Here is a 288,358-nt window from a genome sequence, read left to right as displayed (position 1 = left end):
AGTATGTAGGATGTTCAAGTTATTATGTACATACCCTTTTTCCTTTGCAGGCTTGCAGAGGACCTTCGGGCCTTGGAGAGGTTATCCGCTGTCCATCATTGTATATACTGTATGTACAAATGTTACTTGTAATCTAGCTAGATAGGATGTCTAACCTAAACCTGTCTGACAGATTTTTGTTTGGCAGGGGATGCATTGATTCAAATGCACCTGGTACCTGGTACCTGTGTGTAAATATTGTACAGTAGAGATATATATTTTTTCACTTATTTTATTGTATTCACTGGCCACATATGGGGTATGCCCCATGGCCCTGTACATATGTTATTTCCCTTTTCCCCTTCTCCAAGTTTGTGGGATACGCCATGTACATTTTTTACAGGTATTTTTGTAGGGGCGTATGCCCAGAGCCAGTGAGGACTTGGCTCAGTTTGGCGGGGGTGGATGTAGCACCCTCCTATTAGGTGCTAGAGAGAGAGTATCATTTTGAATCCTTTCTGCTTACCAGAGGGATTGCAGGTAAATCTATATTGTTCTCTGCCTATCAGAGAGCAGGATCTGCTAGTGAGGTCTGTTCATGTGCTCAGTGAGCAACTCAGTCTGTCTGCAGAGTGTTTCACACTGGTCCAATAGGCAGGGGAAATTGGACAGTGGGAGGAAAAATGACAAATGAGTGCACAGGCATTTGGTACAGCCCTGGTGATTTGGCAGAGGAGAATGCCTCAGTGCATGCTGGAATACTGAATAAATGTCAGGAGCACATGTGGTTGGGGTCTTTCAGTTGGAGAGTGGAGTCCCGGAGGGGGGGGCTCTGTAGTGTTGCCATGGGGCCTCAGGTGGTCGACCTAAGGGCCTAAAGAGCTAGAGAGGAACTGAACCCGGAGGTCCTGTAAAGCTTAGTAGGAGGGGAGACACTGGAAGAATCTGTTTCTGCAGCACAGCGAGTACAGTTCTGTGTCAAGGGCCCTGATCTGAGCTGTCCCCTGCAGCTAAAAGAGTCAGCTCACGGGTGTCAGTAAAGGGGATGCTAGGGAGTATCCTGAAAAGAATGTAGATCACCAAGTCTATTGCTGGAGAAACAGCAAGGAGACCTAACCCTTCCTATACATGTGACAGTATGGTTTAAGCAGTGAGACAGCAACCTGGTGAGACCAAGTGAGAGTTGTCCTCATCCAATGTATATAGTTCCAATCGGAGTATCCCACTATTCCCTCCCCCCATCCAAGTTCCACAATAAATACTAAAAACCAATACCCCTGTTTATTGAGCAATGAGCCATTGGGAGTAAGGATGAATGTGTGAACTGTACCATAAGTTACTGTATGCTGGTAATCAGAGGAAGCCCAAGAAGTCATCATACAGAAAGCCCTACGGGGACAGTGCTACATATATATACAGTATTTATATATATATATATATATATACATACAATTTATATATATATATATTACAGTATTTATATATATATATATATATATACATATACATATATACATACAATTTATATATATATGGTAACACAAATTGCAAATCAGCTAATCTCATGGCAGCTGCATTTAGGCATCTAGACATGGTGAAAATGACTTGCTGAAGTTCAAACTGAGCATCAGAATGGGGAAAAAATTGTATTTAAGTGACTTTGAGCGTAGCATGGTTGTTGGCAGTGCTGGGACAAGGTCATCCAGCACCAAGGGCAAAGATGCCGAACAGCACCCCCCCTCCCTTAGCGTTAGTGTTAGCAGTGATGTTGCTGTCACTACTCCTGTCAGCTTTGTAACAGAAGTAACTGGCACATGGTGCAGTAAACCATTATACGCAGCACATTGCACCTTGAAGCAGATGGGCTACAGCACCAGAAGACCACACCAGGTGGCACTTCTGTCAGCTAAGAACAAGAAACGGAGGCTACAATTCGCACAGGCTCACCAAAATTGGATAAAAGATTGGAAAAACGTTGCCTGGTCTAATGAGTCTCCATTTCAGCTGCGACATTCAAACGGTAGGGTCATAATTTGGCACCAAAAAAAAAAACAAAAAAAACATAAAAACATGGATCCATCCTGCCTTGTATAAACTGTTCAGGGTGGTGGTGTAATGGTGTGAGGGATATGTTCTTGGCACACTTTTGGACCCTTAGTACCAATTGAGCATTGTTTAAATGCCACGGCCTACCTGAGTATTGTTGCTGACCATGTCCATCCCTTTATGAGTACAGTGTACCCATCTTCTGATGGCTCCTTCCAGCATGATAATGCACCATGTCACAAAGTTCAAATTATTTCAGACTGTTTTTTTGAGCATGATGAGTTCACTGTACTCCAATAGCCTCCACAGTCACCAGATCTTTTTAATAGGAGGTCACCATAGTTCTACTTTAGGTACATTTTTACAATGTAGCTCTACAAAGGAAATGGGCAGTTTCTGCTTCAGCAAAATTTCACTGACTGCAAAATCAATTTCACTGAAATCCCTCTTCTCATCCCTTGTCTATTGTCATGCGTGAAAGCAGCTGCTCTATGCCAACTGTGGAGCTGCCTAAGCCCTCATTCACACTCAACGCGGCTTTGAAATGACGTGAACTTACATGATTTCAAAGCTGCATTTCAGTCCAACTTTGAGGGTGACTTGAAAGACATCTGTGCAGCTTCATGCACAGATGTCTATTGAAATTGCCCCCGAAGCAGTGGCGGCTGTTGCTCAAAATTTTTTTGGGGGGGGGCGCAAACAGAAAAATGTAATAGGCATTGCTTTGCGGCAAAAAACGCTGTAAAAATTTGCATGACTTTGGGGTCACAAAAGTGTGAAAGGGGCCTTCAGTAATTACGGTATAGCGTGCCCCCTTTCAATGCAGAGAGACCAGCGTGCCCCCTTTCAATGCACAGAGATCAGCGTGCCCCCTTCAATGCAGAGATCAGTGTCATAGGTGTGCGCAGCCTATTGCATTAGGGTGTGCACCTCAAATCTTAAACGCACATGCATGTGTGTGTCTACATTTATATGGCCCTGGTGCATTCTCCCTGCTGGCACTATGGCTGAGCTGGTAAGAGTGAGATCTTTCCCATCTCCCCGCCTGCACACAGAGCGATAATGCTAATGTGCACTAGGTGATTAGGGTGTGCCCAGGCACACTCAGCACACCCTGTGCGCACGCCTATGATCACTGTGCCCCCTTTCAATGCACAGAGATCAGCGTGCCTCCTTTCAATGCACAGAGATCAGCGTGCCCCCTTTCAATGCACAGAGATCAGCGTGCCCCCTTCAATGCAGAGATCATCGTGCCCCCTTTCAATGCAGAGATGCCAGCGTGCCCCCAATCAATGCAGAGATACCAGCGTGCCCCCTTTCAGTGCAGAGATACCAGCGTGCCCCCTTTCAATGCAGAGATACCAGCGTGCCCCCTTTCAGTGCAGAGATCATGGTGCCCCCTTTCAATGCAGAGATTCCAGCATGCCCCCTTTCAATGCAGAGGTTCCAGCATGCCCCCTTTCAATGCAGAGATACCAGCATGCCCCCTTTCAATGCAGGGTGACCAGCGTAAGCGTGCCCACCCCGCGAGACCAGTGCACTTACTTCAGGCAGCGGCAGCTTCTCCTCAGTCCCCCGGTGTCTACTCGAGTCCTCAGTCCTCCCGCCTCCTCCTCGGCCAATGGCATGTGGTTTGCCTTTCAGGGAGGACCCGCTTCCTGATTGGCCAGGAGGAGGATCCGTGTGACAATAGTGAATTTTCATTCGCTATTGTCACACAATGGGTGGGCTCAGGGCGCATCCACCCTTTGCTGAAGCCTATTAGAGCCTCTGGCTCTAATCAGGTGATTAAAAAAAAAAAAGCCCCATTGAACTCCATGCATGTAGATTAGGGGGCTGGACGCATAGATAGGGGGGCGGCGCCCCTGCGCCCCCAACGCACTGGCCGCCACTGCCCCGAAGTCAGGAACTACATGGTAAAATATGTGTGCATTACTGAATTATGTGCTGGAGCACCATACATGCATTATCATGTGTTGTGGTGCCAAAAATTATAAATTAAATTCCAAAATATTTCCAGAATGCGAACAAGTTAGGCTACATTCACACAGGCGACTAGTGTTGGTTAGAATGACAGCGGCAGAAATCAACTGATTCCTGCATCTGTTTCTGCCACCAGTGAGTGGCTATCTGCGGCCGCTGAGCCCTGAGTCAATGACAGGGTGGTGATGACTGCAGCTATCTGTGGCTGTCCGCCCAGCCAGTTAATAGCTGTGGTGATTGCAGGTGAATATACTTTGCGTGTGATCATCTCATGGAATTTCTACCTGGGCAGACAGCTACAAATAGCTGAATCCGCCCCCAACCTGTCATTAAAGATTGCAGGACTCAGCAGTTTGGCCTTAGCCACCACTGAGTAGCAATTGAGTCGTACCGGGCTTGCTGGCCACAGCTAGCCACAGGTGGCAGAAACAACTGCAGAAATCAGCAGGTTCCTGCACTGTCATTCATATTGGCTCCAGTCGCCCATGCAAATGTAACCTTACAGCATACCATAACATAAGACAGTTCAAAATACAGCAGTACTTCGTTTTTGTGAGCATTGAGCTTCATTACAGCCTATTCATTTTGAATGGGCTTCCTATTGACACACACCTCAATACACAAAAACACTGTTCCGTTAGCACAGTAAATGTTCATTGAGCTTAGTTAAAAAGATAAAGCCATATTTGGGTAATCAAAGTAAACACAGGTTCACTTGTTTTACTATCATGCACATTGCAGACTGAGCACTGCTTTGTCCAGGAGCACTGTGAGCCCATAGGGGTTATGTCAATAACAACTTGGGCTCACAGGAAGTGGGTTGGATGATGATGATTGGTAAAGATAAATAAGCTGCATACTCAGATAGTGAGAAAATTAGCTGCTGAAAGTGATTAAAACTGAAAGTTTACTATCTCTTCAAGTTTAATCTAAGCAACTGTTTAATGTCCTTCTATGTTATACCACAAGAATGATCCTCCTGTATCTCCTTATAAGCATGACAGGAATTCATGCATCTTTGTTTTTGATAATCTGTGTAGTCTATTGAGTTTACTTAGCAAAATGCAATAAGCCAAGTCATGTATGTATGTATGCATGTATTAGTTTATTTATATTGTTCATTTGTACTTCACTGGTACCTTTTCCCACAGTGCTTTACAGAGAGCTGCCACCACTCCCCAAAAGAGCTTACAGCCTTATAGGCCGTAAGGTGAGGGCGTTTTTCGTTTACTCCCGTTCCCATATATGGGGCACTAAATAATTTTCATTCTAAAAAAAAGAGCTATTGTTTGTGGGCTCTAAAAAAAAAGTTCTCCACGTGTAATCCTGCAGTTTTTTTTTTATTACTGTTTAAAGTCGGCAATAGTTCTTTCCTTGCGTAATAATATTTTTCTCATCAGGGATGAGGCTTCGCGGGAACAATATTCACGTGCTTCCCGCTAGACCAATAAGGTGGCCGCTTTTCTGGGGCGACATGTAAACATTCGTACAAGATGTCTGCGCCCTTGTTATCGATATCTACTAGTGAAGAAGAGGAAATTACGCCCAGACCTCCTTCAAAAGTTCGTAAAAAGCGTTTTAAACAATGCTACATGCATCTTACGTCCATAAAGACAGAAGACACAAATGATTTTACTCGCACACGATGGGATACATTTAGAAACTGCGTCAAACGGTGGCTTGTCTTGCGAGGTGAGAGTCAGAAAATAGCAGAAACCTACAAACATTGTATAGAAATCGAGTTTGACAATGTTCCCGAAGACGCGGGGTTTCACTCCACTTGCTACAGGCGTTTCATTGACAAAAAGCGCTTGGATACGGCCGAGAAACGGGCCACACAGCTCCCTGAAACTCATCAAGACCAGTCTGTGCCATTGGGTAGTAATGTTAGTATCGCTACAGTGGAAAGTCCGTCAAATAAACTTAGGTCCAGGACCGGCCTGCCAGTAGCTTGTGCTGGTCCTGTGCTTCCTGCCTTGTGCATCATTTGCAAGAAAACTGAGAAGTACATTACTGTGGGAGGCAAACGCCAGAAAGACCATCTTTCACAGGCAGAAACATTGTCAGCAGGTAGGTAAAAACAAAACACACACACACTCAATTTAAATTACAAAAATTTATTTGATGGTAGTTTTATAGTTAGGCACAGATTTGGATTGTTTTGCACTTTTGTTCCCTTATGCATGGTACCAAGATTAACTTACATAATTTATTGAATGTCTATTTTACAGTCAAAAACAGATTTGCATTGTTTTGCATACAGCTACAGCCAGAAAACTCAATTTTGTTTAACTATTAACACTTTTGATCAGTGGTTTTTGCTTAATGGTTTAATTTTCTTTATTAGTTTAATTAGTTTTGATTTATTTACAGGCCAGTTGCTGAAAGCTGCTGAGATAAAGGAAGACACTAGCATTCTTGTGCATATTCAAGACAAAGACTGTGTGTCTCTGGAGGTGCGATACCACAAGTCCTGTTATCGACAGTACACCAGGTTCTTAACAAAGACCAATGCAACAGTTACCGGCGAGACCTCAGAAGAACAGTGAGTTATTACATTATATTATATTATATAATGTCTGTAAACACCGTTTCTGAAGCGAAGTGTCCAAATTGCTAATCAGCTCGAACTGGAACATATAGTCTTAGTTTTTGACCAAGCTATATATGCCAAAGCTCAGCAAATCCGCTAGAAAGATGATGACTTTACTAAGCGTTTAGTGATTAGACTAGGTGAATTTCACACATGCATGTCCTACCTGAGCATTCTAGGAAAAAGGTTTGGAGATGCAGGGCTGCAAGACATACTCATTGAGTCTGAAGTTGTTGCCCCAGGATCCATCAATGGAGTGATCAGTGGTCATCATTACAACCGCAGCATGAGGGCACACAAACTTCTGTATGAGAGTTTGCAACACATCAGACTTCTCACTTTCTTAGACTCACTGCCACCAAAGGAGAGATACGAGTATCTGGATGTCATGAACGAGATCAAATGTGCATTCCTGGACAGAACAATGGATGTTTTGTGTACAAATGAAAAATTTGACACAATGTGTTCGAAGTATGAAGACTTTGTTAAGAAAAGGAGCGCAGAAAACCCAACGTTTGCCTTCTGGAGTTCATATATTTCCATGGTACTGATACTCCTCCTATTTGTGAGAGCAACAAGAGAGTCCGACTGGCAGCTTCACCTGTCATCAGTACGCTTGATGATGGCATGGTTTTTTGCATAAGATCGTGTGAACTATGCTAGGTATTTACCCTCATACTGGCTGGAAATGGCCAACTTGCCCCTCACACATCCTTCTTGCACAGTGAGCTCAGTGTCAAAGGCCAGTGGACTGTCCAACGTCAAAGTGTCCATGGATTTGCCTCAATTGCTTGTGACCAGGCCATAGAGCAAACATGCAACAGAGATTCCAAGACAAAAGGTGGTTGGACAGGGATAACACAGAATCGAGCTGCAGTCTATCGCTGGATATTGTCGCAACATGAAAGGGCTGCCATAGCAAGACAATGTGAGGCAATGGCAGGTAAATCTCCCGCTATAAGGAAACGAAAAGACCTTGACAGCACACGAATTCATGCTGATGAAAAAGCTGTGACCAGAATAATTTCCACCATAGATTCCATGCTGAATCCTTTTGACCCACACCAAGATGGCATTGTGTGTCTTAGCTCTGGGACAGTAGCATCTGAAGAAATCATGAGGGATTTGCTTTCAGCTCCGGAAAAGGGGGAAAATGCTGTCAAAGAGTTTATGGACCAAAGACTGCTATCATCATCAGTTGACATATTTGCTCCTATCAAAACACAAAAACTGAAGACCTTTAGTAACCAAGCACAGACAAAGAAGAAATCTGCAGCAGGCAAGGAAGTGATTCTACGTGCCGACAAGAAACTATTCTCCAGATTACTCATCATAGGTCAAAGTAGAAAGATAGACCTGCGGGAAATTCTATCTTACTCCTTGGGAACTGTGTCATATCCTTTAGCCAGTGCTGATGGTTCACTTGCTAAAACAAACAAATTAGCTCTTATGGATTTATTGGAAACCAAAGGTGGAGACTGTTTAGTTGACAAAGCTCCAACAGATGGAGCTATTCTCTTTGATGACATGGCAGTCATTCAAGCCATTCGGTCCATACCAAGTACCTTTGGAGAGCTTGCAGACACCATACTGCAGTACATGGTCAAGCTTGGTCTGAAGCACAACTGTACACGGATAGACTTTGTGATTGACCAGTATCCAAAAATGAGTATTAAAAACCTAGAACGGTCACGTAGAGCTGGTGGTGGTACACAACTGGTGAAAATTTATGGACGGGATCAGAAAACACCAACACAATGGAAAAAGTTTCTATCAGATGGAACAAACAAAGAAGCACTGGCAGAATTCCTCTATGTTGTTTGGCGAGAGGCTGATCTAACCACTGTGGGGAAGGACTTAAGCTTGTACATAGCACACGGAGACCAGTGTCACTGTGTGACAGTAATGGACGGTTTACAAACTCTCAGTGCTGTTGAAGATCTGACATGTGATCATGAGGAATGTGACACCAGGGTGTTTTTACATGCACAACATGCTGCACAGGAACATCAAACTGTAGTCATCAAGAGCCCTGATACTGATGTGGCAGTGATTGCTTTAAGTCTGCAGCCAGATTTACCATGTAGGTTGTACTTTTTCACAGGGGTTGGCAACAAAACAAGGCTCATTGACTTAGCTAAGGTCTCATCGGCTCTTGGCACACGTGTCTGTTTGGCACTTATTGGGATCCATACCTTCTCAGGTTGTGACTCTACAAGTGCCTTTTATGGCAAAGGCAAAAGAAAGGCATTTTCTGTTGCTTGTGAGAAAGAAGAATATCTGACTGCATTTACAAATCTGGGTAGCAGTTTTAACCTAGACCAGTCTACATTTGAGCTACTTTGCACATATGTGTGCCACCTGTATGGACAGTCATCTGCTGAAAATGTGAACGATGCTAGATACAAAGCATTCTGCATGGCGTCGTCAGCTTTGCCAGAACTATCCATGCCCCTGACAAGTGACGCCCTGTACCAACACTGCAAAAGGGCAAATTACCAAGCAGCCATAATGAGACATTCTCTGAAAGGTATAATGTGTGCCCCTTCCCCCATTGGCAATGGATGGCACCTCGAGGATGGTGAGTTAACAGTGACCTGGATGACTAGAAATCCTGCCCCTGATAGCGTGCTGCAGGCAGTCCACTGCAGTTGCAAACATAGCAAATGTGAGACTGAAAGATGTTGATGTATGTCTGCAAGACTGTCTTGTACTGATTTATGTCGGTGCCAAAATTGTGCAAATGTTTCACAGGAAACATGGGATGATGGTTCTGATAGTGATGATACCGATGAGTAAATATGCGCTGTGTTATAATTTAGGGTGATTTTGAGCTGTAAACAATTTTTTGTAGAATTGTCTATTTTTTTGGTAGAATTCAAAATTAGGGCGACATGGTAGACTTTAGAGTAACTTACGCCAACTTGGACCAAAGTGTGCTTATATTTCTTTCTTTGTGTGATTACAAAGTACCTACTGAAATTTTTGAGGTATAAAACATCTCAGTTTTGCTCAATTTGTAATGTTTTTGTTTAATTTTGCTCTGTGCCAATCTGTGAATTTGAATAAAGTTTTCTAAAAATTTGCCATATTTCATGGTCTACATTCACACTTGAGAATATAATTCACCAAAACCTGTCTAAAATGTTTAGGTATATGTATAGTTGGCAGTTTGAAAGATATTTTTTGTTGTTAAAATGTTTTTGAACAAAGTTATAAACAAAACTAGCAGCATAAGATTTTCGTTTTTTCTAATTCGCAATTATGTACATTTGTGGATTGTGACAAAAAACTGCAGGGAATTTTGCGGAGAACTTTTAACTAGGGTTGAGCGAACACCTAGATGTCCGTGTTCGACGGGTTCGGCCGAACTTTAAAAAAAAGTCCGGGTCCGTGTCCCGGACTTTTACCGAACTTTTCCCGGACACCGAACCCCATTGAAGTCAATGGGGACCCGAACTTTAAGGCACTAAAATGGCTCTAAAACACCAAAGGAAAGGGCTAGAGTGCTGCAAATGGCAGCAAAACGTAATTAAGAGCATGGCAAGTGCTCTGCAAACAAATGTGGATAGGGAAATAACTTAAAACAACAAAAAAAAAACAGAAAAATAAAACAATGTTCTTCTTCATCTCTGAAGGACGAGGCCCATATGGAGTAGGAGGGAGGTTGAGGTGGTGGTGGATGTGGCGGTGACATAGGCGTGCGCACAGGGTGTGCTGGGTGTGCCTGGGCACACCCTAATCACCTAGGGCACATAGCATTGCCAGTGAGGAGATGGGAAAGATCTCCCTGGGACCTGCTCTGCTCTATTTCTCCTTGCCTACAGGTACATGGCCCCGATACATTACTCTCCCTGCTGGCAAACACATGCATGTGTATTTCAACTTTGGGGTGCACACCTTAATGCAATAGGCTGCGCACACCTATGGGCGGTGTAGGTGGAAGCGGCGGTGGAGGAGGACCAGGGCCGGATTAACAGCATCATGGGCTTGGTGCTGAGGATTTTGAAGGGCCTTAAGGGCCGTGCCTTGCCATGCACCCAGAGGAGGAAGGGTGCAGCCATGCATGCCTAATTCAACATGGGATGCTGTCTCTGAAGCCCATAAACACATCCATGCATCGCCAACTGTCCCTCCTTGTCCGGCCTTCACGCTGTGTGGGGAGGTTCTGAGGGTGCTGCCTGGGGAAGCGAGCATAGAAGCCAGACTTCTGTGTTTACAAGTGACAGAAGAGCGGTAACAGTGAATATGGCCAACCCGGGGCCTATATAAAAGGTAGGGGCCTGGAGCTGCAGCTCCAATAGCCCCTACATTAATCTGGCCCTGAGGAGGAGGACGAGGTAGCCAACACTGCTTCTTTTCAAAAATTTTAAATGAGGGTACACCCCAAAAGAGTGAGAAAGAGCAAAAATGGAACAATGGGTGGGTAAGGTCGGTATCCATTGCTATTCTGCATAAGGTACGGAAAAGTCCCGTGGGATCCATGCCTGGTTCATTTTAATGAACGTGAGCTTGTCCACATTGTCTCTGGACAGGCGGCTGCGCTTGTCTGTTATAACGCCCCCAGCCGTGCTAAATACCCGTTCAGATAATACACTGGCTGCAGGGCACGCCAGCACCTCCAAGGCGTAAAGGGCAAGCTCAAGCCATGTGCCCAATTTGGAGACCCAGAAGTTGAAGGGGGCAGACCCGTCATTCACTACATGTAGGCGTGTGCACACATACTGCTCCACCATGTTGGTAAAATGCTGCCTCCTGCTAAGACGTTCCATCTGAGCTGCTGGTGCTGCTGTTTGTTGTGGCGTGCTGACAAAGCTTTTCCACATTTCGGCCATGCTAACCCTGCCTTCTGAGGTGCTGGCGGTGCCCTGGTTGCGTTGGCGACCTCCTCCTCCTCCTCCTCTGCCTTGTGCTTCCACTGTGGCCCCGCTGTCAGATGGGAATGCCAGCAGCATGGCGTCTACCAGCGTGCGCTTGTACTCGCGCATCTTGCGATCGCGCTCCAGTGAGTGAATTAAGGACGGTACGTTGTCCTTGTAACGGGGATCCAGCAGCGTGGCCACCCAGTAATCAGCACAAGTTAGAATGTGGGCAACTCGGCGGTCGTTGTGGAGACACTGCAGCATGTAATCGCTCATGTGTGCCAGGCTGCCCAGAGGCAACGAAAGGCTGTCCTCTGTGGGAGGTGTATCGTCCGTGTCCTCTGTATCCCCCCAGCCACGCACCAGTGATGGCCATGAGCTGGCCTGGGTGCCACCCTGCTGTGAACATGGTTCCATCTCCTCCTCCAGCTCCTCCTCCTCCTCATCCTCCTCCTCCTCCAGAACTGTGCCCCTGCTGGACAATTGCGTCCCTGGCGTTTGCGTGTGCAGGAACCCACCCTCGGAGCCCCTTGCGAATGACTGCCCTGAAAGCCTTGGAAATGTTACCTCTTCATCCTCCTCCTCCTCCTCATCCTGTGCCACATCCTCTTCCATCATCGCCCGAATTGTTTTTTCAAGGAGGCATAGAAGTGGGATAGTTAAGCTGAGAACGGCGTCATTGCCACTGGCCATGTTGGTGGAGTACTCAAAACAGCGCAACAAGGCACACAGGTCTCGCATGGAGGCCCAGTTAAATTAAATAGCGGAATAGAAAATATGATCCAAAAAAAGTGTATGTATATCACACGTACACAACCACACTGGGCCCCAATTACTATTGTTTGTACCCCTAAAAGGCTAGATGAGGAGTAGGGGGAGTATGGAACAGGCAGCACCCTCAAACCTTCAGAAGTATGAGATGAACCCCAACAACTTGGAAAGGTGGATCTCTCTCACACGTACCGACACAGACTATCCCGCAATTCAATTGATCCTCAAAGGTTTTTATTGAATAGCGGAATAGGAAATATGATCAAAAAAAGTGTATGTATCTCGCACGTACACAACCACACTAGGCCCCAATTACTATTGTTTGTACCCCTAAAAGGCTAGATGAGGAGTAGGGGGGGTATGGAACAGGCAGCACCCTCAAACCTTCAGAAGTATGAGATGAACCCCAACAACTTGGAAAGGTGGATCTCTCTCACACGTACCGACACAGACTATCCCCCAATTTAACTGATCCCCAAAGGTTTTTGATTAAATAGCGGAATAGAAAATATGATCCCAAAAAAGTGTATGTATATCACACGTACACAACCACACTAGGCCCCAATTACTATTGTTTGTACCCCTAAAAGGCTAGGAGTAGGGGGAGTATGGAACAGGCAGCACCCTCAAACCTTCAGAAGTATGAGATGAACCCCAACAACTTGGAAAGGTGGATCTCTCTCACACGTACCAACACAGACTATCCCCCAATTTAACTGATCCCCAAAGGTTTTTGATTAAATAGCGGAATAGAAAATATGATCCCAAAAAAGTGTATGTATATCACACGTACACAACCACACTAGGCCCCAATTACTATTGTTTGTACCCCTAAAAGGCTAGATGAGGAGTAGGGGGAGTATGGAACAGGCAGCACCCTCAAACCTTCAGAAGTATGAGATGAACCCCAACAACTTGGAAAGGTGGATCTCTCTCACACGTACCGACACAGACTATCCCGCAATTCAATTGATCCTCAAAGGTTTTTATTGAATAGCGGAATAGGAAATATGATCAAAAAAAGTGTATGTATCTCGCACGTACACAACCACACTAGGCCCCAATTACTATTGTTTGTACCCCTAAAAGGCTAGATGAGGAGTAGGGGGGGTATGGAACAGGCAGCACCCTCAAACCTTCAGAAGTATGAGATGAACCCCAACAACTTGGAAAGGTGGATCTCTCTCACACGTACCAACACAGACTATCCCCCAATTTAACTGATCCCCAAAGGTTTTTGATTAAATAGCGGAATAGAAAATATGATCCCAAAAAAGTGTATGTATATCACACGTACACAACCACACTAGGCCCCAATTACTATTGTTTGTACCCCTAAAAGGCTAGGAGTAGGGGGAGTATGGAACAGGCAGCACCCTCAAACCTTCAGAAGTATGAGATGAACCCCAACAACTTGGAAAGGTGGATCTCTCTCACACGTACCAACACAGACTATCCCCCAATTTAACTGATCCCCAAAGGTTTTTGATTAAATAGCGGAATAGAAAATATGATCCCAAAAAAGTGTATGTATATCACACGTACACAACCACACTAGGCCCCAATTACTATTGTTTGTACCCCTAAAAGGCTAGGAGTAGGGGGAGTATGGAACAGGCAGCACCCTCAAACCTTCAGAAGTATGAGATGAACCCCAACAACTTGGAAAGGTGGATCTCTCTCACACGTACCAACACAGACTATCCCCCAATTTAACTGATCCCCAAAGGTTTTTGATTAAATAGCGGAATAGAAAATATGATCCCAAAAAAGTGTATGTATATCACACGTACACAACCACACTAGGCCCCAATTACTATTGTTTGTACCCCTAAAAGGCTAGGAGTAGGGGGAGTATGGAACAGGCAGCACCCTCAAACCTTCAGAAGTATGAGATGAACCCCAACAACTTGGAAAGGTGGATCTCTCTCACACGTACCAACACAGACTATCCCCCAATTTAACTGATCCCCAAAGGTTTTTGATTAAATAGCGGAATAGAAAATATGATCCCAAAAAAGTGTATGTATATCACACGTACACAACCACACTAGGCCCCAATTACTATTGTTTGTACCCCTAAAAGGCTAGGAGTAGGGGGAGTATGGAACAGGCAGCACCCTCAAACCTTCAGAAGTATGAGATGAACCCCAACAACTTGGAAAGGTGGATCTCTCTCACACGTACCAACACAGACTATCCCCCAATTTAACTGATCCCCAAAGGTTTTTGATTAAATAGCGGAATAGAAAATATGATCCCAAAAAAGTGTATGTATATCACACGTACACAACCACACTAGGCCCCAATTACTATTGTTTGTACCCCTAAAAGGCTAGGAGTAGGGGGAGTATGGAACAGGCAGCACCCTCAAACCTTCAGAAGTATGAGATGAACCCCAACAACTTGGAAAGGTGGATCTCTCTCACACGTACCAACACAGACTATCCCCCAATTTAACTGATCCCCAAAGGTTTTTGATTAAATAGCGGAATAGAAAATATGATCCCAAAAAAGTGTATGTATATCACACGTACACAACCACACTAGGCCCCAATTACTATTGTTTGTACCCCTAAAAGGCTAGGAGTAGGGGGGAGTATGGAACAGGCAGCACCCTCAAACCTTCAGAAGTATGAGATGAACCCCAACAACTTGGAAAGGTGGATCTCTCTCACACGTACCAACACAGACTATCCCCCAATTTAACTGATCCCCAAAGGTTTTTGATTAAATAGCGGAATAGAAAATATGATCCCAAAAAAGTGTATGTATATCACACGTACACAACCACACTAGGCCCCAATTACTATTGTTTGTACCCCTAAAAGGCTAGGAGTAGGGGGAGTATGGAACAGGCAGCACCCTCAAACCTTCAGAAGTATGAGATGAACCCCAACAACTTGGAAAGGTGGATCTCTCTCACACGTACCAACACAGACTATCCCCCAATTTAACTGATCCCCAAAGGTTTTTGATTAAATAGCGGAATAGAAAATATGATCCCAAAAAAGTGTATGTATATCACACGTACACAACCACACTAGGCCCCAATTACTATTGTTTGTACCCCTAAAAGGCTAGGAGTAGGGGGAGTATGGAACAGGCAGCACCCTCAAACCTTCAGAAGTATGAGATGAACCCCAACAACTTGGAAAGGTGGATCTCTCTCACACGTACCAACACAGACTATCCCCCAATTTAACTGATCCCCAAAGGTTTTTGATTAAATAGCGGAATAGAAAATATGATCCCAAAAAAGTGTATGTATATCACACGTACACAACCACACTAGGCCCCAATTACTATTGTTTGTACCCCTAAAAGGCTAGATGAGGAGTAGGGGGAGTATGGAACAGGCAGCACCCTCAAACCTTCAGAAGTATGAGATTGTGTTCACTGTACCCCACAAAGATTGAGTTCACTGCACCCCACAATGATTGTGTTCACTGCACCCCACAAAGATTGTGTTCACTGCACCTCACAAAGATTGTGTTCACTGTACCCCCCAAAGATTGTGTTCACTGCACCCTACAAAGATTCTGTTCACTGTACCCCACAAAGATTGTGTTCACTGCACCCCAAAAAGATTGTGTTCACTGCACCCCAAAAAGGATGTTGTTCACTGCACCCCAAAAAGGATGTTGTTCACTCCACCCCAAAAAGATTGTGTTCACTGCACCCCACAAAGATTGTGTTCACTGCACCCCAAAAAGATTGTGTTCACTGCACCCCAAAAATGATTTTGTTCACTGCACCCCAAAAAGGATTTTGTTCACTGCACCCCAAAAAGGATGTTGTTCACTCCACCCCAAAAAGATTGTGTTCACTGCACCCCACAAAGGATTTTGTTCACTGCACCCCAAAAAGATTGTGTTCACTGCACCCCAAAAAGGATGTTGTTCACTGCACCCCAAAAAGGATTTTGTTCACTGCACCCCAAAAAGATTGTGTTCACTGCACCCCACAAAGGATTTTGTTCACTGCACCCCACAAAGATTGTGTTCACTGCACACCAAAAAGGATTGTGTTCACTGCACCCCAAAAAGATTTTGTTCACTGCACCCCAAAAAGATTGTGTTCACTGCAGCCCAAAAAGATTGTGTTCACTGCAGCCCAAAAAGATTGTGTTCACTGCAGCCCAAAAAGATTGTGTTCACTGCAGCCCAAAAAGATTGTGTTCACTGCAGCTCACACACAGAAAAATGGATGTGGATCACTGACACCTGCCTATCTCCAATCCCACACCACACAGCAATATCGATTGTAGTTTGTAGAACACAGTTTCCCTAAAATTCAGCAGACTCTGTCCCTAACAGGATTGAGAAGAGATCGTAGATCAGGATTGAGTGCAGATTCACCCCACCCCCCACACAGCAATATCGATTGTAGTTTGTAGAAGACACTGACCCTATAATTCAGCAGACTCTATCCCTAAAATGCCTACAACTCGCCCTGCCTAAACACTCCGACCTGTCCCTCAATTCTATCCGGACACAAATGGTTTTTTCCTGCCTATCTTTCCCTAATCAGCAGCCAGCACGTTGATGTGTGCTCTGTCCCTGAATCTAAGCAGCATAATGACGCCGCTGCGGCTGCCTCGAACTTATAAAGACTTGGTCACATGCTTCAGACGGCCAATCACAGCTACTGAGACATTTGCAGGCATGGCTGGGATGGCTTAAGGCACACCAGTTAAACGATTGTTGATTGGCTGTTGAAAGCCCGCCATGAAAAGAGCGCCAAAGCATGCAAAACCCGGAAATAAAACGACCGAACACGGATTTTTACCCGAACATACAGTAAAGTGTCCGTGTCCGTGTTCGGGTACAAAAAATCCAATTATTCGGTACGAACACGAATAATACAGTCCGTGTTCGCTCAACACTACTTTTAACCCAAAGTCGACAATGGTATTGTCTATGCAAAAATGCATTTAAAAAGAAGTGCCCAGACGTGGGAACGAAAATCATTTTCTATCCACTTTTTCCTAGTTCACCTTACGGCCTATTATTGTCCCACACATTTATACATTTACTTGATTTACAACTGTAGTAGAAGCCATTTTTTCCTAATCAATATACAGCTGTCACATGATCAATATATTTTCCAGCCTCTCTGCAGGAAAACATAAGCAGGAGGAGCTTCTAGTCCTGCGTTACTAGTCACATGTTTAAAATAAAAAAAATAGCCTTTTAAATTGCCATAATAACATGGTGTGGATGGATTTATGCCAGTCACAGGCTGTATATCACCCCCTCCAGCCTGTGTCTTAGAATACCAGGGAGGTGAAGCCTCTATCAATCCAAAGGTAATATGCCACCCCAACTGTGTTTAGCTGGTCAATGGGCATGGAGGAAGAGGGAGGGAGTGGGCTGCCATTTACCTCTGTGTATACGCCCACATGTGTGATTCTATAGTCACATGGGCTGCTCAGATGTGATAGGGAGGAAATGCTCAGCATAGAAATTCACTGAAAGCTGAGAATGTGCAGAGCTGCCAACACTGCTCTGCAAAATCCCTAGATAAATTGGGGATTTGGACAGAAGGGGGAGATAGAGAACAGCAGGATCAACCAGGTTTTTGCAGAATATATAACAACTAATTATATAGTGAATGAGTGAGTATGAACAAAATGTTATATACCATTTATTGATAGTTTTTTTATGATGTGGTTTTAGTGACACTTTAACAAACAGCAACAATCTTTCACTGACCAGAATTATTTAATCCAAAACTGTGAAGAATTATGAAAACAGAAATGAGTACACATGCACCACTGTGGCTTTGTTCATTACCTTACTAAATAAGCCTAAATGTGTCTCCATTCAGCTATAGTAAACACCAGCATCATCATGTTACCATGAATGAGAAGTAATGCCAGGTCAACTTAATTCTGGGTATTCTTGAAAAAATATAGATAGGGTACAGACATGAAAGATCCTTTTGCAGGGGGGAGGTCTTCGATAGGGGCCATGCACTGTCATGTATTAAAGTGAAAATCTATTTTAATGCCTCATTAACACTGTCTGATATCTGACCTGTCCCATTAAGGAGTAAATACAGTTTAACCACACCTATAGCAATGAGTTATGGCACAGCTGTTGCTTTCAATAAAGTGAAATGACAACTTTTACAAGTGTTAATATAACTGACCTTTTTGCCAAAACAGCTTTTACTTTGAAAATTGAAATATGATCATCATAAGAAGTGCAGGGTCTTGGCAGCGGTCTGCATGTTTATTGGTTGTCAACTTAAGCTTGGAAAGATCCCAATGAAATGTTTTATTGATAGTCCCAATCATATTATAGCCCAAAAGTAGCTTTTTGTTTAATTATGTTTCTTTTGTAGACATGCTCACTAAGATGGTCTATCTTCAGTTAAAGTAGACACCAGTGGTTTTTAAGTTTTATATTAGATGTTGCTTTACAGACATGACTGGCAACCTTTTTAGGTAGCAGTGTCAATAGCTGTATCTAATTGGGTTGATTTTCATAAAAGCTGGTCACTTTGAAAGGGAAATTGCACTTTGCCTCAGAGCTTAGGGAATGAGTTGAGGCTCTGATGACTTCCATCATCCAATCATGTGCAAACAAAGACCCTGTTTTTTTTTTTTTTTTCCACACACATGTTTATGTATTTTTTGCAAAGTAAAATTCCACCGCATTCACTAAACTAATGGGAATTTGCCTTGTAAAGGGAATAGCCCGCTTGCTTTTATTAAATCAACCCCATAGACGCAGACTTCGGTCCTACATACAATCTACATTATATATGAGCATGTATGAGCAGTTAAGATGGCTAATTCTGTTTTAAGGAAGACAATATATATATATATATATATAACTATAAACATAGTACAAGGGTCAATTTACCCTATCTATATTAATTAAAAAAAAAAACAACAAGCTGGAACTACTCACTATAATTTGTGTTTTTCCTAGAAATGGAGAAGGATGAAAACTTAGCAATCTCTATCATGTCTTTTTATATAATTGGTGTATCCAGGGCAAGACGCCAAGGGGGTGATTGGGTGTGCTTTAGCACCCCCCCCCAAAAAAAAAATTCTGCTAGTGACTCCAACAGATTAGCAAGATTCCCCTATTTGATGGCACTGAACAGGCTCCAGCATTTTCATGGTACAGATAGATCAAACCGCAAATATCCTGGAAATGGATGATGCTGCTCCAGAGTGGGTTGCATCCAACGCTGCTCCAATCATTCAGAAGAGGACAGAAGTCTGCAACTAGTCAGACCTGCTCCACCTTCTGCAATACTACAACTGATTTTACTGATTTATTAACCGCTTGCCGACCGCCGCACGACTATTTACTGCCGCGGCGTACGATTACAAAACGCGTACAGCGTGTCGCATCACTTCCGGTTCCGGATTCTGGCGTGGACCGCACTGCGTTCCAGACACTCATTTTACCGCTTGTCTTTCTCTTCTCAAATGTGAGTACCTTATATTCTGCATTTATGAAACAAAACCCTGTTCAACAATACTACACAATGTGCCTTTCCCTTACATTATAAATCCTGCGAGTGACACACCGTGGACATTTGGAATACACACCTCCTACGGTCAGGACTTCTACAGACCCCAGCTACCTTCCCCTAGGAGCCCTCTTCTAACCCGAGATCCACTAGGGAACCACAAGGGCGTCCAGTCCAGGACCCTCAGAGGAAGCAAGGACCCACACACCGGATTATCATATATACCCGCTCTATACCCCTGTGTGGGGTGGGTATGTCTGGTGAGTGTGCTACTTATTAGAGGGGTCACTGAGCACCTCACTGCCCACCACGGGGTCACTCATTGTGTAATTATTACACGAAGATTGCCACCTGCCACTAATTTATGGACTTTTTTAGTCACCTTTTCACCATTTAAATTCATCACTTGTCTCTTCACTATATATATATATCTATATATATAGATATATATATATATATATATATAGATATAGATATATATCTATATCTATATATATATATATATTTTTTTTTTTTCTTGGCAACCTAGTCACGTTTACTTTGTATTAATTTATATTATTTATATGCCACCAGCTCATATATGTGCACACGTCACCTTTGATATCTATGCACATGTCACTTTTATTTACTGATACTTTATTTACACTGTACCACTTATTTTTTGGATCTCATACCACTTGTGGTCACCTTTGCACTGGTCACTTTTATTTATTGGTATTTATTTACATATATAGTTGTATATATATATATATATATATATATATATATATATATATATATATATATATATATATATTGTATTTATTTAAATTTAGTCCTATTTTCCAATATCCATATCTACTATTTACATCCTCTGGATGCCACACCACTTTGTGGCCACTTATGCACATGTCACTTTAATGTATTGCCACCTACCTGCATACATATAACATATTCGTTTATATTTGTGGTTTTACATGCACATGACACTTTGGATATTGTCATTTTATCACATGTCACTTTAATTCATTGATCCATATCACATATATCCAGAGTCTTTTCACGACTATCCATACCCATTGTGTCTATTCTTATTGGATTTTTATTACAATTTATTTATATATTGCCACACCAGGCACTCCACACCTTTTCCTTTATAGCTCATATCTTTAGGCAACGCCATCTCCCTACCCCCCTCTTTTACTTCTTTTATAGTCTTTGACTATAAGTCCAGGGAGGCTGCAGCCTAAGATTTATATATATTCATTCACACACATATATTTTCTATCCAAATATTCCATAAGCACAGAGTTTTACTATACAGGAACAGGAACAGGAAAATTATTATTTAGGAAGAAGTCATCGAATATAGTCATAGATGCAGCTAAAAACGTAAACACAGCCATCTACAGGCTGATGTAGTTGTTGCAAAAAAAGTAAAAAATTAATAAATATACAAATGCACATTGTATCCAAACAGGACAACTCATCCAGGTAACTTACACACTTGATTTAGAATGCATCCCTGGTGACTAATTACTTAACAAACAGCAACATTCTTTCACTGACCTGAATTCATCAATCTAAAATCATTTAGAGGTGCTTCGAGGACACTAATGTAATGGAGGTTCTGAGAACATTGGTGTGGGGAGAGGGGCTCTGAGGACACTGATGTGAGGGTAGCTACGAAGACACTAATGTGGGGAGGCTCTAAGGATTCTGATGTGGGGGGACTGTGAGGACACTGATGTGAGTGCTGTAAGGACTCTAATCTAACAATAACTTAAAAAGACACCCAAAACTTGGCCTGCAGCTACAGTACATCACTAACCTAGCTTCAAAATACCAACCAAATCGTACTCTTTGTTCCTCCCAAGACCTCCTGCTCTCTAGTTCCTTTTTCACCTCCTCCTATGCTCGCCTCCAGGACTTCTCCTGAGCCTCTCCCATCCTTTGGAATTCCCTACCCTAATCAGTCTGACTATCTCCTACTCTATCCACTTTTAGGCGATCCCTGAAAACTGAAACTGTTGGCACTATATAAATTCTACATAATAAAAATAATGTGAAAGGCAGCTCTGTTGTAAAGGAAGATTTTAATATATAGGGGCAAGCTAGTGTGAGGGGGACTCCTGTGAAAGGGTGGGGACCCTTATATGAAGGGGTCTTCTAATGAAAAGGGGACCCTTGATGTGAAAGGGGGGAAAAGCTTGAAAACCCATGCAGACTGCAGAGGCAGGGGAAAGAAATGTTGTGACGCTCACAGCAATGCAGCATGAGTGTTGCTAAGGTAACTGGCTGGAGACTGGAGCAACAGTGCAGAGATTGATTGGACTGAACTTACAGCGCAATGTTAGTGAATATATTGTTTTTTACGTTTTCTGTAGATATGCTCAACCATATATCCATATATAGTTATTGTAAAACAAACACCAGGGCTCTGCCCTCCCTTTTACCTCCTGAGCTATCAGAGTGGCTGCAGGTTTGTGACTCCTCTTCACTTTCTGCCACTGCACCAACAAACACTTGTTAAAGCTAGAAATACACTAGTAGACTTGTGTTTAAAATATTTCATTTTAGGAGCATTGTTTGAATTTTGAAATTATTTTTGGGGTCAAATGAACGTTTGTTTTTGCCGACAGCGACAAGACAATTTAAAGGAGCAGAATGGAATTTTTTTCTCAAATGAAATTCTAACAGTGTATTTTGTTAGGGAAAGTTAATTCATTCCAAATATGAATGTTAAAAGTAAACAAAATTTTGAAGTATTTTTGAATGACTTTCAGCAAGTCATTAAATGTACTGAGTTCTTGCACATATTTTCGTATGAATATATGCACAGACATTAGATTGAAAATCTACTAGTTTATGGTCAACCTTTCTTTATGCCACTGCATTTCTTTACTTTCCACCTTTGCGCCAGCATATACTTTTTCTTTCTACACCACTGCATGGATGCACTATTTTTCCCTTTACAGTAATGCACCGACTGCTACTGCACTAACAGGAACTAATTATGGAATGAGGATAGAGGAAGCTGACCATGGACCACTGGGAGTAATAGCAAAATGGGGCTGAATGTAATTATAGGGCATATTGGACCTGATGGTGAAAAGGGGAGAGAGAGAGGAGAGGAAGCAAAAACTGATATTGCTGAGGGAGGAGGTGAGAAAAGAAAAGCATCTGAATGTGTTCTGCTCCTACAAAGTTAGAGAGAGGGAGAACTTAGGGATCAGGGAGGGTAATGCACAACTTGCCATTTGCTTATTTTGTAGGATTCCTCCATTGTCTGATATACCCTTTATTGTCCAGTGATGTGAAAGGTGTTGGGCTAAAAGGGAACTGGAAGGGCTTTACATATGCAGGACGTATATATAATCATGAAATGCTTTAATACCTGATGAGAGTGTGTCTTCACTATAGCAAGCATGTGACAGACAGGGAAATGTTTGAAGACAACGAACCATAGAAAAGTCAACATTGTGGAGAATAAAGAATGCAGAATTCCTGGGACCCTGTAACATAAAAGCAAGGGGGTTATAGTTGATGTACTGCATAGATTATACAGGCTACACCCTCCTCCTCCTGCTGCTGAATCGCAAGCCTCCCTGATGGTATGGCATGATGGATAAGTATCTGCTAGTATTTCTCAGCATTGAGGACACCGGTGATTTGGCAACATTGAGGACCATAACACAGTGGTCAGCCAAGGAAACCTAATGCAGCAGATGAAAGACATATCAGGCTTACTTCCCTTTGACATTGGATGATGTTTAGCAGTGCCATCAGCACAGAACTGGTGGAAACCAGTGGGACCCAGGTACAGGTCTGGAGAAGTCTGGCCAGAAGTTGGTCTTCATGGAAGAATTGCTGCCAAAAAGCCATACCTCTAATGTGGCAACAGGGCTAAGTGACTCAAGTATGCACAAAAACATAGAACTGAGGTACAGAAAAATGGACGCAGGTGCTCTGGATTGATGAGTCAATATTTGGCTGGAGCAGGAGGCAGTTTGTTCCCCAAAGGGCTGGAGAACGATACAATAATAACTGTCTGCAGGCAACAGTGAAGTATGGTGGAGGTTCCTTGCAAGTTTAGGGCTGATTTACTGTAAATGGAGTTGGAGATTTGGTCAGGATCAATGGTATCCTCAATGCTGAGAAATGCATGCAGATAATTATCCATCATGCCATACCATCAAGGAGGAGTGTGATAGGCTCCAAATTATTTCTGCAGCCCAATTTTCTTTTTGCAGCAGGACAACGACCCCCTAATATAGAGCTAATGTCACTAGGAACTATCTTCAGCATAAAGAAGAGTCCTGGAAATGATAGTTTGACCCCACAGAACCATGATCTCATCATCATCAAGTCTGTCTGGCCATACATGAAGAGACAGAAGGATTTGAGGCAGCCCACATACACAGAAGATCTGTGGTTAGTTTTCTAAAATGTTTGGAACAACTTTCCTGCCGAGTTCCTTCAAAAACTATGTGAAAATGTACCTAGAGGAACTGATGCTGCTTTGAAGGCAATAGGTGGTCACACAAAATATCAATTTGATTTGGATTTCTCTGTTCATTTACTTTTAATTTTGTTAATTGATAAATAAAAACTATTAACACTTCTGTTTCTGAAATAATTGTTAAGGTTCAACATTTTTTCACACCTGCCTAAATCTTTTGCACAGTACAGTATATATAAAGTGTTTTTTCTTGTGTGATTGAAGCCTCACTTAATTTACTAAGCTACATCAACATTCACTTTAGGAAGCAAACATTTGCTCATAGTGAAAATCATCTAATATGTCAATCCCATAATGTAGTAAATGTATACATTTCTAGACATTCCATTTTAAGAACTGTGCTAATTATCAGGGTGAGATGTTTATTTATGGTTTTATGGTTTAATGGTTTTATGGTTGATGTCACTGTTTTTCAGTTTGCATGTGCAATTTGTTCTGCACTCATAAACTTTAAAGCTTACCACACATGTTATAATTTGATTACGTGATCTCTCTTAGATCTACCAACACCTATGTAGAGCAAGGGCCTGCCTGACGGAAAATAGATTAAATAGATAGTTTAGGTAGGTGATAGTATACACATTATACAGTCAGATATCAGGTACCCAGAAGAAAGTGATACTTAACCCCTTCCCACTGCCACCTTTTGGGCCTTTAAGAACATATAGATGCTGGGAGGAGGAGACGGACATTGTGTCATGTGACAACTGTTATTACCTGTCACAGCAGTCACATGATCAGAAAGCTCCCAATCGCAAGTATGCATTGGGAGCTTTTCTGTGCTGGGAGCGTGCAGGGTGTGTGCTGTCAGCACAGTTTTGTGTTTGCATGTATGTGTATGGCCGACAGAAAGAGGTTAATTATTGCATTCATTACTAATTTGAGAGGTTATGTACCCAATTTGATTTACCCCAATAACCCAATTGTATAAGTATTTAGAGCAGAAATGTTGAGTAAAACTGAGGCAATATACTATATGTAGCACCCTACAGGTAGATGCTAGGTAAAAGTACTGGACTGTCATGTCTCCCAGGTGTGGTTACTGAGTGGGGAGTCTCCCCACTGGCTCTGTGAGAGCAGTGGAGGAAATCCAATCAGTGGCCCATTCGGGCTTGTATCTACCCCAGAAGGCAGATTCTGCCACAGAGGATTCTGGGAGTGAGTATAAGTTTGAGGGGAACGCATGATGCAGCGTCTTTGGTGGGAAGCAGAGTCCCAGGAGGGAGAGTATGGCTGTCTCTCCTCTTGTCAGAAGGATCAGGTGTTCCGGGTGGCTGCCTGAGTATCCAGAAGGGAGAGCTGAGCTGCAGAGAGGATCCAGTGTGCTGAGGACCAGTGGAGAAAGAGGGGTTCAGTTCCAGGAAAGCCTTCTAAGGTCATGAGTACTGTGAACTGCCCCTGGGGTCTGCCTAGTGTAGAGGGGACCACTCCAGTGAAGGTCCCAGGGATCCTAGAGCCTGCAAGTGTAAAGGGGGTTGCCTAGTGAAAGGAACCTGAAGTGTAAAGGGGATTGCCTAGTGAAAGGAAGTGTAGAGGGGGCGTCAGCTGTTGGGCCCTGAAGAGTTAAGTGTGCAGTGTTAAGAGTTGCAGCAGTACAAGCAGTTACAAGGAGGTACCTCAGTAGGTGAAGGGCTGGAGAGAGTCATACACAGGACTTTTTGAGCTATACAGAGAGTCAAGAGTAAAGGATCATTACAGTCCTGGGTCTTCTGAGTTAACCAAGGAGTTAAAATCAAAGTTTCAGCACTTTCAGCAGAACAAGTATTTAAAAGCGCCAGGAAGCGTTGGTCGGCATTCAGCTGGTGTCAGGACAGCGCTAATAGGCATGTTTCTACAAAGTGTCCCAGTAGAACCTAGTTGAGCCAGAGGAGTATCCCACTAATTCCCTTCTCCCATCCCCATTATAAAATAAACAGCACAAACCAAAGATGCTGAAATGGTCATTGTCTCAGTTCTCACACTTGGGTTTTCAACTTAAATGTGTTGGAAGTGTTTCCGGTAACAATGGCAGACCCACCTCAGGCCCTATGCCTGGAAATATTGCTACATATATGTTAAAGTGTAACTAAACCCTCATATCCTTTACAGCTAAGGAAGCTGCAATCTTAGCCTCTGTTTCATCTGCTGTTCTCATAGTGCTGCACTGTTATACAGTGATACTGCGATACACTAACTATCTGTGCACTGTTAACAGCTTGTTGACTCCATCATTTAGATGTATGGCAGCAGATCGGCTCTTCTGTGCAAGATCACATAGCTAGTACATGATCTGGCACTTGGGGGTAGGGGGTGTGTGCGAGCCAGGCCGGCCAACTGGCTGTGCTGTGATTAGACGCAGCACAAGTTGATCAGCGGATTCCAACCAATGGATGTCTGCTGGCATCCACTGATCGGCGAGGAGAGAGACAGGATAGAGCTCTGCCTATGTAAACAAGGCAGAGCTCTGTCCGGTCAGCTGTAAAGTAAGAGATGTTGATTCCCTGCAAAGCAGGGAATAAAATCCATCACTTTCTTTAGTAAAAGCAACACATATAGTGTACACAAACACTGGCTAGGCACAGATTTAACCTTTTGATTGCCCTAGCTGTTTAACCCCTTCCCAGTCAGTGTCATTAGTACAGTGACATATTTTTAGCACTTACCACTGTATTAGTTTCACTGGTTCCCACAAAGTGTCAAAAGTGTCACTTAGTGTCAGAATATCTGCCGCAATATCACAGTCCCACTATAAGTCACTGATTGCTGCACTAGAAAAAAAATTTAGTGTATATATGCCATAATTTGTAGATGCTATAACTTTTGCGCAAACCAATCATTATGCGCTTATTGGGATATTTTTTTATCAAAAATACGTATCAGAATAGATATTGGCCTGAATTTATAAAGAAATTTGATTTTTTTAAATTGTTGATATTCATGGTAGGAAGAGTGCCCCATCATTGATATCAGGGGGAAGAATAGTGTCCCATCACTGGTATTAGTGAAAGGAATAATGCCCCATCATTAGTATCAGTGGGAAGAATACTGCCCCATCATTGGTATCAGTGGGAAGAACAGTACAGAAGTTAGAAATTATTTTTTTTTTTTTTCAAAATGGTCAGTCTTTTTTGTTTATAGTGCAAAAAAATAAAAAAATGCAGTGGTGATCAAATACCACCAAAAGAAAGCTTTATTTGTGGTACAGACATTAAATACATTTTATTTGGGCACAGCATTGCATGACTGCAAAATTGTTATTTAAAAAAAAAACGCAATGTCGTATCGCAAAAAATGGCCTGGTCATAAAGGGGGGTAAATTGTTTTGATTAATTGACTAAACAGATACAAACCTCAAAAAAGTTTGGTGTATAATTTAGTTAATATACAGTATAAAGTTTAAAAAAAAAGACAATTTATTCTGGAATATCGCTATGCAGTAAATATAAATTTTAAGCTATGTGGTTAGGGAACACACTATCTCATTTACTCTGAGAATAATAGACAGAGGAGATGTACTTGACAGGTACTGTATATACTATTATAGTTTGAATCTGGTATTTATCATCAGATTTAGAGATTAACATTTTTATTTAAAGACATTTTTTTAAAAAAGACCTAAATCTTTGTTTTGCTGATTTTCAGACAGGATTGTAATATAATATTATGCATGAAAGACTCCCTTGTCGAAAGACAGGTAGCTTTATACAAGCTCCCTGCACCTACTTTCCCTTATGCTGGCCATACACGAACAAATGTTTCTTTCAGAAATTTTCATTTTAAGAACATTAGTTTGATTTTCTAATAGTTAGTTGGGTCAAATCGACGTTCGTTTTTTACCACAGTGACAGGGAAATTCAAAGGAGCAGAATAGACAAATTTTCTCTACCGAATGAATTTTCGGACATGTGGCTTTGTAAACAAGGCAGATTGCCATTCTGACAGGAGGTAAGGCATTGATCCTGTGTCTCTGCAAAGCAGGGACAAGGATCAGTCTTTTCCCCCAGTAAAAGCACCTCCCACAGTACAATAAAACACTGGCTAGGCACACAGCTAACCCTTTGGTCTCCCCTGATATTTAACCCCTTCCTAGCCAGTGTCATTAGCATAGTGACAGTGCAGTTTTTAGCACTGATCACTGCATTTGTGTCACTGGTCCCCAAAAAAGTGTCAAAAGTGTCTGTGTTCGACTGTCCACCGCAATATCGCAGTTCTGCTATAAGTCACTGATCCCCACCCTTACTAGTAAAAAATAAAAAAATGAAAAAAAAATATTCCATACTTGCAGACGCTATAACTTTTGCTCAAACCAATCAATACACGCTTATTGGGATTTTTTTCTACCACAAAGTAGCAGAATACATATTGGCCTAAATTGAAGAAGAAATTTGATTTTTTTTTTTACATTTTTTTTTTTTTACTGGACATGTTTTATAGCAGAATGTAAAAAATATTGTGTATTTTTCTTTCAAAATTGTCGCTCAGTTAGCGCAAAAAATAAAAACCACAGAAGTAAACAAATACCACCAAAAGAAAGCCCTATTTGTGGAGAAAAAAGAACAAGTACAGCATTGCATGACCGCGCAATTGTCAGTTAAAGTAAAGCAGTGATGTGTCGCAAAAAATGACCTGGTCAGGAAGGGGGGGGGGGTCAAGTGGTTAAAATTATATTAAAAGCAAGTTGAATTTTCAAATGACACTCGTCCATTCATTGAATGTACCAAGAATTTGAATTTTTGTTTGAATATTTGTAGAATAATATTGTCAAAAAATTTATACGTGCATGACCGGCATAGGACATTTAGTAGCGGCAGCATGCTTTTTCTAACACATGTCACGATGAGATTAAAAAATAAATAAATGAGTCCTTTATAGTACAAAAACAGAAGATAATCACTACTATAAGGGGTTAATTTATACTGTGAAACAGTCAAAGTAATATACAACTTCTATATATACACACATACATAACCAGACGTCAGATACTGTATACAGGGTATTTTAACTGGGAGTCCGACATGAAGCTATATGATATAACCATTTTAGGATATAAACATTTTAAATATAATTGACAATACTGATAAACTTTTACTTTAAATGTAATTGTAATGCCTTATATTACCTCCAGTCTATCAATCGCCAGCTTCTCTGGTTTCAGATATTCCCTACACAGAGCCCTTTAAGTGATTGTAAAGGTTGGATTTTTCTTTTTAAACAACAAACATGTTATACTTTCCTGCTGTGTGTAATGATTTTGCACAGAGCAGCCCTGATTCTCCTCTTCTAGGACCCCCAACTGACACTTCTGGCTCCTCCTGCCTTTATAGTGCCCCTATAGCAAGCTGCAAAGTATTGTATAGAGTGCCCCTATAATAAAAAAACTAAAAAATCTCCTGCCTTTAGAATTACTCACTTCCTTCTCCTGCCCAGGACTAGATGTCCCATTAATCATTGCTCCTCACACATTCACAAGCTCTAAGGCACTTACTGACATGTATGGACGGTGTACTGAGCTGCACTGTATTTCCTGATATGTAAACAAATAATGCATTCTGTATGCAGGCCAACTAATCAGTTGCTCAACTAATAGAATATGAATTTAGTTGACAACAATTTTCATTATTGATTATAATCGATTATGTCGATTGGTTGTTTCAGCCCTGTCTTATTTTGTAATAAATGTTATCGTCCACAGAACATGGTATTCCAGCTGAATTTTTCTCCTCCTCAGCATGGCTCACCCCCAGTTGGACCAGTGTTTGGTGGGTGTATCATGTGTCATGGATAATATTTAGGCCTGGCTCTACCATGGGTCCCAGTGGGTCCATGGGCCCCAGGCGGCACTTTAAGAGGGATGGCAACAGGGGCGCACGGCCCGAGGACCCGAAAATCCCTCCCTCCAGGGAGCAGTGTCATCCTTGCAACATGCTCCGCTCCGCTCCCCAGCCTCGCCCCACCCCGCTCCCCAGCAGTACCCCCATTTTTATTTATGGACTCTCTTCAGATTTGGTAGTAATTTCTTTTGCATTTGCGCGCTATTCTTTTTTAATATACATGTTTTTTGGTTCATAGCTGCAGCAGCTTTGGAAATACATGGGTATGCTCCCCCAAATTTTTTGCCTGTTTATTATGTATTCGGTCTGACCAGACTATCGAGGTTGAGCAGCCCTCCCCACCCCCCACACACACCTGTGCTCAATCAGTGTCCACCATCAAGTGGATATAGGAGGAGTCCCCTCTAGTGCATTTGCACATCTTCCCCAGCAAGGAGTATTATCTCCAAGGGTTAGAAAGGCTGGATTCATCTCTTTTTTTCATGGATAGTGTAGGACCCACTGATAATGGGGTACTTTGACGCAGTAGTGGGCTTGAGCACGATATGGCCATATGGTGGGACCAAACCCCCATTTTTATTTATGGACTCTCTTCAGATTTGGTAGTAATTTCTTTTGCAATTGCGCGCTATTCTTTTTTAATATACATGTTTTTTGGTTCATAGCTGCAGCAGCTTTGGAAATACATGGGTATGCTCCCCCAAATTTTTTGCCTGTTTATTATGTACTGCTGGGAAGCAGAGCAGGGTGGGGCTTGGAAGTGGAGCAGGATGGGGGGTGGAGCAGCTCTCCCAGTCCAAGAACAGCACAGGCTTCAATAGGAGGAGCACCCGCCGCCACTGCAGCGCTGCTGTCGTATGTTGCATCATTGAGCCGGGATCTGAGCTTGATGGTCGGTTTGGGGTGAAGAGGAAGAGGGGAGCTTTCGTGGTGCTGCACATTTTATATACCTGTGAGCTGAGCAGAGCTGATGCTTTAGGCATGTCTCTTTGCTGGAGGGGGCATGTCTCTTTGCTGAAGGGGGCATGTCTCTTTGCAGGAAGGGGCATATGTCTTTACAGAAGGGGGCATGTCTCTTTGCTGGAGGGGGTATGTCTTTTTGCAGGAGGGGGCATATCTCTTTGCAGGAGGGGGCAAGTCTCTTTTCTGGGGGGGGGGGGAGTCTCTTTGCTGAATATATGGGGATGTCCCTTTGCTGGATTGGGCTGTCTCTTTACTATATGGTGATGTCTCTTTGCTTTATGGAAATGTCTCTTTGCTGAATTTATGGAAATGTTTCTTTGCTGAATTTATGGAAATGTCTCTTTGCTGAATATATGGGGATATCTCTTGCTGAAAATATGAGGATGTTTCTTGCTGTATATGTGGGGATGTCTCTGATGGATTAGGCTGTCTATTTACTATTTGGGGATGTCTCTTTTGCTTTTTGGGGGGTGGGGGGGGGGCAGAATTTAGTTCTTGGACTCAGACAGCACAATGTCCTGAGCCAGCCCTGATAATACTCTATAAAAGAAAACAATAGTGGGGTGTGATTAGTTTCTATGTTACTGGATGTTTACGGGGAGATGGATCCAGATTCTTCCAAAACTCTTGGTTGGTGAATGAAAGCAATATTTTGCCTACAATTGTATACATGAAATTGGTGCATTTAAAGTTTATTGGGTGAGGCATGCAGTGAAAGTAACCTGTTCACATTTTTGCAAATATTAATACTGTATGGTTCCAATTAGACCTAAAAGAAAGCCATATGGCAGCATATTGTTACTGCATTGTCTTTTAAAGGGAAGCAATTGTTTCAAAACTAATCAAATGAGTGGAGTAGTCAGTACATATAAACTCTTTGAACAATCAGGAAACCTTCTTTTTAGAGAGACCATCACCAAATTACCGGCAAGGAAATAATATTATTCAATAAGATATGTGCTTCACTTAAGATCAAATACATTCGTTTGTACTTCACTTAAGATCAAATACATTTTATTTACATTTCTAAATGTTGATGTGAAGGAAATTGGATTTCTTTAATCAGTGCCTTTTTAAACAAATTATATTACAAGCAAAAAACCATTCTCAATGTAATTATGAATCTTTCTACATTTATCGTGCCGAATCAATCTGAGCAAAGTTCTTTTTAACCAGGTTTATTACAAGTGTAAATATGCATTATAGTGCCTGTAATAACATTTATTGCTCTGGAGACACAATGCCTTAAACTAATATTATACACCCAGCCAGAGCACGAAAAAAAAATTGACACCACAATAAAAGCATAAAAGAAAATGCTAAATTGAGAATATACAACTTAAGTTTTATATAAAACTATTAATTTGGATACCTTGAAAGCATTTTATTTTGTTTGCTAGAACATGTTTTCATTAAGCTACACATCAAATAATACATTTTCTTTATCATCCATCCAGTGACACAGGAACATAGTAATGTTTTAACGTTTTGGTTATACTGCCACCTTCAGGGGGTTATGCACTATATAAAACGATTAATTTGGATACCTTGAAAGCAATGCAGGCACTAGACATCATTTTATTTGCTAAAACATGTTTTCATTAAGCTACACACCAAATAATAAATTTTCTTTATCATCCATCCAGTGACGCAGGAATGTAGTAATGATTGAACATTATTGGTTATACTGCCGCCTTCAGAGAGTTGGGACACTGCAAACAAAAAAAAATTCTGTCACCTGTTTGTCCATTTGTTGGATGGCTTTTTCATGGATCTCTTGATGCCTATATACAATATAATCGTATTATGCAAGTTCATAGTTTTAACTTTAGAATAAAAGATACTTCACTATTGTGAGTTTATTTTCTCCTGATGTGGATTACCCTCAGCAAGATTTGATCTCATCTTATAACAACACCACCAACCCTGTCCAGCATAAGGAGGCAGACGCCAGTCAGTAACAGATGAATTACTCACTTTCTTCGAGGAATGAGGGCATTCACACTCAATAGAAGTGCAGCAGAAGTCAGAATAAAAAGACTGACCTGATTAGAGATCCCGCTACAATGTAGGAGAGCTATATGTTCCATAAAACCACACTCAAAGGTAGGAAAATAGATACATCAAGTTAGAAAAATATTTCTAGGATGAAGTAAAGGGAAAATGAATACAACTGTGCTCATAATTTTACATACCCTGGCAGAATTTATGATTTATTTTCATTTTTCCGAGAATATGAATAATAGCACAAAAACTTTTCTTTCACTCATGACTAGTGTTTGGCTGAAGTCATTTATTATCAATCAACTATGTTTACTCTTTTTAAATCATAATGACAACAGAAACTACCCAAATGACCCTGATCAAAAGTTTCCATACCCTGGTGATTTTGGCCTGATAACATGCACACAAGTTGACACAAAGGGGTGTGAATGGTTATTAAAGGTAACCATCCTCACCTGTGTTCTGTTTGCTTGTAATGAGTGTGTGTGTATAAAAGGACTCCTGACAGACCTTTGCATCTTTCATCCAGTGCTGCACTGATGTTTTTGGATTCTGAGTCATGGGGAAAGCAAAAGAATCATCAAAGGTTCTGAGGGAAAAGGTAGTTGAACTGTATAAAACAGGAAAGGGATATAAAAATAAATCCAAGGAATTGAGAATGCCAATCAGCAGTGTTCAAATTCTAATCAAGAAGTGGAAAATGCGGGTGTAACTGATCAACTGGTACCCCGACTGGGTACCTCAGTTGATGGATGCTCCTAGTGCTTCCTGGGGGCTCCAAGCACTCGACCAGACACAATAACCACCTCAGACCCAACGAACCGCTGCAGGTTGGTTGGGGTCTTGCCGTCTCCTACCCACCCTGGACCTATGATAAGGCTCCAGGTTCCAGTGGGTGAACCTCTCTTTCCCCAGAGAGTGAAGCAGGAACAGGAAGAAGCTCTTACAAGAGCTTAGTGAAATTAGGGAGTATAAAGAGCATAGCAATCCCTTGTAGCAGATTCCCCCAGTAAGAGACAGGACTCTAGATTGAGGGTGAAGTAGAACTCTAGGTTTAATGGTACAACTTTATAAAGTTTTCCCCCCACAAGTTTACCGTAATGCCCCAAAATGCACTGCACCGTGGCACAGTGCATTGGAAGCCCAAATTGGCTGAAGCAATGAAAGCTTTGCCCAATCAGGGCACATAGCACTGTCAGAGCCATGATTGGACACTGTCATAATAACTCTCTCCAATCATGGCTCATTGCTCTTAGTTCCACTCCACACTATAAAAATATCCTTCCCATAGCAGCCATGTGCAGTTTGATATTGGCATGGAGAGAGATAGAACAAGGCTCTGTTCGTTGCTACTAGCAAGTTAGTGTGCTATAGTGTGCTATTGTTTTTTTTTTGTGAGTATAAAGTATCAGTTTAGCATTAGAGATGTCGCGAACATAAAATTTTATGTTCGCGAACGCGAACTTCCGCAAATGTTCGCGAACGGGCGAACCGGGCGAACCGCCATAGACTTCAATAGGCAGGCGAATTTTAAAACCCACAGGGACTCTTTCTGGCCATAATAGTGATGGAAAAGTTGTTTCAAGGGGACTAACACCTGGACTGTGGCATGCCGGAGGGGGGATCCATGGCAAACCTCCCATGGAAAATTACGTAGTTGACGCAGAGTTGGGTTTTAATCCATAAAGGGCATAAATCACCTAACATTCCTAAATTGTTTGGAATAACGTGCTTTAAATCATCCAGTTTGTGAATACGATCAGGTATGATGTTGTATTGATCAGGTAGTGTAAGGGTTACGCCCGCTTCACAGTGACAGACCAAACTCTGACAGACCAAACTCCCCATTTAACGCACCGCAAACAACCGCAAACAGTCCATTTACAGTGGGCACAGTACAGTCTGTGGGCCTGACACTCACTGGCAGGCAACTGCAATTATATTACAGAGAAAAAATTAAATGACTTTTTTATCTGCAAGGTGCTGTGCCACCCTATATGAGTGGTGGGCAGTGGGCACAGTGCAGTCTGTGGACCTGTCACTCACTGGCAGGCAACTGCAATTATATTACAGAGAAAAAATTAAATGACTTTTTTATCTGCAAGGTGCTGTGCCACCCTATATGAGTGGTGGGCAGTGGGCACAGTACAGTCTGTGGGCCTGACACTCACTGGCAGGCAACTGCAATTATATTACAGAGGAAAAATTAAATATATAAATATCACTACTTGTACTAAATTAATAGACGATGTCAGTGACATTGTAAAAAAATAAAATAAAATAATAAAAAATAATACAATTAAAATACCAAAAAATAAAAACTACTGACACCAGTTGGTGAACTTCGAGGATCGCAAAGGCCACACTCCCAACCGGGCCCTGGCATTCCACCACCATGGGGAAGCCCCAAGATGGCAGGAAGGGAGCCCACTGAAGAACTTGTTAAAGGGTCACGCAACGAGAGTAAAGGGCCCCAGGATCAGTGGGAAGAGCCCTAGGCTTGAAGGGAAGGGCCCCGGCCAGGGGTCTGGGGGGCCCTTCATGGTTTCTTGCACCAGGGCCCTGAAGGTTCTAGTTTTGCCTCTGACCCAAGAAACATGTCTAGTGGAAGTTTCCAGACTGCTTGTTATTGTCAACTATCGAGTTGTTTTCCTTTTTGCAACTGTCTACTTGTCTGTTAGGGAAAAAACAATCAGAAAACCCTTGGAAACATTTAAATTCTTCTATGTATCATAACAGTGAATGGCAAGTGAGACTTACAAATGTCTGTAAGATTCTGAAGTCAAACTAATCTAAATAGAAGTGATGGAATGATTTCAAAATTGACAGTATTTTGGCTTTTTCAATTATGTTTTTTTTATTCTTCTGGTAGAACATAAAAAAGGCCTCATTCATCCAGGGGTTTTATTTATAAAGCACAGTACATGTTTGCTGGGAATTCAGCTGTCTGTATTTTACAGCATTTGTCTATCATCTTTACAGGATTGGCTATAATAAGTGTAATGTGGTGGCTGATGGGTGAATCTTGTTTGGGTCGTAAATGTGAGAGGTGATTCTTATTAGTAATTGGGATCTCCGCATTATGTTATACGTTGATGGCTAAATCCTCTTTGAAAAGTATGGATGAAAAGGGCAAATCCTTTGAAAATAAATGCTGGAAAATACTGTTGGATAAATGACCAGCAAACCTAAAGCATTCAAGTTTATTTTATTTAGTGCCACTTTAGTGTCAGTTTAGGATTAAAACAATACTAAGGAAACATTCTCATGGTCACAACTATTACACTACTGCAAGGAACTTCTAATAACTTTCCTTCACACCATTCTCTATTTTTTCTTAACCACAAGATGTGTCCAAAGACAATAAATAGCTTACTCTGTACTTTAAATGTTTTAGACACTTTTCTGTACTAGATATATTACAAACGTTGTTTTGAATATAAGTATTGATGGAAATAATGACTTTTCCTGGAAATGTGATTATTGCTAATCCACCAGCTCTTTCAGCTAATGCAATATCCATGGCAGTATAGCCATCACATTTGTTGCTAAAGCTAAACAAACTATATCTCTGTTGTTAATTAAAGTTCCTAACCACTAATCCTAGGAACAGCATGCGGTACCAACAAGATGAGTTTGAGTTAAAGTATATTTCCACTTTTGCAGTCAAATATGGGAAACCCCCACTATATGTTTATAAATAACAATAATATTAATCATAATAATAATAATAATAAAAAAAGAAAATGAATTCCTTTTTTGCATTTAGAGCAGGATTATGCACATAGGCAGCTTCTGTTGCTTTAAATACATCTGCACAGATGGGGTGTAGTATAGAAAGTTAGTGTAGTGTGGGTATAATGTGTTAGTATAATGTAGTGTGAGTATAGTGTGTCAGTATAGTGTGAGTATAGTGTTTCAGTATAGTTTGAGTATAGTGTGTCATTATAGTGTGAGTATAGTGTGTGTATAGTGTGTCAGTGTAGTGTGAGAATAGTGTGAGTATAGTGTGAGTATAGTGTGTCAGTATAGTGTGAGTATAGTGTGTCCGTATAGTGTGAGTATAGTGTGAGTATAGTGTGTCAGTATAGTGTGAGTATAGTGTGTCAGCATAGTGTGAGTATAGTGTGTCAGTGTAGTGTGAGTATAGTGTGTCCGTATAGTGTGAGTATAGTGTGAGTATAGTGTGTCCGTATAGTGTGTCAGTATAGTGTGTCCGTATAGTGTGAGTATAGTGTGTCAGTATAGTGTGAGTATAGTGTGTCAGTATAGTTTGAGTATAGTGTGTCAGTATAGTGTGAGTATAGTGTGTCAGTATAGTGTGAGTATAGTGTGTCAGTGTAGTGTGAGTATAGTGTGTCCGTATAGTGTGTCAGTATAGTGTGAGTATAGTGTGTCCGTATAGTGTGAGTATAGCGTGTCAGTATAGTGTGAGTATAGTGTGTCAGTATAGTGTGAGTATAGTGTGTCAGTATAGTGTGAGTATAGTGTGTCAGTATAGTGTGAGTATAGTGTGTCAGTATAGTGTGAGTATAGCGTGTGAGTATAGTGTGAGCATAGTGTGAGTATAGTGTGTCAGTATAGTGTGAGTATAGTGTGTCAGTATAGTGTGAGTATAGTGTGAGTATAGTGTGTCGGTATAGTGTGAGCATAGTGTGTCAGTATAGTGTGAGTATAGTTTGTCAGTATAGTGTGTCGGTATAGTGTGAGTATAGTGTGTCGGTATAGTGTGAGTATAGTGTGTCAGTATAGTGTGAGTATAATGTAGTGTCAGTGTAGCGTGTTAGTGTAGTACAGTGTTTAACACAGCATTACATAACATTCAGTCCTGGTTCACACATATGCGATGCAGTAACCCTGCAATTCCACTGTGGGTTTCGCATCCCACTCAACTCTCAGGCAGCTCACACTCCAAAATGCCAATTGCTGGGGGTGTCAATACAAAGTTAACGACACCCCCAGATCAGTTTGCATATCGCAGTGCTAACTGTCAGTTTGGACATGAATCGGATCGCATAGGTGTGAAAACCCATGCGATCCGATTCTGGTGCAGACCAAAAAAAGGGTCCTGTTCGAGTTTGGTCTGAGTGCGATGCAAATTCAGCCATACAATCTGTACGGCTGAATTTGCATTGCACAGGCATCGCATGTGATTTGCAGAGCAGTGCACACAGGTGATGTCTGTCATTGCATATGTGTGAACCGGCTCTTAGTGCTGTATACAGTGCTGTTTACCCTCTTTTTTCTGGTTGCTGTCTTTTTTTTTTTTTTTGTCCCCTGCCTGTCTCCTTTTTTTAAAAATTGTCAGCAACAGTTTTTCTGACTGCAGTGCTGGTGTTCCCCCTTTTGTATTTTTTTTTTGTATAGTTTTTATTTCTGTCAGTCCTCAATTTAATGTGCACCAAACACCACCTTTCATTCAATAAAGTGCATCCAATCACACATTTCCCACATTTCTCATTTCACATTTCCCATCATCATGTCTGGGAGTCCATGCCACTATGAAAGGGCCAGGAGCGTCTGTGTCCACAGGCAAAGGTGGACGTGTGAAAAGAAATAGGGTGCTCTAACCATACCATTGTGCAGCAGCACTGAAAATGGGGAAAATAAATGCGATAAAAGATATAGTGCATTTAACACAATCATAAATAAATAAATCATAAATCATACACCGTGCTCCGGTCCCAGCTAAAGCCTGATAAGGAGAAACGCGTTGAGGGGAGCAGCCACGCCGTCACGCCCCGCCACGTGTTCCTCACTGCAGGCGGTCACGTTTGGTACACTTGGAACCATTGTTTATGCTCAGTTCCTTCCACCTGCCATGTAAATGTGTTTCTTTTTTAATAAAGTTTTTTAAAAGGATAATGCACTATTGGCACTTTATATCTTTTGTTATGGGGGAGCTACATTAGAGTACAGTATCGCCAGCTACATCGGTGAGTTGGATATGGTGGAGTGGAGAAACATTCAGCCCACACATTGAAGCTGCCATTGGATACCTATACCGGGTGCATCCGTATAAACAACAGTGGTTGCACTACCACCGAGGTGTCACCTCACTTGATTTTATTTGTTGATGTGTGGAAAGTGCCTATTCACCAATAAGGCTCACTTTTTAGTGTTATCTGGTAAGAGGCTATTTCTTCTATTTCACCCTCACATATCGGTCTAAGATTAGCAAGATTGAAGATCCACTATTGATGGAAGCTTGGTCTTTGGCTATTTGAGCTTATCTGGATCTATTGGAGGACTTTATATTCTTTCACAACTGTTAAAGATTATATGTTTTGTTTTGTTTTTTCGTAAAGAACTTTCACATATGGTTTTTAACACTGTATGATGATCACTATAGTATTTGGGACAACCCAGATGTTACATGTTTACAATTTATGATTGTGTTGAGCGCACTATGTCTTTTATCTCAAAGGTGGACGTGTGTCCATCCTCGGGCAGGGCACGTTTGTCTCTGTTTAGTGATATTGCCCGTGCTATTCAGCCACAGCATGCAGAAGAGGTGGTAGACTGGCTTACTAAACCATCCTCATTATCTGTGACCCAAGCTGACACTAGTGCACAGTCCCGGCAGCTACCAGAGCGGCTCATTCTGCCTCCTTTTCCACAGCTACTCCTGCTATAGCCCTAGCATCAGGCATGGAGGAGTCAGCTGAATTATTTTAGCACAGCATCACTCACTTGCTTCTTGAGGATGCACAGACATTACTTGATTCTGATGTTGGTTCTGAGGTAGAGGAAGGGAGACACATGAGCCTACAGAGAGGGGAGAACACTGATAAACAACAAATTGGCAATCATGTTCCCCCAGCCGCAGTTTTTCACAGTAAGGCCAATTCTTGCTTTCATCAAGAGTACCTCTATAGGGTTACGGTGTAAAGGCACCTCCAGCGCCCAAAGACAAATTTTTCTACACCTGTTTGACTGGGGCATCAAATTAAATTTTTTTACAGCAAGGCCAATTCTTGCTTTCATCAAGAGCACCTCTATAGGGTTACAGTGTGAAAGCACCACCAACAACCAAAGCCCAATTTTTCCTCACCTGTTACCATCCAAGTCTGTAAAAGGGACACCAGACTTTTTATAAAAAAAAATTGTTAATCTTGGCCTGAGTGTACTATAATTTGGCTTCTTTACATAAGGCTTGCTCACTGTGGTGCAACATGTTGTTATTTCCAACCAAAGTCTGCCAAAGAGACACCAAAATGTATCCATAAAATCTCTAATCTTGTTCTGTGGGCACTAAGTTGGGACCTCATCATACAGACTAGCTCCCCAAGCCTTTGTTTACTAAATAATGAAAGCTTGCAGGGAAAATCAATTTACATGTAATTTATTTATTTTTTTAAAATGTAAATTTTGCTGCAGCAGGTTCTATGCACGGTACAGATGTGCCACTTTAGGCATCATTAAAATCACTGCTCCTTTAACCACTTGCCGACCACCCCACGCAGATTTACTCCTTACACCTTACACATAAATCTGCGGGATTATGTGCATGTGGTTTCGGCGTCGTGCGCTGCCAGAGCCACGCTCCCGCTGTGATTAGACACAGCAGGAGCCAGATCAAGGGTAGAGTGGGCTCAAACGCCGCCGGCCTCCCGCGATCTTCAGCTAGAAAGGCAGAAGAGCCGCCTGCCTATGTAAACAAAGCAGGTGGCTCTTCTGCCAGAGAGGCAGGGAAAGACCGTGTGACCCAGCTAAGCTGAATCACAGATCTCTCTCTGCCTCTATCCAGCCCATCCCCCCACACAGTTAGTAAGCACAATAGAGAACACATTTAACCCTTTGATCACCCCCAGTGTTAACCCCTTCCCTGTTAGTGTCATGTATACAGTAACAGTGCATATTATTTAGCACTGATTACTGTATTAATGTCATTGGTCCCCAAAAAATGTCAAAAATGTCAGTTAGGGGTTTGATCTGTCTGCCGCAATGTCGCAGTCCCGATAAAAATCGCTGATCGCCACCAATACTAATTAAGAAAAATAAAGAAAGAAAAAGTCCATAAACCTACCCCATAGTTTGTAAGCGCTATACCTTTTGTGCCAACCAATTAATATATGCTATTTGGGATTTTTTTTACCAAAAATATGTAGCAGAATACAAATTGGCCTAAACTGATAAAAATAATGAGATTTTCTTAATTTTTTTATTGGGAATGTTTTATAGCAGAAAGTAAGAAATATTGTGTTTTATTCAAAATTGTCGTTATTTTTTTGTTTATAACGCAAAATCTAAAAACTGCAGAGGTGATCAAATACCACCAAAAGAAAGCTCTATTTGTGGGAAAAAAAGGACATCAATTGTATTTAGTTACGGTGTCGCAATTGTAATTGTCAGTTAAAGTAACGCAGTGCCGAATTGCAAAAAATGGCCTGGTCATTAAGGGGGTAAAACCTTCCGGAGCTGAAGTGGTTAAAAACTATTTATTTAAAGTTTTTTTTTTTTTTTGCATTGGTACACATCCCCCAGGGCAGTACCGAGGGCCCCACACCATTTATATGGCCAATAACTTGCATATAAGCCCTAAAAATCAGGAAATTTGATTCTTTACGTTCGGGTTCCATAAACTTCAGTGGGGTTTGCGGTTCAGGTCCAAACTTTTGTGATGTTTTCGAGTTCTGGCATGAACCGAACTGAGGGGTTTTGCCCCATCTCTACCCACTAGTAAAGATCCCTTCTTCCCAGTACACATCACCATTCCCCAATACAGATCTGCTCCCCAGTACAGATCTCCTCCCAAGTAAAGATTTCCCCCAGTACAAATCCCCCTCCCCCCCAGTATAGCTTATTTTATAATACATTTTTTACCCCACAAAAGAATACTCCCTCCACAAGTAAAACTTCTCCTAATACAGGTCCCGCCCAAACCATCAGCACAGTTACCTTCAGTACAGATCTACCCCTCCACTAGTAAAGCTTCCCCCAGTACAGATCTTTTCTCATCAGTACAGCTTCCCAAGCACCGTTTCCCAGTGACCACCAATACAGCTCCCACAGTATAGATTTTCCCGCCACTAATCACCCAAACAGGTGCACAGGCTAGAAGTTTTGTACTAGGGTGGATGGAGCTTGACGGGTAATTGAGAAACTAGTTCCCCATCAGGTTTGCCTTGTTTAAGACTGACAGTACACAGCAGTGAGCAGATTCTTTAGCAATGGATTTGGGTGGGTGGAACCTAATGGGGACAATGAGTCTAGGTCCCATCAGGTCCCCATTTTCCTTCTTTTGCCTTTTGTCTGATATTTATATTTCCATTTGTGTTAATGTTATTCTAACTAAATAATGTAAATTAAAAAAAAAAAAAAAAAAGGTGTCAGCAGTTATTTTTTACAGAAATATTTTATTCTTTGAATATTTTTGTTTACAATTTTGTATGATTTTACCAAAAGTATGTTCATGCTTAGGCACCAAGATAAAAAGACCACTGTTATATCTGAATCAAAAGTGGCTTAAATTTGTTCTAAATTCTGATGGTTTTTTACTTTAATGCATTCTTTACATTAAAGTAAAAAAAAACATTTGCATGCAGCTCCCCCCCACCCCCCCCCCCCTTTATTCGTACCTAAGCCTTATCTCGATCCAGTGATGTGTATGAGAGCAGGGGCCCTCTATGCTCTCTCCCTTCCTATTGGCTCAGAGACAGCAGCAGGAGCCATTTGCTCCTGCTGTCAATCACCACCGGTGAGAAGGGAGTGGGGGACAAGGCTGAACCACGCTCTGTGTCAATACACCCACAGAATGGGGCTTGGTAGTAAGCACGTGTGAGTGGCTTGCTCTAGGGGCACTTGGTGGGGGGAAGGAGTGCCAGTGGGGGACCTGAGAAGAGGATGAGTGGGGCTGTGCTATGCAAAGCCATTGGACACAGCAGGTAAGTACAATCTGCTTGTTATTTTAATTTAAAAAAATTAGCATTTACAATCTCTTTAATCTTTTGCAGAATTTAATTCAGGGCCCTCTCACTTGATTGTGCTGACACAGAGGCTTTAATATGTATTTGTGCATATACCATAGAGTTGATTAGGGCTCAGTCGCACAGGTACTCAGTCCCATGCAGCATGCCATTTGTTTACTTTTTTTTACTAGCACTGAACTGCGAACAGGCAGCCCATATAAAATGGAAAGATAAGCTTTGGAGCGATAAGCTTTGGAGCCTGTGCGTCTGGGTCCATGCACCTGTCCCTGTGCACCTATCAAACTTGGCTATGCCGGTTAGTCTGTACAGTTGAAGCATCTCCATTCACTGTATATGGTCTTTTTGCATGCAGATCAGCATTAGTAAAAAAGCAAACAAATGGCTCTGCGCACTGCTAAACACCTGGGTGAATGAGTCCTTACTAAAGGAATACTTACTGTTTTCTTATCAAAGTGAATGTTCACAGAGTTTAGAAAATAAGGTGTGTGACGGTACTAACCATCACTATGATAAGAGACAGATAATTAATGGTTTGAATTGCTTTGGATGAGACAGTAATATTTGTCAGCAATGTCTTCATATAGAAATATGAAGATTATTTCCCACTTCACACTGGAAGACTTAGACTGTCATAGACCATTGCCATGAAGTCTGCCTCCTAGATAATGTGTATTCTGTGGGCTTGTCTGTGAGAGAGACACACAGACTGTCATTGACAGGCTTCCCTATTGTTTTTGTATGGAAATGGAATGTGGATTGTGTCTGTCCCATTGTTAAATGGTAATGACCTAACATTGTTCTGTCCAGATGGCTAGATAATTAGTTTAGTTCCTGTATACACTTTCATCTGCATATGATACTGTAATCAGCCAGAGGGGAGGGATTGTGTACAATGTATGGGAATGACTGAGTGTAAAACCCTGTTTCTATTGGATTGTGAATGTCATGTCCACTTCTCCACAAGGTCCACCTGGGTGGTAACCTTGTGGGTGGAAACTGTATAAAAGTCTGTTCCTTGCTCAATAAAGAGTTATACTTCACCCTCAATCCAGAGTTCTGTCTCTCATTGAGGAAATCGGCTACAAGGGATTTCTATGTTCTTCATACTCCCTTGGATAATCACTAAGCTTTTGTAAGAGCTTGTGTAAGACCTTGTTCCTGCTGTGCTCTCTGGGGAAAGAGAGGTTCACCCACGGGAACCTGGAGCATTGTCATAGGTCCAGTGTGGGTGGAAGACGGCGAGACCCTAACCAAGCTGTGGCGGTTCGTGGGGTCTGAGGCAGTTATGGTGTCTGGAGGAGTGCTTTGAGTCCTTGGGAAGCACTAGGAGCATCCGTAAACAGAGGTACCCGGTCGGGGTGCCGGTTGATCCGTTACAAGGTGAATATGTGTTTAATCCAATTAGCCAATAATGTGCTAGTAAATGATTGGGGAGACGAGAGACTCATCTAACTCACTCACATGAGGCTTTTGACAATAGGAGGTAAGTGGGAAACAGTTAAAAAGGAGCTCTTCTGACTTAAAAGAAAAATGCAAAATAATAAAGATAATATTTCATATTACCCTGACTTAACCCCTTTTATGAAAAGAGGTCAGTGATTCTTAGATATTGGAAATGTGAATGACTTGGTATAAAGAAGGAGCATCACCAAGAGGCTAAAAAACCCTTATATCAAGAGATCATCAACCCGGAAGTAAAACTATAAAATGCACAGGAAGTGGGCGTTTAACGATGGTCTCCTGATATGCACAATATCATCAAATATAGACAGCTTATTCATTAATAGGAAGGTTTTGAATACAAAAAATGCTTTAAAAGGACATATCATCCCATGGCCAACAACAAGCCCTCCTATTTAAAATCAGATATAAAGGTAACAGTCAGATTTGACATGTATCGCTTGCTTACATGTTCTGTGGTACAATCTGCTTCTTCAGGGTGTACCTGGTATTCATAATCAAATAAGTACAATAAGTACATGTGTCATTATATACAAATAAACATATAAAAACTTACCCTGTCCCATGACAAAAAAAAAGAAAAGGGGGGGGGTGGAATCTACCCCCCCCCCTTTTTTTTGTATGTGTGTTTCCTCTTCATGTCATGGGACAAGGTACGTTTTCATATGTTTATATGTATGTAATGATACATGTACTTATTTTTCTTATTTGATTATGAATACCTGGTACACCCATTCATATGAGGAGACTAAAGCCCTGAAGAAGCTAGAAACATGTAGGCAAGCTCTATGCAAATTCTGACTGTTACCTTTATTTCTGATTTTATATATGTGGGCTTGTTGTTGCCCATAGGATGATATGTAATTTTAAAGCATTTTTTTGTAATAAAAGCCTTCTTTTATATGAATAAGCTGTGTATATTTGATGATATTGTACATATCAGGAGACCATCGTTAAAAGCCCCATTCCCTGTGAACTTTCTGATTCTTAGATATACATACCAATTTTAACATCAACATGCATTGGTTACCCTGATAATACCGACATGACTAATTTGCATATCCTTATATTACAAAGTTTCCCAAATCCCTAACCCCTTATCCAACTTTGACCTTAACTTAAAAATAAAGCATATCTAAGCCCAGGAATAAATATGTAATATGTCACAGCTTATCAGCTTAGATATGGTGGATGGGGTAGATGTGGTATTTTTTTTTTCATTTTTGTTTTCCCCTTTTCCCCTGGCAATCCTTCCAGTAAGACTTCCTCTACTCGGATTACATTGTACTGTATCTACAGTATAAAGTAGCAGTCTTGTCACCTGAGGACAAGACTGAAGAACACCTCCCCCCTCTTAGTTTCATAGTTGGTCTATATTGCATTCTCTGAGATGCCCATCTAAATGTTTTTGAAATTATCCACACTCCCTGCTGATACCACCAACTGTGGGAGGAAGTTCCACATCCTTATCGCTCTAACAGTAAAGAACCCCTTGCAAAGTTTAGGGTTAAACTGCTTCTTATCCAATTTCATTGAGTGGCCATGTGTCTTCTTAAGAGATCTGAGACTGAATAAGTTACCCCCTGTTATAAACACCTTTTAGACATTTGATTATTGCTATCATATTCTCCCTTTAAGCAGCTCTTCTCCAGAGTTAATAATTTTCATGTTTAAAGTCATTAATCATAACTTTGGTCCTCCAGTCACCTTATTAGCTTTGTTGCCCACCTCTGGACTCTCTCCAGCTCCAGCCCCATCCCATCCTTTCTGTGGACTGCTGACCAGAACTGGACTGCATACTCAATATGTGGCTGAATCAGAGTATTGTAAAGTGGTAGAAATGTAGTTGTATCTCTTGAGTAGATACTATTTTAATGCAAGCCAATAGTCTGCTAGCTTTACTTGCTCCAACTTGGCATTGCATACTATTGCCGAGCCTGTGGTACACCAGGACCCCCAGATCTTGTCCCATCCTTGATTCCCTCAAAGGTTCTCAGCCAACTGAGTATCTTGTATTCATTTTTTTAACCCCATAGTGCATTACTTTACATTTTTCAATATTAAAACTAATTTGCCATGTGGTAGCCCACCCCTTTAATTTATTAAAGTATTTCTGTAAAGTTGCTATATCCTGTGATGAGGTTATTATCCTGCTTAGCTTATTATCGTCAGCAAACAATGAGATTGAACTATTTATTCCAATCTCAAAATCATTTATGAACAAGATGAAAAGAACTGGTCCCAGGACAGAGCCTTGGAGTACTCTGCTCACAACGCTAGACCATTCCTAACATATGCCATCTATTACCACCCTCTGGACACGCTCTTGTAACCAATTTAGCTATCCAAGTAAATATGGTATTGTCAATGCCAACTGACCTCAATTTGTTAATTTGTAAAAAAAAAAAAAAGCGTTTTTGGAGTACTGTATGCTTTAGCAAAAATCAAATACATCATGTCCACAGGCCTTCTTCTATCCAGAGTGCAGCTCACAACCTTATAGAATACATGGGAAAAGGGGGGAAGGGGTTTCAAGAACCCCCCTTTCCCCCTTTTTCCTCATGGGAGGGCGGCAGCTTTGGACAGTTTCAAGTTTCCCCACTGTTGCTACTCAGGCATGGGAGGAGCCTTGAAAGGGGTCAGTGGTGAGGTACCTCTAAACCTGATTGGTTGTGGAGTAAGAAAGTTCTGGAAGTGGGCTAACCCCTATAAAAATGGGGGCTCCGCGGGCGCGGGTTGCCAGTCACCTCAGGAGATTATCAGTGGCGGAGCTCTATCAAAGCAACAGATTAATTTTAAAAATTCCCACCGGGGGTGAGGAATGGATTCGGAGGTGCCTAGCTTTACCTTCTGGAGCGTCAGGTGAAGTCGAATTGGAAACAGTCAGTTCTAATGCGGTAACAAGAAGAGCGAGGTCCCCGAGTGCAGAGGAGGATAAGGCTGTGACAAGAAGGAGGAGTGGAGCAATGCTGTCATTCTCGCCACGTCAAGATTCAGGAGGAGGAGCCGAAGAACGACGAGGTCAAACCAGGAGAAGGAGAAAAGCCACTCAGCGCTTCAGCCCAGCGCCGGCTGGGTTAGAAGATGAGAGGGCTGTGTCAGCAGCCAGCGTGAGCCGGGTAAGCACGCCTAAAGGCGGGGCAAGGAGGAAAGAAGCCAGAGGAGATAGAAGAGGTGCAGCAGGAGAGCAGAGCCCTATTGCTAGCGGGGCAGTCAGAAGCAGTGAGAGCTTTGACTGCTGCCGGTATGAAGACTTACAGGAATTTAGTGTAAGGCTAGGAGAGGCTGAGCAGTTAATGAGGGAAAGACATATGAGCGAAAGACATATGAGCATGGCAGAAGAAGCTAATTAACTGGTGAGTGTTCATCCAATGATTCGAATACTTTAGTCTTGTCTTTATACAGGATATCATCAACTTTGGAGAGTTTAACACAAGAACAGAATATTAAAGGTAACCCAGGCATTTCGTCAGTTTGGATGGCTCAAGACCATGAGGTAAAAGGTGAAAGATCAAGTGTGTTAACAAAAGAGCAGAGTTTTCCTGCAGATAATGACATGGATGTGAGTGGGGAGTTCTCTGCAAAGGAGTGTATGCCATGTCTTCTTCTCCTCCATTTATCAGGAGTCACAAAAGAAAAAATATGGAAAGGAGAATGGTTAGATTTATTGTCACTATTACCATAAATTAAAGAATTCTTAAGGAGTGATAAGGATAAAAGCGAGGAGGATAGGAGAAGGCCGGTACCCAAGTCATTTAATAATTGACTGCAGGCCTTCTGTATCTACTCGAGTGTATTGTGTGAAAAATATCCTGAAAAAAGTTCAGGTTTGTTTCACCATATTGAGATAATTTTGGAAGCGTGTAGAAAGTTTGGAGGGTTTGGTTGGTTCTCTTACAAATAGGGTTGAGCGGACACCTAGATGTCCGTGTTCGACGGGTTCGGCCGAACTTTAAAAAAAAGTCCGGGTCCGTGTCCCGGACTTTTACCGAACTTTTCCCGGACACCGAACCCCATTGAAGTCAATGGGGACCCGAACTTTAAGGCACTAAAATGGCTCTAAAACACCAAAGGAAAGGGCTAGAGTGCTGCAAATGGCAGCAAAACGTAATTAAGAGCATGGCAAGTGCTCTGCAAACAAATGTGGATAGGGAAATAACTTAAAACAACAAAAAAAAACAGAAAAATAAAACAATGTTCTTCTTCATCTCTGAAGGACGAGGCCCATATGGAGTAGGAGGGAGGTTGAGGTGGTGGTGGATGTGGCGGTGACATAGGCGTGCGCACAGGGTGTGCTGGGTGTGCCTGGGCACACCCTAATCACCTAGGGCACATAGCATTGCCAGTGAGGAGATGGGAAAGATCTCCCTGGGACCTGCTCTGCTCTATTTCTCCTTGCCTACAGGTACATGGCCCCGATACATTACTCTCCCTGCTGGCAAACACATGCATGTGTATTTCAACTTTGGGGTGCACACCTTAATGCAATAGGCTGCGCACACCTATGGGCGGTGTAGGTGGAAGCGGCGGTGGAGGAGGACCAGGGCCGGATTAACAGCATCATGGGCTTGGTGCTGAGGATTTTGAAGGGCCTTAGGGCCGTGCCTTGCCATGCACCCAGAGGAGGAAGGGTGCAGCCATGCATGCCTAATTCAACATGGGATGCTGTCTCTGAAGCCCATAAACACATCCATGCATCGCCAACTGTCCCTCCTTGTCCGGCCTTCACGCTGTGTGGGGAGGTTCTGAGGGTGCTGCCTGGGGAAGCGAGCATAGAAGCCAGACTTCTGTGTTTACAAGTGACAGAAGAGCGGTAACAGTGAATATGGCCAACCCGGGGCCTATATAAAAGGTAGGGGCCTGGAGCTGCAGCTCCAATAGCCCCTACATTAATCTGGCCCTGAGGAGGAGGACGAGGTAGCCAACACTGCTTCTTTTCACAAATTTTAAATGAGGGTACACCCCAAAAGAGTGAGAAAGAGCAAAAATGGAACAATGGGTGGGTAAGGTCGGTATCCATTGCTATTCTGCATAAGGTACGGAAAAGTCCCGTGGGATCCATGCCTGGTTCATTTTAATGAACGTGAGCTTGTCCACATTGTCTCTGGACAGGCGGCTGCGCTTGTCTGTTATAACGCCCCCAGCCGTGCTAAATACCCGTTCAGATAATACACTGGCTGCAGGGCACGCCAGCACCTCCAAGGCGTAAAGGGCAAGCTCAGGCCATGTGCCCAATTTGGAGACCCAGAAGTTGAAGGGGGCAGACCCGTCATTCACTACATGTAGGCGTGTGCACACATACTGCTCCACCATGTTGGTAAAATGCTGCCTCCTGCTAAGACGTTCCATCTGAGCTGCTGGTGCTGCTGTTTGTTGTGGCGTGCTGACAAAGCTTTTCCACATTTCGGCCATGCTAACCCTGCCTTCTGAGGTGCTGGCGGTGCCCTGGTTGCGTTGGCGACCTCCTCCTCCTCCTCCTCTGCCTTGTGCTTCCACTGTGGCCCCGCTGTCAGATGGGAATGCCAGCAGCATGGCGTCTACCAGCGTGCGCTTGTACTCGCGCATCTTGCGATCGCGCTCCAGTGAGTGAATTAAGGACGGTACGTTGTCCTTGTAACGGGGATCCAGCAGCGTGGCCACCCAGTAATCAGCACAAGTTAGAATGTGGGCAACTCGGCGGTCGTTGTGGAGACACTGCAGCATGTAATCGCTCATGTGTGCCAGGCTGCCCAGAGGCAACGAAAGGCTGTCCTCTGTGGGAGGTGTATGGTCCGTGTCCTCTGTATCCCCCCAGCCACGCACCAGTGATGGCCATGAGCTGGCCTGGGTGCCACCCTGCTGTGAACATGGTTCCATCTCCTCCTCCAGCTCCTCCTCCTCCTCATCCTCCTCATCCTCCAGAACTGTGCCCCTGCTGGACAATTGCGTCCCTGGCGTTTGCGTGTGCAGGAACCCACCCTCGGAGCCCCTTGCGAATGACTGCCCTGAAAGCCTTGGAAATGTTACCTCTTCATCCTCCTCCTCCTCCTCATCCTGTGCCACATCCTCTTCCATCATCGCCCGAATTGTTTTTTCAAGGAGGCATAGAAGTGGGATAGTTAAGCTGAGAACGGCGTCATTGCCACTGGCCATGTTGGTGGAGTACTCAAAACAGCGCAACAAGGCACACAGGTCTCGCATGGAGGCCCAGTTATTGGTGGTGAAGTGGTGCTGTTCCGCAGAGCGACTCACGCGTGCGTGCTGCAGCTGAAACTCCACTATGGCCTGCTGCTGCTCGCACAGTCTTTCCAGCATGTGCAAGGTGGAGTTCCACCTTGTGGGCACGTCACATATGAGGCGGTGAGCGGGAAGGCCGAAGTTACGCTGCAGCGCTGCCAGGCGAGCAGCAGCAGGGTGAGAACGCCGAAAGTGCGCACAAACGGCCCGCACTTTCTGCAGCAGCTCTGACATATCGGGGTAGTTTTTAAGGAACCTCTGCACCACCAAATTCAGCACATGCGCCAGGCAAGGGATGTGCGTCAAACCGGCTAGGCCCAGAGCTGCTATGAGATTTCGCCCGTTATCGCACACCACCAGGCCGGGCTTGAGGCTCGCTGGCAGCAACCACTCATTTGTCTGCTGTTCCATGCTCCTCCACAACTCCTGCGCGGTGTGTGGTTTGTCCCCCAAACAGGCAAGTTGTAAAACTGCCTGCTGTCGTTTACCCCTGGCCGTGCTGAAGTTGGTGGTGAAGGTGTTACGCTGTCCGGATGAGGAGGCGGTAGAGGATGAGGAAGCGGAGTAGGAGGAGTTAGGAACAGGAGGCAAACTGAAGCGCCCTGCAATCCTCGGTGGTGGAAGGACATGCGCCAAATTGCTATCCGCCTCAGGCCCATCCGCCACTGCATTTACCCAGTGTGCCGTTAGGGAGATATAACGCCCCTGACCGTGCTTACTGGTCCACGTATCCGTAGTTAGGTGGACCTTGGCACAGATGGCGTTGCGCAGTGCACACCTGATTTTTTCCCCCACTTGGTTGTGCAGGGAAGGGATGGCTTGCCTGGAAAAGTAGTGGCGGCTGGGCACGACGTACTGTGGGACAGCCACCGACATAAGGTTTTTAAAACTGTGCGTCTCCACCAGACGGAATGACAGCATTTCAAAGGCCAATAATTTTGAAATGCTGGCATTCAGGGCCAGGGATCGCGGGTGGGTAGGGGGGTACTTCCTCTTCCTCTCAAGTGTTTGGGAGATGGAAAGCTGAACGCTTCCACGGGACATTGTGGAGATGGTTGTTGGTGACCCAGGTGGTGGTGTTGCTGACAGATCGTCTGTTTGCGGGGTGGCAGGTGCCGGTATCACTACAGATGTGGCTGGAGCGGCCGAGACTGCAGCAGAAGAGGAAGCAGGATGAGCCAGAGACGTTTCTTGGTTTTGAAGGTGTGTACTCCACTGCAGCTCGTGCTTTGCACTTAGATGCCTGATCATGCAGGTTGTGCTCAGGTTGAGAAGGTTCATGCCTCGCTTCAAGCTCTGATTGCACAGGGTGCAAACCACTCGTGTCCTGTCATCAGCACATTTTCTAAAGAACTTCCACGCTAGAGAACTCCTTTGAGCTGACTTTGGTGCGCTCGTTCCCTTGCTGCGTTGGGCAGTAGCGGGCGTAGTGTCTAGGGCACGGCCGCTCCGCTTCTGCACCCTGCTCCCTCTTCTGCTGTGCTGGTGGCTCTGTGCGACCACCGCCTCTTCCTCCAAACTACTCAGTTCACCTGCATGACGTTCATTCCATGTGGGGTCGAGGACCTCATCGTCCTCCACATCATCTTCCACCCAGTCTTCACCCCTGCCCTCCTTGTCGGTCTCCACAATGCTGAACGCCGCAGCAGTTGGCACCTGCGTTTCGTCATCATCGGAGACGTGCTGCGATGATCCTTGCATGTACTCATCTTGAGAAATAAGTGGTTGGGCATCGCTGCACTCAATCTCTTCCACTTCTGGGGCAGGGCTAGGTGGATGGCCCTGGGAAACCCTGCTGACAGAGTCCTCAAAAAGAATAAGAGACTGCTGTATGGCTTGGGGCTCAGACTGCTGGCCTGATTTGCAAGGGGGTGAGGTGAAAGACGGTTGGACATTGGCTGCAGGTGCCAACTCTGACCTTTCTGCAGTAGACTGGGTGGGAGACAATGTGAAGGAACTGGAGGCACTGTCAGCAGCAAACCAATCTACTATCGCCTCAACTTGTTCTGGCCTCATCACTTCTAGGGGCGTTTGATGCCCTACCAAATACTGATGCAGGTTCTGTCGCCTACTCACACTTGAGGAAGGTGTTTCACTTGTGCGTGTAGCTGGCACAGATCGACCATGTCCTCTCCTTGCAACAGGAGCTCTACCAGCAGCACCACGACCCAGGCCACGGCCCTTATTTGACGGTCTCCTCATATTTCTGTAATTTAAGATCTTGCCCTAGAAAGGTTTTTATTGAATAGCGGAATAGAAAATATGATCCAAAAAAAGTGTATGTATATCACACGTACACAACCACACTAGGCCCCAATTACTATTGTTTGTACCCCTAAAAGGCTAGATGAGGAGTAGGGGGAGTATGGAACAGGCAGCACCCTCAAACCTTCAGAAGTATGAGATGAACCCCAACAACTTGGAAAGGTGGATCTCTCTCACACGTACCGACACAGACTATCCCGCAATTCAATTGATCCTCAAAGGTTTTTATTGAATAGCGGAATAGGAAATATGATCAAAAAAAGTGTATGTATCTCGCACGTACACAACCACACTAGGCCCCAATTACTATTGTTTGTACCCCTAAAAGGCTAGATGAGGAGTAGGGGGAGTATGGAACAGGCAGCACCCTCAAACCTTCAGAAGTATGAGATGAACCCCAACAACTTGGAAAGGTGGATCTCTCTCACACGTACCGACACAGACTATCCCGCAATTCAATTGATCCTCAAAGGTTTTTATTGAATAGCGGAATAGGAAATATGATCAAAAAAAGTGTATGTATCTCGCACGTACACAACCACACTAGGCCCCAATTACTATTGTTTGTACCCCTAAAAGGCTAGGAGTAGGGGGAGTATGGAACAGGCAGCACCCTCAAACCTTCAGAAGTATGAGATGAACCCCAACAACTTGGAAAGGTGGATCTCTCTCACACGTACCAACACAGACTATCCCCCAATTTAACTGATCCCCAAAGGTTTTTGATTAAATAGTGGAATAGAAAATATGATCCCAAAAAAGTGTATGTATATCACACGTACACAACCACACTAGGCCCCAATTACTATTGTTTGTACCCCTAAAAGGCTAGGAGTAGGGGGAGTATGGAACAGGCAGCACCCTCAAACCTTCAGAAGTATGAGATGAACCCCAACAACTTGGAAAGGTGGATCTCTCTCACACGTACCAACACAGACTATCCCCCAATTTAACTGATCCCCAAAGGTTTTTGATTAAATAGCGGAATAGAAAATATGATCCCAAAAAAGTGTATGTATATCACACGTACACAACCACACTAGGCCCCAATTACTATTGTTTGTACCCCTAAAAGGCTAGGAGTAGGGGGAGTATGGAACAGGCAGCACCCTCAAACCTTCAGAAGTATGAGATGAACCTCAACAACTTGGAAAGGTGGATCTCTCTCACACGTACCAACACAGACTATCCCCCAATTTAACTGATCCCCAAAGGTTTTTGATTAAATAGCGGAATAGAAAATATGATCCCAAAAAAGTGTATGTATATCACACGTACACAACCACACTAGGCCCCAATTACTATTGTTTGTACCCCTAAAAGGCTAGGAGTAGGGGGAGTATGGAACAGGCAGCACCCTCAAACCTTCAGAAGTATGAGATGAACCCCAACAACTTGGAAAGGTGGATCTCTCTCACACGTACCAACACAGACTATCCCCCAATTTAACTGATCCCCAAAGGTTTTTGATTAAATAGCGGAATAGAAAATATGATCCCAAAAAAGTGTATGTATATCACACGTACACAACCACACTAGGCCCCAATTACTATTGTTTGTACCCCTAAAAGGCTAGGAGTAGGGGGAGTATGGAACAGGCAGCACCCTCAAACCTTCAGAAGTATGAGATGAACCTCAACAACTTGGAAAGGTGGATCTCTCTCACACGTACCAACACAGACTATCCCCCAATTTAACTGATCCCCAAAGGTTTTTGATTAAATAGCGGAATAGAAAATATGATCCCAAAAAAGTGTATGTATATCACACGTACACAACCACACTAGGCCCCAATTACTATTGTTTGTACCCCTAAAAGGCTAGGAGTAGGGGGAGTATGGAACAGGCAGCACCCTCAAACCTTCAGAAGTATGAGATGAACCCCAACAACTTGGAAAGGTGGATCTCTCTCACACGTACCAACACAGACTATCCCCCAATTTAACTGATCCCCAAAGGTTTTTGATTAAATAGCGGAATAGAAAATATGATCCCAAAAAAGTGTATGTATATCACACGTACACAACCACACTAGGCCCCAATTACTATTGTTTGTACCCCTAAAAGGCTAGGAGTAGGGGGAGTATGGAACAGGCAGCACCCTCAAACCTTCAGAAGTATGAGATGAACCCCAACAACTTGGAAAGGTGGATCTCTCTCACACGTACCAACACAGACTATCCCCCAATTTAACTGATCCCCAAAGGTTTTTGATTAAATAGCGGAATAGAAAATATGATCCCAAAAAAGTGTATGTATATCACACGTACACAACCACACTAGGCCCCAATTACTATTGTTTGTACCCCTAAAAGGCTAGGAGTAGGGGGAGTATGGAACAGGCAGCACCCTCAAACCTTCAGAAGTATGAGATGAACCCCAACAACTTGGAAAGGTGGATCTCTCTCACACGTACCAACACAGACTATCCCCCAATTTAACTGATCCCCAAAGGTTTTTGATTAAATAGCGGAATAGAAAATATGATCCCAAAAAAGTGTATGTATATCACACGTACACAACCACACTAGGCCCCAATTACTATTGTTTGTACCCCTAAAAGGCTAGGAGTAGGGGGAGTATGGAACAGGCAGCACCCTCAAACCTTCAGAAGTATGAGATGAACCTCAACAACTTGGAAAGGTGGATCTCTCTCACACGTACCAACACAGACTATCCCCCAATTTAACTGATCCCCAAAGGTTTTTGATTAAATAGCGGAATAGAAAATATGATCCCAAAAAAGTGTATGTATATCACACGTACACAACCACACTAGGCCCCAATTACTATTGTTTGTACCCCTAAAAGGCTAGGAGTAGGGGGAGTATGGAACAGGCAGCACCCTCAAACCTTCAGAAGTATGAGATGAACCCCAACAACTTGGAAAGGTGGATCTCTCTCACACGTACCAACACAGACTATCCCCCAATTTAACTGATCCCCAAAGGTTTTTGATTAAATAGCGGAATAGAAAATATGATCCCAAAAAAGTGTATGTATATCACACGTACACAACCACACTAGGCCCCAATTACTATTGTTTGTACCCCTAAAAGGCTAGGAGTAGGGGGAGTATGGAACAGGCAGCACCCTCAAACCTTCAGAAGTATGAGATGAACCCCAACAACTTGGAAAGGTGGATCTCTCTCACACGTACCAACACAGACTATCCCCCAATTTAACTGATCCCCAAAGGTTTTTGATTAAATAGCGGAATAGAAAATATGATCCCAAAAAAGTGTATGTATATCACACGTACACAACCACACTAGGCCCCAATTACTATTGTTTGTACCCCTAAAAGGCTAGGAGTAGGGGGAGTATGGAACAGGCAGCACCCTCAAACCTTCAGAAGTATGAGATGAACCCCAACAACTTGGAAAGGTGGATCTCTCTCACACGTACCAACACAGACTATCCCCCAATTTAACTGATCCCCAAAGGTTTTTGATTAAATAGCGGAATAGAAAATATGATCCCAAAAAAGTGTATGTATATCACACGTACACAACCACACTAGGCCCCAATTACTATTGTTTGTACCCCTAAAAGGCTAGGAGTAGGGGGAGTATGGAACAGGCAGCACCCTCAAACCTTCAGAAGTATGAGATGAACCCCAACAACTTGGAAAGGTGGATCTCTCTCACACGTACCAACACAGACTATCCCCCAATTTAACTGATCCCCAAAGGTTTTTGATTAAATAGCGGAATAGAAAATATGATCCCAAAAAAGTGTATGTATATCACACGTACACAACCACACTAGGCCCCAATTACTATTGTTTGTACCCCTAAAAGGCTAGGAGTAGGGGGAGTATGGAACAGGCAGCACCCTCAAACCTTCAGAAGTATGAGATGAACCCCAACAACTTGGAAAGGTGGATCTCTCTCACACGTACCAACACAGACTATCCCCCAATTTAACTGATCCCCAAAGGTTTTTGATTAAATAGCGGAATAGAAAATATGATCCCAAAAAAGTGTATGTATATCACACGTACACAACCACACTAGGCCCCAATTACTATTGTTTGTACCCCTAAAAGGCTAGGACTAGGGGGAGTATGGAACAGGCAGCACCCTCAAACCTTCAGAAGTATGAGATGAACCCCAACAACTTGGAAAGGTGGATCTCTCTCACACGTACCAACACAGACTATCCCCCAATTTAACTGATCCCCAAAGGTTTTTGATTAAATAGCGGAATAGAAAATATGATCCCAAAAAAGTGTATGTATATCACACGTACACAACCACACTAGGCCCCAATTACTATTGTTTGTACCCCTAAAAGGCTAGGAGTAGGGGGAGTATGGAACAGGCAGCACCCTCAAACCTTCAGAAGTATGAGATGAACCTCAACAACTTGGAAAGGTGGATCTCTCTCACACGTACCAACACAGACTATCCCCCAATTTAACTGATCCCCAAAGGTTTTTGATTAAATAGCGGAATAGAAAATATGATCCCAAAAAAGTGTATGTATATCACACGTACACAACCACACTAGGCCCCAATTACTATTGTTTGTACCCCTAAAAGGCTAGGAGTAGGGGGAGTATGGAACAGGCAGCACCCTCAAACCTTCAGAAGTATGAGATGAACCCCAACAACTTGGAAAGGTGGATCTCTCTCACACGTACCAACACAGACTATCCCCCAATTTAACTGATCCCCAAAGGTTTTTGATTAAATAGCGGAATAGAAAATATGATCCCAAAAAAGTGTATGTATATCACACGTACACAACCACACTAGGCCCCAATTACTATTGTTTGTACCCCTAAAAGGCTAGGAGTAGGGGGAGTATGGAACAGGCAGCACCCTCAAACCTTCAGAAGTATGAGATGAACCCCAACAACTTGGAAAGGTGGATCTCTCTCACACGTACCAACACAGACTATCCCCCAATTTAACTGATCCCCAAAGGTTTTTGATTAAATAGCGGAATAGAAAATATGATCCCAAAAAAGTGTATGTATATCACACGTACACAACCACACTAGGCCCCAATTACTATTGTTTGTACCCCTAAAAGGCTAGGAGTAGGGGGAGTATGGAACAGGCAGCACCCTCAAACCTTCAGAAGTATGAGATGAACCCCAACAACTTGGAAAGGTGGATCTCTCTCACACGTACCAACACAGACTATCCCCCAATTTAACTGATCCCCAAAGGTTTTTGATTAAATAGCGGAATAGAAAATATGATCCCAAAAAAGTGTATGTATATCACACGTACACAACCACACTAGGCCCCAATTACTATTGTTTGTACCCCTAAAAGGCTAGGAGTAGGGGGAGTATGGAACAGGCAGCACCCTCAAACCTTCAGAAGTATGAGATGAACCTCAACAACTTGGAAAGGTGGATCTCTCTCACACGTACCAACACAGACTATCCCCCAATTTAACTGATCCCCAAAGGTTTTTGATTAAATAGCGGAATAGAAAATATGATCCCAAAAAAGTGTATGTATATCACACGTACACAACCACACTAGGCCCCAATTACTATTGTTTGTACCCCTAAAAGGCTAGGAGTAGGGGGAGTATGGAACAGGCAGCACCCTCAAACCTTCAGAAGTATGAGATGAACCCCAACAACTTGGAAAGGTGGATCTCTCTCACACGTACCAACACAGACTATCCCCCAATTTAACTGATCCCCAAAGGTTTTTGATTAAATAGCGGAATAGAAAATATGATCCCAAAAAAGTGTATGTATATCACACGTACACAACCACACTAGGCCCCAATTACTATTGTTTGTACCCCTAAAAGGCTAGGAGTAGGGGGAGTATGGAACAGGCAGCACCCTCAAACCTTCAGAAGTATGAGATGAACCTCAACAACTTGGAAAGGTGGATCTCTCTCACACGTACCAACACAGACTATCCCCCAATTTAACTGATCCCCAAAGGTTTTTGATTAAATAGCGGAATAGAAAATATGATCCCAAAAAAGTGTATGTATATCACACGTACACAACCACACTAGGCCCCAATTACTATTGTTTGTACCCCTAAAAGGCTAGGAGTAGGGGGAGTATGGAACAGGCAGCACCCTCAAACCTTCAGAAGTATGAGATGAACCCCAACAACTTGGAAAGGTGGATCTCTCTCACACGTACCAACACAGACTATCCCCCAATTTAACTGATCCCCAAAGGTTTTTGATTAAATAGCGGAATAGAAAATATGATCCCAAAAAAGTGTATGTATATCACACGTACACAACCACACTAGGCCCCAATTACTATTGTTTGTACCCCTAAAAGGCTATGAGTAGGGGGAGTATGGAACAGGCAGCACCCTCAAACCTTCAGAAGTATGAGATGAACCCCAACAACTTGGAAAGGTGGATCTCTCTCACACGTACCAACACAGACTATCCCCCAATTTAACTGATCCCCAAAGGTTTTTGATTAAATAGCGGAATAGAAAATATGATCCCAAAAAAGTGTATGTATATCACACGTACACAACCACACTAGGCCCCAATTACTATTGTTTGTACCCCTAAAAGGCTAGGAGTAGGGGGAGTATGGAACAGGCAGCACCCTCAAACCTTCAGAAGTATGAGATGAACCCCAACAACTTGGAAAGGTGGATCTCTCTCACACGTACCAACACAGACTATCCCCCAATTTAACTGATCCCCAAAGGTTTTTGATTAAATAGCGGAATAGAAAATATGATCCCAAAAAAGTGTATGTATATCACACGTACACAACCACACTAGGCCCCAATTACTATTGTTTGTACCCCTAAAAGGCTAGATGAGGAGTAGGGGGAGTATGGAACAGGCAGCACCCTCAAACCTTCAGTATGAGATTGTGTTCACTGTACCCCACAAAGATTGAGTTCACTGCACCCCACAATGATTGTGTTCACTGCACCCCACAAAGATTGTGTTCACTGCACCTCACAAAGATTGTGTTCACTGTACCCCCCAAAGATTGTGTTCACTGCACCCCACAAAGATTCTGTTCACTGTACCCCACAAAGATTGTGTTCACTGCACCCCAAAAAGATTGTGTTCACTGCACCCCAAAAAGGATGTTGTTCACTGCACCCCAAAAAGGATGTTGTTCACTCCACCCCAAAAAGATTGTGTTCACTGCACCCCACAAAGATTGTGTTCACTGCACCCCAAAAAGATTGTGTTCACTGCACCCCAAAAATGATTTTGTTCACTGCACCCCAAAAAGGATTTTGTTCACTGCACCCCAAAAAGGATGTTGTTCACTCCACCCCAAAAAGATTGTGTTCACTGCACCCCAAAAAGATTGTGTTCACTGCACCCCACAAAGGATTTTGTTCACTGCACCCCAAAAAGATTGTGTTCACTGCACCCCAAAAAGGATGTTGTTCACTGCACCCCAAAAAGGATGTTGTTCACTGCACCCCAAAAAGGATTTTGTTCACTGCACCCCAAAAAGATTGTGTTCACTGCACCCCACAAAGGATTTTGTTCACTGCACCCCACAAAGATTGTGTTCACTGCACACCAAAAAGGATTGTGTTCACTGCACCCCAAAAAGATTTTGTTCACTGCACCCCAAAAAGATTGTGTTCACTGCAGCCCAAAAAGATTGTGTTCACTGCAGCCCAAAAAGATTGTGTTCACTGCAGCCCAAAAAGATTGTGTTCACTGCAGCCCAAAAAGATTGTGTTCACTGCAGCCCAAAAAGATTGTGTTCACTGCAGCTCACACACAGAAAAATGGATGTGGATCACTGACACCTGCCTATCTCCAATCCCACACCACACAGCAATATCGATTGTAGTTTGTAGAACACAGTTTCCCTAAAATTCAGCAGACTCTGTCCCTAACAGGATTGAGAAGAGATCGTAGATCAGGATTGAGTGCAGACCCCACCCCCCACACAGCAATATCGATTGTAGTTTGTAGAAGACACTGACCCTATATAATTCAGCAGACTCTATCCCTAAAATGCCTACAACTCGCCCTGCCTAAACACTCCGACCTGTCCCTCAATTCTATCCGGACACAAATGGTTTTTTCCTGCCTATCTTTCCCTAATCAGCAGCCAGCACGTTGATGTGTGCTCTGTCCCTGAATCTAAGCAGCATAATGACGCCGCTGCGGCTGCCTCGAACTTATAAAGACTTGGTCACATGCTTCAGACGGCCAATCACAGCTACTGAGACATTTGCAGGCATGGCTGGGATGGCTTAAGGCACACCAGTTAAACGATTGTTGATTGGCTGTTGAAAGCCCGCCATGAAAAGAGCGCCAAAGCATGCAAAACCCGGAAATAAAACGACCGAACACGGATTTTTACCCGAACATACAGTAAAGTGTCCGTGTCCGTGTTCGGGTACAAAAAATCCAATTATTCGGTACGAACACGAATAATACAGTCCGTGTTCGCTCAACACTACTTACAAATTATAAAAAAGGTGTTTGTTTTGCTTTTAATGACGCCCAGTGTAAGTGGGCAAACAATTGTCGTTACAAGCATGAATGTGCTTTCTGCGGTGGCCCTCACGGAGTATCTAAATGCTTCAAAAAAATGGCAGCAGGTCAAAATCCCGGCAATAGAGAGCCATTTCTCAAGAGTGAAAACCCCGGTGAAATTGCAAAACATGCGCCCATGTTTGGACAAATACCCAGAGCGTCAGAAAGCCAGCATACTAATTAATGGTTTTGAGGAAGGTTTCTTGCTGCCACAATTCATCGGAGTGGGCTGTTCAAGAGTTAATAATTAAAAATTATTATTATTATTACACAGGATTTATATAGCGCCAACAGTTTGTGCAGCGCTTAACAAAATGAAGGCAGACATTACAGTTACAATACAATTTGGAACAAAAGGAATCAGAGGGCCCTGCTCGTTAGAGCTTACAATCTAAAAGGGAGGGTCATTGATACAAAAGGCAATAGCTGTGGGGGATGGGCTGATGGAACAAGTGAAACAGTGTTATTAGTTTGTAGCCGGGTAGGCTTCTTTAAAGAGAAGGGTTTTTAGGGATCGTTTAAAGATGGATAGATTAGGGGACAGTTGGACAGATTGGGGAAGAGAGTTCCAAAGAATGGGAGGAGCTCTGGAGAAATCCTGGAGGCGAGCATGGGAAGAGGTGGCAAGGGAGCTAGAGAGCAGGAGGTCTTGGGAGGACCGAAGAGAGCAGCATGGTTGATATTTTGAGATCAGGTTAGTGATGTAGCTGGGGGCAGAGTTGTGGATGGCTTTGTAAACTATTGTTAGCACTTTGAATTTTATTCGTTGGGTGAGTGGAAGCCAGTGAAGGGATTGGCAGAGAGGGGTGGAGGACACTGAACGGTTGGTAAGGTGGATAAGTCTTGCAGCAGCATTCATTATGGATTGAAGGGGGGATAATCAGTGAAAGGGTAATCCAATGAGGAGGGAGTTGCAATGGTCGAGGCGAGAGATCACCAGGGCGTGAATTAAAAGTTTGGTGGTGTCATTGGTTAAAAAGGGCCGTATTCTAGTGATGTTGCGGAGGTTAAGGCGGCATGAATTGGACAGGGATTGGATGTGAGCCTGAAAGGACAGTGCAGAGTCCAGGGTTACCCCTAGCACTCTGACATATGTGGAAGGACTGATAGTTGTTCCATTGATCTTGACAGAGAATTCCGGGGAAGGGGCACGTGGAGGAGGAAATATTATGAGCTTGGTTTTAGAAAAATTCAGTTTGTCAGGAAGTTGTGAGACATCCAGGCTGATATGTCTGTTAGTAGATCAGTGATGAGGGAGGAGACTGATGGGGTGAGCTGAGGGGTAGAGAGGTAGATTTGGCAGCATAGAAATGGTAGTGGAAGCCATGGGAGGCTATTAGCTGACCCAGGGAGGAGGTATAGTTTGAGAATAGTAACGGTCCAAGGACAGAACCTTGGGGGACCCCAGCAGTAAGAGGAGTTGCAATGGAGTAAGTGGAATTGTAAGTGACACTGAAGGTGCGGTGAGATAGGTAAGATTCGAACCAATGGAGAGCACAGCCACAGAGACCAAGTAAACTGAGTTTTTTTAGAAGGAGGGGGTGGTCAACAGTATCAAAGGCAGCAGAGAGGTCCAAGAGTATGAGTATTGAGTAGTGACCATTGGTTTTAGAAGTTAGTAATTCATTTGTAAGTTTTAGGAGAGAAGTTTCTGTGGAGTGTTGCCGGCGAAATCCAGACTGAAGGGGATCAAGGAGGTTATTCTCAATGAGGTGCTTGCTCAGGCAGTTGTAGACTAAACGTTCAAGGAGTTTGGAAGCAAAAGGGAGTAAGGAGATGGGTCTTAAGGTATTAAAATTGGTGGGGTCTAGTGAGGCTTTCTTTGGTATGGGAGTTACTAGCGCATGTTTTAGAGAGTTGGGGAAGATGCCAGAGAAGAGGGAGAGGTTGAATATATGAGTTAAAGAGCGTAGGATAGAGTCAGAGGGTGACCGTAGTGTTTGAGAAGGAACAGGGTCCAGGGGGCAGGAAGTTAGGTGGGCATTAGAAAAAATGTTATTGACTTCCTCTACAGTAGTTGGGTTAAACAAGGGAAGTATTGATTGTGCAGGAGGACAAGGTATGTAAGGTGAGGGAGATATCTGTAGTGTAAAGATCTCTTCACGAATTGTATCAATCTTATTTTTGAAGTGATTGTCAATCTCTTGGGCAGTGAGTAAGTTAGTGGGTGGAAGTAATGGAGGACGAAGTAGAGTGTTAAAGGTAGAAAAGAGTTGACGGGGACTGTGTGAGAGGGTGTTAATGAGTGTGATAAAGTAGGTCTGTTTGGCAGTGTGGAGGCAGGAACTGTATTTTTGGAGGGCAGATTTATATTGGCTGAAATCTGTTGAAAAGTTGCCAGACATAGTTTGGGAAAAAATTTTCAAAGAAATTAAAGAAGAGAAGGTAGCGGACCCCTTTTCGGAACCCCCCTTTATTAATTTTAGGCTATCACCTCTTGGTATTGTCCCAAAAAGAAAGCCAAATTCATTGAGGTTAATCCACCATTTCCTTCCCCATAGGGGGCTCCCTAAATGATCAAATAAATATTGAAGAGTATTCGGTTGAATATGCATAATTCGAAGAGGCGATAGCCTTATTGAGGAAGTTGGGCCCAGGGGGTTTATTAGCCAAGGCGGACATTAAGTCAGCCTTTAGACTGCTGTCTATTCATCCGAGTAGCTTCAACTCTTTGGGTTTTGAATTTCAGAATTTATATTTCTTCGATATATGCCTTCTGATGGGCTGCTCTTTGTCCTGCTATTATTTTGAGGCATTTTCGAGTTTTATAGAGTGGGTCCTGAGGCAGCACACTGGGTCTCCATTTATCATACACTACTTGGACGATTTTTTGTTTTTGGGTCTGGTAAAGGACGTTCTGTACTTGAAGGTTCTGCAGTCTTTCATGGAGCTATGTGGGTTTTTGGTGTCCCGCTGGCAGGGGAAAAAACTGTTTTGCCAACCCCCAGCTTGGAATTTCTAGGAATCTACATAGATACTTGTAAAATGGAGTTCAGGTGCCCAGAAGAAAAGCTATCCAGAATATCTAATCTTTTGTTAATTTTTATAAGAAGAAAGAAAATAACTCTTAGAGAAATGCAGAAGTTATTAGGTTATTTAGCTTTTGCTACTAGGGTTTTGCCGGTGGGCAGGATCTACGCTAGGAGAATGTATCTGTCCATAGCGGGTCTTAAAAATCCTTATTCTCATTTTAGGTTAACCCAAGATATTAGATCTGATATGCTGGTTTGGCTAAATTTCCTGGGTTCCTTTAATTGTAGGGCTGTAGTGCAGCAAGAGTTTGTATCAAGTTCTGATTTTTTTTTGCATAGGGATGCAGCTGGCTCTGCCGGTTTTTTGGCCATATGGAAAACAAAATGGTGTGCAGGCAATTGGCCAAAAGCCTGGCATGATAAAAAGCTATTGAAAATTATTGTGTTGTTAGAAATCTTCCCAATAGTGGTGGCGCTTGAAATTTGGGGCGAGAATTTTAAGAATCAGCGTTTACTATTCAATACAGATAACAAGGGTGTTATGTTCGCTATAATTTGCTTGACATCTAAATCCCCTCTAGTCATCAGTATGCTGAGATATCTGGTTGCAAAATGTCTTCTATTTAATATCTGGATAAAAGGAAGATATGTTCCAGGTAAGTTGAATGTAATGGCTGATGCCTTCTCACGTTTTCAGATCGAGAAGTTTTTCGTGCTACTTCCAGAGGCGGAGAGGACAGGTACGGTATGCCCCAGGCACTTGTGGGAGATAGTTTAGTCCTACAGAATATTCACAATTCTTTGGCACCAGCGACATGGACGAGCTATTCGACATCGTGGCTGCTCTGGTTGTCTTATTTGAAAAATAACAACCTGTTGTTTTTGGAGTTATCAGAAGCTGTGGTTCTAGGTTTTGTAAACTATTTATTAACTAAAAAATACTCTTGGTCCCATTTTAACAAAATCTTATTTGGAGTATCATTTTTTCTTAAATTGAAAAATTTGCCATCTTTAATGAGTTTCTTTTCAGTTCAGCAGGTTGTAAAAGGTTATAAAAAAGGCAAATTTTGTGCAAGATGGAAGGTCTCCTGTCACATCTGAAATGTTACAGGACATCATACTTTGCACAGAGAAAGTTTGTTTTTCAGCCTACGAGGCAAAACTTTTTAGTACGGCCTTTTCAGTATGTTTTTTCGGAGCCCTGCGTATATCCGAACTGGTGTTAGCCAGCAAAAAGTCTATTGGAGGTTTACAAATTAATGATATAGTTTTGAAGGAAAGTCTTGTAAAAATATACATAAGAAAGTCCAAAATGGATCAATTAGGTAGAGGTTGTTGGTTTTCATTAGGAAAGTTTCCGAACGAAATCATTTGCCCCGTTTTGTCGCTAAAAAGCTATATTAAGGTGAGGCCAAATGTTGTAGGTTCATTATTTCTGCACGAGAACGGAGCTCCATTGACAAAATTTCAATTCAAGAAAGTTTTTGATAAGTGTATGGCTCACCTGGGTATTGTGGGAGTTAACATGTCATGTCATTCATTTCGGATCGGAGCAGCAATGGTAGCTGCAAAAATGGGTATGAAGAAAAATGAGATCAAGAGAATAGGTAGATGGAAGTCGAATGCATATATATCTTATGTCAGAACTAATTTATTATCATTTAATTCATAGGTAAGAAGCTGGTAGTTTGGATAATCGGCCACTCCTTTGTATACTGGGCACATAAGAGAGCTGAACGAAGAATTTATGGCTTTAACCTCGATTTGGATCCAATTTTGTTTAAAATTGTGTGGTTTAGTAGACGGGGGATGAGATGGGATGATCTGATGAGTGTAATAAATAATTTACGTTACGGTTGGCCGTTGCCAAACATATTATTGTTACATTTAGGGGGGGAACGATGTAGGTAAGCCGAAGACTCTAGGCCTGTTTTTCAAGATTCGGGATTTTATTAGAGAGTTCAAAACTCTTTCACCAAAATCGGTAATCATTTTTTCTGAGATTATTCCACGTTTAACGTGGTTAGGCGATAGTCCCACTAGAATTTTTGAGAAAATAAGGAAAAGAATCAATAGAAGGCTAGAATTTTTTTTTAGGTCTAGGCTATGGTTTCTCATTTAGACAAAGAGAGCTCGAGGAAGGCATTCCGGGATTATATAGAGGAGATGGTGTTCATCTCTCAGATATTGGCCTGGATATCTTAAACCTAGATTTTCAGACGTCAATTGAAATGGCCGTGGGCTGGGTGTGATAGTCAGAAGGATTTATGATACTTCTGACTTTTTGGACAAGTTTATGGTGAATTATTCATGTTAAGATAACCGGAGCTTCGAAAGCTGGGTTTTGGGTTGATTTGTTTCAATATGTTGGTTGTGTGAAAAAATATTGATGATGAAGTTTGATATTATATTAGTTAATAAAAATGTATTTTAAAACCAATAAACAAAGGCCGTGGCCAAATAGTTATCCAAGCTATGTCTCTGAGTATTTTCTTTGACATCTGTTTAGCTTATCGTAGATTAAATAGCTACCTGCCTTCCCATAAATGGGAAAAAGGGGAAAGGGGTTTCAAGAACCCCCCTTTCCCCCTTTTTCCTCATGGGAAGGCGGCAGGTTTATACATTTTCAAGTTTCCCCCCTGTTGCTACTCAGGCATGGGAGGAGCCTTGAAATGGGTCAGTGCTGAGGTACCTCTAAACCTGATTGGTTGTGGAGTAAGAAAGTTCTGGAAGGGGGCTAACCCCTAAAAAAAGGGGGGCTCCACTCGCGCGGGTTGCCAGTCACCTCAGGAGATTATCAGTGGCGTAGCGACCCTCCCTCCCCATTTATGTTGCGACCTAAGATTTATGTGGTGGGTCACCTTTTATAAAGGAGGACAAGTTTATGGTGAATTATTCATGTTAAAATAACCCGAGCTTCTAAAGCTGGGTTTTTGGTTTATTTGTTTGAATATGTTGGTTATGTGAAAAAATATTGATGATGAAGTTTGATATTATATTTGTTAATAAAAATGTATTTTAAAACCGATAAATAAAGGCCGTGGCCAAATAGTTATCCAAACTATGTCTCTGGGTATTTTCTTTGATGTCTGTTTAGCTTATCGTAGATTAAATAGTTGCCTGCCTTCCCATGTTAATAGGTTAGTCTCACACGAATGATCTTTCATAAATACATGCTAGTTTCTACTAATGATACTATTTTCATTAGCAAATTCAAAGATATGGTTCCTTTTTATTCCTTCCAATAGTTGATATACTTATGAAAAGTCCAACTAGACTAGTTGTCCGTTAACCACTTGTCCACCAGCAGAGCAGATGTTGGACTTTCATGTGGAAGTGATTTAGGTGGCTGTACAAAGTCATACGATTTTTTATCACTAAGGGCAGATGAATTCATCTTCCTTTACTTCCTGGAACTCAGAGTTTGCCTCCTGGAACATGTGCCAGGAATTTCTCAGGATGCAGCTGTGAGACCAGTGTTTCATAATCAGTGCCTCACTTAACCAGGAAGTGGAAAAGCAGTAATTGGCACTATGTTGATTGGGAGACATCAGGAGAACCGTTGCTGTACATGATAAAGTGGTCTGTGGTTTGCTGCTGCCAAAGGGATTGTTTCTTGGGAGACATGCCAGTACATTAAACTACAAGGTGCAGTATACACTTCCTATAGGTACGTGGGTACTACCAAGGGGGACCACAGAGGTGCGGTGAAGGTGCACGTATTTTTGCATATTGAACACTGAGAATTGGTTCACCTTTGCTGTTAACAAGATTGCACTATTGATACTTCTAAAGATCTCATGTTCATCAATTCTATTATTGGGACTTAAGAGACTGAGTCTTTCAGCGCTGTTAGTGTTTATTCATTCTGTCAGGGGACACCTGTTATCTGAATAATATACACATCATTCTTTTTAATTATTCATTATGCTCTGCCCTATATAGAGGGAAAAATAAACATAGCAAAGAAATGAAGATGTATTTCTCTGCATACCCTACTGGGCTCAAAGTTTTGATGTTTACATATATACAGTTTGTGTCATTAGATAATGTTTCAACCAAGCTGTTTATCATACATTAAATGTGAAACCAAACTGTTTCTGGTCCTTACAACCAGACCATTAAGATAAACAATATCAATTTACCGGTATTTAAAGGAATGATCCTAATCATCTAATAATATTGCTAACCCCTGCATTAAATCAGAACTTCAGTACTTTTGTAAACAATTAGTTCAGCAGCTACAAATACTGTAGCTGCTGACTTTTAGCAAACAGACACTTACCAGCCCAGGAGTCCAGCTCTGTCTTCACTAGAGCTGATAATTTGCAGGGTTTCAGATTCCCGGTGACACCATCTTGTATATGGAAGCTGACTGTGACTTTCTGATATCTTACAGCTGGCTTCCCAAGTGTGCATGCATAAGATCATACCATGCTTTCAGATTGGTCTTGCAGCCTCTTGGAAAGTGTGACATGTTCCAGAAATTTGTGAGTGTAAGTGGGAGCAGGTACCTGTGTACCTGTCAGAGAAAGGTACCCGCTCCTATAAAAAAAAAAAAATAACAAAAAAAAAATATAACAAACTAAATAAATAAACAAAAAACACCACTTTTGTTACAGTAACGGGGAGGAGGAGGATAAGCAGAACTTTCAGTTTTATGTGCGAGTCCGCTTTAAGAAACAATAATACTGTATAATCTTAACGAAAATGTAAAATACCTGTGGCTTGTTCTTACAGCACATCAAAAGTAAATGTTTAATTCTTATCGTTTAATTAGGATTAACAGGAGAGTTTGGACACAGTTCCAATATGTGTGTGTTTGTGATCATGTGTATTAATAGATCATATCTGGAGGCTATGGCAGAAAATCCAAAAACAGCATTATGCAAATAAAAAAAAAATTCATGATTGCTACAAACCAGTGCACAAATAAACGTATTAGATCTGTGCTGAAATATGGATAGATTTAAAAAGAATTAGCTTAAAGAGTTCATCTAGCTACCAACCCTGTGACACAGGAAACAAATAGGTGGCAAGGCCAGCTAGATATTTTTGTTTATTTTTCTTCTTTCTTCAATCAAAAATTATATAATGGCAGTGTTAATAAAGTAAACCTACTAAGCATGCTACAACTTCAAAGAAAAGCCGATGGAAACAATGCGAAAATCCCTTTTATTTTATTTTCAATCAAAGTCTATTGAAAGTTTGAACATAAAATAAAACAAAAAAGAAAAAACAAAAAATATGCACTGGTAGGTTAGGGCAAGTACAACAAAAAAATAGAAGTAAAAACACAATAAGCAATAATTAAATAGGGAAGTACATTAAATAATTATGAAATAGGAGGGGCAAAACAAAATGTACATAAAGGTACACAGCATGAGAGTCGGTCGGAGTGTGCAGAAGCAAAATGAGCCAGGATACAAAGACATGAGTGATAAAACATAAGGCCAAGGAGCAAAGCACAACCCAAATGGTAATGGCCAATTGTAGTAAAGAAATACAATGTTGAATGATAATAGCGTCTCCTTAGCGCCACCACTATACCAGTACGAAGAACAAAATCAGCAGTACTTGACTAACCAAAGCTCCACTGAAGTCCATAATTTGAAAAAAAATAAATAAAAAGTGGGGGGGGAGGGGGAAGGTAGGGGGAAGGTAGGAGAAAAGAGGAAAAGGAAAGATGATGTCCTTTATTTATATAACCACTTAATAATATACATATTTTCTATTTATTATACATTTATTGTTTATTTTATATTCTAGTGCAATGTCATATGTATATTTGTTATTTTGTAAATGTTTGTGGTCACTAGGGGGAGCCCCTTGGCAAACCCATTCCCCACCATGTCCATCCCAACCCCTATAGGACATGACCTTTTCCATCATGAACCTCCAATTGATTGGAGGTGGCAGGATCGTATTGGGTGCTCCCCATTGGCGGGCATGCGACGCCCCTCTGGGATTGCTTCCCCACAAGGGTTGTGCGTCCCTGAGTTGGATACCAACCCATCTCCCTCTGTTCGTGGACACATATGGCCGCAATCGGCCCTTTGCCCGCCCATTGGCTGACGATGTGTTGCTACCAACTATGCGCCTGCGCTCCTTTCCCGGCGCATGAGACATGCGTTGGGTACCACGCATGCGCATTCGGTGCGTCGGCCCCGGACACAGCATAGTTACACGGCTCTCAACAGAAGCCTTGTCAGCTGTGTTTGGGGTGGAGCTGTTCTCCTTATAGGCACTATTTCTCTCATTCCAGTCCATATGGCCACGGGATACCTTGCTGCTTGGATTGCCAGGTATTCACCTACATTGGTCATCAATATTTATTTATTCTACCACAACCATCTAGCATTTTCCCTATGCTATTATGATTATCCCTAATATTTACCGCACTGATGTTTTATACCTTTCTCACTCCCTCTGTTTGCACACTGTTATTTATTATTTTTTGTTCTTTCACTGGTTTGGTTTATATTCCCACCTTGGTATCTATTCATGTTAGCACATTATGCCACTAATTACACGGCTCTCAACAGAAGCCGTGTCAGCTGTGTTTGGGGTGGAGCTGTTCTCCTTATAAGCACCATTTCTTTCCATTCCAGTCCATACGGCTACAGGATACCTTGCTGCTTGGATTGCCAGGTAATCACCTACATTGGCTGTTATTATTCATTCTACCACAACTATCTAGCATTTTCCCTATGCTATTATGATTATCACTAATTATTTATTGCACTGGTGTTTCTCACCCTTCTCACTCCCCTTGTCTGCACACTGTTAATTTGTTTTATTTGTTTATTTATTTATTTTTTGATTTTTCACTGGTTCGGTTTGGTTCATATTCTCACCTTGGTATCTATTTATGCCAGCACACTATGCCATAAATTTATGGCGGTGTTGGTTGTCACTTGCATTTTTTTTCATCTCCACTATTAGTTTTCCCTCACTTTTTTTCTTCAAGTTGTAGATTCCCTACAACCACCACTTTCTCACCTTTCTCACTTCCAAATCACTCAACATATCTCATCACACTTATGGTATATACACGTGTATGTACAGGTGTATTGATTATACACATATGGTGTTCACTATGGTTCCCCATATTATCTTACACATTATTTAGGTTCTTCCCTCACACTTTGGGTGTCACTCTTTGTTCATTTTTAATTAACATCCACCTATATGGTAACCTTTGTTTTTCTTACACCCAATTAGGGATATTGGATTATATATTTTTGATCCCCCCCTCCTACTTACCAGCATAGGCTCTTCCATTAGCCACCCCGTAGCCCTCATCTGGATGGATTATGGGATGTATACATACCTTTCGGTAAGATTGTTTCCCATATATACCCCCTTTTTCTTTACCCATACTTATAATCTTCCATATACTTTGAGGATCAATATGGATATTCTACATATTCAATTTCTTCCTTATCCTACCTTGTTTTATAGTGAACAATCACGCCACCATCGTGACCCTTACTACCTAGCCTCGTTTAGGTTTGGACCGCTCCCATGTCCGCCTGGGGGGACATCTACCCTAATTGCGATCCCTGGTCTGTCCTCTAGGTTTTGGGATTGGTCTGGTTGCAGGTGGGTGTTATGGCCCCATGTGAGCCTCTCCTTTTGACCCCTACATCTCAAATGAATACTCGTGTACTGCATGTATTATGTTTTGTGTGATATTTTGTTCCACTCATCATGTTCTTTTTCATTCTTGTTCTGGTAGCATCTGTGATGTCCCTTATCTGTGTGTATGCCCCTGAAGAAGCGGTCACCTGCGAAACATGTTGGGCCAGTGTATGGGCATCAACGTTCATCACTACATCAAACCTATGTTACCCCTTGGGTTTCTGTGCATGCTACCTACAATATTTGCAATACAGTATCTATGTTTTTTTAATACAGCAATCTCTTCTATATATGATGATGGTTTCTTCCAATAAAGATTGTTTTTTACCCTATATGTACTTTGATTATTGGTCTAATGACGGTATCCCCTTTAAAAGTCCCCCTGCCCCTCCTTGTTCCTATTTTTTAAGCAGTACTTGACTAACCAAAGCTCCACTGAAGTCCATAATTTGAAAAAAAATAAATAAAAAGTGGGGGGGGAGGGGGAAGGTAGGGGGAAGGTAGGAGAAAAGAGGAAAAGGAAAGATGAGTAAAAAGGATAGGAGAGGGGAGGAGGAGAAAGGTAAAAGGAAGGGGCAAAGCCCATTAGGGGTGCCTTCAGATATAGACAGAAACCACAATGAAGGGAAGCCAAATAGTCTTTACCCAGCAAGGAGGTCACAAAGCTCAGAGGATTTTCTGTGCTTGTATGATGGCAGCATTCATGAGTAGTTCTTTTGGCAGGAGTTACTCAATATAAGCAATATCCATCTCTTCTACCTTCTCCATAAGGGTTGAAACATGGGTTGTTCACCAATGGCAAGGTATAACCAGCCTGGTGGTAGTCAAACAGTGGTGTAGGAGGTCTTGTTTAAAATGCTTATAGAAGCCAGGGAGAATAGAAAGCAGAACTACCTGTGGCATATTAGGAACCACTGAGTCAGTGACAGCTGTATAGATACATAGCATTTGATCCCAAAATGCCTAAATGGGAGGGGACACTACCACCAAACATGTAACAGGGAGCCAGTGATCATGTGACATCGCCAGCACCAATCGGAGATCAATAGGTAAATCCTATGAAAACCATTGAATACTAGTAGCACCCTGAGAGCATTTTAAAGTTGGTCTCTTGAGCCTTACTAGCTAGAGATAGGAGATGGATAAATGGATTTCTCTCAATTCTCATCTGACAGCTGGACATCAAGGTCACTAGTCCATTTGGACATTTATTCCGGGAGGTCAGGATGTACTTGAGAGAGAAGGACTGTGTACACCACAGAAATCGGTCGTGAAGGTGGAGAATCTTGAGTGAACAGAACTTCATAGGAGTCTGGATCCCTAGCAGGGCCGGACTGGCTTACCGGGATACCTGGAATTTTCCCGGTAGGCCGCCGGCCCTGGGGCCCGGCCCCAGGCTCCCCTTTGTATTTGCGGCTGCCAGCCCACCCCACAGTGAGTCGAGCTAGCCGCGGCTGCCGGATGTGAGCGGCATGACGTCATATCCGGCGGCGGCGGATCTCTCACTGGCTGGCTGCAAAGCATGGTGGCATCTCTTCCCTGAAGTTCCCTCCCAGGCTCCCACACAGACACCGGTGACATCGCTGAGCTGCCCTGTAGTGCACATGTAAGAGTCCTGGAAGAAGGACCTTGACCTTGTGTATTGCTTTTGGGGGTGGGGGGTGGGCAGGGAGCATTGTATTAGGGCCCCTAATACAATGATGTTCCCCCCTTCCCCTAATACAATGCTGTCCCCCCCTACTAAAATGCTGTTTAGCAGGGGAGGGGGGATCAGCATTGTATTATGGGAAGGGGGCCAGGGGGGCAGCATTGTATTAGGTGCAGGGGGGAACAGCATTGTATTAGGGGAGGGGGCAAGGGGGGCATCATTGTATTAGGGGGAGGGGGCAAGGGGGGAAAGCATTGTATTAGGGGGAGGGGCAGCATTGTATTAGGGGGAGGGGGCTGGGGGAGAACAGCATTGTATTAGGGGGAGGGGGAGGGGGGAACAGCATTGTATTAGAGGGAGGGAGCCAGGGGGAACAGCATTGTATTAGGGGGAGGGGGGAATCAGCGTTGTATTGGGGGGATCAGCATTGTATTAGGGGGAGGGGGCTATGGGGGATCAGCATTGTATTAGGGGGAGGGGGAACAGCATTGTATTAGGGGAAGGGCCCAGGGGGGAACAACATTGTATTAGGGGGAGGGGGTCAGCATTGTATTAGGGGGGGGATCAGCGTTGTATTAGGGGGAGGGGGGAAACCATTGTATTAGGGGGAGGGGGCCAAGGGGGGGACAGCATTGTGTTGGGGGGATCAGCATGTATTAGGGAGAGGGGGGATCACCATTGTATTAGGGGGAGGGGTCCAGGGGGGGCAGCATTGTATTAGGGGGAGGGGGGAACAACATTGTATTAGGGGGAGGGGGGAACAGCATTGTATTAGGGGAAGGGGCCAGGGGGGAACAGCATTGTATTAGGTGGAGGGGTCCAGGGGGTAGCATTGTATTAGGGAGAGGGGGGTCACCATTGTATTAGGGGGAGGGGTCCAGGGGGGCAGCATTGTATTAGGGGGAGAGGGGAACAACATTGTATTAGGGGGAAGGGGCCAGGGGGGAACAACATTGTATTAGGGGGAGGGGGGTCAGCATTGTATTAGGGGGAGGGGGGAACCATTGTATTAGGGGGAGGGGGCCAAGGGGGGCAGCATTGTGTTGGGGGGGTCAGCATTGTATTAGGGAGAGGGGGATCAGCGTTGTATTAGGGGGAGGGGGGAACCATTTTATTAGGAGGAGGGGGGCAGCGTTGTGTTGGGGGGATCAGCATTGTATTAGGGAGAGGGAGGATCAGCATTGTATTAGGGGAGGGGGCCGGGGCAGAACAACATTGTATTAGGAGGAGGGGGCTGGGGATCAGCATTGTATTAGGTGCAGGGGGAGGATCAGCATTGTATTAGGGGGAGGGAGGGGATCAGCATTGTAATAGGGGGAGGGGGTCAGGGGGACAGCATTGTATTAGGGGGAGGGGGGACAGCATTGTATTAGGGGGAGGGGGGAACAGCATTGTATTAGGGTGGTGGGGCAGCATTGTATTAGGGGAAGGAGGGATCAGCATTGTATTAGGGGGAGGGGGGATCAGCATTGTATTAGGGGGAGAGGTCGGAGGGGAAGGGCATTGTATTAGGGGGAGGGGGCTGGGGGGGCTCAGCATTGTATTAGGGGGAGGGGACCAGGGGGAACAACAGTGTATTAGGTGCAGGGGGATCAGAATTGAATTAAGGGGAGGGGGGATCAGCATTGTAATAGGGAGAGGGGGTATCAGCATTGTAATAGGGGGAGGCAGTCAGGGGGGAACAACATTGTATTGGGGGGGTCAGCATTGTATTAGGGGGAGGAGGGGGACAGCATTGTATTAAGGGGAGGGAGACGGGGGGCAGCATTGTATTAGGGGGAGGGGGGATCAGCAGTGTATTAGATAGTGGGAAGGGGGGTCTGCAGTGTATTAGATAGCGGGGAGGGGGGTCTGCAGTGTATTAGATAGCAGGGGGGGTTCAGCAGTGTATCAGATAGCGGAGAGGGGGGACAGCAATGTATTACATAGCGGGAAGGGGGTTAACAGTGTATTACATAGCAGGGAGGGGGGTTAGCAGTGTATTAGATAGCGGGGAGGGGGGGTCAGCAGTGTGTTAGATAGCGGGGAGGGGTCAGCAGTGTATCAGATAGTGGGGAGGGGGGTCTGCAGTGTATTAGATAGCGGGGAGCGGGGGTCAGCAGTGTATTGCCTTGGGTGCTGCCAACCCACGCTACGCCACTGGGGCTGGTATGAAATTATTTCCAGGGCTGGTTTTTATCCCCAGTCCGGCCCTGATCCCTATTCAAGGATGCTGTATCAGAGAGAGACTGAAAGTAGGAGCAAAGTTGTCTGTACTCCAACTATAGGGTAAAAAATGCCTGAACTGATGTGGGGGAGAGCCGCAAGGTGGGAAGCTGGCCTGTAATTTGTGCCAAGCACCTGTGGGCTTGCTTGTCCCATGTGAGAAAGGTGGGCCTTGTCAGAGGAATTTGGGGAGTCCCAAACAGTGGCATGCTGAGTCTTCAGAGTAACCAATGTAAAACAGTGGGATTCATGCCTTCTACATACATTTATAGAAGAACATTATGAGAGCTTTCAACACTGCTTTGTGACTGGAAAGTTCAAATACATACATTTGTTTTATTTACACACATTGCGTTCATATATATTATAAAAACTAAAAAGTGCAGCGCTGAAATCAGTATACAATTATATAGCTGAAAAGCTCATATAAAGAAAACAAAAAAGGAGAGGGGATAATGTCCAAATGAATAGTCCCAATATTAAGTGCAGAGATGTGAATCCACGTGCAAAATAACTTTCTTCCAGTGACACCAGGGAAAAGTTTAGGAAGGGGATACCCTTGTGCTCAGGTATAACAAGCAGCTTACCGAAATTCCGTGGCTGCTCAATTTAATGAGACAGCCTCTCCCAGCTAGTAGTAAACCAGTAGGTCAACCGATATCAAGCTCAGGTGCTTCGAAAGACTCCAAAAGCCGAAAGCCGTTTCCGGTGTGTTGTTAAACCGATCACATTAATATGTGGCACACTTGGAACTTCTCATATACTCCATTGAACGTAAAGCCATATGTAGAAAGAAACAGAGGCCCATAGCGTAATCCCGTAAACCAATAGGTAAATTTATTAAAAAAACTACTTACAATTTAAAAGACAAAAACAGGCATGTAGTATGTGCCGGTCATGGATCTAACCGCGGCGTCCCGCAAGTCTCCAGATCAGCATATGGATAAACAGCCGGCTTCGTTGGGGGGCGTGTGGACGTTTATGTCTGGGATCGTTCATATATATTAACATTTCAATGCTTTTTATAAAAACTCAATTTAAAAGGCAAACTGCAAGAAACACATACAAGATGCGGCATTTCTTTTCAGTTCACTGCAACACAATCCAATGGTGGAAACTAACTTCATTAAAACAAATCATTTTCTGATACTCATGAATTTTGAAGGAAATACGTGACAGCACACCTTGCGCATATTAGACTTGGAGAAACAAGAGATGCGTGCCTGCCAATAGCTGTTATGCTATTTGGTCCAAGTTATATACAATGCTGAATTGTGCCAAAATTCTGGATCATGTCAAATTCTGAGTAGGGATGAGGTTCAGGTTCAACCCCATGTAGGGATTGAATGTAGGGACCGAATTATGCATGTTCAGCTTTTGCAGACTGGCTGGTTGGCCAATATAGAATATTACTACCATTAATAATTTAAAACTGTTGCTGTGCAGGCTGAACAGCGTCATTGCTTGCTAAGATTTCAGCATCCGTTGGCATCTCATCAACTACTATCCCACTGTCTGCCAGCCTGTAAACAAGTCGGCAGACATCCTGTAGATATATTCAGCTTTGTTCACATTCAGCCAGGAGCTGTCATTTACACCGTGGTATACATGAAGAAATTGGCTGCACACCACCAGGAAGTTCAATGAAGAAGTAGTCCTTTATTTGTACATACAAAGGTACAAGGTACAGCAGGATGGATATGGTAGGCGCGTTTCACACGAATGCCACGTGCTTGTTCACTTGGTGGTGTCCATCGACTGCAGATCGTCTCTGGTGGTCACCTTTTTTTTTCGACAGCGGGCATCATTTATCTTGATTGACATGGATCTGGACAACATGATTGGTGATGGATTTTAAACCATTTTTTAAAATACAGGACCTGATGCCTTTTTTTTTTGTTTGTTTTTTTAACATGGGGTTCCTCTTAAAATCTATACCAAAAATATATCAAAGGGTCTAGTATGTACTTTTAGAAGGAACCTAAGGGTGTTTTTTGCCTGTTTTCTACGTAATATCTAGGATAAGGGTCTGGTATAAATGAAATAAAATGTAAATACATCCACTGGTAATTTGAATGGTCATTTTTTTTGTAAATGTAAGTTTTACTGTAATATAATGCATACGTTGTACAGATGCGTCACTTCACAGGCAGGTTTAAGGCATCTCCTAGTCATGTTTTTTGAAGGACCTGGGAATTTTGTAATGTTTCAGAAATATAGCTCTCCACCAAATAGTATTTTGAAAAACCAAACATAAGCAAAATTTGGAGTCTTCGCTTTGCTGAAATTTTGGCACATTTATGTTTTATTGGCAATATATCATTATTCAGCTAAATGCTTTGGAGTAATTGGGAAAGTCAAATTAGGCAATTCTTTGTGATATTAGGGTGCTGGGGGTGAGGGAAGTTTCTTTAGTGTTCTAAGGCCGTGTGAGTGACAAATGATGTCACTTAGTGATGGGGTGTGACTTGACTTTATTTATAAAATTTGAAAGGCTTTTGTAACCTAAATTTGCCTTGCAGTGTTGCATGGTGAATTTTGGGGCTACTTTTATCAAAATCTTTTGAAATTGGTCATTTTGTGGCAAACATATTTGCTGATATTCCACTTAACTCCTACAAGTCATCTACCTACTTGCCAACCATCCACTTACAATACATATTTGGGTATACATTTTGCTTTTTAATGCGTCAATGATTATTGCAATCCTAGAAATAGAAATTATTTCCCTAGTTCTTAGTGCCGACTTGCCATTACTATATCTTTTTCCAACAACAAACACTATCGTAACAATAAACCACTTCTTCAAATAGAGTAGGAAAAAATAGGACCTAAAATTCACAAAATGTTGAATTTATAGACCATTTTCTTGCATTCTAACAAATAATACATCAAATTTTCTTCTTAAGTGTCTCTAATACAAACCATTCACACTAAAACCCATTAAAAGGAATTTTAACGAGGGCCTGTACTTTAAAAAGAACATTGAAAAGTCATTATGGAAATGCATCATTTTCTCCTAAGACGGTTAAGTGCCTCCCTTTTTATACACCTCCTCCTCCTATCTTATTTGTAAAACAGGCATCTCAAACACAGAGAAAAAATATTGACACGAATGATTCACACTGTGACACAATCAATGACTCGGACTGATGGACAGCGCAGCCCTATAAAACAGGATGATCTGTGCAAGAGGAAGCATTTTATGCTTGGAATTGTATTTCTAAAGACAGCCGGAGAGCAGGATAAAAACCACAGACTGCTGAAACTGTGAGTTTTCTCTTCCTCATAAAGGAGTCACTTGTGCTTAGCCATAGAACATTTCTACTGTTATAGAAATATGCGCAGCTTTTATTATGCACAATGATAATTAAAATAATACTAGCAATATTATTGCACATATTACCCAATAATAGTTACTAGTATTTTTATTATGACATCTATGATGGTGATGATAGTTATATAAAATTGTAACTAAATAAAGTGCAGCGCTGTAAGCACTAACTAACTACCTCTAACACGATAATATATCATAAATATATAATGATTATACTATTGTGTTTGAGGCAGACAGTGCTTACAGTGCTGCCTTTTTTCAATTACAGTTTATAATAAGGTGTGCACAACATTTAGCAGGTGCTGGCAGCTTAGAAGATAGGATTTGTATAAGGAGCACAAAAGTTATTTGAAAATTGAATTTTATAATATTGTAGTATAAGTAAATAACAAATAATATAATCTTTTTATTTTATAAAATAATTTGTAATGAAATATCACTGCTTTAATGCAATATGAATGAAATAGTCAAAGTATTTATCAAACAATAATGTACTATAGAATGTTTTTTTTTTCCAGCAAATCAGATTAAAATTAAATAATTTGTTAACATTTTTTCATAGTTTTCAAAACTAGTGCTGGATTCAGTGGGAAAAGTTGTTAAAATTCGCTTATTGGACAGGTTTCTTACTATAACAGCTGTATTTCCGATAGAAAAAAACTTAAACAACATACAGAATATGGTATTGTTAGGCAGCCCTAATAGGGCTTATGCACAGCTTGTAAAAGTTCAATATGAAAAATAGAGTCTGATAGAACTTTCACTACATAAACTTTCATTTTGTAGAAGACTCAACTCAGTACAATTGACTGACTTCTTACTGAACATCAATGAAAAAGCATTTCATATATTTATATATATGTAGAGCAAAGAATACAAATGTACACCAATAATACTGTTAGAGTATATTGAAACATTGTTCTTTATATCAGTGACAAGTAACAACTGAGAAGCTAAAAGGATTGAAAGACGAATGTAAATTAAAAAAAAAAAAAAATCTTTCAAAGTCTTCCAAAGTTCATGAATATAAAATAAACACATTTGTTTCCACTTACTGTAAATGTGCTAAACTGTGATAAATATATTTTCTGTTCCACTTTTTAACCTTAAATGTGTCTTTATATTGGGCTGTCCCACAAATGCTGAAATCAGGCTTTCAGTGGGAGAACCTGCCCTGTAAACAGCTGGGCTTTTTAAATGAAGAAGCAAGTTCATATGAGTATCATAAATATAGTGAGGTGCATTTGTAGTCTAAATAAATAAAATGTATAAAATAACTCTTCTTAACCAATTGACCAACTGAGGTCTCATAATGCCATCACCCTTGCTTTTGTTATTCAGTCCTGTTGCACAGCAGAGATGATTGGACCAAAGTATAATCATTTATTTACAAAACTTTACCTAAAAAAAAAAAATGAATCCTATGTATTCATTGCAACTAGGAACTTAGCTGTTTGTCTTCAATTGTCCTCTAACAGTGCAGGTACACAACAGATTTCTGTTTGGCCACATTATAGCATTCCATTTTATAAAACAACAGCTGGACTATAGCTGAGTGCTCTAAGCACCACATACCTTGCTCCCGATTGTCTTCAATGCTCCATGTTCTCAGAAATCTCCCCCTTCTTATCCTCACCAACTTGTAAAACATGTAAGAGCTATATAAGTTTATTTGTTAAAGGCAAATATGGTTTACATAGTGAAAGAGGTGAAACTCTATGGACTTCAACCATCATCAGTTCAATCTTCAATTTTTTTTTTTAGCCCAGACTATTTACAAATTTAAATTGTCTGTTTCCCAATATGTTAGTAAGCTTCTCAGTAAGCATTACCAGTTACCATTATAATTAATTTTTCATGTCCAAACAGACATATTAAAGGCCATAAAACTAAGAACATAAGATATATTCAACCTAAGATATACATAAACAGTAGACCAATAAAGAAAACCTATGAACCACAATCCTTTAACTAAGAATTCATCTTAATATCATAGAATATAATACTTCAAGGAGGATTGTATTCCTTCTGATGCTTTTTCCCTTGGCCAAGCTTCTCTGCTAAGGGCATTTTCAATTTACAAGTCATTAGGTTTCAGTTCCTCATATTCCCTTAGCTGAATGGAGAACTGACTATGCTAAATCCTTTAAGTGGTTCTTACTTTGTCACCACTATTTAGTATACCCTTTTTGTTTGGTTTCCTCTATATCAGTGGTCGTCAACTTATGAGTTATAGGAGGCCTCAAATGTGGTCTCTGACATTACCAAAAGGCCTTACATAATGTTCAGGATATGTAATGTTTGACTGTCATAAACTGCATACCTAATAGAAAAAACTGGGAACTGTACATGAGACTACAGCAATGGCCAAAAGTTGAGAATAACACAAATATGCATTTTCACAAAGTCTGCTGCCTCAGTTTTTATGATGGCAATTTGCATATACTCCAAAATATTATGAAAAGTGATCAGATGAAATGCAAATAATTGCAAAGTCCCTCTTTGCCATGAAAATGAACTTAATCCCATAAAAAAAACATTTCCACTGCATTTATAAAGAAGGCTTCAAGGCGCCCAAGAAAGTCCAGCAAGCATCGGAACCATCTCCTACAGTTGATTCAGCTGCAGGATTGGGGCACCAGCAGTGCAGAGCTTGCTCAGGAATTGCAGGAGGCAGGTGTGAGTGCATCTGCATGCACAGTGAGGCAAAGACTTTTGGAGGTTGGACTGGTGTCAAGAAGGGCAGCAAAGAAGCCCCTTCTATCCAAGAAAAACATCAGGGATAGACTGATATTCTGCAAAAGGTACAGGGATTGGACTGCTGAGAACTGGGTTAAAGTCATTTTCTCTGATGAATCCAGTTTCTGATTGTTTGAGGCATCCGGAGAAAACCTTGTCTGGATAAGAAAAGGTGAGACTACCATCAGTCCTGTGTCATGCAGGTGTGAGGTTGCTTCTCAGCCAAGGGAGTGGGCTCACTCACAATTTTGCATAAGAACACAGCCATGAATAAAGAATGGTACAAAACATCCTCCAAGAACAACTTCTCCCAACCATCCAAGAACAGTTTGGCGACAAACAATGTCTTTTCCAGCATGATGGAGTAAGTGGATTGGAGAACAAAACACAGAACTTTTGGGTTCATGGCCAGGAAACTCCCCAGACCTTATCCCATTGACAACTTGTGGTCAATCCTAAAGAAGCGGGTGAACAAAAAAAAAACCTACAAATTCTGACAAACTCCAAGCATTGATTATGCAAGAATGGGCTGCCATCAGTCAGAATGTGGCCCAGAAGTTGATTGACAGCATGCCAGGGCGAAATACAGAGCTCTTGAAAAAGAAGGGTCAACACTGCAAATATTTACTCTTTGCATAAACTTCATGAAATTCTCAATAAAAGCCTTTGACAAGTATGAAATTCTTGTAATTATACTTCAGTGTACCATAGTAACATCTGACAAAAGATCTAAAAATACTGAAGTAGCAGACTTTGTGAAAATTAATATTGTGTCAATCCTCAAAACTTTTGGCCCCAGCTATAATACTAGAGATCAATGCTATTGCCCTATTCAATGTTCCCAATACAAACTGCTTAGGTCCGAAAGCTTCATATCACACACCTAAGGGCTGCATGCGTCCCTTGGGCCACAGGTTGGGCACCATGGGCCTATATAGAATGGTCTATAAGTCACCTTCTATGTTTACACACTGATAAAGATGAGAAGCCTGTTCCTTGTGATCCTAATAAGTAAGTCCTCTAGTTCTTGATCTTCAGCCTTCTTGTATTGTTTTTTTTTTGTTTTTTTTTAGATACCCATTAGGGTTTATGGGGCCATTTTGCCATTTTTTTCTTTAAAAAATATTAATCAGTCCCTGAGGAGAATTCGATTTTGGAGCAGTTATCTATGCTTTTCAGACTAAAAGTATTGGTTACTAATTCCGGACTTTGCCATATTGCATATACTTTTCTTTTCATCTTAATGGACTCCATTAGTTTGAAGTATTATTACTGCAAACACTCCAGTACAGACAGTTTATTTGTTGTTGGAGAATGTTTTCCTTGGCAGTTTCTTGAACTGATCTTTCCTACATCTTTCCTAACTGCAATCCTTTCTCTATTTTAGAAGGTTTGAGAACTCCCCTTTTTTTTAGATTTGGTGGCATTCTTCTCAAGTGGAACTCCTATAAATAGGTCCTTTATGCCCACGTTATCTTCTTGTACACACCAGTGCACTCCCTCATTATCTCCAAGGAATTAAACATCCATTACTGAGCCTGTTCTTTTTTTTTTAAATCAAAACAACTTTATTCGTGTACTGAAAACATCCAACACAAAGTACAGGCATTGAAAATAATTTTTGTTCCACTGCAATAACAACATCATATTCAGTGGCACGCATGGACACAAGACAATCAAACAGATAAATAATCACAGCATACAGAGACAAATTTTGAAAAAACCCCAAAAGCTCACGGCTGCCATAAAAGCTATACACCAAAGGCTAAGAGTTGCAAGTATAGGAGGAGTTCAACCACCTGATTTTCTTGTACGGAAGAGTTGCATTAACTTCCTTGATCCACAACGCCAGAGTAGGTACAGTCTGCTGTATCCACACTCGAGCCAGGAGTTTGCGGGCTAGAAAAAGCATTTCTTGTAAAAATCTAACCGTGTGTTTGTCTAAATCTTCATCAGAAAAAAGTCCCAAAAGGCACATCCTGGGGTCAAGAGGAGCACCCATCCGATCGTGGAGAAACTGAACCACCTGTGCCCAGTATCCACGCACGTTCGGACATTGCCATAAGAGGTGGTCGAATGTGCCAATCGCCTGCAGACATTTAGGACACTGAGATGTCCGGGTGGGGCAAAAACGAGCCAGACGTGCAGGGGTAAGATAAGCTCGATGAAGGACACAGGTTTGAGTGAACCGGTCAGACATTTTGGGGGAATCAGATTTGGCACACAGTAAAACATCACCCCAGTCTTCATCTGCAACCTCCCCCAGCAACGGCTCCCACCTAGTCTTTAAGTAATAAGTGAGTTTCGTGGCTGCTGGAGTCACCAGCATGTCATATAGCATGGTAATAAGGCCCCTGTGATCAGTATGCGTCAGAACTCTAGCTAGATCCAGCGGCTCCCCCGAAGGGCAACCCCCACTAAATTGAGAACTCAGGGCGTGGTGGAGCTGCATGTACCGAAAAAACATGGAAGGCGGGAGGTCATACTCCTGCTTCAGCTGGCTATAAGTCTTCACAGCGCCCCGATGCAATACATGGGAGAGCAGGAAGACGCCCATAGATATCCAAACACTTGGGTCAGGTAACTGCAAAAGTTCAGGAAGGGACCTATTAAACCACAACGGTGTATCAGCATGTAGACCGCCATCCCCCACCCTCCGCAGTGCCAGATCCCAGACTCTTTTATACTGATGAAACAGGCCTCCACATGGAGGAGGCTGGGGGGACCCCACCAGCCCCCGGAAGATGTCACAGAACGGATGTGGAACAGCAGGCAGAGGGTCCTTGCAGACCAGAAGATGGCACCTCAGATTGTCTTGCTTGTCTAGATGATAGAAATGGCAGAGCTGAGCAGCCAGGTAGTACGAAGGGTGATCAGGGACAGCTAGTCCCCCCAGGGAAGTCGGGAGCCTGAGCACCGGAGCAGACAGCTTACGCCTAGCCGAACCCCAGATGAAAGAATTCCGAAGAGACTCTAGGACCTTGAAGTAACGAAGGGGAATGTGGGTCGGGCAATGCCACAGCACATACAGCACCTTAGGCAACAGTATCATCTTTAGTATCCCTATGCGCCTCATCACCCCCAGAGGGAGCCTGGCCCAAGTCTGAAGTTTAGTTTTAAACAAGGCGATGAGAGGTTCTACATTCAGGGAAATATAATCTGAGGGAACCCGAGAGATATAAATACCAAGATACTTAATGGTGGCCACCCGTTTTAAGGGCAGGGAAGCTTGCTCTAGCGTAGGGGGAAAAACATCCATGGGCAGAACCTGAGACTTATCCCAATTAATTTGCAAACCGGAAAACCGCCCAAATCGTTCGATGACCTGTAGGGCCATAGCCAGGGAAGGACCCGCATCGGAAAGGTACAGGAGCATGTCGTAGGCGTAGAGACTGACCTTCTCCACCAGGGGGCCTGCACAAAGGCCCTCCACCCCCGGATGAGAGCGAAGCGCCACCTCTAGAGGTTCAACCGCAAGAGCGTACAGTAAGGAAGAAATGGGGCATCCCTGACGAGTGCCCCGAAGGAGGGGAAACTCGCCCGAGGTCCAACCATTTGCCAACACTCGTGCCCGTGGGGCATTGTAGAGGATGGTCAACCACCGGATGAAGCGCGGGCCAAAGCCAAAGGAGCGTAGACAACACCATAAATAATTCCATTCAACGGAATCAAAGGCCTTTGCCGCATCCAGCGAGACCACCACTCTAGAACCGATACTAGCATGGGAGGCCTGGAGATTCATAAAAAGCCGCCTAGTATTGTACGCTGTATTCTTTGTGGGCATAAAACCCGTCTGGTCAGAGTGTATCAGTGTGAGGATCACTTTGTTCAGGCGGAGAGCCAGAACCTTAGCCAAGATTTTGACATCCGTCTGCAGCAGCGAGATGGGCCTGTACGATTCAGGATAGAGAAGGTCCTTCCCCGGCTTAGGTAGCAGCACAATAAGAGCCTCACGCATAGAATCGGGTAGAGCCCCTCTCTCGAAAATCGTCTGATAGAGGGCCAAAAGCCGAGGAACAATGGTAGAGGAAAAATGCGTATAGAATTCGGTAGGGAGCCCATCAAGGCCAGGGGCCTTACAACGAGCAAAACTAGCTATGGCAGCCTGCACCTCGGCAGCGGTGAGGGGAGCCTCCAAGGCCTCCACCTGTTCCACCGACAACCGAGGAAGCAGGAGTTCAGCTAATAGGGTGGTTAGTTCAGAGGGTTCATATGCTACCTTAGAGGAGTAAGTGTCTTGAAAAAAAATCAGCAAACATTCGGGCGACCGTGGCTGCATCACTAACCCGAGAGCCATCCGAGGCAGCCAATGCAATCACAACGGGGGGGCGAGCATCCAAATGCGCCAGATAGGCCAGTAACCTGCCCGGACGCTCCCCCTGCTCGAATATCCGCTGTTTAGCAAAGAGTAGCTTGTGTCGGGCCCTCTTGTAACTAAGTTGTTCTGCCACCCGCGTCTGCAAACGAAGCCTATCGAGAGCCTCTGAGGACAGTGCACGGGCACACTGATCCTCCAAAGTGGTCAACTCCTCCATCACCTGTGTAAAAGAGGCCCGAGTCTGCCTTTTAAATTTAGAGATACAGTTGGACAAATGTAAACGGGCATGCGACTTAAAAGCATCCCACACCGTTAGCGCATCTGAGGTACCGTCATTCGTCGCAAAGAAAGAATCCCACTCCGCCTCCATGGCTGTCAAATCCGGAAGTATGTTGAGCCAAAACGGATTAAGACGCCAATTACCGCGCGGGGGCCTCGACAATACATCGAGGGTCACCCAGTAAGGGGCGTGATCCGAGAGGATACGCAGCTGGGGCGTGAGCTGGGCTGACACAAAGATATAGTCTATGCGGGACATAGTGGCATGTGATGCGGAGAAACAGGAATAGGCCCTTCGGTCCGGGTACAGGTGGCGCCAGGTGTCGATCAGGGAAAATTTAGCCATAACCCGACCAAAGCGGGTCAGGCCGCCCGAGCAAGGGATGGAGGGATCTGAGCCAACTCTGTCTATGGCGGGATCAACCGTCATGTTGAAATCCCCCAACCACACTGCGGGTATCGAGGGATGTCGGGCCAAAAATTCCAGACCCGGCGCCAAAGCTGCACCCGTGAACGGGGGTGGTACATAAGAGGTCAACAACAAAATAGGGGACCCGGCTACAGTAGCACAAAGAAATACGTATCGACCCTGCGGATCGGTCTCCACCGAGCAGATGGCAAAGGGGAGGGATTTGGCCACCAAAATGGAAACACTACAGGAATGGGAAATATACGTAGCATGAAACGCCCACCCCACCCAGGGCTTCTTGAGGGCACGGACTAGGAAGCCTGTGGCATGCGTTTCAACCAACACTATGATATCAGCAACTTGGGCTTTTAAGAAGGTGAAAAGGGCGGTGCGTTTGACCTTGTCCCTAGTGCCACGAACGTTCCAAAGTATCAGCTTCAGGGGGGCCATGGCAAAAGAGAGAAAATCACAGCACAGGGGAGAGAAGCATCCGTGGAGACCACATCCGCTGAGCCATTCAGCAGGGGAAAACCCACATAGAAATGAAAAAATCCCCTCAGTGTAAACATGCAGGAAATACATTAGCAGCACCAAAGAACACAATAAGCAAGTACAGCAGCAAAAAACAAATAGCGTAGTCAGTACACAAAAAAAAGAAACCCACTAAAAATAAAAATAAAACCCGGACCCACCCAGCTCTGCACTGACCCCAACTTGTGCGAGTATACATCCCAGAACAAATAGCTGCAGGAACATAACGGCAAATGCACCAGCCCTGGCAGAGCGGCCTAACAACCGAGCTCGACCATGGCTGGGGTACCAAGCATAAAAAAACTAAGGAAAGGGTGTTTATGACCAGTGTTCAAATGTGCCACATCCCTAATGGACAGTACATAGAGAGGGGTTCCCCTAAATGGGACTTTTTAGGCCTAAAAAGTCCCATTTAGGGGAACCCCTCTCTATGTACAAAGCATAAAAAAACAGACAATAGAACCAAGAAGAACATCATGGTTGCCATGTAATGGGGGGGCAACCAATCTCTGAAGGTCAAACAGAGTATATGTGACGCAACCGGGAATCAGCTCCTATGGGACAGAACATCCAGGAGCCGAGCAGGTATGGGAGAGGAGCCGCACAGCATTCTGAAGGAGTTCCACAAGGCCCGGGTACAGGAGAACAAAGCAGGCACACAGCCCACCCAGAACCAGTTCAATGGACAGTTAGCCGAGGGCAGCAGGATCAAAGCGGCAGATCACAAGGGGGGAAAGGGAAGCCAGGGTACACATGGGGTCCACACAAAGTGCAGTGCACCAATTTCCAGCATTAAAGGGCCAGTTCTCCAAGGAGTCAGCAATATGGGAATGGAACTTCGGCAAAGGGGAGGACAGGGCATACACCAGAATTACTCACACCTAGGCAGGTCTCAGTCTGTCCAGCCACAGCAAAGCCTCGTCCGGATCTTCAAAAAAGTGGATCTTGTCCTCGCCAACCACACGGAGCCGGGCTGGGAACAGCATAGCGTATTTCAAATTGTGAGCAAGCAATTTCCGTTTAACCTCGGTAAACCTGCCCCGGCGTCTCTGGACCTCCGCAGAGAAATCAGGAAAGGCAAGCACTTGGGTGTTGAGATATGGGATATTCCCCTTTTCTCGTGCCAGGCGTAGAATGACTTTCCGATCCCTGTAGTTCAAGAACTTGGCGATGAATACACGAGCAGGCGCACCCGGCGGTGGTGGCTTGGCCGGGACCCGATGCGCTCGCTCCACCACGAAGGTCTGGGAGAAGGGCTCCCGGCCGTAGGTAGCAACAAGCAGGTTCTCCAAAAAAACAGCCGGGGAGGCGCCCTCAGCCCCCTCAGGGAGGCAGACGAACCGCAAGTTATTGCGGCGCATCCGGTTCTCCAAATCATCTTGCTTGGAGAGGAGCTGGGCAATATGGCGCTCGGCCTGATCAGATGAGGCCTGCAAGGGGGGAACCGCATCCTCCACATGTTCCAGGCGGCGTTCGGTCTCCGACACCCGGTCGCGCACCCGCTGCAGGTCTTGGCGGATAAGGGACACATCCACTTTCACCTCCTCGATCTTAGCGGTCAGCGTCGCTTGGCAGGTGGAGATTGCATCCAGAATTTGAGCTAGTTGCGCGGCGGGAACATCAGGCGGGCCGAGCTGTCCGGCGCCATCTTCCGCCGGAGCCCCCTTGGCCGAGTGCCAAAATTTCTCCAGTTTAGCGGCTGCCTCAGACTTTTTTGTCGGGGGAGACATGCTGCGATCAGCTTCAGGAGGGGACCCGAGCCAGAAGACGGTAAAAGTCGGGTCTAATAACAGTCAGGATCTCAGTAACAGGATGATGCCAGCGGAGCTCTTAGGCAGTGCGTCCTACTCCATCGCGCTTCAGGCCACGCCCACAGCCTGTTCTTTTTTTAAGTTAAACATGCAAGTTTTATTTTGTTCCCTGTTATACTTCTTCAAATGAGACAGTGTAACTCTAAAGATTTTGGCAGCTGTACTTCTACTATACCAAATTGCAATCTGTAAGGAACTCTGCTTTGATTCATTCCTTTTCTTGAAGTTGGTTTTCCTACCAGGAACTCCAGGATTTCTGGAATTTGCTCTTCATCGTTGCAGGTAAATTTAGCAGGATTCTGCAATTTATATTCTGTCTTTTCAAAAATAGGTCTGCTGTGTGCTTTTCACACCCCCTTTTCACTCTTGGATATCTTTTTATAGTCAGACTCGATTTCTGTCCATTTAATTTGTTACTATCTTTATTTTATTTAGGAGTTCCTTGTTTCTCTATCCTTCCTTTAGGTAAGGGTTCAAGTACAGTTCTATTATAAAGTTTTTTTTTTTTTTAATTAATAGCATACTTCTTGTAATGGATTCTCCTCTCCCTGCAGTCAAGGGTTTATAATGTCCTTTTGGGTCTTTAGCAGTTCACTGCCCAAGATCAGTTGTCTAAATTTTCCTCTCTCTATAGGATTCCTCTCAAAGGTCAGGCATGCTAGGTCTAAGTGTTTTCTTCAGTTCCTTGTTGATTTATTCACTATTAGACATATTTTAATTTTTTTCTACTGTTCACCACATTATTAATTCTTATCTTTTCTGGTTTTCTTGCTTTTGCAGATGTTGTTTTGTTCCCATCTGCATTCTGGTATTTAAGGGTCTCTTTCACATTGGCAGAGTCCACCAGCAGATCTGCCTGATTATCGGGGGGATCTCTCCACTACTCCCCGCTAAGCAGGTGGATGACAGGTGCTGACACAGACACAGCCCGATTTTCTCTATGGGTGGTTGGATGGAAACGACCACCTGTCTGTTTCCATCTGACTGTCATCCGATCTGCCAGATGGATAGGGAACAGATCCCCTGTCTGTTTTTAGTGGACAGGATTGGATTGGATGTTGATGGGTGTCAACCATTTAATAGAGGGCAATGGACGGTCTGATTGGGTCCACCTAAAAAACTGGCAGGGGAACCCGCTCAGTCCACCCATGTGAAACTGACCTGTTTAATTAAACTGTTGAATTCTATAGTTCCTAACATACCGTTTTTCTCCTTGCAGTGATTTTTTTTCTGTACTGGTCTGTCTCAGTATCCTCTCCACCCAGCCTTTTATTAAAGGAGTTGATCTGTTCAACAATTTATATAGTATCATATCCACATTGTTTAGGTTTTCCAGTTGAGATTGCCTCAGCTGGACTGCTTTTGGATGTCCCAATAGTCTAAGATTATCTACAATTTCTGTATCTCTTAATGGACAATAATTAGATTATTGTACTTAGCATAAAATCTTTTTTTTTTTTTTTTTAAGTCCACTGAGAGACATAAGTTCTTCTCCTCTATGTTGTTAGTCTTGTATACTGAAAATTGGTAAGTATTAGCGCTGCTTTCTCATTATGTATACATATGCACAAAAAATTCCTTACTGTTACTCTTATTAATCAGTGTGATATCAAAGTGCTCGTGCTAAACTATATCAAATGTAATATGCTTCAAAAACTCTACAATATATAATCATATTTATAAATACTAATAAATATCGTGCATATAAATATAAAGTGCTATAGTGATAGTGATCAAAATATGTAAATAGGATAATAATAAATATATAAATATCTCCAGTGAAAAGTTCATATAAAAAGTTCATAAATTTTTCAATCATTTATATTGTGCTGAGTGACAGTCTTTGTGCAAACCAACAAATCCACAACAAAGTGCTAAGTGCTTGCTCCGAATATTCTATCCAAAAGTGCCGGTGCTCCTATATTATGAGTGGGTGCTCCCCTCTTGGTCCCCTACTCACCGGAAGACAATCAAATATACGCCTTAGAAGTAATCCTTATTGGGATAAGAGCCACGGAGGACACCAGCCAACGATCAGATAGTATGAACAATTTTCAACTCGCACCATCCAGGATATGCCCATAAATTACAAAGAAGAGATAGCTTTCATCGTGCAGTACATCTGAACTTTTATTTCTCACGCATAAATAAATTACACTTACAGTGTTGTAGCTTAAAAAACGCCTTCACAGATCCTACGGGCCGCCAAACTAAGGCCGTGCGCTCCCCCCGTACAAACAGGAAACCGGAAGTTGGACGTGACCGGACGTTGCGTAGTACGTAATCGGACGGCTTGACGCGTTTCGCTCCGCAAATCAGAGCATTTTCAAAAGCGAATGCATCACGTTTACGTACTACTATTTATCTAACCTTCATTTTCTCATTATTGCGGACACCTGGAAGAACCGGAAGTGAATCGGGCCATCTTAGGGCTCTCATTCTAATTAACTTCCTATAAATCACCATCTTGGTCCACCCTTGCCTATATGTTATCATCATAAAAATTACGTTCCCCCAACCAAAGTATAGCTTTTCTTCTATTTAGCAGTCATACTTGTACTGCCAAATAGGGACATATACATATACCTTATATATACCCGGGGAATTTTATACTGATCAATTCCGGTATGTCCTTGTAGCCGAAACAATGTATATATATATATACAACTCAATACTATTATTCAATAATATTCAAAAATGCTAATTAATACTACCCATTTGATAAATAACATTACATGTGACACAATACATGTAATGTTATTTATCAAATGGGTAGTATTAATTAGCATTTTTTAATATTATTGAATTATAGTATTGAGTTGTATATATATATATATATATATCTATATATATATATATATACATTGTTTCGGCTACAAGGACATACCGGAATTGATCAGTATAAATTTCCCCCGGGTATATATAAGGTATATGTATATGTCCCTATTTGGCAGTACAAGTATGACTGCTAAATAGAAGAAAAGCTATACTTTGGTTGGGGGAACGTACGTAATTTTTATGATGATAACATATAGGCAAGGATGGACCAAGATGGTGATTTACAGGAAGTTAATTAGAATGAGAGCCCTAAGATAGCGGCGATTCACTTCCGGTCCTTCCAGGTGTCCACAATAATGAGAAAATGAAGGTTAGATAAATAGTAGTACGTAAACGTGAGGCATTCGCTTTTGAAAATGCTCTGATTGGCGGAGCGAAACGCGTCAAGCCATCCAATTACGTACTACGCAATGTCCTGTCATGTCCAACTTCCGGTTTCCAGTTTGTACGGGTGGAGCGCACGGTCATAGTTTGGCGGCCCGTAGGATCTGTGAAGGCGTTTTTTAAGCTACAACACTGTAAGTGTAATTTATTTATGCGTGAGAAATAAAAGTTCAGATGTACTGCACGATGAAAGCTATCTCTTCTTTGTAATTTATGGGCATATCCTGGATGGTGCGAGTTGCAAATTGTTCATACTATCTGATCGTTGGCTGGTGTCCTCCGTGGCTCTTATCCCAATAAGGATTACTTCTAAGGCGTATATTTGATTGTCTTCTGGTGAGTAGGGGACCAAGAGGGGAGCACCCACTCATAATATAGGAGCACCGGCATTTTTGGATAGAATATTCGGAGCAAGCACTTAGCACTTTGTTGTGGATTTGTTGGTTTGCACAAAGACTGTCACTCAGCACAATATAAATGATTGAAAAATTTATGAACTTTTTATATGAACTTTTCACTGGAGATATTTATATATTTATTATTATCCTATTTACATATTTTGATCACTATCACTATAGCACTTTATATTTATATGACGATATTTATTAGTATTTATAAATATGATTATATATTGTAGAGTTTTTGAAGCATATTACATTTGATATAGTTTAGCACGAGCACTTTGATATCACACTGATTAATAAGAGTAACAGTAAGGAATTTTTTGTGCATATGTATACATAATGAGAAAGCAGCGCTGATACTTACCAATTTTCATTATTTAAAGGCACCCCCTTTTTCTCTGCAGCAGCTTTTATATATATTTTTTATATTTTTTGCCATTATTCATCTAAAATCCTAAGCGCTGGCCCTATATACTTGAGTCTTGTATACTGCTTACTCAGAAAACTGAGGCATGATAATTGGAGATGGAATTATACAGAGAGCTGGCTTAATGTTTCTTGTTTGCTATTGTCTCACTCTTCTTTAGAGAGCAGTATAAGGCTACCTTTCCACTAGTGCGATGCCAAAGTCACGCGATTTACAGTGTGACTTTGCAGTGCAACTTTGAGTGCAATTTTGATCTGACTTTACACTCTCTGACTCAAAGGCACATCAAAAGTCACATCAAAGTAGTGCAGGCATAAATTGGAACGTGTGCCATTGAAATCCGTGGGCTCTGACTTGTCATGTGACTTTATGTGTCCAAAGTCACATGAGAAGTCCCACTAGTGGAAACAAAGCCTAACCCAGTTGTCTATAATTGTCTACAATTTCTGGGTTCCTGGACATGCCCAGGAAATGTTTCTCTTCTTTCTTCCCTCAGCAGCCCAGAGAGGTCAAAACCTCATAAAGCAGAAGTATCTGGGCAAGTGATATGCAGCCAAGTGATAGGCATTCCACTGTCTCAACTGTTGTGTGGACAGGAGCGTAATAGCATGAAACTTCTCCAGAGAACCCAGCTACTGTGGGGAGCACCTCCACAAATGCTACCAAAGTACTATAATTCCAGTGAGGTGACTATTTCACTTTTGGCTTGGAATCTCTCCAGTTGTTCACTTTTTTACCAGAGCTACCCTGGACTGCTTCTAATAGGGATGCTGTTCATGAGGAAACTTAGCCATTTGTATTCTGAACTGTTTTACCGAAGCCATGTTTTTCAGCTAGACTCTATGTCAGTCCAGAGTTTTTTTTAGAGAATAAGCTATACAGTCATATGTTAACCTGATCTAGCCTACTGTAAACGGTCTATGTGTAGGCAGATTTCATCATTTGTATTGTGTACAGTATTATTCTGCAGTATATGCTTGCTCTTTGCTATATCAATCCTTTTGCAGTTGCTTTTTGTCATAATCATTTGGACAGTTACCAATCCTGTTACAGAAGATGTTATCGCTCCTGAAGATACTCAGACTTTCCAAAGGCCTCTTTCCCATGGAAAGTGCCTTTACCACAAGTGTGAGTTTTGTTGGTGTCCCTTGACAAGATATTTATTGAAATCATGTTGGATTAAATTCAGTCCCAAAGTGAGTGTCCGATATGTGTAAATTACAATAAATGTAATGGGACTTGCGCTAGGATCCTTATAAGTATAATCCAAGTTATCTTATTGAGCCAAAAACAAAAATACACAATGATCTTCCCTGGGTTTTTTTTTTTTTTTTTTTATAGAACATTTGGGAGGTTGATTTTCTTAACACTGGAGAGTGAAAAATCTGGTGCAGCTGTGCATGGTAGCCAATTAGCTTCTAACTTTAGCTTGTTTAGTTAATGTTTCACAAAAAAAAAAAAAAAAACCTGGAAGCTGATTCATTTCTGTGCAGAACTGCACCAGATTTTGCAGAGCTATAGCAACAATAGTGTTTGCTTAATATTCTTTAAGTCTTTAAAATATGATTATAAAACTCAAATGACCTTTGTGGTTCAAACATCTAAAGCTATATATTTATTACACTTTACCAGAAAAAAAAGATAGTTCAGCCTCTGCTATACTGCCATCATCTATGTGAAGATTTTATAAGGTTTATAGAATCTTCTTCTTTCTTTCTTTCTTTCTTTCTTTCTTTCTTTCTTTTTTCTTTCTTTCTTTCTTTCTTTCTTTCTTTCTTTCTTTCTTTCTTTCTTTCTTTCTTTCTTTCTTTCCACCACGGCAGGCTGGTTGTACTGAAGTCGATCAATGACTGACTTCAGTGCAACCAGCCTGCCCATAGACGGATTAAAATTTGGTCAGTTCCTGCTGAGCTAGCTAAATTTCAATCTGTCTATGGCCGGCCTTACTGTGCACAGTTGTGATCTTTTATTACATAAGACAAAAAAAGAACGCCGGCACAAATGTGGGTTGGATGGGAAATGAAAGCATGTAAGCAGCTAGAACCTTAACACACACATTCCTTAATGCAATATATATGCATATTGGGAATATATATGCCACAAAAACAGCCTTCTGGATGTTCAAGTGGAAACCGTAATCCATATCCCAAGAATGTATGCTTTACTAGAACTGTTAAGAGTTTGCATTTTCTGGATATGCTAACATCCAGGTACTTATGTGAACCTGTAAAACAGGCATAATTTCATTATTCAAAGAGATTCCTCATTGCTTTTATGCATTATTTTCCGTAAATTGGGCCCATAGGGATTGATTTACTAAACCTGGAGAGTGCAAAATCTGGTGCAGCTCAGCATAGAATTCAAACAGCTTCCAGGTTTTTTTCAAAGCTTAATTAAACAAGCTGAAGTTGGAAGCTGATTGGCTACCATGCAGTGAGGGCCCAGATTTTGCACTCCCCTGTTTTAGTAAATCATCCCCATAGAGTCCACACATAGGGGTTGATTTACTAAAACTAGAGCGCGTGAAATCTGGTGCAGCTGTATATAGAAACCAATCAGCTTTGAACTTCAGCTTGTTCAATTAAGGTTTGGCAATTAAACATGGAAGTTTATTGGCTACTATGCACGTCTGCGGCAGATTTTGCACTCTCCAGTTTTAGTAAATCAACCCCATAGTGCTGTATTTCAATATTAGTCCTTTTAGACATCCTATTGGCAAAATGACTGCTCAGGTACATTTTCACTCCATCTGATAAGTTATATATGTACACAGAGACACTTTATTAACATTATAGGAACAAAAGGTGACTATTTAATAAATGTCATCACTATTATACATTTCAAGATGCCAACAGGAAGTACATGTGTAACAATAGAAATACATTTTACCTTGATATTTCTCACGGTATCATTTAACAAATTACACTGATAACACTATTTTGTGGTCAAAAGTATTAGGCAGTAAAATGAAAGACCAATACAATGGGTTTGTATTGTGTCATTAAAGTAAACAATGACAGTAATTCTATTGAGGTTCATATTTACAGGTATGTATCCTTTTGTTTTTCATCTGTTATAATTTAGGCTTCGGCTGGCCATAGATGTATATTTTTTATTCTTTTTTCCATGCTAAATGAAAAAAAATAAAATTGGACAGATTCATCCATCCACATAATCTGGGTGGGTGGATGCATTTGAGACATTGTATTCTGACAGTGGAAGCAACCTCTGCTTGAGAAAGAATTTCCAACAAGCCTGAATGACAGTAGATGATCGTTAGATTCAGTCAAGTGAGAATGGATTTACAGTACATTTGGCCAGTCTCTGCTGAACAGGCTGAATTTTGATCCAGGTAACCCAACTGTAATAATAGTATAATCTTTTTTATGTGTCACAATGTGATTGCATGCTGATTTTAGGGTATAAAAATGTATGTGACATTAAATTATAAATTAGCATATACCTAATAAGCTTTTGATATTAAAAACTAGCTGTTTTGAATAGAGGGAATAGCTCCCTGTCAAGAGTTTAATCTTGTCTTTGACCCCACTGGAAAGATTTTACAACATTTCCTGTCTCTGAACATTAATACAAGAAATAAGGGAGCAGTTGTCAAAGAACAGGAAGTAAAATACATCAAAGAAACATAATCAAGAATTCTAACCCTTCTTCAATTTACTAAAAATGTGTCCTTACAGGTAGTGTTGCTCAAATGTCTCTGTTCCATTTGCAGCCAGTTCAGCTGAACAGGTCAAAATGTACAGGATTTGAAAGATATCAAATTTGAACCCCACTGAAGTCAAAGGATAAAAAATTCAGGTGTATTGTTTGGGCCTCTAGATAGCAACTACAGCAGCCAAATGTAACAAAATAACACGGGAAGCCCACCAAAAGTCTGAGGAACATGGCTCTATTTAAAGAAAAGGAGCGAAATGTGTCCAACAGTGGAGAGGTGGTCACTTGGTATGGATTCCAAAGGAAATTTGGGAAAGATGCTAATCTTTCACTCTATAGCTTTGTGGCTTTCCAAAATGCTGTACACACTGGGTTGTTTCTGCAACTCAAAACAGCAGCAGTGTTTTATTTGAATACTTTTGTTTGCACAAAAAAACAGTGGCTCCCCAAAAACATTTTTACCTCTTGCTCTTTTCTTACATGAGACAAAAAAATAACGCAGGCACAAATGGTTTTGCTGCTTCAGTTTTACTGCTACAGAGCGTCAGCCGTGTGCTGGATCCTGTATATATACGTGCACTTCCACCTGCAGGGGACACAAGCTTCTGCTCTGAATATTTACAGAAGAAGCCGATCTGCTGGCACCTGCAAATCGTTGGGCAGAGACTCAGAATGGAGCTCTGCCTATGTAAACAAGGCAGTGGTTCATTCTGACAGGGGGGAAGGGATGGAATTTGTGTTCATGCAAAGCAGGGACTAAAATGCATCTATTCCCCTAGTAAAAGCAGCACACATAGTAAACACAAACACTGGCTAGGCACACAGTTAACCTTTTGATTGCCCTATATGTTTGATGCCTTCCCAGCCAGTGTTATTATAACAGTGACAGTGCATATTTAAGCACTGATCACTGTATTAGTGTCACTCGTTCCCGCAAAAGTGTCAGTTAGTGTCTGATTGTCCACCACAATGTTGCAGTCCCGCTATGAGTCTCTGATCTCCGCCATTACTAGTTAAAAAATTCCAGTATATATACCATAATTTGTAGGTGCTGTAACGACCAATCAATATATGCCTTTTGGGATTTTTTTTTTACCAAAAACATGTAGCATATTGGCCTAAATTTATGAAGAAATTGAATTATTATTTTTTTTTATTGGATATGTTTATTTTGTTTATAGTGCAAAAAATAAAAAATGCAGTGATGATCAAATACCACCAAAAGTAAGCTTGATTTGTGGGGAAAAAAATGACATAAATTGTATTTGGGTACAGCGTCGCATGACCACAAAATTGTCAGTTAAATTAACGCAGTGCTGTATCGCAAAAAGTGGCCTGGTCATTGTGACAGGCCCAACCAGGACAGGGGCTTTTGCAGAGGACTAGGGACAAGCCTACTACCCACTGATTATGGCCCATGGAGAGAGAAGATAATTGTAATTCTCTAAATAAGAACACTAAAGTACCCCTGCTGGAGTGGATGGAAAGTTGTAATATTAATCTAGTACAGGTTAATGGTCAGAAAAAATATGGTGGCTCTCCTGCAGACTGGGTTGGAGAGACTCCTTCACTTAGAACAGAAATATTTATCAACAATATCCCTCATGAAATCCATGAAGATAACATACTTTCACTTTTCAGACTGCTGTAACATTGTTTAAGTTTTGTCTCATAGACTGTTGCCGAACAGTCTGGGATCCCTAATTAATCAAAGCATTGTCTAGGTATAACTTCCCATTGTTAATTGAGTTGAGTCACCTATTGTTTCTGTCTGTTGGCTAATCTGGCTTACTCTTGGAGGTTCCTACATGATGGGATTAGCTTGTGTCAACTCTACCTTATTTTCTAACCTTGTGTGATGTTTTGGGTAATATTTGGTGTTATTGTTCGTGTGGTTATGACCTACTTTTGAAGTGTATAAAAGTAATTCCTTTGGTTTTATCTCAACATCTTGTCTGTGTACGATGCTTGGGGTAAAAGGGCTGGTATTAGCTCTTGGTCTGCTGGAAAGATTTGGAGAGCAGGAGACACTGTTTGGTGGAAGCACCCAAGCTGGGTGCCAGGTGTTTTGTCGCAGTCATGAAGGGGGGTAAATCTTCCAGAGGTCAAGTGGGTAAAAAAATGTCAGTCAAGTAAACAGGCTTTTCTCAATTGTAGTTTGAGCCTGGTATGGTGTCAGCTTAGCAAATTGCTTTATCTATGGACTGGTCTGCTCCTGAAAAAAAAACAATTATTTCAACATTGTCAATGAGCTAAAAGGTTGTTTGCTGAATAGCTGTAAAAGGGATAACAAGTTGGAAAAATAAATTACATTCACAGTAGGCATCTGTTGTTTTAACCAAAATTAGAGATTATAAGTGTTTGCATGACATGATAGCTGTCTTGCAAGGCAAAATTAGAGTGCCAGCCATTGAGCATATATGGGTATATCCACAAAAGAAATGAGAGACCCCCACTTTATAACTGGATAGACTGTGCAACTACAAATATAAACACACTGAGTTAAGCGCTTTTTTTTTTTTTGCTTTATTTTTTTTTACAACGGTAACACAAAGTTGCAATGACAGGCCAAAGGTAACTCTGTATAATTTAACAGTCCAACTTCCTGCCTGTTCTATATGGTATAATGCTGTAGTATAAGCCCCGGAACACACAGTAATTACTAGTTACAGTAGCTAGATAATTACCACACAGATATACTGTGCTGACCCTGCAGTCCAATGCCTGGTCTAATAAGCTGCAAAGGTCGCACAATAAACATCACAGTACAAAACAGTGATGAACAGTAAAGTTAGTTTACAGCTGTGCAGACAAGCACCACTGGTGCTGCATACCTGGTCTATTATGCTGCAGATGTAGTAGAATAAGCCAAAAAAAAAACACAGACAGCAATGAGGATGAACAGTAAAGTAGTTTGCAGCTCTACTGTGAAGATAAGCAACACTGGTGCTCAGTGATTGGTTCGATATGCTGCAATTGCAAAAGTATTGGAATAAGCCCCAAAGCACAAGGCCATAAGCAGTAAGAATGATTTACAGCTAAGCTCAAAAGTACCAGTCCCTGCTTGCAGACCCTTCCTGCGTTGATATCCTGTAAATGCTGTAGAATATGCCCGACATAGCAGTAGAAATCAGTAATTTCCCCCCAAAAGTATCTCCTTAGCACAGCAAGGATCAAACAAGCTAGGAATTCCTTTTCACTGTAAAAAGGCAGACATTTAAAGATCCTGGGTGTGGCCATATACCAGGTGATCACAGGCGTCCAATAGAATGTCTTTCATCACAAACAGAGTGCCCAAATTCATGGAAGGAGACACGTTTCTCCCCACATAGCATTCAATGTCCTGTGCATCCCTGGTTGTTGGCTGCTGCAGAGGCCCAGGGCTTTATGAGATACCTTGTTGAATTTACCCACAAACATTACAGTTGTTCTGTTCAAGTGTTCTTAAGGGAGAATTTCACTTTTACACAAACACAAACAGCAACACTACAGGGTTAGGAGGAAATATCCCCCATGGAGACACAGACAGGAATAAAAAATAAAATAAGCTCAGAGTCCTGTCTACAAATGCTCACAGTTTAGGTAAAAAAATCAATGAACTTGGGTCAATTATGGCATCTGAGAATGTAGATTTAGTGGCTGTTACGGAGACATGGTTTAATGAAAGAAATGACTGGGACATAACCATACCAGGGTACTCTTTATACAGAAGAGACAGAGAAGGCAAGAAAGGAGGAGGAGTGGCCCTGTATGTGAAAGATAGCATTAAATCTAACCTAATACAAGTTGGTGAAGCCAACATAGAGTCAGTTTGGGTTACGTTGCAGTTTGCTAATCATGCAGTAACTCGTGTAGGTGTGATATATAGACCACCTGGTCAAGTCAAAGAACTAGATGATCTACTAGTTGAAGAAATAGCTAAAATGACAATGAAAGGAGAAGTTATCATTATGGGAGATTTCAATCTTCCAGATATAAACTGGAAAACCAAAATAGCAAGTTCTACCAGGAGTACAGATATTCTAAATTCCCTACTGGGGTTGTCTCTGCAACAAGTGGTTGAGGAGCCAACCCGGAGGGAGGCCATTTTGGATCTGGTATTCACAAATGGGGATTCGGTATATGATGTCATTGTAGGCGAAACCTTGGGATCCAGTGATCACCAGTCAGTGTGGTTTAATATAAGAACTGTGAAAGAGTCGCACCACACAAAAACAAAAGTTTTAGATTTTAGAAAAACAGACTTTTCAAAAATGAAATTAGTCATAAATGAGTCCTTATCAGACTGGTACGGATTACATGGAGTCCAGGAGAAATGGGACTACTTAAAAGGTGCATTATTGAAGGCAACAGAAAATTGCATTAGACTTGTCAGTAAAAGCAAAAAAAGGAAGAGACCACTGTGGTACTCAGCAGAAGTGGCCCAAATCATTAAAAATAAAAAGCTAGCATTTTGTAATTATAAAAAAACCCAGAGCAATGAAGATAAGGAAATCTACAAGATTAGGCAGAAAGAGGCCAAGCAAGTTATAAGAACTTCTAAAGCGCAGGCAGAAGAAAAACTAGCTCAGTCTATGAAAAAGGGGGATAAGACATTCTTCAGATATATAAATGAAAAAAGGAAATTAAAACAAGGAATAACTAAATTAAAAACAAAGGACGGAAGGTATGTAGAAGAGAATAAAGGGCTAGCCGACTGCCTTAATGAATACTTTTGTTCAGTTTTTACAGAAGAAAAAGGAGAAGGACCTCCACTTGAAAGGATGACTAATGAATCGTTTGATGCATGTGTCTTTACATCGGAAGACGTTCTAAGATTGCTGTCTAAAGTGAAGACAAATAAGTCACAGGGTCCTGATGAGATACACCCAAAATTATTAAAACAGCTTAGTGGTGAGCTGGCAAAACCATTAACAGATTTATTTAACCAATCATTAGTAACAGGAGTCGTCCCGGAAGATTGGAAATTGGCAAATGTCGTGCCCATTCACAAGAAAGGTAGTAGGGAGGAATCGAGCAACTATAGACCAGTGAGTCTGACATCAATAGTAGGCAAATTAATGGAAACCCTATTAAAGGATAGGATTGTGGAACATCTTAAATCCCATGGATTGCAAGATGAAAAACAACATGGGTTTACTTCAGGGAGATCATGTCAAACAAATCTTATAGATTTTTTTGACTGGGTGACTAAAATAATAGACGGTGGAGGTGCAGTAGACATTGCATATCTAGATTTTAGTAAGGCTTTTGACACTGTCCCACATAGAAGACTTATCAATAAACTGCAGTCATTGAGCATGGACTCCCATATTGTTGAGTGGATTAGGCAGTGGCTGAGTGACAGACAACAGAGGGTTGTAGTCAATGGAGAACATTCAGAACAAGGTCATGTTACCAGTGGGGTACCTCAGGGATCTGTACTGGGACCAATTTTGTTTAATATCTTCATAAGTGATATTGCAAAAGGCCTCGATGGTAAGGTTTGTCTTTTTGCTGATGACACAAAGATATGTAACAGGGTTGATGTTCCTGGAGGGAAACGCCAAATGGAAAAGGATTTAGGAAAACTAGAAGAATGGTCAGAACTCTGGCAACTGAAATTTAATGTGGATAAGTGCAAGATAATGCACCTGGGACGTAAAAACCCAAGGGCAGAATATAGAATATTTGACACAGTCCTGACCTCAGTATCTGAGGAAAGGGATTTAGGAGTAATTATTTCAGAAGACTTAAAGGTGGGAAGACAATGTAATAGAGCAGCACGAAATGCCAGCAGAATGCTTGGATGTATAGGGAGAGGTATAAGCAGTAGAAAGAGAGAAGTGCTTATGCCGCTGTACAGAACACTGGTGAGACCTCACTTGGAGTATTGTGCGCAGTACTGGAGGCCATATCTCCAGAAGGATATAGATACTCTAGAGAGAGTTCAGAGAAGAGCTACTAAACTAGTACATGGATTGCAGGAAAAAACTTACCAGGAAAGGTTAAAGGACCTTAACATGTATAGCTTGGAAGAAAGAAGAGACAGAGGAGATATGATAGAAACTTTTAAATACATAAAGGGAATCAACTCGGTAAAGGAGGAGAGCATATTTAAAAGAAGAAAAACTACCACAAGAGGACACAGTTTTAAATTAAAGGGGCAAAGGTTTAAAAGTAATATGAGGAAGTATTACTTTACTGAGAGAGTAGTGGATGCATGGAATAACCTTCCTGCAGAAGTGGTAGCTGCAAATACAGTGAAGGAGTTTAAGCATGCATGGGATAGGCATAAGGCTATCCTTCATATAAGATAGGGCCAGGGACTATTCATAGGATTCAGATATATTGGGCAGACTAGATGGGCCAAATGGTTCTTATCTGCCGACACATTCTATGTTTCTATGTTTCTATGTTTCTAAAAACCTAACAAAAGATCTAAGGCAGTATTTGACCGCCTTGGTTGGTGATGCAGTGGCCCGATTAAACAGGATATGGGATCCCTGGGACCAATCTGAGTATGGTACCCCTCCCGTGCCTTGTTGAACCTGGGTTTAGGGGGACACCACCTGAGGATGAACCCTCTTCTCTCTTTGACCCCAATTCACTGCTATTAACCCCTGGTGTATGCTTATAGAGTATATAATCTATTCCTTTATTCTAGGGGTGGGGAACCTTTTTTTCTGCCAAAGGCCATTTGGATTTTTGTAACATCATTCGGGGGCCGTACAAAATGATCAACTTAAAAATTAGCCTGTTATATTTAGTCAAACATTTAATTAACTCACCCCTAATGTGATGGCTGGAACTGCTTCTCTTTGGTGAGGTGTGTGATGTTAGCTGATATTAATGATGTTGCGAGAGACCACAGCGTGCCCCCTTTCAATGCAGACTGACCACAGCGTGCCCCCTTTCAATGAAGATTGACCACAGCGTGTCCCCTTTCAATGCAGACTGACCACAGCGTGCCCCCTTTCAATGCAGACTGACCACAGCGTGCCCCTTTTCAATGCAGAGACACCACAGCGTGCCCCCTTTCAATGCAGACTGACCACAGAGTGCCCCCTTTCAATGCAGACTGACCACAGTGTGCCCCCTTTCAATGCAGACTGACCACAGAGTGCCCCCTTTCAATGCAGACTGACCACAGCGTGCCCCCTTTCAATGCAGACTGACCACAGCGTGCCCCTTTTCAATGCAGAGACACCACAGCGTGCCCCCTTTCAATGCAGAGAGACCACAGCGTGACCCCTTTCAATGCAGAGAGACCACAGTGTGCTGCCTTTCAATGAAGAGACCACAGCATGCCTCCTTTCAATGCAGACTGACCACAGCATGCCCCCTTTAAATGCAGACTGACCACAGCATGTCCCCTTTCAATGCAGACTGACCAGAGTGTGCCCCCTTTCAATGCAGACTGACCAGAGCGTGCCCCCTTTCAATGCAATGAGACCACAGCGTGCCCCCTTTCAATGCAGAGAGACCACAGCGTGCCCCCTTTCAATGCAGAGAGACCACAGCGTGCCCCCTTTCAATGCAGACTGACCACAGCGTCCCCTCTTTCAATGCAGAGAGACCACAGCGTGCCCCCTTTCAATGCAGACTGACCACAGTGTGTCCCCTTTCAATGCAGACTGACCATAGGCGGGCCCCCTTTCAATGCAGACTGATCACAGTGTGCCCCCTTTCAAAGCAGACTGACCACAGCGTGCCCCTTTTCAATGCAGACTGACCACAGCGTGTCCACTTTCAATGCAGACTGACCATAGACGGGCCCCTTTTCAATGCAGACTGACCAGAGTGTGCCCCCTTTCAATGCAGACTGACCACAGCGTGCCCCCTTTCAATGCAGACTGACCACAGCGTGCCCCCTTTCAATGCAGAGAGACCACAGCGAGTCCCCTTTAAATGCAGACTGACCACAGCATGTCCCCTTTCAATGCAGATTGACCACAGCATGTCCCCTTTCAATGCAGACTTACCACAGCGTGCCCCCTTTCAATGCAGAGAGACCACAGCGTGCCCCCTTTCAATGCAGAGAGACCACAGCGTGCCCCCTTTCAATGCAAACTGACCACAGCGTCCCCCCTTTCAATGCAGAGAGACCACAGCATGCCCCCTTTCAATGCAGACTGACCACAGCGTGCACCCTTTCAATGCAGAGAGACCACAGCAACCCCCTTTCAATGCAGAGAAACCACAGCGTGCCCCCTTTCAATGCAGACTGACCACAGCGTGCCCCCTTTCAATGCAGACTGACCACAGCATGCCCCTTTCAATGCAGAGAGACCACAGCGTGCCCCCTTTCAATGCAGAGAGACCACAGCGTGCCGCCTTTCAATGAAGAGACCACAGCGTGCCTCCTTTCAATGCAGACTGACCACAGCGTGCCCCCTTTCAATGCAGACTGACCACAGCATGTCTCCTTTCAATGCAGACTGACCACAGCGTGCCCCCTTTCAATGCAGACTGACCAGAGCGTGCCCCCTTTCAATGCAGTGAGACCACAGCGTGCCCCCTTTCAATGCAGAGAGACCACAGCGTGCCCCCTTTCAATGCAGAGAGACCACAGCATGCCCCCTTTCAATGCAAACTGACCACAGCGTCCCCCCTTTCAATGCAGAGAGACCACAGCGTGCCCCCTTTCAATGCAGACTGACCATAGCGTGTCCCCTTTCAATGCAGACTGACCATAGGCGGGCCCCCTTTCAATGCAGACTGACCACAGTGTGCCCCCTTTCAATGCAGACTGACCACAGCGTGCCCCCTTTCAATGCAGACTGACCACAGCGTGCTCCCTTTCAATGCAGAGAGACCACAGCGTGCCCCCTTTCAATGCAGACTGACCACAGCGTGCCCCCTTTCAATGCAGAGAGACCACAGCATCCCCCCTTTCAATGCAGAGAAACCACAGCATGCCCCCTTTCAATGCAGACTGACCACAGCGTGCCCCATTTCAATGCAGACTGATGACAGCGTGCCCCATTTCAATGTAGACTGACCACAGCGTGTCCCCTTTCAATGCAGACTGACCACAGCGTGTCACCTTTCAACGCAGATTGACCACAGCGTCTCCCCTTTCAATGCAGACTGACCACAGCGTGCCCCCTTTCAATGCAGACTGACCACAGCGTGCCCCCTTTCAATGCAGAGAGACCACAGAGTGCCCCCTTTCAATGCAGAGAGACCACAGCGTGCCCCCTTTCAATGCTGACTGACCACAGCGTGCCCCCTTTCAATGCAGACTGACCACAGCGTGCCCCCTTTCAATGCAGACTGACCACAGCGTGTCCCCTTTCAATTCAGACTGACCATAGACGGGCTCCCTTTCAATGCAGACTGACCACAGCGTGTCCCCTTTCAATGCAGACTGACCATAGGCGGGCCCCCTTTCAATGCAGACTGACTACAGTGTGCCCCCTTTCAATGCAGACTGACCACAGCGTGCCCCCTTTCAATGCAGACTGACCATAGACGGGCCCCCTTTCAATGCAGACTGACCACAGCGTGTCCCCTTTCAATGCAGACTGACCATAGGCGGGCCCCCTTTCAATGCAGACTGACCACAGTGTGCCCCCTTTCAATGCAGAGAGACCACAGCGTGCCCCCTTCCAATGCAGAGAAACCACAGCATGCCCCCTTTCAATGCAGACTGACCACAGTGTGCCCCCTTTCAATGCAGACTGATGACAGCGTGCCCCCTTTCAATGTAGACTGACCACAGCGTGTCCCCTTTCAATGCAGACTGACCACAGCGTGTCACCTTTCAATGCAGACTGACAACAGCGTGCCCCCTTTCAACTCAGAGAGACCACAGCGTGCCCCCTTTCAATGCAGACTGACCACAGCGTGTCACCTTTCAATGCAGATTGACCACAGCGTGTCCCCTTTCAATGCAGACTGACCACAGCATGCCCCCTTTCAATGCAGACTGATCACAGCGTGCCCCCTTTCAATGCAGAGAGACCACAGAGTGCCCCCTTTCAATGCAGAGAGACCACAGCGTGCCCCCTTTCAATGCTGACTGACCACAGCGTGCCCCCTTTCAATGCAGACTGACCACAGCGTGCCCCCTTTCAATGCAGACTGACCACAGCGTGCCCCCTTTCAATGCAGACTGACCACAGCGTGTCCCCTTTCAATGCAGACTGACCATAGACGGGCTCCCTTTCAATGCAGACTGACCACAGCGTGTCCCCTTTCAATGCAGACTGACCATAGGCGGGCCCCCTTTCAATGCAGACTGACCACAGTGTGCCCCCTTTCAATGCAGACTGACCACAGCGTGCCCCCTTTCAATGCAGACTGACCATAGACGGGCCCCCTTTCAATGCAGACTGACCACAGCGTGTCCCCTTTCAATGCAGACTGACCATAGGCGGGCCCCCTTTCAATGCAGACTGACCACAGTGTGCCCCCTTTCAATGCAGAGAGACCACAGCGTGCCCCCTTCCAATGCAGACTGACCACAGCGTGCCCCCTTTCAATGCAGAGAGACCACAGCGTCCCCCCTTTCAATGCAGAGAAACCACAGCATGCCCCCTTTCAATGCAGACTGACCACAGCGTGCCCCTTTTCAATGCAGACTGACAATAGACGGGCCCCCTTTCAAAGCAGACTGATGACAGCGTGCCCCATTTCAGTGTAGACTGACCACAGCGTGTCCCCTTTCAATGCAGACTGACCACAGCGTGTCCCCTTTCAATGCAGACTGACCACAGCGTGCCCCCTTTCAATGCAGAGTGACCACAGCGTGCCCCCTTTCAATGCAGAGAGACCACAGCGTGCCCCCTTTCAATGCAGACTGACCACAGCGTGCCCCCTTTCAATGCAGACTGACCACAGCGTGCCCCCTTTCAATGCAGAGAGACCACAGCGTGTCCCCTTTCAATGCAGACTGACCACAGCGTGCCCCCTTTCAATGCAGAAAGACCACAGCGTCCCCCCTTTCAATGCAGAGAAACCACAGCATGCCCCCTTTCAATGCAGACTGACCACAGCGTGCCCCCTTTCAATGCAGACTGATGACAGCGTGCCCCCTTTCAATGTAGACTGACCACAGCGTGTCCCCTTTCAATGCAGACTGACCACAGCGTGTCACCTTTCAATGCAGACTGACAACAGCGTGCCCCCTTTCAACTCAGAGAGACCACAGCGTGCCCCCTTTCATTGCAGAGAGACCCCAGCGTGCCCCCTTTCAATGCAAGGAGACCATAGCGTGCCCCCTTTCAATGCAGAGTGACCACAGCGTGCCCCCTTTCAATATAGACTGACCACAGCGTGCCCCCTTTCAATGCAGACTGACCACAGTGTGCCCCTTTCAACGCAGAGAGACCACTGCGTGCCCCCTTTCAATGCAGAGAGACCACAGTGTGCCCCCCCTTTAATGCAGAGAGACCACAGCGTGCCCCCTTTCAATGCAGAAAGCCAGTGCACTTACCTGCAGCGGCGGCTTCTCCTCAGTTCCCCGCGTCTCCTCAAGTCCTCCCGCCTCCTCCTCGACCAATGGCATGGGTTCACCTTTCGGCCAATCAGGAAGCGGGTCTCGGACCCACTTCCTGTTTGGCCGGGAGGAGGATCCGTGTGACAATAGCGAATTTTCATTCGCTATTGTCACACAAATGGGTGGGCTAGGGCGCAGTGCTCTGCGCCCCGGGTTCACCCTTTTCTGAAGCTTTTCTGTAACTCACACTGTCAGTATGGAGCCATCGGCTCCTTCTGACAGCTCCGCTGGCATACACAGGCTCAGCGGCAAGGGAAGGGGGGGGGGCGGACGCAATGATTGTGTGGGACGCATGCAGCCCGCGGGCCGCAGGTTCCCCACCCCTGCTTTGTTCCATGTAAACATTTTTTCTTTCCCCTCTTTGATTTGTTGTGTGATCTTATTATGGTACAATCCTCAGATTGTAAATGATTATGATCTACTTATTACATGTAAACACGTTTCCTGTCTTGTTCTATAATTCATTTTGTTCAAACTCTTCTGGACAGGAAGATTTTCCCCCTTAACCTCCTAGGCGGTAATCTCGAGCGTGACTCGGGGTTGAATTTTCATATCAAGAGCGGTAACCCCGAGTCACGCTCGGGGTAGAGTTGCAGAGTGCCAGCGGAGCCTCCCTTGGCTCCCAGAAGCATTCCACTTACCTTGTCCCGGCGATCCAGCGATGTCCTTCGCTCCGATCGCCGGGTGACCGGCGTCTGACTTCCTGGTTCCGTTCCCTGCGAGCAGAGGCGGCGCACGGGAGCGGAACTGGGCGGGAATTTTGAAAAGTGAAACAAAATAAAAGAGGTGATACACTGTAATTTGATAGGATTACACTGTATCACCACAGATCACCTCAGATCTGACATTACAGTGCCCCTCTCTTCAGTAAACTTGTGATTTGTGCCCAAAAAAAAAATATATATTATGGCATCAAAAAAGCGCCAGTCTAAACCGCTTTTGGACCAGCTGAGTGACAGCGGCAGCGACAGCGACCCAGAGGTGCTCGCGGAAGTGAGCGATAGCGAGTCATGCGGTGATTTGTCGTCCGACACTGACACGGATCTGGCAAGTGAGAACGGCGATGACCCTGACCTCAGCGATGTGCGCACTTGGTGCGCTATTGATTGCGATGCGGACCAGGTAGCGCCCCCAAGATTCCCCTTCACCGGATCACCTGGGATAAAGGTAGATGTCGAGCGTGACAATCCTCTGGCCTACCTGCAATTATTCCTCACTGAGGAGGTAATTGAATTAATTGTCGCCGAGACGAATCGCTACCAACAGCAGCAATCCGCAACGCTGCATGCCAGGCTTTCCCGAAGCAGAAGGTGGGAACCGGTAACGAAAGAGGACATGTGGCTGTTTATGGGACTCCTCTTTCTTCAGGGGTTGGTGGGGAAACCGTTCCAAAAATGGTACTGGACCACCAACAGGTTACTGGCCACACCATTCTTTGGGACCGTGATGTCTGAGTATCGCTTCTCCCTGATTATGAAGTATTTGCACTTCACAAACAATGAGGAATTTGATGAGGCCACGCATCCTGCGCCCAAACTGAAAAAGATCTGGGAGGTATGGCAACTTATTGTGGGAAATTTCCAGCGGACCTACGTGCCAGAAAGGGACATCAGCGTGGATGAGAGTTTGATGGCCTACAAAGGTCGCCTAAGTTGGATTCAGTACATTGCATCAAAAAGAGCGCGGTTTGGCATCAAATCATATATGCTCTGCGAGTCATCCACGGGGTACATATGGAATTCCGTAATTTACACCGGCAAAGGCACTAAATTCAACCCCAGGTACAGCGACTATGGGATTGCCACATCATCCGTCCTGACACTTCTTGACCCCTTGCTGAACCAGGGATATTGTTTGACGACGGACAACTTCTATACCTTCCCGGAACTATATGATGTTTTGCTACGAAATGGTACCGTTCGGCCTAACCGTCGAGACATGCCATCTTTTTTTGCCAAAAAAAAACTAAAAACCGGAGAAATGGTTGCCTGGCAGAAGGGAAAGGTGATGGCAATGAGATGGAGAGACAAGAAGGATGTGTGTCTTATGAGCACTGTTCACACTACCTCCACTGCCACGGTCCATACAAAACGTGGGACTGATGTGCTGAAACCACAGGTCGTAATTGACTATAACAAAACAATGGGAGGTGTGGACAGAGCCGATCAGGCCATGACCTTCTATCCCGCTGTACGAAAACAGCAAAAAAAATACTATAAAAAAATATTTAGACATCTTCTGGAACAATGTCTATGGAACGCTTACATCCTGCACAAAGCCAACAGTGAAAACCCTCTTGCTTATTCCGAGTTTGTCTGGAAGGTGGCTGAGCAGATTTTTGCAAAGTACCAGACACCATCAGGAGTTGAAAATAGACCTGGACGTCGCGCTGTTGACGTGGTCAACCCAGAGCGTCTGACCGGCCGTCACTTTGCAAACTATATTCCGCCAACTGCAAAAAAGGCAGCACCAACCAGGATGTGTGTTGTTTGCTGCTCGAAACGCGATAGAAATGGAAAGAAAGTCCGAAAGGAAACTAGGTTCCTATGTCCTGACTGTGACGTTGGACTTTGTGTAGTTCCTTGTTTCAAGATTTATCACACGCAGCATTTGTATTGAATTTTCTTTGACAAATTTCCTTATTTACTGCATTATTGAATAAAATTACATTATTTATGAGATTATAATTCATGCGTTTGTGTTTCAAAATTTATCACATCTGGGATGTCTACTAGAGTCTTGTTTTGCTCAGGTTTAAGTCAGTAATTACTAAGAATTGTAGGCCTATAATACATAACGCCAAATTTCCATGAAAATAATTGTACCGCTTTTGGTATGAACTTCCAGACATAATCATACCGCCAGGGAGGTTAATGACCAGCCCATTTTTTGTGATTCAGCACTGTTACTTTAACTGCGTCGTGCGACGCTGATTTGACCGAATAGGTCAAAAAAATTAATGTCCTTTTCTCCCACAAATAGAGCTTTTTTTGGTGGTATTTGATCAACTCTGCGATTTTTATTTTTTGTACTATAAACAAAAAAGTGACAATTCTGAAAAAAAAAATATATTTATATTTTTCACTTTCTGCTATATACCATTAAAAAAAAAAAATTAATAATTTATTTAATTTTAGGCCAATTTGTATTCTGCTACATATTTTGGTAAAAAAAATCCATATATGCATATTTTGATTGGTTTGCGCAACATTTATCGCGTCTACAAACTTGGGGAAAGATTTATGTCATTTTTATTTATTTATTTTGTTTTTACTAGTAATTTGCTGGAACCTGCTGACCTGCCGCCATATATAGGCAACTGCTGGTCGGCAAGTGATTAATGATTTCCCTCCCATGTATTGTTTCTTGTTTCTTCCTAGGCAAATTTTATGTTTCCTAAATACCTTCAATAAAATTACAATTTAAAAATAAAAGAAAGAAATGCTTGAAATATGTCACTCTGTGTGTAATGAATCTATAATATATATATATATATATATATATATATATATATATATAGATATATATATATATATAGGTTTTACTTAAATTACTGAAATAAATAAACTTTCTGATGATTTTAAAAAATTTGGAGAAGCACCTGTATACAATATATATATATATATATATATATATATATATATATATATATATAAAACCCAGGGGTAATCAAATATTATCAAAAGAAAGCTCTATTTGAGGGAAAAAATAATATCAATTTTGTCATATTTCGTCATTAAGGGGGTAAAATCTTTCAGAGCTGAAGAGGTTAAATACACAGATGAAAAATTTATGTTTTGTAGTTTTGTCTGTCCAGTCCTAAGGTTTACACAGCCCTGCTAGGCAGCACATTCAGTCTGGAGATCTAACTTTTCTCTACTGCATTTAAAGACAAACTTCGGGAGACCTACAAATTCTCCCTTGCAGTGGGGTTGTGCCTGCAGTACTAGGGTTAATCAGTCCTCCACTCTCCTGGCAGAGGGCGCTGATGGGCACTGGGGTACACCTCATTGGCTTTATTGCATTAAGATAAAAAAAAAAACTTCTGTATGCAGCATCCCCGCTGCTGTCAATCAAAGTCAGTCAGTCAATCAGGAGAGAGAGAGGGGGCGGGCACTCGGCTTGGGTGCCCCCACAGCAAGTTGCTTGGGGAGGGAGAGGCCAGGAGCACAGAAGAGGGACCAGAGAAGAGGAGGATCCTGGCCACAAAACCAACTGCAACAGAGCAGGTAAATATAACATGTTAGTTTAAAAAAAAAAAAAAAAAAAAAACAAGACTTTACAATCACTTTCTACCCTGTGCTGGCAGCATGCTGTGTAGCCTGACCACTGCTCTCACACACAATGCAGTGACACAGGTCTTCAGCAGTCCAACACATCCTCTGTCTGGTGTTCCAATCAGCAGCGCTCACACTTCTTTTACAGTGCTAATGATTGGAGCATTGGACAGGGCAGGGCCATCTTTAATATCAATTGGACCCTGGGCAAACATTTTCTTAGGCCCTTCAAAATCCACTTATCAACTATTTGCGGGCAGTGTGGGCTCAAGGGGCAGCTACTTTTGGCCCCACAAAGATGACTGGGCCCGGGGCAGCTGCCCTTTAGCACTGCGTTAAAGACAGCCCTGGGACAGGGGGTTGTGTTGGACTGCTGGAAGCTCAGACTGTTGCGCTTTATGTTGAGCTTCTACCAATAATCAAGCAAACTGTTAGCACAGGAGCAAAAAGAAAGTATTTATTGCTGATAATTCAGCCTGACTGCATTACATAATAAATACCAACAGTTTAATTGGGTTTTAATGGTGTTTTAATGGTTGTTCCCATAAACAATTGCCAGCATGGTTTATTTTTATCTGCCTGGAGTATAAACCCTACTAAATACAGAAAACATTTTCTTTGTTGATTGTTCTAAATTTGGTGACAGGTTATTAATGTTGTGTACTTTCTCTAATAAGAAAACAAATGATGAGTAATCGTAAGTAATCATTCCACGCTTTACCGTATAACAGGAATGTAAATGGAATTTTAGTGTGGGCAGGATTCCTGCTCCTGTGTCACTTGTTTGTTCTCCTAGTTGGCTTTTGGTATACAGTATATAAATCGTATTACAGAGAAACTTTCTTAATATCAGTACTCTGAAACTGGGAATGTTTACCTTACTCAGGATAAGCAAATACCCCTAAATAGTAGAGCCCTGTGTATTCTTACCTGAGTCGTTGTGTGTTTTCTGTGTATTTCTTCCAGATCTGTGCAGTAATCCAGTGTGATTCTTTAGGTGGATTTACTAAAGGCAAATAGACTGCACTTTGCAAACTGCAGTTGCAATTGTTCCAGAGTTTAGAAAATGAGCAGAAGTTCTGCTGACTTCCATTATCCAATAATGTTCAAGCAAAAATGCAGTTTTTTTTTTTCATTTTCCTTGCATGTGATTGGGTGTTCTTTGTAAATTGAAGCTTTACCTCATTTACTAAGCTCTGGAGCAACTGCACTTGTAGAGGGCAACTTTGCCTTTAGTAAATCAACCCACTTACCTCTGCATAGGAGTTTCCTGTAATAAAGACCAGTCAGTGCTGCTCTCTCTCCTTGTGCAGAGTGGCTGGTTTTGTATACACCCCCCTTTTCGGGCCTGCAGTGGGTGGAGACTAATGAGTCCCTCCCACAGTCCTGCTGTTTGCACAGGCTATGTGCAGCACAATAATGATGTCACTGCTACGTTTGCAAGATAATATCTTGGTTTGCAAATGCATTTGATGCATATAAAGTATCCATTGTAGCTTTGAGGATTACATTTGTTTGAGTGGATGGGGAATCCATTTTTTTTTTTTTTCGTTCTGCCTGTCGGCTGAATGAAAACAAACTATGTGTGTGTACCCAGCTTTACATTTACTCTCTATCTGATCATTCACTCAATGGCCCATCCTGTTGAAATTAGAGCAGCATCCTGGGGAAAAAATGACCAAACCTATAGACTTCAAAATTGTTGTAAGTGACTGGTCTCTGGTGAAACACAGAGATGAAACAAATCCTCCTACATACGTTGTACCTGTTTATCTGCAGTCTTCCCTTCTCTATATCCATTCAAAGTCCAGAAGTTTAAAGCTTGTCTGAGAGTTAAAAAAAAAGGGGGTGGAGAGTTGAAGTTACAATTTGCAGAGTTCAGTGAGGAGAGCTCAGAGCTGATTAGAGGGAAGGGACGACACCCCCCACCCCACCTCCACGCAGGAACAGAGCTTAGGCTGTCAATCAACTGGAGGTCCCTCCTCTGTCACCATTTTTCTCTTGGTGTCAGGAAAACTTTTCAGAAGTGATTTGTGCTCTAAATTGAAACAAGTACACACTAAAGAGGGATATGCTTTGTTTATATTTTATGTCTGAGGTTTACAGCCACTTTAACTATATAGTTATGGCCTACAATGAGTAATGACAATTCTTGTTGAAGTTTCCATAGCATTAATGCTGAAACTGAATTAATTGCTGTTACCATCAACTCCACTTTCAAGCACTGTTGCTTTCTTCCAGTTTAATTAATTAGCCAGACAATTCTACAGTCTGAGTGATCACAATGGGATACAAGGCTCTGGTTGCTCTAAAATACTTGCTCTATGTATTGTTTCTATTTACTATTGGAAGCTATGTAAATGATTGTTCAAGTTGCATTGTATTGTTTTATTTCTTGGTAAAATTCAATAAAATTCTTGGAAAAGAAGAAAGTAAAAGCTTTTAGGCCCCTTTCCCATGATCGGACCAATGGGGTCCACCTGTCCATTTTTCAGGTGGTCCCGATTGGCCACCCTTTGTCCTCTATAGGGAGGCAGATGTCAGCAAACATGCGTCCACTGACACCCACCTGGCATCCGATCCGATAAGATCCACTGAATACAGACGTTTGGTGATACATTCGCCATCTGTCCAGCGGATCAGATCGGATGAAAATGGACAGGCTGTCTGTTTTCATCCGATCTCCCTATAGAGGAGAGTGGGACCCTGATAGGTCCGTCTCAGCACAGTGAGTGGAGACGGACCTGTCATCTGCCTGCTCAGCATCAACGGAGCGATCCCTGCTGAGCAAGCATATAGTTACATAGTTACATAGTTAGTTAGCTTGAAAAAGACACTGTCCATCTGGCTCAACTAATAAAAAAAAAAAAAAAAAACAGTAATGAAAACCCAACCATACAATCCCATATACACAATCCTATTCCCACAGTTGATCCAGAGGAAGGCGAAAAAACCCAGCAAAGCGTGATCCAATTTGCTACAGCAGGGGAAAAAAAAAATCCTTCCTGATCCCCGAGAGGCAGTCAGATATTCCCTGGATCAACTTTACCTATAAATATTAGTACCCACTTATATTAACCTCCTTAGCGGTATTCCCGAGTGTGGCTCGGGGTGGAATTTAAGTGCCATTTGCGTAAACCCTAAGCCACACTCGGGGTACCGCCAGGTAGCATCGCTGGATCCTGGTAGAGGTTACTTACCTTGTCCCTGGGATCCCGCGATGTGTCCCTGCAGCATGTGGCGGCCGGATCTTCCGCCCGATGCTGTGAGCCCCGACTTGTGTCTCCTGCGACGTGACGCTCGCAGGGGGGTGGAACCGGCGGCAAATTCAAATAGTAGAACACAAAAACACACTGATATATTGTAATCCTATTGGATTACATTACAAAATAACATAAATTGACATTAGTTTGCCCCCCAGTGCCCTTTCCTGCAGTTTTATTGTATTTTATATGTATATATATATATATCTATATATATATATAGATATATATATATATTTATATATAGATATATATAGATTTACACGTATATCTATTTATATATGTATACACACACACAAATATATATATATATACATATATATATATATATATACATATATATATATACATATATATATATATATATATATATATATATATATACAGTATATATATATATATATATGTGTGTGTATATATATATATATATATATATATGTATGTGTATATATATATATATATATATATATATATATATATATATATATTTATATGTGTATATATATACTTTAACTTATTTATAGTTATTTATTATATTATAATTTATGATTTTGTGCTTCAAACTTTTTCATACCTGAGATGTTATAAAGAAGAACGCACAGTAAAAAAAAATCATATATAAATAGTTGGTTTGGGCTGCTCGTCCTTAAGAATTACTAGCAAAGTAATTGTACCGCTTTCAGCACCTAAAATCAGAAACAATCATACCGCCAGGAAGGTTAAGCACACCCAGCAGAGTTTGTCAAAACAGATCCACCCCACGTGAAAGGGGCCCTAAAGAACAAGTATGTGTAGCCTGTATCATCCAGATGTTCCATATATGTATGCAAAGGTTATACCATTGTAAGAACATGTTGATAACAAAAGCAAATCTGTGATAATTAAGGCAGAACCATTATCAGGTTATCAAAATATATTAGCTTGGATACGTGCAGAAGACGTGAATCGTAGTCAATGGTATTCTATATATCTTGAGTTCTGGTCCACTATAAAATTGAAAGCAGCAAAACTGATAGTTTACCATTGATAGTTATTCAGCAATGGCAGCACAAACTTAAAAAAAGTGAAAGATCATCGCTGCTCTGCTTAACAACTCTGTGCTCTTGCTTCACGTATGTCAGCATGGAGACATTATAAGAACATTATAAGAACAGCATTGAACGCCTCATTGCAGCACACATCTTGTCTGTACTTGCTTCACAAGCAGCTTTGCTGACTGGCTCCTTCTCTCTTCTCCTTCATTCTCTACTCCTTGTCATCAAGGGGGAGAAAAGTGCAGTGGGTGTTTCTCCAACGCCACCTCCCATTACATTATCATACATTATGTACAATAGCTGTTATTGCAAACAGAAAGCACATGGCTGAGATTGCAGCATTCTGTGATTTCCTCTTGGCTGCCTCCTCAGGTCTCAGAAGTTGGAGGTGAAGTCCTGGAATACAAAGGAATGTATAAATAAATTGGTGTTAGTCCCAGGGAGAGTGCTGGACGCGTGTCACAATTCTGAGTCTCTCTGTCACCTTGCAGGAAGAAGAAAAGAGCTTTGTCCAGTTTGGACTCCACCGTACAACATGAAGAAGTCAATAAGACGAATGTTCTCTACTGCTGGAGAGAAGGAAGAAATGCCATATGAGGGGGTCATCCTACGCACTGACAGCTGCACCTCAATGCAAGAAGATCCTCAGCGTATATTTAAGGTATGTAGGCACGCGTATGTGTTTATACTGCTCTGGGGTGGAACAAGGACTTGCAATGTTGTAGTGGATTAACAAAGTAATCTGGCAATATTTGCACACGTGTGCAAAAGATTTTGGGATGACTGTGCAGCTGCAAAATGCTTGAATATAAAAAACTGAAATATAGATTGCAGCTTTAAACAGCAGAAATATTGCGCTACCCATAGAACAATTAATGTTCAACACTATACAACCAAAACTAGCATCTTACCAGTAAAAAATTCCTGCCAGTTCAACAGTTAGGATTGTTTTACAGTATTGAGAGAAAGAGTTGGTGATAGAATGCCTTAAAGTATAACTAAATAGAACAAAACTTTTTGTTTTGGATAGTGCTACCTGAACCTCCATAAGCCCACGTTCACATTGGTCCAATTTGACATGAGATTTGACATGTCAAATTGCATGTCAAATCAAAGCCAATTGCCGGCAATTGCACCATCCGAATTGGCGTGACGCCGACTTTGCGGCACCACACCATTTTCAAAACTAGTTTTTGCACCACTTTTGGTAACTTTGGGGTGCAGGAACCCGCACAGATGTCTGTGAAATCGCTCCTGAAGTTGGACTGAAATGTCGGTTTAAAATTTCGAAAAACGGCTTCAGTGTGAAAATAGGCTTAGGGAGATTCACTCTCTCTATTTCTCCTGTTTGTCCTCACCAAGAGTGAAAGTGAAAGAAAATCCCACATTTTGGGTTGTCACCAGAACAGGAATGAAGGGTAAATCTTCCAAAGGGGACACTAGCTCTAGTGACCCTGGTGACAACCAGGGATTCCGTCAATTTGGAGGGATTTTCTTTCACTTCTGGTTTTGGCTATGGGACAGAAAGTGAAGGAAAACTTTCCAAAACAGGGATGCAGGTGACAAAAATACTGACAGCGGTTATACCCTTACTCTATCTGAAATGCAAAAACATATTTAGTTATAATGATACTTTTTTTTTGTATTTTTTGCTTACCTGTTCGGTAAGGCTTAAGGGGCCTTAAGATTTTTTACTTTAATTCACCCAGGCTGCAGCACGTGGGTACAGGGGAGCTTTTTCAATTTTTTATTATTATTTATTTTATTATATTTCTCACAGTTTTACACTGTCCCTTTAAAAAATAAATTTTGATCACTTTTTTTGCTATGGCAAAGAAACTTAAACATCCTTTGCAATAGCAATAGAGCATGACAGGTCCTCTTTATAGAGAAATCTGGGGGTCTAAAAGACCCCAAATCTCTTCACCACCCTTAAAAGCAAATGATCAAAAAAAAATATTCTTTTATCCTTTGCTTTAAGAAAAAAAAAAACATGTTTACATTGCTCAAGAACCGGAAGTGAGGTTGACATGACTCCGGTCCTCCAAAGGCGTAAAGATGAGCAATGGCCATCTTGCCATCACTCATCTCTTTGCAAAAATACAGCCGACACCGGATGGTTCCCGGGCTCGCTGATTGGTAAGGTAAGCCTGGGAACCAACTGGAAGTGGCGTGAGGGGGCGACATCTATACCACCACTTGAAAAAGTGATCCTGTGGCAAATCTGCTGCTGGAATCACTTTTATTTGAAAGCCGACGGCCTAAGGAAAAGAAAGATACCAGGGTTTTGGCATCTAGCTGCAGGCAAAACCCCAGTATTTTAGGTCAAAATCATGGTGTATATTTACAGTTAGGGGCTCGACCAGTGGATATGCAGTACAAATCTGTTCTTTTTTACAATTTTTTTTAACAACTATGCAGTGCAGCAAGGGTTAAAATTAGGGATCGACCGATTATCGGCAAATTCGATATATTGAGGGCTGATATACACTTTCCCCGATGTATCGGAATCAGCCCCTGAGGTTACCGATATTGCCAATATTTCTGGAAATTGCTGTACCGGAGTGATGCCTGCAGCTAAAGGCATCACCCCGGTACCGGCGTCCATAGCTGACAGTCGGCTGTCTTGTAATGAAGCCACTTGTAGAGAAGCCACTCGGCTGTCATTACAAGGAACGGGTGGGGACGCCCCCCCTCCCGCCTCCTTCCCGGGCAACCAGCCTGCACGGCTGCCGAAGACCCGATCAAAGCCGCATTCGGCTCTGATCGGGTCTCCATGCAAAAACCCGGAAGTGATGTCATGACTGGCGCCAGATATAAAAAAATGACAACATTCGAAACAGCCAAACTTGGCATTTTGAATGCTTTTAAGTGCAGATGAGGGTTTTGGGGTCTTTTTAGACCCCCAGATCCCTCCACAAGAGTACCTGTGAAGAAAAAACATGCATTGGCCAAAATATCAGTATCTGTATCGGCAACGAAAAACCGATATCGGTCGATCACTAGTTAAAATAGTCTGTACTGCAGTACTCTGGAATGTCAGACTGTTACTCTCTAATACTAAGCAGTGGCCCGGCTCGTTGGTGGTCTGCCATTCCACCCCTTTCCTTCCCAAACAGTGCCCAAATCAACAGCACTTTTGGTCCCTGAGTAGTGCTGCTGATTGATGCACTGTTTGGAGGCAGGAGAGCCAGCCCATGGATAAGTGCAAAAGAACTGCGGTCCAACTCTCCAGAGTACTGCAGTACAGTGTATTTTAACCCATGCTGCAGCAAGTAGTTGTGTAAAAAAACATTACAAGAAGTACAGCTATGTTACTGAATTTACAGCGTAACTGTATTACACTAAAAACTCTTGAGGGTTCAGTTGGGCTTGAAACTGGTCATACACTTAATTTATTAGAATGATCAAAATTTCTATTCCAGTTTGTGTTGAAATCACAAAACAATCAAAGAAATAAAAGGGTGGTTTTGGTTGACTGCAAAGAAATTGGATTGGATTTTTTTCGATTGATTGCAGTGGAAAAAATAAACATATACCATCACTTTCAAGAAAGTTCCTTTCCCGTTTTGATTCTTGCTCAATCTCTCTCTCTCTCTCTGGTGTTCAGTTGAACGCGTGAGTGACTGAAAATGTCCAGCTTTGGACATTAAATAGCCATAAAACATTAGAACAGGGGTGTCAAACTTAATTTCATCGCAGGCCGCATCAGCATTATGGTTGCCCTCAAAGGGCCAGTTATTCTTATACAGGATTTACATAGCGCCAATAGTTTGTGCAGCGCTTTACAATATGATTCTATCTGTAAGATTAGATGTTCAGAGCACCCCACGCCTCCTTACACCCTTACATGAGATGTCAAGAGCCCCCCCCATCATCAGAAGTCAAGAGTCACCCACCCTTCCTTACATCTCATTGCACCCCCTCACCTTGTGCTGCTGCCAGGAAGAAGATGCAGGTGGATCTGGGAAGAAGAAAGTGCAGGGTCTGGAGGAGAACCAGAGGAGGGCTGGAGTCAGCTTCCAGAGTCTGCTAAATGCTAAATCCAGGGGAGGCAGGGGCAAGGTGGTGTTGTGGCTGCACACAGAGGTGCAGGATCTGTAGGGGGAGTTCTGCCCTCCTCTCTTCTGTGGACTGCTGGGAGGGGGGGGGCAGCCTTTCTAAAGCTGCACAGAGGAGTGCAGGATCTGGCAAAGGAGTTCTGTCCTCTCTGCTGCTGACTACTGAGACAAGGTGGGGGCAGAGACAAGGGGGGTGCCGCAGCTGCAGGAGGGGTGCGAGGGCCACATGAAATAACCTGGGGGGCTGCATTCGGCCCGCGGGCCTTGTGTTTGACACCTGTGCATTAGAAAGAAAGGGTAGTAACTGAATACAGTTTTCTTGTCTGTTTTTTCCTCTTAGATCATTTTGACCAGGTAAAGACCTGCCTATTCTAGTTGCAGAAATGTTCTTTCTATCATTGCTGTGCCTTATGTTATCACAGTTAGTGCAATTGGACACACATTCTGACCTCTGGTATCACACTACAGAAGTGCCTACTTGATATCACGTCTGCATTTGGCATCGTCATGCTTCTTCCAGTTTCCAGAGACTTTTGAATGCGTTCCAGTATGAATCACAGCAAACACATTTTGTTCTTGCTGCAGGCGGACAAGCCTGGAAATGAGACGCTAATGAGATTTCTAAATAAAACTAAAACCTCTGGGGAATTCCTTGGTATTGGGGGTTCCCTTTGTGTTTTGCTTCTATTTCCATGTGGTAGCTAGGGTAGGCTTATTATAAACAAAAATGTAAGGCACATAAGACACAGCAATGATAGAAAGAACATTTCTGTAACTAGAATAGGCAGGTCTTTACCTGGTCAAAAATGATCAGGCATTGGAGATGCTGAAAGTGTACCGAATCAATTTTAGTTTACTGAGGTCTGATCAGTGAAATTTTTGATTGGTTGTCACTGGTAAAAACATTTTAAACACCATAGAAAATACCTCTATTCTGTTCTGCATTATCAACCTTATATACATTATATTACCAAAAGTTTTGGGAAACCTGCTTTTACACGCACATGAACATTAAAGGCATTCCAGTCTTAGCCCATGGGGTTCATTATTGAGTTGGCCCATCTTTTGCATTTATAACAGCTTCAACTCTTCTGGGAAGGCTGTTCACAAGGTTTGTCTATGTGAATCTTTGACCATTCTTCTATTTGTGAAGTTAGGCACTTATGTGGACGAGAAGGCCTGACTCGCAGTCTCCACTCTTTATTATCCCAAAAGTTTTCTATCTGGTTGAGGTCAGGACTCTGTGCAGGCCAGTCAAGTTCCTCTACCCCAAACTCGCTCATCCACATCTTCATGGACCCTGCTTTGTGCACTGGTGCACAGTCATGTTGGAACAGGAACAGGAAGGGGCCAGCCCCAAACTGTTTCCACACACTTAGGAGCATGAAATTGTCCAAAATGTCTTGGTATGCTGACACCTTAGGAGTTGCATTCACTGGAACTAAAGGGCCAAGCCCAACCTCTGAATAACCAGAGTTCCCCTCTACCAAATGATTCGGACAAGTGCACAAAGCAAGGTCCATAAAGACATGGATGAGCGAGTTTGGGGTGGAGGAACTTGACTGGCCTGTACAGAGTCCTGACCTCAACCCGATCGAACACCTTTGGGATGAATTAGAGCAGAGAATGCAAGCCAGGCCTTCTCATCCACATCAGTGCCTGACCTCACAAATGCGCTTCTGGAAGAATGGTAAAACATTCCCATAGACACCCTCCTAAACCTTGTGGGCAGTCTTCCTAGAACATGACCCCTGATGACGCCAGCGACGTGCTGACGAAACGCGTCAGTACGTGAGATTGTAACCTAGAGGAACTTCCGGTCAAGGTGGAACGCAGATGGAACGCGGAAGCGGCGTTCCCATCCCTTGAAAACCGCGATTCCTTACACTAAAGGCTTTTTTCTACTGTGATGTAGTAAGTGCATTTTTAATCATTAAACAATTTTAATGTGAGATACTACGCCATGAGAACCTTATTATTTTCTATTGGTTAGGCACAGAGTTAGATATTCTTCTCATTCACTAATCAGGTTTGTGTGATGTCATAAAATAGTTCATGGTCTTGCAGCTCTCCTCAGATCTGGGAAATCTTGAAACTCTACTAAAATCATAAACAGAGAAAGTTCTTTCTCTCTTCAGGCATATAACCATCCATCACATCCTATGGACAGGACCTTGTTGCATCTCCATCCTCAAATGAATCAATGGATAGTTTTATGCCTGTGCTTTAATATGTTTGTAATGTACAGGGCCAGTGCACTTTCTCTCTTTATGATTTTATTACCCCCAAACACAACTGTTGGTGGTCTGATTATGGCTGCATATCTGAAAAATGTCCTCAATCTATGACCAGCTTGATATAACACCTACTTTAAATAAGAACCAGCACTCCTACCCCCCTTGCCTTATATATCAATGATGTTCAGTATTTATATTTTTATACATTGATATGCAATCCCTAATACTATGAGGTTGATTTACTAAAACTGGAGACTGCAGAATCAGCTTTCAGTTTTTTTTTTTTTTTTGTCGAAGCTTAATTGAACAAACTGAAGTTAGAAGCTGATCGGCTACCATGCACAGCTGCACCAAATTTGCACTCCCCATTTATAGTAAATCAATCCCTATGTGTCCAGAAATTCTATACATCTGATCTTTGTCCTACATGAAGCTCCCCTTCTCAAACCCAGTTGCAATGCTCAATCATTGGAGCCATATTGACTAATTCAAAATTGAAAGCTAGCTTGTTCTTTCCCTATGTTCAAACTGGACCCACCAAGAATGCAGTACAGTAAAGTATCTGCAACATGACTAATCTGCATAATGATGCTATGGCAGTGAGAACACATGGTAGAAGCAATAGCGTCCAGTGATGAATACACATGCTTAGATGTAATTGTACCGCTCTTCTGATACTTCTTAAAAGGTTCAACGTCTCATAAGTTCTTGCAAGATTTTTAGGCAATGGTTTGATGTCCAACTGCAATTAGAAATTATGTGACTTTCCCAAGATGTAGCGGTTAAAGAGGAAGTAAACCCTCCTCTGACACTTGTATCTATAGGTAAGCCTATAATAAGGCTTACCTATAGGTACTGTAAATATCTCCTAAACATATACCGTTTAGAAGATATTTACCTTAGATGCATCCAGTGACGTCACTGGCGCATGCGCTCTGAAGGAACGGCCGCTGGTGCCGTTTCTTCAGAGCCCCGTGCCGTGACTGTCGGCTCCCGAAACGCGTGCGCGGGAGTGACGTCACCGCAGCTCCGGCCAATCAGATGGCCAGATGCCGCGATCCCGGAAGATGGGCGACTGTACATGTCGCCCGTCATCCAGCTAAGCGGGCGGCACGGTGGGGGCTCGTTCTAAGGTAAGTATTTCATAATGAGCTAGTATGCGATGCATACTAGCTCATTATGGGTTTCTCTTGCAGGGTCAAAAAGAAAAAAAAAAAAGGGTTTACAACCTCTTTAAGCTGAGCAGATGTCAATAGCACCAGGGTTGGAAATCTGGATGTCAGACTCCAATGAAAATTATTGTTATAAAACAATTTTAAAGATTGTCTTCTGCAGTTGAGCACATGTTACCATAATTTGTCCTAAACTTGAATTTTTCACAGATACTGTAGGTCCTTTATAAGAGGTCAGTAGAATGTGACTTTCTCTATCAAAGAGCTCAGCAGACTTCAACACAAACACCGTTTGCTGTGAAATCTCTATGCAAAGGATAGACCATGTCCATGATGACCATGTGAATGGTGGATTTTCTGTGTGGCAATCACTAGCAATAATCTGTCTGATCAATGATATAGTTGGGGAAAAGCTGGCCGGAGCTGTGTGAGGGTGCCATAGGTGTGGGATGGTCACCAAATCAGAAATGAATATCCAATCTCTGTTTATTAATATCGTCTAATGCTGTTTCCTTTCTCGTGTGGAAATTTTCAGGTCTCAGGGAACTCCTGCAAAAAAATTATAAGATTAAAATGAAAAGATTATAACTCAACATTGGCATAATCAAAAGGGTGCAGAAAAGTTTATATAAAAACTAAAAAAATTGACATTCTTGGGTATTTGACCCAAGGGAAGGTAATCATTTTAAAAACCCTATTTTATACAACAAAATTAATTTCAACAATACACTTGAAATGATTAAAAAAAAAAAAAGTTAGAAGTTAGCCCATACATTGGTGATCACCACTCACTCCTGAAGGCACCCGTAGCAACCTCAGCAGAAAACCTCAAGTTTCATGGTATCCTGGTTGAGAAAGATTGGTGTAGAGACAGAATCAGCTTTGTATTTCAAATAAAAGAACGCTTTTATTAGATGTTGATAAATGGTACTGTATTGTTATATCCTAAATACTAATGGGCAGTGGGTTAACTGGCATTGTTATTTTATTGCAGCTCGTTAAGGAGGGTCATGTGTGTCGTGTGCGGAGTTTTGTCCTAAAGAACCCATCATGTCTGACGGCCAAAGATGATATCGAGGCCACTCCACTACATTATGCTGCAAAACATGGACACTTGGAAATTGTGTTCATGATAGTCAACGAGGGAACCGATGAAGGTAAAATATCACTCTGGGTGGTAAAAGGGAGAAAGTAATGTGTGTATTATCCATAACATAATACAAAACTGCTAGCCTATGGTGTCAGTTGATACATTTATACTTGAAGAAATAAAATGATAAGCCCTACAGTCTTTGTAAGATAACATGGGCTTGTCAAAAATGAGAGGAATTAATTGCAGAACTGCATTGTGGAAAACTTCTTTCTTTGGCTATTAAATGGCACAGGATACAGCTCTTATGTATTTCACACTTACAAGACTATTTAAAAAAGCAGTGGTGTGTATGAAATGCACCTGCGCCATTTAATGAACTAAGAAAGATGTTTTCTACAATCCAGTTGTGTAATGATTCCATATACATTTTGGCAATCCTGTTTTAATGGTTGTGCAGTGAATCCTTCATGATCTTGGTAATTATCTGCTAGCGAGATGATGTGGACCAGCAACCAGTCATAGCAGAATTTGTATGAAAGTTCTGCCTGGAACAGTTTTTTTGATGACTTCAGGCTGCCAAGCTTGTGATCATGGACTCTTCAGTCCTTAACACAGATGATTAGCTCGCCAAGGAGTCTACACTGATGGCTGCAGAAAAAAAATACTTTTCTATAAATCACCATGGCCACGGCAGGTTTGCAATCAATAATTTCCCTTTGGGATTATTTAAGTATTCTGATTATGATTATACTTTGAAGCCCTTTGTCCGGTTAGGCTACATGTACACGGGACGTTTTAAAAAGTCCTTTGAACGCTGGAATTTAACAGCTATGTAAAGGACGTTTAAAACGTCTGTTGTGTCACGTTTGTAGCCGCGTTTAGCGGGCGTTTGCGCTCAGATACGTTTTTAGAGGTCAAAAAATCATTCCCCTTTAAAATGGAAAAACGCAAGAGCTAAACGCGGGTGATCGCGTTTGGTCGCGTTCGGTCGTGTTTGAAACGCCGGTAAACACACGTTCTGAACATCCTGAATACAAACAATTGCTTTCCAAAAAACTACACTGAACTCAACTGCCTCTAAATGACTGTAAACGACCCTGTGTACATGGACAGATAAGATAACATAGAGGAGGGTTCAGGGGCTGCTGAAAAAAACGCCCAACTGCTCCAAAACGTCAGTTTACAAGTAGCAATGTACATGAGGCCTTATAGTGTAAAATAAATATATACTTGATGGGACCTTGCAGATTTTGGGGTCTAGGGCAATGGCCATGTGTTACTTATAGGGTAAACCAATTCAAAACATTTGCAAACCAAATAAATCAAAATGAAATGAAAATTAAAAAGTCATAAGCAGTGGTTATGTTACCCTGTAAAAGTTGAGCTTAGTCTAACCCATTCTCATTTGGCAGACTTCATCTTGCTCCTTAAATGGGGTGTAGCACTACCCCCTTTGGAGTTGCTGGTTAATGGGCACTATTGTGACCCTGTAAACTGTCCAGCCCACCTGACACTCTAGGTTCAGACATTGTGTATACACATCTAAAAATTACACTGACACAGTTCAATTGAGTTTTGACTTTTACTCAGTGAGCAAGCAAGTGAAATTATGTCAGTCAGCTGAACCCCTGCTTAAATCATTATAGTTCAACCAGACTGACACAGAAAACAGTAAGTTGTAATATCAGGGAACAGTATTGTAAATAACGTTCTATATCCTAAAAGTGTAATGAATATTTCCTAACACAATAAGTTGAAAGAGAACTCTAGGCTAATTGGTACTGTCAGTCCCCTTTTTAGCAATATGGCAATAAACTAGAATGTGTCCCCTTTAAGAACCACTGTGCATCAATGTCCCTCACTTTAGCAAGGCCTTGCTATGTTCTACACAGGCAGTTGAAGCTCATAAATAATTTCCACTGTGGTTTAAAATAGCAAGAGGGTCAGATGTTTTATTGTAATTCTAAGAGAGCTGATGTATGTTGCAAAGTCTGCGGCCAGTGTAAAGATGAGATGTTATACTTGCGATCTGAGCCAAGCATAGGCACCCTCTCTCCACTTGGATGTCTGTCCATAAGGGCCGGCTGGAACAGGCGATGTGATTTCATACGCTCCAGTGTCCATAAACAGGCTGTGCTCTGCCACCTCAGGATGTCCGTCCGACCTCCACTCTCTCTCTGTCAGCGATACTGCGAAAGCATCCACAGTACAATGACCAGCATCCGCTCTGCTGAGGCTGAGTTCTGCGAGTGGGTCAGACCTTGTGCACTAGGCCGCAGGCTGCTGTCAGTCACACACTCAGCAGGCTGATGTGCACACAATGAATCCCAGGAGCAAGAGAGTTTTCAGGCTGTGGAGCAGATAGTTTTATATCTTCTCCCATAATGCTCCGCTCCCCCTTTAGCCTCCTAGGAAGATAGTTTCCTCAGTTATACAAACATTGATCAGCTCTCTGCCAGAAACTACAGCTCCCACAATCCCAATCTTCCACTTCCTGCCAGAGGATGATTCCGTTTGAAATCAGCATTAAAGGGGCACAGGAACAACTCCAATAACAACAATAAATCTGTATATTTATAATAGTAGTCCAATTCCGGCTATAGGGGTTTATGGCTCTTTTGATAATAGGGGCTTGCAGGATAGCAAGTGGTAGGGTCAAGTTTAGTGATGCACCGAAATTAAAGTTTTGGGACGAAACCGAAACCAAAAATGCAGGATGCCCTTGGCCGAAAACCGAAACCGAAACCCCCAAATAATTTTAAAATAGATAGAACAGGGGCATACACCAAAAACAGGCAGCGATGTACACCTGTCGCTGCCACCCTGTCACAGTATAGGTATTGTGACGGGTTGGCAATAGGTTAATTTAATTACCAATGGTATTTGTATTATGCAGCATGAGGGGGTTAATGTATTGCCACTGCTGGTCACTGATGCATTAGTGACCAACCAGTGGCAGTTAATTAACCCCTTTGTGCTGCATTAGTGCAACCAGTATCAGTGTTAATTAACACTGGTTGCACCGATACTGGTTGCACTAATGCAGCACAAAGGGGTTAATTAACTGCCACTGGTCAGTCACTAATTCATCAGTGACCAGCAGTGACAATACATTAACCCTTCATGCTGCATAATTAATACTAATACCAATGGTAAGCTGCCTCAGCCTTCACCCCCCCCCCCCGCATCAGCCTCAGCGTCCCTCTCCTACTCACTCAGCTCCTCCGGTCACGGTGTCCATTATTCAAAAGTCCCGCCTCTGGCCGGCCGCCCGCCTCCCGGTGATGTCACTACTACTACGATCTGTACATGAATGAAGTGACACACCGGGCGGGAGGGAGGGCGGGCGAGCGGCCGCTAATAGCTGTCACTATGTGAGCCTTAACTTCTCTTCAATTCCCTGTCAGCGGCACGATGTACATGAATTAACTGACACTCCGGGCAGGAGGGCGGGGGGAGCGGCCGCTAATAGATATAACTATGTGAGCCTTCACTTCCCTGTCAGCGGAGATACATGCCTGACAGGGAAGTGAAGGCTCACATAGTTGTATCTATTAGCGGCCGCTCCCCCCGCCCTTCCGCCCGGTGTCAGGTCAGTTCATTCACAACAAATGGTCAAGAGGGAAAAGAACCGCTCAAGTGAGGGGATAGTTCCAAACACATCCAACCCAGGTGCAGGCACGGATCCGCAGTCCTGATAGCAGCAAATAGAAGAGCACAAAAAGCCGCACAACCGGTTGAAGATGCAAAAAGTTAAAATCCAAATTTATTTTGCAGGCAAAAAGATAAAATCATCCAAGATGAAACCAAAACAGTCGGAGACATGGGGGGGAAAAGGGGAGCACGGCGGTTGACGCGTTTCACGGAGTCTTCCGCTTAGTAGTAACCATGCTGTACAATACAAGACACTGCTATATATAGAGGAAAAGGCATTTCAAATAACATGTACCTCCCAGAATGTGCTTGATTGAGCCCACACAGCTGCAGATACTAAATCCCAATTAAGGGCACACAAACAGCCCAGCAGGAATTGTATGTTTGTTTTTGCTTCACCTTTTGTCCAAAAACGCATAGCAAAAAAGTTCTATAAATGCATATGCGAAAAAGCTTTCAATAAAAATAAGGAAAAAACAGTAATGATAATATAAAAAGACAGCTGGTAGAAGCCAAAAAACGAACAAAAACAAAGTAAAGGGAGAAAAGAAAAAAGAAAAACGAAGGGAAAAAAACAAAGGGAAAAAAAAAGGGGGAAAAAAGAAAAAAACAAGAAAAAGAAAAAAGAAAGACAAAGAAAAAGAAAACAGTAAAACGGAAGCATATAGATGTGTTCATACCCAGATGGAACTATGGTATAAAAAGAAATGGTGTATAATATAGTCATGAAGAGCATATATGTGTAAATATATAAGTGGTACACATAAAAATAATAAATGTGTAACCACAAACACATACATCACGTCCATATAGCATATGAAACAAATAGATAAATGGGGGGGGGGGGAGGAATTGTACACATATGTAATAGGTATGAGCACAACCCCCAAAAACGTATAACCCCATCCATTGAGTGGTATATCTGCAACTGTGTTCACATACATAGGGCAATCCACCCAATCGAAAGAATATAAAAATAACCAATGAGATATGTAAGAACACTAAACATTACCATAAAAATAATAATAAATACATAAATGCATAAACATAGAAGTCCTGTGTGTCTTTATCAGCATAATGGTATTATTATCCCCTATAAAGATATAAAAATAGGGACATTTAAATGGATATATACCCAAGACATTGGTAACGTCTCAGGCATATCCCACATCGATCTAACAAAAAAAAAAAAAAATTATATATATATATATATATGCTTACGTGTACATGTCGACTTAGATCATATTGAACACAGAGTATAGCATGCACATGTGTGAACCACCGTGCATATAGCACAATCAATATCCATAAAGAAATCAGCCACACATTGCATAAATATATAGCCATGGAGGCAAGCCGAACGGAACAACATGCATATATATCGAAGAACACATGCATTCCAAAAAAAAAAAAAAGATGCAGAGACCGAAATGGGACAAAAGGGAAGGAGAAATGAGGAGGAAAAAAAAAAAAAAAGGGAGAAAAGAAGAAACAAAGAAACACTAAGACATAGAATGGTCGATCAAAGAAACATGTACCATGTATGCGTATGGGATACAGGTAGCCCTCTCTGTATCTATAGTTAAATGTATGTACCCACGAATAGATACATGAATCATTACTGGGAATAAAAGTGAGTAACATCCCATTCAAAGTTTAAACCGCCAGGTAAGCGGGTCTGGAGTTTATGAATCCAGAAAACCTCCCGCTTACACAGAAGGCGGAACACATCGCCCCCTCTTACAGGAGCAACCACACGTTCGATCACTTGGACCGATATCAAAGACAGATCACCGTCATGTTCTGAATTAAAATGTCGGGCCACATTCGTGGATTTCCTCAATCTGACATCACTAAGGTGTTCCCTAAATCTGTCTTTAAGTTTTCGTGTGGTGCGACCCACATATTGTACAAAACATTCTCTGCAAGTAATGAGATAAATAAGGTATGTAGTGTTACAATTAAAAAACCTGTTGATTTTGTATGTTTTGTTCTCAATAGAGGATTGAAAGTGAACACCCCCTAGAATATGGGGACATGTAATGCAGTCCTTAGCCCCACATCGGAAATTACCTTTCAGATGCAACCATGTTTCTGATGTATTTTTAATTGTAGTGCTAAACAGACTTGGGGATAACTGGTTTCCCAGTGTTTTGGCCCTCTTGGCGACAATATTCACTCCTCCCTCTAAGATCCTGGCACAGTCCTTATCACCATACAGAATGGGAATATGTTTATTGATAATTTGTTTGATCCTGTTAAATTCCAAACTGTATGGGATGGTGAGATTAATGGAGCCATTATTGCCAGAAGTCTTAGATTCATTGAAATGTCTCTTTGGTGTAAGGAGGCTTTTCCTGTCCCTATTAAGGGCAATAGAGTATGCCCTGTCAAGGGTCCATTTTGGATAACCCCTAGCCAAAAAGCGTCTATACAAAAGTGCTGACTCTTTATTGAAAACGTCCAAGTCACTGCATATCCTTCTGATACGAAGGAATTGACCTACCGGTATACCCTTTCGAGTATGAAATGGGTGACTGGAGTCAGCATGTAACAAATTGTTACCAGCTGAGGGTTTCCTATATAGGCTAGTGACCACCTGATTTTGTCGATGCTCAAGGGTAACATCTAGGAAATCAATCCTATCAACATTGAATTGGCCAGTAAATGCCAGATTGTAATCATTGCGATTAAGATATTCCAAAAATAGGTCAAAAGGAAGGCCTTGTCTAGTGATAAAGATCAAATCATCTATATAACGAAAGAAAAACTGGAAAAACTAATAATTAAAGAGATTAAAGCCTATTGGGAGAAAACTACGCTTGCGGAGTATGTAGAGGTTCAGCGTATCCCTCGTGGCTTGAGAATTAAGAAATTTCCAACATTTGATCTTTTCAACCAGGATCTTAAAAAATTGTGGACAGATACTCTTTCTACTTGTTCTATTGAACTAATGAAAATAATCATAACATCTAGAACCCTGGAATTAAAAAAGCTACAAGAGGATATAACAATGTTACAACAGGAGCTATCCACTTTTAAAGATTTGCCTTCATTTTCGGAGTTTGATCAGAATCTCAGTGCTAGAACTGACAAATTAGAAAAGGAGATCATGAAAGGCAAAAAAGAAAAGTTTCAGCGTGATAAAGTGGATTATGAAATGGACAATGTATATGTGTGGAAAAAATCGCAGCGATGGAATCACCACCAATTTAAGAAAAGAGTGAGCTTTTCCGATCCAGAAACAAGCGTCATAGAGAGTCCCTATGGTACACCTGGCTCGGATAGCTCTCCTGATCATGCTCAACTCCCTAGATCAGGAGGTACACCGTACAATACCCCTTTTTCAAAAAATGGTCAGAGAAGGGAGAAAAAGCCCCAGAAAAAGAAAAAACAGCAAAGAAAACAAGGAGGGGAGGAAAGAAGCACCGGAGGCCAACGGGATCACCACTATTCATTGCGAGCTCAGAGGAAATAAAACATGAGGATGAGACAAGCAACAATGTGATTAATCCATCACAAAAGATCCTAACCGTGGGGGAATTGAGCCTTTTATCGAAAGGATTGAACTTTTGCCCTCATACACATTTCGATCCGTTTTCCACGATCTTGGATATTAATAAATTTGTCCGGAACTTGACCTTACGCAAGCATTTTCTGGAGGATGATACAGCTTTACAGGTTTCTCAGGATGTGGACAATGGTTTGGGTGTGGATCAACCTGTGACAATATTGGGGGATAATGGCCCAGAATCACCGAGATCTTTTAGAGAACATTGTGCGACCATCGATCTGGAGGACTTAATGATGGAAAATCGAGATGCTGTACAGGAGAAAGAGGATAATGTCAACAAAGTTTCATTCAAAGTACCCTCATATTTTTATCCTGTTCAGTCACGGGTACCCCAGATGGACACCTTTCAAAAACGAATCAAAGAGGACATTTTTGAACTGAAACAAATGGTTCCCAATAAGGTACAGGTGAGAAATGACAATCTGAATGTACAGGAAAGGAATGCTTTAATATCTTTGATGGAGGATGACTCTATTGTTATTAGGAATGCGGATAAAGGGGGATCGGTAGTCATATTAGACAAAGGTGAATACAAAATGGAAGCTCTCAGGCAATTGTCTGATACGGATACATATATAAGACTAAGTGGTGACCCCTTGAATAGGTTCAGAGCCATTTTGCGAGAGCTTATTGATAGAGGTGCCTCTATGGGTATCCTTACCCCTAAGGAGTTTGATAAACTGATACCGGAATATCCCATCACCCCAATTTTTCATCACCTCCCTAAGGTGCACAAGGGGGCACGCCCGGTTTGGGGGAGGCCCATTGTCGCTGGCATCGGGTCTCTCAATGAACGACTGGGAGAGTGGCTTGATGGCCAGCTTCAACCCATTGTGCACACTCTACCCAGTTACCTAAGAGATACTATGCACCTCTTAAATATCACCAGTGAGATTTGTTGGCAGCCAGATTACCAGTGGATGACTTGTGATGTAGTGAGTCTCTACTCTTCGATTCCCCACAATCTAGCTCTAGTAGCTGTACATTTTTCACTTACCCACTATACTGATCTGGCTGAGGTGGCCAAGGCATACATTTTGGAGGTCTTGGAATACCTCCTTGGGCACAATTATTTCATGTTTGATGGGGTTTACTATCTCCAGAAGTGTGGGGCAGCCATGGGGGCTATTTTTTCACCCTCCCTGGCCAACCTTTACATGGGGTGGTGGGAGAGGGTCCACATTTTTGGAGATAGTAACCCCTACAGGAATCAAATTGTCATATTCTTTCGTTATATAGATGATTTGATCTTTATCACTAGACAAGGCCTTCCTTTTGACCTATTTTTGGAATATCTTAATCGCAATGATTACAATCTGGCATTTACTGGCCAATTCAATGTTGATAGGATTGATTTCCTAGATGTTACCCTTGAGCATCGACAAAATCAGGTGGTCACTAGCCTATATAGGAAACCCTCAGCTGGTAACAATTTGTTACATGCTGACTCCAGTCACCCATTTCATACTCGAAAGGGTATACCGGTAGGTCAATTCCTTCGTATCAGAAGGATATGCAGTGACTTGGACGTTTTCAATAAAGAGTCAGCACTTTTGTATAGACGCTTTTTGGCTAGGGGTTATCCAAAATGGACCCTTGACAGGGCATACTCTATTGCTCTTAATAGGGACAGGAAAAGCCTCCTTACACCAAAGAGACATTTCAATGAATCTAAGACTTCTGGCAATAATGGCTCCATTAATCTCACCATCCCATACAGTTTGGAATTTAACAGGATCAAACAAATTATCAATAAACATATTCCCATTCTGTATGGTGATAAGGACTGTGCCAGGATCTTAGAGGGAGGAGTGAATATTGTCGCCAAGAGGGCCAAAACACTGGGAAACCAGTTATCCCCAAGTCTGTTTAGCACTACAATTAAAAATACATCAGAAACATGGTTGCATCTGAAAGGTAATTTCCGATGTGGGGCTAAGGACTGCATTACATGTCCCCATATTCTAGGGGGTGTTCACTTTCAATCCTCTATTGAGAACAAAACATACAAAATCAACAGGTTTTTTAATTGTAACACTACATACCTTATTTATCTCATTACTTGCAGAGAATGTTTTGTACAATATGTGGGTCGCACCACACGAAAACTTAAAGACAGATTTAGGGAACACCTTAGTGATGTCAGATTAAGGAAATCCAATGTGGATTTGTGGCCCGACATTTTAATTCAGAACATGACGGTGATCTGTCTTTGATATCGGTCCAAGTGATCGAACGTGTGGTTGCTCCTGTAAGAGGGGGCGATGTGTTCCGCCTTCTGTGTAAGCGGGAGGTTTTCTGGATTCATAAACTCCAGACCCGCTTACCTGGCGGTTTAAACTTTGAATGGGATGTTACTCACTTTTATTCCCAGTAATGATTCATGTATCTATTCGTGGGTACATACATTTAACTATAGATACAGAGAGGGCTACCTGTATCCCATACGCATACATGGTACATGTTTCTTTGATCGACCATTCTATGTCTTAGTGTTTCTTTGTTTCTTCTTTTCTCCCTTTTTTTTTTTTTTTTTCTCCTCATTTCTCCTTCCCTTTTGTCCCATTTCGGTTTCTGCATCTTTTTTTTTTTTTTGGAATGCATGTGTTCTTCGATATATATGCATGTTGTTCCGTTCGGCTTGCCTCCATGGCTATATATTTATGCAATGTGTGGCTGATTTCTTTATGGATATTGATTGTGCTATATGCACGGTGGTTCACACATGTGCATGCTATACTCTGTGTTCAATATGATCTAAGTCGACATGTACACGTAAGCATATATATATATATATATAATTTTTTTTTTTTTTTGTTAGATCGATGTGGGATATGCCTGAGACGTTACCAATGTCTTGGGTATATATCCATTTAAATGTCCCTATTTTTATATCTTTATAGGGGATAATAATACCATTATGCTGATAAAGACACACAGGACTTCTATGTTTATGCATTTATGTATTTATTATTATTTTTATGGTAATGTTTAGTGTTCTTACATATCTCATTGGTTATTTTTATATTCTTTCGATTGGGTGGATTGCCCTATGTATGTGAACACAGTTGCAGATATACCACTCAATGGATGGGGTTATACGTTTTTGGGGGTTGTGCTCATACCTATTACATATGTGTACAATTCCCCCCCCCCCCCCATTTATCTATTTGTTTCATATGCTATATGGACGTGATGTATGTGTTTGTGGTTACACATTTATTATTTTTATGTGTACCACTTATATATTTACACATATATGCTCTTCATGACTATATTATACACCATTTCTTTTTATACCATAGTTCCATCTGGGTATGAACACATCTATATGCTTCCGTTTTACTGTTTTCTTTTTCTTTGTCTTTCTTTTTTCTTTTTCTTGTTTTTTTCTTTTTTCCCCCTTTTTTTTTTCCCTTTGTTTTTTTCCCTTCGTTTTTCTTTTTTCTTTTCTCCCTTTACTTTGTTTTTGTTCGTTTTTTGGCTTCTACCAGCTGTCTTTTTATATTATCATTACTGTTTTTTCCTTATTTTTATTGAAAGCTTTTTCGCATATGCATTTATAGAACTTTTTTGCTATGCGTTTTTGGACAAAAGGTGAAGCAAAAACAAACATACAATTCCTGCTGGGCTGTTTGTGTGCCCTTAATTGGGATTTAGTATCTGCAGCTGTGTGGGCTCAATCAAGCACATTCTGGGAGGTACATGTTATTTGAAATGCCTTTTCCTCTATATATAGCAGTGTCTTGTATTGTACAGCATGGTTACGACTAAGCGGAAGACTCCGTGAAACGCGTCAACCGCCGTGCTCCCCTTTCCCCCCCCCCATGTCTCCGACTGTTTTGGTTTCATCTTGGATGATTTTATCTTTTTGCCTGCAAAATAAATTTGGATTTTAACTTTTTGCATCTTCAACCGGTTGTGCGGCTTTCAGTTCATTCACACACAGTCCCGTTGACAGGGAAGTGAAGGATCACATAGTTATATCTATTAGCGGCCGCTCCCCCCGCCCGGAGTGTCAGTTAATTCATGTACATCGTGCCGCTGACAGGGAATTGAAGAGAAGTTAAGACTCACATAGTGACAGCTATTAGCGGCCGCTCGCCCGCCCTCCCTCCCGCCCGGTCTGTTAGTTCATTAATGCACAGATCGTTAATTTCGGCATTTTTAACCCATTTTCAGCCGAAATGGGATAGGCCCATTTTCGGCCGAAAGTTTCGGTGGCCGAAATTTCGGTGCATCCCTAGTCAAGTTTGCCTTTTACAGAAACATTGAGATTTGCATACAACACCAGCTACCTATATCCGGGGCTGCTGTTGTTTTTTTTTACTGGAGGTAATCTTGTCAACCTTTTATTTAATTTTTTATTATATTATCACTTTTAATTGTCCAGGCTTGTGTCAGGTTGATGCTAACACCGTAAAACAGGACTGAATATTTATACTTAGAATATATACCAAGTTATTATAGCAATAGACATCCCTTTATTAAATATTGGCATTTGGCAAACCTATAGATTAAAGAATAACTAAACCCAAAAACAAAATGCAATATATTGCTGCATACCAGTCCTTGGATATTAGGTCTGCATTTGTTTTTATTTTTCAGCATAAAAACATTTTTAGGAGAGATTTGCCAGAAATTCACTTCATGTGAGCTGCATTGAAAGCAAAATAAAATATTTTGGTCCATAAACTATTAATTTCATAATCCTCTATGTAATTGTGTAATAAAGTTGAACAAAGGTAGATGTGTTTGAAATCCAACATAGATGACAACCATGGCTCCGTTTCATATATACAGTGGAGGAGTTAGCTCAGCCAACCTAGAACAGGAGGTGTTTTATTTGCAGGATCATCAAGAAAAATACATTTTAAAGTATATATTGCACTGCTAGGATTTAAATGGAATTTAAGGTACTTTCAGCAAACATGAAAATCTGGTATTTAAAAAGATTCAACATAGACACATCCTTGTATTGATTGTATAATTACCTTTGCTGCATTTATTAGCTCTACCCCTTTCTGCAATCTCAATGGCCATTAGTGACCTGTAACTTTCTGTTTTGGATTCTTTGAATATAAGTCATACATTCCCAAGCTGAAAACAGAAGGGCATACTGTAATGTATTGTAATATGCATATTTAAATTCACCTCCTTATGTTCACCTCCAAACTATCCAACACTACAGTATGCTGGAAGTGGGACATTTTTAGAGCACAGAAAAACTGGTAAGAAGATGCAGTCCTATGTGGAGCATCTCTAAAAGTTATGCTGAAAATGTGAAAATACAGCACTATATTACATCAAGACTTGGCTGGGTTTTACATGTGCCATGGGTTTGCTCCTTAGTTTCCTCTTAATGCACGACTGATTATTGTGTACATTAGATATGTGGACTTTAATTGTACTTGTTCCTCTTTATGAAAACCAAGAAATCAACAAAAAGAAGCTGGAGTTACACATTTAGGTTCATGGTCAGGGCTAATCTGTCTATTCATCTATAATTAGCTTAATTTCATAAATATGAAGCAATTTTCAAATCAAACAATTTTCAAGACAATCTATTCTTTTTTGGAGTGGTCTTTGATATGTCCTTTAAACTTTCTGCAATATATGTTAAATGATAAAATGCTAGAGTACTAAAGAGAGGCCCGGAGTAAAGGAGAGAAGAGACATGGACGGAGGGCCGGCATGACAGGGGTTAAAGGGGTTTGAGACAAGGAGGGGTTTTCAGCCCAATACGATAGAAAATATAAGTGGTGGGGCTTTTAATTGGTGTTTTGGCCAGGAAGGGGTGGAGCTACAGGGAGAGGTCAAGCTAGGGGCCTCAGGAAGTCTTCAGTCGGAGGAAAGCTGCATTGGAGAATATTAAAAAACTGGGTTTAACGTGTTATTTACCTGCTATGTATACAGTTTGTTGATAAAAGGCTGCTATGGCCCTTTAGCTCCAACCTGTGGTCACGTGGTTATTTATAATGGAGGAGGAGAGTAATGGTCAGAGCAAAATAGACAAATCATCGCCTAGTGCTTCTTGTAGCACTGAGATATTGGTGCTATATGATCTTAACATGGGACCTATCAGAAAAGGCTTAATAAGTGTTCGGACCTAATTTGGGGCCTAGCTTGGTCCTAAAGGTGCAGTGGAGGGAGGAGGGTTTTTAAATGTAAATGGATCCTATAACTGGTTAGGCCAAGTGTTAGGGTTATGATTGGTTATGCAACAGACTAAAAGTTAAGTATGAGTTGTATGGAGAGAGGGGCTGTGGCAGAGAAGTGTTAAATGCTCAGTTTCTGTTTTTAATTGTTACATTTTTAGGTAGGTGAGGGTTTAATTCTTAGGGGATGCTAATAAGGGGGTGGTAATTAATGAAGATATATTTTTTTTTTTACCTGGGGGAAGGAGAGCTGCAAATTTTTCACTCTGCTAATGCTAAATGTATCAAGAGAAGAGGACAGTTACATTCTTAAAGCATATTTACTTATCTGTTGGAGATGTGGCTATAAAGTCCATAAAACTATGGATCAAACCCCTTTATGACTTAAACATCAATTGCTTTTGGGATGTGGCACTGGTGTATTGGTAGGGTTAATGGGTATCCATTGTCCCTCCCAATGGTGCCTCATTTGACTCCAAAAACCTTAATTTGTACAATCTTAAAATAATCAGTAGTTACAACCGATCACCCAAAAAATGTATTAGTCACATTGAAATTAGGCCAAGATATGTTTCCTCAGGGCACGGCTTAACCATGTATTTGAAGATAAGAAGTATAATTTTGAAAGTGTCAATGATGGAAATAAAATCTCAATTTTGTTGACATATTATAAGAATGTCTAATCTGTAATTTGATGCCTTTTGGAGATTTTTCCATCTTTCCTTGGCTTCTTTATGCACATTAATACAAATTTTTACCTGGAGTGCCAAAACTTTCAATCACCACTGTATATATATATTGCATACATCAACTACTCTTTTGGCAAATAATACTTTCTAAGATAGGTTTTGAACTTTCCACTCTCCTCCTGTTAATTTGAGGTGGTGTTCTTAAATCTTAGATAGATAAAGGAGCCTGCAACTGTAAATATGAACAAATTGACCCTAAAATAATGGATGTAAAGCTCTATACACTCATTTGGGCTAATAAATTGATATGAACCTTAATGTACTTAAAGGAGCAGGGTCACAAAACAATTGAAAATAAATACAAATAATGCTAGCTTATCAATACTGAAACTATTCAAAAATCATAAAATCTGTTCAATTTACTTAAGTCTTAAATCGTTTGTAATCCAGTGAAGCAAGAATTCAGAGAGCATCTAACAAAGCCAATAGAAGAGTTCATCCTGAAGACTGTGCTATGTAACTCTCTATGCAAATGTCTCTCCAACTGCTTGCTGTATCATCAGCAGTGTTGGGCATGTTACTTAAAAAAATAATTAGTTATAGCTACTAGTTACTTTTCACAAAAAGTAACTGAGTTAGTAACTGAGTTACATCATTAAAAAAGTAACTATTTACCAGTGAAATAACTATAGCGTTACTAAAAAAAAAAATGTCAAATAATTTGGATGCCCCCCAATAATAAATATGTTAAAAGTATAGGGTATAATAGGGGCAGGTTAGGACAGTATAGGGTATTATAGGGGCAGGTTAGGGCAGTATACAGTATTATAGGGGCAAGTTAAGGTAGTATACAGTATTATAGGGGCAGGTTAGGGCAGTATACAGTATTATAGGGGACATTACTGTAAAAAGTAACGCCGTTATTCCCATCACTGATCATCAGTTATATTCAGTCCTCAAGAAATGTTCCAGTCTGAATAAGACCTATGAGAAAATATTTAGTACTGACATTTTTTTTTTAAATAAATAGATTTTTGAATGTAAAAGGCAGAGCAAAACCTGCAGTGGGTGTATTTATGAATAGCTCAATTGCATCAAAAACATGCTTTTTTTGATCACTCTCTCTATTCCCAACAAGAGGGACTGGGCTTTGCGCAGTACAGTTATCCATGGTCAGGTTGGCTTTAAGATACATGCAGGCCCCATGTTTTTTAGTGGACACAGCTAGAAACATACAGGAACAGAAAGAGGTAGTTTTGAAAGACTGGGTTGACAGTGAGGATAGGAAGTTGCAATGCACACAGCTCTGGTACAAGATTAATGCAAGGATAAAGTTTAAAGAGACTGTACATTGCAAAAATAATTTGCCTTCTTTATTTGAATGACATATGTTTATGTTCAACTGGAATATGTCCTTAAATATTTTTATTGGGGTGAAAGGCTTCTGATGTAATATAATACCATGGAGATAAATAACATTAAAGTATTTTTTTATGCACCATGCAAATTCTACACAAGTAAAGTTTGTGTTTACTACCAGTTATATGCCCACAATAGGCATTGTTATATATTCAGCAATAATATATATACTAATTATCTGTTTTGTTTGCAGTTCTCAATGCTCAGGATGTTAAAGGAGGTACAGCACTCCACTGGGCTATATTTAAAAACCAGGTGGACAGTGTCAGAATTCTTTTAAGCAGAGGAGCTAACCCGAACTTGCTGAACTTTTATAGACTGGCTCCAATTCATCTGGCCATTCAACTGCATCATAACCGTATAGTGGAGGTAAGAAATACCACAAGAAGCTACTGTTATGTTTAGTAATTGACAATTGCATTAAGCGGTATCATCCATCATTATGTACTGTATATACAATAGGATGTTAAACCTTTCTTAGAATAAGCAGCATTTGCATGGCAAAAATCAAAGACCTGTATGTTCAATACACGAGGGCCAAAAGTAATAAATATGCAGGGTGGGTCAAACTGTACCCACTCTGCATGCATGGGGCAGAGGCATGACACAAAACAGTTTAGAAATATTCAGTTAAGTCATTGGTCAAACTAAATAAGTATGATTGGTCCTTTAAGGGAGTTATACAATTGGTCAGTTAACACAGTTGAATCCATTGGTTAAAATTGATTTTACTTACTGTAATTGGTGGTAATTGAAACCTAGAGCATTGAGGAATTCTCTATAAAAAAGAGGAACATTACATTAGTCCAACAGTTAGCGGGAGAGAAGCAGAAAAATTTGTCCCTCCCTCCCACCCTTAATGCTGTTGCGGCTTTATTTGTGTTATGGGGGATATTATATGTTAACGGGTAGCTCAAGTTTTTGGCTGAGCTACATGTTCTACATTGTTATTGGTAGTACAATTGGTTTAGTTCGAGCTTTTTGGCTGGACTAATAAGTATCAAGAATTTGTTATATCCCACATGTTATGTATTGGTTTAATAAATGGCCGCGGCCAATTACACCATACTATTAGTGTCAGAGTTATTATTTACATAAAATATAGATTGCTGTTCTGCATTCTGCACCATGCAAAAGTGGGCCCAACTTTGCTATTACCTTACACAGGTCCTTCAAAATTTCACATGCTGGTAAAGTAACACTTCCTCTATGGTAAATTTTCTTCTTTTTCACTGCAGGTAAATAATGGATTCTTAGCAGAAGCAATGTGTGTCATCATTGAGTTATTGATAAAGGAGGAGTGCAGACTGTTTAACATCCACAAAAGGCTCAAGAATGCTTAGGTAGATGACACCACTGACAAGAGCAATTTTTGTCAAAGATGTCATCTGTAGACAAGATTCTTGTCAATGATGTCATCTGTAGCCTTTTGTGCATGCTGAACAGTCTACACTCCTCCTTTGTCAAAAACTCAGTGTCTCAGTTAATAAAAAATGTATGCAGACTTTTGCATTACTTTTGGTACAGCCATTAATATTATCAGTGTTAAATCCCCACCTGTGTGTAATACTATTCCAAAAAACCAGAAGTCATATGTGAATCCACTTAAAATCGGAATCCCATTCACCAAAAAGAAAGACCTAATTTCATGTAATGACAAAACAAGCACAATGCAGCGTGTTTCTGAAACGAATGGCAAAGCGTGCATTTTCTGTGCAGTTTGCCATGCGTTTGGAAACACACAGATGTAAATGGAGCCTAATTGTTCTTATGTAAACACACCAATTTCACTTTCAGGCCCCACTTACACTTAGAGTAGTGGGAGCGCATGTTTATTGGCTTGTTTTTCCAGTGACACACATAGGACAGCCTGTTGATTACAATGGTCTGCGCTACACGAGGCAAAGTAACTCATTGCATATTTTAGCGTGGTGCGTGTTTTTTACTGCATTTGTCACCTGTTTTTTCATGTGGCAAAATGTGTGTTTGCTTCTGTGTTTGGTGTGCTGTTAACAATTTTTGACACTAAAAGTGCAACTAGGTAATCTTAGGTGTATAAATGTGACCATGCACTATACAATATGAATGTACAATCTCTATAAATCTCCTTTAGATTTACCAAAACCATATAATAGGAGGACACATGTCTATCCAACCACTCTGTATCCAATCAGGCAGACCCTTGCACAGGGGTGTTCGGTGGGCTGCATGAGGCCCCAGAGAGTTTTGCACGCAGCCTGAACCCATCTGAAGGGACACTGGGGAAGCCAGGCAAATGCACACGTGGAGAGATTCTGGGAATGCTGTGAGAACATAGTTGATGGGTAAATGAGGTCAGCTGGTAAATTCCTTCCTGTGCTTTACTGGTTTCTCCATCCCAAATCTACACCAGGGAGTCTCTGAAGCTTTCTAAGAAATATAGCAAGGGCCAAGGTTAGGCCTTGTTCTCAAAATCAAAGAAAGCTTAGCATACATAGGAGAGTTAGATTTAAAAAAAAAAAAAAGGTGAATTTAGTCTTGAAATATTTGTGTTACAAATAATTTTAAATCTGAAGGCTTCACTTCATTCAGTAAGCTTAATTAACATTTATTACTACTGCGACGAACTAGAAGTGCAGAGAGAGAGCCCACAGTGGCAAATCCCAAGGAACCCGGCGCACAGCGCCTATCGGGAGACTTGGGGGGGGGGCAGTGTTGAGCCACTGCACAGTTAATCAGTCCAAAGGGAAGCAATGAGCATGCAGCAGCTAAGCAGTTCACAAAGTCACAGTGGGGCACCACGGGAGAACAGTTTACATGGTAATGAGAAGGCACAACAAGGGGCAGTGATCCTCTGAGCAGTAGGATGACACCGTTTGGGGGAACGGTCCACAGGGCCCCAGGCAGAGCAGGCAAGGGGAAAACAGGTCCTCAGAGTGGTAGTACGGCACAGCATGGATAACCAGTTCTCGGAGTAGCAATGGGCAGGGCATGGATAGAGAGTTCAAGGGGTGGCTGTAGACACTGCGCAGACAAAACAGTTCACAGGCAGCTGTATGGCCCCTAAAGGGGAGATGACATTCAGGGCAGTAGCAAGGGGTAACAGTCCATGGAGTGGGGATATAGCACCTCAAAAAGGTCACAATTCACAGGGCAACAAGACACAGCCAGGGAAATGCTCTTCGGAATTGTAGCAGCAGGGGCGATAAGAGGTGGAAGGGTTCACAGACTCCTGCTGCAGAAGTTCAACTGTCCTGAGTAATGGATGTGGGGGTCTTGGCATCAGGGTATCCAGACTGGACACAGGGCATTAAGTCCTCGGCACATAGAACAGGGTTGGCACAACAGGGCGGTAAGTTCTCAACACAGGCAGGGCACAGGGGATTAGGTCCTTGGCACATCAAGGATACAAGCCAGTACACAGGCCACAAGTTGGTACAGAAGAATCCAGAATCACAATCAAGGCACAATGACGGACGGGCAGCAATAGGCACAGCAAGGGTTCAGGGACTCACCAGTCAACAGCGGCCTCCGTGGGGGAAGTACAGGCCATGTGGCAAAGGAAAGGAAGTCCAGAGGGCCGATGTCCTTCCCAAACCCATCGCAGGTTCACGGAGGGCTGTGTATCTTGGCCTCAGCTTCGTACAAGCCGCAGTTGAAGGAAGAACGGAGAAGAGCCACACAGAAGCCACTCAGAACTAAAGGCCCAGCAATTCAGAAAGCAAAATGTGTCTCAGCAGTTCATGCATTTTCTAGTCACCTAAGGAGACTTGCACCCATGATCTCCTCTGTCCAACATTGAAGAAAAGTCTGAACAGTCTCCCCCCCTTCATTGTTATCTGTGGTACTTTTAATTCAGTCACACACCTTCCGTCTGCATCTATCCTCAAGCAGGATACAAAAATGTATGCGCTCCTTACTGGGGGAGCCACAAATCCTACTCCCTGTGGGGACACAGGAACTTACAAACCAAATTATGTAGTTAGGTTGACTGCGTTACACATTGCATTCAAATAAGAGATTTAGAGCCCATTCACACTAGCACGACTTGTGAGGCAACTTGTGTTGCCCCAGGTAGCTTGACATAACAAAAGCAATGTTAATCAATCAGTGCTGTCTTAATTGGCACTACTGAAGTTGCTCCGACTTCAGAAAAGGGTCCTGTACTACTTTGAAGCGACCTGTGGTCCGACTGTCCCATATACTTCAATGGGAGTTGCCTCCTTATCTTAATTGACACGACTTGTTATCAGACTTTCCAGGAAGAAGAAAGAGATTAGCCAGGCATTCCCCACAGACAAAGTCGCCTGTCTCTTCAAAGTAGTGCACAAGTCTCTTCCAAGTCTCTTCCAAGTCTCTTCCAAGTCTCTAAACAAGTCTCTTCAAGTCACGGGCGACTTTCTGGTAGTGGTAGTGTGAACCAGCTCTTATCAATTTTATAAAACAAAAAAATAAATAAATAAATTCAATATTTCTGACCTTTGTCACAACCACTTTATTAAATCACCTGCCCTGCGTGTACTTTAGCTAACGTCTAAATTAAACTATATGGTTAGTGCATAGCATACTCTACACACTAAGTTCTTAGCACTTTATAAATACTCAAATGTATGTGCGTACAACACTAGAATAGTTCCCCTGTTAAAATTGATTAGGCATTAAATTCAGGAGTCTGGCAAATGTAATAGTACATAATACAATTGACAAGACAGTAAAAATGAGGATTTAGTTTGATAAATAACGGAAGTTTATTTTTTTCCTTGTAATTCACATCTGGTGTTTTAATATTCAATTGATGCATCCTTCCCTTGCCTAATTCATTTAGGGGCAAATAGCACTAAATATTCTTGTGTATGTTTTGCATGTAGTTTGTTGTTATTTGAGGTTTCTTTGGCAACAGTTGTGGGAAAGGTTTGAAAATAACACCTGTAATGTAAAGAGTGGTTTTGTTGGTGTATTTTACTGTTATTTGATGTTTTATATATAAAAAAAAGATACACCAAAAAACACCATAAAAAGAAAAACAATATCTGCACTGGGTCGACTTGAATTTAAATCTCAGTTCTATTTGGCACGACTTGAATAATTTGCGTTCTAATACTAATATAAATATATATATATATATATATATATATATATATATATATATATATATATATATATATATATACATATACACATATATATATATATATATATATATATATATATATATATATATATATATATTATATGTACTGTATATTGTATTATTTGCATTTTTTTTCCAAAGAGCTTTATTAGACAACATGCGCATAAAAGAGAGAATACAACATGCATTTTTTACTACAAATTATTTTTTTTTTTTTTTCAGGAATTACTGAATCACAGCACTATAGATATTAATCTGGAAGGTGACCTTGGGAACTCACCAATTATGACTGCTTGCTATAAGGACAATTCAGAGGCCCTTATTATGCTGGTAAGTGTATATAGCAGTAACAGTCTACATGTCTCTGTCACTGGAACACTGATCCCTTAGCACAGGATTGGATTCTAAGTGAATGTATTGCTTTCAGGTGCAAAAAATGCAATACATTGCATTGCAGACACTTTAAAGCAGTAAAAAACTCTACCACCCTTTTTTAATGGACCCTTGCAGTGTTATGTCCTAATGTGTGCACAACATATTAGCATATTAGGGCAGATTTACCTTAAAATGGAGCTCTCCAGCATTGAGGTGTCACTGCTACTGGTGTTCCCATCTTTGCCTGTTCTTCTCCTAAATGGCCAAGCTGCAATGTCACCACTCCTGCACATGGGCACAGGAGTCATCATTGCAGCACAGCACTCTTTGCATTCAGGGCACACTCAGTGTTTCCTGAATGCAGAGTGTACTGCATTTTCTAAACAGTGCAAGTTTAGGAGATATGCACCATACCTGCATGTAAGACTTAAATAGGCTTACCTGTAGGACAACATTCACTGCACTTTAAACAAAGAGCTGAACTCTATAACTGTAACTTTATGGAAATAAGAAAAAAAGTAGAAATCAGGGGATTAAAATGTTTTTTAAGGGTCTATTGGTCTCCTGAGGGTTACAGAAATATATATATATATATATATATATATATATATATATATATATATATATATATATATATATTTATATATATATATATATATATATATATATATATTTTTTTTTTTTTTCCAGTGAGAAAAACAATACACCTGGCATTAAATATCACAAATTAGATAATGTTGCCGATTTGCTTTGGCTTCACATTTTGCACAACATTCTCAACATGGCATTATTCAACAAAGAGTCCTTATTCATTAAAGAAGACATTTTTGTAAGGGTGTTTATTTACCTAACTATAGGATAAAGGAAGTACTGAATGAAATTTCACATTTTGTAATGCTTACTTCTCCATATTTTTACTATTGTATTCGATTTTCAGAATATTAGAATACCCACTAGAGGGAGCTCTGTATTTCAACCCCATTCAAACACACTGTTTCAAAGGAAATTATTATTATTATTCAGGATTTATATAGCGCCAGCAGTTTACGCATCGCTTTACAATATAACAGGGAGACAATACAGTTACAATACAATAAAATACAAGAGGATTAAGAGGGCCCTGCCCAGACCAGCTTACAATCTAATGGGGTGGGGCAGGTGTTACAAGAGGTTGTAACAGTAGGGAATGAGCTGATGGAAGATTAGTGATAGGCTTCCTCAAAGAGATGAGTTTTCAGGGATTGCCTGAAAGCAGCTAGAGTAGGAGATAGCCGTACAAGTTGAGGTAGAGCGTTCCAGAGGATGGGAGAGGTCCTGGAGAAATCCTGGATACTAGCATGGGAGGAGGAGACAAGGGAGCTTGAGAGTAGGAGGTCTTGAGAGGACGGTTTGGGTGATATTTGGAGACAAGATTGGTAATGTAGCTCGGGCAGACTTGTGAATGGCTTTGTATGTTGTGGTTAGTATTTTGAATTTAATTCACTGGGCAATCGGGAGCCAGTGTAGGGATTGGCAGAGAGGGGAAGCAGACACTGAGCGGTTGGTAAGGTGGACAAGCCTGGCAGCATCATTCATGATTGACTGAAGAGGGGATAGCCTATGGAGTGGTAGACCTATGAGAAGGGAGTTGCAATAATCGAGGCGAGAAATAACAAGGGAGTGAATGAGTAGCTTAGTGGTTTCAGTTGTTAAAAAGGGGCGAAATTTAGAGATGTTGCAGAGGTGAAGTCTACAAGCTTTTGACAATGATTGGATTTGGGGCTGAAAGGACAGGTCAGAGTCTAGGATTACACCTAGTACCCTGGCTTGAGGGGAGGGATTGATGGTTGCTTAACTCAATTTGATAAAAAAAAGTCAGGGAGAGGGGCATGGGCAGGGGGGAATATTAACAGCTCAGTTTTAGATAGATTTAGTTTGAGGAAGTGGTGCGACATCCATGTTGATATGTCAGTAAGTAAGTTAGCAATGCGAGAGGAGACTGAAGGAGTGAGGTGAGGAGTAGACACATAGATTTGAGTGTCATCAGCGTATAGATGGTATTGGAAGCCGTCTATTTACGTTTTCAAACTCATTCAAACTAACTTCACAAAGGAAATCTGTTATAAGAGAAATATGGAGGCTGCAACTTCTAACCACTGAAATTGCTTGTTGTGTGGTTGTCATGCTAAATCTCTGGCTTCAATACTTGCTGAGCAAAAACAACCTATGTGGAACAAGTATGTAGATCTGAAGTTCACTATTTGCATGCTTTTTTTCAGGCTGCCCCTAGCACATACTGTACAGTATATAAATAATCATACGCACATTCATTATTGTACTCACATTGATTACTGTACAATAATTTTTTTTGTGCATCTAAAAAAAAAAAAATTTGAAAGACTATATACTGTACTTCCTTAAAATAATTCATAAGTGCAGCGAACCATAGAAACGCTTATGAATAATGCATTATGACTGCTTGCTGTGAGTTACAGTGGAAGAACCAGTGCCTTAAAAAATATCAAATCTTTACTGAGCAAGGATGTATGCACCTTTTAGTGTATGTAAACCTTAAACAATGAACATCGAAAGTGCTGTGTTAATTCTACCTGTGTTATCTCAGGGAGTTCCATCAGCCTTCCCAGTTCTCCTCTTGGACTACAACACACTTCCCTCCTATACTGTGGAGAGGGGGAACAATTCTGTAGTTCAGCAAAACACAACTGTGCAGTGTGGGCACCACTTCTTGTGATTTTAGAACAGAAAAGACACTAATCTATCAGCCAACAATAGACAATTAGGAACTGAACGCATTTCTGCCAGGATCTACAGTTCTCTTGTATTTTCAGAGTCTTTAATGTAATATAATGTTGAGAAATGTGCATTACTGTAAAGATGTAGTTCATGTTTTATTTTCCCTGACACACACTTGATAACATAGTTAGAAACGATTCAGTGTCATAATCTATATAGGAGAAAATGTATGATACCGTCAGCTTGTGTTCAGAACAAAGGAAGAATTGATCCAAGGATGAAACGCCAAAAAATGTACTTTCCCTAATGCTGTTTTTTTTTTCCTTTGCATTAAATGCATATGAAGTACAGAGCAACATGTTAAATAAATCCCAGCATACTGCTAATTCATTTTCATTTTTTTCTCAACCCTCTGCCACTCAGTTTTGCTCAGAGAACAAATAGAAATACTTTTGGGTATGGGGAGAATTTGTGACAACTATGGTACTTGAGTCCTGTAGCGATCATATCCAGTTAAGGATCATGACTTTTCTGGCACTTTTTTTTTTCCAAGTAAAAATCTGTATTTTTTGCTAGAAAATTCTTTAGAACCCCCAAAATACACTTTAATCAAGTTTATTGCAGAAAAACACAATAAAATACCTATTTTTTTTTTTGTAAAATATAAAAGATGATGTTACGCTGAGTAAGTAGATACCTAACATACTTTAAAATGGAATGGTGAAAAACGACTATCTTCATAGGTGACGTGTTCCAAATGTTTACAGGTTACTTGTTTAGAGCTTCAGAGGAGGTCTAGGACTAGAATTATTGCTCTCGCTCTAACGTTCACAGTGATACCTCACATGTGGGATGAGAACACTGTTTACATATGCGTGTGTGACTTATGTATGCATTCGCTTCTACACACAAGCACAGAGGGATAGGAGTTATTTACAGTGCATTGCAAAAGTATTCGGCCCCCTTGAACTTTTCAACCTTTTGCCACATTTCAGGCTTCAAACATAAAGATATAAAACTGTACTTTTTTTTTTTTTTTTTTTTGAAGAATCAACAACAAGTGGGACACAATCATGAAGTGGAATGAAATTTATTGGATATTTCAAACTTTTTTAACAAATAAAAAACGGAAAAATTGGGCGTGCAAAATTATTCAGCCCCCCTTAAGTTAATACTTTGTAGCGCCACCTTTTGCTGCGATTACAGCTGTAAGTTGCTTGGGGTATGTCTCTATCAGTTTTGCACATCGAGAGACTGAAATTTTTGCCCATTCCTCCTTGCAAAACAGCTTGAGCTCAGTGAGGTTGGATGGAGAGCGTTTGTGAACAGCAGTTTTCAGTTCTTTCCACAGATTCTCGATTGGATTCAGATCTGGACTTTGACTTGGCCATTCTAACACCTGGATATGTTTATTTGTGAACCATTCCATTGAAGATTTTGCTTTATGTTTTGGATCATTGTCTTGTTGGAAGACAAATCTCCGTCCCAGTCTCAGGTCTTTTGCAGACTCCATCAGGTTTTCTTCCAGAATGGTCCTGTATTTGGCTCCATCCATCTTCCCATCAATTTTACCCATCTTCCCTGTCCCTGCTGAAGAAAAGCAGGCCCAAACCATGATGCTGCCGCCACCATGTTTGACAGTGGGGATGGTGTGTTCAGAGTGATGAGCTGTGTTGCTTTTAAGCCAAACATAACGTTTTGCATTGTTGCCAAAAAGTTAGATTTTGGTTTCATCTGACCAGAGCACCTCTTCCACATGTTTGGTGTGTCTCCCAGGTGGCTTGTGGCAAACTTTAAACGACACTTTTTATGGATATCTTTAAGTAATGGCTTTCTTCTTGCCACTCTTGCATAAAGGCCAGATTTGTGCAGTATATGACTGATTGTTGTCCTATGGACAGAGTCTCCCACCTCAGCTGTAGATCTCTGCAATTCATCCAGAGTGATCATGAGCCTCTTGGCTGCATCTCTGATCAGTCTTCTCCTTGTATGAGCTGAAAGTTTAGAGCAGGGGTCTTCAAACTATGGCCCTCCAGTTGTTCAGGAACTACAATTCCCATCATGCCTAGTCATGTTTGTTACTCTCACAGTTTTACAATGCCTCATTGGATTGGTAGTTCCGCAACAGCTGGAGGGCCGTAGTTTGAGGATCCCTGGTTTAGAGGGACGGCCAGGTCTTTGTAGATTTGCAGTGCTCTGATACTCCTTCCATTTCAATATTATCGCTTGCTCAGTGCTCTTTGGGGTGTTTAAAGCTTGCAAAATCTTTTTGTATCCAAATCCAGCTTTAAACTTCTCCACAACAGTATCTCAGACCTGCCTGGTGTGTTCCTTGTTCTTCATGATGCTCTCTTCACTTTAAACGGACCTCTGAGACTATCACAGGGCAGGTGCATTTATACGGAGACTTGATTACACACAGGTGGATTTTATTTATCATCATTAGTCATTTAGGTCAACATTGGATCATTCAGAGATCCTCACTGAACTTCTGGAGAGAGTTTTGCTGCACTGAAAGTAAAGGTGCTAAATAATTTTGCACGCCCAATTTTTCAGTTTTTTATTTTTTGAAAAAGTTTGAAATATCCAATAAATTTCGTTCCACTTCATGATTGTGTCCCACTTGTGTTGATTCTTCAAAAAAAAAAAAATGACAGTTTTATATCTTTATGTTTGAAGCCTGAAATGTGGCAAAGAGCGAAAAGTTCAAGAGGGTCGAATACTTTCGCAATGCACTGTAATTTTGTTTCTTATTTATTTATTTTAACACTGTCCCTTTATTTTTTTTTATTTTTTTTAATCACATTATTCCTAATAAAAGGAATGTAAACATCTTTTGTAAAAGAAATGAGGGATAACAGGTCCACTTTATGGGGAGATCTAGGGTCTATAAAAGCAAAAGATAAAAAAAAAATAGATCTTTTGCTTTGAAAGAAAAAAATTATTTATTTCTGCCCTAGAACGGAAGTGACATCATGGTCCCCCCTAGATTATAGAGATGATCAGAGATGATCTGGTCTCTGTTCACCCCTATTGCCAGCCATGCGAACCATCGGATCGTGTACCGGGCTCACCGGTAAAAGCCTGAGAAACACCAGTGAATGTCTCTGACCAAAAAGTCAGAAACAGACTTCATGAGGATGACCTGAGGGCCTGATATCCTCTAGTGGGCCCTTTTCTCACTTCCCGGCACTGTGGAGCTCAATTGGCATTTGCCATTGAATACCAGAATTGGCAGGTCTGCCACCGGCGCCCTGTGCTTTTGACATATGAGGACAAGTTTGCCATGAGCACATGTGACAGACGTGAAAGGGTCTTGGAGAAGCCATAGAGAATGTTATGCTGCCTGTAACACCATCCAGTATGACCGGTTTGATGGTGGGTCAGTGATGGTCTGGGGAGGCATTTCCATGGAGATGCACACCGACCTCTACAGGCTAGACAATGGCACTCTAACTGCCATTAGGTATCAGGAAGAAATCCTTGGACCCATTGTCAGACTCTACGCTGGTGCAGTGGATCCTGGATTCCTCCTGGTGTATGACAATGCCTGGCCTCATGCTGCGAGAGTATGCAGCCAGTTCTTGGAGGATGAAGGAATTAGAACCATGGAAAGGCCCCCATGCTCACCTGACCTAAATTTAATAGAACACCTCTGGGACATTATGTTTAGGTCCATCCGACACCATCAGGTGGCACCTCAACCTACTCAGGAGCTCAGTGATGCCCTGGTCCAGATCTGAGAGGAAATACCACAGGACAACATCCGTCGTCCCATTAGGAGCATGCCGTGACGTTGTAAACAAGCATGTGGGGGCCATACAAACTACTAAGTACCACTTTGAGTTGCTGCAATGAAATTTCAGCAAAATGGACCAGCCTGCTGCATAATTTTTTCACTTAAATTTTTGGGGTGTCTTTGCATTTAGCCCTCTCTGTAGGCAGATTTCATTTCCATCAAACGATGTGACATCCTTTCATACCTAATACATTACCCAATCCATATTAGTATAGATATCCAGTATAATATTTTTCCCCATTGGGATCTGATGTGTTTTCAAAGTGTTCCTTTATTTTTCGTGAGCAGTATATATATGTATATAGTATATATACACAGAACTGTGCACACTTTTTAGTCAGGTGTGAACAAATACTCTAAAGTAAGATTGCTTTTAAAAATATATATCTTAATTGTTTATTTTTATCAATTTACAAAATGCAAAGTAAGTGAACACTTTCCATTTTGGTAATTGATAAAAATAAAATATTAATAGTTCTATTTCTGAAAGCCTTTATAATATACTGCATTTTTTCACACCTGCCTAAAGCTTTTGCGCAGTAGTGTATATATAGCCTGAAGAGGTATACAGTACTCCCAATTCCCTTAGTGTTGAAATATTCCGTTGATGCAATATAGTGTCATTTTTGGAAGAAGTATCTTTATTATAATTATTAGAGGCTGTTTAAGAATAGGTGCTCATTGCAAAGAAAGAAACCCAGGTAGCAAGAAACAGTCAAACGAGCTTCAGATATTATTGGAAGGGGAGGGCCGGCACATTTACTATAGCTTTACTTGTTACTTCCCAGTCTGTGATTTCCTTTCATGCAGATATCAAGTGTTCTACTATCTACACTTATTGGGCACATGAAGTAATAAGACAAGCCTGCCAGCAGAAGATTTCTTAATGGCTTCATGTCATAGGGCTTATGTGCTACAGAAACATGTGCACCCCAGTCCACAGGAAATAGTGTATGCCTTGGAAGGGCTATACCAACACATGGGAAACTCTCATGGCATCTAAAGACCTCTCATGTATGTGTCAAGCCCTGCAGTGGAAAGAAATTCAGGAACTTTTTCTCCATATGAAAATACTAGTTGCATGGCTATTGTGGTGACCTACCAGCCTTACCACTTATCAGTGGCCTCAAACAAGTTTAAAGATCAGGAAATTCAATTAAAATACAGAAGACCTAATTTTCATATTTTTTTGGAGGTCAGTGAAATAGAAAGATGGCAACCTCTGTATTGCCCTCAAGACAGATTTGCATTACAACTTTGATGCAGATGCCAAATGCTAAAGGGTAGTGGAAAAAACTGGAGCAACATGGAGTACTGGGATTGGGAATTTACAGGACATGGGAAGGAGGTGCAAAAATCAGGGTGTCTGGTTGCTGCCCCACCATTGTTTTGTGTTCTTCCATAAAGCTGGAGTAGAGTCTGGGTAGGCATTTTATCTTGAAGCATGAAACCAGCTCTAGGAAAGAGAGTCTTTGCTGAGAATATTTAAACTGGCAGCAATGCCAGGAACAGCTGGATTCTGTAACAATAAAAGGTCTAAATATGTAAATAGGTAGTTCATTTAGTTCAAAAATTACATTGTACTATGTACTGAATTGGGATAAAAAAAAAAAAAAGAAATGAAAAAAATCAGGAGATAAAAAAATGTGTTTTGGGGTTCAATTGGGTCAAGAGAGTTACAGAAGCTTTTAATTGTCCTGAACCAGATCGAGTGCCAAAAAATGCTTCCTATTAGCCTTGTCATTTTATATATTTTTATTTGATTTAAAAGACAAAATGAAATGAACTAAGCTACCCTAAAGAGAATTGATGTGCCAACAGATATGGGTGTATTCCAAGTACCTACATCCTAGAGTCTATATGGAAGTATTTGTATTGGAGGCTGTGTGGGCTTTAATGGTACTCCCATGGATAACAACACAAATTTAAAAAAAACAACATATTTTTATTACAAAAGCTTCACAGCCTCCAATACAAATACTTCAATATAAACAACCCTAAATGCATATACAATTTCACAGAAATCAATCTGTTCATTTCTAGTACTGACAAAAATGCTGAAAATTTGACAATGGAGGTACTATAATGTTACTTCTTTTCAACAAAACTGTGCTTTTGCCATTTATTTGCATCTTGCTTTAATCCTCCCCACCCCCAGCCATATATGCTTCTCTCTCCTCTGATCTTCCCCTACTCCTTTAAGTGCCAGAATCTAAGAAATATCTGATACTTCCATGAATGGTGGAGCATGTGTGCGATATGACAGATCTGGACCCATCATTACTGTCTTAGGAAAAACTCATGTAAATATGACTCCAACAACTTAGAGCTTACATGTGGCTTTGCTTTCACTCTCTGGAGCTGATAAATGATTTCTGTCTGAAATCCCATAAGTGCATTATTATTATTTTTTGTCTTGCAGTTAAATAATGGGGCAAAGCTGTGTAAAAGAAATAAAATTGGATGTTATCCTATACACATGACTGCATTTGCTGGCTCTTTAAAATGCATGGACCTGGTACTAAAAAAAGGTATTTCAGTGCATTTAGTCATCAGCTGTGGGAAACTGGTAAATTGGGGAAAATTGTATTTATTTACTTATTCTTTTTTACTATGCAGGTGAAGAATTGGGGTTTAGTATTGAAGATCACATCAATTTCACAGACAATGAGAAAAGCAGCCCGCTCCATGTGGCAGTTCAAAATGGACGCTTGGAAATTGTGAAAGCCTGTATTGAATATGGGGCAAAGATCGACCTCAAACAAGTAGTTGCTATTTTACCAGATTATCACTCATGAAGCACTGAAATATAGCTGTGACAAAGTATATCTGTTTATCCTGACTAAAACAGAGAATATAAATACAGTATTTATAAGGATAAATGGGCTATTTATTCACTGGACACTGCAATGTTACTCCACACTGCATTGGTATTTTTATGTCCTATTCATAAAATGGGGCCTTTTTCGTGGAGCCTGCATTGTTCCACAGAGTTCTCTGTGCTTAATGTTATTTTGACAGGTCATTTGACCTTGAAGCTTTTCTTTTTCTTGCTCATTCATTTGAATAGCATAGTGTACATTTGTAGGGCATATCAACGTAGTTAATGAATGCGCCATACTCCAAATTTTTTAAAGGGGTCCCTGTGTCATCTATGTATTACAACCCCCTCCTTCTTGGGGACTCTAGACCTCCTTGGTGTGGTGTAAACTAGCTGCCATTCCCTCCTTAGAAAACCAGATTGGTACAAAAGTGTGGTGAAGCACCAAGAGGTGGATACAGGCCAATCCCAGTTACCTCAAACAGAAGTTGTATGCTGATTTGATATAAAATTGACGCTTATTATATTACTAACTGTGAATAAATAAATTAACAAATTTTTAGCTAATATGTGTTGGGAGTTTTTTTTACATGAATCTATAGTGCCATATATACATGTGCCATCTATGTCATCATAATGTGCACTGTGCATTTATGTATATAAAAACAATATAGCATCCTTAAAGTATAAAATGGCTCTGTGCAGCTAAAGTACAATTTTTAAAAGTACTGGCAGTTTTTATGGCCCCTTTACAACTTTTCAAACCTCTGCTGAATACGGTAATTTGACCATCTATTGGGGAATAATTAGTTTTAAATTAAATCCTTCTTTTAAAGCTAATTATTTTGAATTTTACAAATATAAAATATAGAACTATACCTATTCTGTTTCTCCTACTTTCTTGCAGAACGATAATGCCACAGCTCTTCACTTTGCTTCTACACAAGGAGCAACTGAAATTGTCAAGTTCATGCTCTCATCCTACACTGGGGATAAGAATATTGTTGACTTGCCAGATGGAAATAATGAAACACCACTACATAAGTAAGAAATCTACTACTTTTTATCTAAAGAAATAAACCATATATTCTTTCAGCCACTTCTTCTTGACCCAAGTTTACTAATTAACAAAAAAATAAAATATGTTTGTTTAGGTTTGGGGTTATTATCTGGGATTATTTTTAAAAATGCTAATGCCATTTGATTAGTTTTGATATTCATTGCTTAAAAAACAGAGCTTATAAATCAGTAGAACAACTATATGATTGGTCAAAGTATGATAATTAACCTATTGGCACCAACAGCACATAAATATGCAGCCTCTCGACGAGTGGGCCTTGGCGCCGAGCGGCTGCATATTTACGTGCAATATTGCAAAAACAACTGTGCCCTGCGTGCTCCTGTCACAATTATCAGCGGCTAACGGAAAGCTTCCAAAGATGTGACCACCGTGAAAGCCAACCACAGTGGTCACACGATCATAAACTCCGCCCCGCTTTCCGGCATCCAAAATCCCTTATAGGACCAGGAGGCGCCAGCGCCAAGGGGTTAAGAGACATATATATAAGATCTCTTTACAATATCCATTAATAGATCCTTAATCTCCTTAGCGGTATTTCCGAGTGTGGCTCGGGGTGAAATTTCAGTGCCATTAGCGATAACCCCGAGCCACACTTAGGGTACCGCCAGAGAGCATCGCTGGATCCCGGGAGAGGGTACTTACCTTGTCCCCGGGATCCCGCGATGTGTCCCTGCAGCATACGGCGGGCGGATCTTCCGCCCGATGCTGTGAGCCCCGGCTTCCATCTCCTGCGACGTGGCTCGCAGGGGGGTAGAACCGGAGGCAAATTTGAACAGTAAAACACACAGACACACTGATATATTGTAATCCTATTAGATTAAATTACAAAAAAAAATAAATTGACATTAGTTTGCCCCCCAGTGCCCTTTCCTTTTTTTTACTGTACTTTATATATATCTATATACACACACACACACATATATATATGTATATATATATATATATATAAACTTTATCATACCCGAGATGTTATAAAGAAGAACGCACAGTAAAAAAAAAAAATCATATATAAATAGTTGGTTTGGGCTGCTCGTCCTTAAGAATTACTAGCAAAATAATGGTACCGCTTTCAGCACCTAAAATCGGAAACAATCATACCGCCAGGGAGGTTAAACCATGTATGGATTTAATATGTAAATAGTCAAATGTTAAATCAATGTGAAAATCTGTTGTGGAAATAAACAGGAATACAATCAAATAAAAGTAATGTAACAAAATAGTGACACAACACGTCACCATAAACGTGACATGACATTTAAGTGAAAAAGTGCAAAGAATTAACTACCTCAATACTGGGCACTTAAACCCCCTTCCTTCCCAGACCAATTTTCATCTTTTAGCGCTGTTGCATTTTGAATGACAATTGCGCGGTCATGCAACATTGTACCTAAACCAAATTTGTGTCATTTTTTCCCCACAAATAGAGCTTTCTTTTGGTGGTATTTGATCACTGCCAGGTTTTTTCTTTTTTGGTGCACAAATAAAAAAAGACAGAAAAGTTTGAAAAAAAAAGAAAGTTTTTTTGTTTAGGTTATAAAAGTTTGTGAATAGATACGTTTTTTCCTGCACTGATGAGCACTGATGATGCCGCACTGACAGGCACTGATGAGGAGACACTGATGGGGTGGCACTGATGGGGTGGCACTGATGGGGTGGCACTGATATGCAGCACTGATGGGCACTGATAGGTAGCACTGATATGCAGCACTGATGGACACTGATCGGCAGCACTGATGGGCACTGATGGGCACTGATAGGTGGCACTGATGGGCACTGATCGGCAGCACTGATGGGCACTGATGGGCACTGATAGGTGGCACTGATCGGCACTGATGGGCGGCACTGATTAGCATTGATGGGGGGCACTGATGGGCACTGATGGGGGGCACTGATGGGCACTGATAGGCAGCACTGGTGGGCAATAATGGGCACTGGTGGGCAGCACTGGTGGATGGCAATAACGGGCACTGGTGAGCAGCACTGATATATGGCATTGGTGGGCAGCACTGATAGGAGGGCACTACTGGCAGGCTGTTTGCCATCCCTGGTGGCCATGGTGGGCATCCCTGGTGGTCATGGGTGGGCATCCCTGGTGGCTCTAGTGGCATCCCCTCCCCCCAGGGCTGCACTGGTAATCAATCATCTGATTACCAGCACAGACCCCCCCTGTGATCAGTGAGTACTTAGAAATACTCACTGATCACCCCAGCTCCAGTATCGATCCTCTTCTTCTCCTCCCTGACAGGATCTGTCAGGGAGGAGAAGAGATCGAAGCCGTTACAACGGCTGTATTTACATTGCATGACGGCTGTGATTGGACACAGCCGTCATGTGATCAGGAGGGCCAATCACAGGGCCCTCCTGACGCATCTTGTTGCGCTGTGTCCGAGGGACACAGGCACATCGAGATCACGCCGCTGCGCGTGCCCGCGGCGGCGCGATTTCACTATTTCTGAAGGACGTTCCGGAACGTCCATTCAGAAGGACGAGACTCCCACCCGGCCGTATATGTACTATGGCCCGGGTGGGAGGTGGTTAAAGTCCATATAAGTCCAAAAAAATGTGTATAAAACTGATCTTAAATTGTGCTCCAAAATGGGTACGGAATGTGAACCCACAGCCAAAAAATATTGTTGTGAAGAGAACCATCACCAACAAACAGAGAGGCTTACTGAACGATTGAACCCAGTTTGGCATATGCCTAATGGGTCGACTCATGCGATTGTGTCTGCACACTCAATAAGACAAGGGGAGTACGATATGGCCTGTCCCTCACACCACTCTCCAAGCAACTCTCTTTTTGCTGGAATATTCCTTGTCCGCCCTCAGTAGAAGGATTCAGTAGAGGATGAGCAACAATACTCTCAGGCAAAGATAGATTCTTCTTCAGCAAATGCTCAGTGTATGGATCATCAAAAAAAGGAAATAAAAAGCCTCCACATAGTGTAAAACCATACAATGAAGGTATTTATTAAAAGTTCAGAACACTTACAATTCAGTTGTCAAAAAAGCGCTTTCAAATGTACTGTATACAGCATGGGTAGGCAATGGCACAGACATAAGTCGATCCTACACATTTCGTCTAACTAAACATCATCTGGGGTGTGATACTGTCATTTGCATTCTGTTGATTATAATTATAAGGAGGGTGGTCATACCCATCAAAATCATCCTCCATATATGGATGATGACCATTGGTATGGGTATTTCTCCATGGAAAATATCTGTTGAAAGTATCAATAGGCAGTCTATTGGAATAATAAACATTGGAATTATAATTATAATGTTTACTATTCCAATAGATCCAGATATAATCCAATATTAACATCAAATGGAGATTCTGGGACGAGATATTCAAACTATCAGAAATGTAACAATATAAACATCACACGGTTCTGATACCAAAGGATTAATGAATCTATTATGAAGATAATGTAGACAGTTTCGCCCATGTTAATTTTCTTTTTCTTCCTTCTTTCTTTTTTTCGTTTCTGCCTAAGGCTCCATGTACACGGGACGTTAGAAAAAACGTCCTGCAAGGCTAGTTCTGACGCCGGAAAAAAGCAGCTGTTAAACGTGCTTTCAGTAGCTTTTTCCATTGGGGTTATTGCACGTTTGGCCACGTTTGCTTTTTTGGCAGCGTTTTTTCTGCCTCCATTCAAAATCAATGGTTCCCTATGGGAGCCTATTGATTTAAATGGAAGTCGCACTGCAAGTCAGATCAGGATGATCCGACTTTCAGTGCGACGTGCGCTGTGAGAATCTTGAGGGGGAACTCCACGCAAAAAATGGGAAAAAAACTGCGTGGGGGTCCCCCCAGGTTCCAAACCAGGCCCTTCGGGTCCGGTATGGAATTTGAGGGTAGCCCCACGCCGAAAAAACAGCGTGGGGTCCCCCCCAAAATCCATACCAGACCCTTATCTGAGCGAGCGGCCCAACCCCCCCTGGACCATACCAGGCCACATGCCCTCAACATGGGGGGGTGTTGGTGCTTTGGGGCAGGGGAGCTCTGCACCCCCCACCTCAAAGCACCTTGCCCCCATGTTGATGAGGACAAGGGCCTCATCCCCACAACCCTGGCCGGTGGTTGTGGGGGTCTGCGGGAATCGGAATCTGGAAGCCCCCTTTAACAAGGGTGGCCTCCCAGATCCCGGACCCCCTCCTTATGTGAATGGGTATGGGGTACACTGTACCCCTACCCATTCACCCCATAAAAGGCAGTGTAGGTACATAATGACAGGAGACGTTTTGAAAAGTTTATTAAAAATCTTCATCCAGTCTTCTCCTCTCCGGTCTTCTCCCTCTCCGGTCTTCTTGTCTTCTGCTCTTTTGCTGTCCGCTCTTCTGCTGTCCAATCTTCTGCTCTTTTGCTGTCCGCTCTTCTGGTCTTCTTCTTCTTCCTCCGGTCCTTCTCCGACGATGTCTCCGGCGATTATGCCGGCATATCCTCATTTTTTAATGTCTCTTCGTTTTGTATTTACCTGTCTATGCTATTATAGAGACTCCTGCTTGCACTTCTTAAGGAAATTATGACAGACAGTACTTTATTAAAAAAGTTCAATAAAAACTAATTGAAATAAACATTAAAAATCCTCAAAAATTTGATAACATATCCTTAGCCTTAATGTACCAATTTAGCAATATACTAATAAAAAGCAGGATATAAATCATAGAAGGTAATACATTTTATGGTTGAACTGCATCTCCTGCCTGTCCATCTGTTACTTTTTAGTAATTTACTGTGACTGGGACTGTGTGGAAATATCACCTTGCAGCATCTAATAGCTCTTGAAATACATTTTCATAAAAGACAGCGTTATACTTTGGACCAGGAATCCTCAAACTACGGCCCTCCAGCTGTTGCAGAACTACACATCCCATAAGGCATTGTAAAACTCTGACCTTCACAGACATGACTAGGCATGATGGGAATTGTAATAAAGAAATATGACCAGCGCTACGGACTAGATGTTTGGGAGAGAAATATATTAGATAGAGGTGTAAGCTGCCCCAATCAGACCTTGGGTGTAAGGTGCAAGTGTTATAAAAGAAGTGTGAAGATTGGTGGTGGCGCTACCTCTGAAATAAAATAAAAAATGCCCCTTGTGAAGTGTAAGGGGAAGTATACTGGTAAACAATAACCCACAAATGGTGCAATATCTAAAAATAATAATAAATGGATAACAAAGATATATTCAAATCAAACAATACATGCGAAGAAAATGTATATATATATATATAAACCGATGTTGTGACAAAGGACCCACAACCGAAGATATGTGAGTGATTTCCAAATTAATGTGCCACTTGATCTGTATCAGCGTGAGTGAAAAAAATATAAAATAAAATAAAAAAAGTGGATAAGTGAAATTCCACGAGTGGCCACTAGGTGGCGCAAATAGCTTGGTACAACCTGTATGTTGATGTATGGAGATGTTCCTTTTCGAGATGAACGAGCAGTCAGAGAAGTCAGCGGCGGGTGCCCTGAGTGCTCACATGAAAGGAAAAATACCCCATGGTGAATAATAGTAACATACAGTTGTAAATAAGCGGCGTAGTAGACTCACTCGTACAGTAGATCAGGATCAGAATAGTCGTGTTCGCCGGGAGGCTTCCGCGTTCCACGGCCGACAACCGGAAGTGACGTTTGACGTCGGAGACTCCGCCCTACGCGTTTCGTCACAATGACGTCAACTGGAGCGGCCTCTCTGACATATCTTCGGTTGTGGGTCCTTTGTCACAACATCGGTTTATATATATATATATACATTTTCTTCGCATGTATTGTTTGATTTGAATATATCTTTGTTATCCATTTATTATTATTTTTAGATATTGCACCATTTGTGGGTTATTGTTTACCAGTATACTTCCCCTTACACTTCACAAGGGGCATTTTTTATTTTATTTCAGAGGTAGCGCCACCACCAATCTTCACACTTCTTTTATAACATGATGGGAATTGTAGTTCCCGAACAACTGGAGGGCCATAGTTTGAAGACCCCTGCTTTGGACCATTAGAATTGTGGATCATTTGAATTGTGGAAATTGTCCTCTGAGTTTAATAGATGGACGATTAAAAATGTAACCATGCATACCAGGCAGATATAAAAAAAATTATTGAAAGCAGTTGTTCCTGCAAAAAAATAATAAATGTATTTTTACATACAACTAACCTGACTATCCTAATATGACTTGGCATACTGACCCCTTAACTCCTGCAACCACTTAAGCCCGCCATACAGAACAAAAGAAATTCAACCTGTTCAGAAGGGACTGGGCAAATTTTGATCCCAGTATGGACACTCTGGTTGTACAGAGGTCAATCTATTGCTTGCCTTCTGTACAGCAGTCTTATCAGATTCCCCCTGCTTGATCAGCGCTGCAAGCTTTAGCCTGCAATGTTGATCTGTGTATTCGCACAGTAGAGAGGTCTGCTGTCAGAATACAATTGCTCAGAAATTAGGGTTCCCCATCCACCTGGAGTGCGTGGATGCAGAAATCGAGTCAGTTTTTTTCACTCTTTCACTGGTTGAATGAGAAAAACGGGCTCATCCTTGAGCTGTCTTACAAAGCAACACACAAGGGGGATTTACAAAAACTGGAGCACTCAGAAACTGGTGCAGCTGTGCTTGGTAGCCAACCAGCTTCTAACTTCAGCTGGTTTAATTAAGCTTTGACAATAAGCCCCTTTTTTCATTGGGCTGATTTGACATGCGATTTGATATGTCAAATCACATGCCAAAACAGAGCCTATTGCCCACAATGGTACCATCTGATTTGGTGTGACACCGACTTTGCGGCACCATACCGATTCCCAAAAGTAGTTTCTGCACTACTTTAGCGACCTCATAGGCAATTTCAATAGACATCTGTGCAGGAACCCGCACAGATGTCTCTCAAATCGCCCCCGAACTTGCACTGACATGCGGGTTGGAAATCATGTGAGTTCAGCTGAACTCGCACAATTTCAAACCCGTCCTCAGTGTGAACAAGGAAAGGACTGCACATGAAGCTAATCAGGTCCTGCTACAAGCACACGTGCTGACAGAAAACGTGCTGAAAAGAGCAAATTGAGCAGAGGTGTTTACTTATCAGTGCGTTGCTGTTTCTTTGCTGTCCAATCAGTAGGCTGCAAGTGGAGAGTGGACATTGCTCACAAAAGTATACAGTGTGAATACAATAGAATTGCATTTTATAATTTAAAAAAATCTACATTCTGCAGACTCTTGGTAGGAACTTCCAGTGGATGCATGCATGCTGCATAAGCAGGTGAACATCAGCGTTTTACTGATGTGACTACATCAGAGTGTGTTAACAAACTATGCATTGAAATGGCTACATGTAGTCCAACTCAGGTGACAATGCTACAGCTAAAATGACAGCATTGCAAGAATTTGTGGATACAACATTAGGGCCTATTCATGACACATATGTATGTGCATTACCATATAGTACATGTTGCATGTACAACAGTGTAAATCCAGCCTAAATGTTTGGAATTTTATATAATTTACATCTAACAGAGAAAGCAGCAGTCCTGCTTGGCAAAAGTGTATGAAACACCAATGTGACTGGACAGGATAATACATTTTTTTGCAAATAAGATAGCTCACATACAGTGTGTGTGTGTGTATGTGTATTTCCACTGTTGAACATACAGTATGTGAGTTTCAACTGTTTATTATTATTTGCGTGCCTGAATTTCAGCTTAAGGTACCTTTGGATTTGTAATGCAAATTAGAATGCATTTCTAATTTCTATTTAAAATTTCCCTGTGCAAGTTTACTATCTCCAAGTCCAATAAATCTTAATTATTTTAGTTTGAAGTAAACTTGTATTTTAATATTTCATCTTTGTCATTTTGCCAATTTAGTATATTTTGTGTTGCATGTCCTTATTTCTTTTATTGATTTTTCCCAATATTTACTTTGCTTTTGTTTTTCCAACAGATCGTGTTTGTTTGACCATGCTGACCTGGCAGAATATTTAATATCTATGGTAAATATTTCTTGCATTATGTAAATTAAATCAGTTTTGGTGGCAGCTGTTCAAAAAGCCAAACTTCAACCAAAACTTTTTTTTTTGCTTTGCATAGAGTTAGGAAAGGTAATGTTTCTGTTTTAATCAATGATTTTTAAATGCTGTTTGGCTCTTCAAAGAGGCTCTTTTGTTGAATTTAATGCTGTCTGTGTCTCCATAGCGGAGTTACCTCAGGGGACACAGACAGCGATAACATTCTGATAGAAGTTATAAACCCACCTGTTTTTTTTTTTTTTTTTAATTTTGCTGCCCTGTCCCCAATGGGGAGAGGGTACCACCTTCCCTGCTCCATCTGACTTTTGCCACATAAACAGGAAGTTAGAAAAAAATCTCCCACATAGGGACACAGGCAGGAATTTAAAGTTGACAGAGGGCCTAACTTTAATCTCTTAATCAGTCCTGCTGCCATCCATATCTCCGCTACCACTTGTTACCAACCTTTGACTTGTTCCTCAACCACGCTTCTGCTTGATCCCAACCTGCAACCACTTGTTACTGACCTTTAGCTTGTTTACCAATTATGCTTCTGCTTGGTCCCAACCTGCTATATATACTACTGGACCTGGGCTTGCTCCCCTTCTGCTAGGGCAATCCTGAGGACAATGGCCTGGTGCTAACACACAGCAAAACCCATCTCAGAAGCTTTGGTGAACATGGTTCAGTGGCGGCTGGTGCTCAAAATTTTTGTGGGGGGGGGGGCGCAAAAAGAAAAATGTAATAGGTATTGATTTGCGGCAAACAACGCGGTAAAAAATTGCGTGACTTTGACGTCATACAAGTGTGAAAGGGGCCTTCAGTAATCAAGGAACAGTGCCTTGAAAAAGTATTCATAGTTACCCCTTGACAGGCAGTTAAGGGGGGTTGTTTAGCGTGGAGAGGCAGGGAGGGGGGGTTGTTTAGGGTGGAGAGGCAGGGAAGGGGGGGTTGTTTAGGGTGGAAAGGCAGGGAAGGGGGGGTTTTTTCGGGTGGAGAGGCAGGGAGGGGGGGTTTGTTTAGGGTGGAGAGGCAGGGAGGGGGGTTTGTTTATGGTGGAGAGGCAGGGAAGGGGGGTTGTTTAGGGTGGATAGGCAGGGAGGGGGGGTTTGTTTAGGGTGGAGAGGCAGGGAGGGGGGTTGTTTAGGGTGGAGAGGCAGGGAGAGGGGTTTGTTTAGGCTGGAGAGGCAGGGAGGGGGGGTTTGTTTAGGGTTTAGAGGCAGGAAGGGGGTTTTTTTAGGGTGGAGAGGCAGGGAAGGGGGGTTGTTTAGGGTGGAGAGGTAGGGAACGGGGGTTGTTTAGGGTGGAGAGGCAAGGAAGGGGGGGTTGTTTAGGGTGGAGAGGCAGGGAGGGAGGTTGTTTAGGGTGGAGAGGCAGGGAAGGGGGGTTGTTTAGGGTGGAGAGGCAGGGAAGGGGGGTTGTTTAGGGTGGAGAGGCAGGGAGGGGGTTGTTTAGGGTGGAGAGGCAGGGAAGGGGGGATGTTAAGGGTGGAGAGGCAGGGAGGGGGTTGTTTAGGGTGGAGAGGCAGGGAAGGGGGGGTTGTTTAGGGTGGAGAGGCAGGGAGAGGGGTTTTTTAGGGTGGAGAGGCAGGGAGGGGGGTTGTTTAGAGTGGAGAGGCAGGGAAGGGGGGTTGTTTAGGGTGGAGAGGCAGGGAAGGGGGGGCTGTTAAGGGTGGAGAGGCAGGGGGGGGTTGTTTAGTGTGGAGAGGCAGGGAAGGGGGGTTGTTTAGGGTGGAGAGGCAGGGAAGGGGGGATTGCTTAGGGTGGAGAGGCAGGGAAGGGCAGTTGTTTAGGGTGGAGAGGCAGGGAAGGGGGGATTGCTTAGGGTGGAGAGGCAGGGAAGGGCAGTTGTTTATGGTGGAGAGGCAGGGAGGGGGATGGTTTAGGGTGGAGAGGCAGGGAGAAGGGTTTGTTTAGGGTGGAGAGGCTGGGAAGGGGGGTTGTTTAGGGTGGAGATGCAGGGAGGGGTGGGCGGAAAATATACTTTTTTTTTATTTAATCTTTTTTTTTTCTTCTTTATTTTTGGGGGGGGGGGGCGGCGCCCCTGCGCCCCCTATCGGCCGGCCGCCACTGACATGGTTAGTGCTTACACCCCGCAGCTCTGGTGAGCCGTGTCATCTGACAAGTTGGCCTGCTGTTACACTTATCTAGGTAGTTGGTAGGAGCCTCTCCACTGCTATAGCTACTGGTCTCCAAGCCTGGTCCCTGACCATGGCAAGAAGCCTATATTTCCGATGTTGTAATCTTGACCCATGTATCATCCACATACCTGAACCAATGCCTTGTGTTATTCCCCTGAAAGAATTCAAGGCTCTCTTCTTCACTTCTATGTACAGTTTAGCTACTATGGGAGATAAAACAGCCATGTTTCTGTCTGTAGAGGCTATCTTTGTATTTGACATAGGTCCAGCAAGGAAATACTTGGCTTGATTTGAGTTCTTTTAGAAGGTCAAGAGTCTTATCTCATTCTAGGTGTTCCCCTAAAGTCTTAGTAGCCTCTGCAGTTGCAAGTATAAGTGAAGTGGGATGTGACATCTTATGGAACTATTGTCCCTTTTGGCTCTCAAATAATATCTGGTTCTACGTACAGTACAGTATATGAATATAAATCCTGGTGTAGATTCCTGACATTAATTAAGAGGAAGAAGTAGCTTGGATAAGCTACAAAATGTTCTTAACATCACATAAAAAAATTAAATTTAACCATTCCTAGCTATACAATGACCTGGATAAATAATTACCTTCACAAGAATGATATCACAAAGAGGCCACCCATAGGTGGGAACAGACTGCGGTGTTGATCACCAGTTGACACTCCTGGAAGCAGCATTAGGGATGAACACTGACAGCAAATATAGATATAAAGAAGCGTCGCAAAAGTGTTTTTTAATCCAGCGAGGTGTTGGGCAATGGGAGGAGTTTCAGATTTTCCCAGTGATAGATAAATGCACTCACATTTGGGCTAATTTCATCTGAGCTGTATTGGGCCATAGTCATACCCTCTGATAGCAGTATCTCAAGGTAATTTTAGATGGACAACCAGGATGTATAAATACATCTACACTACAGCAGAAAGTAGACATGAAATAGAATATAGCTGAATATGTTTTTCTCTTTTGACTCCCCCCCCCCCCCTGGTCAATTGATTTTTTCTAATAATTGCAGTTATAAGCATTAGAAGAATAAAAATAATCCAACACTTTTGGGTTGATCATAATCTATTTTTCCTCCAGCTGCCCACTGATGCCCACAATAATGGCGAATAAGGTCCTTTGGCTATTCACAAAAAATAAATAAGGTCCTTTGGCTATTCACAAAAAAATAGCAATTTCAGGAAGCTATTGCAATCTAAATTCTAGTTTAAAGTGAAAGAAAAATAATAGCTAGATAGTACTGTTTAATAAATAGGCCTATAATGCAAACAACGTAATTTATGTAAAGCTTAATAAAAAAAAAAATATTTAGGAAAATGTTCAATTAACACATAGAAAATGAACTCAGTTTTAGAACAGAAAACTATCTAGGATAATGATTCATCCAAACAGGATGGAACAATAAATCATAAAAGAATACATTGAAATAAAATTGCATTTTACTTATTAGATAGAATTGAAAATTAAATAATTTAGGATGCATGAATATGTACAATTACACCAGATGTTTCATTATATACTCAATTATCTTCACAATTAGCCAACTGCAGACAGTGCCCTAACATAATAAAATAACAAAAATAAACTACATTGACTGTGACTTTAAAAGACATTAGATAGACTCATACAAAGTATCTCAATCATTATAACAATGAGCAAATAATTAAACTGAAGTACAATGTAAAGGCAAAATAAAATTAAATAAATATTTTTAAAATTAAAAATGATGTAAACTTAGATACATAAATAAAAATGAGATACATTGGATTTAGTCTTCAATCATCCTTTATTAAAGTTTTTTCGCAAAAGATAATATACATTACATAAAGTATTTGTGCATTTAGGCAGTATCAAATGCAGAATTCTAGATAGCTACAGAACTATGATACCTACTAAATATGCTTTGACATTCAAGATATTAACCCCTTCGCGCCTAAGGATAAAACAAATGCCTAAGCACAATTTAGCAACTTTGCCATGTGTTAGTAGGTACGTATCATCACAACCACTTTGTGTATCCAGGTGGATTATAATGCATATTTTTCAGGACAAATTGGGCTTTCATTTGGTGGTAAATGGTAATGGATATCTCCTGGGTTTTTTTTTTTCTTATCAAAGTTAACCCTGGCCCAAAATAGTAAAAAAAAAAATCATGTTTTTTTAAATTTAGCTGTATATTTCTTGCTACTACCATAACCTTCCACCAAAGAACAACTCAAAATAAATTCTCCTGTTCCTGATGATCACAGCAAAACCACATATCTGTATGTTAGCTGTTGTTTATACACGTAGTACAGCCCAGAAACAACAGTGCGCATTATGTTTTTGTTTTTTGCTTTTTTTATCCTACCTAAAACACACTGACACTAACTGACACTGATATTAATTTAAAATAAATAAATAAATCCTGCTCAAAAAATAAATGATAACTCTGACCTTTGACCCTGACCTTAACCCGAATATTAACCCTGGCACCTTTAGCTAGGTTTTTTTTTTGTTAATAGTATTAATATTATTATTTTTATTTTTTTTACACACAGTTGTTTTTTTTTTTTTCTCTGCAAGGAGACAGAGAGATATGATGAATCTCTTTCCTCCATTCAGAGAGAGAAAAAGCTGGTGTGGGATTCACAGTGACTGATCACTATGATAGCCAATCAGAGGCTATCAAAGCGATCAGGTTACCCAGAATCGGGAGTTCTGTGTCCCGATCGTTAGTATGGGTCCCAGAGCTCTTGATGAAACCCTGGTGTCTGTGCTGGGAGAGCACCATCTGAAAAATAGCCCAGTGCAGTGGGGCCGCATAACTGGGTATGCTTAGCGCCAAGGAGTTAAACAATAAAGTTGCATATTTTTAACAAAAGATATATTGGAGTGAGCAACATATGATTAGTTGTTTTTCTGGTGCTAGTTTAATGGACAATAAAGGGCTTCATGTCTTCATAGTGAGCAACAGTGATGAAAATACACGCTATAAACATCTTTGGATGTTTGCAGTTTGTTCTTTCTTTTTTTTCATCTTGTACATTTATTTGTACTCAATCATTATCATGTTTCCTATATAACATAACAAAGGCTATGAAAATATTTAATTCCAAAACCTTCTAATGTTTCATTCATTATGGACACTGTGACGACACTAAGAACGATATAGACATAGACAGGAATAGGAGCTGATTTTCGAAGTTTGCAAAATTAACATTTACTTAGTTAAGTGAATATCATAGAGCTTTGTTTTTTCAGTCATCCAACCATGTGCAAGCAAAAATCCAGATTTTAATTTTTTCTTTTATTTCCCTTAAGTGTCTGGCATTATCATTTTGCATAAATTGCTGATAGCAGGACAGTAGGTGAAACTAACTTTGATAAAGAAGTTATACAAGAATGCCACATTTGACACCTGTTTTCAATAAAAATCCCAGAATAACGCACAGATATGGCTGACTGTTCATATTGTCCCTGCCGATGAAGTCCACTATTGCTTTTGGTAACCCTCTTCTGTGTTATGTAATAAAGATAAAGACAAAGGAGCTAAATTAGTAAAGGCAAATATACTGTGCACTGCAAGTGCAGTTGCCCTTGATACTAGTAAAGGAGGGGAAGCTCTTCTGATTTCTGTCATCAAACTCTGTGCAGGCTAAAATGCAGGTTTTTTTTTTAATTTTTATTTACCTTGCATGGGATTTGTTATTCTTTGCAAAGTGAAGCTTTACCTCATTTACTAAGAAACTGCACTTGCAGTGTACAGCATATGATTTAAACAATACGATTATGATTATGGTTGGGCTGTGAATTCATTTCCCTGTGAAAAGCTTTATTATTTTACATATATATTTGTGTGATATTTGCATTGCAAACTTTTTTCTTTTCATTTGACACACAATAATCATTCAACATGAGCTGTCCTGGCTGATGCATTTATTTTGAAAGATGACTATGCACTATATGTGCTATTTGGAGGCTTTTATTAAGTTTTAGTTGATAGTGATACGAACTCTATAATATTGATACTCTTTTTCTTTACGTATATATTCCCCTATATTACTAAAAGTATTAGGACACCTGCCTTACACACACATGAACTTTAATGACATCCCAGTCTTAGTTTGAGTTTGTAGGGTTTACTATTAAGTTGGCCCACCCTTTGCAGATATAAAAGCTTCAACTCTTCTGGGACGGCTGTCCGCAAGGTTTAGGAGTGTGTCTATGGAAATGTTTGACCATTCTTCCAGAGACCCATTTGTGAGGTCAGACATTGATGTTGGACGAGAAGGCCTGGCTCACAGTCTCCACTCTAACTCATTCCAATGGTGTTCTATTGGGTTGAGGTCAGGGCTCTGTGTAGGCCAGTCAAGTTCCTCCACCTCAACCTAGCTCATCCACGTCTTTATGGACCTTGCTTTGTGCACTGGTGTGCAGTCATGTTGGAACAGGAAGGGCCATCCCCAAACTGTTCCCACAAAGTTTGGAGCATAAAATTGTCCAAAATGTCTTGGTATGCTGACGCCTTAAGATTTCTTTTCACTGGAATTAAGGGGCTAAGCCCAACCCCTGAAAAACATCCCCACACCATAATCCCCCCCTCCACCAAATGATTTGGACCTGTGCACAAAGCAAGGTTCATAAAAACATGGATGAGCAAGTTTAGGGTGAGGAACTTGACTGGCCTACACAGAGTCCTGACCTCAACCTTATATATATATATATATATATATATATATATATATATATATATATATATATATATATATATTACATTAAAGATACAGTGCATTTTTTGTATCCCACATAATAAATAGAAATTGAAACAATGAAACATTATGTACTGAGATTAAACTAGATACACGGTGCAATATTTTCCTGCCCTGGGTCTTGTATTTGACTCTCCAAAGGAATATACTAGCCACCAGTTTTTTCAGAGCTGGGAGTGGGAAAGAAGAGAAAGCAAATTTGAGTGGAATCTTCTTTAACCACTTGCCGACTGCCTAACGACTATCTACGTCGGCAGTCAGCCCCTCACAGGCAAAGTGACGTAGGTCTACGCCGCTAGCCTGTGAGGGTCTAGGGAGTGAGCGTGCGCCGCCGGAGGCACGCTCCCGCTCCCGCGTGGTCACGGACCCCCCCGCGCGTGTGACCGGCGGACCCGATGTCCGCCGGGTCACTCTGCGATCGCCGCTGCAGAGGGAGAAAGTCAGGCGGCTAGTGTAAACAAGCCGCCTGTCATTCTCCCCTGTGTAGAAACTGTGATCACACGGTTCTACTATGTAGAACCATTGATCACTGTTTCTACAGCTCAACAGACAGCCAATCACAGTTAGAATCACGCCCCTAGGGACACACACAGCCCCTCCCTCTCAAATAAAGTTAACCCCTTCACTACCAGTGTAATTTTGCAGTAACAGTGCATATGTATAGCACTGATTACTGCAGTAATGTCACTGGTAACCCCAAAAGTGTCAAAAATTTCAGTCAAGGGTCCGATCTGTCCACCCCAATGTCACAGTACCGCAAAAAAATCGCAGATCGCCGCCATTACGCGTTAAAAAAAAAACAACAAAAATTACAAAAATCTTTCCCTTTGTTAGTAAACGCGATAACTTTTGCGCAAACCAATCAAAATACGCTTTTTGCGATTTTTTTTACCAAACATAGGTAGCATAAAACAAATTGGCCGAAAATGTTAAAAAATTTTGATTTTTACATTTTTTTTGGGGGAATTTCATATAAAAAAATTTGAAAATATTGTTATTTTTGCAAAATTGACGCTCTTTTTTTGTTTATAGCGCATGATCAAAAAATCGCACAGGTGATCAAATACCACCAAAAGAAAGCTCTGTTTGTGGGAAAAAAAGGACGTCAAATTTGTTTAGGTACAGCGTCGCACGACCGCGCAATTGCCCGGTAAAGTCACGTAGTGCCGAATCGCAAAATACCCCCTGGTCAGGAAGGGGGTAAAATCTTCCGGGGCTTAAGTGGTTAATGAAATAGGCTTGATTCATTAAACACGATGAACCAGTACTGTCATCTATGCTGTACATCACATGAAATATATTTAAAATTCTTACAAATGTAACATTGACATGTCTATGTACATCGGAAATAGGAGAAATAAATATAACTCCTAAAGGTGACTGTTTATTTAAATAGGCTAATGCTTATCTCAGCCTCTCTTTGCCCTTTCCCCCGTAGCCTCTTCTCTTAAGATTATATACATGTTTCATTTTTATGGACAAGCATCTTCTAAATGTTGTTTTGAAATAGAAATGAAAGGCAAAACGTTTGTATGTTGATATTTTTTTTTTTATAAGTGATCACATTCCCTGTTATCAGCTGCATAAGGGCTGAGGGAGGAGAAGCAAACAGTACACTGATCTTCCCAGTAAAAGGTTGTACAGGGGGGGTTAGGACAAATCTGATCATTAGAGGAGAGCAGGCTGAGTTGACAGCACAGTTAGAGAACTGACCACGGTGTGCTCTTCTGCTTAGTGTGGTCAATTTTTAACCTTCTCCCGCCCGCGCTATAGCCGAAAGACAGCTCTAATTTCCGGGAGGCCATCTTTATACTGCCTCCCAGTAACAGGCTCCCTGCGCGCTCCCGCGAGCGCGCATCGGGGAAAATCTGTGTCGGCCGTGTCCCTTGTACATAGCCAATCACAGATCGTGGTGAATGGCCAATCACAGCGGCCATTTGCCATGTGATCGGAACATCCAATGAGAGATGATCTCAAATGTAAACATATGAGATCATCTCTCATTGCCAGCTCTCCTTCCTCACACAGAGACTGCGTGTGAGGAAGAGGAGAGCCGATCAGACACAGAGAAATGTAATCAGAGCACTGATCACCAGTGCCCTGATTACACAAGAGGTAAATAAAATGCCATAAGTGCCCACAGTGCCCGCCATCAGTGCCCCCCATCAGTGCCCACAATCAGTGCCCATAGTGCTGCCAGTCAGTGCCCATCAGTGCCTGCTCATCTAGGCACTGATGGGCACTGACTAGCAGCACTATGGGCACTGAGTGTGTGCACTCATGGTGCTGCCCATCAGTGCTCATCAGTGCCTCCCAACAGTGCTCATCAGTGCCACCCGTCAGTGTCCATCAGTGCCACCCATTAGTGTCCATCAGTGCCGCCCCTCAGTGCCCATCAGTGCCGCCTCTCAGTGCCCAGCAGTGCCACCTCTCAGTGCCCAACAGTGCCACCTCTCAGTGCCCAGCAGTGCCACCTATCAGTGCTCATCAGTGCCGCCTATCAGTGCTCATCAGTGCCGCCTATCAGTGCCACCTATCAATGCTCTTCAGTGCGGCATATTAGTACCTCCTCATCAGTGCCACCTCATCAGTGCCCATAAGTGCCACCTCACCAGTGCCCATAAGTGCAACCTCATCAGTGTCCATCAGTGCAGCCTATATATATATTCATATGTGTATTCTCCCCCTCGCAGCATAGCATGCACAGACACCCTGATCCTGTTATCATGAATTTGTCTCTCCCCCCCCCCCCCATTATGCCTGGGGTGTCCATGGTGCGGCAGCCTAATAACAGAACCATAATAAGGGGTGTGTAATGTCAATGAATCTCCCATGCAGCATGCACCAGCCTGATCCCCTCTAATCACACATGCATTAGGTCCCCCATTTTACCTGGGGCTTGTAGTACAATATACTATGTATAATCTATATAAACCCCCCCTCCCCCCTCCCCTCCATGCAGCATGCACTGACACCCTGATATTGTCTGATCACACATCATACATAACCCCCCCCCCCCCCATTATACTGAGCTGTCCATGGTGCTGCAACCTATCAGTGCCATAATATGGGGTGTGTAATGTCTACAGACCCCCCCATACAGCATGCACTGACCCCCCCGATCACCCACAGCCCCTCCATGCACCGACCCCCGATCACCCCTCCATGCACCGATCCCCCACAGCCCCTCAATGCACTGACCCCCCTCCATGAACCGATCCCCCACAGCCCCTCCATGCACCGATCCCCTCCATGCACCGACCCCCGATCCCCCACAGCCCCTCCATGCACCGACCCCCCTCCATGCACCGACCCCTCTCCATGCACCGACCCCCCACGCCACCGCCGAGCTCACTCCTTGCCGGATCCTTGGCTGCTGCCTGCCGCCTCCTCCGCTACTGGCCCCCCCGTGGCTGTCCACCAGCTGCAAAGACTCATAACCACGTGCGGGCCGCGGCTCTCCTCTCTGCTCTCGGGGGTGGCGAGTGGGCGGGAAGGTGATCACATGACGCTGGGACGGTGAGTGACTGGCGCATGCACAGCCCCCACGAGTCACGTCACCAGGTCCCGGGATGTCCTCCTGTGTGATTGGTCCAGGCTGGAGTCTGGACCAATCACAGCCAGGACATCAGTAAAGTGGGGAGTGTCAGGGTGCATTGCTCTGTGCCCCGATGACCCCCAGAAGGCCGCCAATCAACGCCTCTGCCTGCCGCACGTGGGGTGAAAAACCCCACCCCCCCATACCCACCACTAGGTCCGGCGCCCCTAGTGGGCTGAAAATGGGAATTTTTTTTAATCTTTTTTTTCCTGGCCACAGATTGGGGGGGTGGCGCCCCTGCGCCCCCCTATAGACAGGCCGCCATTGCACACCACCACTGCTCTATGGCCACAATGAAACATCCAATCAGCACATGGAGCAGCAAATGAGCTTTATGAGGTCGGAGATGGGGGTGGGGTATTTTAGGCCCCTTATGTGTCCATCTGGTCTATCCAAGTGCCAAGTGTCAGTATTAAGTAAATTGTGGATTTTACTCCTTTCTTATAAAATGTCCAATTCTTGTGCAAAATTTACTAACCTGCATGCACGTGTCTATTTTCCATAATATCGTAATATTTTTTCCCATGTTATTCTATTTTGAAGTCCCATTGGTTGTTATTCCCTAAAATGCAAATGTTATGGCAAATAAGGATAATTATAGCTTAGTGTATTTAATTCATTCTATCAAATTTTGGACACTTGCATGTACAGATTGCTTGGTGTGTCTCCTCTTTTATTACAGGTGTTATGTGCCTTCTGAGCCTCAGCATATGACAGGTTCAGTAAAAAAAAGTGCCCTTGTTTCCACTCTGGTACTTTTGGCACAGGCTCTAATGGGTTATATATCCAAAGCACAAAACTGTTTTTTTTTTCCTACAAGTAATTTTGTGGTTCAGTTTGTAGCTATTAGTCCATTAGTAATCACAGATTATATGCTTCCCATAGACAGGCTGGAGACTGATTATTGCCTGTTTTATTTTAGCATTGCTCTATTGTGTACTCACCTTCTTCTCCTATTTACAGGGAGCAAATATTGACAGTGTCGATAACGAGTTTCGTACACCTCTGCTGCTGGCCACTTCATGCTCTGCTTGGAAAACTGTGAATTTACTTCTTGAAAAAGGTACAGGGTTTGTCCTGAACACTTAATCCAATTATGTTATTATGCCAAACCATACATTTTAATTTTCAAGTTCAAAATAATATTTGTTACACCTTTAATTGACAAAATATGAACATTGATTTAAAATCTATAAATCCCTCCCTTGCGTCTGCTTAGTTTATCAGGAATCTACAACATTTTATGAAAGTCACCTTGTAAACCTCCTTTTCATTTCCTCTTAATGGTTCTACCTGGTTAACTTTCAAAGGTATATGTTTGTTATATTGCCAGTAATTTTTTTTTGTTTGTTTGTTTGTATTTAATATGCTTATGGCTCACTTTACTACTTACCTTTCTTTTTACTTTCCTGGGAAATTAATATTTATCCAGTTTAATCTATTTCCCCTGTTCATTACACAATTTTTAATATATACTATGTGAACTTTAGATACATGTGAAGCTGTGTTGCATTAAACTACCTGTGTACTGTGCCTACAGTATGTATAATTCTTCATATTACGGTAATAATCCATGTTCTATGCTCACCAGCTGAAATTTGCATGCAGAAAGTTGGAAAGTATGAATTCTTCAGTCTCATTTCTTGTTTTTGTTAATAACAATAAATAGGTAGTAGAGATACCATTGGGATAGTAGATATGTGGGCAGGCTGCAAGGAAAATTGCATTTTGCAGGGAAAGTAACCCCAGAGCTTAGTAAATGTGGTGACATTTTTCTTTTCTTTTTTTCTTTTTTTTTTTTTTAATAATACCCAATCATGAGCAAGGAAAAAAAAAAAAGAAAAAGAAAATACAGCATTTTTCCTTGCACATGATTGGATAATACAAGTCAGTAGAATTTCACATTGGAGAAGAAAAGAGGGGATAAAGAATACCCCTAATAAAGAAACATGACTTTATTAAGAAGTGGTGTTGTCGCTAAGATGAGCACATACACATATCTATTGTAAAAAAAAAATATGTTGTATTATGTAAGCATGATTAAAAGGTATTCAATTCAGACATAAAAACCACAGCATAACAGCTTCAATTGCTACATGTATCCAGTCAGTGCTCGTTCAAGTACATTAGGGTCCAACGTGTTTCGCAGAACACTTTCTCTGCTTCTTCAGGGAACTCTAATGTGTGTCTACATTGTTGTAAAATTTGAAAAGAGAGAAGCATATTACACATCAAAAATTCATTTAAATGTACATTTATTCTTTAGAAGTAAGTGAATATCTGTGCTCACCAATTTTACTAAACCTATATATATTATATATGTATATTGTTAAAACCTTCAGATGCAAATGACAAATTCCGGGTCATTCGATAACCAACTGGCCTCTGGTAGAAATAATAATACGTTTGAATTAGTAAAGAACTTGCATTTATTTGCAAGGGGTATTAGTAGGGGTATGATTTATCCCCTCTTAATTATGCTCAGTAGAGTTTCATCTCATTCACTAAGCTCTGGGGCAAATTCTCTTGCAAAGTGAATAGCCTATTTTAATTTAGTAAATCAACCCCGTGAAGTTCAATCTTGTGTCAGATTGAAGGGCAGAGATCATAACTGCTAACCTCAGGCTATGAGTGTTTATCCTTATGCTAGAGTAACTAGGAGTTGCTGCAATTTGTACAATATCGCTGCTCTTAACTTCACCACATTGAATAATCCTAATAAAAAAGCACAGACTACCTCTGCCCTTCTGGATGTTTCATAAAATTTGGTAAAGTATACTGTAGCCTCTACTTGTTCTTTTGCCATAATATCTGGGAAAATATATAATCTCAGGTAGCAAAGTGAACTCTAGTCTGTAGGCACCATTTCCCAACATTCATTTTGTCTAATATTCAAGTGATGTGAGGTCAGACACCAAAGTTTTGCAGGCTTTTATATACTGTACATTTTATTACTAGCCATTGCCCCAACATGGTCTTCACAACATTGTAATCAGGCTGTAGGACCTACTTTACTTGTAATTGCTTACAAAGATGTAAGCATAACAACAAAATCGAGTGCTGTTTGTGTGGGTCAATACAATAGTGTATTATATTTCAGTAAGTGTCAGGCATCTACACACTCAGCAATACCTAGAGACAATCCATGCAATTGAAGATGGGGTAGAAGTGAAGAGGAAAGGAAGTGTGATCACAAGTGTTTACAGATTGTATTTAGAAACTGTTATTGGGCTGGTATGTAGTCAATGCAATATCTGCCAAGTATAATTCCAAGTGATTTTTACAAAGAGTTTTTATTTTTTTTATTTTTTATTTTTTTAATATAAAGTTGGGTGATTATGAATGTTAAAAAAAAGTTAATAATTGTATTGGCTACATTTAGATTTTTATTATTTATTGCATGTAGTTCTAAAAGTAAAGACAGACATTGAGGAATGTTAGCCCATGGCTATTTAAAATATTAGATGCTCTCTGACCATGGCATACATTCTTTGCATGAGCATTTTTGGGCTCTAGGCTTTATTGATTACGCTGAATGTTTCCTGGAATATAATTTTTGTTCTTCACTTGGCAAAGTCAAATTCAGGAATGTTGTTAGGACTCATGCCAGGAGGACTTTAATATGTCCATTATTAAAAGAAATTAAAAAAATGTCCCCGGTGTAGATCCACCATCAATCAGGATGCCTTCCACACCGCCAGACCTGAAAAAAGAAAAAAAAAACCCTCTAGTCTTATTAAAGGCTCTTGCCATCTTCCCGCTCTGCCGTCTGACATTTCTTAAATAATGAAGAGGCAGAGTCACCTAATGATGTCATTGGATAACCCCGTCCCCTTGTGACGTAATCAACCCAGCATGACCTGGTCGATGTTCGCCGGCGGAGCAGGCAGACCGCGGGAGCCTTCGATGAGACCGGAGGTTTTTTGTTTTTTTTTTTTCCATTTTTCGGTCCGGTGGTGCGGCAGGTGTCGTAAATGAAAACGGATCTACTCCAGATGTTTTTTAACATTTTTTAATAAAGGAATTGTCAAAAACTCGTGTTGTGTCTTCACACTTTTTTGCTGAATGGGTAGGGGTACTACATACCCCATACTCATTCATATAGGGGGGGCCTGGTAAAGGGGCCTTCCATATTCCGATAAGCCCCCCCCGGCCGCAGACCCCCACAACCACCGGCCAGGGTTGTGGGGAAGAGGCCTTGTTACCATTAACATGGGGACAAGGTGCTTTGGGGCATCTTTATTTAAGAAATTTCAGGTGGCAGAGCAGGCAGATGGTGTGAGCCTTCGATGAAGCCGGAGTTCTTTTTTTTTTTTGTGTGCAGCAGCCATCATGATTGACTATAGATCTACACCAGGGGGCATTTTTTAAATATTTTTTTTTTGGGGGGGGGCTCTGCCCCAAAGCTCCCCTCCAATTTTGAGGGAATTCGGCTTGGTATTATCAACTAGGATTGGTTGCTCCCGTGCTTTCACTTAATCTAAGGAAAGATAGCTAACTGCTGCAAACACCGACTAGCCAATCCATGCCTAGTGAGTGAAAGGTATAGTACAGTGTCGGTGGTGCGTTGATATAATAAAAGTATATCTTGCGTAATAAATATGTAAGTATTCCACTAAATATAATACTTGTGCCCAACAATGTAGATAAATAAAATTCATAAGTGTACTTCTCCCAGAAGGGTAAACATACAAATCTAGTGCAAAAAAGCCACTAGGCATATTTAAAAGTCAGATATTCCATACATTGGTCTCCACATATCAAATACTAACACATAAAAATAATAAGCAGTGCCTGTGTACATACAATGCAATCAAATAAAGACAAATAGTGCAAGTAATATATATCCACCAATACAGTGCGACTGGTGTATAAACGACAAACTGATATAATAATGTGAGACAAAAAAGAATATGAGTCCAAAAATACAAAATGCAATCTCTTAAGATGCTTTGACTGGATAGTATATGCCTCCTCATATAGGAAAATGCTAAGTGATGTCTTTTACTTCACTTGTTGTGAAACCTAGGTGTTCGCTAGCTTCCTACCTTACTGCTATAAGGTAACAGCATATATTGGTATCTTTTCCTAGTACTCCATGTACCTCAAGGGGTCCTCTACTGATCTTCCAACTTGTTGGTTTCTATGGTAAAGTAGTGTCTCTTCTTATGTGATTCTGGAAGTCCCTCCCGATGTCATCTGTTTTAGTTATATTTATAAAAGAGACTCTCCATGGTGTAATAATTTTTAAAAGGTTTATTACAATTAAAAACAGCTAATTTTACTCACTTTTTAAAAAATGTACAAAGTATAAAGTTCACAAGTAATGTACTTGTAATGCCACGTCAATTTCAGTGTGCCTCCGCTTATGTCCTACGAGTTTTGTCACGCACCACGTGACTTCATCAGGGAATGATGTATGACCTGGTATGGTTTGGGGGGGGGGCGCTTACTTACCCCCCTTTCCTGGCTTGCATGCTAGGATAAGGGTCTTGTATGATCTTTGGGGGCCCTACACCATTTTTTTTTATTTGGCTGTGGGTTTCCCCATGCTTTTTTTTTTTTATTTTTTATTTCTGGCATTTTTTTGTTTACATTTTAGCTGTCAGTGGGGAAGCCCGCAGACAGCTGATAATTTATTGGTTGTTAATAACACAGCGGCCGGCCCGTTCCTTAACAATTAGCTTTTCTTCACACAGAAATCAAATTGGTCGATCATTTTTAGAACAATGTGAATTTGATTTGTTCCAAATTTGGAATTTATTAACAAATTAATATACGAAACAAAATAAACGACTTTCATCAAAATTCGTTACTATTTCATCCGAATCTCTGAATAACCAAAAAATTGTCCTAATTTATATTCAGACCGAAACAAATTATACATGTCTATTCCATTCATAGAAGCTGCAGTATGGCTTCTATGACTGGCAGAACTGGGTGGAAAAGGCAGTCATAGTCAGGCTCTCCTAAAGACAGCCTGTGACAGCCCATTAGTTGTATTACCCCTGCTGCACCAGGAAGAGTATAGTGGCAGAGGGTGGACAGGGCAGGACAGAGCAAGATTTTCAATAACAGAAGAGGAGAGGAGATAAAGGTAAGCCGGTGGATGTGGTGTATCTGGAATTTGCAAAGGCCTTTGACACTGTTCCCCACAAACGCTTGCTGTACAAACTAAGGAAGGTAGGTATGGACCATAGGGTGAGTATCTGGATAGAGAACTGGCTCCAGGGGAGAGTCCAGAGGGTGGTAAATAATGGGGAGTACTCGGATTGGGCGGGTGTGGAAAGTGGGGTCCCCCAGGGTTCTGTCCTGGGACCAATCCTGTTTAATTTATTCATAAATGATCTAGAGGAGGGGATATCTAGTACAATCTCAGTATTTGCGGATGATACTAAACTAAGCATGCCAATATCATCTATGCAGGATGTCAAAACCTTACAAGCGGACCTGAACAAAATAACGGGGTGGGCAACTACATGGCAGATGAGGTTTAATGTTGAAAAATGTAAAGTAATGCACTTGGGGGCCAGAAACCAGAAAGCAAGCTACTCACTAGGGGGGGAACCTCTGGGTGAGTCTAGGATGGAAAGGGACCTGGGGGTACTGGTAGACAACAGGCTTGGCAGTGGCATTCAATGCCAAGCCGCTGCAAGCAAAGCCAACAGAATACTGGGATGTATAAAAAAGGGGATTCACTCCAGAAATAAAGAGATTATTCTCCCGCTCTACAAGACTCTGGTCCGGCCACATTTGGAGTATGCTGTCCAGTTCTGGGCACCGGTCCTCAGGAAGGATGTGCTGGAATTGGAAAGAGTCCAGAGAAGGGCAACAAAAATAAGTAGGGGAATGGAGGACATCAGCTATGAGGAAAGACTACAAGCACTGAACTTATTCTCTCTGGAGAAGAGACGATTGAGGGGGGATATGATATCAATGTACAAATACTGTACTGGAGACCCTAGCATAAGGAACAAACTATTCAGAGAGAGGAGATACAATAAGACACGTGGCCATTCACTAAAACTAGAGGAAAGGCGGTTTAACCTTAAAATGCGTAAGGGGTTCTTCACTGTAAGAGCGGTAAGGATGTGGAATTCTCTTCCACAAGCAGTGGTATCAGCAGGAAGCATTGATAGTTTCAAAAAACTATTAGATGGGCACCTTGGAGACCACAACATACAGGGGTACACAATGTACGGTTAAAAGCAAACACACACACATCATAGGTTGAACTGGATGGACTGATGTCTTTTTTCAACCTCACTAACTATGTAACTATGTAACTATGTAACTATGAGTCAGCACATGGGACACACTATATGGACTGTAAGGTATGTTCCTTGTGCCAATTTTCCTGTTTGCGATTTTGGCTGAACTTAGGCTTTAAAAATACCACACTCTATCCAAAATCAAAATCAAATCTTGGTGTTAGACATACTTTACCACAGAATGACACTTTTGTGTATCCGAGATACTGAAATACTGTATATAGAAAAAACAAGAATTTACAGATTACTGTTATGATTAAGCCTTCACTGTTTAAGCTTCCAATTAATGTATTTCATACATACAATACTGTTCACAATCTACAGTACATACATTAGAAGTCAAAAGGTGATCCTGTCAACAGCATATGGCACTCTTCACTACTCACTTCTCCATTTACCTGTCTGAGAAATGACTCTGTCAACATGATTCAGTCATGTTAGATTACTTCTCCCCATTCATTGTTCTGAACGATGATCTGGAAGTACAGATGTCTTTGACTGATAATATAGAGCTGTCTTTACTATTTGATTCATGACATTTTCAGTTCCTCCCTATTATGAATTAAGACAATACGACTTTATTTTATTGTCATAATGTCAATGTAAATGGTTAATTCTGATTTAGGAAGCAACGGTTTAGATAAAATGCAGAATATATCAGTAGACTGGATACAGTATATACAAATAGCTTTCATTTATATTTTTACACACGTGTAAGCTCATAATCCAAACTTGCTGGTTCAAATCAAAAGGTGATGATTGCTCTTGTGTTATTCAACCAATAACAAAAGTAAACTATAATGCTAGTCACCCACTGAATTTATTGTAAGAATCTGTACATAGTATGTATAAGTAGGTTTGAAGTAGATTGGAGGTGGCTGAGGTTGGATGTGTATGTATACGATCTAGGATTCTCTTATCCTTTTATAACATAGTAAAGAAGTATCACAGCTAGCAGGCATGTTAGAAAAACTCATTTAGTTTTGACAGTTTAATAAAACTAACAGGTTTCCTCTGCTTTTCTAGATTTGTACTAAACAGTGTAATGCATCTCCTGTGGTGTACTAGTTTATAAAGTTATAATTTGTCATCTTGAATTTCCATGCTCTATATAAAAGCAACCAGTCTGCATATAAAAATATGGTCATATAAACCCTCTTTTTTTTTTTTTTCCTAGCAGCCGCATAAGTTACTATAAAGCAGTGGTCTCCAAATTGGGGCACTGTTTTTCCCACTGTTACAAGACGCTATATGTCCCACTGACACCATTGATGAGGCACCATTCCTTCTACTGACACCAACAATGGGGCATTATTACTCCCAATAATATCAATGATGGGGACCTATTCCTCCTACTTACCACTGGGGCTATGTAATATTTTTACTCTCACTGTCTACCAAGTCCAAGGCGTTGTTTACACCCACTGACTCTGGGTATATAACCACTGGCCACAGTCCTCTCCCCCTAAAACCTGAAGGACCTTAAATTTGTTCTGTTTAGAAGAAACTAATTTTGGACTCTTATGTTAGGATCTTAGACCCTACACACAGGCAACGATTTGGGTCTTTTTACTTGAAAATTCACCCACACCCACTTAATCTGGGTATATAGCCACTGGCCACATTCCTCTCCGCCTAAAACCCGAAGGAACTTAAATTAGCTCTGTTTAGAAGAAACAAATTTTGGACTCTTATGTTATTATCCTAGACCCTATACACACAGGCAATGATTTGGGTCTTTTTACTTGACAATTCACCCACATGTTTCTCTGTATATCAATGTCTATTCTAAAAATACATGTGAAGTGGTGGGTGTATATAATTCCAACATCCACAAAAATTCTGTTACAAACCAAATATTTTTTCATGGTTTGGTATACATCACTGTCTATTGTCTGTCAGTCTGTATTTCACTATTTTGTACTATAAGAAATAATATACTGATTGCAATAAACTATTGCAAGATTCACCTTAGAATTCAAAACTATTGTACTAATGTGTAGACATGTGCATTACAAAAAAATGTGCTTTGTTTCATTTAGATTTGTTAATCTAGTTATTTAGTTTCTTTAAATTTGGTTGATTCATTCAATTCGTATTCAGGATTCATTTTTGGAATTCGTATTCTGAATTAGTTCTATGTATTTTTAGAATTTTCTTCCAATTTACATATTTTTGCTTGCTTTGCTCGAATCGGTCAAATTGAAAGTTTTTGGGGTTTTTTTTCGATTCAAATGCATCAGCCAAGAAACCAAACATCTAATTGTTATGTATATGTATTGATCTTGTTTGTATTATTACATTTGTTTAAAATATGCAAAGTGTTTGTAATTAATAAAAGTAGTATCTTACTTTCAACGTTTTACTATGTACAATACTGTGCAGGAGTTTTAGCCAGCTGAGAAAAAATAATGCTTTCAAATATATATATTTTACTGGATTCTTTTTATCAATTTTACTTTTTGCAAAGTGAATGAACAAAATAAAAATCTCCATCAAATGATTAAAATTACTATTTAAATCAGCTTGGCTTAACAAAAACAGCATTATTTAGAAATGATACACTAATAACACACACAGTCTTTGATTTCAACAATATGTTTACAGTTCGAATTTGAATATAATTCGATGTAAAATTTGAGTTGAATTTCAATTAGAATTTCAGAAATTGGGTCCAATTATGTTTCGTTATTCAGAGAATTCGGTAAAATTTATTTGTACTGTAATTCAGGGATTCAAATATATCCGAATCTCCGAATAATGAAAAATTTGACCAAATATTTATTTGGAATGAAACAAACTGCACATGTCTACTAATGTGAGTTCTAACTTTGAAGGGAATCATTAGGTCCATAAACTTAACATCAAGTTGAATGATTTCTGAATTTTTGATGTATATATTGACCACAGAGAAAGCAGCAGCAAGCTCATAGAACTCATGCACAGACACATTTCAAGTTTAAAACTAAAATGCTATATCTTTAGCTCTCTATACAAACTTTGTTTTTTGCATAAACATTTAATATGAGAACCAGGATTCTCAGAGCATAATGGGTTCTCTAAAGAGAGAACACAGCACTAGGCTACTCCTTTCAGAATGATGTCGCTCAATGAAACCTCAGATGGAATTGTTCAGAGGGACAGAGCAGAGGAGTCACTGTCCTGACATATTTACTTGTGTTTGTGTATATATGTCAGCTTACACTATTGAGTTATGTAAACAATATGTTTTTTTAAAGGTTGAGAAACTTAATAACATTTAAGAAGAAACCTAAATCCCCCCCCCCCCCCCACACTTGCTTAAATGGTGAATAAAGACTATTACCATGCAATATTTTATGTTTACCTGGCTAAAAATATGTATTTTTAATCCTGGCCAATATGTACATTATTTATAATCACATGCTGTAGAATGTAGTGATGAGAAAAGTTGGCAATTCTGTTTTTTATTATTTTTTTTAACATGCCAAAAGTCTTGAAATTCTGAATTACAGTCACATTTTGTGAATTGTACATTCATCTGCTTACATGTATATGAGGTGAATAAAATAATCTGTAATTTTCAGGATTTGGTGTTTGATTGGCTTTTGACTAGTAGGAAATAAATTATGTAAATAACTGTCAGTTTTAAAGACTTTGTGGTCCATCAAAATGTAGGGTGTGCAGAAGGAAACAAGAACAAGAAATCTACAAATATGGTAACATTATTGCCTTTGCATCTTCTTTCTGTTTTAGGAGCAAATGTACAGCTGGCAGATAACTATGGCCGTAATTTTCTTCACCTGATAGTTTTACAGTCTGGAGGTTTAAAAAACATTACACCAGAAGTTCTACAGGTATGTCACATTGTATATGTTTTCACAAATGGTAATTATATGGCAAGGTTGACATTTTAAATTATCTATTTACAGTATATATATGTATGTGTGTGCCCCACTAGAGAGAAGACATCAAGCTACTTGTTAGAGATGAAGATGTAGATGGCTGTACACCTCTGCATTACGCCTGTCGTCATGGAGTTCCAAATTCTGTGAACAACATAATGGGACTTAACGGGTCCCTTTATTCTAAGAGCAAGGATAAAAGATCAGCTTTGCATTTTGCTGCTTGGTAAGATCACCATATTGTATACTAAACAATAACAGTCAGGGGTGGACTGACAACACTCAGGGCCCCCGGACCAAGTAAAGCAAAGGCGGCCTATGAGGGCCCCCCCCCCCCTAAATTTTGCACAAATGAATAAAAGCAAATACAGTAAAGTGTTATAAGTCAAATACAATATATATATATATATATATGTATGTATATATATATACATACTTTTTAACCCAATCTAATTTAAAAACACTTAATAAAAAGTGTATAAATGCACTCAAACACAAAGATACTCCCCTAAGGAGTTTTCTTTTCCCTGGGATCCTCTCACAATCTCTTCCCATTCTCCCATTCTACAATAAACAAAATACAGGAAGTGAAGCAGGCAACTCTAATAGGATCTGGAGGGGGGGGGGGTCTCTCTCTAACAGAGGCCCTCTGAGTGGTCATTAGAGTGTGAATTTAGAAAACTTCCCCTCCAGGCCCCATTAGAGACTAAAAAGAAGTATAATGGGACCTGGAGAGGGTGTCTTTCTAACAGAGGTCCTCTCTGTGACCGTTAGAGAGTCTGTTAGAAAGCGTCCCCTCCAGGCCTCATTAGAGACTACAACAGAGTCTAATGGGACCTGGAGGGGTGTCTCTCTCTAACAGTGTCCATTAGAGAGTCTCTCTGTTAGAGAGAAACCTCCCTCCAGGACCCATTAGAGACTGCAAATGAGTACAAATGAGTCTAACAGAGGGTGGTCTCTCTAACAGGGGCTCTTTCAGTGTCCATGATAGTCTGTTAGAAAGAGTACCCCCCCCCAGGTCCCATTAGAGACTACAAAGGAGTATAATGGGACCTAGAGGGGGGGGGGGTCTCTCTCTAACTGTGTCTATTAAACAGTCTGTTAGAAAGCATCCCCTCCTGGCCCCATTAGAGACTACAACAGAGTATAATGGGACCTGGAGGAGGCCTCTTTCTAACAGAGTATACAGTGGACACTTTCATTCACTCTGGTCCTCACTGGACCCATCCTTGTGCCATGACTCTCACCCCTGCTCAAACCTCTCACAAAGTAGAAATATAATTGGCACTGTGTAGCGCTCCTCTTATCTTACCTGTGGGTACTGTAGCTGTGGCTTGCTCCCAACTCCTCTGTGGCTGGCTGTTTCCTCAACCCTCTGTGGCTGGCTGGCTGGCTACCGTGTCCTCTGTGGCTGGCTCCTGTGGGGGGCTGGCTGGCTCCAACTTCCTCTGTGGCTGGCTGGCTCCTGTGGGTGGGTGGCTGGCTGGCTCCCTGCTGTGGATGGTGGGCTCTCTGCTGTGGGTGGATGGCTGGCTGGCTCCCTGCAGTGGGTGGTTGGTTGTCTGCTGTGGGTGGGTGGCTGGCTGGCACTGTGCATCCTGCTCTGGGTGGCTGACTTCCTTCTATGGGTCAGTTGATGGGTGGCTGGCTTGCATAGTGCACCCTGCTGTGGGTGGCTTGCCTGGTTCCTTGCTATGGGTTAATGGGAGGGTAGCTGGCTGGCATGGTGCACCCTGCTGTGGCTGACAGAGAGGGTTACTGACAGAGATGGGGGGCTGACAGAGAGGATGCTGATGGAGAGGGGCACTGACAGAGAGGCATGCTGACAGAGAAGGTTGCTGACAGAGAGGGGCAGGCTGACAGAGAGGGGGGGCTAACAGAGAGAGTTGCTGACAAAGAGGGGGGCTGACAGAGGGGCAGGCTGACAGATGGGGCTACTGACATAGAGGGGGCACTGACAGTGGGGGTCGCTGACAGAGAGGGTGACTGACAGAGAGAGGGTGTTGACAGAGAGGGGGGTGCTGGCAGAGAGGGGGCGGGCTGACAGAGGGGGGGGCTGACAGAGAGGGGTGGGCTGACAGAGTGGCAGGCTGACAGAGAAGGGTGGGCTGACAAAAAGGGAGGGCACTGATGGAGATGGGGGGCACTGACAGAGAGGGTGGCTGACAGAGAGGGGCTTGCTGACAGAGAGGGTGGGCTGACAGAGGGGCAATAGTGGTATGAGTAAAAAGTTTCCGCGCTTATGGTTAAATTAAAGATGGCTGCAGCCTACCTCAAAATGTAGCAAAGCTACTGTATATCAGATCAATGAGAATAAATTTAGAGGTAAGTGGCGCTGCCACAATATAAAAATTATAAAATGGGTAAGGGTATATACATATAAATCAGGGGGCCAATAAATAAATATTATAATATATGAGAATAAAAACTGATGGATAAAAATGTATGTGTCTAAATCTGTGCAATAAAGAGTATTTACATAAAAATACAAATAATTAATACTAATATGAGTGATGATATAAATACAATAAATAAATTAGTGATAGGTAGATGTGAATGGATGCTGCCAAATAGATATAGAAAAATGTATAAAATAATCTTTGGGTGCACAATATAAAGTGATCACATTAATAAATATTGGGCCCACTCAGGTGATAGTGGTTAATTAAATAAAGTGCATAATCAGAGAGCGTGTTCAAATAAAGTGCATATACAGTGCTCAGAATAGTTGAACCACTTATTATAAATGTGTATAAAACCAGTAGCCTCAGATAAAAAGTCCATAGAGGTCAGCAGCAATAAATATATATAATAGTAATCACAATTAAGTCCATACACCAAATCTAAAACGACTCCAGGGAAAGTGAGGAAAAAGTGGATTCCGGGTGATAAATAGGGATGGGGGTGCTCAATGAAGGAATAATTGCTCCCCTCCTCTTGATCCCGCACTCACTAGAGGGTGATATATATCTCCTGAGGGTCCCTCCAGTGCTTGACCAGATATCCACTTGTTCCAAGATAAGAATCAGTAGCCAGTAAATCCTCAATAGTATACCGATACAATAGTAATAGGGAACCGTATCCAGGAAATGTGAAGAAGAAAAAAACTCCAATAGTGAAGTATTGCTAATAAACTTTCACTTTATTGTTAAAAACGATACATGGTACTCACATTTAGCATTAACAGACGTGCATATATGTATTTAGGGACCGCAAATCCCTCGTGTAGCGGTGTAGCGGTGTAGCATTGCTCTTACTGGGCGTGATGCGCTCCACCGACCGGATATGCGTCTCACTCACAGGGCAGCGGAACTGACGTGACCACGCTCTACGCGTTTCGTCATCAATGACGTCATCAGGAGCAGCGTGTTGCTCCTGATGACGTCATGACGTAATTGATGATGAAACACGTAGAGCGTGGTCACGTCAGTTCCGCTGCCCTGTGAGTGAGACGCATATCCGGTCGGTGGAGCGCATCGCGTCCCGGAAGTGCACCGCTACACCGCTACACGAGGGATTTGCGGTCCCTAAATATATATATGCACGTCTGTTAATGCTAAATGTGAGTACCATGTATCGTTTTTAACAATAAAGTGAAAGTTTATTAGCAATACTTCACTATTGGAGTTTTTTTCTTCTTCACATTTCCTGGATACGGTTCCCTATTACTATTGTATCGGTATACTATTGAGGATTTACTGGCTACTGATTCTTATCTTGGAACAAGTGGATATCTGGTCAAGCACTGGAGGGACCCTCAGGAGATATATATCACGCTGGCTACCCCTGTAGGGGTGTTACCCTCTAGTGAGTGCGGGATCAAGAGGAGGGGAGCACTTATTCCTTCATTGAGCAACCCCATCCCTATTTATCACCCGGAATCCACTTTTTCCTCACTTTCCCTGGAGTCGTTTTAGATTTGGTGTATGGACTCAATTGTGATTACTATTATATATATTTATTGCTGCTGACCTCTATGGACTTTTTATCTGAGGCTACTGGTTTTATACACATTTATAATAAGTGGTTCAACTATTCTGAGCACTGTATATGCACTTTATTTGAACACGCTCTCTGACTATGCACTTTATTTAATTAACCACTATCACCTGAGTGGGCCCAATATTTATTAATGTGATCACTTTATATTGTGCACCCAAAGATTATTTTATACATTTTTCTATATCTATTTGGCAGCATCCATTCACATCTACCTTTCACTAATTTATTTATTGTATTTATATCATCACTCATATTAGTATTAATTATTTGTATTTTTATGTAAATACTCTTTATTGCACAGATTTAGACACATACATTTTTATCCATCAGTTTTTATTCTCATATATTATAATATTTATTTATTGGCCCCAGATTTAGATGTATATACCCTTACCCATTTTATTATATTTATATTGTGGCAGCGCCACTTACCTCTAAATTTATTCTCATTGACAGAGGGGCAAGCTGACAGAGAGGAGCAGGCTGACAGAGAGGGGGGCTGACAGAGAGGGGCAGGCTGACAGGGGGGGCGCTGACAGAAGGGGGTGCTGACAGAGAAGGTTGCTGACAAAGGAGGGCAATGACAGAGAGGATGGCTGACAGAGAAGGGGGCGCTGACAGAGGGGCAGGCTGACAGAGAGGAGCGGACTGACAGAGAGGGGAGCTGACAGAGAGGGGCAGGCTGACAGAGGGGGAGGGGGTTGCTGACAGAGGGGGTGCTGACAGAGAGGGGTGGGTTAACAGAGAGGGGGGAGGGAGCAGATGAGAGAGAGAGAGACCTCAGGAGACACAGTGCGCACCAGGCAGTGAGGCAGGACTCCTGAAGAAAGCAGCCTCGATCACCCACTGGCCAGCCCACCTCTACACGTGACCAGCTCTGCTGGCCAATCACAAACGCTCATGTCTGCCGCCCACACATGACCCCATTCCGTCAATCACAGGGCACTCGCCGCCCATTGCCAGACAGACAGAAAAAAAAAAAACAGACAGGTGGCAACCCTAAGCCGGCAGGCCCCCTCCCGCTGAATTGACTGAATTGACTGACCGGTTAGTCCTCCCCTGATGTTGATCGTATTCCCCCTTAATCTTCTCTGGCCAAGAGAGAATACATTCAATTCAGCTAATCTTTTCTCAAACAGTAGATGAGCTTCTCCATGCCATTTATCAGTTTGGTTGCCCTTTTCTGCACTTTTTCTAGTTCCCCAATATCCTTTTTGTGAACCAGTGCCCAAAACCAAACTGCATATTGCAGCTGAGGTCTTACTAATGATTTATACAGGGATAAAATGATATCTCTCTCTCTGCAGTCTATACCTCTCCTAATACAAGAAAGGACTTTGCTCGCTTTGGAAACCGCAGTTTGGCATTGCATGCTAATATTAAGTTCATTATCTACCAGAACACCCAGGTCCTTCTCCACTATTAACTCCCCCAGTTGTATTCCCCCTATTATGTATGATGCATGCATATTCTTAGCCCCAAAACGCATAATTTTACATTTAACCTCATCTGCCACACAGTTGCCCATATAAACATTCTAGTCTCTCAATTGGTCCCTTATTTTATGACAATCGGCACATACTCAGAAAGCATGTCAACTCTCTTGTAGACATCCATTTTCTTTTTAAATATATCTATTTGAAATTCAAAAACAGAGTTTGCTTTGAACTTCAAGTTTAATTATTTACCTTGCATTCATCAAACTAATCAAATACACATTCATGTGTATTTTTACTGCTACTATTTACAGTACATTTTAACTATATGAATAAGAAGCAGCGCTAAATTCTAATAGTGCAATCATGAATAATTATAAGGTAAATATTGTGGCATGAAAACAACTAAACATGCAGTAAATAAAATATAAGCAAAATTGAATATTGAATAAATTTATATTCTTCCCTCATATTCTAAAGTGTTGCACAAACTGTTGGCACTATATAAATCCTGTATAATAATAATAATAATAATATGTAGGAAAAATCAATTATATGAAATTGATATAATTAAATAAGTGCAAAATCCAGTGTTAGGTGAACATAAAAGAGTGCTTTCAATGAAAAAGTCCTTTTCAATATTAAACAAGAATGTCCATAATTTAAATTAATTTGGATTGTGCATTTCCAGGGGTGGCAACCTGAATGCAAAGGGTAAACAATGTGCCACATCCAAATGATGAATTTGAAACTAAATGTGAAAATATGGACTTTGTAATTACAATTACAAGTTGTAAAAACCATAAACCCTAATAGCAACTATGGTCATATGGCCAGTTCCCCGAAGGGGATAGCAGTAATTACCAAAACCCCTCAGGGGATATCGGCGTGGCTGTGACGCTATGCAGTAGCTAATACTCCTATCACTGTATGTTTCCCTGTTTTTTGTATGAGCAAAATTTTATATTTTTTATATATGTGCCTACAAAGTCCATATTTTCACATTTAGTTTCGAGAGTGTCCATAAAGTGCAAAAAAGTGTATAAGTAACGTTGATTGATGAAATCCACTACCAAGTACAAACACTTAGCATATGCTTCTTACCAGATAGTGTGGACCATGAATTATAATGGTCATAAAAGCACAAAATAACCCGTAATCCAAGATAGGCGGGGGCTGCTCAGTAGCAGCTCCAAATGGATTGGGAATAAAAAAAATGAATAAGCATAGTAAAGCCTAACATCCTTTTATTTAAAAATTCATAAGAAGTACCTTCGATAAGTTGTAAACAGGCACAAACGAGTCAACAACCAGCAGACTGTCAGCTAATGAGAAAGGAATGCTGTGAGAAATGGCTAAGCAAGAGTGATGTCTTCAGTAACAGCCAAGCCCAACGCGTTTCTTCATCGTGACCTCTTCCCAGTGGCAGGCCGAATGTCAGATCCCAGGTAGCGTGAACCATAAAATTATAATATTCATATAAGCACAAAATAACCCGGAATCCGAGATAGACGGTGGCTGCTCAACAGCAGCTCCAAATGGATCGGGAATTTAAAAAAAAATAAAAAATGAACAAGTAAAGTGAAGCCTGCTAACGATAAAGTACTTTTATTTAAAATATATAAGAAGTACCTTCGATAAGTTGTTAACAGGCACAAATTAGTAAAAAAAACAGCAGACTGTCAGCTCATGAGAAAGGAACACCATGAGTAACATCTAAGGAAGCATGATGTCCTCAGTAACAGCCTTTCTGACACGTTTTGTCATCAGTAACTTCTTCCCAGGGTAGGCCGAACGTCAGATGCTATCTGGTAAGAAGCATATGTTAAGTGTTAGTACTTGGTGGATTTCATCAATCAATGTCCCTTATACACTTTTTTGCACTTCATGGACACTCTTGTTAAATATTGGAAAGGACTTTTTCATTGAAAGGACTCTTTTATGTTCACCTAACAATGGATGTTGCACTTATTTTATTATATCTCTTTCATATGATTGATTTTTTTCTACATATTTTTTCAATGATATATTTTGCTCATATTTTTTTCATTGCATGTTTAGTTGTTTTCATGCCACATTATTTATCAAATGAGTATTTATGATTGCACTATTCGGATTTAGCACTGCTTCTTATTTATATTGATCATTTACCGCCGTTATCATAGTTAATGAAGTGGCAGCTTAGCTTTTCATTCTTTTTACTTGACCTGTTTTACATTTCCACTATGCCCTGTTAGATTTTAGTACATGATCTTATTGTATTTAAGTATTCAGATTTTTTTCATTAATTCAGCTATGGCCGTTACAACACCTGTGATAGACTTCTGAGATTTGTGCAGGATGCCCGACTTCTCAATGAGGCAGATGAAAAGGGAATGACACCTCTGCACTTGGCAGCAGAAAATGGCCATGACAGAATAGTTTTTCTTCTGCTGAAGAAGGGAGCTCTCATGTTAAGGTAATAAAATAAGTCTGTATCAATGGGAAACTTAGTATGCTCACAAAGAACACTAATGTGCTGTAACAAATAGCAAATATTGCAAACATAGCAAAGCATTTTTTACATCAATGGGGCACTTTTAGCATGTCTGTAAGGAACCTGAACGAACCTTAGAAACCAACAGGTTATACGCTCATATTTGCTGTAAACTCAGTACTAGATAGACAGAAACACACATTTTTGTCTGGCAAAATAGCATACCTGCTCAACATCTCAAGTGTGTGTTTAGCTGTCTGCTTTAAAGCTGATCAATTTCTATAGACCTTTTTTTTTATGGTGCATGGATGCCTTTCTTTTCCATCCTTTTCACTAATCTGCTGGTAGGAGGCTAAAGCGGAGTAATATCTTATAATAGTAGTTCTTGTTGAAAAATTACATTGTAGCCTGTGTACAGATGTTTGCAAACAGCAAATAGATACAGGGATCCTCCAACTACGGCCCTGCAGCTGTTGCAGAACTACACATCCCATGAGGCATTGTAAAACTCTGACATTCAAAGACATTACTGGCATGATGGAAATTGTAGTTCCTGAACGACTGGAGGGCCATAGTTTGAAGACCCCTGAGATAGAAGATACATTTCAAATGCATAAGCAAGTTAGTAAATCAAGCCCACTTTAATTTTATAATGCATCCAGACACACACAGCTGCTACCCCTCCCTAGCCCTAACAGGGGCTGGGAGTGTGATACACAATTTGCAAAAACTGTTAATCTAGATCATCTCAAAAAGATGTGTCTGTGAATATAGCCTAGCGAATTCTAATGTGAGTACTTTAATTAAAGATGTTGGTTATAATAGGCATTAGTTGGTGACAGAGCCTCTTTAAAGAAATTTTTAGCTCCAGTTTTGGGATGATGAACACAGATCATTATAAAAATGTTGACTGTATCTCCAAACTGTCCCTCAATTGGAGGGACTGTCTTTCTTTTTGAATCAATGTAAATACTCGCCAGCACACCACAGATCTTCAATTAAGTCCAAGCGTTTTTTTATTGAAGAAAGATCACATCACAAACAAAGTACTGCATGTTTCGGAGCCATGCATGTGCCTGAAGAAGGGGTCCTGCAAGGCTCCGAAACAATGCACTATGTTTGTGATGTCATCTTTTTTCAATCAAAAACTGCTTGGACTTAATAGAAGATCCGTGGTGTGCTGGTGAGTATTTACATTGTGTCGTGCATGCTCCAGTAATCCATTACAGTACCCAGTACTTTGGAGAGCACATTCCAGGAACGTATGCAATGGGAATATGGACAAAACAAAACATAAAATGTTTTACCCAGTGTAAATTAACAAAATAATATAAAGGCTGAGAATGGAGTGAAAATCACAAGGGGCCACAGGTAGATAGCCATTTGGCAAAATAAATAGACTGTCTTCACTGGAAGTTACATTAGAGACAGCAATATCTATTTATTCATAATCTCAAAATGTTTTTTTAGGCACTTATGTTGTGTATTCAATTTATATGGCTCACTGGTAGCATTGTTGCAACAGTATTGTATAGTTACACTGGTGTGAGTAATCACGGAGAGAGGGATTTGGAAATATTTAATGATAATTTTTTGTAGAGATCACACTTTACATTATCTTTTCATTTACACTAGGCAAAATAAGCGCACCACATTTTATGTTTCGTTTAATTATTATGCACACCAATATGGGAAAGTGGGAAGTGCTAGCAGCTGCTGTTTTAGATCATCACATTGGATATAGCTACTCGCAAGATTAACTGGTCAATAGGAATATGGACTATTATCTTTCAAACCAAGTCCCTCATTTTCCCTTAAATTACCCTCTTTTTGGTCTCATGTGTAGACCTCTATTTAATAACCAGAAGTTTTAAACTACATTAAACCTTTAATACCATCCTAAACTATTGTGTTTGGTATTTTGAAAAGCCAGCTAAAAGAAAAAGTAGTGGTGGGGAAAAAAATTACTTTTGTATGAATCCCTCTTGGTCCATATAATTGGAGGGGCATACTGGTGGTGTGTCATTTGCCTTCATGCTTTATACTGAAGGGTTTCCCTCATTATAAGACTCCTCCCCAAACCCAATGCTATACAGTAACCAACAAGGATGTTTCCCCTGCTCCACATGCTGCAGTTATCTAATGTTAACAATCTCTTAGGTTACAAACTCGCTTTGTCGATTCTTGTTCAGTTACTATGTCCTGCCTATTCCTATGTTACCATGTATTGTTTTTGTACTGCCTTATTTAAACTCAATAAAGGCTTTATAAAAATAAATAAATAAATTCATTATTTCTCTATTGTTCATTGACAGACGCAGCTCCATATCTTCTTAGACTATTGGGTTATGCTCCTTCTATCAGGAATAGGACACTAGGCAGGAAAAAGCTTTACCGCGCCTTTGGGGCCTCTTTCTGCAAGCATAACCCCACACACTCTGCTACAGCCTCTAGTTAGTTTCTGCCTAGTTTAGGAATAGGACCTAGTTCCCTGCTGGGAGTTCGGTCTCAGCTATTAATTTAAAAATGTGTTATTTTGTGATTTTTTATTTTCACTAGTTAGAGTTCCTGGAGAACTACAAGCAACAGCCGGCTGTGGTTACGGACTGGATATTCTAGATCCTTAAGGTCTCCCAGCCTGGCCAGCGAGCATGAGCAGGTTATAGTCCAGAACCTAGGACTTGTCACGACAGATAGATGGGGACGAGCCTGCGAGTGGACAAGTCTCGCTGGGACACGATCGACCTGGAATGCCCTGAGTCGCAGCGTACCCCCTAGCTGGCAGCACCCCCACCCCGGGTGGGAGGTGGACTGTTCAGAGTGGCGCCCACCTGGTACTGTGGTATGGTGAGTAATACTGTCCCCCCAATCCTCTGGCAGTCTCGGGGTGGACGTGGACCCCCTCTCTGGAATAGTCAGACCCTTGAGGCTCCCTCAGTTCCCCTGGCCTCTGGGATAATAGGCCTACCCCCTCTAAGTTTTTTCCCCTACCCATAGCAGGTTCCTACTTCCGGGGGGGGGGGGGGGGGGGGTTGGAAATATTGCAGCCGCTGCGGCGGTTTCCTATGAGGGTGGCTTTGTCCTGGTTGGGTCTCTTCCTAGGGACCCTCCGATGCCTCTTGTCTGGGGGTCCGTGAGACTGCATGGTGCACCGTATTCTCCCATTGCAATACATGGACAGCCATTTTTTGTTAGTTCCCCAAAGGAATGCATGGGGCAGCCATTTTCATGTAGTCCATGATCACTGGACAGACAAATGGCATGATACACAAAAATCTAGCAATGACCCAGGCTGTGCTTTCTATTTCCTGTGTCAGATCATTTTACTTTCTTTTTCACAGAACGTGCAGATGCAGTTTCCACTAGGTGGACCGAGCAACCAAAGGTGGATCACCCAGTTTCCAGGCTGACTACGTCTATTGTGGTTCTGGTGAAAGAAGCCCCAGCCTTTGTGGACCCTGTGGATAGACAAGTGGAGTCTCTGTCCCGCCATCTACACGTGCTCCATTTTGAAACCTATATAGTTGTGAATATTATGGTGTCACACACAGTTACTGAATGGGTGAAGTTACTTAAAGGTAACTTGGAAGCTGAGCAACTCCCCCCAGCAGTGCTTGAACTAATGGACCAGAGGGCTTAAGCCCTGGTGTTCATGTGTGATGCGTCCCTGGATGCGGCTCCCCTAGTGGCCAGAGTGTCGGCAGTGGGGATTGCGATTAGACGCATGGTGTGGTTAAAACGTTGGTCTGCGGACCAGGCTTCCAAAAAGGCTTTGACGGATCTTCCCTTTATGGGGGAGAGGTTGTTTGGATCCCTTCTGGATGAGTTGATCAAAGGCCTTATGGGTGGCAAGAGTACTCTTCTTCCTCAGTCCTCTAAGGGCAAGGTGCCACGTCATAGACGGGGGCCTTCCTTCACTGCTCGTAGGCGGCTTTTACGTGCCTCCGGGTCGCAAGAGAAAGGAAAGCCGTTCAGGTCTTCTGGGAGTTCCAAGAAGCTGTGGTCAGGAATATCAAAGACCGGCCAGTCCGGATCTGCAGACAAATCCTCGTCTGCATGAAGGGGCGCCCTCACCCGCTTCTGGTGTGGGGGAACGTCTTTGCTTCTTTCCCGAACCCTGGACTTCTTTTATTCAGGACAAATGGGTTCACAAACTGATCCGATCAGGGTACAAGATCGAATTCCAGTCTTGCCTTGCGGACAGGTTCTTCCCTTCCAATCTGCACCTATCTCCAGACCGGTTAAGGAATCTACGAGAGGCGGTACAAGATCTGCTGTCGCAAGGAGTGATTGTGCCAGTTCCCTCTCAGGAATGCTTTCAAGGGTTTTATTCAAACCTGTTTACTGTGCCCAGAAAGGGAGGCAAAGTGCGTCCAATTCTGGACCTCAAGGCTCTGAACCGCTTTGTGCGGGTACAGAGATTTTACATGGAATCCATTTGAATGGTAGAGGCATCACTACACCAGGGAGACTTTTTTGGCCTCCATAGATATCAAGGACACATATCTACACATCCCTATGTACACTGGACACCAGCGGTTTCTTCACATTGCCGTAGCAGAAGAGCATTATTAATTTGTGGTGTTACCCTTTGGTCTCACTTCCGCCCCCAGGGTGTTTACCAAAGTACTGGCCCCAGTGTTGGCATTGCTGCGCCAACAGGGGATTGTGGTATGGGGGTATCTGGAAAATCTCCTTTTGAGAGCAGACTCTCATTCAGCCCTGATGAGTGACCTGACAATCACTGTCAGATCCCTGCAGGAGTTCGGGTGGAACATCAATTTCAAGAAATGCGCCCTGATACCTTCCTTGAGACTGGATTATCTGGGCCTGACTCTGGATTCAGCTTTGGCAAGGGTATTTCTTCCCCCAGACAATCTACAAAAGTTGCAGGGGGCGATCCAGTTGTTGTTGGCAAACAATCTGTCCTCTCTGCAAATTTGTATGCGGGCCTTGGGTCTGATGGTATCTACCTTAGAGGTGGTTCTGTTTGCTCAGTTTCATACAAGACCTTTGCAAAGAGAGATTCTTGTCAAATGGAACAAGGATCCAAAGTCCTTGGACACTTTGATTCGGTTGAGCCACAACACAAGATCTGCTCTGTTGTGGTGGTTTCATTCACCAGCACTATGCCAGGGCAAGTCCTTCCTCCCATTGTTTTGGACGGTGGTACTGGGGAAGCTCTGTGCCCAGGGATCCTTGACAGTAGAAGAGTCCTAACTTCTGATAAATGTTTTGGAGCTCAGAGCAATAAAGCTTTATCTGAGCCACTTGACGACTCCTCTGCAAGATTGTCCAGGTTGGATTCAATCGGACAATGCCACGGCTGTGGCTTACATCAATCACCAGGGGGGCACCAAGAGTGTCTTGGCAGCTAGGGAGGTGGCAGAGATTCTGGCCTGGGCGGAAAAGTTTGTTCCAGACCTCTCTGCTGTGCACATGCCAGGTGTGGAAAACTGGCAAGCGGATTACCTGAGTCGTCAGGTGTTGGATGAAGGGGAGTGATCCCTACACCCGGAGGTGTTTCATCTCCTGTGTGTTCAGTGGGGGACACCCGAGGTCGACCTGTTTGCTTCTCATCTCAACAAGAAAGTGCAGAGGTTCATAGCTAGGTCTCGAGATCCTCTGGCTGACGCCACAGATGCACTGATGGCTCCTTGGGGTCAGCCTTTCCTCCTCTGAAACTGCCGAGGCTCCTACGCAGGATAGAGGTGGAAGGAATTCCGGTCATTCTGGTGGCTCCAGACTGTCCTTGCCGGTCTTGGTACGCAGACCTGGTAAGGTTGGTCACTGATACTCCTTGGAGACTTCCTCTCAGGGAAGATCTACTGTCTCAAGGTCCGATCTTCCATCCTGCTTTACAGTCGCTGGCTTCAACGGCATGGCTGTTGAAAGCCAGGTGTTGAGAGATAGAGGTCTTTCTGAGTCTGTAATTCCTACACTATTGAAGGCTAGGAAATCGACTTCCAGGAAGATCTATCATCGTACGTGGAAATCCTCATTTCATGGTGTGAATCACTGAAGAAGGTGCACCATCGCTTGTTTTCAGTAGCTAGGGTTTTGGCCTTTCGGCAAAAATGGGTTGAACAGCGGTTGGCTTTGGGCACTATCAAAGACCAAGTGTCAACTTTGGCTATATATTTCCAATGCTTGCATGCCTTGATTCGTACTGTCATTCAGGGAGTACACCATATGGCTCCTCCGTGGGATCTAAATCTGGTATTATCTGTTCTTCAAAAGCCTCCTTTTGAGAACATTTGGGAGATTCCTCTGCTTTCTTTGTTTCAGAAGGTTGCCTTTTTGATGGCTATCACTTCTGCCTGTAGAGTATCTGAATTGGCGGCGTTGTCATGCTGCTCAACTTATTTGGTGGTCCACAGAGATAAAGTGGTACTCCGACCAAATCAGTCTTTTCTTCCTAAGGTGGTTTCTGATTTTAATTTGAATGAAAACATTGTGCTGCCTTCACTCTGTCCCAAGCCCAAGCAACCCAAGGAAATTGCTTGCATTCTTTGGATGTGGTTCGGGCAATAAGGGTTTACCCGGGGGCCACTGAGTCTTTTAGAAAATCAGATGCTCTTTTTGTCCTTAACGAGGGACCTCGTAAAGGATTGGCTGTGTTTTCTGTGACCATTTCCAGATGGATCAGGCAGCCGGTTGTTCAAGCTTATTCGCTGAAGGGTCAGGTTCCTCCTTTCCCAGTGAACGCACATTCTACAAGAGCACTGATGCCTCTTTGGCTTTTCGCCATCAGGCGTCGGTGATGCAAGTTTGCAAGGCGGCAACCTGGTCGTCTATGCATACGTTCACAAAATTCTAAGAAGTTGATGTGTTGGCATCTTCGGATGCCTCCTTTGGCCACAAGGTTTTGCAGGCTGCTGTTTAAAGAATTTGTTTTTGTTCTCTTTGAGGGTGTATGTTTTTTATAAGTGAGCTCCAGTTGTTCCTGGTTGAGCTCCATATTACCTGGTTGTCTACGTTTAGCCTTTGGGGAGTTATGTTCTTCTTTGCGTTGTCTTCCCACCCCTCATGAAAATACTGCTTTGGGACATCCCAATGGTCTAAAAAGATATGGAGCTGCGTCTGTCAATAAACGATAAAGAAGGCTGGATTTTTGTACTTACCGTAAAATCCTTTTCTCTGAATTCCATTGACAGACGCAGCACCAGCCCCTCTGCTTCTGAGTGAATAAGGTTTTTTGTCTTCTAAACACTGCTTGCAACGAAACAAGAGGCTGTAGCAGAGTGTGTGGGGTTATACCTGCAGAGACAGCCCCCATAGGTGCGGTAAAGCTTTTTCCTGCCTAGTGTCCTATTCCTAAAGGGAGGAGCATAACCCAATGGTCTAGGAAGAAATGGAGCTGCGTCTGTCAATGAACTTCAGAGAAAAGGATTTTAAGTACAAAAATCCAGATTTTCCTCAAAATTCTACAAACAATACCCCCATAATGACAATGTGAAACCTAGTTTGTTTGACATCTTTGAAAATTTATTAAAATTAAAAATTAAAAAAATCCAATATACATAAGTATTTACAGCCTTTGCCACAACACTAAAAATTGAGCTCAGGTGCATCCTGTTTCCACTGATCATCCTTGAGATGTTTCTACAACTTAATTGGAGTCCACCTGTGGCAAATTAAGTTGATTGGACATGATTTGGAAAGGCAAACACCTGTCTATATAAGGTCCCACAGTTAACAGTGCATGTCAGAGCACAAACCAAGCCATTAAGTCCAAGGAATTGTCTGTAGACGTCCGAGAATGGATTGTAACAAAGCACAGATCCGGGGAAAGGTACATAAACATTTCTGCAGCATTGAAGGTCTCAATAAGCAGAGTGGCCTCCATCATCCATAAATGGAAGACATTTGGAACCACCAGGATTCTTCCTAGAGCGGGCCACCCGGCCAAACTGTGCGATCGGGGGAGAATGGCCTTAGTCAGGGAGGTGACCAAGAACCTGATAGTCACTCTGACAGAACTCTAACATTTATCTGTGGAGAAAGAAGAACCTTCCAGAATAAAAACCATCTCTGCAGCCAATCAGGCCTGTATGGTAGAGTGGCCAGACAGAAGTCACTCCTCTGTAAAAGGCACATTACAGCCCACCTGGAGTTTGCCAAAAGTCACCTGAAGGACTACCAGACCACGAGAAACAAAATGATTTGGTCTGATTAAACAAAGATTGAACGCCTTGGCCTGAATGGCAAGCATCTTCTCTGGAGTAAACCAGGCACCCCTCATCACTTGGCCAATACCATCACTACAGTGAAGCATGGTGGTGGCAGCTTAATGCTCTGGGAATGTTTTTCAGTGGCAGGAACTGGGAAACTGGTCAGAATCAAGGGAAAGATTAATGCAGCAATGTACATAGATACTCTTGATGAAAATCTGCTTCAGAGAGCTCTGGACCTCAGACTGGGGTGAAGGTTCATCTTCCAACAGGACAATGACCCTAAGCACATGGAGCGTCTACGGGACAACTCTGTGATTTTCCTTAAGTGGCCCAGCCAGAGCCTAGACTTGAACCTGATTGAACATCTCTGGAGAGCTCTGAAATTGGCTGTGCACTGATACTCCCCATCTAACCTGATGGAGCTTGAGAGGTCCTACAAAGAAAGATAAGTGAAACTGCCCAAAAAAAGGGGTGTGCCAAGCTTGCAGCATCATACTCAAAAGGACTTGAGGCTGCATTGGTGCCAAAGGTCCTTTAACAAAGTATTGAGCAAAGGCTGTGAATACTTATATGCATGGGATTTTTTTTTTTTTATAATAAATTTGCAAAGATTTCAAACAAACTTCTTTCTCATTGTCTGTTTTGCTTGCATTTCTAGCAAGGGTTACTTTGCGGTACAACCAAGGAAGCTCAGACCTCTGCAGGGTATAAATGTACTTTTACTAAACAAAAGCATGCTGTACATACAAACTATTACAATATTAGGAACATATCACAAGACTGGCAGATATAACAATGCCTAACACATGAACAGCCTATGGTCTGTAAACAGCAGAAATACGCTTCTTAAACATACAACACTTGTCCCAAGAATATTGAATACTTAGCTCTGGGATTCCAATGGATGTCTGCAGCAACAAGACAAAGAGGTCCTCACCGCATATTTTCTCCAACTACAAACGAACAAACAAGCCAGGCTGCATCCTGGATGTTTAAGGGCCAAAAGGTGAGGTAAAAAACAGAGCTTTTCTCATGCAAATTGACCCTTTTATAATCCTGTACACAGAAAAACCTCCCACAGGATGTGGTCATATCTTCTGACCACATCCTAGGTCACTTTGAGTGAGGTCATCCACACATGGCTGCACCTCCCCCCTAAAAGCACATGGTTCATTAAATATGCGGCAGCCATTTTAAAACTACCTGTTGGTGAGAGAAATTATTTACACATGGATGGGAACATTTGTAAAAAATCCACAACTGATACATTGTCATAATGGAGTATTTTTTGTAGAATTTTGAGGAAAATAATACTTTTTGTAATAAAGCTATAACATAACAAAACGTGGAAAAAGTGAAGAGCTGTGAATACTTTCTGAATGCACTGCACATTTTTCCATTTTCTTTTTTTTTTTGTAGTTTAATGCAGCGTTTAACCAATAGGGTAGGGGGCCTGCACTAAATAAGCTGAACTCTCTTGGAGTGTAATATACCCTTTCAATTCTGAATAACAGCTTCTGTTATGGAAAAAAGGTGTTTATGGTTGTTTTTAACACAATGCTTCAGAAAAAAAAATTGAATTTAAAAACCGTTTACATCAACTCTATCATAGAATATTTTATATTCATTATGCTGATGTCTTCTTTGTGGCTCAGTGACTATCGTGGATGGGCAGCTCTGCACTATGCAGCATATGGAGGCTATACACGAACCGTCAAGACACTTTTGGATACGTCTATGTCTCTGATTGATAAACCAGACAAAGAAAAGGTAAATTTAAATCATGCACTAACAATGCATTGCAATGATAGCCAGTGGTGTATTTTGGTTTTGTTACATAGTTACATAGTTTGTGAGGTTGAAAAAAGACATCAGTCCATCTAGTTCAACCTATGATGTAGTCTGCCCTAGGCTAGACTAAAATCGGGTGGGGCGCCCACATCTAAATTTGCCCCACCCCAACTGCACTGTAGTATACCGTTCTTGTCTTAGGGTCTGATGGGGAAGCTACAGCCATTCACAGTGAACAGCTGCAGCTTCCTCATCAAACCCTGAGACATGATTCATCCAAGTGCCATATACATACTGTCCATGATCTGATGTTCGCGATGATACCTCACATGTGTGTGAGACCGACAGGTGCGTTCGCCTTTACGTGCGACCATGGAAGGACGGGGGGCACTTTAAGCTTTTCTTAAAATTATTAATTAATTGATTTATATTACACTGTTGCTTTAATTTTTTTTATTACTTTTAATGCTGTCACAAGGAATACAAACATCCTTGTGACAGCAATGGGCTCGTGGCAGGTACTCTTAATGGAGAGATATGGGGTCTATAGGACCCCATATCTCTCCTCTGCATTTTAAAGCATTCAAAACACCAAGATCAGTGTTTTTGATTGCTTTTGATTTTTAAAACCTGGAGCCGATGGTATGCAAGTAAACTGGAAGCGGTGTTATGTCATTGCTTCAGGTTTACTGTTACAAACAGCCGATCAAAGCTGATTCCGGCTTTGCTTGGCTGTCCGGGCAGCCAGCAGACAAGTCGGCTGGTCACTCAGGTCTCACTGTGAACAGGAGAGGGTGAGAGAGCCACGGGAGGGGGATGGGGGGGTGGGGTATCGGGGGGGGGTCGTCCCCTCCCGTTGGTTGTAATAGCAATTGAGCGGATCCTTTAATAGAAAACCATCAAAACACTTTTTAAAATACTCGTCTGTAAGTCTGTATTCAAGCAGAACTAAAGACAAAATCTTTTTTTTTTTTTGGGATAGAGTAAGGGAGGTTTATGAAAAAAAAAAAAAAAACTGTCATTTTTTTGTTGGTTTTTTTTTTTAATCGTCTTCTGTGTCCCATTGAGGAGATTTCCCTTCACTGCCTGTCCCACAGCCAAAAACTAAAGTGATAAGACATCCCTCCAAAGTGGGGGAAAACCCTGGTAAGTGTCCCTATTGGAGAGAACTCACCATTATTTCCGCTTTTGGGACAACCCAAAATGTTAGGTTTTTGTTCACTTTTACATTTGGTAATAACGGTAAACATGAGAAATAGAGAGGGTTAATCTCCCTAACGGGAAAAGACAACAATACAAACAGGTTTGCTACCTGTCCAGAATTCACCTGTACAGTCTGGGTTTTAAATTGTGTGCCATGTTTCAGATTGCCTAAAACCCGAACACATTATTCAGCCAGGACTTTGGCTCTCCATCAGGGTTGCTGGTTGCAGTTGTAAGCTGAGAGTTATACTCATTCTCACACTGCCCAGACCCAGCACTGACAGTAACCCCCCCCACCTTACACGGACTGGAAAGGAGAGAGAGCTAATCTGCTCCTTCTCCTCCTGTCCCTCTCCATCTGTGTCTGCCCCACCCACACTCCAATCCCTGGCAGTGTTGTGCCTCTTTCAGTGCTGTGCAAGGAGACGTGGGTGGGAAATATGAAGCCCAGCAGCCGCAGCTACATCCTGGATGAAAGATGCCACTGTCTGAGCCTCCATCCTGGGGTGAGTGAGCTCACCATTTATCCCTTGTCTGTGATTGAAGTCTCCCCCTTTCCTTCCCTTCTCTCTCCTGAATCTGAATTAGTACATTAATATAAGGGGGACTCAGATGTAAGGGGTGCTCTGCAGACTCTGGTGTAGAGGGGGCTTCAGGGAGCAGAGACACCCTTACATCAGAGTTCCTCTTTACACCAGTCCACAGCCTTCCCCCTTATATCAGAGTCCTCCTAAAACCAGAGCAACCTTTACAAAATGGTACCCCTTTACATTGGAGTCCACAGAGCTCCCCCTTACAGTGTAAGTGGAAATTCTGCAGATTCAGATGTAAGAAGGAACTATGCTGATTCAGATGTAAAAGGGGAAATCTGCAGACTCTAAATTTAAGGGAGCCCTGACAGCCCTGATTGAAGGGGAATGCTGGGAACTATGATGTAAGTGGATGTAAGCCAGAGACCCCCTTACATCAGAGTTACACTTTACACTAGAGTCTGCAGTATTCTCCCCTACAGTAAAATCCCCTCCTTACATCAGGGTTCTCAGTGTTCCTCTTTAAATCAGAGTCCCCAGAGTTATCCCTTACATCAGAGTCTGCAGAGTCCCCCCTTACAGTGTAAGGAAACTCTGTGGATTCAGATGCAAAGGGTTTACTCTGCAGTTTCAGATGTCAAGGGGAACTCTGCAGATCCAAATATAAAGGGGAACCCTGCGGATTCAGGTGTAAAGGGGAAACTTTACGGATTCAGATATAAAGGGGAAAATCTGCAGATTCAGTTGTAAACAGGAAATCTGCAGATTCAAATGTAAAGCAGGAACTCCCCTGATTCAGATGTAAAGGGAAACTCTGTGGACTCTGGTGTAAGAAGGGACTCTTGTGATTAACTCCATATGATTTAATCACAAAATATACTGTATATACACAGTGTATACTACAAAAAAAAATTGCTTTGCACCTCTAAAACAATCGACTTTTGTCAAGCAGGGCCGACTATATGTGCTAAACTTGCTGAATTTTCGATCCTTCTATGGCCAGATATAATCTTTTAGATCCCTTTCATATTATGAAGTTGAAGGTACTGCACATTAGTACAACACATTAGACACAGTTCAGTGTGCTGCAGTGATATTCCTTTTAAATAGTACCCTATCACATCTAAGCAGTGCAGCATAATGTACTTGTATTTAAGTGCAACACAACACACAAATAGGACCATCCATATGTTGTGGTAGTACAAGAGTAAATGTTTGTTTTTCCATAGTTTTTTTTTTTTGATCCAGGCCTTCCTGCAAAACAGCACAACCAGAGCAATGACCTTTGCTACTGTAGCAACACAATTTGGTTGACAATGCTGCATCAAAACATCCCTCAGATGTGGAAACATTGAAACCTAGAAAAGTGAAGGCAGAAAAAATACAGAGTAGTCCAGTCTGCTTGTTGTTTTGTTTTGTTACATTTTTTGTCTGAGTATCTATGTTTGTCCCAAGCATGTTTGAAGCCATTTACTGTTGTCTGTCTCACTACCTCTGCTGAAAGTTTATTCCAAGCATCAATTACCCTTTCAGTAAAATTATACTTTCTACAATTAGTTTTGATCTTTCCATCAGTTAGTTTGAGGTCATGTCACCGAGTTCTTGATTTTGATTTCATATTGAAAAAACTGCCCTCCTGGTTTCATATTAACCACTTAAGCCCCGGAAGATTTTACCCCCATTCCGACCAGGGGGTATTTTGCGATTCGGCACTGCGTGACTTTAACGGACAATTGCGCGGTCGTGCGACGCTGTACCTAAACGAATTTGGCGTCCTTTTTTTCCCACAAACAGAGCTTTCTTTTGGTGGTATTTGATCACCTGTGCGATTTTTTGATCACGCGCTATAAACAAAAAAAGAGCGTCAATTTTGCAAAAATAACAATATTTTTCACATTTTTTTATATGAAATTCCCCCCCAAAAAAATGTAAAAATCAAAATTTTTTAACATTTTCAGCCAATTTGTTTTATGCTACCTATGTTTGGTAAAAAAAATCGCAAAAAGCGTATTTTGATTGGTTTGCGCAAAAGTTATCGCGTTTACTAACAAAGGGAAAGATTTTTGTCATTTTTGTTGTTTTTTTTTTAACGCGTAATGGCGGCGATCTGCGATTTTTTTTGCGGTACTGCGACATTGCGGCGGACAGATCGGACCCTTGACTGACATTTTTGACACTTTTGGGGTTACCAGTGACATTTCTACAGTAATCAGTGCTATATATATGCACTGTTACTGTAAAAATACACTGGTAGTGAAGGGGTTAACTTTATTTGGGAGGGAGGGGCTGTGTGTGTCCCTAGGGGCGTGCTTTCTACTGTGATTGGCTGTGGCTTCAGCTGTAAGGACACTGATCAACGGATCTACATAGTAGATCCATGTGATCAGTGTCTTTGCAGCGAGGAGAATGACAGGCAGCTTGTTTACACAAGCTGCCTGACATTCTCCCTCTCCCCCGCCGATCGCCGAGTGGCCGGCGGACATCGGGTCCGCTGGTCACACGCGCGGGGGGGTCCGTGACCACGCGGGAGCGGGAGCGCGCCTCCGGGGGCGCGCGCTCGCTCCCTAGACCCTCACAAGCAAGCAACGTAGCCCTACGTTAGTTTGCCTGTGAGGGGCTGACCGCCGACGTAGATAGTCGTGCGGCGGTCGGCAAGTGGCTAAAAAACCTTTTTCATCCCCTTGATGTACTTAAAGGTTTCAGTCATGTCTCCCCTTTCCCTTCTTTCCTCCAGACTGTACATATTAAGTTCCTGAAGTCACTCTAAATATGTTTTATCCCCCAAACCCTTCACCATTTTTGTTACCCATCTCAGCACTCTGTAAGTGAGGTCTCCAAAACTGGACACACTATTCTAAATGATGTCTCACTAAAGATCTATATAAAGAGGTCAGGACCTCCTTCCTCCTGCTGGTGATCCCTCTAGTGATGCATCCTAGAATCCTAGAATTTGCTTTTCCCACTGCCTGGTCACACTGTTTGTTAATTTTGCAATCATCTGAAATAAATACCTTCAACGCTTTTTCCTCTGTAGTGCTGGCTAACACTGTATCCGCAATGCTGTGTTCTCTAAGAGGATTCTTTTTCCCTAGCTGCATTACTTTTCAATATTATCGCTTGCAGAGTGCTCCTTGGGATGTTTAAAGCTTGGGAAATCTTTTTGTATCCAAATCTGGCTTTAAACTTCTCCACAACAGTATCTCGGACCTGCCTGGTGTGTTCCTTGTTCTTCATGATGCTCTCTGCGCTCTAAACGGACCTCTGAGACTATCACAGTGCAGGTGCATTTATACGGAGACTTGATTACACACAGGTGAATTCTATTTATCATCATTAGTCATTTAGGTCAACATTGGATCATTCAGAGATCCTCACTGAACTTCTGGAGAGAGTTTGCTGCACTGAAAGTAAAGGGGCTGAATAATTTTGCACGCCCAATTTTTCAGTTTTTTATTTGTTAACAAAGTTTGAAATATCCAATAAATTTTGTTCCACTTCATGATTGTGTCCCACTTGTTGTTGATTCTTCACAAAAAATTACAGTTTTATATCTTTATGTTTGAAGCCTGAAATGTGGCAAAAGGTCGCAAAGTTCAAGGGGGCCGAATACTTTCGCAAGGCACTGCATATCACTTACATATAGATAAATAGACCAGGACCCAGTATAGAGCCTTGTAGTACATCACTAGTGACTTGTCTGTGTTCGAAGTGTACCCCATTTACAAGCACACTCTGGTATCTAGACTTTACTTAACTACATATCCACTGAACCACCCAAGGGTTAAGTCCTAGCTTGTACAACTTTTGTATTAGATCATTATATGGATCTGTATGAAATGCTTTGCTGAAATCAAGATATGCTATGTCCATAGCACCACCCTGGTCCAAAACATTGGTAATTTAGTAAAAAAATTCAATCAGATTAGTCTGACGTGATCTGCCCTCAGTAAAGCTATGTTGCTTTGGGTCCAGAAAGTTAACTGAGACAGTTCCTCTACTACCACTGTCTCTAGAAATCCTAAAAATTCACTGTCATTACTAGAAACAATGTGTTCCCCAATTTGTTATTGTTAGTGCAATTTATTTCTGAGAATACTGAACAGAAGTAATTGTTTAAATGGCTTGCTACATCCAGGCCTCCCTCAACATAGGTTGGTAGGAGGATAGTAATAAAAGATGACACCCGACTGTTATCATGTAATTGGAAAACAAGACTGCAATTTACCTGAATGTTTAATAAGTCAGCCCTAAATCCAATGATTATGTGCAAATTTTTGTTTATTGCAGTCAGATTAGTGAATGGTTTGTTGCTATGGTTTACTGCACATCATTCACATGATGTTTTTGCAGAAGATATAAAGAGGGAGTATAGGTTACTAACATGATACATTCTTGATTTTAGAACACTGCACTTCACCTGGCTGCTAAAGAAGGACATGCCAAAGCAGTTGCCTTATTGCTTGAAAGTGGGGCAGCCATCACTTTAAATGCAAATGATGCATCCTTCGTTCATGAAGCTATACGTGGCGGGAGGAAGGATGTTGTATATGCTGTAATCCAGGGTGAAAGGTAAGGTAAAAAAGAAATTATATTGTATTTGGAAACAGTGGTAAATAGTTAACAAAATTACCAAAATACTGTATATGCTACAAAACCTTTTTTTAGAAAATGAATAATATAACACATGACTAACTGATATAAATAGCTAGAACAAATAGATAAACTGATATAAATAGATAGAACACAACTAAGATTGATATAAATCTGTGGACAGTAAGAATGTTATTTATTTTGACAAATGAGGGAGGTGTCCCCATTTTAGAAAGTCTTATTTATAGAGGTGATCTACGTACAGTGAAGAGAACTCAAGCAAAATTTACTTCAAAAATCTAGTCTGGTGAAGAAGTTCCTATTTTTTTTTAATTCCCCTGCATGTGATTCCATGTTTGAAACAATTAAGTATAATTCATTTTGCAACGAGGTTACATGCAATCTGTTGTTTAGTCAACTAGTAAAGTTGTGCTTTTGGACCCTTTGTTCACTTGGGTGTCCCTATTTGATCCGATCTCCAGTGAACAAGACCCAAATAGGGATCCTACTTTTAGCAGGCTAGTGTTTTTTTGTTTGTTTGTTTGTTACTGTTTTGGTGCCAGGGCTTCTTTGTTGCATGCTTAGGCTACATTCACACCTGAGCGTATTTTTTACCGCGATTTTACCGCAATTTTTACCACGATTTACAGGCGTTTTTACAGGCGTTTTTTGTGCAGGTGTTTTTAGATTGAGTAGAGACCAATGGAAAACGCCTGTAATCTGCCCAAAAAGAAGCTCATGTACTTTTTTGAGCTTTGGGCGTTTTGCTCACAGCGTCAAAACGCTCAGATGTGAACAGGGGCCATTGAAATGAATAGGATTTGTCTCGTTGGGCGTTTTGAGAGCTGATCCTAGAGCAGAAAAACTCCCCAAAAACGCCCCAAAACGCCTACATGTGAACGGAGCCTTATGTTACTAAGGATCTGCACTTTTGGTGCAGACAAGCTACCAGATCAGGTTTGGAATAAGTATGTAGAGGTTATTAGTGGTTGAGGCTTAGTTTAGGGGTTAGGTTAGCATTAAGATGGTTGGGGGGGGGGTTGGTTGGAATGTCATTCCAGATTGTAGATTTAGGCCAGTGACAGTCTGCTAGAACAGGTAAGATCTGTGACAGCGGCTTCCTGCACTGCTCTGCTTGAGGAGACTATATCTGTATTATACATCACTGTCCCCTATACTCTGCCCTCCTACCCTGCTTACTGTGTCCTCTTACCTTCTTGTACTGTACCCTCCTGCCCCTCTGTACTATGTCCTCTTACCCCCCATACTGTGCTTTACTGCCCCCTGTACTGTGCCCTCCTTCTTCCAATATGGTGTCCTCCTGACCCCTGACGGGACGCTCCTTCCTTCCTGTACTGTTCCCTTCTTCCCCTCTGTACTGTGCACTACTTTCTCCCATACTCTGCCCTCTTCCCCCCTTGTACTGTGCACTCCTGTCCCTCCTGTGCTGCCCCCCACCCCCAGTACTGTGCCCCCTAGTCCTAATGTACTGTGCCCTCCTGCCCCCTCCTGTACTGTGGCCTCCTACCCCCTGTACTGTGCCCTCCTGCCTTGTCTGTGCTGTGAGCTCTTGCCCCCCCCCCCCGTACTGTGCTCTCCTGCCCCCCCCACACCTGTACTGTGCACTCCTGATCTCCCCTGTACTATGCCTTCCTGACCGTCTCCCCCCCCCCCCCCCCCGTACTGTATCCCCTCCCCAAAAAGAAAAAAGAAAAACCTTTGTGTCTTTGACTTATGACACTTATGACATTGACATTTTTTTTAATAAATATAGTGCATGTTTAATTCTATCAACTATTTATACTTTAATTCCTGAGAGTGGGTGTGTGCATTCGGGGAGGCTGGTAGGGGCCCCAATGCATTCATATAGGCCCATTACTTTGATAGGCACCCTCACTGGCCAAAAGGAATGTGCAGGAGGCAAAAAAGGGCAGGGAAGCTTTAGCAAAACAAGGAGGTACAGAAGCTTTGCTGGTCAGAAATGCCAGGCATTTGGCTGTGTGTGCAAACATTTTTGTGGATTTGTGAAGGCATCTTTAGATACCTGCTTGTTATGAATGCAATCGTTTTTTTTTTTTTTTTTAGACAGAGTCTTACTTAAGATTTACATTAAGTTTTAAGGTGGAAGGGGGGGTTAAGTGTTAAAAGGGTTGCTCACTCTGCAAAAAAATAAATTAATAAAAGTCAGCAGCTACAAATCCTGTAGCTGCTGTCCTTCAATAAAAGGACACTTACCTGGCCAGAGATGTTGTGCTGTCCTCTGGGCTAGTTCTTCACTAACCTTTGGGTTCCCGACACTGGAATCATAACTGTGGGCAGCTGGCTGTGCTGCTTGCGGCTTCACAGCCAGCTGCCCACTGCGCATGCGTGAACCGTGCTGCACTTTATGAATGGCCTTGCAGTCTTCTATGACCTGACATATGCCAGAAGGAGGGAGGGGGAGAGAACTTCAATTCAGAAATGGGCAATGGCTGGGCCATGGGAGCCTATAGATCAGCCTTTCTCAACATTTTTAACACAGAGGAACCCTTGAAATAATTTTCAGGTCTCAGGGAACCCCTGCTAAAAATGAGTATATTTACAACTCATGATACATTAGTATTGTGATGTATATAGTCAGTGGGATGAATGCTCCTTACACTTTTGGACACTGGGAAGAATTACCTCCTTCCAGATAGCTAAAAAAGATCAATGGTGTCAGGGGGAACTTATCTGAGAGGCAGAAATTGCCCATTGCTCAAGGAACCCCTAGTAACCTCAGGAGGAACCTTAGGGTTCCACAGAACCCAGGTTGGAAAAAACTGCTATAGATGATGTTATGTCTTCATTGGATTCACAGCTGTAGTCAAGCATTCCCTTACACAAGGGAGCTGGATCTCCAGGATTACATGACCAGACCAGATTAGTACACACATCTTTTTTAAACAGGGTATGCAGGATAGAAAGGAGGTGGGAAACATTATTAAGAATAGTTCGTATTAGCCTTTATTACTATTTTAAGTGTTAAGGGCTCATGGTTAGGTTGCATGTAACATTTACAGGTACAAAAGTGTGAGGTGTTAGGGCGTGGTTTTGTGTAGGAGATACTTTATTATGGAAGCACTGGGGAGCTATTGGATGTATATTAGCTCTTTGTTGCTGGAGCTTTGTGTTGAAAACTACCAGTGCTAGACTCTCAGCACCAAGAATAAGTGTACTGAACTTTAGTGATTGAAGGGGACCATAATATTAAGGAAGGTGATATTTCACTAGAAGGTGTACCAGCAAAGGGGTCTGAAGGGTTCTATTTGCAAAGAGCAATTGAAGAAACCTTTAAATATTTGATATATTAGTTAGAATTGAATTGTTCCTATCACTGAGTTCACTAAACCGAATTCTATAATATGCAATACTATATTATCTTTCATTTTCCTCTTATGAAGATCTCTACTTTCATTCATTATATTACAGGTGGGAGGAGGCGCTTGTAACATTTTCGGATACTTCTAGCTACAAGTGCCCTTTAGTTGAAATGGTTTATCACCTTCCAGAAAGCTTTAAAGTAAGTATTGTTTGTATTTTAGTTTAGAAGACTTTATTCAAATTGGTTGGCAGTGGCAATGATCAATTCTGTAGAAATCTGAACGTCCCCTGGTGTGTTATACCTATAGCTTTACAATTCAGCAATGCTTGAGCTCCCTGCTGATTGGAGAGCTCTATCTATGACTCACCAGGGGAGATGGCAGACCTCTGCAGGGAGACAACTGCTTCCACCTAGAGCAAGGGTCCTTCTCTATAGCATGCTGGCAAGATCAGGCTTTTCCGCTAAGGCTGTGCCTGCCTTCTAAAAGAAACCAAACTATAGGACTTTGTATAATTTATTTTATTTATTGCATCTGAAATATATTTAGGTGATTTACACTAAAACTTCAGTTGGATATTAACCACTTCTGGACCGGAAGATTTTCCCCTTAATGACCGGGCCATTTTTTGCAATTCCGCACTGCGTTATTTTAACTGACAATTGCGAGGTCGTGCGATGCTGTACCCAAATAAAACTGATGTCCTTTTTTCCCCACAAATAGGGCTTTCTTTTGGTGGTATTTGATTACCTCTGCTATATATATTACTTTCTGCTATATAACATTCCCAATAAAAAATGTTTAATCATTTTAGGCCAATTTGTATTCTGCTACACATTGTTGGTAAAAAAATTTGCAATAAATGGAAATTGATTGGTTTGTGCAAAAGTTATTGCGTCTACAAACTAGAGGAAAGATTTATGTAGTTTCTTACTTATTTTTATTTTTTTTACTAGTAATCAGCAATTTTTAGCGGCACTGCGACATTGCGGTGAACAGATCAGACACCTAACTGACATTTTTGACAGTTTTGGGGGGACCAGTGACATTACTACAGTAATCAGGGCTACAAATATGCACTTTTACTGTACTAATGACACTGGTAGGGAATAGGTTAACACCAGGGGCAATCAAATGGTTAAATGTGTCCCTAGGGGGTGCTTTATAACTGTGTGGGGGGTGGGCTTGCTGCATGAGCACAGAGATCTGTGTTCCTAAATAAGAGGAACACAGGATCCCTGTGTTAATTACTGACAGAACAGCGGTCTGCCGTGTTTACAAGGGCAGACCGCCGTTTTGTCTCCACAGGGAGCGATCGCAGGTGCCCAGCGGCAATCGCGGGCTCCGGACCCGCTGATTGGCTTCCTCTGTGGCAAATGGACGCACGTGCCCCCACTAGCAGTCCCACAAAGCGATGTACAGTTACATCATTTCGCGGGACAGAGCCGACCTGCCGCAGTATATGTACTGCTGGCGGTCGGCAAGTGGTTAAGCTTTTTTCACTGCATAGTGCAATGCATATGTAGAAGGACATGTGATTTTCAGATGTTTCCATTGTGCTAGACATAACAGACAAATGCAAGTTTATAACCTCTGCAGTGCTGCTTTTAGGGTTCAAATGTAGTTGAGGCTCAGGCAGCCCCAGACTACCAGGATGCTCCTGTCCTAATGCAAACAACATTTCTGTGAGAAAGATCACAGCTCTAGGCTGATGGCATTAATGGATTACAGAATTATTAAAATGATCCTGCACAGTTTGGGCAAAACTATAAAATAATATCTGTATATACTAGTGAAGTACTGTATATATCTTCCCATCCTATGGAATTCACTACACCAGCCTGTCCGACTATCTCCTAATCTGTCCACTTTTAGACGATCCCTGAAAACCTTTCTCTTTAGAGAAGCCTATCCGGCCCCCACTTAACAATTGTACTTTTATTTTCTCCATCAGTTCCATCTTCCACAGCTATTACCTTTTGTATCACTTGACCCTCCCTACTAGATTGTACGCTGTAATGAGTAGGGCCCTTTGGTTCCTCCTGTATTAAATTATATTGTAACTGTACTGTCTGTCCTCATGTTGTTAAGCACTGTGCAAACTGCTGGCGCTATATAAATCCAGTATATTAATAATAATAAAAAGTAATCTATTCATTTGTTTACTTTTCAGTTTCTCTTAGACAGATGTATGACCGAATCATCTGGAGACAAGAATAGTCCAAATTTCTTTGTAAGTTACATAATACTGTATATGACACTGTACCATATCCCTTGATAGTTTGTAATATTTAAATTTCATTATTTATTTTTTATTAGATTGAATACAACTTCCGATATCTACAATGTCCCCTGCAGTTCAAGAAGGCAAGCGAGAGGACAAAAAGTGTTGTATATGAGCCTCTGACCACGTTAAATGTAAGCTGTTGTGTTGATGCACTATAATAGCAAATTACATATATTAACATTGCAGGGTCTGAACATGATATCTGGATCTATAAAACTACTAGGAAAAGAGTGCTTAGTACAGGAGAGATATATAGGCAGAATTGGGATTGGTGTCAGGGGAGGGCTAGACATAGACCAGATGTTCACCGAACAGCCATAACTTTATGATTAGTGACAAGTTAAGTAGATAACATTGATTATTTTATTACAATGGCATCTGAAGGTTGTGGGATATATTAGGCAGCAAGTAAACATGCTGTCTCTGAAGTTGATGTGTTGAAAACAGAGAAAATAGACAGTTTGTTGTGTATGGGGCTGCACAGTCACAGACCAGTCAGGATGTCAATGGTGAACTGTATCCACAACCAAAAGTGCGTACAATGGGCACACGAGCAACAAAACTGGACAACGGAGCAATGGAAGTAGGTGGCCTGGCCTGATGAATAATGTTTTCTTTTACATTATGTGAATGGTTGGGTGCATGTGCATCGCTTACCTGGGGAACCAGAATGCACTATGAGAAGAAGGCAAGCCGGCAGAGGCCGTGTGATGCTTTGGGCAATGTTCTACTGGGAAATCTTGGGTCCCGCCATTCATGTGGATAATACTTAACATGTACCACCTACCGAAATATTGTTGCTTACCAAGAACACCTCTCCATGGAAATGGTATTCCCTGATGGCAGTGGACTTTTTCAGCAGGATAATGCGCCCTGAAAAAATGGAAAAACAAGTCTGGTTCATGGAGGCCCCACCTCATAACTTACAGAACTTAAAGAATCTGCTACTGATGGTTTGGTTCCAGATACCACAGCATATCTTTAGAGGCCTAGTGGAGTCCATGGCTCAACGGGTCAAGTCTGTTTTGATGACAAAAGGGGAAACAACTCAATATTATGTGGGTGGTCATAATGCTATGGCTGATCAGTGTATAATGCAAGTGTTATGAGTGCTGGGTGAACTGTCTCTATTCAGTTAATAAATTCAGTCCATTTAATAAAAGTCCATTAAATGTGGTAAGACTTTATTTCTTGGATGAATTGAAATTATGCCATGGCAGCCTATTATCTGATATGCACACATCCTCTTACAGAAACCCGTGTTACGAGAAATGTGCAGGCTGCAATTCCTGACCTCCTCTAGTGCTAGTTTCCCGGCTCCTGTCCTAATTAGTATATTTTAGTACCTTATAAGATGTAAGTAATGGCAGCATCATTATTTCTCTTATTACAGAATTACATTAATGCATTGTTTCTATGCACTTGCAAAAATCATCATTAGCAATAGTAGTATACTAAAAAAAAAGCCAAAAGCTCTCAGCAAGTGAACACCATCGTAATTCTAGAATAAAACAGTTAAATCACATATAGAATTGGTTGCTATTGGTAAAAGCATTATATTACTACTCAACATTTATACAGAGCTATAGTATACATACCCCTTATGCTCGGTTCACATTTATGCGATGCGGGAAGGCTGCGAATTCGCAGCCTGTTCCCGCATCGCACACGCACCCCCGGCAGTTCACACTGCCATTTGCAATACGCTGGGGGTGTCAATGTAATCTTAACGACACCCCCAGTTTGATCGCATAACGCAGTGCGATCGTGCAGTTCGCACAGGATGGGATCGCACAAGTGTGAACCGCTGTGCGATCCGATCCTGATGCGGCTGCAAAAATGCCTCCTGTGCATGTTTGCTCCGGGTGCGATGCGAATTTAGCCATACAAACTGTATGGCTAAACTCGCACCGCACAGCTGATCGCATTTAATGTCGGAGCAGTGCGCTCCGACATTACATGCGAACCCGGCACTCGCACAAATGTGAACCGGGGCTGAAAGTGACACTAAACTAACATTTTTAAAATAAACTAAATAAATCTAATTTATATATACTGTATATAAGTCGAATTTCCATTCTATCTCTCTCTTTTGCTTTGATTTATATCTCAAATACAAACGTTTTTTCTGCTATTCTCAGACGTTCTGTTCTAGGGTGGCTAGGTTTGTTCTCCTTGCCCTCTTTGCGTATGTAAACATGGGTAGAGGAAAAAGCAAGCGGGGTAACTCTATCCAGGGGTCTAGTGGGATCAATAGCGATGTATAATCAGCCAATGAGATGATAGTGGGAAGCTGATACAAATCATAAAAGTGCAACATAAAAATCATACATATACATGAAAAGATTAAAAAAATATTCAAGTCCTTAATATTGAGCAGAAGTCCCAAAATTAGTCAATGTGCTGTTTAGGGTAGATGTATGAAGACTGCAATAAGGGCTGGCTCTGAGACACAGGGAAGTCAGTTCTGTGGATAAGAGCAGATAAGGAGACACACAGAGCGCCTCTAAGTGCAGTATTGGTTTATTCAAAAGGGAGCACACAATATAAGTAACTCACATTAGGAAAAGGTCACAGGCTTAAAGATACTCCAGTGGTCCATGGAGGTAGGCTGTAAAGTCCAAGTGTCCTGGGGAGAAAGATGGTGGCAGCCGAAGAGATGGAGCCGGAAGACAGAAAGGCCAGCCTGGCGTCTTCCAGGTTCAGCTGATGTCCGGGAACCAGACTGGAATGCAGCGTACACTGTGTGACGTCACCGGAGCTAGGAAATGACACGACGCGTTTCAGAACATGCGCCAAGCTCACAATGGGAATGCGCGCTCTTTTTTCAAGTGTAGGATCAATCCTGCTCACCTTTGGGATGTAGTACACATCTACCTGTAGACCTATCCAGCTCTGTGGAAATTGTAGTTCATATAGAGCAGGGCATGTGACCAGAAATAATGGCTTGCTTGCTCTACAATAGTAGCATTGAGGTACATCAGTGGTGCATAGGGAGCTTGCACAGGGAAAAAAATAAGCCCGAAAACAGGAGATGGCGTGCTTGATATTTTAGAAACAATTGAGGGCACATAAGTTAGGTTTTATGTGACTTTAAAGACAAACAGTTGTGGAAAAAAATCCTGATAGAGTGATAGCGATCTATGGTTAACACTAGCTGCTGCTTAAGGTAACTTAATTATTGGAGGTCTAGTGAATTTTTAGGGTAAAAACTGCATGTAAAATTGTAAATGGATAAAAGAGATGAAAAAATACTTGGATTCGCTAAAAACAAACCATGATCATATCTTACAAGAGACCTGCAGGTCAATATCCAAAATGAATTAATGAAGAGGCAGTATGCCTGCATTTGCTTTTGGTGCTTTTCTATCTGGATTTAACATTCAGTATCTATTCCTGGCCTACAATAATCTCAAAAGCCCCCCTGTTGTCCATATACATGGCACCATGAATGCTATTAGCCATTATAAGCTGTGCAATCTGATCCAACAATGGACACAGAATCAATAGAGGTACTGGAAACTGATGTATATGTTCACGGCAGTGCCTTCTATAGACACATAATACATGAGCCAGCAGGGGATTTTTCATGGGAGGGTCTTTCAACATAACTTTGTGCATTGCATTGCATTTCTGAATGTTATTACTCGTAGATATGTTTATGTACCTCCTGATCAATTACTTACTTTTATGATTTAGTTACTTATTAAATAATGTATTTTTTATTAGTTGCATTTATATATTAATTTAGATAGTTCATATGCTCTAATTTGTGTACAGTGCTGTACAGTTATAGTTAGTTTAGATCTAAATATTATAATATCTTGCAGACTTTTTCTTCAACTTATATTGCGTGTATTCAATAGTGTTAAACAAATCTTTCAATTGAACACAGCACTGACCTTAGACCTTATCCTTCACATCTGATGTTTCCAGAAGTGGCTAGGTGGACACCAGTCTGTAAAACAATGAATGAAAGCAAACCTGTCATTTGTCTTCAGAGCTGGAAAGTTGATATCTACAAGGGTACTCAGAATTTTGGGCTTAGGGGAACATCTACTTAAAGCGGAGTTCCGGCCTCGGAAACATTTTTTAGATAGAAATAGGACAGTCAGGGCTAGTGCATTTCATAATGGATAGCCTCTGAACTGTCCCACGTTGCACTTACCTTTTAGAAGAAATACTTACCTTGAAAATGTCTTGTCCAGCGCTGCCATCTCAGGTGTGGGCAGCTGAAGCCAGCGCGCCCTCTTCGGTGTCCTCTTCCGTGTCCTCTTTGGTCCCAGAATGCCCTGCACCGGCCCCACTCGTCACTTCCGGGGCAGGCGCGTCATCCCTGCACAGCTTCTGGGCATGCCCAGAAGCTGTTTAGCAGGGAATGACACGCCTGCACCGGAACTGACAAGCGGGGGCCGGTGCAGGTGCATTGATTCCTGGGAGCGATGACGTTCAGCTCCCAGGAGTCAATGCAAGCAGGAAGAGACGGTGTGGGCCGAGGCTGCAGAGGGAGGAAGTGGAAGAAAGGTAAGTATATTTTCTTCAATAACAAGGTAAGTGACCAAAAAAAAAATCGGGACTATCCATTTCTTTTTCAGGTGATTGTCAGCAAGCGGATGGCCCAAAGTGGTTTTTGAGGCCGGAACTCTGCTTTAAAGGACCATTGTTAACTTCTCTAAGTTTTATCTAAATAAAAGCTTTATCTAAATGGCAAGGGTTATTGGCACACAATATACTGTATGTTGCAATTGTACTTTTCTTTTTTTTTTCAAATTCTTTTTTCAAGAAAAGCAGTCTTCAATGTATCAAGGCAATAAAAGAACATACACCATACAATCTAATATACATCAGTTATCAGCTGACAGTCATAAAAAACTGCCCAAAATAGCAAAGATATAACAGGTATCCCAAGGGAACCCAAGCTACTTTTCCACTTTCCATTTTTTATGCTGTTTTTTTTTTTTTTTTTTTTTTTTTATAGGCCATGGTGCAACACAACCGTGTCGAACTCCTTTCCCATCCAGTTTGTAAAGAATATTTAACTATGAAATGGTAAGTATAATACAGGTAATATAGTAATGGTTGTTTTATGAAACTATATCATATAAATGATGGAGCATTCAAAAAAACAGATCAGTAGCACACATAGATATGATAAAATCTTTGTTTGTAATAGATAATTAATGTGTTTCCTGGCTTTTTTTTCATACCTCCTCCTTATTCAGGGATAAATGGTTAAAACAAAACAGTGCACAATCATCAGAACATGCATGTTTTGATGAAAGGTTGACTTTAACCACTTCTAGACCGGAAGGATTTGCCCCCTTAATGACCAGGCCATTTTTTGTGAATCGGCACTGTGTTATTTTAACGGAAAATTTCGCGGTCATGCGGCGCTGCACCCAAATAAAATTGATGTCCTTTTTTTCCCACAAATAGTGCTTTCTTTTGGTGGTATTTGATCACTCATCACTTCATTTTTTTTTTTTTTTTTTTGAGCTATAAACAAAAAAAGAGCGACAATTCTAAAAAAAAAAAAATAGTTTTCACATTCTGCTATATAACATTCCCAAAAAAAATTAAAACATCAAAATTTTCATCATTTTAGGCCAATTTGTATTCTGCTACACATGTTGGGTAACAAAAAATCACAATAAGCGTATTTTGATTGGTTTGGCGCAAAAGTTATCACATCTACAAGCTAGGGTAAAGATTTATATCATTTTTATTTATTTTTTAGTAGTAATAGCGGCGATTCTTATCCAGACTACGACATTGCGGCGGACAGATCGGACTCCTAACTGATATTTTTGACTCTTTTGGGGGGACCAGTGACATTACTACAGTAATCAGTGCTAAAAATATGCACTGTTACTGTAATAATGACACTGGCAGGGAAGGGTTTAACCTAGTGGGTGATCAAGGGGTAAATGTAAGCCTAGGGGAGTGTTTCTAACTGTATGGGGGATGGGCTTTTAAAATGATCACAGAGACCTGTGATCCTATATAGAAGGATCACAGGCGCTCTGTGATCATTCCAGAGAGAAGAACGGTCAGCTGTGTTTCCAACAGCTGCCCATCCTTCACTCTCAGCAGGGAGCGATCGCAGGCGCCGGCCCCATGCATCAGCATCCCTGCTGCAGAGTGGGGGGGGGGTAGTACTACGTTGGTTCACGCAGGAGGGGCTGCCTGCCACAGTAAAACTGCAGTGGGTGGTAACTGTATATCCAAAGTCAATTTTTTTAACTTTGAAAAGAGTTGGGAATGTTTAAAGTCTTTGCCAGGTTTGTTTTTTTGTTTTCTTTGTCCCTTTGGGGAGATTTCCCTTTGCTTTCTGTCCTAAAGCTAAATGCATGGCAGTTCCTGTTCATGATAAGTAAATTTTTTGATTGATTTTCCATGAATGGGGCTTGTTGAAAATCTCCACTCGATCAGTGCATATAGCCAATGGGCTGCAGTGCAGATCAGTGTGTTCGGACTGTGGGGGAATATAAAGACACAGTGGGAAGGATTTATTTTTTACCCCCACTCGATCCTATTGGCACAGGCCAAGCAGTTCTAGTCAATTTGTATTATAACTCCGCTCATTATTTTTTTACTTTTTGTGTTTTAGGAGGGCCTATGGATTTAAGGCACATCTAATTAACCTTTCAATCTACTCACTGGGACTTATTCCCCTCACTCTGCTCATAATGAGCGCTTCGGTACCTCGGAACCCTTCAAATAACTCGACTCTAAATTCAACTTCAAATTCAGAACCTGAACCATTACAACTCGAGGTATTTCATGGCTTTAAACGAACAATATAAATATAATGAATTGCTTAGCTAGGGCCTTACACTATATTGTTTATAACACCTGCATTGGATTTTGATACTTTTCAACTATTTATGACTTTTCGCTACATACCAATTCTCATGTTATGGAAAATAACCAAACACTAGACATCAAAGTTGAAATGACTTTATTATAGGAATAACAAGATTTGTTCTTTCTTGGAACTTATAAAAAGAAAATACATGCAGAGGCAGCATTTAAATGTAAAAGGAAACTCCAGCCAAAAATGAATTTTTTTCCTATTAAAAGTATGTGTAAATATCTTTATCTTTGTCATTTTCTGGCTAGGTGCTTGTGTAGCTTAGTAAATCTTATCTAAACTAGACAATCAGCTTCTTCCTATTCTTCACCGACAAAGCTATCTCCCTGAATTTGCTAAGCTTACTTTCACTTCCTGAAAAGGTTGTCAATCTTTCTTAGACAGGGATGCCTAGACCTGCCCAGCCCCGCCCCATCCCTCCTATCTTTCACAGAACATGATCTCCTCCTGACTTCATGACCTCATTTAGGCTATCAGAGAGAGAGAGAGAGAGAGGGAGAGGGAGAGGGAGAGGGAGAGGGAGAGAGAGAGGGGTCACGTGACCAGCGCAATATATGAAAAAAATAAGATACAAAGGAAAATTTTTGAAAGTTTAGAAGGATACAGATCGATTTCTGTTGCTCATTACATGTGAGTAATGAGTTTTAGGCTCAGTTTCCACTAGGGTGACTTTTGACACAAAGTCGCATGACAAGTCACCACCCATTTATTTCAATGGCACCTGTTCCCATCTATGTGACTTTGAAAATCAGCGACTTTGAAAAGGTACCTGCACTACTTTATTGCAACTTTTGATGCAACTTGATCCAGAGAGTGTAAAGTTGGATCAAAGCTGCACTCAAAGTCGCACTCTAAATCCCACAACTCAAGAGTCGCACTAGTGAAAATGCAGCCAATAGGCTACAGTGTGACTTTGGAGTGCAACTTTGATCCAACTCTACACTCTCTGGATCAAAGTTGCATCAAAAGTTGCAACAAAGTAGTGCAGATACCTTTTCAACGTAGCTGATTTTCAAAGTCACATCGATTAGAACGGGTGCCATTGAAATCAACAGGCTGTGACTTGACATGCGACTTTGTGTGTCCAAAGTTGCATGACAAGTTGCACTAGTGGAAACGTAGACTTGGTGTGGTTGCCTGTACTATGATCATTGTAGATGGTGAGCTGAGACCCCCGAGTACTTCCAGCTACACTGAGATCCCCCCTCCCCCCTTGTGTCTAGCTTCCTTCTCCTATGGTAGTCTTTATTCAAAGCCCAGCACAGCTGAACTGTATATGTGCTCTGAAGGTCTGGCATACAGGGCATACAGGGCTCCCATGCGCATGTGCCGGAATGACGCCATTGTGGCCCTTGCCCCTCAAACAGACAGAGGAAGATGCAAGCCCTGTGAGCGGTGACAGTACACCACTGGAGGACTTGAGGACTTTGCTCTTAGGTATGTTTTTCATATAGTGCTAGTATGTGATGCATACTAGCACATTATGCCTTTGCCTTGCAGGGGATTTTTTTTTTTTTTTTAAATGTTACAGTTTACTACCGTGGACAACAGCAATGAAGGCATTCCAACTTCACCCATACCAGTAGAGAGCAGAGCTGAGTCACAAGTTGAGATTGGTAATTGGCGGGAAAGAAGGCACCAAATCACAAACATAATCATGGTCAGAAATGAGCAGAGGTTGTCAACGTGCAGTCAACGAGGTACAGAAATGGTAGGCAGAATCTTGGTCAAGAGTCTAGGCCAAGGTCGGTAATAAAGGTAGCCAGCAGACATAAATGAGCAGAGGTAGTCCAGAAGCAAGTCAGATGAAATCCGGCTCAATATCAGAGTCAAACAGGATTCAGGATCAAAGATGACAGGGATACAGTCTGGAAGACCATCCAGCAATGATCCCATGCATGCCCCAGGTTTAAATAGTCTACTAAGCACCAGAATCTGTGATAGATGTGCCTATGCATCCATGTGAACACCGTTGTGTGCACATTCTCATGCATCTGTGCATGAGCACGTTCTCTCTGATGGTTTATAAGAGGTTTCTGACTCCATGTCATGCTGACAACCAAACTTGGCTCTTCTTAATAATAAATATAGCAATATAGCTTGGACATGTTTCTGCTGTGCACATGTTTCTGCTGTGCAGTTATCTGTACCTGCTTGCCTCATTGATCCTCTACCAGCAGATATGCCAGTTTATTTTAAAATGACAAGAATGAGCCTAATTTATCACATCTTTGGATGTTGTTCTCCTCTCCATCACTTTTCTGCTTATCTGAAAGTACAAATATATGGAGAACTATAAATCATGGTAAAACAAATTTTACATGTATTGAGTATATCAATTAAGTATCTAAGGGTATTTAGTAAGCAAGTTTTAATAAAATATATTTTGGAATTTCGGACTGATCAAACATATGCCATAACAGCATTAGCCAGCCTATAGTCATTATATATGTCATATTTACTAAATCTGCAACCATGATGCTGTATTAGTAGCATTTTATCATTTCTGTTATGTATTAATACTTATTTATTTTATAAAAAAAATGGAGTAGAAAAGAATTCATTCTGTGATTATTTTTATTATTTGCTGGCTTTTTGTTACTGTGCTACTGTGTTACTTGTTATTTTTGTATACCTGCACTTCATTACTACATGCAGAAACCCTAGTTCAGTGATGGCGAACCCATGGCACACGTGCCACAGCTGGCACGCAGAACCCTCTCTGTGGGCACGCAAGCTATAGTCTTAAGAGCAGCTCCGGGCACACACAGGCTCCTCACACTTCACTAGGGTGACAAAGCGTCCAGGCACTGTCCCAGCACTGCCTGCCCCCTCCATATTACACACAGCACTTTGCCTCAGCGCACAACTCTTTGGAGAATATTCTGCAGGACTGCCTCACGGCCCGGCAGAAGGGCAGCCAATTACCTCCCTCTGCCAGGGAATGTACAGCCAATCGACTGGCGTGGGAGGAGAAGTGGGTGTTTGTTTGCCTGGGGGTTGCCTTTGTGCAGCTGCTTTGTTCCATTTGGGGGAAAGTTCAGAGATGAGGTTCGGAGCTGCCAATGATAAGCCGTGCCACGTGACCCTGTTCTGCGCTATGGTGATAGATGGAGAGGTGTGTGTGGGCAGAGGGAGCATGACGGGCTGTAACAATACAAACTTCTACCAGGAATTCTAAGGTCTCTGTTACAGGGAGACTTCACAAAACATCTTTATTACTGTAGATGGCAATTACACTGTAATTATTGCAATTGTGGCACCACTGTCCTACCGCAGCAGAGGGGGTGTTGAGCTGCAGAGGGGGGACCAGATGTGCGATGTGCTGCATGACAATGTTCTGCATGGCGATGGATGTTGGCACTTTGAAATAAATATGTTGGTTTTGTGTTGCAGTTTGGACACTTGGGCTCAAAAAGGTTCGCCATCACTGCCCTAGTTAAATAAGGGATTTTCATGAATTATGGAATTCCACAGGAATTTTTGATGCCACTTATCTTTGTAGAAGTTGTGTTGTGAGTTGTAATTGCTACTTTCTCTGTGCTTTTTTGCAGGATTGCTATTTCACACGCATTTGTATGAGCATTGTAATGTTTATGAGCGTTTTTGGGATGTTAAAGGAGATTATACAGATGTGCCAGCAGGTAAATAATAATATTAGAAGCAGTAGATGTAATGAAAGACAAAATGTTTCTGTTTTAGAGATTCCTGCTCTTTATCCTACTGTATCCGACACCCGTTGCCTAGACAGGAAAAAAAGGTTATTCTTTCAGTGGAGTCACAGACAATATTGAAAACCTGACAAAAGTGCTAACCCTTTCCCAAACTATCCAAAACTAAAGAAAAAACGTTTTAATAAAAAACAGTGCTTTATCAAAACAGTGATCCCACAAAAATAAAGAACATAACATGTACCTTAGAAGCAAACTAACTTGTTTTGTAAAGGCCTTCTGTACATAATATAGTGCACATAAACTAAAAGTTTTATCAATTTAGGTATTTCCTCCAAGCACTGGACATCACCTCCGTGCAGCACACTTAGAAATCTGTGGGTCATATCACACATGATGTAAATAAAAGTACGGCCACCAGATGTCTCTCTCCTTCTCTAGGGTCCAGCTTCTAAATCCATCCGTGTGCCAGGTCACTTGAAGAAGTATTGTAGAAAAGAGCATATCCATAGCATATACAGAAAAGGTGATTTCCATAGTATAGTAGTTATAACAAGATCATACATATAAGGATATAAGGATATGCTTGCATGAAATGAATGTGTAGCAGTTCCAATAACCAGTGAAACAAATAAAGGTGCATAAATCTTCCTGACAATCCACTTCACCACTGTGAAGCACTACACACACAAATGGACTCTCACCAGATACTAAAACCCTTGGATCTCAATGGATCTCAATCATATCAGAATTGATGCAATGAATCATGGCCACCAGGCACCACTCTCTTCCCTTCAGGGCCATTCTCTAAGTCTCCTCTAGCACCTCCAGGAACATCATAGGAAACACCTGTTAAGGAACAGGCACACATCTGTGTAGCTGAGCAAATAATGAAATTAGACTTTCATAAAATAAAAAAAAATGTCCTCTATCCAAAACAAAAAAAAGAGTTTAACTTGGAATTGTGATGCCACCTATGATGCCTGTTGCTTAGGTGAATAATGGAAAAAATGATCACAACACCAAGGTTAGCTGGTAAATGTATGATGGTGCCATCCACCAGTTCATGGCAGCTCCTTTCATGAACTGGGAGCAAGCATATAAAGTGCCTGAAAGCCTGACAGAGCGTGTAATCCTTACCTGATGTAGTCAAATCATAAAAAAGATTTTGGGTATACATACACTCTATGCTTAAAGTGGTTCTAAAGGCTCAAGGATTTTTACCTTAATGTATTGTATGCAATAGGTTAAAAAACTTTCTGGGTGCAGCCCCCTCTTATATTTAACTGAGCCCTATCTCGATCCAGCGATGTATATGAGAGCAGAGACTCTCCCGGGTCTCTCTCTCCTTATTGGCTCACACAACAGCGAGAGCTAATGAGGACAGAGTAATAGGTGGGGCCGAAGGTGCATTCTGTGTGTGAATGGACAATGTCCATTCACCAGAGAGTGGCTCAGGAGTGAGTCTGCTTAAATGCCCCAATAGCAAGAAGCTTGCTATTGGGGCACTCAGCAGGGGGGAGGAGCCAGGACCACTGGTGGGGGACCCAAAAGGGAGAGTATTGCACAGAGCAGGTAAATATAACCTGTTTGTTATTTTTTTTTAATTATTTCTTTTAATATCACTTTAATGTGATTGTAAACCTACTTTTTTTTTTTATTTAAAATAAAAAACATGTCATACTTACCTGCTCTGTGCAATGGTTTTTCACAGAGCAGCATCGATCCTTCTGGGGTCGCCACTGGTTCTCCTGGCTCCGCCTGTTTGGCAAGTGCCTCCAAAGGAAGTGGTTTCTTATGGGAACATTTGTGCAAGATCGATCCCAAGCTACACTGCCTGCATCTATAGACACAGACAGCGCTACTCGACCCTGCCCCCCCCCCCCACTCCCTCGTCACAGAATTTGATTAACAGCAAAGGCTCCCACTGCTATTAATCTGTTCTGTGAGGAGGGAGAGAGAGGAGAACTCTTGTGTACAGGGCAGTCTTGAGATCACGCTCAGGTAAGTATAAGGACTGGCTGGGAGGATCCTGAACATAGAGGTTTTTTTTTTTAAGTGGTGCTCTTCTTGTTCGCACCTTCACCCCCTCCACTACCACATTTGGTACTTATTGGGGGGAAGCGGAAACTTGGTTTTGACAGGTACCCACTTCCACTTCCTGGTAAGGTTGCATGGTGATCTACCTCATTTACAGCCCCTCCTCCCCTCCCCCCCCCACCCCGTTGCCTCTGGGACACACAGAGGTCCCAAAAGATGGCAGGGCCATTCAGAAAGTGCAGCGCAACTTGTGCAGGCGCAGTAAGAAACGGGTTGTGAAGTCACAAAGCTTCACTACCTGTTTGCCTTACTACAGATGCTGGCGTCTGCACCCAGAGCTGATGGACGAATTGGCTAGGGGTGCCAACATCACAGAATACCTGGACAGGTAAGTGTCCTTATATTAAAAGTCAGCAGCTCCAGTATTTGTAGCTTCTGACTTTTAATTTTTTACAGCCTGGCGCTCCTCTTTAAGGTAAAAAAAAAACGTACACCTATAAAACCACTTTTAGCCTATACACCCAGGTCAATACCTCATGCATTAAAAGTTTTCTTTATGGGAAAAGTTGAATCTCAGATCCACACTGCTGTTACATTTACCCATACTGTGAGTTCCCCACTGCCCTATCTGGGTTAAATGCTCATTTGGCTAGGAAATAATAAGTACAAATATTTACCTTATTTCTTTTACCTTATTCTACTGGCAGCCGGTGCTTTCCTCTGCTGTCCAACGCTCTGGAATTCAGGCGAGCCTTAGTCACCATCATGTACAATGCATGACTGCTGGTCCTGCATTGTAAGTGATGATAACAAAGAGCAGCAACCAGTAGTAGGGTGAGAGGCTTAGAGATATCAGTCTCACAGAGAGGAGGATTCCTGAGAAAACAAAATAAGGCAGAATTACAGCCTAAGACCTTAAATTCTCCCCTGCAATCATTAATGTGAGCGGAGTTCAGCCTTATGTGTCAAAATGAAAAAATCCCAGTTTTTCTACCTGAATTCTGCAGTTTTGGGTCCTGTCACATGACTTCAATTCCTCTTCCTGCTGAGTCCAAAAGCAGCAAGTGGGTGTGGTTACTGAAAGCCAGTGACATCACTTCCAGGGAGGGACACTGTTCCTGTGTAGCCAGTGGGTGTATACAGAATGGGAGGAGCTGATCATAGGTTCCCACCCAGTGTTCTCTCATTAGTAAGGATGCATTGTACATCCTAATTCATGAGAAAATGAAGAAATAACTAACACAGGACACAGGGGAGGGGAACTGTCAGAGTAGCTGGAAGTGCTCTGGGGCCTCAGCTCACAGTCTACAATAATCATAGTACAGGCGAGGCAACCACACTAAGACTATGTTTTCACTAGTGCGACTTTTCAAGCGACTTTGGACACACAAAGTAGCATGACAAGTCACAGCCCATTGATTTTAATGGCACCTGTTCTCATCTATGCGACTTTGAAAATCAGCTACTTTGAAAAGGTACCTGCACTGCTTCGACGCGACTTTGATCCAGAGAGTGTAAAGTTGGATCAAAGCTGCACTAAGTCGCAACAAGTTGCACTTTAAAGTCACACTCTAGCCTAGTGGCCATGTTTAAACTACTGCAACTCTGAAGTTGTGCGACTTTGAGTGCAGATTTGATCCAACTTTACACTTTCTGGATCAAAGTCACATCATAGTAGTGCAGGCACCTTTCAAAGTCACTGATTTTCAAAGTCACATAGATGGGAAAGGGTGCCATTGAAATCAATCGGATGTGACTTGTCATGCGACTTTATGTGTCCAAAGTCGCAGAACAAGTCGCAGTAGTGGAAATGGAGCCTAAAACTCATTATTCACATGTAATGAGCAATAGTAATCCATATGTATCCTTCTAAGCTTTCAAAAATATTCCTTTGTGCCTTATTCCTTTAATATATTGTGCCCATTTCCCCTCTCCCCCTCTCTCTCCGGAAAAGCTGCTAGCCTAAATGAGGCTAAGAAGACAGGATGAGATCATTTTCTGTAAAGGATAGGAGGGATGGAGGCGGGGCTGGGTGGGGCTGGGCAGGTCTAGGCATGCCTGTCTAAGAAAGACTGACAACCTTTTCAGGAAGTGAAAGACAGCTTAGCAAATTCAGATAAAGGGAGATAGCGTTGTCGGTGAAGAACAGGAAGAAGCTGTTTGTCTAGTTTAGATAAAACGTTCTAAGCTACACAAGCAGCTAGCCAGAAATGAATAATATCAAAGATAAATATATTTAACATTCTATTAATAGGAAAAATTTAATTTTTGACTGGAGTTTCTCTTACGTTTTTCACCCTATTCCCAAACTCTCTAGGCAAACGAACATTTAACCCATGACCCCCCCCCCCCCCCCCCTCAACCTTTGTTCTTGCTCAATTATTTTTTAATAAAATTTCAGTACAAATGCAAAAGAAAGAAGAAGACAATAAGGCCTCAAGACATGTTCTTGAATAACAAAAATACAGAATTTACTACAGTACGCAGTGTATCATGGCTACAAAATACAAATCAAATTAGTTAAAGTGGCAAACCCATGACTGTTCAGGCTAGGGGGAGAATAAAAAAGGAAATCTTCCATGATGAAAGCTGTAACAATCAGCAGAGCAATAGAACAAAATAAGCTGACAGGATTTGTAGCAGGATCAACAGGTATTGTCTTTCCTTTTTGAACAGATATAACAAAAAAAAAAAAAAATCAATGGTATATGTAACAGAAAAAGAGAGAAAATAAGAGAAGTTCATTGTTAAAGGATAAGTCCAGGCAAAACCCAAGTAGCACTAAACCTGCTCTGTGCCACATTTTAAACCTAATCTATCTAACCCTGTAAAGCAAAAATCGCTATACTTACCTTTTCTGCACCCGATTAGGTCCGGTCTCCAGTGACAGAAGCTGTGTGCAGGAGAGGACCGACAACAGTTGAGAAATGAAAGGGAAGTGACGTCACCCATAGACATACTATGGGGGTTAGAATGTGGCACAGAGCAGGTTTAGTTCGTTAGGTTTTGCCTGGACTTATCCTTTAGGTTTATTAACACTTTAGCTACCCTGAAATGTGTTCTGGATGCTCTAGGGCAGTGGTCCTCAACTCCGGTCCTCAGGGCCCACTAACAGGCCAGATTTTAAGTATTACCTTGGGGAGATGCAGACTAGAGTACTGCAATCACTGAGCAGCAAATGATATCACCTGGGATGTATTTCAGTTATCTTGCAAACCTGGCCTGTTAGTGGGCCCTGTAGGCCAGGGTTGAGGACCACTGCTCTAGGGACCTCAAAATCAGGTATGGCATGAAAAATTCTGGTTTTAAAGGATTATTGTTTAAACCGTCCCCAAATGTGTGAGCTTCTCATAAATCTATTAAAGGGATTGCGGTAGAGTCTGTAGGAGGTGAATAAAGGTATAGTCTTTCAGATGTTTGGAGTTTCATGAGGCATGCATAAAATCTGTCTATAAAAAATAAATACTAACTGGGTATATTTATCCTTATAATTTAGAAACTCGGCTATCTATTGGACGGCAGTAATGTTGTAGACTGGACAATACATATTTCAAGCATCATATTTGTGTCATCTATATGTAGGATGTCTACCCACGTAGCTTTCTGGCAATGGCAAGCTGGAGCGGTTGCAGTATTTGCATCTTGGGTCAACTTTCTAATTTATCTGCAGAGGTAAAATACATTTGAACAGCATGCATTATAATTCCTTTGAGATATACAGTTTACTGTACTTTATGGAATAAATCCAGTGATCCATCCTAGCTTTTACACCATAAATAGATGTCCCAATTCATCAAGCTCCTATTTCTATGGGAAGTATAGGTTGAAGGATCTACAATTCCACATAGAAATTACAATCCTCACCGGATCTCGCTAAATTTGATGACAAACATACTGTTTCTAGGTACCTTTAATAATGTTCCTAAAGTATAACTAAAGGCATAACTTTTTTAAAAAAATTTTTGGATTGAGTAGAGAGGGATTAGAATGCTCAGTTTTTATTGCTGTCTGTGCCCCAGTTAAGGAGATTCACCTTGTCTTTTTGTCCTTTTTACCATTATCATTGAAAGTGAAAGTAAAAGAAAATCTTAAATTTTGGGTTATCCCCAGGAAAAGAAATAGAGGGTAAATCTTCCAATGGGGATGCTTGTTCTGGTGGCCTGGGGGTCCCCAAGGAATTCCCTTAATGTGAAGGGATTTTCTCTCAATTCCTGTTTGGCTCTGGGACAGGAAGTGAAGGAAAATCTCCGCAATGGGACATATATAGCGGAAAAAAAAAAAACCTGACAGGGGTTATAAGCCTTCCTTGCTCGATCTAAAATGAAAAAAAGTTTTGCATATAGTTCTACTTTAGGGCATTTATCTCCTGCATCACTTTGACAGTAGAGCTTGTGATAGGTGTAACACTTGCATGGTTTTTCAATAAATAAGACTAACTGCAGTAGCCCAAAGCAACCAAACATTATTTACTTTGCTGGAGGTGAATGTGTATCAGCTGTATACTGACTGATTTATGTGGGTTCTTTAATTTATTTCTTGTATTTGTATAACTATATTATTGTAGTAGGGGCAGGTTATTTATGGTTATCTTGCTAAAAACGTTATTAGTATTCTGTTACAATACTGATTGGACCTGCACCAGAAGTGGCACAAGATAAAAATGTTTTGCCTTGATGAGGGTGGGGTTGAAAAAATTGTTCCAGTCTGTGAAAAAAAAAAAAAATAAATTAAAAGTTAGAAGCTACAAATACTGTAGCTGCTGACTTTAAATATAAGGACACTTACCTTTCCAGGGGTCCCGCGATGTTGGCACCCCAAGCTGATTCCTCATTTTCCTTTGGGTGATGATGCTGGCATTGTAAGTAAGCTGGTTTCCTACAGGCGGTTTCCTACTGTGCATGTGCAAGTCATCCTGCGCTTTCTGAATGGCCCTGCTGTCTTCTGGGACCTGTGTGTGTCCCAGAAGGCAGCGGGGGGAAGGAGGGGGGGCCGGAAATGTCGTAGATCGGCGATCTTACCTTGAGGTGGGAGAGGGTACTTGTCAAAACCAGGTGCCCGCCCCCACAAAAAGTGCCAAATGTGGCAGTGGAGGTGCTAAAAAGTGAAGCTTCCCCATTTTGGGTGGAACTCCACTTTAATTAGCAGAAACAGACAGAAAATGATAATTTCCTTGTCAGCCTCCTGTCATTTGTGTATGATGACAGTATTGGAGAAGAACCTCTAATTCTCTTAAGCAAAATACAGTAGCTGTAAAGTGATAACCAGAGGTGATATGAACCATCTCATCCCCTTAAATATTAGAAACAAATAAATGGAAGTGTGGAATATTGGGGCCCCATAAGGCTCAGGTAGCCAGCAGCCATAATTTTGCTATATTATGGTAACAGCTCTAAAGAGGCTAAGAAATACCTGTGCAATAACTCTACATAACAGTATTATTTTATTCACTTCAGGTTTGAAACATATGGAATCTATATTGTGATGTTTTGGGAGATTCTGAGAACATTAGTACGAATTGTTGTCCTCTTCTTTTTCTTAATCTTGGCATTTGGACTGAGTTTCTTTGTACTCCTCTACCCCCAGGTTTGTATGATTTTTAATGTATAAATATGTGTGTACATTTGCTGTGGTTTAATATTATACTTAGACAGGTCTCAACATTTTCGCTCGCCTGCTCACATTTGGTGTGTGGAAAAAGATTGAGTGGCTGCCTTGGGGAGGGGTTGAGCACCGCTGGCAGGCGGGGTTAAATGGGAGCAGTTCTCCCAGCGATCAGCCAGGGGAATATAGAGGGCAGGAACAGGAGAGTGCCGGATCATCACACAGAACGGGGATTGCCCGCTGTGACAGCTTTGATTTGAATTGCAGGGTGTTCCCAGCACTCACAGTCACAAAAAGTGTGAGGTCTATCATAGGAGCTGATCCAGAAGGTGGGACTTTTTTGACTGCGAGTGCCAAGCAATTCAAATCAAAGCTGTCACAGCAGGGGATCCCCGCTCTGTGTGATGATCCAACCTGGCTCTCCTGTTCCTGCCCTCTCTCTTCCCCTACATTGGTGGGACTGCGCTGATGGGTACTGGTCAAGCTGCGCTGATGGGCATTTATGGGCACTGGTGAGGCTGCATTTATGGGCACTGGTGAGGCTGCAGTGATGGGTATTGATCAGGCTGCATTTATGGGCACTAGTGAGAATGCATTAATGGGCAATTATGGGCCCTGATGAGGCTGCATTGATGGGCATTTATGGGCACTGGTGAGGCTGCGCTCATGGGCACTGATGAGGCTGAATTGATTGGAATTTATGAGCCCTGATGAGGCTGCATTGATGGGCATTTGTGGGCACTAATGAGGCTGTGCTGATGGGTACTGGTAAGGCTGCATTGATGGACACTGATCAGGCTGCGCTGATGGGCACTAGCGAGGCTGCATTTATGGGCACTAGTGAGGTTGCTATGATGGGCACTGGTGAGGCTGCATTGATGGGCACTGATCAGGCTGCATTCATGGGCACTTATCAAGCTACATTGATGGGCACTGGTGAGGCTGCATTCATGGGCACTTATCAGGCTACATTGATGGGCACTGGTGAGGCTGCATTGATGAGCACTGATGAGGCTGCACTAATGGGCGCTGATGGGGCGGCACTGATGAACACTGATAAGCTGCACTGATAGGCTGCATGCATGGTCATTGATGAGCACTGATAGGCTGCATTGATGGGCACTGGTAAAGTTGTTAATATTTCTTTTTTTGTAACTTAATTCTGCATAAAACATTTAACAGTGTCATTTCATGAGATAATTTATGAGGGTGTGTTTGGGGCAATATTAGGGGTGGGATAGGGTAGGGGTTGGGTGGGGCAACTGGTGGTGAGTAGTCTTTAAGGCCTGGCTAGTAGCTCAGGACTTGAAATTTTGAGCCCTGACATAGGGATCTGTTTTAGGTGGTGCCCTCTATAGAAAGTACAGCTGCTAATGTTGCTTAAAGGTTAAGTTCACTTTTTCAGAATCGTACTTTTCATAATAAATAGAATTCTTTTGTAATATAATTTCTGGCCCAGCCATCCCAATGTTCTTATCTTTCACTTGCCTCATCCACAAAAGGTTTGAAATTTAATGTTTCTGTCTGAGGTTTAAAAAATGCTCTCTGCTTGCATCACTTCCCATCATTCTCTGTGTTTTTGTATCACAGAAAAGGGTGTGCTAGGGTGTGTATTACTAGTCTGGACCACACCTCCCTCAGTACTATACAACCACTTACTTCTTCCTTTAAGATGACCATACACATTACAATTTAAATGTGCAATCTCCTTTAGATCTACCATGAGCTATGGTAGGACCTGCCTGATTTGATATAAATTGATAGATTGTTCAGGTGGGTCCACCTTTTCCGTAGTTCTAGTAAATCTAAAGGAAATTGTGCAGAGATTGTACAATCATATTGCATTGTGTATGGCCATCTTTATACAAGTACATAGGAGGGAGTAGATGGAGACACTCAGCTGTCAGGCACTGCTCACATCTTCACATAGCGGGAATTCGCATTCCCAAATGCATTTTTTGGTCGTGTTTTGGTGCATTTCCACTTGTCATACATGTGAATTAGCTGCCCTATGCACAACAATCGCCCCAAAGAAGCTCCAGAACTTTTTTTAGAATGGAGCATAGTGCATTTTTTACTTTGCTTTTGTTGCGTTTGTTGCGTATTTCTGAAATGCAAGGCTAAGTATACATTTTCTGTGCGGTTTGCCATGTGTTTAGAAATGCACAGATGTGAATGGAGCCTCATTGTTCTTGTGTAAACAGACCAAGTTCACTTTCAGACCCCATCCACACCTAGAATAGTGGGAATGTACATTTTTTGATAGTTCTTTCTGTGACGCATGTAGCACTACTCCCATGGGAGATGCTGAGTGTGGGTTCCCCTGGGTTACCATTAGCAACAGTAGCACATTCAGGCATGGTTCCAAGTGTTTTTACCTCAGACAAGGACCAGTTCAGTTTCTTTGGTTTTTAGGTTTTATTGGGAACCTTGGTAGGAGAAGGGATCAGTGGGATACTCCCAACAACTGAACTATGCATAAAAAGGCAGGGACTGTTCTGAAAATGCTGATTAGCGCTGGTTAATGCTGACTGACGCTGGTTAACGCTATGTGGAGCTAGTCACGGCTAAACCGCTTACTTTAATTCACCTTCAACTGTGAAAGAATCCTTTTAGCTTCCTAAAGTACTCCTTTCCTGAGGTAGCTGACTGGTATTTTAGACTAAAATGTATGTACTAATACTGCGTTATGGATGTATGATGTTTACCCTCAATCAAAAATGCTGCTTCTCAAAAGTAATTAAAAATGACAAAAATGACAAAAAAGGACACACATCACAAATCGGAATATATAAAGTGACTGGTGCCAAAATTCTTATGTACGTGTCTGAAAACTGTGCAATATTGCAAATACCGGATTTTCCGGCGTATAAGACGACCCCCCTAATTTTCAAGTTAAAACATAGGTTTTGGGCTATACTCGCCGTATAAGACTACCCCCCTTCCAAAGCAAGGCAACACTCTTGAAAAACAGATTTCTCATAGATCTCCAAGGTACTCTAGTACTGTAATACATGTAATCTCTCATAATATCTCCAAGGTACCCTAAGTATTACCAGTAGATATAATCTCAAGACGTTGTCTGTGCGGGAATCCTGTACCGGTATACCGTATGTACCGTAGCTTCGGCTACATACAGTATACCGTGCTTAGCCAATCACAGTAAGCAATGTATTCTAATTATGAATGCAAACCCTGCAGAGTCAGAGAGGCGGGCTGATGTTACCCCGCCAATCCGAGCAGGCTTTGCATTCAATAATAGGATACATCGCTCTCCCTGATTGGCTCAGCGCGGTACACTGTATGTAGTCGAAGCTACGGTACATACAGTATTCCGGTACAGGATTCTCACACAGCCAGCGTCTTGAAAGATTACATCTACCGGTAATACTTATACTTAGGTTACCTTTTTTTGGGGGATTTTTTTGAGGTTCAAATGTAGTCTTATACGCCAGAAAATACAGTAAATGAATAGTAAATTAATAAATTCAATAATTCATCCTAATCTGAATCATACAGTGCTGTGAAATCAAGTGCAAATACATATGCGTGATAGAAGGCAAATCAATATACCATACAATGGTGCATAAATAATTTAAATATGAATAAATTAATAAATAAATAAATAATGTTCCAAAAAGTCCCAAAAAAGTCCTTAAGCAAGTAGCCAGTGAAGGTGCAATGTGCTTAAGTGCTCTTTATTGTACAAACTGATGACAATCCGTGCCAAAAAGATAAGGTGCAATGGTGAGGGGGTCCACTCCCCGTGGATACTTCCACTTACCAGACTGTCAGGACCCCTTAGCAATATTGCATGTGGGTCAAACGCACTTAGTCCGGTGTGGGTCTTTTCTTTTCCTTTGAGATTGAGACTAGTCTTGTGAACTCCAATACCCAATCTTTCCTCAATAAGCCAAAGAATGTGGGACCATAGGAGGGAAAAACTCAAGATAGTGTAATCCCGTTTCATAAGCTTTATTAAATAATGCAGAAAAAAAACTCACATTTCAGGAGTGATAACAAGCCTTCAGTGAAGATACAATCTCCTATGCAGAAAGGACTTCCGGACAAGCGGTGACTGCACGGGTTGCGCTGGTCCCGGCTAGCGTTCCACCGAGACCGGAAGTGACGTAAGCTTCAAACGTGAGCCGGAAATTGCATCTATTGCCTAGTGCTACATTCACCCCCCCACCAAAATGAGCCACGTCCCCTTGTCTCTTGGGCAGCCGCCCCCTACAAAAATCCTACCAAAAATCAGGAGTATCCCACTAACTTGGAGAGGGGGAAAAGAGAAAAGAACAAATGTACAGATAATAAATTACGTGCAAAAATGTAAGTTTTCATCTACTTTACAAATTTACAAGTGGGGTGCATCAAAAGGCACCCCCCACCAAACAAATTCCGTTTGGTGAAAAAATCAATAAATATATACATACATCCTAGCTGACTACTTCTAAGGTTTGATGTCCTAGAAGAGAAAGCAAGGGTTAAGCACACTGTACATATTCACAATGACATTGGCTATCTGCAGTTTGGATAAGAAGACCCTCTCCACAGAGGCGGCCTTCGCATCCCGTTCCCTGACTTCTCTGCTAATCTTGACACGACATCCCACATCCTCCTGATAGGTGAGTCTGTGCCCTATCACTAACTACCTAATGCAGAGTCAATAGAAAGAGTGAGTGCAGCATTCCTTTGCAGCAGTCCACCAGCACTCTTCCTTGTCTTGAGACAGGATAGGTCACTGGAGCCTGAGTGATCTATAGTCCTGCCAAGTCAGGGCTGTCTTCTTTGGGGCCTCTGGCACAAGAGCACCCCCACCAGACGTCCTGGATGCACCACCCATTCCTGTAGCAGCCACCCGCATAGTCTTGTTATGGCCCACTGGCCCAAAGACAGTTCCACTAAAGCTGTGCAACATTTGCAATCCAGGGATCCCAGCCTGATGGCCAAAAAGATCCATAAAGTAGATGCTCTCTTTCATGACCCTGGCCTGATGGCCCAAGGGGTCTGCAGAACAGTTAACTTGCAAAGATGTTGAACAGGGGGTACAAGTCCCAACAGCAAATTTTGATTCAGCAGTATATGCTCTTAATATAGGCTAGACAGCCATTCTCTTTCCTTGAAACACAGTCATTTTTAAATCTAATATTCCGAGTGGGGGACCCTTACTAGGTTTCCCTGACTGTCCAAAACACAGACCGACCAAACCTGACCAGATCCGTCTGGGTGGCGGACTTCCACCCAATCCACATATATGGACCGCCCGTAGTACCATTGGGTCTTTACTAGTGATCGACCGATATCGTTTTTTTAATGCCGATACCGATATTATGGTCATTGGATATCGGTATTGGCCGATATCTGCCGATATTTTCGGACATGTAAACATTTTTCTTTCTTCACAGGTACTCCTAGTGGAGGGACCTGGGGGTCTAAAAGACCACAAAACCCTCCTTGGCACTGAAAAGCATTCAAAACGACAAGTTTTGAATGCTGTCAGTTTTTTTAATTTGACGCCGAGTACCCAAAAGTGATGTCACTTCCGGGTTTTTTACATGGAGACCCGATCAGAGCCAAATGCGGCTTTTATCGGGTCTTCTCTTCGGCGGCCGTGGAGGTAGGATGCCCGGGTCTCACGGTGGGACGGGAGACCCGGGCGAGCCGCGGAATGCTGCGGGAGGGGGGAGACGTCCCCTCTAACTCCTTGTAATGACATCCGATCGGCTTCTCAGCCGCATTGGTTGTCATTACAAGACAGCCAACCGTCGGCTATGGACGCCGGTATCGGCATGATGCCTCTAGCTGCAGGCATCACTCTGGTACAGCACTTTACCTAAATATCGGCAATATCGGTAACCTCAAGGGCCGATTCCGATAAGCTGTCGATCCCTAGTCCTTACTGTCCCATAGATCTGCTCTGTTTGAGTCCCAAAAAGGCTTTGGAACAAAGAGAAAGTCTCAGGTTTCTTCATCACACCAAGGAGGATGCCGGGGAGATTATGTGTAATCGTACCTGTATTCCATTGCTATTTTGCACTGCAGCCACCGCTGCATTCTTGAAAATCTGGGGAGGGTTTTCCTATTTCCTCTCCCAGCTAGAGAGAATGGGGTCTCCTCACGCCTGATGAGGGAGCTATAGGCCTCATTTTTATCCCGAGCCCAGGCATAGTTCATGGGCGGGGTTAAGTCTGGGACCCTACTTGAATAGGCCTCACAAAACCCCAAACTTTGGGCCATCTCCCCTCTCTCCAGAGACTCATTGGTCTCTCTGTCAGGTGCCTCCACTGTATCAGGGCCTGGCAGATTGCTTCCAGCCTCAGATCCCCAGTCCCATTCTGTCTCATCTTCAGACTTTCAATTGTCAATTCCCTCTTCAATTGACCCGAACTTGTGTTGGAAGCTTGGAGACCCCACATCGACAACCCCGGTCTCCTCTTCACTGCTCACACTAGCTGCAGGAGACTCAACTGCCGCGGGCCATCTCTCCTTCTATCAGGCTTTTCCTGATAAGCAGAATAAGGTCACACTTTACTTTGCCTAGCACCTACCTAGGAGGGAGCTACACGCACATAAGGTAGCCCGTTGATTTCAGTGGGCTGTTCTACACATGGCAAAGCAACTCATGGGACATTTTGGCATGGAGCGAGTTGCATGTTTTTTACTGTGCATTTTGCTGCATTTGTCACCCATTTTTTCATGTGCCAAAATGTGTGTATGCTGTGTCGTTAACATTAACAATTAATGCCATTGAAAGTACAACTAGTTAATTTTAGGGGTATAAAGAATGTCATACACTATACCATCTGATTGTACAATCTCTGTACAATTGCCTTTAGATTTACCAAAACTATGGAACAAGAGGGCCCGCCAATCTATTTATTCACTCTGTATCCAATCAGGCAGGCCCTCGCACTACATCATGGATACCCAACCCATGGGCAGCATGCTGTCCCAGAGAGTTTAACATGCGGACCTAGCAAACATAGCAAATGTGGCAGCCTATGAAAATCTAGGCAAATGCACATGTGGAGGGATGCCGGGGATGCTGTGCAAACATAGTTGATGGGTGAAGGATGTGTGTGCTAATGAGGACAGCTGGTAAACTCCTTCCTGTGTCTTACTGGTTTTTCTGTCCCAAATCTACATACCAGGAAATGATGAAGCTTTATAAGGAATAGAGCAGGGGCTAAGGTAAGGCCTTGTTCTAAAAATCAAAGAAAGCTTTTATTTTTCTGCAACAGAGCTACATTAATGGTATATTGGTACATAGGGGAGCTGGAATTTAGAAAAAAAAAAGGTGAACTTAGCCTTTAAACAGGTGGTTTCCTCTCATTGCTGGTATAGTTGGTGGTATCCTTAGGATTCGGCCAGCTATAGGAGTGGCAATTTACACTGCACATAACTTTGTGACAAGGCTGCAGAACAAGGAAAAGATTATCAAATATTCTAATAATGGATTGTATAAACCTGGATAGAAGTAAACTATGTAAACGTTCAGAATTGTATTGTTTCTTGGCGTTTCTTTGATTTCCTTGTTTTCCTGAGTTCCTGTTTATATTTTTTATGTCAAAAACCTAAAACTCAAAACAATATAACACATTTTTTTTTTTCTTATACAAAACAAGAATATACTGTATGTCCTAATTCTGTTGTCCTCTCTTTTTTTAGATACCATTCAGCAATCCTTTATTTGCCCTGATGCAGACATTTACCATGATGCTTGGAGATATTAACTATCAGGATGGGTTCCTTCATCCATACCTTGACAACCAAATAGAAAATCCAGTTTTCACCTTCTTGCATCTGATTATATTCACATTGTTAATTCCGATCCTATTGATGAACTTGCTTGTAAGTGACTTGAGATGATAATTACATAAGTGAGAATGTGAAAGCTTAAAAAAAAAAAAAAAAAAAAAAAAAAAAAAACTCCTAATCACAATATGTGTATATAAGCTGTTGCTTGCACTGATGTGTTTCCACACCATTAATAAGTATTTGTCAATAAACTGCAGTGCAAATTCACTGTGCATAAGTGTGCAATCACCTAATATTATTACATATTCCAAATATTAGTGAAAAGTAAAAAATATTCAAAATAAACAATATAAAAAAAACCTGTGTGCCTGCAATTATACACACTTCTTAAAAGTAGAATGAATACATATTTAAAAAGATAAAAAAAATAAAACTTCACTCAAGGCATTCAGGGGAGAAAATCCAAGGCCCAGTATGCATGAGGCCAAAAAAGTGTTATTTTTTTTTTTTTGTAATATATTACTCATTACCCATGAATGGAAATAAGGAAAAAGTTCACATTGATCATATTTAGCATATTTAAAAATCATCGTACTGAAAATGTAAACAGAATTATATATTAGTCACTCATTGAACCAACTATATTCCAAAATAATTGATTGTTTTTGTATGCAAATGCACAATTTCTTCAATATTTTTTTTATGTAAACTACAGATTGGTTTGGCTGTTGGTGATATTGCAGAAGTACAAAGAAATGCAGCACTTAAAAGGATTGCAATGCAGGTAAATTCCTTTCTCTGTGTAACCTTTTTTATTGTAGAAGGGACAAAGTATCATGAGCATATTTTTTATCCTACATTCACGGACAAGACAACCAACATTTCCCTCCAAGAACCATCAGTATTAAAAACTAGACACATAAGCCAGTACCCCATATGTAGAAGGTCTGTCATGAAAGTAATGAAGGTAGGCCATGAAAATACCAATCTTTATGGTCAACAGCATTGGGATGGTGTTTTTTAAAATCTAGCTCCCCTTCCAAAAAAATGTATAAGCTGCTCCTTACGCTTACAAAATACAGATATTGATGTTGATTTACTAAAGGCAAATAGGCTGTTTACTTTTCAAAGTTACACTTTGCAAGAAAATTTTCCGCAGATCTTAGTGAATGAGATGAAGTTCTGCTGACAGCCACCATCTAACCACGCGCAAGCAAAATATGCAATCTTTTTTAATGTCCTAGTATTCTTTGCAGAGTGAAATGTCACCACATTCCCTAAGCTCTGGGGAAAATTTCCTTTCAAAGTGCAACTTCTATTGAAAAGTAAAAAGCCTTTAGTACCCCTTTTATTCACTTGAATAACATGATTGTTTCTCTCAAGCTTCTTTTGTGACCAAAAGCCAAAGCAGCCTTGGTCATATAGTCTCTGGCTACTGCAAGCAGCCTTGGTCATATGGTCTCTGGCTATTACAAGCAGCTTTGGTCATATGGTCTCTGGCTACTTCAAGCAGCTTTGGTCATATGGTCTCTGGCTACTGCAAGCAGCCTTGGTCATATGGTCTCTGGCTACTACAAGCAGCTTGGTCATATGGTCTGTGGCTACTGCAAGCAGCCTTGGTCATATGGTCTCTGGCTACTACAAGCAGCTTTGGTCATATGGTCTCTGGCTACTACAAGCAGCTTTGGTCATATGGTCTCTGGCTACTACTAGCAGCCTTGGTCATTTGATCTCTGGCTACTGCAAGCAGCCTTGGTCATATGGTCTCTGGCTACTGCTAGCAGCCTTGGTCATTTGGTCTTTAGCTACTACAAGCATCTTTGGTCATATGGTCTCTGGCTACTGCAAGCAGCCTTGGTCATATGGTCTCTGGCTACTACAAGCAGCTTTGGTCATATGGTCTCTGGCTACTACTAGCAGCCTTGGTCATTTGGTCTTTGGCTACTACAAGCAGCCTTGGTCATATGGTCTCTGGCTACTGCAAGCAGCCCTGGTCATTTGGTCTCTGGCTACTACAAGCAGCCTTGGTCATATGGTCTCTGGCTACTACAAGCAGCTTGGTCATATGGTCTGTGGCTACTGCAAGCAGCCTTGGTCATATGGTCTCTGGCTACTACAAGCAGCTTTGGTCATATGGTCTCTGGCTACTACAAGCAGCTTTGGTCATATGGTCTCTGGCTACTACTAGCAGCCTTGGTCATTTGATCTCTGGCTACTGCAAGCAGCCTTGGTCATATGGTCTCTGGCTACTGCTAGCAGCCTTGGTCATTTGGTCTTTAGCTACTACAAGCAGCTTTGGTCATATGGTCTCTGGCTACTGCAAGCAGCCTTGGTCATATGGTCTCTGGCTACTACAAGCAGCTTTGGTCATATGGTCTCTGGCTACTACTAGCAGCCTTGGTCATTTGGTCTTTGGCTACTACAAGCAGCCTTGGTCATATGGTCTCTGGCTACTGCAAGCAGCCCTGGTCATTTGGTCTTTGGCTACTACAAGCAGCTTGGTCATATGGTCTCTGGCTACTACAAGCAGCTTGGCCTTGTCGTCTCTGGCTACTACAAGCAGCCTTGGTCATATGGTCTCTGGCTACTGCAAGCAGCCTTGGTCATATGGTCTCTGGCTACTACAAGCAGCTTTGGTCATATGGTCTTTGGCTACTACTAGCAGCCTTGGTCATTTGGTCTTTGGCTACTACAAGCAGCCTTGGTCATATGGTCTCTGGCTACTGCAAGCAGCCCTGGTCATTTGGTCTTTGGCTACTACAAGCAGCTTGGTCATATGGTCTCTGGCTACTGCAAGCAGCCTTGGTCATATGGTCTCTGGCTACAACAAGCAGCTTGGTCGTATGGTCTCTGGCTACTACTTTGGCTTTTCATATTGCAGGCATTTTGGAGTTTAAGTGATACCCTCTTTTGGCTAACAAAGGTTATTAAAGTTACAAGATTTTGGGATAACTTAGATCCCTTCTTCAGGCTTTATATATTTCTGAAAAATGGTTCCCAAACCAACATACTTATACACAAGGTTATAAGGAAGAACAATGGCATAGACAGCATTGACCATACTGTTAATGGCTGCAAAGGATATGGCAGGTGAAGGCACCTACTGCATTCTCAGCAACCACTGATATCACGTCTCCATTCACGTAAATGCCTGAGAATCACCAGCGATGTTAGCAAAATGGGAGGAATATGGGCTGACATCATTGCCCAAATAGGACCATTGCAATACTTGGGCAATAATGTCACCACTATTCCCACCCCATACCTTATATTACCAAGAGCAGCTTGTGGAGCTGTCATTCAGAGAGTTGCCACCATTGTGTTAGGGTCATTACGGTTTTTTTTGGTGGGTGTTATTTACTTTGATCAGTGCTGGGACAAGGTCTACTAGAGCCCAGGGCAAACATGGCAATCTGCGCCTTCTCCCCCTCAAGATGTATAAACGTTATACTGTATGTCAGCAAACCCCCCCCCCCAAAAAAAAACTGAGCACTAATCTGCATGTTTACGCCATAAGCATAAATCCCCCTCCTCCCAGGACAAATATACCCCCTGCTGAAATCCGCCCTCCCAGAATAAATCCCCCCCCCTTTCCTCATCCCAGCTTAAATCCTATCTCTCCACAAATCCCCCCTGCACAAATCGACTTTCAAGAAACCACTCCTCTTAGCACAAATCCTCTACCCCTATACTTTTCCCTCCTAGCAAACACCATTTTCCCCCACTCCAAACCCCCCCCCCTCCTAGCACAAACCCCCCTTTTTTTCCCTCCCAGCACAAATACCCCTAATCATCCCTTCTAGTACAAAATCCACTCCTCCCCCCCAAAAAAGAATTTACTCCTAGCACAAATCCAACATACCACCTCTTCTAGCACAAACCCCGCCTTCAAGCAGTAATCCTCTTCCCCAACCTCCCTCCCAACACAATTCTCCCACACCACAACTTGTATCATACCCCCAAATATTCCATCTTGGAAAAATTCATACCCCCTGCCACCCCCTCCAATTCCCCCTCCCAGCACAGATCAACTCCCCCCAATCACCTCATAGTGCCCCCCCACCTTTCATTGTATCACAGTGTCCAGTTCAGCCTCCCCTCCTGCCCACCCCTTGTCCCGTCCCTGATTGTAATTAATGAGGATCTACATCACTGGACTGTAAGTCTTTTTATTTTCTGCTTACTTTTTGTTATATTTTATGCTATACTTTTTGTTATACTTAAATAATCCTTTCAGATCCTGATAAGCCCCCAACATGCAGAAACCCTCAACTAAAAATGGGGACAGGTGCTTTGACAGGGGGATTCCCCTGAGCAAGGTTCCCCCCATGTTGAGGGCATGTAACCTCCCCCCCTTTCCTAGTCAGCCTGGCTGCATGCTCAGATTAAGGTTCTGGTATGGATTTTTGAGGGTTACTCCATGCATTTTTTTTTGCATGAGGTTCTCCCTTAAAATCTACACTGGATCTAAAGGACAACATTATTTAGCACTTTTTTTTTTTTTTTTAACAAGAAATCTATGTATATATAAAGTATAGTAAAATTACAAAATACACATAGTATATACCTGCAAAGTGCATATCATTTTTACATTAAGCTGATTACTTTAATATGTACTATATGTCTAAATCTTTATTTCCTTTGTGTCATTTTAACATGCATGATTTTGAATTTGTCATAGTATTTTACATGTATTTATGTATCTAGGTGAGCCTACACACAAATCTAGAGAAAAAGCTGCCATACTGGTTCCTGAAGAGGGTGGATGAAAGCAATTGCATTGTGTATCCCAATCTTCCAAGAATCTGGGGGCACGCTGTGCATTCAGTAAGTAGTCCAGTGTTCAGTTTAGCTTTTCTGACATTGGGTAAATTATAAGCTAACAATGGTTGCATATTGGATATTAACCACTTCATCTTTCATACCTGTATACTCCCCCTTATGGACCAGAGCAGTTTTTGCATTTCTGCTTTGGGTCTGTTTATTCACTGGTAGTGTTGTAATTACTTAAGTTAACCACTTGCCTACCGGGCACTTAAACCCCTTTCCTGCCCAGGCCAATTTTCAGCTTTCAGTGCTGACACACTTCTGAATGACAATTGCGTAGTCATGCAACACTGTACCCAAATTACATTTTTATCATTTTTTTTCACACAAATAGAGCTTTATTTTTGTGGTATTTAATCACCACTGGGGGTTTTTTTTTTTTTGCTAAACAAACAAAAAAAAAGACCAAAAATTTTGAAAAAAAAAAACAATTTTCAAAGTTTGTTAAAATTTTTTTCAAACAGGTAATTTTTCTCCTTCATTGATGTGTGCTGATGAGGTGGCACTGATGGGTTCTGATATGTATCCTCTATGTACAGTATAGTAAAATTGCAAAATACACATAGTATATACATGCAAAGTACATATAATTTTTACATTAAACTGATTACTTTAATATGTACTATATGTGCTGCACTGATGGGCACTGGTAGGCTGCACTAATAGGCACTGATAAGGCGGCACTGATAGGCACTGATAAGGCGGCACTGGTGGGCACTGATAGGTGGCACTGTTGTTGGCACTAATGGGTGGCACCGATGGGCACTAATGGGCGGCACTGAAGGGTACTGATAGGTGGCACTGAAAGACACTAATAGGTGTCACTGATAGGTGTCACTGATGGGTACTGATGGGTGGCACTGATGTGCACTGGTAGGTGACCCTGATTGGCAGCACTGATTGGCAGCACTGATAGGCACTAATAGGTGGCACTGGAGGACACATGTAGGTGGCACTGACTTTCACTGGTAGGAGGCACTGGTGGGTGCTGGTAGGTGGCACTGGTGGGCACAGATGATATGGCAATGATCCGGGCTCCAGCGGTGGAAACTCGTTGCAGGAGAGGACCGACAATGGCTGTGAAATGAATGGGAGTGATGTCACCCATAGACTTACTATATGGCTTCCGATGTCAGAAGGGGGACTAGAGTATGACTAGAGGAAATTAAATATCTTGTGTTTCAGCTTAGCTGAACCACAAGAGCTCTCTTTTCCTCCATGACAGAACAGTGGTCTGCCTTGTTTACATAGGCAGATTGCCGTTTTGTCATTCCATCGATCGATCGGCGGGTCTCAGCGACCATCGCAGCCACCGGACCCGTTGATTAATTGATTGCCTCCTGCTGTATCCCATCACAGTGGGGGCAGCGCGCGTGCCCCCAAAATCCCGGCACAAAATCATGTACATGTACTTGATTTTGCGCAGCCGGGCCGCTTTGCCGCAGTATGTATGCAGTGAGGGGTCCGGAAGTGGTTATTTACTACGTTTAGTTTTATTTAGTTCATCACAATTTATGTTTGTGTGAGAGTGCAGCGCTATTTACCACCGTATTCTTTACTGCGCATATCTCACAGCAGAGTTGCCGCTTATAGGGATTGTTGAAATTTTAAATGAGCAGTTTTTTCTTTTTATGTTAAAAAAGATAGTGTTGCTGTAACTTAAATTTTTTTTTTTATTAAGTTTATTCTATAAATTGCCCCCTTCAAAAGACACTGAAATTGGGATTCTAGTACAAAGCATTACAAAAAGGAAAAAAATTCTGCATTGCATTCACATTCAAAATGTAATTACATCAATGCACTTGTAGATTCGGACAGAACTGAAGCAGCCCTTACCTGCTTCTCATTGCAGCAGTAAATCACTACTATATTGATCTATTCCTGACATATCAGCAAGCAGTAGATCAATATTAGAAGTTTTTCTAGGAAGCTATTGATATCCTCTGTGGCATAGGGAACTTTTTCTAATATTGCATCTATTTACACTTTTAGATATCTCTATTGCATCATGCTCCTGATGAAGTGGGTACAGAACCACAAAATGCATTGAGTCATATGGATGTTAAGATATCATGTTTGTAATGCCATATCAAATGTCAACAATACTATGTACCATCACAATATATACTTTTCGTTATGCAGGAATGAATTCCCTTACATGTCATCTCTTCTTAATATATTTATCTGTTATAATTGCAATTTGACTCTTCTTAAAGCGGAGTTCCGGTCTCGGAAACGATTTTTCACTAAAAATACCCCCGGGACAGTCAGGGCTAGTGCATTCCACAATGAATAGGCTCTGAACTGTCCCAGGTCGCACTTACATTTTACATCTTTACCATAAAAATTTCTTCTCCAGCGCTGCCATCTCGGGTGTGGGCAGCTGAAGCCAGCGTGTCCTCTTCTGCATCCTTTTCCGTGTCCTCTTTGGTCCCACAATGCACTGCACCGGCCCCACCGTCACTTCCGGGGCAGGAGCGTCATCCCTGCACAGCTTCTGGGCATGCCCAGAAGCTGTTTAGCAGGGAATGACGCGCCTGCACCGGAACTGACGAGCGGGGCCGGTGCAGGCGCATTGACTCCTGGGAATGGTGACGTTCAGCTCCCAGGAATCAATGCAAGCAGGAAGTGATGGCGCGGGCCGCAGAGGGAGGAAGGGGAAGAAAGGTAAGTATATTTTCTTCAATAACAAGGTAAGTAAACAAAAAAAAAATTGGGGCTATCCATTTCTTTTACAGGTGACACTGAGCAAGCGGATGGCCCAAAGTGGATTTTGAGGCCAGAACTCCACTTTAAATTATGTTGTATTCTATTACAATGAAATACATAACCATGATGAATTTTTCATTTCTAATATATTTATTTATCATGATTTGAAGTAGACTCATTCTGCTGGTTTATATTCTATTTTTGTTACAATGGAAGGCCAACTGAATGGTCAATTTTTATTAAAATGTTTATTTTGTACATCTAATGATTAATTTGCCTCATTTAAAGTCCCACAAACCAATGAAAATAATTTTTTGTATATACAAATAGGGATGGAGGCTTTTTTTTCTAATATGAAGGTGTGCTGCAGAACAGAGAATTCTCGAATTACTGTATACATAACAAAGCCACTCTCAGCTGCACCCTGCACAAAGGTTTTCCAGCTCGTGGGACCTCAATCTAGGTGCAATAGCCTCAGAGCGATTGTTACTGGGTTTAGTTAATTAAGTAATTAACTTTTTAAACACCCACCACCAACTTTTTACCGAGAAAGGAAGAAACTCACAATTTTAGCAATAACAACTCTGATTTTAGAATAAACATCTGTAACACACACTGTCACCACAGACAGGTGTATTCAGAGATCTTTACGACAGTAGTACTCTTCACTAGACAGGGATTCTTTTAGTCTGCATTAAAAGCTTTAGAGACAGTTTAATCGCTTTCCAAAATAGGGTTCAATAATGAAAAGTTCAAAGTGGTGCAAATAAAACATTTACAGAAAAAGGGTGTTACAAAGAAAAAAAAAGACAATAAAGCAACAGAGAATAAATAAAAATGAGGATACTTGCAAATTCATGATTTCAGCAGAGACCAGGGAATAAGCCAAAACAGTACAGTGGCTCCTACAAGTCCTGTTAGGTGTTCCTTGGTATGATGTTAACAAGAGCTGACCACTTCAGGAGCTGTCTCTTTTTCTCTGATATCAAGGGGGTGTTTTCAGAGGCCATCTGACCAATTAGGCGGCAGAGGAGTGGCCATGGGATGTCACTGGGTTTATGACGGTATCATGGCTAATGTTAATATCTTCAAATATGTACCGGTTGCATTCTGGAAACTGGTAGATTATTGTTCATCATTGAATTTGGTGCCCAGGTATACTAAACACAGAGTATTTTGGATAAGCATGTCACCCAGGAGGAATCTGACTGCTATCTCACCTTCTGTATACTATAACTTAGTCAAGTATGATCTTGATTTGTTCGGTGTAATATTCCCCATTCAAATATATACTTAATATATATGTATCTTGGTCCTGTCTGATTTTATGAATTGTGTGTAGATATGTTTGAAATAGTGAGTTGGGCAGAGGGTCTCTGAAAGGTCTCTTTAACCTGACTGCTTTACAATCCCCTTTAGCCCTGGTTAAGACATTTAACTGCAGGTGGTGTATTCCTAATGGATTTTATTGCCCTACAAACCATGGGTGACAGAGCTGAAGGACTTTGTGACTCTTTTACGATGGTCCGGAGGGGAGTGATAATCTGTAGATATTTATGGTTAGCAGAAATTAACAGACATCCTGCCAGAACTCAATTCGATATTTACAGCTCTGGCAATGCCTGTTGTCTGGTGTCTGCTGTCCCTAAGTTGAGATAACAGTCTCTTTGAAATGTGAGCAAAAACGCTATGGAGGTGCATTCCTAGGTGTTTGCTGCTGTAATGTGTAACTGTTTTACAAAACGGTCATGGCCGATCTATGCTTCCTGGACAACATGGCTGTGGTAGGGGTGAGAGGAGGAACAGGCACAATTATGATGGGAATAGGTGCTGCCTGGGTTGTGGTAATGGTGGGAGAAATGCTGTGGTTGGCGGTGCCTATGAAGAGCTGGAAACTGTAGATCCAGAGGCTAGCAAGAATCCTCCCAGCCAGCAGCAGGGGGTGGGGCATTAGTTGAGCTTGATGGACTGCTAGGTGAATGTAGCTGGTCCACATTTAAACATTGATGCTACAGTGTGCTCTGTAATGCCTTTGGCATATGCCACCAATAGGCTGATGCTTGGCAAGTTTGTATACAGGTGCCTATAGGTCGGGTTGTTGTTAGATAAGGAGTTTGGGCTGCCCAGGTAGGGAAGGGTTATTTCTGGGACTGCCGATTCCCTGGGTTTCTCTGAGCTCCCCTCTCCACCCTGTGGTGTTATAAAAGGGGAGAAAGCTTGGTTCAGGGAACCACCAAGGGCAAGGAAGGACCACATGGAAAAAGAGGGAAAAGTACAACAAGAAGATGTAACTAGGGGTAATCTACGATCATCTCCACCCTAAGAGAACCTACCTGCTAAGGACTCTGCCATGCATGAACTTCTACCTGCTAAGTTATGTCTGGGCAGACTAGGAAATCGCTAGTTAGGGGTTTAACTGTTTGTGGACTGCACTGTTGGAAAGCCTACAAGTAAAGTTTTGCTAACTATTTCTGAGCCTGGTCTGAAGTTACTCTAAAGGGGTGCACCGTGGTATATGGCGTATCAGAAGAACAGGGCCTGTAAAGCACACACCGGGTACAAGAGAAAGGAGAAAGGCGCCCACAAAGGGTTAACTAGGCAGGTGAGTCAGAGAAGAGTAGTTGCTGTGGGTAACCATGATCTGGTGAGAATGAATAGCAGCCAGACAGCAAGAGCAGTACCATGCTTGGGTGACAGGTCCTCCGGTAACAAGGGGGTCAGTGTTCTGGCTCCCTCCTTAGTGAGATCAGTTCCCCAAAAAAGCAACTGGGACCAAACCCGCAGTATGGAGACCCCATATATCCAGCTGCAGGGTACAGGGGGGGGGGGGGGGGAGAGTTAATTAAGTGCACATATTAGGGTCATATTTGATGCATGGCGGGATCCCATTCTGTCTCTGGGAGTGAGGTGGCAGAGATATGCTAGACTTGTGGAGAAGGTATAAACTAAGTAGTGCCCCTTCTAAATGTAACTTTCATCAAGAAGAGGTGTGTAGTAACATAGTGTCGTAACATAGGAAAGAATGTTTTATAGAGGAACTCTATGTTACACAGCTGCACAAAGTGTATGGCTCATCTCTAAGCTGGGGTTTCGCCTTAAAGCTGACTTTCACATGAACGCGGCCTGCCTGGTCCTGAGCATTGGTGAGTGCATACATGTGAGAGGTACCTCCGTGTGCATGGGCGTGGTGGCCCCTCCCACAACAGTTTGGTAGCAACACAATGTTAAAAATGCTACACTAACCATAGAGTAGATCCAGCATGTGGTGAAAGTACTGCTGATATCCTCTAACATACAGCAGTCTCCACACATACTAGCAATCAGATACCAGCACAGGAAGTCTCCCTGCACTAATAACTTATTTGTGTCTTTTTTTTTTATATCATACAGATTATTACCCATATTAAAGAGACTCACCTGTGCTATAGCTGGCTTCCATTTACTGTACATATTCCTCTAACTACTGTCTGATTTATACATAGGGGTAGCATAAGCCAAACACCCATCTGCTGAATCTTAACTGCTTGCCGACCGCCGCAAGTAGATTTACTGCGGCGGTCAGCCCCTGCCAGGCAGAGTGACGTTAATTAACGTCACTAGCCTGGGAGGGTCTGGGGAGCGAGCGCGCGCCCGCGGAGGCGCGCTCCCGCTCCCGCGCGGTCACGCACCCCCCCGCGCGTGTGACCAGCGGACCCGATGTCCGCCGGCCACTCGGCGATCGTCGGGGGAAGAGGGAGAATGTCAGGCAGCTTGTGTAAACAAGCTGCCTGTCATTCTCATCGCTGTAAAGACACTGATTACTCGGATCTAGTATGTAGATCCGTTGATCAGTGTCCTTACAGCTAGAGCCACAGCCAATCACAGTAAGAATCACGCCCCTAGGGACACACACAGCCCCTCCCTCCCAAATAAAGTTAACCCCTTCACTACCAGTGTATTTTTACAGTAACAGTGCATATGTATAGCACTGATTACTGTAGAAATGTCACTGGTAACCCCAAAAGTGTCAAAAATGTCAGTCAAGGGTCCGATCTGTCCGCCGCAATGTCGCAGTACCGCAAAAAAAATCGCAGATCGCCGCCATTACGCGTTAAAAAAAAAAAACAACAAAAATGACAAAAATCTTTCCCTTTGTTAGTAAACGCGATAACTTTTGCGCAAAGCAATCAAAATACGCTTTTTGCGATTTTTTTTACCAAACATAGGTAGGATAAAACAAATTGGCCAAAAATGTTAAAAAATTTTGATTTTTACATTTTTTTTTTGGGGAATTTCATATAAAAAAATGTGAAAAATATTGCTATTTTTGCAAAATTGTCGCTCTTTTTTTGTTTATAGCGCGTGATCAAAAAATCGCACAGGTGATCAAATACCACCAAAAGAAAGCTCTGTTTGTGGGAAAAAAAGGACGTCAAATTCGTTTAGGTACAGCGTCGCACGACCGCGCAATTGTCCGTTAAATTCACGCAGTGCCGAATCGCAAAATACCCCCTGGTCTTTTAGCAGGAAAATCCTCCGGGGCTTAAGTGGTTAAAGATTATCTATCAGCTTATTTAAACAGAATAAAGAATAATTTGCCACTCTGTTAATGTTGTTTAATAACAACTGTTTTTTATTTTTTTTTTCATTTTCCTGTTGATATCAGTAGCATTACACTTGGTTCTGGTTGAAGCAGAACTTTACTCTCCCAATCAGCATTTACTATGGTTGATGCTTATGTTGCTAGCATTAGTAAATAGATAGGAAGGTATATCATATTGCTTGCTTTCAAAGTATATCATATTGCTTGCTATCAAGGTCAGATGGATTCCAGAAAGTAAATGCTACATGAATCATCTGCCCTTACTCAAGATGGCCACAGCCAGAAAAGCTAGAGGGTGTTTTTTCAAAGTGATTTCTTAGCAAAATAAAGCATGCAGACATGGATGGATGGGGTAGTTGTCTTTGAATGTTAAAATTGTTTTAAATAGTGTATTTGGTTTGTGGTGCTCAGATGCAGTGTAGTTCCACTTTAAACATTAGCAATAGACTAGCCCCCCCCCCTCACATGATTCTATACTGACTTCTGAGCTAGTTGGGCGTTTTGACGCTTCACATATATATATATGGATGCAGAGTTTGTTAAATAAATTGCCATGGAAATGTTGAGTTTTGACCCCATAAGATACTTTGATTGCAGGTATGCAGAGGAAACAGAGATGCTTTTTGTAAAAAGTGCAGAATGGTGACCTTTTCCAAATATATGAAATACTGTTGTACAACCTTGGGGAAATTGAGGGAGGACAGAGGGAAGAGGGTCAACTGTTAATGTATTTTTTATGCAGAATGAAAAAAATAACCCTAAAAAAATTGATTTTAAAAAATACATTATTATTTACAACACCCTACAGTAATGCATCAAAGCAAACTGGTTATGTTGACTAAAAACTTAATAGTGAAATTGTTTCAATATATAGCAGGATGTAAATATATATAAATGACAACTTTCCTTTCTTACTCAGACTTTATTTAGGTATTTCCTTCAGTGTGATGGCTTTAAATGTGAAGCTCCTATCAATGATACAATGATGGAACTGGAGCTGTGGAAACAAAAAAACAGGTTAGCATACGCAGAAGTTTATAAAGAACAATCATAGGGATGTGTGCTGGACCTTGGCAACTGAAACTGTAGAGCACTGAGCACAGTGCAGAAATGAATGCAGTTTATGGGATGTGTTAATACTATGTTATTGTTAATGTTATGTCCTGTAATGTTTTCAGTTGTTTTTTTTTTTTTTTTTTCATTCCAAAGGCTTCATTATAGAATAATGCACTTTTTTGTCTTATATGTCTACATTCAGAACTTAGCTGAACACTTCCCTCATTTAATAAGATCCACCCCTTCACACTCCAGCTGTAACGGATCCTGTAGCCTTTTATTGCTTCATGTGGCCATGTTAGGGAGATTAAAGGGGTTGTAAAGTCAGAAGGTTTTTTTATTTTAATGCATTCTATGCATTAAGATAAAAAACTTTTTGTGTGCAGCAGCCCCCCTCAGCTCCCCCCCTAATACCTACCTGAGCTCCCACTCTATCCAGCGATGCCCACAGATGCCTCAGCCATCTAGGACTCTCTCTCCTGATTGGCTGAGACACAGCAGTGGCGTTATTGGCTCCCACTGATGTCAATCAAACTCAGTTAGCCGATCAGAGAGAGGGGGCGCGGCCCAATGGCAGCTCCGTGTCTGAATGGATACACGGAGCTGCAGATTGGCTTGCTGTGGGGGCACTTAACAGGAGGGAGGGGCCAGGAGCTCCAACCAGGGACCCCAGAACAGGAGGATCTGGGCTGCTCTGTCCAAAACTACTGCACAGAAGAGGTAAGTGTAACATGTTTGTTATTTTAATAGCAAAAAAAAGAAGACTTTACAATCACTTTAATCCTCTATTTGTTTTGTTTACCATTATCACCTAAAGTGAAAGTAAAAGTGAAAGAAAATCCCATATTTTGGGTCGTCACAAGAACAGAAATAAAGAGGAAATCTTCCAATGGGGATACTATTTCTGGTGGCAACTAGAGATTACGTGACTTTGGGCGGATTCTAGTTTTGGCTATGGTACAGAGGCTATAACCCTTACTCTATCCCCAAAAAAAAAAAAAAAAATTGACGCAAATTATTATTATTTTTCCTTCACGCTCTATTATGCTACTGCAAACCCTTTCACATTGGTGGTTTGGCACATCACTGTTCTGCACCTATCATCTTCCTCACTTTGCCATAAAGTTGCCCAGGGATCATGCAACTCCTGTCCTTTATCATGACCCTGGGCTTTACGGTTTATCATTTTACAGATGCTGAGAGCAGCTTACAGTGCACACTGCATACACAGAAATTAGTGTGTTACTGGTACTCAGAGAAAGGAGTTTTTATTTTCATCATAAAAGATATACTAAATATCTTGTACCGAAAAACTCTGCTTGCTAACATTTTTTTCTCTGTCTCCTGTTTTGCTTTTACTTATTATTGCAAGAGTGATATATTGCTGTATAGAATAACTTTATCAAAGAACATGTTTGGATTATTTTAGGCCCCTTTCACACTTGTGCAACTTGTCATGCAACTTTGGACATCAGAGTTGTATGACATGTCGTTTGCCATGTTTTCCAATGATACCCATTCATATATGCGCAACTTAAAGTTGCAGCAACTTCAAAGTAGTTCCTGCACTACTTTGGCCCAATTTTAATGCATTTTGAGGTCCAAAGACATAGACATTGCTTCAAGTCCAGTTAAAATCGCATCAAAATCGCCGTAAAATTGCGGCAACAAAATCGTGGTAAAATTGCGCGACTTTCAAGTCGCACAAGTGTGAAAGGGGCCTTTAGCTTTAAAATCTGCTTACTCTTTAATCCAAACCTTGCATGCACCAATGTACCAATAATTGATCTAAAGGCCATATGTGTATGTGAAATGTATGTGTAAATGTATAAATGTCTAAATGTATGTGAAACTATGCTTTCACAGGTTGAAGGATCTGTCCTCAATAATGCAGAAGCAGCATGAACTGATCAAGCTGATCATTCAGAAAATGGAGATTGTGTCAGAGGCAGAAGATGAAGACAATCAGGATCTTTTTCAGCATAACAAACCAAAGCAACAGAAGATGGCTGAAGGCAAAGAAAGCAAATGGGATTGTGTGATGAAAGCTGTGAAGTGCAAAAAAGCAAATTAGGGAATAGTAATGCTATCTCTGTGCATAAAAGGTCAACCGTATTTGGTTACAACTTGTAGTAGATCTAGTTGCATTTTACCTTTCTTTTTTTTTTTGAGAATTAAACTTGTTTGTAAGTAGGACAAGGACCTCATGTGTGAAATCCGGTTGAACATGTACAGTATGTTTTTCTTCCTGGCACTTTTGAGCCTTCATTACAAATAATGACAGCAATCAACTTTCTCCACTCCAACCTGGGTATATTCTTGTTACATCTAAGGATGAGGTTTAGGCTCACTGCTGCCATGAGTTGAAGGGAAATCCCTAGGATTTGCATTTTTTACAAACTGCACACATTTGGCCAAAAATGTTGCAGCTTTGCTACAAAAAAAAAAAAAATAAGGAACACCTATAATGCAGTTGCCTTTTTCCTAGTGAACTAAGTCACAAGATCCAGTAGTTTGAAGGGATGGATAACCCATATTGTCAGGGTGTGTTGGAGCTGCTAGGGAGAGCTGACAATTCTGTGTAGCAATTCATACTTCTTTTTCTTTAATTTACTTTTTTTATTTTTGCATTGGTACGGTCCCCCCCCCATAGCTGTACTCAGCTTCCCATGTATTTTCTTTAAAAATTGCTTGCTCATTGGCCTTACTAATCACCAGAATTCAATACCAAAGTTTGCACCCCTCCTCTTTACAAGTTTCTAGCAAGCTTTACAAATCAATTCTTGAACTGAACTTATCCTTAGGTACATCACTTCTACTTTATATTGCTATGGATATTTAAAAAGAAATCTAAACAGCAGTTTGAAGTCCAAGCAATATAGGATTGAATTATTAGTTTCTCAGTTGAATCCACATTTTCATGAAAATTTAGCAACACAATCTTGTGTAGATCCTATTATTGTGAAATAATATAATGTTTTAGAATAGGGTAATTTTGGTTCAGTGTCATAAAATTAGTATAGAACAATGGAATGAAAAGCATTGCGACAAAAACACCAGTTCAGAAAGAGGTGCAGAAAAAGATGTCTTGCTACAGATTAATCATCTGCCCAGAGGCATGTTATCTTTTTAGACACTCATAAACAGTAATATATACTGTATATTTATTTAAAATTGTCAACCAATTTAATTGTACATATAAAGACTATACAATTTAAGCAATCATGACACATACAACTGGTTAGTATTGCTCATGCCCCTGTTGCTAGATTGTTATCTACTTCTCATCTACTATTGGTTTCACATGATTGTTTAGTTAAACTGCACTGTAGGGCTCAACTCTGTTTTTAAAGTTAAAAAATTGCTTGCCTAAATGTACACTTTTACATGATAATTCTTGCTTGGCTTAAATTGGTTTTGTTATGAAGGCTAAAGGGCTGTCATCCTGAGCTTGGCTTCATTACCTAGTAAGTCACCATCCTGTAACCACTATGTAAAGAAGGGAGTTTGATATCACTGGTTGCCTACTTGTTCTAATTCAGTGACTCACTTGGTGGAGCAAGGATCTAGTAGATAGTCCCCGAGTGTGCACAATAAAAACCAAGTCATCAGTGGAAGCTTACTCATACCTTGCTTTAGAAGTTAAGAAAAGGGACACCTTAGGAAGATGGGGACCTGCTACATGCGTTGAGAAAAGTTGGCGCTGTTAACTTACGCTGAATATTTGTTGTGGCTTATTGATCGGAGCCTACTTGCAGTAGGTAATGGTCTACAGAGATATACCCATAAAAACCTAAAGCATAACATTACAGAAGAAATTTGTTAAATTACTTTTTGTCAGTTTGCTTTCCTGTCTCACTTGCATGTGAACTTGAATAGCTTCAGCTATTCACTTTTCATTAATAAATATCCACACTGCATTATTACCCAGTTATCATTAGAGTGCCACTGTGAACGGGAATGGAGCTCTTCAGTAAACTGAAGGGAAGAGTTCTTTCCTAAACAAATCTGCTGTAGGATGAATAGCTGTAGATTAACTCAAATGTTATTGTTAATTAATTTTGTACTGTTGGGCAGGAGTTGGGGTTTATTAAATACACATGTTAGAAAAGACAAGATCATTAAGCCGCTGAGCAAAGATCCTCAATTGTGGGTAAAGCTGTTAAGCATGCAGGATCAAGATGGATTCTGAGAAGTCCATAGGGACTATAGTGAGAGCTCCTTTTATCTGGACTAAATTTTGTCACAATGCCATGTGCTGGAGCAGTGTTTTTAAACCTTTTTCCAGTCAACGCACCCTTTAGAACTGCGCACAATCCTGGGGCACACCAATCTGAGAGCTCGGTAAAGAACGCATGCTTTTTTGCGTGTTCCCGCACATTGCATTTTTTAATGGGCGCAAACATGGGCACATTTACTACATGCATGGGGGTGTCATCAAGAATTAATTGCACCTACAAGCATTGGCAAAAGGCAGCACATTTTTCTGCGGTACGGGAAAATGTGTTTTCACTTGTGTTACCTCACTGTACTTAGTGTGAACAAGCTCTAAAATGTAGAGGCAGAGTTCAGTGATTCCAGGTTGTAACTCCCCCCAAATTCCTCCTTCTAGCACAAATATCCCCCCCCATCCTCCCTCCGAGCACAAACCCTGCAAATCAACACTCTTAGCACAAACCCCACTCCCAATACCCCCTCTTAGCACAACCCCCTCCCCAAATCCCTCTCCTAGCACAACCCCACCAAATACCCTTCCCAGCACAAACACCTTCTCTCAAATCCACACTCCTAGCACAAACCTCCCAAATCACCCCTCCTTCTACAAACCTGCAAAAATCCCCCCTCTGAGCACAAACCCCTCCAAATCCCCCCTCTTAGCACAAACCCCACTCCCCAAACACCCCTCTAAGCAAAACACTCCCAAATCCCCCTTTCCAGCATGCTCCACCCCCTACCAAATCCCCCCTAGCACAACCCCCCCCCCAAAATCCCCCCTCCTAGCACAACCCCCCCCCCCCCCAAATCCCCTCTCCTATCACAAACTCCTTCTCCCAATTCTCTTATGTTAGCACAAACCCTGCTCCCAAAACTCCCTTCCTAGCACAAACCTGCTCCTAACATCCCCCCATAGAGGTTAGTAATAAAACATTGGATACTGAGATGTGAGTGCGACCTTGTGTAAACTCCTGTGCACAGAGAGGAGAGAGGAGAGAGAGAGAGCCCACCTGCACCTCCTCTTGGCTCTCTCCTCCTCCCTGCTGCTATGTGTACTATTGCTCAGAAAACAAAAATCTGTGTTTGCCACCCGACATGTCCTTAGCAACCGATTACATCTTCAGTTGGTAGGACGTGGGCAGGCAGCCTGCCCAGATTTCTGTAGTACACATAGGGGAGAAGGAGAGGACCAAAAGGAGGTGCAGGGTGTGCTCTCTCTCCTCTCTGTGCACGTGAGATTAGACAGGGTCGCACTCAGACCGAGATTTTGCTGCGGAACCCCTGAGGACTGTTTTCGAAACCACAGAGTGCTGCGGAAAGACACTGAGATAGAATAAGCATCCCATTTGTCAACACTGTTCCACAGCTGCATACATTTCCTCTACACAATCACAAGTTTCTACAGGTTTTGCATACACATTAGAGGCAAGGAAGAGTGCCAGAGCACTGGTGATGGAAATGTAGTTTTAACAGATAGTTGTACAAAGAACGGATAGTGTGTTTTAAAGCAGATAGCATAGCCAAGCACACTGGGAGACAGAACACAGGCTGGAGCTATGTCACATTCACAAACTGTCATATACATCAGCGAGGACACAATTAGGATTTCCTTTTATTGTTATTTACCTGACAGGTATGTAAGAATCATGCAGGCACAAAGCCTGTGGAGGATTTCGGAGGTGCAGGTGCACAAAGGCTGCATATCCGTGTTGTTGAATAGAGAAGGGTCTCTCTCTCTCTTGCTGCTATGAGTAAGCTAATGTTTGCTTGATGCCTGCTATGGAGAATAGAGGGGGTGCACCCAACTCTAAGAGTTCCCCCTGCAGGACCACCGGAGGATCCTCCAGACCTTAGCTGGGCCAGTATAAGCTTCTGCGCTGCAGGTACTATGGTCTTTAGGGCATAGAAAAGGTTGGAACTCTTTATCCCCTCCTCCTGTATCTATGTCCAAGCTTCATGTTATGCAACCATCATACACTCTTCAGCATTAACTTTAATTGTGGTTTGTGTGTTTATTAATAGATTGCAGTATTGTGTAAGACATAACATTATGTTTTGTTTTAATTTTTCCCTGTTTTTGCACAGTGACTATAACAAATGACTTGTATTATCTGTATCCATATCTAAGGCATTAGCGTTAGGCAGCTGAAATAATTTATTGTTTATAAAAAAGTGTTGTGAAAAAATATAAATACAAATAAAAAGTATGTTTTAGCATATATTATTTTGCACTTGTACATTTATTGTCACTATTTTGTTTATTTTCTTCAGTGGTTCTATTTGTTCAGGCCCCTCTTCAGTCTAACCTTGTGAACATGGTGCCAGCAGTCCAATATATTAAGTCTTTAAGCTAGGTTAAAACCCATCACAAAAAGCGTATATTAACTGTAACATGCTAATGTATTTTTTAGTTATTTTCAATTTTAAAATCTGCAGCTTACAGTACACATGAAGCCCAAACAGTTTTCATTTTAGATTTAGATTTAGAATAGCAGAGGGTTAAAACTGTGGCTGATCAGAACAGTTAACATCCTTGCTCATTGACTTTCTGTTGTGGGATGATGGCTAACTGTCTCCTAAGTTTACTTTTACATTGTCACCATGTCACATGCAGCCCTGATGGATATTTGACTGTGATGCTACTATCAGGAAGCTGGTCCAAAGCAATATTGTGTAGCCAGAGCTGAAATGACGGCATATAGACAAAAATGATTGAAAAGGGCTGGAGTAGAGATGAGGTTTGGGTTTCCTGCTACCATGGGTTTGAGGCAAACCCTGCATGTTCACACAGTCACAGGGAATTTATGCAAAATCACCACCCTGCATTCTTTGTAAACAAAATTTATCAAAATGGATCTTAACCACTTGCTTACTGGGCACATATTCCCCCTTCCCGCACAGACCAATTTTCAGCTTTTAGCGCTGTCACAATTTGAATGACAATTGTGTGGTCATGCTACGCTATACCCATATGAAATTTTTATTATTTTTTTCATACAAATAGAGCTTTCTTTTGGTGGTCTTTCATAACCACTGAGTTTTTTATTTTTTGCTAAACAAGCAAAAAAAGACAGAAAATTAAACAAAAAAAAACTGTTTTCAAAGTTTGTTATAAATTTTTCCAAACAGGTAATTTTTCTCATTCATCGATGTGCTCTGATGAGCCTGCACTGATGGGCACTGGTAGGCTGCACTGATGGGCACTGATAAGGTGGCACTGGTGGGCACTGATCAGGAGGCACAATCAGGCTGCACTGATAGGTGGCACTGATGAGCACTGATAGGCAGCACTGAAGGACACTAATAGGCAGCACTGAAGGGCACTGAGAGGTGGCACTATCAGGCGGCATTAATAGGTGGCACTGATAGGCACTGATGAGCACTGATAGGTGGCACTGATGGTCACTGATAGATGGCACTGATAGACACTGGTAGGTGGCATTAAGGATGAGGCCCTGATGGGCACTGAGATTGGCAGCACTGATGGGTACTCTGGGGATTTTTGGTGAGTGGCTTTTTATCTTTTAAGGATTTGATAATTCACGGACTTGAAGGATTTTATGTTCACCATTACTCCTATGAATATATTTTTTTACATGTGCGCTGCAATCCTTTATTTATTATGTGATTAAAGATTATGTGTTATATCTTTTGATTATGAGCAGCTTTATTATATTTGTGCTGGTGTAATTATTTATACTGATTAGTAGTACTGATGGGCACTGGTAGGTGGCACTGGTGGGCACTGGTTAGCAGCATTGGTGGGGACAGCGTGGGATTGATGTCCCTCTTACAGAAGCCAGTGATCTCCTCAAGCTGGTGGGCACCATGAGGAAAGTGTGTGAGGAAAAAAAACAGATGGCCAGCTTCTGTTTACATCATGTGATCAGCTGTCATTGGCTGACAGCTGATTAGGTGGTAAAGAGCCAGGATCGGCCCCTTACTCCGATCTGTGATCGGCCAAGTCCCAATGACATACCTCCTCCTGGCTTTTTAGGCCCGTGCAGTAGCCATCTTTCATACACACCAGCTGAATGCTGGCCGACATTGGCCAGTTCAATTAAAAAATCGGCCAACATTCAGCCCGTGTGCAAGGCACTCGCTCCGACAGAAGTCTCTGTTGGGGGGAGCATGCTAGAAAACCGATTGACCGAATGACTCCTAATCAGCGCTCTCTGCCAATGGAGGAGAGCCCTGATTGGAGTGTTCTGGTGGGGTGGCCATCCCCCTGTCAAAACACAACAGCTCAGTGGGGGAAATCGCTGTACTAAGGTTAAATCATTAGTACAGGGGGTCTGACCAGAGCTGACAGTTTATGTTTCATTTAACTCGCTGTATTGAACTGCAAAAAACAAATAGTGTGTACCAGGCTTAAGGTCAACTGGCTTAGAAGGGTCAGTAATGCGCCTGTTGAATAAGCCAGATCACTACTATAAAAGGGTGAGGGCACAACAAACAAATTGACAGCGTGCTTTAGCTTTGAGAGGGAAATAGTGTAGGACTTGTAGGAACTGGCAAGTCTGTTGAAGTAGATGTATACTCTTATGGACTGTCATGTAGGTAAGAAGATATTGTGCGTCTTAGAGAATTTAAGGTTAAAGTGGTTGTAAATCTCAAGACATGAAAAAAAAAGAATATCAATCTATAGTGTGTACTTGTCTAAATTAAAATCACTAAGTGCCACTTGTATCTGCTACTTCGTTCCTCTGCTTTTAGCATGAAGTACTTATAACAAGTTTTCCTGACACCAAGAGAAAAATTGTGACAAGGAAGGGACCTCCAGTAGATTGGCACCCTCAGCTCTGTTCTTGTGAGCTTTGTTAAGAAGGACAAATCTCTTCCCTCCAATCACCTCTCAGACCTCTCCTCACTGAACTTTGCAGAGTGTAACGTCAGCTCTCCAACTCCTTTTTTACCTCTTGACTCTGAGACAAGCTTAAAAATTCAGCACTTTGAACGACTGTAGAGAAGAGAAGACTGCAGATAAGCAAATACAACTTAAGTAGGGTGATTCGTTTCATTTTTGTGCATCTCCTGAGGATAGTCCCTTCGCTGGGTGAACGTAAGGGTTTGCAAGCACTTTAATGGATTTTTCATTATATCCTAATGCTGCTGATGTCCTGTAGCCTTTTTACAGCTTGTCTCTGTCCACATGCACTACATTGATAACAGGCTGCATGTGTTTTCTCACAAGACATATTACCTAATTGTTGTTGGCTGCTATTGTTTTCTACAGATCTTTTGTAAATAACAACTATGCATCAGGGGCCGACTGAGAACCCTCAGGGCCCTCGGGCAAAATAAATCAAGGGCCCCCTTCCAGGCCCCACCCCTGTTCTGCCTCCAGCCACACCCTTGCCCCGCCTCCAGCCACACCCATGCCCCGCCTCCAGTCACACCCTACCCTATCCAGGGCACTCCCGCCCCTGGTCGTCAGCGGGGAAGCCAGCGCCTGTGCCGCCAGACACCCGCAATCTCTCCCCGCTGAGAGAAAAGGGCGGTCGGCTGTTGTAAACACAGCTGACCGTCCTTCTCCCTGCAATGATCACAGAGATCATGTGATCCTTCTATATAGAATCGCATGTCTCTGTGATCATTTCACAAGCCCAACCCCCCCACAGTTAGAATCACTCCCCTAGGCTTACATTTAACCCCTTGATCACCTACAGTAATAACCCCTTCCCTGCCAATGGCATTTTTACAGTAACGGCGCATATTTTTAGCACTTATTACTGTAGTAATGTCACTGGTCCCCTCAAAAGTGTCAAAAATGTCAGTTAGGGGTCCGATCTGTCCGCCGCAATGTCACAGTCCCGCAAAAAAAAAAAAAACAAATCGCAGATCGCCACCATTACTAGTAAAAAAAAAAAGAAAACAAACAATTAAATAGTGGCAATGGGGGTGAGGTGCAATAGTGAATTGTTAGGTCAGGGGAAGAATCACATTGTAGCAGTGGGGGGAGGCAGGCAGTGGAGAATTACCAGATCTGGGGGTGGGGGGGTCAGGTCACATATGCAGTTTTCTGCAGACACCTATGGGTGATATTTGCAGTATGACAGATGGTGTTGCATTTAAAGGGACTGATTGAATAGGATGTTATGGATACACCAATATAAAGTCAGGTAGTATCAGTGGAGGTTGGGAATTGGGTGGCAGTGCATTGGCAGGGAAGGGGGGGGGGGGTAGGTACAGTAGTATTGAATGATCAGGTCTGAAGGGGATCACATGTTGGGGGAGGGGTAGTAGTGAATGATCAGGTCTGGGGGGAAGGGGATCACAGTGTGGTGCTGAATTTGGGGGGAGATCATATATTGGTGGGGGCAGTGCTGAATTGTCAGCCCCGAGTGTCAGTGGTGAATTGTGTGGTGGGGAATGAGAGCGGTGGTGAATTTGGGGGAGATCACATATTGGTTGGGTTCGGTAGTGAATTGTGTGGTGTAAAGGAGGGTGACACAGCAGTGGTGAATTTGGTGGGGAGATCCCATACTAGAGTGGGGGTGTCAGTGGTGAATTGTGTGGTTTGGCAGGGGGGGCCCTACACCACCACTGATCTCCTCACCAAATTCACCACTGCTGTGTCATTCCCCCCGAATGACACAGCAGTGGTGAATTTGGTGAGGAGATCAGTGGTGAATTGTGTGTGTGTGTGTGGGGGGGGGGGGTATGATGCAGTGGTGGTGAATTTGATGGGGGGGGGGGGGGTGACAGTGATGAAATGTGTGGGGTGGTGGGGGGTGACACAGCAGTGGTGAATTTGATGAGATTACATATTGGTGGGGGTGTCAGTGGTGAATTGTGTGGTGTAGGGGGGTGACACAGCGGTGGTTAATTTGGGGGAGATCACATATTGGTGGGGGTGTCAGCGGTGGTGTAGGGGGAGGGGTATGACAGCGGTGGTGACACCTCCGCTGTGTCAAACCCCCCCCCCCCCCACACCACCACTGACACCCCCACCAATATGTGATCTCCCCCCAAATTCACCACTGTGTCATACCCCCCCACACCACACAATTCACCACTGACACCCCCACCAATATGTGATCTCCCCCAAATTCACCATTGCTGTACCATGGTGAATTTGGGGGAGATCACATATTGGTGGGCGTGTCAGTGGATCTGGCATTTAGTTGGGCTTCCCTTGATCAAAACATGTACTGTACCGCTATCTACTTAGAGAAATTACCTACCTGTGGACATCGTGACATCGCTGAGGACACCATGGAAGCAGCGCCAGCTGCAGGGCCCCTCCCTTTCTCCCACTTCCATGACGCCGGCCGCCGGGCCCCTCCCCTCCTCTAACCTCCATAGCGATTGCAGCCTGGTCCTTCTCCTCCCACTTCCAGATCACTGGCTGCCGGGCCCGATAGCCCGATGTTGTCTCTGAGACAACATCGGGTGAATTAATGCTGCAGTGGGCGGCAGGTCCCCTTCCCGACCGGGCCCCCCTTCCCGGCCGGGCCCTCGGACCACGTCCGAAGTGCCTGACCGCTCAGTCCGCCCCTGCTATGCATATGGCATTATTATATGTAGCACCCTCCTAGGTAGGTGCTAGAGAGATAGTATAATTTTGACTCTGTCGGCCTATCAGAGGAACAGCAGGCAAATCTAAATTGTTCTCTGCTTATTGGAGAGCAGGATCTGTTCCATTTTTATTATACAAAAATAGGCTTGCCAAGTAATATTATTATGTTAAAGCTTTTATTAGTGTTGTACCCCCTGTTTTGTCACGTTTTTTGATGTTTGTCTGATATGTGCAAAGAGGGATCACACAAATGCCTAAAAGTATAATATTTATTAAAAGTAGTGACAGATACAGATAATATTATAAAATATAACAAGAATACTTAACTAAAGATGCTGTTTTCTGCCGCTTTTCATACAACATGGCCAGGTAATCAGACAGACGCGTGCCTAATGGCAGCTCTGTTATGAGACTAGCCTATTCCAGTCGGGGCTGAGGCAGATACAGGCTAGTGTGTGAGTAAATGACCAATCAAAGTTGTTTGGACAGTGATATCACCTTTTAAGGGGGATAGTGGGTCATACTGCATTCCTCAAGCTTTACATCAGTAAGGTAAAACAATACATATGAAAATAAACTCATATGGCTCCTTGACCAAGATTAGAAGGCTTAGAATTCATTAATGAGCCATAATATGAACCAATAATAATAAGGATATATAAAATATAGTTTCCCCATCACCCCCCACCCACTAAGAGCAGGGATCCCCAGTGGTTGCGTAGGCTGACATTTCACATCAAGGTAGAGTCCTTGTATAGTGGGTTTGTGGATAGATGTGTTACAGTCACTTTAAGATGCATAAATAGTTTATTACCCTCCATAAACTCATGGGAGAGAGGGTTGGAGCACAGGAGCACAATTTTGAAAAAAAAAAAAAAAGAATATTTTTTACTTTCTGCTTTAAAACATATCCAATAAAAAAATTTAAAAAATCGAATTTCTTCATCAATTTAGGGCAATATATATTCTTCTAGATTTTTTTGTTAACAAAAATCCCAATATATATATTCTGCTAGATTTTTTTTGTTAACAAAAATCCCAATACGCGTATATTATTTGTGCAAAAGTTATCGCGTCTACAAACTAGGGGATAGATTTATGACATTTTTATTTATTTTCTTTTTTTACTAGTAATGGCGGCGATCAGCAACTTATAGCGGGACTGCAACATTGTGGCGGACAGATCAGACACTTCAGGGAGCATTGGGTGGAGCTTGGGCGGGACCTAATTAAATTTACCTTCGGAGCTGAAGCACCTGGTCTTTTTCCCACCTAGCAACACCCCTGCTGATGACTATAGCATGACAACATTTGTTGGGGGAGCTTAAAGGGGAGCTCCAGGCTCCCCGAAAAATTAAAAGTCAGAAGCTACAAATACTGTAGCTACTGACTTTTAATATAAGGATACCTGTCCAGGGATCTAGTGATGTCCTCACCTGAGCCAATTCTTAGGTCGACTTCACAGGTGCTGCCATCTTCACTAAGGAAAAGTGTCAGTGAAGCTGTAGGCTTCACAACCGATTTTCTACTGTGCATGCAGGAGTCACGCTGTGCATTCTGAATGGTCCTGCCATCTATTGGGACACGTGTGTGTCCCAGAAGGCAGCAGGGGGAAGAAGGAAGGGTCAGACATACTCGTAGATCACTGCCTGATCTTGCCTGAAAGTGGGAGCGGGTACCTGTCATAAACGGGTACCCGCTCCCCCATCCCCCCCCGCCTCAAAAAAAAGTGCCAAATGTGGAAGTAGAGATGGGGAAGGTGTTAACAGGCATGGAGCTTACCCTTTTGGGTGGAGCTCCACTTTAAGCTATTCTGGAGTGAAGAGGCAGTCTGTGGGCTAGTTGACATTGAACACTACCACAAGCCTCTAGTTTTATGCTTCATTCTTTTTCTGTATACATGTGAGTGCAATATTTTATTTCTATTAAAAAAAAAATGATTGAGATGAGCACAATGTTCTTTTCTTTGTCTCCATTGAGCCTGGATGGTTAACATATTCCTAAGTGTCTGGGTCTGCTGTCCAGTTTGCAGTGCCAGGTTTATGAGCTTGAATAATGAATAGATCGGCGCTAATTTCTTTATGAGCAGAGTGATATAATGTCAATAAAAATATCAATAAAATCGTGTCAATGGAAAATGTCAGATGCAAGTGAAAACGTATAAAATTGATGCTATATTATCAATGGGTAAAGACCCAATATGTATAGATAACCTCAATGTGTTAAAGTATATAGAAACTAAAAAATGAATAATGGATGTGTGATAAATCCCCCTAACATAAACAGAAAATGGCAGGGGCACAACTGTGGATAAGGAGTGGACAGGTTCCTAAAGCATCCTCAATATACAGTGCCTTGCAAAAGTATTCGGCCCCCTTGAACTTTTCGACCTTTTGCCACATTTCAGGCTTCAAACATAAAGATAAAAAACTGTAATTTTTTGTGAAGAATCAACAACAAGTGGGACACAATCATGAAGTTGAAATTTATTGGATATTTCAAACTTTTTTAACAAATAAAAAACTGAAAAATTGGGTGTGCAAAATTATTCAGCCCCCTTAAGTTAATATTTTGTAGCGCCACCTTTTGCTGCGATTACAGCTGTAAGTCGCTTGGGGTATGTCTCTATCAGTTTTGCACATCGAGAGACTGACATTTTTGCCCATTCCTCCTTGCAAAACAGCTCGAGCTCAGTGAGGTTGGATGGAGAGCGTTTGTGAACAGCAGTTTTCAGTTCTTTCCACAGATTCTCGATTGGATTCAGGTCTGGACTTTGACTTGGACATTCTAACACCTGGATATGTTTATTTGTGAACCATTCCATTGTAGATTTTGCTTTATGTTTTGGATCATTGTCTTGTTGGAAGACAAATCTCCGTCCCAGTCTCAGGTCTTTTGCAGACTCCATCAGGTTTTCTTCCAGAATGGTCCTGTATTTGGCTCCATCCATCTTCCCATCAATTTTAACCATCTTCCCTGTCCCTGCTGAAGAAAAGCAGGCCCAAACCATGATGCTGCCACCATCATGTTTGACAGTGGGGATGGTGTGTTCAGGGTGATGAGCTGTGTTGCTTTTACGCCAAACATAACGTTTTGCATTGTTGCCAAAAAGTTTGATTTTGGTTTCATCTGACCAGAGCACCTTCTTCCACATGTTTGGTGTGTCTCCCAGGTGGCTTGTGGCAAACTTTAAATGACACTTATTATGGATATCTTTAAGAAATGGCTTTCTTCTTGCCACTCTTCCATAAAGGCCAGATTTGTGCAGTATACGACTGATTGTTGTCCTATGGACATAGTCTCCCACCTCAGCTGTAGATCTCTGCAGTTCATCCAGAGTGATCATGGGCCTCTTGGCTGCATCTCTGATCAGTCTTCTCCTTGTATGAGCTGAAAGTTTAGAGGGACGGCCAGGTCTTTGTAGATTTGCATTTTAATATTATCCCTTGCACAGTGCTCCTTGGGATGTTTAAAGCCTGGGAAATCTTTTTGTATCCAAATCCGGCTTTAAACTTCTCCACAACAGTATCTCGGACCTGCCTGGTGTGTTCCCTGTTCTTCATGATGCTCTCTGCGCTTTAAACGGACCTCTGAGACTATCACAGTGCAGGTGCATTTATACAGAGATTTGATTACACACAGGTGGATTCTATTTATCATCATTAGTCATTTATGTCAACATTGGATCATTCAGAGATCCTCACTGAACTTCTGGAGAGAGTTTGCTGCACTGAAAGTAAAGGGGCTGAATAATTTTGCACGCCCAATTTTTCAGTTTTTTATTTGTTAACAAAGTTTGAAATATCCAATAAATTTCGTTCCACTTCATGATTGTGTCCCACTTGTTGTTGATTCTTCACAAAAAATTACAGTTTTATATCTTTATGTTTGAAGCCTGAAATGTGGCAAAAGGTCGCAAAGTTCAAGGGGGATGAATACTTTCGCAAGGCACTGTACATAAAACAATATTTTAGAAATGTGCAAAAAAGCAGATGGTAGCAAAGTGAATAGGTAATATAAAGTGCAACAAATGATAAAGATGTACAATAATATCAAAAGTAATAGATTGATGGGCAATTCCTGTGTCCACAATGCCAAACAAGCAAAAAAGTGCTTAAATAAGTGAAAATGAATATAAAATGACAGCACTCAAATGTGAGTGAATATGATAAACAATTTGTTTATTTAAGCACTTTTTTGCTTGTTTGGCATTGTGGAAACAGGAATTGCCCATCAATTTATTACTTTTGATATTATTGTACATCTTTATTATTTGTTGCACTTTATATTACCTATTCACTTTGCTACCATCTGCTATTTTGCACATTTCTAAAATATTGTTTTATGTATATTGATGATGCTTTAGGAACCTGTCCACTCCTTATCGACAGTTGTGCCCCTGCCATTTTGTGTTTATGTTGGGGAGATTTATCACACATCCATTATTAAATTTTTCGTTTCTATATACTTTAACACATTGAGGTTATCTATACATATTGGGTCTTTACCCATTGATAATATAGCATTGATTTTATACATTTTCACTGGCATCTGACATTTTCCATTGATACGATTTTATCGACATTATATCACTCTGCTCATAGAGAAATTAGCGCCTCTCTATTCATTATCTTTAGTATGTGGTGACACTACAAGATTGGCTGCTTATTTCTGTATTTTATTTATATACACGGATCCAATTCATTTCATTCGTCACATACCCCATTGGTAGCGCATCGGCTTTCCTTTCATCTTTTTTACAGGTTTATGAGCTTAACCACTTCTGGACCGGAAGGTTTTGCCCCCTTAATGACCAGGCCATTTTTTGAGATTCGGCACTGCATTACTTTAACTGACAATTGCGCAGTCGTGCGACGCTGTACCTTAATTAAGTTGATATGCTATTTTTTCTACAAATTGAACTTTCTTTTGGTGGTATTTGATCACCTATGCGATTTTTATTTTTTGCGCTATAAACAAAAAAAGAGCAACAATTCTGAAAAAAAAAAACAATATTTTTCACTTTCTGCTATAAAACATTCCCCCCCCCAAAAAAAAATTAAAAATCAAATTTCTTCATTCTTTTAGACCAATTTGTATTCATACATATTTTTGGTTAAAAAAATTCCAATAAGTGTATTTTGATTGGTATGCACAAAAGTAATCGTGTCTCCAAACTAGGGGAAAGATTTATGTCATTTTTTACTGGTAAAGGCGGCGATCTGCGACATTGTGGTGGACAGACCGGACCCCTAACTGACATTTTTTACACTTTTGGGGGATCAGTGACATTACTACAGTAATAGGTGCTAAAAATATGCTCTGTTCCTGTAATAATTACACTGGCAGGGAGGGGTTAACCCAGAGGTGATCAAAGAGTTAAGTGTTAGCCTAGGGGAGTGTTTTCTAACTGTATGGGGGAGGGACTTGTGGAATCAACACAGAGACCTGTGATCCTAAATAGAGAGGCTCATAGGGTTTACGAAGAAATGGCTTGGCTTCAGTATGATGAGCAATTTCGTCAATGAAAGGGGATCACAAGGGTATTAGTTTGTGGATGATGCTGATGACTCCAGCACGGGACCCCTCTTAGTTTTTACAGGAGGGTCAAGAGTTCAACTTCCCTGGAGTAACCGTTTACAAAATTGGGTGGGTATTGTTGGCAGTTTAATTAGGGAGCATGCAGGTTTGAAAATGATTGCTGTTGGGATTGTGCCCAAGAAGGAACCTAATACATTTCACCTGCTCCATCCTCTGTTGTTTCCCAAAGAGAGATCTGTCAATGTTGCCATTGACATGGAAACATGCACAGTTTCATACACTTCATTTTCTGCAGTGGTTTTCTGGGTTCCTCATTATGGCCAGGGTTCGCTCATGGTCAAGATGGATATTGAATATGCATTCAGCTTGTTGCCTGTCTACCCAGACAGTTTCCATCTTCTCGGCGGCATGGGGAGTATTATGTGGGTTGTTTCCCTAATATGGGTTGTTCCATTTCTTGTGGGTTATTTGAAATGTTCAGTTTCTTCCTTAAATGGGTGGTTCGGAATGGCGTTAATTCCGCCATTCACTATTTGGATGGCTTCCTGTGCATGGGTCCTCCTCCTTCTAATAAATGTGGTGTTTTGTTGAAGACGATCCAATACATTGCTGAGCATTTTGGGGTCCCTTTAGCCCCAGAAAAGATGGTAGGCCCTAGATCTGCCATTCGATTCTGGGTTTTGTCATAGATTCCCAAGTCATAGAGTGTCATCGTTTGTCGGAGGATATGTTGTTGGCTCTCAGAATGGAAATTCGGGGGTCCATTGGAAAGCAGAAGATTCAGTTGCGGCAGTTGCGTTCATGGTTGGGTACGTTACATTATGCTTGCCGTAATTTTGACATTGGCAGGGTGTTTTTTCGGCGGCTGTCGGCAGCTACTTTGGGTGCTAAATCTCCCCAACTTTAGAATGACGCGGGCGCATAGAGAGGACCTTAGGGTTTGGCACGTGTTTCTGGTATCCTTTAATAGGCGCTCGCTGTGGATGCCGGGACCCGTTAGCGATTACGATCGGCATCTGTTCACAGATTTCGGCTGGGTCAATTGGCTAGGACGCCTTTTGCCAAAGGCAGTGTTGTGCTGAAGCATGGCCAGTGGAGTTGTAGGAGACCAGGTTCCTTCGGTATTAGGTCCTTCTTGAATTATTTCCTATGATATTGGCAATGGAGGTTTGAGGTGAGTACTGATTTGGGTGTGGCTCAGGTTATTACCCAAATTTCAGCTTCATCTTAGCCGATTGTTTGCGTTTGATCTGCCTTTTGGTTTACGTTGTTTACAGTTGAATGCATTCATTTATGCAGTTTAACCCTTGTGCGCTGTGGCAGTTGTGGTTTTGGGAGGCAGTAACCAATCAGTGATAGTCTAATGGTTGGGGACCCATCTGAGGTATGGTGCCCTCAGGTAATGGTTGGGGACCCAGGTGGGGCTTTGGGCAAGCAAAGTAAGAGGCGGAGAATTGGATATCTCAGTCAGTGGTCATCGGACGGAGAGAGAACTACCCACCCTCCCTGTGTTTTAGTTGGTTCGAGGTTTGAAGTCACAGCAGCCTGGCAGTTGTGGTCTTTCAGTAAAAAATCAGTGATAGTCTAATAGTTGGGGACCCATCTGTGGTATGGCGTCCTCAGGTAATGGTTGAGGACCCATATGTGGTATGGCATCCTTGGGTGCATTCCAGTTAACGATGGGTTAACTGCTGACATAGAGGTCTCTGTGGATAGTTTGGTATTGTCCCCGACTCAGGATGTGGCGGCTGGGGGCTTATTGCTTCGCAGATAAAATTAACCAGTTTTGGGTGTAGTGCCTCCAAAGATCAGCTATCTTAATACATATATTTCTGAAATTGGTGTTTGTTACTATTGTTACATGTTAATAAGAGGCTGCTATAGCCAATTTGTATCCAAACTCTAGTGTGGTCTGGTTATTGGTGGGTATAGGTACAGAAATTGGTTTGGGATGCCATAGCAGGTAATCTTATTAGGAATGGGGACATCTGTTCTACCTCAGTCATGTCTAAAATTTAAAAGTGGTGTGTTTGACCAGTGTACAGTACATGAGGCCTAGATGTGGTGAGTGGTAAGGATTATGTATTGTACAACATAGCCTATAGTGTTCAGCAGCCAGGACTATGTAATGTATAACATAGCATATGGAGTGTAACAGTCACTGTATGAAAAATACAACAAAGCATGTAGAGTGCTGCATTCACAAGTACTGTATATCAGGAAGAGTTCTGTAGGATCCAGGACTGTTGGAAGCCATTTTATCATCTCCTTCACCTCACTTAGAATGTCAACAAATGACAGCGCTAGATTATTAGTACAATTGCTATCACTTGTGACCACTGTTCTTTGCAGATACAGATTGTCCAAGTGTTGCCACATGTTATCATTATTTTGAGACCATTCCCTTTGATGCAATGAATAATTTTGTAGGTGTTTTTTGATCAGTACACCTGTAATTCAGGCTCTATATGGCTTTTTTGGAACGCTGTCAGTTACCTCATGCTGCTTTGAAAACTCGCAGCAAAGTGCTAGATGACAGCTCTCTTTTATAGCTGACACACTGATAACTGCTAATCAATTTAATATTACTTCCCTTTGCAGCTGTGTTCATAATTGAAATTCAGTATATCTAGAGCCAAAATGTTTTCTTATTCTTGGATGGAGAAGGAAACTCCTGCCTTGAAAAAATAAAAAATAAAGAGTTTGGCTATATGTAGATATACTTTACATCTGAACTTTAATGTAAAGACCACAGAAGTCAATAGGAGGAGAATCTTTAAAATCCATTCTCTCCTTTTCAAGGCTAATCTCAACAGAGTGTCAAATAAAGGGAACTGGTAGCTGGGCACTGCCAAGAGGAACATGTAACACTGCAAATTTTTTTTAACTACTGTTTGGCCGGTAGCAGCTCTTTTAATAAGGCTTAAAGGAGTCTTAAAGGCAGGGAGGTTTTTTATCTTAATGCATTCTATGCATTAAAATAAAAAGCCTTCTTTGTGTAGCAGTCGCCCTCAGCCCTCCTAATACTTACCTGTGCCCCCTCTCTGTTCAGCGATGTCCACGAGTCCCTGCGGCTGTCCGGGACTCTCCCTCCTGATTGGCTGAGATACAGTTGTGGCGCCATTGGCTTCCATGGCTGTCAATCAAAGTCAGTGAGCCAATCAGGAGAGAGAGGGGGCAGGGCTTAATAGCAGCTGTATGTCTGAATGGACACACGGAGCTGCAGCTCGGCTTGGGTGCCCCCATAGGAAGCTGGTTGCTGTAGGGGCACTCGATAGGAGGGAGGGGCCAGGAGCAGGAATGAGGGTAATTTCTAGGAAGTTGCCCAAAAAGGTGGCAAGGAGGGAGCTCCAGCACATAGTCTTTAGTTGCCAGCTTCAGCTCTGCTCCTGTGTGCTGTGTGTGTGTGTGGGGGGGGGGGGGGGGATTAGATATCAGCTCTAAAGTAAACTCTACACTTTAATTTCAGTTCCCTGCCCCTGTTTTCTGAAGATTCAGACAAGCTGTTCGAGTTATGAATAGGGTTGAGCGGACACCTAGATGTCCGTGTTCGACGGGTTCGGCCGAACTTTAAAAAAAAGTCCGGGTCCGTGTCCCGGACTTTTACCGAACTTTTCCCGGACACCGAACCCCATTGAAGTCAATGGGGACCCGAACTTTAAGGCACTAAAATGGCTCTAAAACACCAATGGAAAGGGCTAGAGTGCTGCAAATGGCAGCAAAACGTAGTTAAGAGCATGGCAAGTGCTCTGCAAACAAATGTGGATAGGGAAATAACTTAAAACAAAAAAAAAAAAAAACAGAAAAATAAAACAATGTTCTTCATCTCTGAAGGACGAGGCCCATAAGGAGTAGGAGGGAGGTTGAGGTGGTGGTGGATGTGGCGGTGTCATAGGCGTGCGCACAGGGTGTGCCTGGTGTACCTGGGCACACCCTAATCACCTAGGGCACATAGCATTATCGCTCTGTTTGCCAGTGAGGAGATGGGAAAGATCTCCCTCGCACCTGCTCTGCTCTATTTCTCTTTGCCAGCAGGGAGAGTAATGTATCGGGGCCATGTACATGTAGGCAAACACATGCATGTGTATTTCAACTTTGGGGTGCACACCCTAATGCAATAGGCTGCGCACACCTATGGGCGGTGTAGGTGGAAGCGGCGGTGGAGGAGGACCAGGGCCGGATTAAGAGCATCATGGTCTTGGTGCTGAGGATTTTGAAGGGCCTTAAGGGCCGTGCCTTGGCATGCACCCAGAGGAGGAAGGGTGCAGCCATGCATGCCTAATTCAACATGGGATGCTGTCTCTGAAGCCCATAAACACATCCATGCATCGGCAACTGTCCCTCCTTGTCCGGCCTTCGCGCTGTGTGGGGAGGTTCTGAGGGTGCTGCCTGGGGAAGCGAGCATAGAAGCCAGACTTCTGTGTTTACAAGTGACAGAAGAGCGGTCACAGTGAATATGGCCAACCCGGGGCCTATATAAAAGGTAGGGGCCTGCATGGAGCTGCAGCTCCAATAGCCCCTACGTTAATCTGGCCCTGAGGAGGAGGACGAGGTAGCCAACACTGCTTCTTTTCACAAATTTTAAATGAGGGTACACCCCAAAAGAGTGAGAAAGAGCAAAAATGGAACAATGGCTGGGTAAGGTCGGTATCCATTGCTATTCTGCACAAGGTACGGAAAAGTCCCGTGGGATCCAAGCCTGGTTCATTTTAATGAACGTGAGCTTGTCCACATTGTCTCTGGACAGGCGGCTGCGCTTGTCTGTTATAACACCCCCAGCCGTGCTAAATACCCGTTCAGATAATACACTGGCTGCAGGGCACGCCAGCACCTCCAAGGCGTAAAGGGCAAGCTCAGGCCATGTGCCCAATTTGGAGACCCAGAAGTTGAAGGGGGCAGACCCCTCATTCACTACATGTAGGCGTGTGCACACATACTGCTCCACCATGTTGGTAAAATGCTGCCTCCTGCTAAGACGTTCCATCTGAGCTGCTGGTGCTGCTGTTTGTTGTGGCGTGCTGACAAAGCTTTTCCACATTTCAGCCATGCTAACCCTGCCTTCTGAGGTGCTGGCGGTGCCCTGGTTGAGTTGGCGACCTCCTCCTCCTCTGCCTTGTGCTTCCACTGTGGCCCCGCTGTCAGATGGGAATGCCAGCAGCATCGCGTCTACCAGCGTGCGCTTGTACTCGCGCATCTTGCGATCGCGCTCCAGTGAGTGAATTAAGGACGGTACGTTGTCCTTGTAACGGGGATCCAGCAGCGTGGCCACCCAGTAATCAGCACAAGTTAGAATGTGGGCAACTCGGCGGTCGTTGTGGAGACACTGCAGCATGTAATCGCTCATGTGTGCCAGGCTGCCCAGAGGCGACGAAAGGCTGTCCTCTGTGGGAGGTGTATCGTCCGTGTCCTCTGTATCCCCCCAGCCACGCACCAGTGATGGCCATGAGCTGGCCTGGGTGCCACCCTGCTGTGAACATGGTTCCATCTCCTCCTCCAGCTCCTCCTCCTCCTCATCCTCCTCATCCTCCAGAACTGTGCCCCTGCTGGACAATTGTGTCCCTGGCGTTTGTGTGTGCTGGAACCCACCCTCGGAGCCCCTTGCGAATGACTGCCCTGAAAGCCTTTGAAATGTTACCTCTTCATCCTCCTCCTCCTCCTCCTCATCCTGTGCCACATCCTCTTCCATCATCGCCCGAATTGTTTTTTCAAGGAGGCATAGAAGTGGGATAGTTAAGCTGAGAACGGCGTCATTGCCACTGGCCATATTGGTGGAGTACTCAAAACAGCGCAACAAGGCACACAGGTCTCGCATGGAGGCCCAGTTATTGGTGGTGAAGTGGTGCTGTTCCGCAGAGCAACTCACGCGTGCGTGCTGCAGCTGAAACTCCACTATGGCCTGCTGCTGCTCGCACAGTCTTTCCAGCATGTGCAAGGTGGAGTTCCACCTTGTGGGCACGTCACATATGAGGCGGTGAGCGGGAAGGCCGAAGTTACGCTGCAGCGCTGCCAGGCGAGCAGCAGCAGGGTGAGAACGCCAAAAGTGCGCACAAACGGCCCGCACTTTCTGCAGCAGCTCTGACATATCGGGGTAGTTTTTAAGGAACCTCTGCACCACCAAATTCAGCACATGTGCCAGGCAAGGGATGTGCGTCAAACCGGCTAGGCCCAGAGCTGCTATGAGATTTCTCCCGTTATCGCACACCACCAGGCCGGGCTTGAGGCTCGCTGGCAGCAACCACTCATTTGTTTGCTGTTCCATGCTCCTCCACAACTCCTGCGCGGTGTGTGGTTTGTCCCCCAAACAGGCAAGTTGTAAAACTGCCTGCTGTCGTTTACCCCTGGCCGTGCTGAAGTTGGTGGTGAAGGTGTTACGCTGTCCGGATGAGGAGGCGGTAGAGGATGAGGAAGCGGAGTAGGAGGAGTTAGGAACAGGAGGCAAACTGAAGCGCCCTGCAATCCTCGGTGGTGGAAGGACATGCGCCAAATTGCTATCCGCCTCAGGCCCATCCGCCACTGCATTTACCCAGTGTGCCGTTAGGGAGATATAACGCCCCTGACCGTGCTTACTGGTCCACGTATCGGTAGTTAGGTGGACCTTGGCACAGATGGCGTTGCGCAGTGCACACCTGATTTTTTCCCCCACTTGGTTGTGTAGGGAAGGGATGGCTTGCCTGGAAAAGTAGTGGCGGCTGGGCACGACGTACTGTGGGACAGCAACCGACATAAGGTTTTTAAAACTGTGCGTCTCCACCAGACGGAATGACAGCATTTCAAAGGCCAATAATTTTGAAATGCTGGCATTCAGGGCCAGGGATCGCGGGTGGGTAGGGGGGTACTTCCTCTTCCTCTCAAGTGTTTGGGAGATGGAAATCTGAACGCTTCCACGGGACATTGTGGAGATGGTTGTTGGTGACCCAGGTGGTGGTGTTGCTGACAGATCGTCTGTTTGCGGGGTGGCAGGTGCCGGTATCACTACAGATGTGGCTGGAGCGGCCGAGACTGCAGCAGAAGAGGAAGCAGGATGAGCCAGAGATGTTTCTTGGTTTTGAAGGTGTGTACTCCACTGCAGCTCGTGCTTTGCACTTAGATGCCTGATCATGCAGGTTGTGCTCAGGTTGAGAAGGTTTATGCCTCGCTTCAAGCTCTGATTGCACAGGGTGCAAACCACTCGTGTCCTGTCATCAGCACATTTTCTAAAGAACTTCCACGCTAGAGAACTCCTTTGAGCTGACTTTGGTGCGCTCGTTCCCTTGCTGCGTTGGGCAGTAGCGGGCGTAGTGTCTAGGGCACGGCCGCTCCGCTTCTGCACCCTGCTCCCTCTTCTGCTGTGCTGGTGGCTCTGTGCGACCACCGCCTCTTCCTCCAAACTACTCAGGTCACCTGCATGACGTTCATTCCATGTGGGGTCGAGGACCTCATCGTCCTCCACATCATCTTCCACCCAGTCTTCACCCCTGCCCTCCTTGTCGGTCTCCACAATGCTGAACGCCGCAGCAGTTGGCACCTGCGTTTCGTCATCATCGGAGACGTGCTGCGATGATCCTTGCATGTACTCATCTTGAGAAATAAGTGGTTGGGCATCGCTGCACTCAATCTCTTCCACTTCTGGGGCAGGGCTAGGTGGATGGCCCTGGGAAACCCTGCTGACAGAGTCATCAAAAAGAAGAGGAGACTGCTGTATGGCTTGGGGCTCAGACTGCTTGCCTGATTTGCAAGGGGGTGAGGTGAAAGACGGTTGGACATCGGCTGCAGGTGCTAACTGTGACCTTTCTGCAGTAGACTGGGTGGGAGACAATGTGAAGGAACTGGAGGCACTGTCAGCAGCAAACCAATCTACTATCGCCTCCACTTGTTCTGGCGTCATCACTTCTAGGGGCGTATGATGCCCTACCAAATACTGATGCAGGTTCTGTCGCCTACTCACACTTGAGGAAGGTGTTTCACTTGTGCGTGTAGCTGGCACAGATCGACCACGTCCTCTCCTTGCAACAGGAGCTCTAGCAGCAGCACCACCACGACCCAGGCCACGGCCCCTATTTGACGCTCTCCTCATATTTCTGAAATTTAAGATCTTGCCCTAGAAAGGTCTTTATTGAATAGCGGAACAAAAGAACAACAGTATCGCACGGGTGTATCTCACAGTCAAATATGCAAACTATGCCGCAATTTAATGTTTTTTACACCAAAAGGGTGTGTATTGAATAGCGGAATAGGATAAAAAACTGTGTATCTCACACGTACAAACACAGACTAGGCCCGATTAAATTTTTTCCTACCCTAAAGGGAGGATGAGGAAGAGGAGTATGGAACAGGCAGCACCCTCAAATCTTCAGAAGTATGAGATGAACCCCAAAAACTTGGAAAGGTGGATCTCACACGTACCGACACAGACTATTCCGCAATTTAATTGAGCCCCAAAGGTTTTTACTGAATAGCGGAATAGGAAATATGATCAAAAAAAAGTGTATGTTTTTCACACGTACGGAAGCACACTAGGCCCCAATTACTATTGTTTGTACACCTAAAAGGATGGATGAGGAGGAGGAGGAGGAGGAAGAGTATAGAACAGGCAGCACCCTCAAAGCTTCAGAAGTATGAGATGAACCCCAAAAACTTGGAAAGGTGGATCTCACACGTACCGACACAGACTATTCCGCAATTTAATTGAGCCCCAAAGGTTTTTATTGAATAGCGGAATAGGAAATATGATCAAAAAAAAGTGTATGTTTTTCACACGTACAGAAGCACACTAGGCCCCAATTACTATTGTTTGTACACCTAAAAGGATGGATGAGGAGGAGGCGGAGGAGGAGGAGTATAGAACAGGCAGCACCCTCAAAGCTTCAGAAGTATGAGATGAACCCCAAAAACTTGGAAAGGTGGATCTCACACATACCGACACAGACTATTCCGCAATTTAATTGAGCCCCAAAGGTTTTTATTGAATAGCGGAATAGGAAATATGATCAAAAAAAGTGTATGTTTTTCACACGTACAGAAGCACACTAGGCCCCAATTACTATTGTTTGTACACCTAAAAGGATGGATGAGGAGGAGGAGGAGGAGTATAGAACAGGCAGCACCCTCAAAGCTTCAGAAGTATGAGATGAACCCCAAAAACTTGGAAAGGTGGATCTCACACGTACCGACACAGACTATTCCGCAATTTAATTGAGCCCCAAAGGTTTTTATTGAATAGCGGAATAGGAAATATGATCAAAAAAAAGTGTATGTTTTTCACACGTACAGAAGCACACTAGGCCCCAATTACTATTGTTTGTACACCTAAAAGGATGGATGAGGAGGAGGAGGAGGAGGAGTATAGAACAGGCAGCACCCTCAAAGCTTCAGAAGTATGAGATGAACCCCAAAAACTTGGAAAGGTGGATCTCACACGTACAGACACAGACTATTCCGCAATTTAATTGAGCCCCAAAGGTTTTTATTGAATAGCGGAATAGGAAATATGATCAAAAAAAAGTGTATGTTTTTCACACGTACAGAAGCACACTAGGCCCCAATTACTATTGTTTGTACACCTAAAAGGATGGATGAGGAGGAGGAGGAGGAGGAGGAGTATAGAACAGGCAGCACCCTCAAAGCTTCAGAAGTATGAGATGAACCCCAAAAACTTGGAAAGGTGGATCTCACACGTACCGACACAGACTATTCCGCAATTTAATTGAGCCCCAAAGGTTTTTATTGAATAGCGGAATAGGAAATATGATCAAAAAAAAGTGTATGTTTTTCACACGTACAGAAGCACACTAGGCCCCAATTACTATTGTTTGTACACCTAAAAGGATGGATGAGGAGGAGGAGGAGGAGGAGTATAGAACAGGCAGCACCCTCAAAGTTTCAGAAGTATGAGATGAACCCCAAAAACTTGGAAAGGTGGATCTCACACGTACCGACACAGACTATTCCGCAATTTAATTGAGCCCCAAAGGTTTTTATTGAATAGCGGAATAGGAAATATGATCAAAAAAAAGTGTATGTTTTTCACACGTACAGAAGCACACTAGGCCCCAATTACTATTGTTTGTACACCTAAAAGGATGGATGAGGAGGAGGAGGAGGAGGAGGAGTATAGAACAGGCAGCACCCTCAAAGCTTCAGAAGTATGAGATGAACCCCAAAAACTTGGAAAGGTGATCTCACACGTACCGACACAGACTATTCCGCAATTTAATTGAGCCCCAAAGGTTTTTATTGAATAGCGGAATAGGAAATATGATCAAAAAAAAGTGTATGTTTTTCACACGTACAGAAGCACACTAGGCCCCAATTACTATTGTTTGTACACCTAAAAGGATGGATGAGGAGGAGGAGGAGGAGTATAGAACAGGCAGCACCCTCAAAGCTTCAGAAGTATGAGATTGTGTTCACTGTACCCCACAAAGATTGTGTTCACTGTACCCCACAAAGATTGTGTTCACTGTACCCCACAAAGGTTTTGTTCACTGCACCCCACAAAGATTGTGTTCACTGCACTCCAAAAGGATTGTCTTCACTGCACCCCACAAAGATTGTGTTCACTGTACCCCACAAAGGTTTTGTTCACTGCACCCCACAAAGATTGTGTTCACTGTACCCCACAAAGGTTTTGTTCACTGCACCCCACAAAGATTGTGTTCACTGTACCCCCAAAGATTTTGTTCACTGCACCCCACAAGGATTGTCTTCACTGCAACCCACAAGGATTGTCTTCACTGCACCCCACAAGGATTGTCTTCACTGCACCCCACAAAGATTGTGTTCACTGTACCCCACAAAGATTTTGTTCACTGCACTCCAAAAGGATTGTCTTCACTGCACCCCACAAAGATTGTGTTCACTGTACCCCACAAAGGTTTTGTTCACTGCACCCCACAAAGATTGTGTTCACTGTACCCCACAAAGGTTTTGTTCACTGCACCCCACAAAAATTGTGTTCACTGTACCCCCCAAAGATTTTGTTCACTGCACCCCACAAGGATTGTCTTCACTGCACCCCACAAGGATTGTCTTCACTGCACCTCACAAAGATTGTGTTCACTGTACCCCACAAAGGTTTTGTTCACTGCACCCCACAAAGATTGTGTTCACTGTACCCCACAAAGGTTTTGTTCACTGCACCCCACAAAGATTGTGTTCACTGCACCCCACAAAGATTGTGTTCACTGTACCCCACAAAGGTTTTGTTCACTGCACCCCACAAAGATTGTGTTCACTGTACCCCACAAAGGTTGTGTTCACTGCACCCCACAAAGGTTTTGTTCACTGCACCCCACAAAGGTTTTGTTCACTGTACCCCACAAAGGTTTTGTTCACTGCACCCCACAAAGATTGTGTTCACTGTACTCCACAAAGGTTTTGTTCACTGCACCCCACAAAGATTGTGTTCACTGTACCCCACAAAGATTGTGTTCACTGTACCCCACAAAGGTTTTGTTCACTGCACCCCACAAGGATTGTCTTCACTGCACCCCACAAGGATTGTCTTCACTGCACCCCACAAAGATTGTGTTCACTGTACCCCACAAAGATTTTGTTCACTGCACCCCACAAAGATTGTGTTCACTGTACCCCACAAAGATTTTGTTCACTGCACTCCAAAAGGATTGCCTTCACTGCACCCCACAAAGATTGTGTTCACTGTACCCCACAAAGGTTTTGTTCACTGCACCCCACAAAGATTGTGTTCACTGTACCCCACAAATGTTTTGTTCACTGCACCCCACAAAGATTGTGTTCACTGTACCCCACAAAGATTGTGTTCACTGTACCCCACAAAGGTTTTGTTCACTGCACCCCACAAAGATTGTGTTCACTGTACCCCACAAAGGTTGTGTTCACTGCACCCCACAAAGGTTTTGTTCACTGCACCCCACAAAGATTGTGTTCACTGCACCCCACAAAGATTGTGTTCACTGTACCCCACAAAGGTTTTGTTCACTGCACCCCACAAAGATTGTGTTCACTGTACCCCACAAAGATTTTGTTCACTGCACCCCACAAAGATTGTGTTCACTGTACCCCACAAAGATTTTGTTCACTGCACTCCAAAAGGATTGTCTTCACTGCACCCCACAAAGATTGTCTTCACTGTACTCCATAAAGGTTTTGTTCACTGCACCCCACAAAGATTGTGTTCACTGTACCCCACAAAGGTTTTGTTCACTGGACCCCACAAAGATTGTGTTCACTGTACCCCACAAAGATTGTGTTCACTGTACCCCACAAAGGTTTTGTTCACTGCACCCCACAAGGATTGTCTTCACTGCACCCCACAAGGATTGTCTTCACTGCACCCCACAAAGATTGTGTTCACTGTACCCCACAAAGATTTTGTTCACTGCACCCCACAAAGATTGTGTTCACTGTACCCCACAAAGATTTTGTTCACTGCACTCCAAAAGGATTGTCTTCACTGCACCCCACAAAGATTGTGTTCACTGTACCCCACAAAGGTTTTGTTCACTGCACCCCACAAAGATTGTGTTCACTGTACCCCACAAAGGTTTTGTTCACTGCACCCCACAAAGATTGTGTTCACTGTACCCCACAAAGATTGTGTTCACTGTACCCCACAAAGGTTTTGTTCACTGCACCCCACAAAGATTGTGTTCACTGTACCCCACAAAGGTTGTGTTCACTGCACCCCACAAAGGTTTTGTTCACTGCACCCCACAAAGATTGTGTTCACTGCACCCCACAAAGATTGTGTTCACTGTACCCCACAAAGGTTTTGTTCACTGCACCCCACAAAGATTGTGTTCACTGTACCCCACAAAGATTGTGTTCACTGCACTCCAAAAGGATTGTCTTCACTGCACCCCACAAAGATTGTGTTCACTGTACCCCACAAAGGTTTTGATCACTGCACCCCACAAAGATTGTGTTCACTGTACCCCACAAAGGTTTTGTTCACTGCACCCCACAAAGATTGTGTTCACTGTACCCCCCAAAGATTTTGTTCACTGCACCCCACAAGGATTGTCTTCACTGCACCCCACAAGGATTGTCTTCACTGCACCCCACAAAGATTGTGTTCACTGCACCCCACAAAGGTTTTGTTCACTGCACCCCACAAAGATTGTGTTCACTGTACCCCCCAAAGATTTTGTTCACTGCACCCCACAAGGATTGTCTTCTCTGCACCCCACAAAGATTGTGTTCACTGTACCCCCCAAAGATTTTGTTCACTGCACCCCACAAGGATTGTCTTCACTGCACCCCACAAAGATTGTGTTCACTGTACCCCCACAAAGGTTTTGTTCACTGCACCCCACAAAGATTTTGTTCTCTGCACTCCAAAAGGATTGTGTTCACTGCACCCCAAAAAGATTGTGTTCACTGCAGCCCACACACAGAAAAATGGATGTGGATCACTGACACCTGCCTATCTCCTATCCCACACCACACAGCAATATCGATTGTAGTTTGTAGAACACAATTTCCCTAAAATTCAGCAGACTCTGTCCCTAACAGGATTGAGAAGAGATCGTAGATCAGGAGAACTAAGTGCAGACCCCACCCCACACAGCAATATCGATTGTAGTTTGTAGAACACTCTGACCCTAAAATTCAGCAGCAGCCTCTCCCTAACAGGATTGAGAAGAGATCGTAGATCAGGATTGAGTGCAGACCCCACCCCCCACACAGCAATATCGATTGTAGTTTGCAGAAGACACTGACCCTATAATTCAGCAGACTCTATCCCTAAAATGCCTACAACTCGCCCTGCCTAAACACTCCGACCTGTCCCTCAATTCTATCCGGACACAAATGGTTTTTTCCTGCCTGTCTTTCCCTAATCAGCAGCCAGCACGTTGATGTGTGCTCTGTCCCTGATCTAAGCAGCATAATGACGCCGCTGCGGCTGCCTCGAACTTATAAAGACTTGGTCACATGCTTCAGACGGCCAATCACAGCTACTGAGACATTTGCAGGCATGGCTGGGATGGCTTAAGGCACACCAGTTAAACGATTGTTGATTGGCTGTTGAAAGCCCGCCATGAAAAGAGCGCCAAAGCATGCAAAACCCGGAAATAAAACGACCGAACACGGATTTTTACCCGAATATACAGTAAAGTGTCCGTGTTCGTGTTCGGGTAACAAAAATCCAATTATTCGGTACGAACACGAATAATACAGTCCGTGTTCGCTCAACACTAGTTATGAACCTTAAACAGCTGTAGAGAAGAGAGAGCTGCAGATAAACAGGTGTAACTTATGTAGGATGATTTGTTTCCTCTCTGTGGATCACCTGAGGCTAGCAACTTCAATGGGAATATTTAAGGGTTTACAACCACTTTAAAAAGCAGGCCTGGGGGATGCCCAAACCTGCCTGTGAATTAGCACACCTCCACAACTACTGAGCCAGGGTTGTAGGAGGGAGACCCATGTTCTAATCAATATGGGAATAAGGTGCCTATATTGAGGGCATGTGGCCAAGAATGGTTGAAGGGTGGGAGGAGTGCACGTTTGCTGTCTCCCCTTTCCTGGCCAGCCAGGCTGCATATTTCGATATAGGTCTTGTGCGGATTTTAGGGGAATCCCACATCAATGTTCTTAAAACTGTCATTGGTTGTTTTGTTGCACCATGTTTTTGTTGCAGTAAGAAGTTATCATTTAGTGACTGTAGTATGTAGCCCTCTTATCCTAAACAGGGGCTACTAGTAAATTTAGCTGTGCTAGGTGGTAACCCATTTATAGTCTTTGTGATCATTTGGGTTTTCACCTAAGCCTAGTTTAACTGTGATTCCTCTCTTCTGTCAATAGGTGGCATTGTTGCATTTGGCATTAGTATGATGAGCTGCAGTGAGTCATGAATATGCATATCTCTTTCAGCCTATCAGGAAGAGTTTCATGCCACTGAGCATGCTGAGGGAGAGTATATATTTGGAGGAAGTAAGGGGATTGGGGTCCTCTCGTCAAGACTTTGGCCTTGAGTCTAAGGCCTGGCCATGTGTTCGAGGCTCTGCCAGAGAGAGACTGTTTGCTGCCTGGAGGCATGTGGAAAGGGGTGGAGTTCTGAGAGGAAGTACCAGAGGTTACTCTTCCATGAGCTGGGGACTGTGGAGAGGCTGGGAAAGAGTCAAGAGGGCCTAACTCAAGGGAAACCCTGTTGTAAGTTTTTGGTTGCTATAGGAGACAGCTGTTGCTATGTAGGTACAGAACATTGAGTGCAGGCCTACCTGGCTGTTTTGTTTTTGGAGTCTGCTGATCTGTCTGCCTACTGTCCTAGGTTGTCCTGTGCCCTAACCCTCTCTCCCTACACTTCAATGTTGTGAGCAATAAACTCACTTTTGTTCATCCTAAAAGTAACTGGCGCCAATCTTTTCTGCATCCGTCCACGCCCACTATGTCTAAGAACCAGCACCCTGAGGTCGGAGCTCAGGGAGGCACTACAAGTGATACCGCCACTAAAGTAATGACTT

The 288,358-nt window shown here is 42.2% G+C and overlaps 1 protein-coding gene across 1 annotated transcript; it reads left to right on the top strand.

The window, feature by feature from the left end:
• The first annotated feature begins 117,379 nt into the window (after positions 1-117,379).
• TRPA1 (transient receptor potential cation channel subfamily A member 1) lies at positions 117,380-257,840 on the top strand. Its single transcript, XM_082259330.1, has 27 exons — positions 117,380-117,714; positions 125,518-125,680; positions 141,304-141,479; positions 146,443-146,550; positions 155,550-155,658; positions 155,747-155,892; positions 156,856-156,992; positions 164,982-165,030; positions 176,510-176,609; positions 186,553-186,653; positions 186,758-186,927; positions 194,433-194,597; positions 204,448-204,562; positions 210,719-210,885; positions 214,357-214,447; positions 216,421-216,480; positions 216,567-216,665; positions 221,513-221,583; positions 223,145-223,310; positions 226,963-227,052; positions 232,616-232,791; positions 234,573-234,702; positions 242,392-242,574; positions 243,197-243,265; positions 247,189-247,308; positions 255,519-255,616; positions 257,522-257,840. The coding sequence occupies exons 1-27, from the start codon at positions 117,589-117,591 to the stop codon at positions 257,727-257,729; spliced, it is 3,393 nt and encodes a 1,130-aa protein (XP_082115456.1). The 5' UTR covers positions 117,380-117,588; the 3' UTR covers positions 257,730-257,840.
• The last annotated feature ends 30,518 nt before the right edge of the window (positions 257,841-288,358 follow it).

The sequence above is a fragment of the Pelophylax lessonae genome (genome assembly GCF_965119305.1).
Source record: "Pelophylax lessonae genome assembly, chromosome: 5".
Lineage (NCBI taxonomy): Eukaryota > Metazoa > Chordata > Amphibia > Anura > Ranidae > Pelophylax > Pelophylax lessonae.
Note: the sequence above shows the minus strand (reverse complement) of the source record. Positions and strands in the feature narration are given on the sequence as shown.

What these genes read in the sequence shown, in the direction of transcription:
- TRPA1 (XM_082259330.1), top strand. Translation starts at nt 117,589, where the DNA reads ATGAAGAAGTCAATAAGACGAATGTTCTCTACTGCTGGAGAGAAGGAA. An exon ending in ACCTTCCAGAAAGCTTTAAA is followed by an intron (nt 214,448 to 216,420) that starts GTAAGTATTGTT and finishes TTTACTTTTCAG; the next exon opens with TTTCTCTTAGACAGATGTAT. An exon ending in TTGTACTCCTCTACCCCCAG is followed by an intron (nt 234,703 to 242,391) that starts GTTTGTATGATT and finishes CTCTTTTTTTAG; the next exon opens with ATACCATTCAGCAATCCTTT.